This window comes from Mauremys mutica, chromosome 23, assembly GCF_020497125.1.
Source record: "Mauremys mutica isolate MM-2020 ecotype Southern chromosome 23, ASM2049712v1, whole genome shotgun sequence".
Taxonomy (NCBI): domain Eukaryota; kingdom Metazoa; phylum Chordata; order Testudines; family Geoemydidae; genus Mauremys; species Mauremys mutica.
The window spans coordinates 9,466,633-9,754,990 of NC_059094.1; the positions used below are offsets into that span (position 1 = coordinate 9,466,633).

At 46.5% G+C, this 288,358-nt stretch overlaps 3 protein-coding genes and 1 long non-coding RNA gene across 38 annotated transcripts; 1 reads left to right on the forward strand and 3 right to left on the reverse strand.

The window, feature by feature from the left end:
• Positions 1–1,869: 1,869 nt before the first annotated feature.
• LOC123355506 lies at positions 1,870–12,566 on the reverse strand. Its single transcript, XR_006575124.1, has 3 exons — positions 12,519–12,566; positions 7,775–7,851; positions 1,870–2,112 (listed from the first exon to the last, which is right to left on the reverse strand). It is a non-coding gene; the product is annotated as an uncharacterized LOC123355506 (long non-coding RNA).
• Positions 12,420–32,898, forward strand: TMEM200B (transmembrane protein 200B). Of its 3 annotated transcripts, none has more exons than XM_044998061.1 (2): positions 12,420–13,148; positions 30,422–32,898. In XM_044998061.1, exon 2 carries the CDS (start codon positions 30,445–30,447, stop codon positions 31,807–31,809), a length of 1,365 nt encoding a protein of 454 aa, XP_044853996.1. In that variant the 5' UTR covers positions 12,420–13,148; positions 30,422–30,444; the 3' UTR covers positions 31,810–32,898. The 3 variants fall into 3 exon arrangements, with proteins under 3 accessions (XP_044853996.1, XP_044853994.1, XP_044853995.1); XM_044998059.1 differs by lacking the exon at positions 12,420–13,148 and adding an exon at positions 13,260–14,213; XM_044998060.1 differs by lacking the exon at positions 12,420–13,148 and adding an exon at positions 28,603–29,172.
• Positions 32,899–59,092: 26,194 nt separating this feature from the next.
• On the reverse strand, positions 59,093–220,054 carry EPB41 (erythrocyte membrane protein band 4.1). Of its 33 annotated transcripts, none has more exons than XM_044997492.1 (25): positions 219,949–220,054; positions 145,851–146,328; positions 142,616–142,846; positions 139,108–139,212; positions 135,034–135,076; positions 132,606–132,681; positions 131,487–131,705; positions 127,176–127,263; positions 126,443–126,595; positions 125,227–125,324; positions 123,045–123,217; positions 121,988–122,104; positions 120,322–120,447; positions 118,695–118,820; positions 116,687–116,898; positions 113,932–113,988; positions 113,774–113,815; positions 112,850–112,912; positions 109,572–109,751; positions 85,380–85,841; positions 83,936–84,064; positions 73,646–73,747; positions 72,354–72,434; positions 69,221–69,328; positions 59,093–63,557 (listed from the first exon to the last, which is right to left on the reverse strand). In XM_044997492.1, exons 2-24 carry the CDS (start codon positions 146,319–146,321, stop codon positions 69,230–69,232), a joined length of 3,453 nt encoding a protein of 1,150 aa, XP_044853427.1. In that variant the 5' UTR covers positions 146,322–146,328; positions 219,949–220,054; the 3' UTR covers positions 59,093–63,557; positions 69,221–69,229. The 33 variants fall into 33 exon arrangements, with proteins under 33 accessions (XP_044853427.1, XP_044853441.1, XP_044853426.1 ...); XM_044997506.1 differs by having other exon boundaries at positions 145,851–146,311; positions 219,949–220,051; XM_044997491.1 differs by lacking the exon at positions 219,949–220,054 and adding an exon at positions 187,332–187,418.
• A 20,350-nt stretch (positions 220,055–240,404) lies between these two features.
• Positions 240,405–258,573, reverse strand: LOC123355217 (CCN family member 2-like). The gene is made up of 5 exons (XM_044997440.1): positions 258,510–258,573; positions 253,043–253,256; positions 246,349–246,588; positions 243,899–244,110; positions 240,405–242,843 (listed from the first exon to the last, which is right to left on the reverse strand). The coding sequence occupies exons 1-5, from the start codon at positions 258,567–258,569 to the stop codon at positions 242,532–242,534; spliced, it is 1,038 nt and encodes a 345-aa protein (XP_044853375.1). The 5' UTR covers positions 258,570–258,573; the 3' UTR covers positions 240,405–242,531.
• Positions 258,574–288,358: the final 29,785 nt, after the last annotated feature.

The window sequence follows — 288,358 nt, forward strand, 5'->3', positions numbered from 1 at the left end:
GTCTTTTTGATCAGTGTTTGTACAGCTCCTGACGCAATGGCGTCCTGGTCCATGATGGGGGTGCATAACACTAGTGCCAAGATGCTGAGCATCTTACGCACCCCCCCTGACTTCAGCTAATGGAGCCACTGTGGGTTTACAGCAGCATAAGTGAAATCAGAATCTAGCTCACTGAAGTAAAGTGACTTTTGATACAGTCTCCCACAGTATTCTCGCCAGCAAGTTAAAGAAGTATGGACTGGATGAATGGACTATAAGGTGGATAGAAAGCTGGTACATCATCAGGTTCAGTGGGTAGTGATCAACGGCTCCATGTCTAGTTGGCAGCTGGTGTCAAGCAGAGTGCCCCAGGGGTCTGTCCTGGGGCTGGTTTTGTTCAATATCTTCATTAATGATCTGGAGGATGGCGTGTATTGCACCCTCAGCAAATTTGCAGATGACACTAAACTGGGAAGAGTGGTAAATAGGCTGGAGGGTGGGGATAGGATACAGAGGGACCTAGACAAATTAGAGGATTGGGCCAAAAGAAACCTGATGAGGTTCAACAAAGACAAGTGCAGAGTCCTGCACTTAGGATGGAAGAATCCCATACACTGCTACAGACTAGGGATCGAATGGCTAGGCAGCAGTTCTGCAGAAAAGGACCTAGGAGTTACGGTGGACGAGAAGCTGGATATGAGTCAACAGTGTGCCCTTGTTGCCAAGAAGGCTAACGGCATTTTGGGCTGTATGAGTAGGAGCATTGCCAGCAGATCGAGGGACGTGATCATTCCCCTCTATTCGGCATTGGTGAGGCCTCATCTGGAGTACTGTGTCCAGTTTTGGGCCCCACACTACAAGAAGGATGTGGAAAAATTGGAAAGAGTCCAGCGGAGGGCAACAAAAATGATTAGGGGGCTGGAGCACATGACTTATGAGGAGAGGCTGAGGGAACTGGGATTGTTTAGTCTGCAGAAGAGAAGAATGAGGAGGGATTTGATAGCTGCTTTCAACTACCTGAAAGGGGGTTCCAAAGAGGATGGAGCTCGGCTGTTCTCAGTGGTACCAGATGACAGAACAAGGAGCAATGGTCTCAAGTTGCAGTGGGGGAGGTTTAGGTTGGATATTAGGAAAAACTTTTTCCCTAGGAGGGTGGTGAAGCACTGGAATGGGTTCCCTAGGGAGGTGGTGGAATCTCCTTCCTTAGAGGTTTTTAAGGTCAGGCTTGACAAAGCCCTGGCTGGGATGATTTAGTTGGGTTTGGTCTTGCTCTGAGCAGGGGGTTGGACTAGATCCCTCCTGAGGTTTCCTCCAACCCTGAGATTCTATGATTCTGTGACTTGCCCAGGGCATTCAATAAGCCAGTAGCAGAGCTGGAAATGGATCCGAGGAGCCTGATTGCTTCTTCCTCTGCCCAAAACACTATTTGTATCCGGTGCCTGGGGGGTATCTCGTCAGCAGCTACGTTATTTATACTGTACGTTCTTCGGGGCAACGACCATGTCTAGTGCAGGGTTGGCTTAGTCCCTACTGAAACAAACACGATGAATAGACTGGGCCTCATTGTCAGTAGAAGAAAAATTCATCGATTTCCCCCCCACCCCATCCCCAGTGAATCAAAATGAAAATGTATCATTTCAAATTAAATGTTTGTAGTTCCCATGCGGGGGGAAGGGGCAGAGAAAAACGGGGAGAACCACAATGAAACCGAATATTTCAGTTCAAACAGACATGAACCTTTTCTTAAAAAAAAAAATTCTATGACAAATTTCAACAAGCAAAAATGTTCCTTTTATTCGACCAATTTTTGTGCAGAAAATATTTTTTTTTGACCAGCCCTAGATTTAATATCGTAAACATCTTTCTGCTTTGCGTTAATTCCCTGCTTTGTTCAATTTGAATTCGGCTCGCAGAATTCTGGGTCCCTTTTTCAAGAGCCCGCTGGACCATCTGGCCTGTGGCCCCTCTCCTTGAGAGAGGGGGTGTGATGTGATGAGTTGCTGGGTATGCCGGAGGACACGCTGGGGGAACTTGCACAATGTCGGTTTGCACCATGACTGCCACTAGCCACGTTGGCCCCAGGATATTAGCGAGACAAGGTAGGTGAGGTGGTTTCTCTTACTGGGCCAACTTCTGTGGGTGAGAGAGACAAATTTTTGAGCGACACAGAGCTCTCCTTCAGGCCCAGGCCTGTGATTCTTGCAAAGCTGCAGCTGCTTATGCTGTACTTGTCTATAGCTCAGGCTTGCATGAGAATTAACGGTAACTTTCCATTGCTTTTCAAGATTTAAACTAAAAAACTATGCCCAAAAACTCAGAAATGTGTTTAATACACTTTATTCGAGGCTTATAAAATGGACTTATCAGACTTTGAAACACGTTCATTAAACAACAGTGAACACACTGGCCCGGTGTGACTCAATGGGCTCCCTGCAAACCCCAACAAAAGCTCCACCCCAGCTCCTCCCCCAACCCCTTCATCCTGTCATGACAAATCATCTGCTAGCAGGTGGGCCCAATCCTGCCAGGTGCACTCAACTCCTTGCTCAGCAAGGGAAACTTAGGTCTCGTGTTACGGGATGGGGAGGAGCTATGCAAATGAGAGAACACCGGTTGGTATGGGGATGGCGAGCTCAAGACAAGTTAAGGCTCTCGGCACACTCAGGGTGACCTGGATGTTTCCTGACACTTGAGCAGACTCAGACTGATCAGCATGGGGGGAGAGATAGCTCAGTGGTTTGAGCATTGGCCTGCTAAACCCAGGGTTGTGAGCTCAAGCCTCAAGGGGGCCACTTAGGGGTCTGGGGCAAAAATCAGTAGTTGGTCCTGCTAGTGAAGGCAGGGGGCTGAACTCAATGACCTTTCAAGGTCCCTTCCTGTTCTAGGACATAGGTATATCTCCTCTTATTTCATGCTCCTGCACTTCAGCGCTGGGCTTTCTACTAGCTGCCTGTGTGTACCAGCACCTCTCAGGATGGGGCCCTCCGGCTCTTGTCAGGCCAGTAGCGGGATGGGAGTATGTTCTGTTGTTTAAGGCTCCAGCTGACTTGTCACTGTCTCCTCTCCCCCTCCCACTTTATATCCCCTCTTCCCCCTTCCGTGACCCCGCAGCGGTGATTACTCTACCATCTGCCATCAGCCAAGCAGCTGTCCGTCAAGCATCTCCACAATCTCTGCTTGCTGCTGTTTTCCTTGTGGGAATTTCTAATTTATATTACACAACCCCAGGAAACCTCCTCATCTTAATGGGTTTGTGACTTCAGCACAGTAAGTCACTAATAAAGTTAACCTTATATAACCAGCATAAGCCACCGGCCTGAGCTGTGAGCTAGCAGAGAAGGTTAGGACTCTCATCAGCCGACTCTAATGAGGGTCAAGGTGGCTGAGGAAATATCTTTTGTTGGACCAGCTTCTGTTGGGGGGAGAGACCAGCTTTCGAGCTGCACAGAGCTCTGCAAGGTACCCAGAGTGTCACAGCTAAAGACAAGATGGAACAGATTGTTTAACGCATTTCAAGGGACCATGCAAGGTGAAGTGGCCCATTAACACCTCTCCAGTCATAAGGAGTAGCAGCTGTGGAGACGTTGTTAGTGTGTTACAGATCATTGTAATGCATTATAAATCTAGCATCTCTGCAGGTTCCCTTTGAGGATGAGGCCTGGCATGGAGAGAGTCCAGAGAAGAGCGACAAAAATGATGAAAGGTCTAGAAAACATGACCTGTGAGGGAAGATTGAAAAAACTGGGTTTGTTTCGTCTGGAGAAGAGACGACTGAGGGGGGACATGAGAACAGTTTTTCAAGTACGTAAAAGGTTGTTACAAGGAGGAGGAGGAAGAAAAATTGTTTTTCTTAACCTCTGAGCTAGGACAAGAAGCAATGGGCTTAAATTGCAGCAAGGGAGGTTTAGGTTGGACATCAGGAAAACCTTCCTGTCAGAGTGGTTAAGCACTGGAATAAATTGCCTAGGGAGGTGGTGGAATCTCCATAATTGGAGATTTTTAAGAGCAGGTTGGACAAACACCTGTCAGGGATGGTCTAGATAATACTTAGTCCTGCCATGAGTGCAGGGGACTGGACTAGATGCCCTCTCGAGGTCCCTTCCAGTTCTATGATTTTATGATTGTTTTGTGAAAAGTGTATGAAAAAAGACAAAAGCACCACATTAGCTGGGTGTGACCACTAGCAAGTCTGGCCTAGGGCAAAGGCACTGGGCTGGGTCTTGGGAGATCTGGCCTCTGTTCTTAGAGCAGCCACTACCCTGATATATGACCTTAGGCGTGTGCTGTCCCCTCTCTGTGCTTTGTTTTCCCCTCTTTAGCTGCTCTGTCTACTTAGTTCTTCGGGGGAGGCTGGAGCTGGTAGAAAAATGAAATTTTGTCTCCCATCAGAAATTTGAACATTTCTAAATTTGATTTCGTTCGGAATCAGAAAGAAAAGTCAATCTGGGAATTGTTCACAAAATGAAATAATGTGTTTTGACTTTATGGTTTCGGCGTTAATGATATAATATAGAAATGAACTTTTATAGGTTTTATAATTGAAAGTCAAAGCAAAACATTTTGTTAATTTCTCATCAAACTGCCACTAAATCCATCCATTCCCGCAAAATGTTTTTCATTGGAAAATGCTGGGTCCCCAGAACCGTTCTGCTGGAGAACTTTAGACCCGCTCCAGGGCAGGGACTGGCTCTCACTCTGTGCATGGAGAACCCAGTACCATGGGGCCTGAGCCCAGCTGTATCCTCGAGGCACCACAAAATCCTGGAGAAGACCCCAGTTATGCTAGTTTTTTCCCACAGGGAAAAACGGTGGGTGCAGAGCACCCACCGGCAGCCCCCAATCAGCTTCCCCCCCGCCAGCACCTTCCCCCTCCCTCCCCATGCCTCCCACCTGCCGCAATCAGCTATTTCACAGGGTGCAGGGAGGCTCGGAGGGAAGGGGAGGAGGGAGGATGTGGCATATTTTGGGGAGGGGGTGGAACTAGGCGGGAAGAGGTGGGGTGGGGCCATGGGGGCAGGGCCTGGGGCAGAGCCAGGGGTTGAGCCCCCTCCCCCACCCGGTAGTTTGAAAAGTCGGCGCCTGTGGGGCTATGAAATTGCAGTGGAGCGCCTGAATGTCTGCACTGTGATTTTATAGCCTCAGAGCCCAAGCCCCATGAACCCAAGTCAGCTGTCACGGGGCAGGCACGGGGGTTTTATTGCAGTGTAGACGCACCCAAAGACACCACAACAGGCTGAGCCCAAATTCTACCAAGGTAAGACAGATACAGCTGGTGCTGGAGCCCAGTAAAGTCCCTGCCTCCCCAAAGGCTGGCAGACAGCGAGGGAGGTGTAATGGGCTGAGAATGCTGGCCCTGCTGGCCTGCCATCCCCTGCATGACCAAGGCAAGGGAGCTCTTGGTCAGTGATGGCCCTGCAAGGCAAAGTCCACAGAGCCCGATGTGTCCATCCAGTGCAAACCCCAGGGAGCACAGATCAGCGTTGGCATCGCACCCTCTTTCAGAACCCGGCCCGGGCCAGGGAAGCTACTACTCCAACCCGTGGCCCAAATTCTGTGAGGAATCCTGGTCACAGGCAATGTTCCCTCTAATTTTTCCCATCTATGTGCACCGATATGGAGGTGATGTGAGGGTGGGGGGGAGGGGTTCGGAATGTGGGAGGGGGCTCAGGATTAGGGCAGAGGGTTGGGGTGTGGCAGGGGAGGGCTCTGGCTGGGGGTGCGGGCTCTGGGGTGGGGCTGGGGATGAGGGTTTGGGGTGCAGGAGGGGGCTCAGGGTATGGGTGTGGGGGTGCTGGCTCTGGCTGGGGGGTGCAGGCTCTGGGGTGGGGCTGGGGATGAAGGGTTTGGGGTTCAGAAAGGGGCGCAGGGTTAGGGCAGAGGGTTGGGGTGTGGGGGTGCTGGCTCTGGCTGGGGGTGCAGGCTCTGGGGTGGGGCTGGGGATGAAGGGTTTGGGGTTCAGAAAGGGGCGCAGGGTTAGGGCAGAGGGTTGGGGTGTGGGGGTGCTGGCTCTGGCTGGGGGTGCAGGCTCTGGGGTGGGGCTGGGGATGAAGGGTTTGGGGTTCAGAAAGGGGCGCAGGGTTAGGGCAGAGGGTTGGGGTGTGGGGGTGCTGGCTCTGGCTGGGGGTGCAGGCTCTGGGGTAGGGCTGGGGATGAGGGGTTGGGGTGCAGGAGGGGGCTCAGGGTATGGGTGTGGGGGTGCTGGCTCTGGCTGGGGGGTGCAGGCTCTGGGGTGGGGCTGGGGATGAAGGGTTTGGGGTTCAGAAAGGGGCGCAGGGTTAGGGCAGAGGGTTGGGGTGTGGGGGTGCTGGCTCTGGCTGGGGGTGCAGGCTCTGGGGTAGGGCTGGGGATGAGGGTTTGGGGTGCAGGAGGGGGCTCAGGGTATGGGTGTGGGGGTGCTGGCTCTGGCTGGGGGGTGCAGGCTCTGGGGTGGGGCTGGGGATGAAGGGTTTGGGGTGCAGGAGGGGGCTCAGGGTATGGGTGTGGGGGTGCTGGCTCTGGCTGGGGGGTGCAGGCTCTGGGGTGGGGCTGGGGATGAAGGGTTTGGGGTTCAGAAAGGGGCACAGGGTTAGGGCAGAGGGTTGGGGTGTGGGAGGAGAGGGCTCTGGCTGGGGATGTGGGCTCTGGGGTGGGGCTGGAGATGAGGGGTTTGGGGGGCAGGTTGTCCCAGGGCTGCAGCGAGGAGAGAGGACTCCCCCCAGCTCTCTCTCACGGCAGCAGCCCCGGGGCCGGGGGAGAGCAGCTTAGAGGGAACGTAGCTCACCTGCCACCTGAGGTACATTGCACGTACACTAAGAAGTTCAGCCCCCCCTTGTTTGACATTTCCAGTGGCTCACAAGTGGCCTGTTAATCCCATCTCAGGCTCTCCGGAGTGAAGAAGCTGAAGTTGCTCAGTGGGATTGAATTCTGTCTCTTCCCTATTCCCTCCAGGCTCCATCTGTATATTCGGTTAATAACATACTGTCTGTTCCATGCTTTAAAGAGACACTGAAACTAAAAACTGCTTGAAAACAGACTTCCTTCTCCTGCTTCTCCTAAGCCCTCGCTGTCGGAACCGAGGCGAGTCTACGCTACAGAATTAAGTTATGTTGACGTACACCGCAGCAATGAAAGCGGTTTTACACGGCCACGCTACACTCCTTGTGTCGGCGGCGTGCGTCCTCACCAGGAGCGCTTGCACTGATTTGCACTGTCAGTGCGGGGTGTACTGAAGGCGCTGCTCACTATGGATGCTGATTGGCATTTCCTTTAGCTTGCCAATTTCACTTACAGTCAGTTTCGCCTTCCCTTTTCCATTAGCAGGATGCTGCAATGTGGAAGTTACAAAAAACCCTGCATGTGCAATAGTTTCTAACGAGCATTTTAGTGAACTCCTGGGATATATTTTCTGGTCCCCTTTGCTTGTTTTATGGAGCTCATTTCTGGCTCTTAGTGAAGTTCCTTTAAATTGATTGTATTGTGGGCTTAATTTTTCAGTCCTTCCCTGGAACAGTACTTTTGAAATCAACGGGCTTGAGTAAGTATCACTTAAGGGTCTGATTCTCCCCTGCCTTCTAAATCAAATTTGGATTCATTTTACACCCTCTTTCCAGAGGTGTAAATTATGTCCCAAGTCATAAGGCAGTGGAGCCTCAAACATAATACAAGTGAGGATTTGCAAGCTAGTGCTCTATTTCTCTGGAAAAGCTCCCCCCCCTCCCCCAACGATCAGTATCGTGTAACTCGGCCTTTTATAAATTAATGAGTTCTGCTGATTTGAGTTTATCCTTGTAAAGGAATAAAAGTCTAACCAACTTACCAAAATGTGTAAGTTTGCCTGTAAATGGAGACTGGTTAATATCTTGGGACGTCAAGTTCTCAGGCCGTTTCCAAGACCTTATTAAAAGATTAGATATAATTACTTTTCCAGTGACATGTAAAGATAGTGAGCTTTCGTTTACAGAACTCTCCTCCAATCTGATCTCAGTACAATCGCTTAGTCAAAATTTGAACGATTTATATAGAGGTTGCGTCTCTTAACCACTGAAATGGTGCTACCTCTAGGGTGGAAGGTGGCAGCTGTCCAACCATCTACATCACAATTTGAGTCCAGTTTCCAAATCAAACTATAATGACCCAGTTGGAATGCGGACGGGATATGTGGGGGCTTCATTTTCAAGGGTACCTAAATAAAGCTAGATAGTCAGAAGTGTTCCTCCTGTATAAACGTGAACTCCTAGTCGTATACGTGTGTGTCTGCCTGTTCACACAGCAACAAAAGCCCAGGCTGATCCCCCTTCTGCCAAAAATGGTTTGGAACATCTCCCAAACCTAAGAAGTCCATGGCCACAGGCGACAGCAATTAACCAATGACTTTCAGGACCATTTCTCCCTCTGCCATGGACTCACCGTGTGACCTTGACCACATGGCATCACCGCTCCGTGCCTCAGTTTCCCTAGCCATGGGGATAAGAGCTAGCTGCCTCCCATAAGCGCCTGTGGTGTCTCATTCTTGGCAATCCAGCCTGAGAGCCTGCAGCAGGGAAGGCTTCAGCGCAGGCAGGATAATAACTGAGTGCAGCAGTGCCTGCAGCCACTGTGAGTATCACTGGCTGGGATGAGCGGGACCGGGACCAGCACCAGCTGCTCTGCGGCCCACTCAGGTTTGGCCCTGCCAGGCCTCCATCATGACAAAGGACCAGCATGGCCAAACCGGAGTGTGCACACTGGGCAGTGGGTTGGGCAGCACTGGTCTTCCTCGCTGCTGCCTGCACCAGGGCTCCCCCCGCCCACGGGAGGGCTGCCCGGCCTCGGCCCGCATCCAGCTCGCTCCCTGGGGTGGGGAGTGACACTGCAGCTGGGCAGGGGGGGCCGAACGGGGCAGCTGAGGGGCTGGGGGGAGAGGCTGCCCTGATGATGTGTACGATGCGACAGGCCTGGGAACATGCGGCAGTGACTGGGCTGGAGGGGAGGAAAGCCCCAGGCAGCCCCTTCTGTGGCATGTCTACACTGGGACCCGGGCTTGTGGACGCAGTGTTTCCAAGCGCCTGCTTGAGTGTAAACCTGGGCTTACCATTGCTGGCCTCGGCCCCCCAGCCGTGCTAACGCAGCCGCCCTGCGCTGCGCAGACCTTCCAGCTCGCGTCTGCGGCTTCCCGGCAAAGTGACGGGACTTGGACCCAAGTCACAAAGGGACTTGAGCTCTGACCAACCCCCCCATCGGGGGCCTAGGACCTGGCTCCTGGGTGCTTCCTGACCCGAGTCAGCCTGAGGTGAGCGTGAGTGGAAGCGGGCTGGGGCTCAAACCCACGTCACAGCCCAGGTTTCGTGTGTAGTGTAGACATACCTGGAGGTTCCACCCTACTGGGTCAGGCACAGAGCTGGCACTAGGCCCTGGTCAGGCTACCCCTCACCTTCCCCTTCCTCCCATGGGCAGCTGCGCCCCCCCCCCAAACTGAATGGCGATGGACCAACCCCCCCTTGCATCCAAAAACCTCCCTCACCCCTTCTGCCCAGCCCTCTCCCTGTACCTGCCTCCCACGGGGGCATCTAACCGCCACCGCTCCGCTGGAGATGTGCATTTGGTGCTTGGGCCTGGTCCCGCTGTGGGGACACCGCCCCCGTGCAGCGCTCCGGCCCGAGGGAGCAGCATATGCTACTGCTGCCCAGTGCGGCCCAGCCTGGCCTGATGCCGGCACCCAAGCAGGGCTGATTTCCAGCGGCTTTGCTCCCCCCTCCTGCTAAGGAGGAAGGTTCTGCTGCCTCTGAAAGCCTGCGCAAAAGCCGGCTCTCACAGCTGTGTGTTCTCCAGTGTGAGTCACCCCCACCTCCCCATAACAACATTCCTTCGCTGTGAAATAAGGCCCTGGCTGTGTTAAAGCACCATGCAGTTCTACTCCCCCCACGCACCTCCTTGTAGCCAGTCTGGATGCCTCAGGCCCAGAACAAGGTGCCAAGGAGCAGGGAGTATAATCATGCTAATGCTTGGCCCTCCCTTAGCATCCGGGATGTAGGAAAACCTATTCAATGGCTGGGGAAAGTGAGGCACAGGGCTTGCAGCAGACCGCACAGCAAGGCAGTGGCAGAGCTGAAACTGGAGTGAAGATCTGCCTCTCGGCCCTCGGCGCTTACATCTGGACCGTGCTTGTAGAGCAAATGTCAAGGTGATGTTTATTTGCAAAGCAGGAGGAACCTGGGATAACGTCCGAGCAGGGAACTTCCTCTAGCATCCAAAGTGCACCTAATAAATACTCTCCCCTCTACTGTTGGTTCTGGAGTCTGCCAGTCCGGAACTGGGCTGTTATGGATCAGAACCAGTCACACTGCTGGCGCCTGCTCACACACCCTGAGATAAATCAAAAGACACGCAGCTCCCGGAGCAGACAATAGTGCTTCAGATCTAGAGCTGGCCATAGAGGAAGGAAGGACTGGCCTGTGGGTAGACTCTGAATATAAATCAAAATCTTTCTTTAAAGAATTCTTTTTTCCTGGCACATGGAGTCAGGCTCAGATGCTTCTGCAGGGGGGCGTTAATGTGGTGCTAAGTGTTAGAAAAAGCAAAGTCAGGAACAAGGAATCCATGGTGTTTCTTTGCTAACTTTCCTCCTGGCAGAGGGCTCAGCCATGCAGCTTTCTGATTCCAGGGTGGAGCTAGCAATTTGAAATGTGTCATAATAACCCTTTGCCCGTCCCCTGGGCTTCTCATCCAAGGACCTCCAAAGTGCTTTCCAAACACCACTTGAATTAAGCCTTGCAGCATCCCCAGGAGGGAGGGACTGTGAGAGAAACGACGTGGTTTGCACGAGGCTGTACAGCATGTCAATGGAAGAGCTGGGAAAAGAACCCAGGAGTCCTGACTTCTAGACCCCTGCGACCACTATAAACAAATGGGCAGGTGCCGCCTCTAGCATACAACAGGAGGGCATGCAACGAACCCATCCCTATATCTCCCAAAGCAGACCTGCCATGCCCTGACTGCATCAAACCTGCCATTGATGTTATGCATATGGACTGTGGGATTTGATCCCTATACCGAGTGCGGGGAAAGGCAAGGTCCAGCAGTGTTTTAATGAAAGGGCTGAGGAACAGGCTTTTGCCTGCTACAGATCAACAGGAATTTGGCTCCTTAAAACTGATGGACATGGCTGATTCCTGCCTTGGTGCAGGCTGGTGTGAATGTGATATGCTGTTTGGTGCATTAGCACTTCACAACTGCAATTTGGGGGGTGGGGGGTCCACTCTTCCTGTACATCCTTCTACCGATTTTAGGACCAAAGGGTCATCCAAGATGGAGGAAAAAATACACACACCAGCATATTTGAAACTGTTTAAAAAAATCTTTCCTTTTCATCGTTAGCCAACATAGACCATGCCTTGAGGCCTTAATTTAAACATCCTCTCCAGGCCCTTGTCCAAGTATGTTAGTCCCCAAAAGTGACAATGCATTTAGTGCAGCAGGCTTTCACGGTGAATGATAAATTCACATAGAAGAGGTACATTTGGGAGGCAGAAGGGAAGGAAAGTCTATGATGAAATAGGTTTCAGAGTGGTAGCCGTGTTAGTCTGTATCAGAGAATAGGCCACTTCCACCTTAATTGAATTGGCCTCATTAGCACTGACCCCTCACTTGGTAAGGCAGCTCCCATCTTTTCATGTGCTGTAATAATTATACTGTTTACTGTATTTTTCACTCCTTGCATCTGATGAAGTGGGTTTTAGCCCATGAAAGCTTATGCCCAAATAAATGTGTTAGTCTCTAAGGTGCCACAAGGACTCCTTATTTTTATAATGAAATAGCAAGTCTGTCTGTGCCCCGCTGCCCTCTTCTGGGAAAAAATCAGAGCTGTTCCACTCTGTGTCACAGGCCCTGTACTGCTGGCAGCTGTGGGAGACTTCCTTAGCTTCTGTGTAGGAAAATGGGCTTTCAAATCAGCAGGATCTATCTCTACTGACCTCTCATCTTAGTATCCGAGTTTGCTCAAATATTTATAAAAAGAACAGGAGTACTTGTGGCACCTTAGAGACTAAGAAATTTATTTGAGCATAAGCTTTCCTGGGCTACAGCCCACTTCATCGGATGCCTGGAATGGAACATATAGTGAGGAGACACACATATATATATATAGAGATAGAGAGAACATTAAAAGGTGGGTGTTGTCCTACCAACTCTGAAGAGACTAATTAATTAAGAGAAAAAACATTTGTAGTGATAATCAAGCTGGCCCATTTCAGACAGTTTGACAAGAAGCTGGGAGGATACTTAACATGGGGAACCAGATTCAATGTTTGTAATGGCTCAGCCATTCCCAGTCTCTATTTAAGCCTAAATTGATGGTATCTAGTTTGCATATTAATTCAAGTTCAGCAGCTTCTCCTTGGAGTCTGTTTTTGAAGCTTTTCTGTTGCAAAATTGCCACCTTTGAGTCTGTTCCCAGCTGGATTTCGCTCTCCCTCCTCCTAGGATGTTGTAGCCAAGTGGGCAAAAGTGTGACAGGAAATATTACAGCCTCTTTCCAGCTGGCAAGAATCCAAAGCACTTTTTCCTTTCATCCCGCTTTGACTCACCTTAAACTTGCTGGACTCGGAGGGGAGACTGTCCTCAGCCATCCCCACCTGCCTCGCTCTATTTTTAAAACTGGTCCCGCACTGATTTTTAATTAACCGCCTCACTCCTGCGCTAAGAACCAGCCCACAACCGAATTTCATCCAAAAAGGGCTCTCTAGTTTCTCCCCCCCCCTCTGCGGGGAAAGCAGAGACTCCCTTGCAAAGCCGCTGAGGGCTGGGGGAGGTCTTTTCAATGTGTGTTTCTGTCATTTTCTGGTGCAGATGTTTTTAGAAGAAAACCCCCGAAGAAATCTCCCAAGGCAGCAGGGCCGCGCGGGGAGGCTGGAGCGAAATCTGAGCCCTGCAAGGGGGGAAAGCGGCCGAGGGAATGTTTGCGCCCGAGGGGAGAACGGCAGGAGACACGGAAGAGGCGGAGGGGAGGCAGGGTTTCAAAGGAGGCCCGCGGAGGATGAAGGGGAGGAGATCCCGGGCAGGGCGGGGGGCGCCCAGACCCTAGCTGGGGAGCGGCAGCCCCAGGAGCGCAGCAGGGCGGAGAGGCTGGAACCGTGCGCCCGGGCTGGTGCCCCCCGCATGGAGCCTCGGCCCCGGGGGCTGGAGCAGCAGCGGGACCCGGGCGCCCCCCGCAGCGGGTAACTGCCTGGCGGGGGCCGGGGGGGCAGCGCGGCGCGGTCAGTGCCTGGCCCGGGCGCTCCGGCTCCCGTGGGCACCTGGCGCAGCCGCGCGTCTGGCTGTGGAGCGAGGGAGCCGGGCGCTGCCTGCCCCTTCCCGGCGGCTGCGAGGCGGGGTGGAGACGTGACCCTTCCCCGCCCGCCCCCGCGTGGGCTGCGCATCCCCGGCTCCCCCCAGGGCCAGCGGCCGGGCGGGGCCCCGCACTTCGCTGCCAGGACTCGGCCCAGCCTGGCGCCCCGAAAGCGGCCGAGCTGGCCCAGGCGGCGGCGGGTGGGAGCGCCTGGGCTGCGGGGGACCCCTCGCCTCCTGTTCCTGCGCCTTCGTCCGGCCTCCCGGAGAGCGCGGAAACCTCCCCGGTGACCGCCTGCTCGTCCCCCGGCCTTCGGTTCCCCCCCGCCGGCCCCCGGAGCAGCGATTCGCCGCCCTTCTCCGTCCAGCCGCCCGGCTTCGGGAGCGCTTCGCGCGGGGAGAGCAGCGGACCCAGCGCGCTGCGGGTGGCTCCGCCGCAGCTGCTCGGTGGCTGACTTCAGCTGGTGATTCAAACACCCAACAAACCTCCCTCTCCCCACAGGGGAGAAACTTCCCGGACAAACTCCGCTGGGTCCGCAGCGAACCCCCTGGAACTGCGGCGGGGGGCGGGGGGCGGGAACACGCAGCCACCCACCCACCCAGCCTTGTTGTCACAGGCTCCGTGCAAACTGCAGCGGGAAGGCAAGTTGCTTCTCTCGGCTCCCCCAGGGCCAGTCCCGGAGTGTTTACGCGCAGATTGACCCCGGACGCAGAACTGGGCTTGGAAGAGAGACCGAGGATCTAGGGAGGCTGATCTAGTCCCTGGCTCGGAGGCGGTTGGAGATTTCGCATCCCAGAACTGCAGTCGAAAGAGACTCCGACTCCCTCCCGCCCTTTGCACAGAAATCCCAGGATCAATCTTCATGCAACTTCCCCCTGTGTTAAGGGGTCCAGGAAGGGACAGAGGGAACCGGGCTGCTGAGGCGAAAATCCCAGTCTCATGCATTGACCTAAAGGTGGGTTCAACTCCTGTTCATAAATGTGCATCCTCCGGAGCTAAGAGGTGTGTGACAGGGCTGGGGGAAATGCAACAGTGCCTGCAGCGTTCCCTTGCCGCTCGGCCCTGTGCCTGGCTGAGACACCCTTGGCCAAGGGTCTGTCCCCATATTCCACAAGGAACAATATCCTGGACTGGCCAATGGCGGGGACTTGGCATGGTCAGTCGCTGGGGTAAGAGGGGGTGCAAAGGGGGTGCACGTGTGTTCAAAAGGGGAGGGGTAGCTCAGTGGTTTGAGCATTGGCCTGCTAAACCCAGGGTTGTGAGTTCAATCCTTGAGAGGGCCACTTGGGGATTGATCTCCCTTTGAGCAGGGGTTTGGACTAGATACCTCCTGAGGTTCCTTCCAACCCTCAGTCCTTTTCTGTGGCCTTGGCTGCACTAGGGAAGAAATCCACCCTCTTCAGTATCTCTTCTCCACCTCTGAACGTTCAATAACTTACTAGCCCCAGAGAGGAGCTCTGTTCTATTGCTGGAATTTTCAAAGGCACCCAAGGGACCAAAGTCAATGGGAGCTGAGCACCCAGCCAACTCCTTGAAAATCGCACCCCCGTGTTCTTGTTCTGTGACTTCTGGATCGCTTGCTAAATATGTTCGTCCGTACATTTCCCTCTCTGTGCAACTCAGACCTCTGTGCCGCTTCCAGTGCGTAGGGATTTTTAGAGGAAATGCTGCTATTTGCCCACTTCAGTTAGGTGAAGGAGCTAAACAAAAATCCCAGTCTAAACTCCATGTGAATACACTGTTCTCTTGAATTAGGATTGATTGATTGTTTGCATCGTGTTTGTTAAAAAGATGAGCAAGGCAGGTGTCCTTTCAGAATCTGCCCCGAGAAGTGCAGCCTCAGCCCATGTCGCCTTGTTGGGCGGTGGGCCAGAGTAGAGAGAACTAGATGGAAAAACCCTTTCTAAGAAGCCTGTAATGAGTTATGTGGCCATCTAACTGGCTTGACCTGCCTGTGACAGATTGTAGTTCAGTTCCCAGCCATGGTGATTAGTGTAATTAGCAGAACAAATCTGCCTAAAGCAGGCTTTGTAATTAGCAATCAGCTGGATGCTTGTGCACATCTCTGGGTTAGGGGTAGGAAGGAAGAGACCCATAAACCCCAATGAAGCCAGGGTGAATTTTCTGCTGGGAACACTCCAGGAAGGCTGGGCCACTGCTCCCTGGGTATGAAGCTTTCCCTATATAGAACCCAGGCTCCCCTCCTCTGCCTGCCTTGTCCACAGCTCTGACCTTTCTGCATCAGTCTGCTGTTTGGTTCTTTCCCACTAGTCCCTGCCTGCTCCAGTTCGTCTGTTCCCTTCATCCTGGGCTGAGAGTCTGATGATTGGCACCCACGAAAATCAGGCCATGAGTGACTGGCGCATGATCCTAGAGTGAATCGGTGACCGAACCCAGGAGTCCTGATTTCCCTGTCCCCTGCTCTAACCACCAGACCATGCTCCCTCCCAAAGCAAACTCCTTTAGGCTGCTGGCCCTTGCCTGGCTTTGCATTGCAGTGATGAGCAGGGGATGCTCTATGTATTTTACCGCCCCAAGCACGGCAGTCAGATGGCTTTCGGCGGTGCGCCTGCGGGAGGCCTGTTGGTAACGCAGATTCAGCGGCGCACCTGCAGGAGGTCTGCTGGTAACGCAGATTCAGCGGCGCGCCTGCGGGAGGTCTGCTGGTAATGCAGATTCGGCGGCTTGCCTGTGGGAGGTCTGCTGGTAATGCAGATTCGGCGGCACGCCTGCGGGAGGTCTGCTGGTAACGCAGATTCGGCGGCGTGCCTGCGGGAGGTCTGCTGGTAACGCGGATTCAGCGGCGCGCCTGCGGGAGGTCTGCTGGTAACGCAGATTCGGCGGCTTGCCTGCGGGAGGCCTGCTGGTAACGCAGATTCGGCGGCGCGCCTGCGGGAGGTCTGCTGGTAACACGGATTCGGCAGCGCCTGCGGGAGGTCTGCTGGTAACGCGGATTCGGCAGCGCCTGCGGGAGGTCTGCTGGTAACGCGGATTCGGCAGCGCCTGCGGGAGGTCTGCTGGTAACGCGGATTCGGCAGCGCCTGCGGGAGGTCTGCTGGTAACGCGGATTCGGCAGCGCCTGCGGGAGGTCTGCTGGTAACGCGGATTCGGCAGCGCCTGCGGGAGGTCTGCTGGTAACGCGGATTCGGCAGCGCCTGCGGGAGGTCTGCTGGTAACGCGGATTCGGCAGCGCCTGCGGGAGGTCTGCTGGTAACGCGGATTCGGCAGCGCCTGCGGGAGGTCTGCTGGTAACGCGGATTCGGCAGCGCCTGCGGGAGGTCTGCTGGTAACGCGGATTCGGCGGCGCCTGCGGGAGGTCTGTTGGTAACGCGGATTCGGCGGCGCCTGCGGGAGGTCTGTTGGTAACGCGGATTCGGCGGCGCCTGCGGGAGGTCTGCTGGTAACGCGGATTCGGCGGCGCCTGCGGGAGGTCTGCTGGTAACGCGGATTCGGCAGCGCCTGCGGGAGGTCTGTTGGTAACGCGGATTCGGCAGCGCCTGCGGGAGGTCTGCTGGTAACGCGGATTCGGCAGCGCCTGCGGGAGGTCTGCTGGTAACGCGGATTCGGCAGCACCTGCGGGAGGTCTGCTGGTAACGCGGATTCAGCGGCGCCTGCGGGAGGTCTGCTGGTAACGCGGATTCGGCAGCACCTGCGGGAGGTCTGCTGGTAATGTGGATTCGGCGGCTTGCCTGCGGGAGGCCTGCCGGTCCTGCGGCTTCGGCGTACCCGCCACCGAATTGCACGCCGAAAGCGTGGGGCCTCCCACAGGCAAGCCGTCGAAAGCTGCCTGACTGCCACCCTCTGGGGCAGCTCCAGGCCCCAGCACGCCAAGCGCGTGCTTGGGGCGGCAAGCCACGGGGGGCGCTCTGCTGGTCGCCGTGAGGGCAGCAGGCAGGCTGCCTTCGGCGGCACGCCTGCGGGAGGTCCGCCGAATCCACGTTACCAGCAGACCCTCCACAGGCAAGCCGCCAAAGGCAGCCTGCCTGCCGTGCTTGGGGCGGCAAAATGCCTAGGGCCACCCCGGCCACCCTCACAGCGACCGGCAGACCCGCCCCCCCTCCCCCCGCAGCTTGCCGCCCCCGGCACGCACTTGGTGCGCTGGTGCCTGGAGCCGCCCCTGGTGATGAGCCTGGTAGCTCCTGCAGCTGGCTCTGGTTTGGGTCGTGCAACCTAAAAATGCAGCGAAACCAAATAGCCCACTCAGTTGCCAGCCCACCAGCTGGGCAGAACAGGTGACTGCTCGGGTCAGCAAAATATTCAGGGACTGGTTAGCGGCTGCAGGGTTGGATGGAGCTGATGTGTGCGGGAGCCCAGGGCAACTTCAGTGCGGAGCCCTGCACTGCGCTGCATGAACAACACTGTGATATTTTAGATGCCGCGCTCTGATTCTTAGCGCGGCAGGCCCTGTTCCCAACCTATCGCTTGAAGGGGGATTAGCAAAAACAACAAGGAGTCCTTGTGGCGCCTTAGAGACTAACAAATTTATTTGGGCATAAAACCCACTTCATCAGCTGCATGGAGTGAAAAACTTCCCACACATGGGCCTCTCCTGAGTGGGACAGACGGGGGTCACGGCCGCTGAAATGACCCAGCAGCAGAATTAGGCCAAGGGACTGGCCACTGGGACGCCTGACGCCTACTCCCAACACTCTGTGGCTCAGCTTACCTGTCTGTGAAATGGGGATAACGCTTTTCTATGTCCTAGGCTCTGGCGGTTAATGAGTTCATGTTTGCACTTGTAAAGCCCTGGAGGAAATCTACTTGTGTGAAAGGCGCTGGAGGAAATCTACTTAACTGTGATTAATTAATAGTCCCCAGTTCGTTTGGAGGCTAATGGGAATGTCACCGCAAGGTGACACTGCATTGGGATATGCTGATGGCACATGAGCTGCAAATATCGCAATTGTCATGACACACAGACTTTATCCCGAGGGAGGAAGCCAAGAAAGTGGCAGCCCTAGGGATGATAATGGGCGGTGAGCAATTAAACAGGCTTTGTTTCTGCGGACAAAAAGCCATAAAGACCCCCCTCCTTATTCCCCGCTTTGCCCATTTTATTTCCCTCTGGGCTTGGCAGCTGAACTCTTTATCCCCAGGAAGAAAGGGAAGTGGGCTAATGCTGATGGAAAAGGGGCGGGGCCAGTAGCTGTGACGGGGGCAAAAGCCGAGGGGGCAGAGGCATTATTTAGGGCAAGGAGGCCTCGCTGAGATTAGCAGGGGAAATTGAGCAAAGGAAAATCTAGGTTGGATACCAGCCAAAACACCCGCTCAGGGCTGCAGAAGACTCTGCCCCATTGCCGGAGCTGGACTAGACGAAGCTCTGGGAAGTACAGCGCACAGGGAGAAAGCCAGCGCGAGTTCTGGGGGGTCTCTTCTGTTCCTAACGTCTCAGCTAAAAGACTCGCTAGAGATGGGTAGAAAGACCCACACAAGCGTCTGTGGCTAGTAACCCTTACTCACGGGAGCAGCGCTGCCGAAGCCAGTGAGTGGGGCTACTCAGGGGAGCAAAGAGCAGGCCTGAGCTCACGTCTCGGCTGATTCCCCCCGAGTCTCCCAGCAGCCTGGCGTTCTTGGCACGTTCCTTCTCCCTAGCTCTAGGGCCCAGAAATAGAAGCCCACGTCCGAGTTCACCTGGTTCTAGTTTCTTCACTTTCTCCTGCGGCTTCCAGGACGGCCTTGACCCCCTCACATGCTCTCAGCAGCTCGCCATGCTACCTGCCCGCTCTCCCGGCCCCTCTCATGCCCGGCCTTCGCCCCTGCCCGGCTTCCACGATGGCCTTGACCCCCTCACACGCTCTCAGCGGCTCGCCACGCTACCTGCCCGCTCTCCCGGCCCCTCTCATGCCCGGCCTTCGCCCCTGCCCGGCTTCCACGACGGCCTTGACCCCCTCACACGCTCTCAGCGGCTCGCCATGCTACCTGTCCGCTCTCCCGGCCCCTCTCATGCCCGGCCTTTGCCCCTGCTCACCCAGCTTCCACGACGGCCTTGATCCCCTCACACGCTCTCAGCGGCTCGCCACGCTACCTGCCCGCTCTCCCGGCCCCTCTCATGCCCGGCCTTTGCCCCTGCTCACCCGGCTTCCACGACGGCCTTGATCCTGTCACACTCTCTCAGCGGCTCGCCACGCTACCTCCCCGCTCTCCCGGCCCCTCTCATGCCCGGCCTTCGCCCCTGCCCGGCTTCCACGACGGCCTTGATCCCCTCACACTCTCTCAGCAGCTCGCCACGCTACCTCCCCGCTCTCCCGGCCCCTCTCATGCCCGGCCTTCGCCCCTGCCCGGCTTCCACGACGGCCTTGATCCTGTCACACGCTCTCAGCGGCTCGCCACGCTACCTCCCCGCTCTCCCGGCCCCTCTCATGCCCGGCCTTCGCCCCTGCCCGGCTTCCACGATGGCCTTGACCCTGTCACACACTCTCAGCGGCTCGCCATGCTACCTGCCCGCTCTCCCGGCCCCTCTCATGCCCGGCCTTCGCCCCTGCCCGGCTTCCACGATGGCCTTGATCCCCTCACACGCTCTCAGCGGCTTGCCATGCTACCTGCCCGCTCTCCCGGCCCCTCTCATGCCCGGCCTTCACCCCTGCTCGCCCGGCTTCCACGACGGCCTTGATCCTGTCACACGCTCTCAGCGGCTCGCCACGCTACCTCCCCGCTCTCCCGGCCCCTCTCATGCCCGGCCTTCGCCCCTGCCCGGCTTCCACGATGGCCTTGACCCCCTCACACACTCTCAGCGGCTCGCCACGCTACCTCCCCGCTCTCCCGGCCCCTCTCATGCCCGGCCTTCGCCCCTGCCCGGCTTCCACGATGGCCTTGATCCCCTCACACGCTCTCAGCGGCTCGCCACGCTACCTGCCCGCTCTCCCGGCCCCTCTCATGCCCGGCCTTCGCCCCTGCTCACCCATCCGCTCCAGGCCCGTGGGCGCTTCCTCCGAGCAGAGAGGTTGCTCTGAGCCTTCCAGCTCCGCTCCCTGCCTGGGCGTTGCGGTGTAACGGAGGCCTCTGCTGCTCACCGTCGGCTTTGAGTCTCGTACCGGGGGTGTGCCTGGGGGACTCGAACATGGCTCTGAGATGGGGGAGGGCGTGACCCCACTTCCCTGCCAGCTCCCCCTGCCCTTCCTGCTGACTCCTTCCTCCGGCTCGGGTGCCATCCCTGTACTCCCTGCTGCCAGGACGCGCCGCGCTCCCCAAAGTCCCTAAATGCTGCTTAAGGCTGAGATGGGACCTGCTGCTGCCCAACCGCTGCTGGGGATTGTCCATTTGCAGCCCAGTGGGGGGGGCCCTTCGCCCTCTTCCCAAGCAGCCCTGCCTGCTCCACCCCGTGCCCCGGCAGCAGGCTCTGGGTGCTAGCCTGGTGCTGGTCTGTTCTCAAAGGCCTTTCAGTGGGGAAGCCTGGCAGCTGCCTCAAGATTGTATCTGCCCAGAGGGCGTGGTGGCAGCACCAGGGCTGCTTCTGTGCTCTGGCAGAGCTACTGGCATTTCTTGCTGGGCACTGGTCCCTCAGAAGCAGAACGGGGCAGCCCCCCCGCCCCGTGCACGGCAGAACAGCGGTCACGCCCTCCCCGGACAGCCTTGCCGTGCGTCACCTTGTTCTTGATGACTTTATGGTTGAGGGGCTGGCAGCCCTGGGGCTGAAACGCTCCCGTGAGCCCCAGACCAGGGGAGGCCTCCTCACGCACTGCGCCCGGCCACTGTGTACTCCGTTCCCATTTGACGTGATCACCGGGGCCCTTGGCTTCTCTGTGGAGATGCCTAAGTCCTGCCAACTCTGCTGAGGTTCTTGTGATGTGAACGCCGGTGCACTGGGCGCTGACCTGAGCCCTCTGATTCATTTCACACCGGCGGCCACCCAGCCGGGCGGAGCTGACGGTTCTTGGTCGTTATGGGCCCAGTCCGGACCCACGCCCATCACAGAACCCACCGTCGCAGTTAGCGCTAAGCCACCCCTGTTGGCCAACTCCTTGGTGCAGCCATGGCCTGAACGGGTCTTGGAGGGGGAACTCAGCTCCCAGACGGGGTCCCCTGGACGTCGGGCATCCTGGCTGAACTCTGCCACTGCCCCTGCTCTTCTTGTCCTGGGAGGAGCGAGCAGCCTCCAACCTCCCAGGGCTCTGAGTCCAACAATTCAAATATTACAGGGGAGACTGACCAGGGGATCAAAGCAGAGCTAAGGATGGAGGAAGGGGGCAGCGCGGCTCTTGCACCTGGCAGAGGGCTCCGGGCGCGCCTCCTCTTTGCCCCCTGGGCGTGGGTGGCGCTGGAAGGTTACACTGAAAGGGAGTTATTTTTAACCATCATATCTTGGCGCAGACTGTAATTATGATTCCCCTTCTCCTTGCGTGGTGGGAGGTGACTCTGGGGATGATTGTTCCAGCAGGAGCAGCGCTGCCTGGCCCCTCCCGGCAGTCGTGTCTTGGATGCTTTGCCCACCTGGCGATGAGTGGGTGACAGCACAGTGGTGGAGGGAGCTCTGTGGCTGGGTGGGGGCTGGGGCTCGCGGGGCTTCCAGGGCGGGGTGAACGCTGGAGTTTTTGCTGCCTGGCGTCGCTGGTGGGGACTGTCACCGGCTCCTCTCCCAGAGGTGTTGGCAGGGGGGAGCTCAGCTCTTGCTCCCATGATGCAGCCTTGAGCTGCAAGGATCCCATCCACCTCCATTGACTCTGATGGGGCGCGGATTGGGCCCCGGGTGAGACCCAATGCGGTGGCACCTTCTCCCTCTGCTTGTCTTGGGAAGACGGGGGTTTACTTGTGCTCTGGAGCTGTCCTGCCTGCCCAGCTAATGGGGTTGGAAGGGCGCCGTGCGTAACAGACCAGTTCTCTTGAGTCACGTGCATTCGTTCCAGTCAAAGGGGACGATCATTGTAGCATTTGTTAACTCAGGGCTCGGCACGCACACTGCACAGCCTCACCCTGCTTGGCCCAGAGCACAAAGCAGATTGTGGGTGACGTGCCTAAAGCCACAGATGAGGACAGTGGCAGAGCTGGGAATTGAACTCTGGCACTCAGTGCTAACGAGGCCTGAACGGGAACTGGAGCCAGAATAGTGGTAAACCACTTTGCTGAATGCTGTCTCCTCGCCTTGCCCAGGCCAGGCCGTTGCACAGCGGAGTTGCAAAGGGAGATTTAGACACCAATTTCTAGAGATCAGGCTCTGAGCTGTGCGTGGGCACGGCCGGGCAGCTAACTCACTTCTCTCAATCTCTCATGCTATCTTTCTTCTGAGACCTCACTCCTCCAGATCCCGTCTCCCTCCCCTCCAAACCTCTAGCTGTTTGTTCTCCTGCTCGCCCAGCCTGACAGAGCAATTTTAGCTCATACAAGTTTGTGCCCTCAGTACTGTAACCCCCCAAAGTTCACAAAGCAAGGATCCCCCCCCAAAAAACCACGCAATTTTCAAAACTAATAATAAATGCGGCGGGGGGGGCTTTTTATTTGCCATGTGTGTTTTTGAGCCTTTAAAATGCACTCAGGTCACTTCTTCCACTATCACAACTGCTCGTGCAATCAGTCCTCTCCAGGAGCTGCCTGCGGCTTTAAGCAAAACATCAGATATGGTGAGAGCTGGCAATGCTGAGAACCCAAGTTGCATGTGGGCCTGGGACTGCCACGCTGGGCATATGGGAGGATGTGGCAATTGGCTTGCAAGGAAGTGGTCCCCAGGGTGGTATTGGGCTGTGTCCCCAGAAAGAGTACGAGCAAGTGGTCGCCAGAGGGCTCCTAGGTCGGGTCCGTTCCACGTAGGGCATCAGAACCAGGAATCTCTTTCTCCCCTCCCCAAGGAAGACAGAGGTTCAGGCTTCCTGTCCTGTCGCATTCTCTGGAGATACCGACGTTCCTTGGGCATCTCTCGCTGTCCAGGAGCCAGCGACTGTTTTGCCTGCAGTACGTTAAGGAGCGGCTCAAGCAGGCTACTTTGGAAAGCACGTCTCACAGGGACACTGAGGGGATTTGCTGTGGGGACAGTCAAGAGGCTTGCTGGGGGGGGTGCATAGATCCAGGACTAGCGATACTCTGGTACAGCAGTAGAGTATCCCATCTGGGCTCCCGGGCGTGGGCACGGGAGAAAGCTGCCGGCATGCCGGAGTCTGGCAGATTAGCCAAGGCTGTTCTCACGGGGTTCCTCTGAAAACTCCCTTCTGGAGCCTGTGACAGTTCTGATGTTTCGGGGGTGCAGGAGCTGCAAAGTAGAGAAACCGCGGAATCTGCTTCAATGGCTTCTTATAGCGCCGCAGCCAAGGAGGGAGCCAGCTGCGCAGAGCAAACAAGCTTGCACGTGAGCGGCACTTCGCTGGAAACGTAACAGCCCCTGTTCTTGAAGAACCAGCTGACTGTGGGGGTGGCACGGCCCAGCGCTCGGCCTGTGTGGTCTGGATGGTTTTGAAAGGGGGCCGGGAGACTGTATCCTGCCCAAGGAAAGTTTTGCTTCATACCTGCCTGTTTGGTGCAATCTCATCCATTCCAAAGGAGAACCCCTCCCTTCTGCGAAGCGGTGTGACGAGCCCCAGGGGTGAACTGCAGTGAAAGGAAGGGACTCACCCCTGCCTTGCTTCTGTTTGGAACTTTAACCAGGGGTTCCCCAGAGCCTCCTTTCACCCAGCAGCAAGCCTGGATCCAGGAGCTGGCACAGCCACTCGCCTGACTGCGCCTTCAGAAGTGCCGAGGAAAACCGGAACTGCCCTTCCCCAGCAAGCGGGGATTGGATTCCCCAGGTCCTCGGCCAGGTCGCTCACTCAAAGGTGTCGTGTTTGGAGCAGGGGGTTGTGTTAAATGCTGCCAGCAGGACTGAGGCTCTTCCTGGGTGGGGGTGGGGAAAGTCTTATGATAATACCCAACTCTTGTCATCAGTAGATTTCAAAGCCCTTTACAAAGGTCGTCAGTATCATTATCCCCATTTTATAGATGGGGAAACTGAGGTATAGAAAGGGGCAGTGACTTGCCCCAGGTCACCCGGTAGGCTACAGGCAAAGCCAGGAATAGAACCCACATTTCCTAACTCCTGGTCCAGTGCACTAGCCACTAGGCAACACTGTCTCCTTCTTTGTGTCTCTCCTTCTTGTGGGTAACGCATAGGAGAGAGGTATGGGGATCTGGGCTCCTTTCCCAGCACTGCTGCTGACTTGCTGGGGGGCTTCGGTCAAGTCTGTTTCCCCATCTGTAAAACATGGCTCAGGATACCGTCCTGGCTCGCGCGGTGAGCACGTGGGACGCTTCAGGCTCACGGGATGGACGGTGCTGTGGAAGAGCAGCATCACCTTCCAGCATGCTGGGCTCGTTCTATACCGCCGAGCAGGCCAGGGGGCTGCTGCCAGAGCTAACACGCCTTTGTGTAAAGCTTTGTAAACCCAGGCCTGTGGTGCTGGGCCTGCCACAAGGAATGCCCCTAGCCACAGCCAGGGGGTGCTGGGAAGAGAATAGAGCAGCGGATCTGCAGAGAGGCTTTTCCCAGCACCCACATGCTTCATGCCAAGTTTGCTTTGATGGTTTATCTTAAGATTTTAGGCAAGCTTGGGGTGGGGGGGCTAGTGGGATTGGCGGGGGAGCCATCAACCTGGCTATGTGATGGGGGATTAGGGAAATAGTTCTGATTTTTAATGAAAGGCTCATTGCAGGGATTGGAAGCTTAACTTCCAAACTCCCGGTCTACGAGCTGAGCTGCTGCCTCGCTCTATAGCGCGAATGCCATTTCTATAGCATCTGTCTTCCCATGGGACTCCCAAACCCTTCCCAAACTGCAGACATTCAGATCTGCTGAAATGCAGCCACCTCTGGGCTTGGCGGGTGGCAGCTGATAAGCTGCACAGCAAACTGCACTTCAGGAGGGATGGGGCATCTTTCATCAGTGACACTGGGGCAAACTCCCCTCTTTTACAGGGCGTGCAGTAGGGTCTCAAATGCCCACACAGAACAGAGAGGGCTTCAGTCTCTCTATCCACGTAGTGAGGTTTTTGTGCTCCTGCTAAAATATCGAATTAATCAATTAACTCGAGTGACAGTGTCTGGGAGTTTTAGAATCTGATGGCAATGCTGGATTTTTTTTAAAAAGAAGCTTATGTAACCCTTGGGGATTCTATTAATAAAAATAATGTTGCTGAACTCTGGGAACAGCCTCTCTAGCGAGGAGTATTAAATGCTCCAACTTTTAAAAACAGGCCGCTTTGTGCTGATACCATCTATGCGCAGGAGAGGGCATTCAGGGAGGGCATTGTGGCCGGGGGAGAATGTCACGTGAAGAAATTTGGGGGCAGGGTGGGTTGTTTCTTGCTGGTCTGTTGAAATGCCACGTGCAGTGATCGTTTGCAGGACAAACAGCCTTTTGGGGATCAGAGGATAAAATGATGGAGACCGTTCTGGGAGGCCAACCAAACCGGAGCACCCCTTTAAACGCAACACACCCTCTTCTGATCAGCACTCGCCCACCCCGCCACGGAGAGCTTTGGAGCACTCGCTCCCTGCTTGGCCGCCTGGTTGGAGGGCTGTGCGGAGAAGCCAAAGACCAAGCGGATCATGGAGAATCAACTCCCCGCCCGCCTGGACAACCAGCACCTCTCGCTCAGAGTGGAGGCACAGTCGTGTTGCAGGGACGGAAGCTCACAGGGCCTGTGTGGTCCTAGGCTGGAGATGACCAGAGGCCTGCTGGCTTCTCTTGCCAGCACTAGATGAGCCCTGGAAGGCCACTAGCTTACTTACCCTTTTCACAACTAGCTGCTGGCACCGTCCATTCTGTGTGCAGCACAAGAGACGCCGCAGGCCTGATCCAACGCCCAGGAATTCAGCAGGCTTCGAATCAGGTCTTGCGTGAGGAAACCAGAGGGTAAGTAGCAGATCGTGGCTCAGAGGAGCAGAGGGCATAGCAGCAGAGCCGGACACATCAAACCACCATTGTCATCTTTATTTTTAACAGCTTTGGCTTTGCGAGCGGGCACTTTTGACGCAGGTCATTGCCAGTAATGAAGGGTGGGAATAACAGCCGGTCTGTGTGAGACACAGGTAACCTTACGTCCGACTGACGGATGACCCTTGGAATGAGGGTCAATTGGGTGTGATGCTTGTTAGTCCCCAAGCAATTATAGGCAGTTGCCCTGAAAAGCAGCTGGGTCTCTGCTTCGCTGGGCAGGGCAACATGCGGGGCTTAGGGGAAGCGAAATGAGATAGGAAGGGAATCAGGTTTAAAGAGACACAGCCAAAAATAGAACCAGCCCATTGTGTGTTTTAATGCTAAGACCGTGTGTGAAATTTACAAGAATCCTCTTCCCTGCAACTGCCGGCAATGGATTGCGCTCTGGGGAGTGGATTTCACTCGACCCTACAACAGCCAAAGTCTGCAGCAGCATCAAAGAGGCTTTGCAAAATCCACGGAGTTTGGAGTTGTCAGCAGGACGTTTCCAAGTTTGAATGTAGCTTTTTAAAGGTAGGTCAAATCTAAGATTGTAATTGAGGTTAGTTGCTCTCCACAGAGGGCTGGAGACAACACAATATAAACAACAGCACACTGAGGAGAAGCAAACGTAATCCTAGGATATTAGGGAAGATTTAAAATGCCGGGTAACTTCATTTGGTAGCAGATGGTTTTAAGGGAGAAAAATCTCGCTCCGTTTGGGGCTGACTCCATCACTTTAGGTGACTGTTAAGGCAACCTTTATAATACCTTTCCCCAAGTGATAAAGGCTTTAGCAGTATGTTTCAAAGGCAGATTTAAAATCTCGCTCATCAGTAGGTTGTGGTTTTGTCGGGTTTTTTCACTTTAAATCTCCCTCATTCAAATTGTCACAGCTTGACAGCCCTGTGCCAGGAACACACTGTCATCATGAAGCTTGTATATTTAATTCCTTCCCTCTGATACTAATAATGCCTTAAGATGATTAAAATTGGAAGAACTTCAGCATCTCATTTGCTTTCCATTGGTTATGCTGTTTGCTGGCTTTTTGCACTTTGCTCAAATTAGGCAGTGAAATTAGGCAGGTTGTTTTCCTTCCTTCTTTCCTTGTGTGTGTTTTTAGTTTCTAATCAATTTGACTTTCTGGCTGTGCTGCGCAAATCCCCATCCTGTTGTGACTGGGTTCCCAGTTCTGCAGGGGAAGGCTGCGCTTTGTCGACAGTTGGGATTTAGAGGCACGGTCACTTTAACCCGTTTTGAGGAACACAATTCAGACGGCTGTAATTTTGCTGTCTCAGCACCATGGTGCGTCCACATCTACACATTGCGTGCTTGTTTCGGTGCATTGTGGGAGAAGCTGGGCAGTTCTCCAACCCCGCTTCGGCAGGGGATAGAGTGCCCGGAAGTCATGCACACAGAGGGAGAAAGGAGGGCTGGCCAAGTCAGTCGTACGGACACTGTTGGGGGGTCCTGTCCGTGCCACATAAATTCTACATTCCAGCCTAGTTACAGTTACAGGAGCAAAATGCTGTCAGCTGCCAAGCTGGTGTGTGGACACAAACTGGTCCAAGCTGGTGTGTGGACACAAACTTCCTTAGTGCCAACCAGTGTTGGCAGCTGGTAAGCTGGAATATGGCCGCAGGGTTATTTTTAAACCCGGCTTCAATCCACAACATGGGGGGAAATTATTCTCCGCATGTTCGATCAGAAACCCCTTGTTTTTGCAAAATCTGATTATCCGTGGCTCAGTCAGTGCCTGTTCGCTAACCCAGCAGCCTGCTCCCAACCACTGTCCTACCGTCCCGACAAGCCGGGGTAAGGATCTGCCTGGGGGGTAAGCAGCTGATTCAGTCAGCTCTAGAACTGACCTAGAAAACAGGCCGTGCTCCTGCGTATGTAACAAAGACTTGCTGAGCAATGCGCACGCTGTACCTCCGTGGGAGAAAAGCCACTCAGACGTGGCTAACCGTTCTGTGCGTGCCAAGTACAGCCAGCCCACGTCTTTGCTCTACGCTGAGGGGAACGTCTCGGTGTTGCTCTGGAAGGGTGTTTTCCTTGCACATGTGGTACCTTTGGGGTATATTGGCAGTTGCCCTTCCGGCCCCTACTGCACATACCAATAGAAATATACTGTCCCTATGACAGGTTTCAGAGTCACAGCTGGGTTAGTCTGTAGCCGCAAAAAGAACAGGAGTCCTTGTCGCACCTTAGAGACTAACACTGTCCATATGTTCGTTTATCTTCTTACTTTCTCAGTAGCTTAGCAGACGAATGCTATGCTTAATATGCAAGTGATCCAGGTTCAAATCCTTCCTGCCTCAGAAGAGGTGAATATTCTCCCCTAGAAAAATGAACGAGGAGTACTGGTGGCACCTTAGAGACTAACAAAATTATTTATTTATTTGGGCATAAATTCGTTAGTCTCTAAGGTGCCACAAGTACCCCTCGTTCTTTTTGCTGCTATAGACTAACACAGCAACCACTCTGAAACCATTCTCTCCTAGGTCACACTAGATCAGTGGTTCTTAACCTTTACTGCAGCCTGCACCCCTTTGGGTCTCAAAATATGTTCTCGTGCCCCTTATCAAAAATCCTTGAAGTCGGTCAGTTCTTTAAACCTAGCTATTTTTTTTGTTTGTATATTACAGTAATCGTTAAAAAATGTATAATGTTAATAAATACATAGGTTTGAAGAAACAAAGTAGTTGTACTTACGTGCCTGTGCTTCATTTGTGTTTTTGATAATTTACGTTCTAAAACATCTGGCAGAGAGGGCATCTCACTGCCCCCCAGGGGGTGCGTGCACCCCAGTTTAAGAACCACTGCACTAGATGATCTAATAATCCCTCCTGGCCTTACATTCTATGACTCTTACGTTGCATTGAACACAAGGGGTTTTGTATCAACCAATCCCTGAAGTTCTAGGAGCCCAAACACAACAGCGGGAGCTAATGCAGAGCCCCTGAGGAAATGCACCTGACTACGAGCGAAAAGCAAACCGGCTAGTCGAGCTCCACTTCCCAAGCTGAGCAAAGAACCAGAAGTAAATGGCAGAAAGATCCGTGAGACAGACTCTCCCGTTCTTTCAGTTCTCCTGCCACTGACCCTGTAATACGAAAAGGGCTTTTTCTCTCACCCACTGATGGGGTCTGTGAATCCCTCCCATGGCTTTAATGGCAAGAGTTGTTTTAAGTGTGGCCACAAACCAGACCCCCCCGATTTGCACTGATCTGCTCCTTGTGCCTCTTTCAAGAGACTCAGCTTAGTTTGACAAAGCTCTTGCTGTCAGCCTGTGATGCTGCAGGGGAAAAATGAGCCCAGATTCTGCCCGGCTTCCCGCATCCTCGATCGAGCAGCAGGCTGAGTCTGTAATGGGAAGGTCATTCCATTAACGATGGCCGCTCGTGAGTTATGGACGTTCACAGCTTGGTGATCAGACCCCGGCTCAGCGGCAGTCAATAATAATAATGATAACGCTGATCGTTTAAAAAAAACAACAACTTGTTTTGAGTAGGAAACTGAGCAGATTGGAGAATAAATGTGATGCTCCCAAGATCCTCTGCTGCTTTGTTTTGTTTTAATGGAGATATTTTTCTTGCTGCCTGAAGACTGGCTCTGTGGCTAAGGCCCTGGGCTGGGAGTTGGGAGACCCGGGTTTTGTTGCACACAGACTTGCCGTCCCTGCTCCGTGCCTCAGTTTCCCCAGCTGTAAAATGGGGTGGGATAACGAGACCGACCACCCAGAGATGTTGTGAGGCTAAGCTAATACGTGTAAGATCCTTCGACATCCCTACCTAGAAGGTGCCAGAGAAATGGAAAGTACAGGGTGAAAACCTGAGTCCTTACTCACCACAACTTCAGTGTGAACGTGGTCAGAGCAAGGGCTGTTTATTTGTGCCCGCGCTGCTTTGACGTGCCCAGGGAGCTGTTTCCACCTGCACAGACAGGCATTCATGCTCACGGTCTCCCTTTCATTTGCAGGGTTGTTCGGGGCAGGGACCATTGTTTTCTTCCGCTGTACATGCAATCAACCTTACTAATTCATCAGGCAGCTGTGCATTGCTTTGTGTGGGCATGGGCTAAGCGCTTGTGTTTGAAAGACGCCACCCAGTCTAGCTTCTGAGTGGGGAGGAGAGAAATGCCTCTAGGAGGACGTAGGCAGGAGGCAGAGAAAGGAAAGGGAAGGCCTGTTGCATGAGCCACCCTGTCCCAGCTCCTTGGTTGTGAGCCCGTCCTCTCCACTGTCTGCTAGTGATGCCTTCTGTTCGTCTCTTTTCTCCCCCACTCTCTAGAAAAACCCGACAAGGAGGATGCCATGACAGCCGGCAGCGCCGAAGCCAGCAGAGCCATGAGAAATCAGGATCCTCTGGAGAAGAAGCCCCTGGGACCCGCCCCTCCTCCACGGAGGCACAGACGCAGGTTGAGGCGCAAGCCGCCGACCGAGGGGGCCGTGAAGGGACAGCTCCGGATGCGCTCGCCTTCCGGGGCCTTCGTGATGGTGGGCGTCTCTGTCGTCCTGGTCGGCATGACGATCGCCGTGGTGGGCTACTGGCCTCACCGGGGCCCACACGCCGCCGGGCCTGGGGCCAGGCCGGGTAACTCCAGCGGCATGGAGGACATGAAGAAGGAAGTGAAGGTCTCTGCCCAGGGCCGCCACTTCCCTCACAGTGAGAAGCTGAAGCTGATTGGTCCCGTCATCATGGGCGTCGGCCTCTTCATTGTCATCTGCGCCAACACCGTGCTGTACGAGAACAGAGACATGGAGACCCGCCTGTTGATGCAGAAAGGCCTCTACTCCATGACCCCAGGTCTCCCCCAGGACTTCAGCCAGGAGGACAAGTACTGCCAGAGGAGGACAAGCTTGTCCCTCCTCAAGGCCAATGCCGAGTGTGTCGAGGGCTATTACGAGGTGGATCTCTCCTCCAGCGGCTTCCAATCCTGTTCCAGTCCCAGAAACAAATGGGCCGACTGCTACGGGCACAACAGGCTCCAGACGACGGCCCAGCTGCTCCATCACAAGGGGGTTTCCCCCTCCATGTCCCTCCTCAGCGTCCGCTCAGACTCTGGCAACTCCATGGAGGGGAACCTCAATCTGTCCTTCACCCGCGGGGCAGAGTCGGTAATTTCCTTGGCTGCCACTGCCCGGTCACTTCCCGTCATCAAGGTGAACAACTGCTTCATTGAGAAGCCATCTGCATCTCCAGGGGCAGGCGACGACCGGGAGATCAGCCTGACAGGGGCTCCAGATGAGGCACCGCGGCTCTCATGTACTCTCCCACCCAGCGGCGCCAGCATCTCCCCCAGAGGAGATGACCTCCAGGGTGGCCATGTCGTTATTAACATAGACAGCGGGCCTCCGTCCGTCGCTGTGGCGGGCGAGACGTACCTGGACCCAGAAGGCAACGAGAACGAGTTCAGCTCAGATGTGCAGCTCCACAATCCGGGTCACTCCAAGTCGCTGGACCTGGGCAGGCCAGGCGTCCAGCTGGTGGTGCCCATCAAAGACCGGAAGAACAGGAGCTGGCCTAGACTTGACAACATCAGCTTGGTGGGCTACGCCAAACTGGAAAGCACGGGCGAGTCCTCCGACAGGCTATTGGAGCAGACAGATCAGCAGGGCAGGGACGAACCCAGCCCCAGCGCCCCGGCGGTGGGAACAGAGATGGGTTCAAGGGTCTGACTTGGCAGGGGATGGGTGACACGGCCAGGACGCCCTCCCGTCTTTTCATTGCCTTGCCTAGGGGACTACTGAGTGTGTTCTTCTTTTAAGCAGATGTTCCAGTGTTGCGGGGAGGTCGGTGCTGCTGACTGAGCCCAGGACCGGCCTGCTGCTCCTTAGGGGAGACTCTTCAGGGGATAGTCGTCTCCTTCCCAGAGTAACCTGGTGCTGAGGTGTCGCTCGATTTCTCAGTGGGTGGCCTCGGCCTTGCCTTACGACCCCCTTTCCCCGAGCCACGTGTGGAATCTGGGCTCAGACAAGCACCCCTGCAAGGGGAGGCAGGGTGGGGATCCCTGCTACTAAGCTGCAGAGGCCCCTTTCCTCATCGTTAGCCGGAAGGGCTGCGGCAGCGGGTGGATGAGGGGCCCCCCCGCCGCCCCACTCCGCTAAGCAATTCACCGACCAATGCCACGTTAAGGCTCCCAGGGTTATTAAATGTCCTCTCACCACCACCGAGGTGCTGAGTCAGTCATTTTGCCTGCATGGTGTTTCGGCATCTGTCGTTGCAAAGCTTGCTGTCACGGCTTGCCCCCCTTCAGGATGCCACGTGATAGGCTGATGGGGGAGGAAGGGACAGCTCAGCGGTTGGAGCATTGGCCTGCTAAACCCAGGGTTGTGAGCTCAATCCTTGAAGGGGCCATTTGGGGGTTTAGCTGGGGATTGGTCCTGCTCTGAGCAGAGGGTTGGACTAGGTCCCTTCCAACCCTGAGATTCTGTGATACCACTGAGCCCACCTGTTCCGCCAGCTGGGCCCCCTTTAACCTGTCTTCCTGAGTCAGGCTCTTAAGCCTCCTCCAGCGCAGACACAGGCAGGGCCACACCCAGCTGCAGAACAACACAGACACGGAGATCAGCTCTGGGAAGACTCCGCTAACGGGACTTGCTCCAGCACTCAGGTGCCCACCTCCCATGGAGTGCAGACCCAAAGGTATATTGTCTTGCGCTGTATAGAAGAATCTGCGCAGTGCAAGCTCATCAAAATTCACCCTCTTCCTCAACGTGAAGAGAAATATGTACCCCCTCGTGCCCCCGCCATTAGAAATTGCACAAACTGGGTTTAATAATAAACAAAATATATTTTATTAACTATAAAAGGTAGATTTTAAGTGCTTATAAGGGTTAGCAAACAGAACAAAGCAGATTACTAAGCAAATAAAACAAAACACGCAGACTAAACTTGTTTCACTAAAGAAATTGGTTACAAATAGTAATTTCTCACCCTAAATCTTGAATTTAGGCAGGCTGCAGAGTTTCTGTAGCTCCGAGTTCCAGTTATTTCTTCTTACAGACTAGACTCCTGTCTCAGTCTGGACTCACCCCTGCCTTTCCCTTCAGGTTAGTTCCTTTGTCCTTTCAGCAGCCCCTCTTCTTTCCTCTCCACTTGCCTTCCTCCCCACCCTTAAATAAGATTTACAGAAGGTGGGAATCTTTTGTTCCTCAAACTTTACCCCCCTCCCCGTCTCCTTTTAGTGGAAAGTTACAAGAAGTCCCAGACAAGACCACCTGATCTAGTATTGTCACAGCTACGGCCTTCCAGGAGGGCGACTGATTAGTATCATCGCAGTCTTGTTGTTCCTCCTAATGGCCCATCAAAGGTAATAATTGGAGCTATACCAATCTCCTAGAACTGGAAGGGACCTTGAAAGGTCATTGAGTCCAGCCCCCTGCCTTCACTAGCAGGACCAATTTTTGCCCCAGATCCCTAAGTGGCCCCCTCAAGGATTGAACTCACCACCCTGGGTTTAACAGGCCACTGCTCAAACCACTGAGCTATCCCTCCCTATCAAACCCAATGGCCTGTCCTCTGGTGGGTGTCTTCCCAACACACACCCAGTTTTAATGGTTACACAGTTCATATTCCTAACTTAGGTACAGAAATGATGCATGCGTACAAACTGGATAATCACATTCAGTAAATCGTAACCTTTCCAATGATACCTTACATGAGCCATCTTGGATAAAACATCTCAGTTATGTCATATCCATATTATAAGAATATTTTCATAAAGAATCTGGAGTGTAACATCACACTCTCCAGCGGCCTTCAGTTCCCGTCTCCTCCAGGAAGTCCCCTCTGCCACTGGCAGAGCGACAGGAGCCGGCAGCGGCAGGGGCCTGGGCCGGATCGCTGCAGTGTCTGGTTTCATTGAGGAGGGCACCTGGCTGAACATGAAGAAGCAATGGGAGCATTTCCGCAATGTCTAGATGGGACTCCGTTGGGTGAGGGCAGGTGCACACTGCAGTCGGGGGCGTGAGTGCAGCTCAGAGGGGCACACTCCCTGCTTGCTTTAATCTAGCCAGCCTGCTCAAAAGAGCAGTGAAAATGCAGCCGCACAGACCTCACCCTGGGCTAGGAACAGGAGTCGTACCCAGGGGGCTGGGCGGGTTTCATGCAGCCCTCCCTGCTGTGTCTTCACTGCTATTTTTAGCCGCACTAGCGTGATTAAAGCTGGTGTGTGTATGCCTTGCCAATCTCCACTGAAGCGATATCTCTGCTCTGCAATCAGACCGCTGATTGCTGGGTAGCTAGCGCTTTACAGGAGTGGCACTCACTTACACCAGCTCTGAATTTGGCCCTAGAGCTGCGTGACCCAGCAGGGGAGGGGAGGAAGTGGACTTCTTCCTGGGAAATGTTCGCCATTTAAGTTTGATCAGTTCCCATCCCCTTCCCAGAAAGGTCAACGTTTGCCTCAAACGTTGGTACAAGCGTGTCTCTTCACCCGCTCCCTCTGCAAAGCTGCTCCTGTGGGGGCAGGGGGACACTGTGGGTGCCTTGTCACAAAAACACAACACATTTTTGCATTTGGATCATGTGCTCCTGAGACTGTTGCACAGCCCTGGCACATGCTGGGGACGCGGAGGGTAACTTTGAACAGGATGTGCAGCATATTTTAAAAGTGTTATGATGTAAGCAGGGATGTGACGGCAGGTACCCACGCAGGCACCAGGCTAGCCATGCCTAGGTGACAGCTTAGTCATCTGCAGCTATAAGACCCTGTGCAGCAGGTTGATTTGTAACTACAGATAAAAGGGAACCTGGGTCTGAGCCCTAGTTTGGTTGGTTGGTTTGTGCAACATCAAGACTGAAGTGTTGCAAACGCCAAACCCGGCTTCCTCTGCCCCTGGCAGGCAGTGCACTGGAGGAGCCGTCTCCAGCCTTGTGGAACAGTAGGATGGGCTGTCTAGGCACACAGCTAATCAGGCATTCGTGCTGCTGTCCGGCTCGGTACAAGTTAAAGGCTCGAGGCGTGTTTCTCTTGTAGCCATGCACAGCCAGGCATGCAGCCCTTGCAAATATGTTAGCGCTACTGACATCCGTGGGAGCTTGGGTAGAGGATATCGACCTGTGTTAGGATTATATGTGGCCGCCCATCACTAGAGGTAGTTGATAGTGCTTAAAATCGATACCAATAGCAAAGTCCCTAGGGGACTTTCGGGAGTCCCTGGCTGTTTGGAGGGGGTGGTGGTGGTTTGTGTTACGTCATTGCAGGCAGGTAGGGGTTGATGGGGTGGAGTGTTTGGGTACATATGGAGGAGGGGAGGGGGCATCAGGGCTAGGGTGACCAGATGTCCTGATTTTGGGGTCTTTTTCTTATATAGGCTCCTATTACCCCCCACCCCCATCCCGATTTTTCACATTTGCTGTCTGGTCACCCTAATCAGGGCTGGGATTCTTATGGTGGAAAGTCGTTTTCAGACAGGAAGGTTTTGGACAGACGAGACGCTGGCTTTGCCTGCACTCCTCTGGACGTTGGCTACGTAGCTGGACTCCCTCGGCCAAGGCCCTGGCCTGGTGGAATCAGCGCAGAAGGCCATGCTTTCAAAGGGCTGCCTCCCGTGTGCGAGGCACAACTCTGGGGTGCACGCCTGCGCACAGCTGCACGCTTCCCCCACAGACGCCTGCGCACACACGGGGTGGCACAAGAAAAAGGCACTCGGGAACTTTGGCCAAGTAAAAAAAATCTCTCCCTCAACCTCCTTGTCCGTCTGGGTGAGTTCAGAGCTGATGGAACCAAACATCATCCGCGTCTCACTGGACCTGGGTGATTCATGCGGGTACATGACATGGTTATTGAATAAGCTCTTCATTGCACAACCAGGTAACTTACTAGCCCAGGTATAAATGGTACTTCAAAGCTGCTTCGCTCGCAGGGTGCCTAACTCCCATGGGCTTTATTCTTTGTACCGCTGTTCCCCAGCTAAAAACAGGCCACTAGCATTTCTGGTGCTGGAAGCATAAATGCATTAAAGACTGTAAGGGTCTCAGATCTGATAGTCGTGGGGGCTCAGAGGTTCTCAGACTTTTGTACCGGTGACCCCCCCCCTTTCACACAGCAAGCCTCTGAGTGCGACCCCCCCCCTTATACATTAAAAACACTTTTTAATATATTTAACACCATTATAAATGCTGGAGGCAAAGCGGGGTTTGGGGTGGAGGCTGACAGCTCATGAACCCCCCCCCATGTAATAACCTCATGACCCCCCCAAGGGGTCCTGACCCCCAGTTTGAGAACCCCTGCTGTAGATAGATTTACACCCATGAGAGAACAATCAGGCCCCCCTAGTTCTGAAATCGGGACTTTGGCAAAATTCCCACTGAGCCCTCACTCCCCCCTCACCTCGCTAAGCCCAGCCTGCCGGTGGTGCTGCAGACCCGTCTGTGCCGAAGGGGCCTTTGCAGCCGCTAGCAGGGAAAATCACAGCTCGGCATTAACCTGCCGAGGAAGGAAAACATCTGCTGCCCATTTCCTCGTGTGTGAGGAACTTCATAGAAATGTTTCTAATTTTACTCCCAATGGCCCTTTCCAAATTCTTCACCGTGGCCTTAATTACCCTCTGGACGGTGGGGTGAGAAGCAAAGTGAGCGCTGGCTTTGGCGGTGTTAAAGGGGCTGTGGCAAATACCACTCATCTCTCTATGTCGTTTAGCGCCGTCCTGACTCATATTTAATAACATGCCTCGAGACTGGGCCTGCTAATGGGAAAAGCCGTGTTTAAGTTTTACCTGCGTGTTGTTTGTTCGAGGCTCTGCGCTTTGCGCCGCGGGAGCAGTGAGATTTCTCCTGGCCCGGTTCTCAGGCACTAGCCCTGCGCTTTGATGCGCCCAGCATTGCAGGGACACCGTGTAGTCTAGCAGGATTTATTATAGCCCAGGGAGTAAGGCACTAGACACAGTCAGCTTAGCTAAAGCTAATCCCCGATTTCTCTGTGGCCTCAAGTCACAGAAACATGCTGTGCCTCAGTTTCCCCATCTGCATAATGAGACTCCGCCTCCTTTGTAGCGCACTTACAGATCCTTGGATGAAATCTGCTCTGTAAATATTATCAGTGGATTGATCACACGAGTCGTCAGTTCTGCCGCCAGCTCGATCTGTGACCACGTCACTTAACATCGCCCTGCCTCAGTTTCCACATCTGTTTTTAAACAAAAAAGGGAAAATCATCGGTAGCACCAGGGTGTGGTGAAGATCAACTAGTTAACATGGCTGACGTGCTTTAACAAGGGGAAGTGCTAAATATTATCTGGCAGAGGGAAGTTTGGGTTAACAAAGCTTTTAAAAGCAAGAACCCATGGTTTTTCTCCTGGGCCCTATCGCTTGTCCTCACTCGGGTTTTACTCCCATTAAAACCAGTGGGCATTTTGCCTGAGTAACAGCTGCAGGATGTGCCCATTTGCTTTCCCGAAACGCGTCCCTTCTTCAAAACAAATCTGAACTGAGCATCACCCCGAGCCAAGCAGCCTCTCAGCAGGCTGAGGGAGGCAGAAGGAGCAGAGGGAGCAGCTTCTCCCCATTCTGTTCGCCACAGCGAGGCAGCGTCCGCCGCCAGGGAGGTGGTTAGTAAGGGACCAGATGGGCGCCTCCCATACAGCCCTTGAAAAGTGCCAGCAGTGGGATTGCCTGGATTTTGTCAAGGCGGCTCTGTGCTGCAATGTAACACCTGAGCTGGGCGGGGTGGGACGTGACTTACTTAGGCTAAAGGCCAGACAGGAGCCATAGTGACCATCCAAGAGCCCCTGGGTAGCACAGATCCTCACCCAAGGCATCACTTGTGGTTGAGCTGGAATTCACGTCTCCTCAGCCATCCAGTCCCGAGGGGAAGGTTCCCGAGCGATAGCGAATCCACCTCGTCCCTTGGGAAACTGTTCCAGTGGCCAATGAGTCTGTTGCTGAGGCTCTGGCGTTGCAGTTGGCAGCTGGGCTTGGGACTTCCCCCTAAACATGCTGGGGACGAATAGCCAGCGTCTCCCATTCAGGGAGGGCCTGGGCTGGCTTTAATCTAGCCGGCTCCGGCAGCAGAAGGGCGCTGCCGTGGCAAGGTGAGCGTCAGTACAAACCCACCTGGAACACCGGGTACATTCCTTGCAGGTTTCAGAGTAGCAGCCATGTTACTCTGTATCCGCAAAAAGGCAGGGCTGCTGCGGCTTCCGGTAGCCAAGCTAGCTAGATTAAAGCCAGCTCAGGTGCGTCAGCTCGAGCGGCAACCACACCCCGCGCCTGCGGTGGAGACGGCCCCAAAGCCCCAGGTCTGCTCTTGGCTACGTTCACCGTCAGCAGTTTGCTGAGAGCCCGTTTGCGGCCCGAGCTCCCTGGCCGTTTCTCCGGAAAAGGAGACAAATGAATTGAAATTTTTTTAAAAAGCGGTTTGCGTTGCGTGACCTTTCACTCCCGCTCAGCTCCGTGCAGGGATTGCGGGCGTGGCGAGGGCCATGCTGGCAGCTTGCCAGTGCCCACGGGCTGCACCGAAGGCAGCATCAACCTCTAATTCCAAACTAACCCTGCCCAGTCGTAGGATGTGAGCTCTGACTTGCCCTGTGTGAGATGACTAGAAATCGCCTGCAGGGCAAACCTGCCCTGGATCCTTGTCAGCCTCACTCCGCAGCGGCGGCCACAGCCCCAGTGACTCCACGGGCTGCGCTTGGTCTGGCTTAATGTGGGCTAGGCACATGCACCTCTTTTCGGAGCCCCCCCGGGCCGTGCTCTGCCACCACTGAGACCAGAGCTCAGCCCAGCCTGGGTCACATTTCCAGAAAGCGGGAAATTTGTCAGTGCAGCTTCCAGTTTTTATCGGTGCTGATGATGTTCCGGTCAGGGATCAGGATCCCATTGTGCTAGGGGCTGTACATTCATGTACTGTATTGGCAGCCCCTGCCCCCCAAGAGCTTACACTTGAAGTATCCAGGGAGAGTGTTAGGTGGGGCATGGGTATGTAGCCATGGTAACCTCCATCAACTGCCCCCCCCGGTGGACCAACACCACATCCCAGCTGGTCGCATGCTGCACTCAGCCCCGGCACCAACCCCTGCCCACCCCAAGGAGGCCGTGTCCAGGGGAAGTGACTTATTTCAAAGGAGACAAACGGAGGGAGACGTAAGAACAAAAATCAGCCAAACACAACCTGTGATAGGGCCACAGCCGAGCCCTAAACGCCCACCCTGGAGGAGGTGGAAAGGTCCAAGGGAATCCTCCGGGCTTACAGAAATTGGGCTCCCAGCTCCTCTGCCTTCCTCTGGAGGATTCGAAGACCAGGGGGAACTAGCCAAATATCCCGGTCAGTGGATTTGCCTATTAAGCCAACAGGAGAACAGTTTGGGGGGTATGAAGCCAGGGGAGACAAAGGTCAAAGCTGGGTCCTGGAAACCAGCACTGTCCTGTTTGTTCCCTCGGGGTGGTACTAAAATGTCACTTTGCTTCACCTTATATTTCCCCCAAACTCATTGTTTTGGCCCCAGAGACAGACCAACCCCCCCCCCATGATCACCCCCTTTAGCACCAACAAATCTCTCTCCCGCTGGGGTGGGGGGGGAACAAGGTAACCCACAGTCCTGGGTGCCCCCAGAAAGTGTCACATGAGCCGCACCCTGCCCCAGCGCGTGGTGCCTCCACCTCCCTGGGGACCGAGCACGTGTCCTGGGTGGAGGTCAGGGGGCTTTACAAAGAACCATCGTCCCCGGAGTACACGGGTCCCACCGGAGAGGAGGGATGGTCCCTTCCCAGACTGCCTGTGGGACCGTGGCCAGGTGACTAGATCTCTTTCTGTGAGGCCATTTCCCATGCGTGAAATGGGGATAAAACCCCTTTGTTCTCTGCCGTGTCTAACTCGATGGGACGCGCTTTAGGCCAGGGGCTGGCTCTCGCTGGCACCCTGGGGCCCTGACCTCATTCGGGGCCTCTCAGTGCTACTGTAACAAACGATGAACCCTAATATTGCCGTGCGCAAACCCCGAAAATAACGCAGCCCCGTGGGAAAATCCACAGCCGCTCCAAGCCCCCGAGCCACGCCGGGCGAACAGCTCCGAGCCCTGCAATGTTTGGGCTGCCGACGCTGCTATTGTAACCGTTCTGCTTTGCGTTGGAGCCTGATTTTACAAGGCAGCTGAAGGGCTGCTATTAAAACGCCCCCTCCGCGAGCCTGACAGCAGCAGCCGACTTCCAGAGAACACGGTACGTCAGAGCCGAGGCGGTGTCTGGCTGTCAGTGGCAGACGGCTCCGAGTACCGTGCTAGGCGCCGACTGACTGCAGAGAGGGGTTTGCTGCTGCAGAGCAGGGAACCTCGGCGGGGTTCCTGTGTTCCTCAGGTGTGAGTGCTGCGAATGGTGCCCCTGGCTTCAAAGGGTGTCCCAGCCCAACGCTCCGTAACTAGAAAGCAGAGAGCTGCAATGCTTGGGGGGGGGGGAGCCCTCCACACATTCTCCCACACCCTGGGTTCTCCAAGGGCTGGAGTCGCTTTATTTATGTAAGGTGGGACTTTCCAAAGCGCCTCGGAGAGTTAGGCGCACAAGTCAATGGAGTTCTGTGCGCCCTAATTCAACTCCCAGGAACAATGCCAGCCACCCTGCGGCATGAAATCCTCAGAGACACTCCGCCCCTGGCAGCCCTGCACTTGAGAACGGGCAGAGCTGGACCCAGGTTTCCTGTCGCTTCTCGCTGAGGTTTACCCTCTGCCTGGTTCCAGCTAATAAGTTGCACAGGTGGAGCTAAATCACGAGTTCATGCATTTCACCTGCAGCAGCATCTACCCCCCTCCTCCAGCCCGGAGGTGACCTGCAGGGTGATTCCTGCTCTTCTCCTGAGCTGCGTGTTGGAAGTGGTTTGAGGAGCTCTGCTTTCTGCAGCTAGAAGCCTCCCAGACAGGTAAGTCTTGCTAGCACAGCCTTTGTCAAAGTCAGACTCAGGACTCACAATTTGTCAGACCACTCTGTATTATTAGCACAGCACTCTGCTAATACACCCAGATAATGTGAGCGCCAGGCAAGACCCACACGACCTTATTTTATACAGATAAAAAGGGCACGAACTTAACAAGAGGACAAAGAAAGCAGAACTGACAAGTTTACCTGAGGCTAGACAGATATAGTTAATTTCCTTACTAACTTTCACCAATCTCCGGTTAATGTTCCACTATTAGCTTAAGTGGACTCATTGTTTATGCCTTAATGTTTCTTTTCCTGACACTTGTATTTCAGCATTCCTTATTTCTGCTTAAAGGTACATACAGCATTTCTTTAATCCATTCTATTTTTACAATATAATTCATTCTACTTTCACATCTTCAAGCCTAGGGCTGTATTAACAACACACGATCCACTTTTTTTCAGAGTAGCAGCCATGTTAGTCTGTATCAGCAAAAAGAACAGGAGTCCTTGTGGCACCTTAGAGACCAACACATTTATTTGAGCATAAGCTTTCGTGGGCTACAGCCCACTTCATCAGATGCATAGAATAGAACATACAGTAAGAAGATATTTATACATACAGAGACCATGAAAAGGTGGATGTACCCATACCAACTGTAAGAGGCTAATTAATTAAGAGAAGCTGTTATCAGCAGGGAAGAAAAACTGTTGAAGTGATAATCAAGATGGCCCATTTCAGACAGTTGACACGAAGGTGTGAGGATACTTAACATGGGGAAATAGATTCAATTAGTGTAATGACCCAGCCACTCCCAGTCTCTGTTCAAAGCTAAGTTAATGGTATCTAGTTTGCATATTAATTCAAGTTCAGCAGCTTCTCGCTGGAGTCTGTAACAGCCAGGGAATTCCTATGCTGGTGGTGATTTAACTGGCATGTTCTCTGACGAGTTAATGCCATACTGCAAGTGTCCTGTGTTAGGGTTTTGTACGTTACTGGCCTAGAGGACAGCGGGGGAGCTGTAAATGGGTTAGATCGAGATTTTTGTAAGTCTTTTGCCACAGTCCCACAGGACGTTCTCCTAAGCAAACTAGGGAACTGTGGTTGAGATGGAAATATTATAAGGTGCTTTCAAAACTGGTTGAAAGAGCCTGCTCAAAGGGTGTCTCAATGGTTTGCGAACAGACTGTGGGGCAGACCTCCTGGAGTCCCGCAGGGGTCTGTCCTAGGGCTGGCACTAGCCAAGGTTTTCATGGAGGACTTAGATAATGAAGGTAGGAGAGGGTCACACAAGCGCTTTGGAGGCCAGGATTGGAATTCAAAATGATCTTGACAAATTGGCGAGTGGGTCTGAAATCTGGAAGCTGAAATTGAAGAAAGACAAGTGCAAAGCCAAAGGGGGAAATGCACAACTATCAAAGGTGGAATGCTGCCGAAAAGGATCGGGGGAGGCGGGGGTCTAGTGGGTCACAAATTGAATATGAGTCGTCAATGTGATGCAGTGCAAAAAAAAAAAAAAAAAAGCTACTGTCATTCTGGAGCGTATTCACAGGAGTGTGGTATGTGAGACGCAGGAAGTCGCTGAGCCAGGGAGATTCTGGAGCCATGGCCCGCACGGGGCCGAGGGGGCAGAACTGGCCTGGCTGCGGCCCGTGGAGGGATGGCTGCGGCCCGTGGAGGGATGGCTGCAGGGCTGCCAAAGCCACTGCTGTAGGATTGTATTGGGACTCACGCGAGCGCCTGTCAGCGTCCTGCTAACTACCTGGGGGCTCTCCCTTGCCAGCCGCACTGTGGGAACGATCCCTTTCTGGGGCTCCGATGGGAACCATCCCTATCCCAGGGCTCGGGTCCCAGGGGGGCAGTTCCTTGACAGCCATGAACTCCCGCTCCTCCCATCAGCAGGAACTAACAGCTGTTCCCAGTGAACGAGGCAGGCAAACTGAGATGGATGAGTTAGCTATGGGGGAAATCCTGGGGTGGCTGATGGAGAATTTTAACCCCTACATTGCTGGAAAGTCTCTCTCAAAGATCTGGAGAGAGACACTTGTCATTGCACTGAATACAAGCATTTCCTGGCTGTATTTGGCATGTCCAGCATGGAAGAGGTTAACGTGCCCTTTCTTTCCCTCACTCGGATGCCGGTTTGGGGCCAGATCAGCGGCTTGAGCACTAGGATCCTGAGTTCTAGTCCCACTTCTGCTGCGTGGCCTTGAAAAATCATCTTTCCCGCCTGTAAAATGGGGGTGGTGGTGATCCTTGTGTCAGAGGCAGCGGAGGTTTAATTCCTGCCAGGGGAGCAGGGCTGCGTGTCTAGTACTGGGAACGGGCTCGACGGCTGTTTTGGAGCAGAACCTGGGTGATCTTGGCCAGCCAGCTCAGTGCAGAGCAGAGGGGAGGGTTCTGTCCAGTTCCGCTCCCGCCCAAGTGCAGCTGCCTGTCAGGCCTGGAGCAGAGCTGCTGGGAACACTGTGGACACAGCAGGCTCAGAAGGGGAGGCTGAGGTGCCGGAGCGAAGGCTGCAGGTTTGGGCTGTGTGGCAAAGCCATAATCCATTCATAACCTTCCACTCCATGCTCCCAGCACCGCAGCGAGTTCCCCATCCCATCACAGCTCGCTGGTCGGAGACTCCCTCACTCCGAGTCTTGCTGCGCGCGGTCTGGTTTGAACCAGCTTGGGGGCGCCGGCTGCTCTCCGTCGATGATTTGGGTAGCTCTGTAGTTTGCATTGGGTCGCTGTGCGTGTGGTTTTAGGGCTCCGCGGAAGTACCACTCTGTGCTCTGACAGGCTCTCCGTAGCCCCGCTGCTTTGAGTCCTGGTTCTGGAACAGACGCTGTGGTTTGGAGCAGCTGCCTCAGCATGAATCTTGCATGCGCTGGGCTCTTTCATCAATAGCGGCTGTGCTGAGAATTGGGATGAAGGTAGCTGGCTGATTTAGCTTCCCGTTTCCAGTGCAGCATTACAGGAAAGCTTTTCTCTCGCTCCGATTCCTCCTGATTGTGCGGCCGGCTGCTGCAGGGCCATGCTGGTTGCGTCCCAGAGCAGGAAGAGCTCCGGATACCCAGGCCTCTCACAGTAAATATCCTCTCTGTGGCTGTATCTACAGGGACGGGGAAAGTCGGTGGCAGTTCTCCGGCCTGTCCAGGTGCCTCTTTGGCAGGCAAAGATGGTCAGAGCCCCAGTGCAAAGAGTTTGCCCGGAGAGACGTGCGTTCCCAGTCCACACAGGGTGGGCTTGGGATCCCCATCACGCTGCTGCATGCAGGGGATGATGTGTCACGTGGGATGTTTGCCGGTCGATGAGCCGGGCATCACTGGATGCAGGATGATTAGTGATGAAAGGGGTAAATGTGTAGCACTGAAGGATCCAGTACGAAGCTGTAGATTCTTGCCTGCGGTTGGTTAGTTTCCAAGACTTTCCTCTCTCACAAACTAATTTACTCTCCCTGCCTAACGAACGCTTGTCCTCTCTCCAGACGCACCTGGAGACAGGACTGGGCAGCCAGGAGGAAGGTCCAGCGGCAGAGCTGCATGGGGAGGTCAGGGTGGGTATAGCAGGGGGGATTCGCATGGGGCGTGGTGGCAGATGATGGGTGTGTGGGCCTGCCCCTGAGTTGCGAAAGGACTCACCTGAGCCCATAGCAATGCATGGGGGGCGTCTCCATGTGCGTAGGGGGGGAGGGGCGGGGCGGCTCTTGGCGGGAGCATACTGGAGACTTGCTGCGGGTGCTCAGGTGGGAGAGTCCAGGGTTGGAGCCACACAGGAAGAGCTGGGGGTTCACCTGTGTTTGGTGCAGGAGTCGTTGCAAAGAGGCAGCCCGACCAACCCTGGGCACTCGCCATCCGGCCCCCCAAGAAACCATGAAATTGGCATAAAAGTCCATGTGGTTTTTAAAAATAATCCCTGCCGGGCTTGTTTTCTTTGCCCCCTTGTCTCTGCCCTTTTAGGGGTCATGGTTTTCCAGCCGTTCTTCATGGCTGCAAGGGCTGGAGACTTTCATTTAAAGCTGATGTCATCACCTGCCTCCAGGAGCTGGGGCTTGGTGCACGACACCAGCTGGTGGGAGACCTGGGGCAAAGTCACGAGCATTGACAGCACTGCAGAGGGTGGGGACCGTGGAGTGGCTGAGGTTAGCGGAGGGTTGTGGAGTGGAGTTTGTGTCGCTTATGGGGCAGCTATGTGTTAAGAACCAGAACCTACCATCCCCTTTCTCCCCCCCCTGGCTGGGTTCAGGATTTGGGGATGGGAAGAATCCTCCTTGAGTCTCTTGCTGGTGTGGGGGGAACAATGGCTCTTCTCGTGTCCAGGAGCTTCCGCACCTGATTTCATCTAATCGCCAGCCTCTGCTGGGAGTGCACGTTCCATGCCGTCCTCCCCAGCTCCTCCTGGCCCCTTGCTCTCTCTTCAAGCAAAGCATCCGGCTCGTCCCGGGCTCTGTGGTGAACCCTCTGTGGGCATTCAGGCTACCTTGGGAGAATTCCCCAGCAGCCGAGCTCAGCTCGGTGGCCCTTCCTTGGCACTTCACCTTGGGCTGGAAACTGGGCTTCCTTGCACCCTGCCACCTCCTTTCTCAATAGGCAGGAGCATAACCATAGCATCCCAGCTGGGGCAGGGTGTGCGGGGAGGGATCCTTGTTCATGTGCCAGGGGACCAGAGTTTCTAGCTCTGCCACTGACATGACCGTGTTATCAAGCCCTTGAGCTTTTCATGCTTCAGTTTGCACACCTGTAAAATGGGGCTAATGCACCCCCACCTCTCCAGTCATTGTCTGCAAAGGGCTGTGTATGGGAAACACCAAGTATTGCCACTGATCTGTGGTTAATTGGTTGTGAATTAAGGGTTCCACTCTCAAAGCTGACTCTAAAAGCCCATTAGAATTCCTCCACTTCATGAGAAATGGTGATGTAGGCGCCATGCATTCCTGTTAGGCTGCTGCTCTCCCTCCATCCCTGTTCCCCCTTCCCCCGCCCTTAATAATCATCTCAATTATACCCAGACACTAAGGAGACAGGGAGGGAGTCTTGAAATAACTCTGAACAAACAGGATCATCTTTAAAAATGACGTGCTCTGCTTCTGGCTCCGGCATGATGAAAACAATGGGATTTTGTCATAGCTCTTGGATCTGCTCTGGTGCATTGTGATCTGGGCTGTACCATCGGATGAGGCAAGGTCCACCTTAACCTCCGGAGAAGCGGATTTAGTCTCACTGAGCTGGGAAGACCAATCCCTTCCCTGCCTGTTCTCCACCTGCTCTTTGTTTATGGAGGGATCCCTGGTCAATCTGAAGGCAACGAAGGTCAAGTCTGCACGAGGGCGCGCAGGGTGCGTCGGGACAGGCTGCACTGAATGGCCTGAGTGTGAAAAGGTTTAAAGGTGCAGTAGGTAGAAATAACTGTAATTTTCATAGTTAAGTATCTTCCTGTTGGGCATCTCCCCTCCTCCAGCCTGGGCTGCAGCCAAGCGATTGCAGAGGAGCTTTTTAGCCCTTGAACGGCTTGCAAGAAAACCTGTTTGCAGCACGTCTCACTCACTGACTCTCTTGCTCCAAAACAGATGCTGTTAACTGACCCGCTGCCTGGGTCGTTCGGGGGCACATCTCCGCTGCAGCGGGGCGACGCGGTTCCTGGCTCGGCTGGACCCACACACCCTCGCTCTGCCCAAACGTAGCAGAGTGGCCGCAGCGATGCAGGCAGTAGCTTGGGCTAGCGGCCGGAGCGCGGTCCCGCTCAACCCTTTGCGTCTATACCTAGCCTCATGCCGCCACCAGGGCCGCTGCTATTTTAGATGCTAGCTTGAGCAGGGCTTGAACCCAGGAACCGCCCTGACAGGGAGTCTCATTACAGTGCTGCTCCCAAGCGCTTCCGTTGCTTCCAGCCAAGGGGCAGATCTGAAGTTTATATAAGCACCTAACTCCCGTTGCTTTCACTCCCTGGGCTGGAAGCAGTGGACTCTGACCTTCGCCACTAGAGGGGGACATAAACCATCATGGCGTGTGGCCGGGCTGTCGTGCCATTAAATCTTTCTAGCAGCACCAGGCGAGACCAAGAGCAGGATTTGGCCTCCAATAGCTCATAGAGGAGCTAGTCACTGTTCAGCGTGTGCCAGGCATCCCCTTCTGTGCCTGAGCCCCAGAGCAGAGTCTGTGCCCGCTCCCGACTCCCGGCTGCCTTCTGGCTCCAAGATCCGGAGGGCGCGAGTTCAATCCCTAGTTACGACATTTCTCCGGATTCTAGAGCAGCAGGTTCCCTCTGAGAATGGGCCTTCTGGCCCCAGACCTGCCTGCGTAATATTTATCCCTCCCGTACACTGGGCTTTTTCACAGGATTCCCTGGGGGCCCTGAGGCCAGCTCTGACCCTGGTTAAACAAACGGAGCTGCCAGAAAAACAACCCAGCTGCGTGAGTCTCTGAAGAGAGAGAGAGAGAACTAAAAATACCCGGCTCTGGAACGCTGTGGTGTTGAACTGGAACTTTCTCCTCCTGTCTGGCCAGGGCTCGCGGCTGCTGCGCTGGAAACTCCTTTCAGTTCTGGTTTTGTTTTGAAATTGCTTTATTGCCTTTAATGACCCGTTTGGGGAAGAGAGCTGGGCCCAGTGAAATCACTGCCGCAGTCGCCGGGCGAGAGGGGCTCTCATGGTCTTCCCCTAAGATCCAAAGTGGAGATGCCAGGTGTAAGAGTTGGCATTGTGGAAGTGGGGTAATTAGGCTGGAGTCAAACCACTTCTTGTGCTCTGGACTAGTGTGTTCACAGAGGCAGCTAGAAAAGAGGAGCTTGTTCCAAAATAGCGCTGCCCTGAGTGTGATGCAGTCTTGTCCGTCCCTGCTGGGGAGCAGCCCCCTGAAGCCCCCAGCCTCTGGCAGCACAAGCCCTGCCTTGGAGGCCTCGCTCTGTCTGTGCAGGCAGCGGTAAGCCCATCCCAACCCCCGCGTCCTCCACGAGTCTCTTATCCACTGACGGCTCACAGAAGTGCCCAGCCCGCTGTTCCCACAGGCCTGCGCGTGGCGGCTTATCAGCTCCCTCTCAGGACGCCGTTCCGCGGAGCACACGACACTGGTGTTCGCTAACCGTCCCCGTGCTCACGGAACTGAGATTCGGGTGACAGCGAGTGAAACCATCAGAAACGAAGGGTTACGAAGCCATGTGGAAAATCTGCTTTTCACCCAGCCCCGCGGTTCGATGCCTTAAGAACAGACTTATCAGGGTATCTACGGAATTCCTTACACAGTGTCTGTACGCATAGGCACCGACTTTCTCATGTGCCAGGGGTGCTCTGCCCTAGGCCCCACCCCCGTCTCGCCTTTCCCCCAAGGCGCCGCCCCTGCCCCACCTCTTCCTGTGCCGTTCTGCCCCCTCCCCCGTGAGCATGCCACCCTCCCTTGTCCCCAGCGCCTCCTGCATGCTGCGGAACAGCTGATCGTGGTGGGCAGGAAGGGTGGGGGGTGCTGATTGGGGGGCACCCGGGGGTGCTTAGCACCCACCATTTTTTTTCCATAGGTGCTCGAGCCCCGGAGCACCCACAGAGTCGGCGCCTGTGTCTGTCCGAACATCTCCCAGGGGTATTGATGCCTAGAGCGATGCAGATTTTAATTTGAGATCTCCCATGCCACTTTGAGCTAGAATGTAACAGTCGGAGCCAGCAGCCCCCTGTAATCCGCAGGCCCCCGTTACGCCCTCTGCCCCTTGGCCTCAGAGCTCTCCACGGCACAGTCACTGCAGTGGGTGACCGGAAAATGGCAGAGGTGGTGCGGGATGGTAGAGGGGGCTGGGCAGCCACGGGGCATCTCCTCAGCCAGGAGCGGCGCTTCTCGATGTGACCTCAGGCAGCACGTGCTGTGCGTTCTCCAGGCCCTGGCCCAAGCACTGATTTCCCCAGAGGGCTTTAAGGGAAGAGAGCAGAAGCAGGACACAGAATGGGGGGGGCAGTGTGAGACCCCTCCTGGAGGGATGCACCAGGGTCGGGATGTTTGAAATCCAAACCTAGCGCTGGCTCTGATCCTTGGGGACCCCATCCGCTGTAAGGGGCTACGTCCAGGCGTGTTTGGAATGCAGGGCCCACGGCCTGAGCCCGGGGGGGGGTGTAACGTGGTGGTTCTACCCCCTGCTTACGAGCAGGAGGTTGATGGCAGGAGAGGCCCTGGAAGGGGAGGCCGGCAGCAGGGTTAGGAGCAGCTCTACGGGGTCGCAGGCAGCAGCTGGGTGGGAAGGCAGGAATGGCCCTGAAACTGGGAGAGTCCCAAGTCTGCTGTTTACCCGGCCTGCGCAATAGTCCAGGCGCCTGGTTAATTTCACTGGCGCGGCTGGGCAAGGGCGGTGGCAGAGTCTGCTGGGGCTCAGGAGGAAACGCCAGCTTCTGTACCAAGGGGCCGGGAGAGGCCTGGAAACAGGATCTAAGCTCCCCGTCCTGCAGAGCAGCCTGCAGCCTGGCTGACACGTTATACCTGACTCCAGTCCACGCTACAGCATCTGTCCCTGCTTCCAAAGGAAAAAACACACACACACCCCACCCCCAAACTACAGCCAAACTGCAGAACTGGGGGTGGGGGGAGAAGCTACAGTTTACGTAGGCCCTACCCAAACAAGGAATTGCGCTCCCTCTGCTGGTGCACTAATGATAACCACCGCTGTTACCTGAGCTACTCTGACATGAACGCTGATGTGAGCTCACAGGTCGGCAAGGAGAGAGGTGCAGATTCTAGGATCCCTCTAGAAATACTGGGGGGGGGGGTGAGGACTGAGGGCAGGACAGAACAAAAGGCTCTTGGGGAGGAACGATGACCAAGTGCGTAACATCTAGGCACTCCCCGCCCCGCCCCGGTGCCTTTAACAAAAGCCAACGCAACAGCGTATAAAGAAACAAAACGTCAGGAGCCCAGACCAGCCCTCTGCCCCCGGACTCCCCCTCCACAATAACCTCCTATAAATAACACGCGGTGCGGAAGCTCAGCCGAGGGTGTTGCAGACGTGGGAGAGTCAAACACAGAAATCTCCTCTCCTCCTCCTGCGCACGGCACTAGCCCCAGTACCCTTTTAAGGTAAAACTCTCCCCAGTTCCATTTCTGTAGCGTGACCTCTCTCTCCTCCCAGCACCACCCTGCGAAGGCTTCTCATTCAAATGCACTTTCTTCCCAAACTTTGCCTTCACAGACCAGCACCCCACATTTGAGCCTCTGTAGGGGTAAGGGGGGGATTGAGCACCTTGCCTGGACCAACTCAGGAAAGAATCCCCATGGGATAAAGCGCACAGTCCTGTACAAACATCCCCTGCCTGCCATGGGCGAGGCGATGAGGTGGTCAGAGGGGACAGGGCAAAGACGGGGCTGGAGGAGGTAGATCAGGATAGTCTCTTCTCCATGCCCCAGAATACAGGCTCAAAGTGACATTGGACGGTATTTTTCTTGCCCAAGGCCCGCGTAGCCTGTGGGACTCATTGCTCCAGGAGCGCTACCGAGGCAAAGCGTTGAACAGGATGGGACGTAGAGCTGGAGAACAAAAGGATTCGGTGTCATCAGGGGGAAGCCTCAGCCTTTCCAGACCTCCTGGCTGGTCTCTAGCTGCTCTCGTGCTTCAGGGCTGAAGCTGATAACCTGCCCCCGGCGCCTGCAGGGTTTCTTTCAACCTTCCCCTGAAGCAGCTGCTGCTGCAGGGTAACCGCACTGGACAGACGATGGGGCTGAGGCCGTCTGGCGAGGCCGATGTTGTGCCCACCTGTTCAGGCCAGTGGAGCTGGAGCAACGGGGTAGGAATATTGCATGTGCTGGCCAGGCCCCCGCAGGGGTCTCTAAGCAGCGAGGGGCCCTGGCTGTGCAGCTAGGAACTGAATTGGTGCGTCTCCCCCCAGGGATAGATCCACCCACCTGGAGGGGTGGGGGCTTGTCTCCTGCTTAGCGGTTAAGCACGTCCCATGGCCACGGGGCCGTGTGCGGCTAAACGAGTGACTCCCTGCTGTGAATGGGTACCCCGCCGGCTAGGTACGCCCCTGGGACTGGAAACCCAGCAGCCCCCTCCCCCCAGCAGGGAAGGGGTTAACGCAGCATGACTCCTGCCCCCCCTTTACAAGCTACAAGGGAGGGGCTGGATGAGAGCGTCCGGGCTGGTGTGGCCGGCCTGGCAAAGGAGAGAGCCCAGCGGCTGGGTGCGAGCCCCAGTGCCCTCGCTCCCTCTGTGCTCGTCCTTGGAGCCGGCGCACCTGGCCGGGGGGGGGGGCGGGGCAGAGGGCACCGGTGTGGCGAGGGCATTTTAGTGTCTCTTGGCAACCGAGCTCGGCTCTGCCCTCTTGCTGCCGCCCAGGCGCTCGCCGGCCACCCCGGCGAGTCGGGGAAGGGGGTGGCTGCGGCTGCTCCTCTGCCCAAGGGAACGCACTGGCCCGTGCTAAGCCCCGACAGTCCCACCCCTCCGCTGCAGACGGACACTAACGAGCTCTCTAAGCCCAAGCTGATCCTGGACACGTTTCATTCAGAGCCGGCACTAGGCAGACTGAGCAATTGCAGCTCAAGGTGCCCCCCCCATTTAATTATTGGGGGGGGGGGAAATATTCCTGCTTAGGGCCCCCAAGGGTCTAGCACCGGCACTGGCTTCATTGGTCCTGCCAAACCCATGAACCGAGCTCCTCCGTGCTGGCTGTTTACAGGTACCCAGGCAGAGCCATGCGCGTAACCTCTCCGCTGGGGGGACCCAGGTGTGGCCCTCGGGTCCCATCCAGCCTGGGGCGAGCTGCCACCTTTTCTCCTGGCCCCCTGCGACCCACAGGCCCCGGCTGCCTGCGACGCTGGGCCTAGCGCTAGGGACTAGCGCTCAGCTGGGCTGGTTCCAGGACAAGGCCCAGCGGCGACGGGCCGCACGCCGGGTTTCTAGCCCCCGGCTGTGGATTCCCCTTTAGCTCTGAGGCCGGGGAGGGATTTTCCTACCCAAGATTTGCTCTCCAGCACTGCCCCCTACAGACCCAAATGGGAGTTCGTTCCAGGTCTGGCTCTGGGGGGAGGCCCTGAACGCCCCGCTGAGCCCTCTCTGCACGTGTCCTCCGGTCCAGCCAGGTGGGAGAGCCCAGCTCCCCGCAGGAAGGTGTGGTAGATACATGGGTGGGAGCCTGCAGACTGCTGACCTGTGCCTAACCTGAGGGCTTTAGCCTCCGCTCCACTCCCTAAGGCTCCCGGAACAAGGCAGGCTGCCTCCCCGCTCCCGCCACCCCTGGGCTCTTGAGCCTGGCAGCTGCAGAATCCGCGTGAGGTGGCTCTGTGCAGGGAGGGAGACGGGGCTTTTAAAGTAACTTCAGCACTGGCCCAAGGTGACTGGCAGCCCCCGAGAGCGGAATAGCGCAGGTAGCAGAGCTTGCCTTGCTCCCACCACCCTGCCAACGCTTTGCTTCGTCTCCGCCACAGGCCTGTGCTCCGCTCCAGTCTCTCCCCCGGCCCGTGCATCACCGTAGCTGCCTCGTTGTACATTGTTGTCTTCCAGGCCAGGGAGCAGAACGGCATTCTAGGTGCGCTCGCAGCAAGCCACTCTCAGCTCCCTGGTTGTATTTGCGAGGTCCCGTCTGCTTCAATCTAGGAATAGCATTGGTGTCGCGACTGCACCGTCTTGTTTAGCCTGCTATGTACGATCACTTCTAGCTCTGCCCTGGCCTCCATTTTCCATGGAGTTCAGAACTGCTGTCTAGTCCCCGGCCTGGGCGTCGGATGTCCGTAACCGCCAGCACTTGGACAGACGCTTAATGCGCAGATCTCAAGGCTCTTGATGCAGGTGGAGGAACATCATCATCCCCCCGGGGGGGGAGGGGACGCTCAGGCCTGGAGGCCGAGTGTGTGTCTGGGGATGAGGGTCAGACTAGAATTAAAACCCAGGGCTCCTAACGCCCATGTGGGGACTCAACCCACTGGGCCACTCAGATGTCTGAGGCTCCCCCCGGCCTAGTGTTCCAGCAGAGAAGGGGAAACCTAGCATGGCCCACGGTATGAACAGTGATGTGGGGGATGCCACGTGCCTGAGGAGGCAGGAAGATCCGGGGCGTGGATGTGGGAGCTGAGGCATGGGCAGCGTGGCACCTAGGCTGGGGGAGGCTGTGCCTGCCCAAACAGCCCAGTGTGGCCCTGCCCACGCTCGACCCCAAAGCCCTGCTTGGCCCCAGCCCAGGCAGGCTGCTGCCTGCTCCTCTGCAGGGAAGCAGCGGGTGGGGGTGGGTTGGCTGGAGGCATTGGGGCTGCCTGCCCTGTGCTCAGGGGCCAGGCGTGGGGGGCCACGTGCTGCCCTCCCAGTGCTTTGGGGCTGGCTGGGGACTAGCCTCCCCCAGCCCGTGGTTCACCCGCTGCCCATGGGGTGACAGTGGGGTTAGTAACCTGCACTGGATTTTCCTCCCCCTCCAGCCCATGCAGAACAGGGTAACAAACTTTGGTGGCTGTTCATGAATTGGATGCTGGTCACTCACTGACCCTGTGCTTATTTCAGCCCCATCTTCTGCTCTATCCTGATGGGCACTAGGGCCTCGCGTCACGCCTAGCCCCAGGGAATCTGGCCTCCACCCTGTGTTCCATCATCTGGCTTCTGTCATCTTGCTGGGGTCTCCAGCGCCTGCTGCCAATTTGACTTAAAAAAAAAAAACAACAAACCCATAATTCAATTGGCCTTTCTTAGTCTATGAAATCCCTTCAGATGGCAGCAAATCCCAGGCTGACCCCTCCCGGCTACTCAATCTTGCCCTTCCTCTTGCTGGCTCTTCTCAACTCCCTGCTAACGATTCTACAAACCTTGATGGCCTCCTGCTTTGGGGAAATGACCTCGGGGAGCCGAGTGAGCCCCGCGCACAGGTGCCCAAGGAGGGTGTCAGTGCCTAACTCCAGCCAGCTGCCTGGGTCACCTTTTCTAGGCATCCCGAGGAAGGCAGCAAGGTCGTGGGCATGTTGCTGTGACCTGCACAGGATCCAGCTCACGCAGGAGAAACGTTATGTGCTAGATGATAAGGCAGCTGAGCTTGGTAGCTAAACCTTTTCCCCCGCTGCAAGCACGTTGGTGCGCCTCAGTTGTGAGACAGGGCCGGTGCTACCATTTAGGCCAACTAGGCGGTTGCCTAGGGCGCCAAGATTTGGGGGGGCCAAAAAGCGGTGCCCCCAATTTTTTTAAAGCGTTTCAGCGGCCGCTGCGCTGGGAGGGAGAGGGAGTCTGAACCGCTGCCGGCAGCCCAGGGGTTCCCCTGGGTCAGAGCGCCGCCAGCAGCCTGGGGGTCACACCGCGCGGTCGCTGCGCCACTTCTGCTTCCCAGGCTTGTGGCGCCAATCAGCTGTTTGGTGCCGCAAACCTGGGAGGAGAATTAGAGCAGGGGCGGCGTGCTCGGGGTGAGCTGGGGTGGGAAGGTACCCCACGGCTCCCTGGGCCGGGGGGGGGAGAGGTGGAGAGCTGCTGCAGGGGTGCCTCAGGGCGGGAGCTGCCACAAGGCTCCTCACCTCTGCTCCGCATCCTCCCCGCGCACGCTGCTCCTGCTCTAATTCTCCCACCTCCCAGGCTTGCGGCACCAAAAGCCTGGGAGGAGAATTAGAGCGGGGGAGGAGTGCTCGGGGAGGACGCGGAGCAGAGGTGAGCTGGGGTGGGGAGGTGCCACACAGCTCCCCAGTGCGGAGGGGCGCAAGGTGGAAGTTTGACCTAGGGTGCGAAACTTCCTTGCACCGGCCCTGGTTCTGGGGCATCTAGAAAAAGCAGCACATTCCCCGAGTGACATTCTCGCCTGCCCACTGCCCTTCCCAGCCTAAGAAAGGTGAGAGGCTGCATCTAGGCTGAAGTGTTACCCCTTGGAGAGAATCCAGTGCCAAGTGGGATCACGCTGGGAACTGGTAGGTAGGATGGAGCTGAATTGTGGTCTGCTAAATGGCAGCTTATTTTCTTCATAGATGACATTAAATAATGGAGAGGAAGGAGATGGAGGGGTGATGTCTTTCTGGACTCTTTGCCTGCTCATGTGGTTTAAAGACACAGGCTTTCTTCAAACAAACTCGAAGACAGGGCCATCATGTTCTTGTCTCAGTAAATAGAGTGACTGTTGGGCCGTCTCCAGTTAGAAGAGATTTCTCTCAGTAGTTGAAAGTAACTAACTTTTGGGTACCTACATTGGGATACTTCTTAAAGGGACCTGATTTTCAGTCTCTTGAAAATGGAGGCATCTCCTTTTAAAACAGGCAGCCATTCTTGTTGGTCCTTCAGTGGTTGCTCACAAAGCCCTGGTAGCTGTCTACATTGGACAGATTTATTCCCTTAAGAACCTGCTGAACTGGGAGAAAGTGTGGGGTTTTGTAACAGATGGAAAAATAGCTTAAGGAAGTAACCAGGGGAGACTAACACTTATGCCTTTGCATTTCACCACATATCTGGCTGTTGTCTCATGCTGGTGAAGGACTGTAAACCCGCGGACTAGATGTGCAAATAATTCAATTAAGTATCACAAAACACGTTTCCTTCATTCTCTGAGTCTTTCTTGCCCACCGGCTTTGGAATTCTTTGCTATCAAAGTCTCTCCGGCTCAAGAGACTGGATATGATATTCTACATCCTCTTTAAATAGCCCTATCCTGGGGAACGGATGCACTTTGGAGGGTTGGATGCACATTGTGATTCTAATGAGGTTGGACAAAGCAAGGGCGTACCCCAGCGTTGGAGGGGAAAGGGAGCTGGATGGCCTTATATGCACAGCCTAAGAGGCTTACTTTCTGTGGTATTTTATTTGAAAATGTATTAGACAGCTCGTGTGTGTGTGCGCGCGCTGTATTAAGTAAATCAAGTTCTTTGGAAGGATTATGAAGAATCCAGTCATGGCAGTGGTCTTTACCCAACTATTTCTGGCGGATTTTCAATGTTACTTACTGAGGGTGGGGAGCTGATAGTTGGAACGGTTTGAAAGCACCCTGGCCTAAGGCCATTGTTAGTTTTGCAGTAGGGCCAACATGATGATGTCAGTAACAGAGACACGGATGTGTTTTGATGCTGAGTGTGCATCTGCTTCCAGCATTCTACAAGCATGAATCCCTCAGGGCTGCGATTCATAAAGGTCTTCATTTCAAGGGCAGTTAAATACCTAAATAGCTTTGGGACTCTTTCCCCCCCCCCCCCCAGGTAAAATATCTCCTTTGCAGCTGGGTAAACTGAGGCATGACAACCAAGCCATTAGACTTCTCCACCTCCACCTCTGGAAGACTGTAGGCAACTGATGACATTCAATCCTGCACATGGGCTGTAAAGTTTTAGGCAAGGGACTGCTGTGACCTAACGCTGGTTGGGAGAGCTGGGTTCTGTTCTACAACTCTGCTACTTAGATGATCTTGGGAAAGCCCCTTTCATTTCTTTCACACCAGCCTGTGGGGAGCCTACAGCCTCCGGGAACTGAAGGGCTGAATGGCAGTACTAGGGGCTGGTGTGCACTCTAGTTCAGAGCAGGCAAGGGCAGCTCGTGTGCTGCTGGGTGTTTCTACTAAGCCCTGCCCTGAGAGTGAGCATGGAATTCATTATAGATGAGCAGCAAGGACTCAGGCTGGGTGCATGGATGAAACAAGTGTGCCAGACTTGCTGCATCATTAATTCAGTCCTTTCAGCATTCTTGTCTACAACCTGGAGCAGCTATGCTGGAGAACACAAGACAGGTGCCAAGGGCAGGATAACAGCTGCCTAGGCTGTGGCAGGCCTGGCACAAAGGAAACTGAAAAAGCAGCAACATTGTGGAGGAAAAGCTGTGGTGGTACAAGAATCTGGCTCATAACATCTATCATTCTCCAGCAAAGCTGCCCACAACTCTAAGGAGAAGAGGGAGACTGAAGCAGAACCAGCTTCTACTGGTTCATAGGCCCAGTCACCTGTTAACCTACCAGCTCAATGGTCTAAGTGTTCCAGCTCATCCAGTATCTTGTACCTTGCTAACATCCAGTAACCACACGCTGGAGAGGAAGGTACAAGACACCGCAGTGGGGAACTGGAAGCAGAAGTGATTGAACCTTACTTCATCCTAGAAATGTAATGTCAAAATTCATCTCTACCTCCTGCTCTCCCTCCTAGCTGAAGCACGCGGGCCAGTATTAGAATTAAACTAACCAGCTTCCACAGTAAATCTCTCCTTACCCTTCTTATTGCTGAATGCAGTTGCTCCCAAGCATGCTGCAGGCACTAATGTGTGTGTAACGGTTCTCCCTCTGGCACAGGTAAGAGAACAGGTAGGGGGCACATAGGCAGTGTGGAAGCAGTTGGAGCAGAGCATGGAGTCATCAGGATTGCTAGGTTCTAGTCTTGGCTCTTACCTCAGGTTTGGATAAAGCTCGGTCCAGTGTGCCAGGGTGGTTCGTGGCTGCCTTTCCCCATCCTTACCCCCTATTCCCAAGAATACTGCATCAGGGAGTAAGCCTCTACAGGGCTATTGCCTTCTCTTCATTCCCCTTCCCTACAGGAGGGTCACTCCCATCTGACAGGGTCTTCATCCAGGAGCTCTGTGCTGGTAATAAGCAATCCCAGCCTAATCAGGAGAGGTGGCTATAGGGTGACCAGATGTGCCGATTTTTAAGCGTTTGTCCCATGTCCCAATTGATGTTTGGTTGGGATGAAATCTGTCCTGTCACACTCGTGGGTTTTTTTCTTTTGTTTTGTTCCACCAGCAAGACTCGGACTCTGTTTTTTTTTTTTTGCTCTCTGCTGGTGGGACTCCGCCTCCCCCTCCCCCCATGTGTCCTGATATTTTCTTCATCCCATCTGGTCACCCTAGGTGGCTAATACGAACAGGGCAAAGGCCCAGAATAGATGCAAGCATGGGCAAAAAACAAACACACTATTCCCCTAGCTCTAGGGAGTGAATTAACTCTACCGCAGGGCCTCTGAATAGGGTGTTAGGAATAAACCACATATACTGAAACTTTATGCAGCTAGCATAGACTGACTTGTCTTCAGTGGATTGGTGCTCTGGGGCTATTTGAGTAAAACTTCCCACAGCACATAAGTCACTCTTGAAGACTAGATGTAAGTCACTCACTTAGGTGCTGTGGAAAATTCCCCCCCTTGTGTCAGAGCAGAACAGTCCTTCAAACTCACTGCAGGAGGCTTTAATTCACGTGTTCAACAAAGCACAAGCAAATCAATTAAGTGGAGGTTGATGAAGAGCAGATGCTGCTGCAGCTTGAGTCTAGTGCAGAGTTGTGGAGCGCTCTAGTGGTCGTTTTCCTGAACTGCAGGCAAAGCTGCAAATGCAGGAAAGCCTGAAAGGGTTCAGCGGTAAAGTCCCTGCATCCTTCAGAGAGATGCAATAGCACATCTATCAACCTCTGCTTCCAGTTTTCTTCCTCCCCGCTCCCCCTGAATAAACATACTTGTACTGTCAGAACTGGTGAAACTCACTCTACATTCAGCAGATCAGGGCTTAGTGTTGCTACCTGGCCCAGGAATCCCTTTCTTTTCCCCTCTTCAATTATGGGGAATGACAGACCAGAGAGGTAAGACTAAGAAGCGGGAGACACTTATCGTGGAAGTGTTGCCCCAAGTACAACAAGACCTTCACTGCAATATAGTAAGTGTTCCTGAGAGGCAACAGGATTGTTAACCTTTGAAGTACTGCAGCTGTAGTTAATCCACCTTCCTGAGAGGCAGTAGCTAGGTCAATAGAAGAATTCTTCTGCCAATTTAATGCTGTCTACACCAGAGGTTAAGTCAGCTTCATTACCTCAGTCAGGGTGTGGATTTTTCAACCTAACTTTAGTGTAATGCAGGCCTTAGTCCCATTTTCAAAAAGTGATTTAGGAATCCAAGAGTCACTTAGGCACTCTTGAAAACTTTATCCTAGAGGTCACAAAGAATGCAGGGACTCTGAGGAAGGCTTTAGAGCTGGTTCACAGGAAGGGGATTTTACTTTGAGATTCTTCATAATTGAAGCTTGTAGGGTGAAATCAGCAAATATATCTCTGCTAGCTCAAAAAGGCCTTATCTATGCTCATGAAAGTTGATCCAGAACAGGAATTGAAGGCAGATTAAGTCCATGGCTGGATGCACCTATTCTGGAATAAGAGCATCTGCCCACGGCGTTAAGTAGCCATTCCAAATTCAGAATAAACTCCCCGTGCAGACAAACCCTGAGTGAGCTGGACAAGGGAAGAGGGTTTTTAAAAGAATGCAGTAGTTTGAAAATTTATTGAAAAAATGCAATACAAGAAACAATATTGAACACGTAGGTCTGTCTAAATACTACAGCAACTTTCCCTTTGAATGACTACAAAAGTCCAAAATAACAGCTCCTGTCATTTACTAGTCAATCTATAACGATCTGCCAGTTTTAAGTCTGTTGTGATATTTCCTATTTGTTGTAAAGAAAAGATGTAAACAGCTATTCTAGACAATTCACAATTGTCTTAAAAAATGTACAAAGCTCCTTCATATTTGTAACTAAATTTTGATTAAACTTGTAAAAAACCCATGGTTGGGACATTAACATCTCTTAAGGTAATTGTACATTGTATGAAATCAGAACTCAGTCAGTCAGTCCTTTAATACAGCTGTATTGCTTGGAGATTGCAGTCTGCCTTTCCAGTTTAATTAATCAGAGGTCTTGCTTCTCCTGCCTTCCTTTCTATACATTCATTCATATATAAATAGCTTCCATAAAGTGTATACTATACAATCAAGCCAGTCTCTGGCTTACCTCCTGGACTGGGATTAGCTAAGAACATTCATATCTTATACATACAGACCGTGTTCATGTTACATTGACATGAAATTCACAGTTCAGGGTGGACCAAATTTTAAAACTCAATCTGATCAACTCATTGTAGGAGGAAAAGGTGAAGTGGGATGGGGCACAGGCAGAAGTTAATTTAGTTAGGTTTTAATAAGATTCACTCTACCTACTGCTACTATTTTTTCCCCGTCCCTCTATAAAAAGCTCAACTGCTTCAGTAGGAGCAGTTCCAGTGGCAACCCCTACTCCTCTCCAAGATCTGGACTAGGAGAACCTTGTTTGTAAACACTTGTCCCTCAGAAGTGTGCTGGGGTTGCGTGGGTGTGGCAGCTACTCAGATTAGGCAACAAGCTCCTGAAAGGTCAACAGTGCCCAAGGGAAAAAAGTTTTGCCTGTCTTCAGAAGCCAGTTTGGTTTGCACTGTGTTTTGTCCCACGAAGAGAGCACTGACCTATAATATCAGAGGGTGAACAGAAGAAACAAGCACCCTTAATGCTATCAAGGGAACCTGAGCAGCACAGCTATCTAAAAGTTACACTATTCTAGGTCTTGTCTCTTTTTAAGAGCGGATTTCTTGCAAAGGCAGAAGCCTGTAACATGTAGGAAATGCTTGTGCAGGGAAAAACTTCTCACCAACAAGAAACTCCTCTGGATCTTAGACAAGTCAAGATCTCTGTTCCTTTGGAGGAGGGTTTTTTTTTTTTTTAAATAAACTCAAACTTTGTGCTGCCACGGCTTTATTGAACAAGGTTGGGTGTGAATTAAATTACAGCTGTGTCAAGGTCCTTAGTATTTCCTTCATGAGTTAAAGTGGCATATCTAAACCCCCACAACCCTCAAATGTTAAGTGCTAGGGGCAGATTAAACATTTGGTAGGTCTAAAAGTCCCATGAAACCAGCTGTGAAGAACTGGGAAACATTTTATGGCTAGTCTGCAATACTGCTTGCAATAGCACATTACAGCAACCAAACAGGAAAGGCAAAACAATGACCTAGAGAAGGAGCATCCCAGCAAATGCTCAACCATAACTGCCAGATTATGAGTTGTACCCAGCAGGTGCCAGCAAAGCTACAGAGATGTTTTTATCCCTCTCCTCAGCCTTAGTAAGATAGTGGCCAGTTGTAGGATTTGTCCCAGGGAGGAGGAGGAAGGTTTGGCAGCAAACTGAAAAGGGCTGTGGAGATGCAAACTAACCTTCAGATTCAGGAGCAGGGGCTGGAATAAAGTGGGCCTACCTAAACTCTGGTTAGAGAGGTTGACTCATGCAGATAAGCCTCTGACTAACCCTCTGCGCTATGTGCCTTCTGGGTGGATGAATGAGTGAAATGCTTTGTTTTGACAAAACTGTGTCACTGCAAGCTTATTCTGAGAGGAAACTGCCTCATAGGTGACCAATCCGGTTGGGCCTGTCAGATGTGTGGTTGGTAAACAGAGGGCCTGGAGCTCCAGTCTAAAGACCACATGGTTCCACCCAGAGCAGAAAACCAGGTTTGTAGGCCAAAAGGTGCAGCCGAGGGACTGAAAGGGGGTCTAAATTGCAGTTCACTAGCTAATTGCACATTTAAATGTCTGCCTACAGGAAATAAAGTAGCATTCCCGCAAAACAGCTGCTTCATAGGAAGCAAGATGCCGATAAGTACACCACTATTCAAGCAGCTCCATAAGCCTTTTAAAGACGGTGTCTCCTGCCAATACAACAACTTACTTTAAGGCAGGGCCGGCTCCAGGCACCAGCTCAGCAAGTAGGTGCTTGGGCAGCACGTCGGGCTCTTCGGCAGCTGGTCCCTCAGTCTCTCTCGGAAAGAAGGACCTGCCACCGAAGAAGAAGGTAGTGCAGTGAAGCAGCCACCAATTGCGACTTCTTTTCTTTTTTCCTTTTTTTTTGGCCGCTTGGGGTGGCAAAAACCCTGGAGCCAGCCCTGCTTTAAGGTGAGGTGAAATTGTAATTGTAAAGACAGTGCCATTTAAAGACCATTTTCAAACAAACAGTAAGTCATTGAGTCTAGCTCAGTCTTCTACCTTTTTTTTTTTTTTTTTTTAAACAACACCGTCAAACTTTAAAGCACTTACTGCCAGTTTCTTCTCATCCTGGAATGTAGCTTAGCAGCAAAGGGTTCTCCCTCACGGCTAGAGGTGTGCCACACCAGATACAGAGTTACAACTTCAAAGCCCTATCTTTAAAAAAATATTGCTCACAACTCTATTCATTAGAAAACTTTAAAATATTGCTGGAAAGAAAAACCAGGGCATGATTAAGAGGTTTCCATTAAATCCAAACAGGTGGTGGTGATCTGCTGCTGCTGCCATGAAAGGAGGTATATCCTACCCCCACAAAAGCATTACACTCATTTTGAAAGTCATGATTAACACCACAGTGGTCACCTTACAAATTTATGGATCATTTCCAGGTAGAAAATTCCATTCACACATTCTCCCTAAAAATACTTTAAAAAATTATTACAATTAAAAAAAACCCAACTTCTATTAAGTATGCCATAAGCTGCTACAGTGGATATGACACAGGAGTATCTAGAAAAAATATTTTCAGTGCTTTTTTGGTAAAGTACATGGGATGTTTTAAAAACAGCAGCTGGGTAGCTGTCATTAAAGACCTGAATGCACCATCATCCAGAGCTGAAAACTGCAGCCAGCTCTGGCCCTGGTGTTTCATTGCAGCATGGCAGTGAAGGAGCCAATGTACTACAGAACCTTAATTTATGTGGAGAGGAGAGTGCCAGTGATCTGAGCATGTGCACTTTCCAAACAGTTTGAGTTTGTTCCCACTGGCTGCTATAATCTACAGCCGCGAGAATGTCTTGGACTGCCAGCCCAAATTGAGTTTACATATCTAGGAAGGTGAGTGTCTAAGAGATGATTTTAAATTAAGTTAAGATTACACACACACACACACACACACAGCCCTGATTTGTGGGTAGCTTTAAATAGTACTGGAAAAAACATGATTTACAAACTTATTGAAAAATTAAACAAATAAAAGTCTGACACTGAGAAATCAACTATTGCGAATGCTGCATAGCCTACCATATAGCACTCAGAGCCCAAACCCCTTAACCACACACTTCTATAGACTTATTTAAATGGCATCTAGAAAGCAAAAATAGGTAGGTAGCATTCAGTAGAAAAGCAGTCTCTGAGGAGCAGGAAGGGGGAGTGCCCTGTCACAGTTCTCTTAAAGCTCTAGAATTCACAGTATAAGAGAGTTGTGAAACAACTTCCAGTATTCCTTAATCTAGCCAACTACTGAAATGTGTGAATATTACACCACAACCCCCCCACCCCACTATGTTCAAACAACATCAAGGACCAAAACCCATAAAAGCAAGGAAATGCAGAGTAAAGGTATAGAAACTCTGTTTTGCGCACCTGGGTAGCGTGACTTGGAGTTTTCTGGAAATATCTAGGGCCAATCGCAAGAGGCAAGTAGAAATGCCGCACGCTGACATCTAAGTAAGGCCCCATCAATCACTAGGGTTTTCAAACAGCTGTTATTCTAAGGTGCAGTTTCTAAGATATGCATGAGCATGGCTTAACCCCAGTATATCTGAAGGAATAAGACTTAAGAACCAACCCTTTTGTGAGGGCCTATGGAGGCTATGCATGAGGGAATGCAAAACTGAAAACCTATTAAAAAAACATTCAGTACAGTGAGAAGTATGGCATACTGTGTTTTACAATATAAAATTATTCAAAAGGATCCACTATATTCTGGAAAATTCCAAGTAAATGTCAAAGCGTAACTCCTAGTAAGTGATATGAATGTTCAGTTATTGACAGCAAATCTTGTAAATCTGTGGTCTTTGTGCTCCAGGTAGTTTCTCTGCAGTTTTTCCTCTACCGCTCTCTCCTCCCTTTCTGGAGTTCTCTCAGTCTGGGAGAAACATCTCCTAGAAAGACAAGGTTAGGGTAAGTTGCCAGCTTCCTGTGGAAACACTCCCAGTGGCACCCAGTGAGGGGCATTTTAACACCACCAACTTCACAAGGTGCTTTCCCCCTTGCTCCCAATACTCAGATCCTTAAAGCATTGACCATAATTTTCCACAGTGTGTCTAAAGTCAAGACCCTAAATAAGTGCCCTGTTTATTCAGAAGCCCCAAACACCCACAAATCCCATTGAAGAAGCCAATGAGAAATGTGCATGCTCAGCAATTTTGAAAAAACAGAGTAATTTTATTCAGGAGCCTAAATATGAGACAGGTACTTGACTTTCGGCATGAAGGTTTGAAAGATAGGCAGTCAGTGGGATTTTCCTCCTACCAAATTTGGCTTTTTTAAATTGTCCTGTAGTGGTCTCTCCACTGCTCCCATATTCATCCTCTCCCTCCACCTAACTCTCATCCACACACTTTTTGTTTGGAATGGATCAAACACACATGTGGACTGTTTAATTATACATACAGAGAACATGAAAAGGTGGAATTATGCATACCAACAGGAAGAGTCTAATCAATTGAGATGAGCTATCATCAGCAGGAGAAAAAAAACTTTTGAAGTGATAATTAAGATGACCCATAGAAGGTGTGAGGAGAACTTAACATAGGGAAATAGATTCAATTAGTGTAATGACGCAACCATTCTCAGTCTGTTTAAGCCTAAGTTAATTGTATCTAATTTGCATATTAATTTGAGTTCAGCAGTCTCTCTTTGGAGTCTGTTTTTGAAGTTTTATTGTTGCAAAATTGCCACCTTCCAGTCTGTCACTGAGTGGTTAGAGAGGTTGAAGTGTTCTCCCACTGGTTTTTGAATGTTATGATTCCTGATGTCAGATTTGTGTCCATTTATTCTTTTGCGTAGAGACTGTCCGGTTTGGCCAATGTACATGGCAGAGGGGCATTGCTGGCACATGATGGCATATATCACGTTGGTAGATGTGCAGGTGAACGAGCCCCTGATGGCGTGGCTGATGTGATTAGGTCCTATGATGGTGTCACTTGAATAGATATGTGGACAGAGCTGGCATCGGGCTTTGTTGCAAGGATAGGTTCCTGGGTTAGTGTTTATGTTGTATGGTGTGCGTTTGCTGGTGAGTATTTGCTTCAGGTTGGGAGGCTGTCTATAAGCGAGGACTGGCCTGTCTCCCAAGATCTGAGAGAGTGAGGGATCATCTTTAAGGATAGATTGTAGATCTTTGATGATGCACTGGAGAGGTTTTAGTTGGGGGCTGTAGGTGATGGCTAGTGGCGTTCTGTTATTTTCTTTGTTGGGCCTGTCCTGTAGTAGGTGGCTTCTGGGTACTCTTCTGGCTCTGTCAATCTGTTTTTTCATTTCAGCAGGTGGGTATTGTAGTTTTAAGAATGCTTGATAGAGATCTTGTAGGTGTTTATCTCTGTCTGAGGGATTGGAGCAAATACGGTTGTATCTTAGAGCTTGGCTGTAGACAATGGATCATGTGGTGTGTCCTGGATGGAAGCTGGAGGCATGTAGGTAAGTATAGCAGTCAGTGGGTTTCTGGTATAGGATGGTGTTTATGTGACCATCGCTTATTAGCACAGTAGTGTCTAGGAAATGGACCGCTTGTGTGGATTGGTCTAGGCGGAGGTTGATGGTAGGATGGAAATTGTTAAAATCACGGTGGAATTCCTTGAGGGCTTCTTTTCCATGAGTCCAGATGATGATGATATCATCAATGTAGCGCAAGTAGAGTAGGGGCGTAAGGGAACGATAGCTAAGGCGTTGTTCTAAGTCAGCCATAAAGATGTTGGCATACTGTGGGGCCATGCGGGTACCCATAGCAGTGCCACTGCACATCTACCAATGTGATATATGTCATCATGTGCCAGCAATGCCCCTCTGCCATGTTCATTGGCCAAACCGGACAGTCTCTACGCAAAAGAATAAATGGACACAAATCTGACATCAGGAATCATAACATTAAAAAACCAGTGGGAGAACACTTCAACCTCTCTAACCACTCAGTGACAGACTGGAAGGTGGCAATTTTGCAACAATAAAACTTCAAAAACAGACTCCAAAGACAGACTGCTGAACTCAAATTAATATGCAAATTAGATACAATTAACTCAGGCTTACACAGAGACTGGGAATGGTTGGGTCATTACACTAATTGAATCTATTTCCCTATGTTAAGTTCTCCTCACACCTTCTATGGGTCATCTTAATTATCACTTCAAAAGTTTTTTCTCGTGCTGCTGATAGCTCATCTCAATTGATTAGACTCTTCCTGTTGGTATGCATACTTCCACCTTTTCATGTTCTCTGTATGTATAAATATCTCCGGTCTGTGTGTTCCATTCTATGCATCCGAAGTGAGCTGTAGCTCACGAAAGCTCATGCTGAAATAAATTTGTTAGTCTCTAACAGGGGCGGCTCTAGGCACCAGCTAAACAAGCAGGTGCCTAGGGCGGCGAAATTTAGGGGGCGGCGAAATGACGGGCGTGTATGTGCCCGCTTACCAGAAGAGCGGCGGGAGCTCTTCCCCGGCTGCAGAGGACAGGCCGCTCCTCGGCTTGTCCCCGCGGGTGCACACCAAGAAGCGGCCCCTCCTCTGCAGCCGGGGAAGGGCCGCGCTACCGGCTCCGCCTGGGGAGGGGAGGGGGTTGCTTACCGCGAAAAGGCGGGAGCCGGTAGCGCAGCCCTGCCCGGGCTGCAGAGGAGGGGCCGCTTCTCCTCCGCTTGTCCCCGCCGGTGCACTCCGAGAAGCGGCCCCTCCTCTGCCGCCCGGGCTGGGCTCCACTACCGGCTCTTGCCTTTCCAAGGTAAGCAACCCCCCTCCCCTCCCCTCCCCTCCCCCAGGCGGAGCCGGTAGCGCGGCCCTGCCCCGGCTGCAGAGGAGGGGCCGCTTCTCGGAGTGCACCAGCGGGGACAAGCGGAGGAGAAGCGGCCCCTCCTCTGCAGCCCGGGCAGGGCTGCGCTACCGGCTCCCGCCTTTTCGCGGTAAGCAACCCCCTCCCCTCCCCAGGCGGAGCCGGTAGCGCGGCCCTGCCCCAGCTGCAGAGGAGGGGCCGCTCCTCAGCTTGTTCGTGCTGCTCTCCTGCAGGTAGCGGCCACCCCCCACCCTCCAGACAAACCGGTAGCCAGCTGCAGGCCGCCTCCCTGGGGGGGGGGGGGCTAGGGCGGCGCTGCGCTGCTCGGGGGGCGGGGGCTCGGGCTGCGGTCGGCGCCGCTCTGGGGGGGGGGGCGGGGCTAGGGCGGCGCTGCGCTGCTCGGGGGGCGGGGGCTCGGGCTGCGGTCAGCGCCGCTCTGGGGGGGGGGGCGGGGCTAGGGCGGCGCTGCGCTGCTCGGGGGGCGGGGGCTCAGGCTGCGGTCGGCGCCGCTCTGGGGGGGGGGGGGGCGGGCGGCGCTCTTCTTTTCTGCCTGGGGCGGCAGAAAAGCTAGAGCCGACCCTGGTCTCTAAGGTGCCACAAGGACTCCTGTTCTTTTTGCGGATACAGACTAACACGGCTGCTACTCTGAAACCTGTTTAATTATACTTTATCCAGCATGCTATCTGGCCAAAACATGTTGGTGCACCAATACAACTGATGCTGAGCACAACCCTAGGAATAAAATGTTTGCTAGACAATGCTGCTGCCTTTATGGATTCTTAAAGCAGCTTTAAACAGTTACTATTGTTTCCAAACTACTAAACTGAAAAGCTAGGTACTGAGGTCATAGCAGATCACAGCAACCTTAACTCAAGTTTTGGGGTCTTTTCTAGATTAGGAAAATAAGCAGACTTACTACTGAAGCAGATGAGAACTATTTGTCAATCTTTGGCCTCAGGGCTAGTGCTGGGATAGAGCCCAGCCCATAACCCCTTATTCACTGCTGCAGATAACAGAGCCTGGGGTGAAGGGCGAAGTACCACCTCCACTTCCAGACCTGAGGAGTGGGGCCCCCCATTGGTTCCACCATTAAAATGCTTCTGCACAACTTCCTTGTCAAGTGATGTTGAACTCTGACCCTTTTCACAGCCACTGCAGCTAGCAGAGACACGACTGCTCCTTGTGTGTACCACCATTTTAATATTGCTGAGAGGGAAGGAGATCCAGAAAGCACCTCTTGACATTGTCAGACTGCTGCTTTTCCTAGTGCAGACAGACTCAAAGTTCCTAATTTTAGTCAAGGGGTAAACATCAGTCTGTGGTCACTTGTTCTTCTGCACTGCATGATGTTATTAAGACAGAAAGACGGGGGGGGGGGAGATATTTACCTGTAATGACTATGCTGCAATGATGCTTTTTCTATATAGGGCTCTAGAATTATCAGTGTCATCAAGCTTTTGTTTATATAGACAACATAGGGAATTTCACCTGAGTTTGGCTGTTATCAAAACAGAAACATGACAGTACCTGGTTTTAATTAGGTTATGCTAATAAAATAAAATTGGCACAGTTGTGTTATTCATTCTGATTTCTCACAGCAAAGCCACACCAGGCTTGGACAGTCCTTGCATAGGAGACCTCTAGGGAAAAAGCCAGGAGCTGCAGGACATGATGTTGGCAATTTAGTGAGTGGTGAGTTAGGGGTTCATATTTAACACCTTTGTCTTTTCCTTCTGAGCAAGTATGAAACCAATGTCCAAGTAACATGGTGTTGGAGATGCTGGATACGAAGTAAAACGGAGATTCTGATCATCCATGGTCATAGATGAAACATCTTGCAAGCACCTAAGCAACTGCCTTCACTGCAAAGTTAACTCAGGTTATACCTAAACTCTGCATCACTTGTAGCAGCACAAGTTGGCTGGCAAGACCAGAGCTATAGGCTAAAGCTTGAGTAAGCACAACTACTAAACTGTTAATATCGCCATACTTTTGTAGTGTGGACACAGGACTGGTCAAATTCCAAGTTGGTCAACTGCATCCAGCCTGTCCAAATTAACCTGTTGCTTCATTTGAAACAAAAGTTGATTCTCAGTTCCTGTTCTAAGATGGTTGTAGTATACATGCCAGCCTTCCTATTAAAAAAAATAGTGTCTTCATTCTGTCCCACAGACATTTAATCCAATGTATTTCTACTGAGTTAGCGTCTCTACGTAGTAGCCTTTGCCTGCTTGAATTTGGCATCTATCAAAATGATTTCTGCAACACAATAGTTCCTAAAATTCACACTGGTGTTTTTCCCCTTTTTGTCACCAAAGATTTGCAACCCTGCTGCCACAGCATCAGCCTGAAATCTAATCAGCTGAAGTTAAAAGTAGTCTTACATACTACAAGCATTTTCCTGTTCTGTGTTTTAAAGAGCTAACACAAAGATCCAGAGATCCAGGATGCCAGTGCACAAAATAATCTAAACACTTTTTTCTCTGTACTAGTCTTAAAAGAGGTGATTCTTTGGGCTTCCAATCAGTGAGGTTCCATTGTAGCTTAGGTCTGTAAGACACCTTGATACCTGAAATGCTATGCAAATCAACATCTCTCTGCATCTTCTGCTTCTAGAGTTACAGGAAGTGCCTTGCTAGATCACATTCAAAATACTGAGATTCAAAGAGAAACCTAAAAGGCTGATAGATTTTTCATGGACTCGTGATGACTGGCCCCTTCTGGCTGTAGGTGTCTCCTCCTCCAGTCAGCCGGTGTGGTCAGAACACGTATTTCTACCTGCTCACCTGGCCGTGCTATTCTTCAGCAATCTCGGTCTCCTGGTGGACGACGACCTTGGTCACAGACATGTCCGGGTGCTGCTCTTTTGCTTCTTTGATGGCCTGCACTAGAACCTGAGAAAGAAACATCTCTTCAGAGAAGCACGGTGGGCTGCAAACAGCTGAACAAAGTGAATTTCACTGCAGTCTCTCCCATGTCACCATATCAGACACTGGGTGAAATCCTGGCCTCATTGATGTCCATGGCAAAACTCCCATTCATTTCAGTGGAGGCAGGATTTCACCTAGTGGCTGCAGCCTTGAGCAGCAGGGGGAGGGCAGCAGGCCTGCCTGCCACTCCCACCCAGACCAGAGGGGAGCCAATCTGGGACAGCAGGTCCAGTTGACAGCCTCCTGAGAGTGTAAAAAGCCTTAGCTCCAGGAAATTCCGTTGCTAGCTGACTTCAATGTTGCTACCTTCCCACCTTACAAGGTGGATGATAAAATTATTTTACGTATGAAGCCACAAACAGGGAATGCTTTTGCCATTTGCCTTTGGTTGAGTTGTTGGTCTAGATTCGCACTAACTCACTGCTCTTGCTCTCCACTAACAAATGTGAATCACCATGCAACCACCCTTGTTTCTTCCTCCAGCCATCAACCACTACTTTGTTTGCATGTTGTGTCCCTTTCCACCTTACTATGTCTTCCCTGTCTATGTAATTTTGGAAGCTCTTCAGGGAAGATACCATGTCTTCATGCCATTGCACAACACAGCACAAAGAGGTGCCCCACTCCTATTGATCTCTCGACACTATTACAATACCAATACAGCAGTACTGCCCATTTACTGTAGCCGCCACTAGAAAATTAACATAAAAACTGAAATTATTGGACAGTCATGCCTTTGTAATTGAGTGTTTATCCCACCTAACTAATCTCATTCAGCCTGACCTAGTATTTGTTCCTGTACAATTTATGGTTCTTATTTTACATGCTACAAAACCATAGTCTCCTTGCGGTGGAATCATTTAGTCCTAAATCAGCAGATAATCAACAACTACATTTCGATCTTCAGAGATCTGAATGAGATTAGTTAGGTGGGATAAACACTCAGTGACAAAGGCATGACCATCTTAGAATGCTGGGGGCAGTTGTACAAATGGAAAGAACTCAGCAGGACGGTCTCACAGACATTCATGAGCATGTTAATTTTGAAAAGTTAGGGATGAATTTGCTTAGGTGTGTTAACTTCTCCATTCAACATGCTGTGTGAGAACTACACATAATGGGCTTGAATGATTGGAAGAAAGACTCATTTGGGAATTAAATCACAGAGCCACCTGAACTGAAATATTTGGAAAGAGTCTAAGATCTCAGCTGATGCATGTTGACATGGTTTGGGGCGGGCCTAAACAATAATTGCCCTATGGGATGTGCTTCTAAAAGCACTGACTAATATACAGCAGAACTGTGCTGTGATTAGTGTTGAGAGTCTGGCGTACACAGCACACTTTTCAATGCTCTATAAATAATTACTCCATTAGACACCAATAAAAGGCCTAAAGCAGCTTAATGTTCATGTGAAACCATAATATTGTTATTATGGGAAAGGGGAACAGTTCATTGGATCAGGTTTAGGCAGCAGCTCAGTGGCTTTGAGAACTGTATGTCTCTAATTTCTAGGAAAAGCTCATCTCTCCAGTTAGGAAGAGTTACCAGATTCCCAGTCAGGTTTCTGTTACTACTTGGGTGCACTAACTTTTTCTGATATTTTCTTTTTATCACTGAGCTCCAACTGCTGGAGCATGTTGTCTATGTGGAAACAAGAGTTCTTCAAGAAGCAGAAAACAATACTCAGCATAAAAGGGGAAGAGATCTATGAGCACTGTTAACATGTTAAAGAATGCATCTGATCCTACCCTGACACTGTCTTTCTCTGGTGACTTCTCCCTTCGCAAACTAAATGAAGATTAGCTACACCAGGATGACAGTGTGTGTGTGTATCAACTTTTAAAATACATCTGAGTTTCATAATAGCTCTCGCTAAACTTTCCTGAGCCAATTTAATTTAATAGTAAAAATGGCAACACTACAGTTTATACTTCGCTAACATCGTTCAACAAAGGTTCTCAAAGCACTTTACAAACATTTAACCCTCAAGAAGTTGATATTGTATTAAGCATTTTACAGACCGGTAAACCAAGGCAGAGTAGGGCCTGTGACGTGCCAAAGGGTCGCACACAATTAGTGTCAGAGCCCAGAACAGAACATACATAGCCAGATTCCAAGGTCAATATTCTAATCACTGGAAAACATGATGATCAGTGGCAAAGGCTGTTTGCTTCTAAACTTCAGTTGCTTTCAGCTTTGATATGCTTGTATACACATTTTTTCTCTAATTTTTTAGGCTATTCAATTCAAATTTTTACAAATATCATTCAGGACATAAAAGCAAAAAACTAATCCTTGCAAACGTGCACACAGAGTCCTCTAAACTCTACAATGCTCCTTTAAAATACAAGAAGGGATGAATTACAGGTCTCTAAGGAAATGCTGGGCAGAAAGCGACTAAAAGAATGACTGAGCTGTCTCATACTTATTCTTCATCAGAGACTTTCATGTCACGTTTCCTCAGACTTTAAAAAACAAACTTGTTTTGAATTGAAAATAGCCAGCAGCACACTCAAAGCTGAGCCCTTCTGCTTTGGACATTGCCATATATTAAAACTTCTGGAACCAGAATTTTGTGCTATCTGGCAGAACAGAATTCAGCTCGCTCTGCCCCAGCTACAGTATGTCTCCGCAGAACTAAATGCCTGTTTGCCAGCCAGTTACAACCTGAAGACATACAATAGTAACAGGTAGCACCCACAGAGACATCTGCAGTCACTTTTCTGACATTAACAGTTGAAAATGAGACGGATCTATGTCTGCAGCTGAAACACCAGAAATGACAAGTGTTATCTCTTCCACAGAGACAAGCAATTTTTATTCTAGCCCAGGCCAATTTCCCTAGGCTGCAACCTAAATGACTGGATTTACCACAAGTGAGGCCGTTTGACTGTCTAGCACAGAAATAATTTGCAGGTCGGAACAACTGATTAGCTCTTTCCAAAACTAAAATGGCTCTTGGCTGGCTAACACTAAAATCGCTCACCTGATCGTGGTCAATGTCTGCATCTCCTGTGATGACAATTCTTTTTTCAATTCTTGTCTCTGAAATTCCACCTTTTACAGTCTAGTATGAAAGAACATAGGTTACTAGTAGCCTACAGTGCAACAATGGTAAAGAATTACAAAGTGGATTGAGGCTGGCTTTCAAAAGATGGAACTCAAACTAAAGTCACTTGCCAATTACCAAAACATTACTGGGAAACTAGCATAACTGGATCATAGAGAGAGAGAGAGAGGGGGACACAAAAAAAAATCTCACTTCAGTGTATGACAATTTTCCCTTCTTCCAAACCAAACAAGCACATTGTCAATAAAGAGTTTTTTAATCAATAAAAATATTAATCATTCCGGTCTTGCAGGCTGAAATGTTAATCATGTCAAAGGAACACTGTCAATGTAACATGTTCCATTATTACACCCAAAAGTTGTTTTAAAAATCTAATTTGTATTTCAGCATCTAGAGTATGCACACACTGTTGTGTGCTTCACTCAGCGTGGACAATGCACTTGGGCTGTTTGGTTTCACTTTGGCACCCAGGAACTAGCACAATAATATTGTTTAATTTTGTTCAGAGGAAGGTTCAAATTCAAAAATTCCCTGCAACTCTGCACTGAAATAAACACACAACAAAACAAGAAGCCCACAGCAATGCTGGCAGTTAGTGTGTCCATGACAGCATTAGTGAAGTATTTTAGGTTTTGCAAAACCTTTGATAAAAATGTGAAATGGGTCTAGAACTAAGGGACATTCCCGTAAATTAGAAGTAAATTGAAGTCTTCAAACTCATCCCTACTTTCTCAAATGGATGATTTCTCACATGTAAGTTTGATTTGCCAACATTCCCCAACTTTAATCATGTGTAGCTCAAATGCTGCATTAATTTAAAAGTTCTAAACAGGACTCAATCTTATTTACTGTACAGAAGAGCAAATACGAACTCAAAGACTAGCGACATTTAAAATGAAAATAAATATCTGGCTGACACACTGATAGGAGGTTCTCAGAACTGCCTCAGGATCCCAAGCTACTGTTGGATCACTCAACCTGTGGTGGGACAGTTCTTCAGGAAGCAAGATAATGTCCATTTCCAAGTGATTCTGGATTGCACTGGTGTCAGGTAGAATTAAGGGCAGAGAAAGAGGGAAACAGGATTGGAGGGAAAAATATTTGTACAACTAAATATTTGGCAGGAAAGGCCAACTTTGCTTCATCGGGTTTGAGCATCAATAGAACATTTAGATTTCATACCAGTCCTGTTAGCATCACCTTTTTACCTTTGTAATCTGTGTGGTGGTTGTGCTACTGGTGGTCTCTGACGTGATGGTCTGAGCAGTGAGCAGGACTCCAGGGTCTGAGTCCCCACTGCCATCATCTGTCTATGAGACACACACAAAACAGCAATCAATGATCTTCACACAGTCACCATTGCAACAGAACCTCAGTGCTGTAATTTAAGATGATGTACAATCATTGCAAAAGTAGACTTTGCATTATTTATGAGACAAAGTGAAGAGATTCTCAGCTGGAAGAATAATTAGCGTTTTAGCAGTGTAACAAAGGTTTCAAGACTAATGGTGTCTGAAGTTACAGCACTTAAAGAACCAAGGAGCCATGCTGCCCCCCTACAGAGCCACAATGAAATCAAGCAGAGAAGCCCTGACATCCATTAGGATGTCTACACTGCGATCTCACCCAACCACAGGGTGATGATTCTCCATTCCACACAGTGACTTTGTTCAGCTCTCCCGCTCTCAATTCTGGGATGACGAATGGGTCTTCTCTATCCTCTCTTTTCTCCTCTCCCTTTCCAGTTGAATTGGGGTGCTGTGCTGGTAAATTTGCTTAGCACACACTGAACTGACTCGCATGTTTCAGGCAGCATGGGTAGTACTATGTGTTTACTTTCTAATTGCTCTGCATTGGCACAAATTACTCCTACAGGTTCTATAGAAACTACATGACAAGGTCCCCATACCCATCACTCTCCCTGCTCCACCAATACCAGCCTTGCCCACACTGCCTTTTTTGCATGTACCACCTTCCTTGAACTGGTCTATAAAGGCCATTACACTGCTCAAGTCTCACTTCTGTTGAACCGCCTATAAAAGAAGCTGTTAAATTAAGATGGCTGAGGGGGCAGATGGGGTTAGTTGGCATTTTATCCATTTATCATTCTGAACAGGTTTGGAAGCTATTTTGGAATCCATCTCCCCCAAGCCCTTGTACATCAGCCTCTCCAGGGCTGTGCCCAGCACAGAGTTAGAGCCCCGGATGCTACTATAACCTAAATAAACCACAAGTAACAACAACTGTGCACCATCTCTTTAATTACGTGGCTCCCATCCTGTACAACTCTCAGGCTTTCCAAAGCCAATTTATTGCCCAAGAGTTTATTGTCCATGTCGCCAAATGATTGAATTAAAGATATACAGTAACAGCCTCTTTTGTCCAATTATTGTTACAGAACAGTCTATGAGATTGTAATGACAATTTAAGATAAGATTATATCTTCAGAGTGACCACTAGGTGGAACCAGTTTCTGTGCTGTATAAAACTTCAACTCCCCAGAGATCATTATTACTTTTTGGCTAAATCTCACCTAATCTCAAATAATTAGCAAAAACAACAGGAGTCCTTGTGGCACCTTAGGCCTGGGCTACACTGGGGGTTGGGGGGGGGAGTTTGAACTAAGATACGCAACTTCAGCTACACTATTCACGTAGCTGAAGTCGAAGTATCTTAGTTCGACTTACCTGGCCGTCCTCACAGCAGTGAGTCGCCTGCCGCGGCTCCCCCATCGACTCCGTTTACTCCTCCTGCCAAGGTGGAGTACGGGCATCAATTCACGGATCGATTTATCATGTCCAGACAAGACACGATAAATAGATCCCCAATACATCGAATGCTACCCACCGATCCGGCGGGTCGTATAGTATATACCCTTAGAGACTAACAAATTTATTTGAGCATAAGCATAAATGTATTAGTCTCTAAGGTGCCACAAGTACTCCTGTTGTTTTTGCTGATACAGACTAACATGGCTGCTACTCTGAACAGGGGCGGCTCTAGGCATTTTGCCACCCCAAGCACGGCAGGCAGGCTGCCTTCGGCGGCTTGCCTGCGGAGGGTCTGCTGGACCTCCCGCAAGTGTGCCGGCCGCCCTCGCAGCAACCAGCAGAGTGCCCCCCCGCAGCTTGCCACCCCAAGCACGCACTTGGCATGCTGGGGCCTGGAGCCGCCCCTGACTCTGAAACCTGCCAAATAATTAGGTTACAGAATTCTCACTTCGCCCTTGAGACATTACAGCTAGCGATGTAAAGATTGTGACTAGACTTAGCTGGATCAGTTAATCTCAGCTACTAATGCTCTGAGCAATACGGGTTCAAACTTAACACTATGCCCAGTACTGGTGCTGCAGTTTGGTTCTGGAGAGCATGTGACACTGTTAGAGTGCTCTACTTCAGATGGGAAGTTAAACAATCAGTTGCTGATGATCTCTGGAGACAGTTTCCACAAGTATGACAGTACGCCAGGTATGCATTAAACAAATGGTCCACTGCACAGGTACCTCCTTGCAATAGGCAGTCACACTAACTCCATATTACAGACAGGGAAGCAGACACGAAGGCTAAGACAAAAATTTTCAAATTTGGGTGCCATATTTAGGCACCCAAATAAATTACCTGCTTTTCAGAAGTGAAAAGCATTAAAGCCAGTCAGTGGCAGAACAGAACCCAGTTCTTGGTTATTCTTCTACCATTTAGCCTCCAAGTTGCAGACTTCCTAAAAGTAAAAAATGGTTACTTACCTATTCTGTAACTGTTCTTGGAAACGGGGGTGTGCAGACACGTATTCCATTCAGGTGCGCACGCAAGCAGCACACCAAAGTCAGAGAACCTTGTCTAGCAGTACCTGTAGGGGCAGCCCTTAGCCCCTCCCCAGGCTATTTCAGGGCAGTGCCTCCCCATCCCTCTCAGTTCCTCTGACCCAAACATCAAAAATAGAGACCCTGATAGAGAGGCGACAGAGGGTAGGTCATAGAACACACGTCTACGCTTACATTTTGAAGAACAGTTAGAGCACAGGAGGGTCACCAGTTGTTGTTCTTCGAGTGGTTGCAGACAGACACATACTCCTCTCGGGTGACTCTCTAACAGTACTCGGAGGTTGGCGCCTACTTAAACAAAGACTGCAGGACTGCCTTCCCAAAGTCTGCATCTGACATAGATGCAGTGGTAACAGCATGGTGCTTGGTAAAAGAGAAGATCAGGTAGCAGCCCTGCAAACTCCTACTGTCAAAACATCACTGAAGAATGCTATCGATGTTTCTTGGGGCCTCCTCAAGTGGCCCATAATCTCTATGGAGACTTGGTCTGAGCTACATCACATGCTGTTGTAAAGCAGGAAGTTATCCACCTGGAAATCAGCTGTGCAGAGAATGACCCTTCACCCGATCAGCATAGGAAACAAAAAGCCTGAGAAGTCCTCTCTAAAACGCCAAGCACCTTCTCCCATCCAATGTGTGAGGTCACTGTTCATCTGCATTGGAGTTCAGTTTAGAGAAGAACACCGGCAATAAATTTGGTTAAGATGAAACTACTTTTAACAAAAGTTGGCCACTTTGTTTGAAAAAACTGTGTACATGGGAGCTTTGCCATTAAGACCTATAGCTCACTTACTCTCCTTGCAGATGTTATAGCAACAACAAAGGCTGTCTTCTGGCACAGGAGGGACAGGGAACAAGTCTCCTGGACCTTGGGTGGTGGTCCCATAAAGGCAGTTAAGACAGTATCAAGGTCCCACAAGGGAACCTCTTTCACAGGTAGGTAGAGACGATTGACTCCTCTTAGAAATCTCATCATCACAGAATCTGAGGAAATTTTCTTCCCTTGGATGGACCGGTGTCTTGAATAGGAGGACCGATGCCAGGGGTTAGGCGGGATCAGTACTATGACGGAGACCATTCCCGCAGTGTGGGAGACGGGCATCTGTGCCAAGGAGATGGGAGGATGAACAGTGCCAGTGATACGGTGACCGGCGCCTCCCCCTAGGCGATCCACATCGAAAGGGCAGAGGGCGACCATGATGCTGGCAATCTAGGGTGACCTGCAGAGGATCTGAGTTGAGAAGCCAGAGATCTGGGGTGTGGAGACAGTGTGTGTTGTTTTGGCTCTAGAGATCTGCAGTGCTCACTTGCCCTCTGGGAGGTCTTTATGGCTGGCTTGCCCTCATAGGGAGCCTTTGCCACTTCCTGCAATGCACGCAGTGCCAGTGGCACCGCTAGAGGCCTCTGCCCTCTGGGAGCCAGGAGACCCTGGGAAGGCATCAGCCCTGCCACAAGCCTGTGTCCCCTACTGCTCCTGGGAGTCAGTTGTGGATCCCTCAGGGGGCTATGGGACACCATTGGGGAGGTGCTCCATTGTGGGTGAGTGGCCTGAACTGGGTCCTTTGCCCGATATCTCATCGCCCTTCTTGCTCAGTTCTGGCGAGTTATGTTTCTTCGACTTCTTTTTGGGTGCTGGGGTACACTATGCACTGAGGCCGAAGTGCTAGGGGTGGAGTCTGTCCGGGAAGGTTCAGAAGCCGGGCAGAGAGCAGCCTCCATGAGGAGGGCCCTCAAACGGCTGTGGTGCTCTTTCCGAGTTCTTACAGGAATGGCCTATAGCTCACGTACTCTTACAAGAAGGAATTGTCTCTAGATAATACGTAGTCCTGCCATGAGTGCAGGGGACTGGACTAGATGACCTCTCAAGGTCCCTTCCATTTCTATGATCCTATGTGACACTTGTCATTCACATGTGATTCCCCCCAAGCACTTCAGGCAGCATAGGCCTGTTCCAGTCAGAGCAGGGCTTAAAACCAGAGTCCCCATGGAGCCATTCTCCAACTTGTAACTACACTACTTAACAACTACTGAAACAAACTATTTACAAGACCCTAATGCTCACAAAACAGTAGAGAAGAACCACTAATCCTTGCTAGGCAAGGAAAAAGGAACTCAGATAACCTCCACGGGCAGTAAGAAGGAACTGAGAGAGCATAGGGCCGGCAGTGCCTGATGTACTGACACATGAGCACGGCACTCAAGAAGGCACCACAGCCGACCCTACGGATACTGCTAAGGCAAAAATATCTGACAACCAGGCATGTGGGTGCGCGCACGCCTAGAATGGAATCGGCATGAGCAGCACTCGAAGAACAATTAAGTGTACTAACTAAATAACTGTAAAGTATCAGAGGGGTAGCCGTGTTAGTCTGGTTCTGTAAAAGCAGCAAAGAATCCTGTGGCACCTTATAGACTAACAGACGTTTTGCAGCATGAGCTTTCGTGGGTGAATATGACGAAGTGGGTATTCACCCATGAAAGCTCATGCTGCAAAACGTCTGTTAGTCTATAAGGTGCCACAGGATTCTTTGCTGCTTTTAAATAACTGTAACTATCCCCAGAACAACAAAATCTCAGAAAACCGAGATAGAAAAGCGTGAGGTAAATACCACACAGAACACTGACTCTAGCCATAGGTAGGGAGAAGTAATGGGGAAGGGTCAGAGTTGTGCTGTCCTTAAATTGCCAGGAGAGGGGCTAAGAGCTGCAGAGTGTGAGCGTTACTCTTACAGGTACTGTAGAGCAAAATTCCCCAACTCTCGTGCTTTGGGAGTGCACACTCCTGAGTGCAATGCACGTCTGTAGCCACTCAAAGAAGAATCTGTACTATGCACAATTTAGGTATTCTGCATCATGCAACTGCAGGCCCTCAGCGGTATGAATCTGAACTGTAGTGCCATGGGGAGTTCCCATGGCTTCCACTGTACCTTTGTGCCATTTGTGCAGCTCTCATGCTGCTGTTGCGACCTTCTTACACTCTGTCAATGCTCACACCCGGAGCCCATAAACTACTTTCAATAATCGCATTCTGCCAACAAATCTCCAAAACTGGGAAAGGGCACAGGACCTTACCACGACCTGAAGTTTACAGGCCAGTCCATTTTGCAGTAATGATAAGCCAGAAAAATATAATCAGGAAAAAATAGTGCAGAGATTTTTCTGAACCATTGTCAAAGCTAACCTGATTTGCCTTGTCAAAAAATATTTATTCTGACATAAAATTACATTTCTAAGATATTAAGAATTTGCATCAGGTCAAAATCTGCTTCAGCCTTAACTATGGAGCCACATTTGAATATAGTTATTACACCACTAATATTCTAATTTACTAATTTAAAGTGCTTTGAGATTGATTATAACAAGTACTTTCACATTGAGTCTATTTTTGGTTTCAGTACCCGCTTTAGATATAGGAACGTAGCAGGAAATCATCAGGATAAGATGATACAAAACAAAGTTTTCAAAAAATGTCAAGATAATTTAATCTGTACACAAAGTTCTGAAGAACGATAAACAGAAAAGAAACTACAGGAAAAGTGTGATAAACAGAAATGAAAATAAAATAGACAGCAAATCTCTCCTAGGACAAAGGCTACACTTTGTTTGCTTAGAACAGTCTAGTCTACATCAAAGCACTAGCAGCCGGTGAGAAATTCTGTTCAGACATGGAGCTATTTTGAAAACCGCTTACTGGTAATTCTTAGTGCTGCGCACACATCAATATATACACAAGTTATTTGTTTATGCAAATGTGAAAGTTTGTCACAAACAGAATCTTAGTTTAATACGCAGATCTGGAGTGTTGAGGCTGATTTTATTCAGCCTGTTTAAGGATTCATGAAACATGCCAAGCTTTTCATTTTATTCAACACAGAATATTTTCATTTGATGGGCATTGTAAGGGATGATATTTGAAACCAGAGGACTTAGAACTTGCCATCTTGATACCAGAAAGACACACAAGGATTTTCCTGATAAAGAAATGCAATCTGAAAAAACTACTACTACTATGGTGCCAACTGGCAAACTACCTAACTAGAAGGGGATTAGGACACCATTTAGAAGGAATGAACAGAGAGCCAGCAATACATTGAAAACAGACAAGGGAGCAGTTCCATTTCAAAGCTAGAGCCAGCGAGAGGAACTGAGTGGCGGTTGTCCACGCTGCCCTTTTAATGTGGTTGGCATGAGACATGAAGAAAAAAAGTTACTAACCTTCCGTGACTGTTGTTCTTGATGTGTTGCTCACCACATGCATTGGTGCTGAAAGTTTTCCCCTCACTGGTATCCATAAGGGACCAGCTGTGGCGCCACTGGCTCTCCCACTCTCAGTTCCTTCTTGCCGCAACTCCGAAGAGGGGAAGGAGGGCGGGTCATGAAATGGACATGAGCAACACATCTCGAAGACCAGTAGTTATGGAAGGTTAGTAACTGTTTTTTTTTTCCTTAGAGTGCTCTCTCATGACCATTCCATGTTAGGTGACTCCCAAGCAGTATCTCCGGAGGCGGGTCACAGTTCATGGACGTGTCCATTGCAACACAGCTCTGCCAAAGCCAGCGTCATCTCTGGCAACTGGGTGATGGAGTAGTGGGTCATGAAGGAGTGTACCAATGACCACATTACGGCCCTGCAGATGTCCTAGAAAGGGACTTGTGCTAGGAAGGCTGCTGCTGACGCCTGAACTGTAGTTGAATGGGCCATCACTATCGGTGGAGGTACAACATGAGCCAACTCGTAGCAAATACAGATGCAGGTAATAATCCAAGACGAAAGCCTTTGAGTAGACACCACGCGGCCTTTCATCCTGTCAGCCACTGTGATGAAGAGTTGAGCAGATTTATGGAAGGGCTTGGTATTCTCTAAGTAGAAAGCCAGAGTCCACCTGACATCTAGGGTGTGCAAGCGCCTCTCCTCGTTGGACAAGTGAGGCTTTGGGCAGAATACTGGGAGCAAAATGTCTGGGTTAACATGAAAAGGTGACACCACTGTTGGCAGGAAAGCAGGATGGGGACGCAACTGAACCTTGTCCTTGTAGAACACCATGTATGGAGGCATATGTGTGCCACTCCAGAGGGCGCCAGAGCCAGTCCTCTACGGATACCACTGAGAGGAAAACTTCTTCACCAGTGCATGTGGCGAGCACACACACCTAACATGGAACAGACATGAGCAAGCACTCAAAGAAGAACTCAGGGTATATGGGTGGCCACAACAGACACTGCTAGCCAAAAGACTCCAACCTCGGGCCCATGGGGCACATGCACACTATCAGTGGAATATGTCTATGGACAAGCAGTTGAAAGACAACCTTAATTCAGTCCCCTGTATGTATGTATTATGATACAACTTTTAATTAAATGATCATATTCCTGAAACCTGCAAAAAATACCTGGTGCAGGAAAGAATAATTCTTGCACTGCTAGAATCTACAATATGATCTCCACCTACGTGCAGTTCTGGTCACCCCAGCTCAAAAAAGAGACACTGGTATTGGAGAAGATACAGAGAAGGGCAACAAAAATGATTAAGGGCATGGAACAGCTTCCATATGAGGAGAGATTAAAAAGACTGGGACTTGGAAAAAAGATAACTAAGGGGAGCTATGATAGAGGTCTATAAAGTCATGAAGGAAGTGAATAAGGAAGTGTATTTATTCCATCACATAACACAAGAACTAGCGATCACCCAATGAAATTAATCATAGAATCATAGAATCTCAGGGTTGGAAGGGACCTCAGGAGGTCATCTAGTCCAACCCCCTGCTCATAGCAGGACCAAACCCAACTAAATCATCCCAGCCAGGGCTTTGTCAAGCCTGACCTTAAAAACCTCTAAGGAAGGAGATTCCACTACCTCCCTAGGTAACCCATTCCAGTTCTTCACCACCCTACTAGTGAAAAAGTTTTTCCTAATATCCAACCTAAACCTCCCCCTCTGCAACTTGAGACCATTACTCCTTGTTCTGTCATCTTCTACCACTGAGAACAGTCTAGATCCATCCTCTTTGGAACCCCCTTTCAGGTAGTTGAAAGCAGCTATCAAATCCCCCCTCATTCTTCTCTTCTGCAGGCTAAACAATCCCAGTTCCCTCAGCCTCTCCTCATAAGTCATGTGCTCCAGCCCCCTAATCATTTTTGTTGCCCTCCGCTGGACTCCCTCCAATTTATCCACATCCTTCTTGTAGTGTGGGGCCCAAAACTGGACACAGTACTCCAAATGAGGCCTCACCAGTGCTGAGTAGAGGGGGATGATCACATCCCTTGATCTGCTGGAAATGCCCCTACTTATACAACCCAAAATGCCATTAGCCTTCTTGGCAACAAGGGCACACTGTTGACTCATATTCAGCTTTTCATCCACCGTAACCCCTAGGTCCTTTTCTGCAGAACTGCTACCCAGCCATTCGGTCCCTAGTCTGTAGCAGTGCATGGGATTCTTCCGTCCTAAGTGCAGGACTCTGCACTTGTCCTTGTTGAACCTCATCATATTTCTTTTGGCCCAATCCTCTAATTTGTCTAGGTCCCTCTGTATCCTATCCCTACCCTCCAGCGTATCAACCACTCCTCCCAGTTTAGTGTCATCTGCAAACTTGCTAAGGGTGCAGTCCACACCATCCTCCAGATCGTTAATGAAGATATTGAACAAAACCGGCCCCAGCACCGACCCTTGGGGCACTCCACTTGATACCGGCTGCCATCTAGACATGGAACCATTGATCACTACCCGTTGAGCCCCGACCATCTAGCCAGTTTTCTATCCACCTTACCGTCCATTCATCCAGCCCAGACTTCTTTAACTTGCTGGCAAGAATACTGTGGGAGACTGTATCAAAAGCTTTGCTAAAGTCCAGAAATAGTACATCCACTGCTTTCCCCTCATCCACAGAGCCGGTTATCTCGTCATAGAAGGCAATTAGGTTAGTCAGGCATGACTTGCCCTTGGTGAATCCATGCTGACTGTTCCTGATCACTTTCCCCTCCTTTAAGTGGTTCAGGATTGATTCCTTGAGGACCTGTTCCATGATTTTTCCAGGGACTGAGGTGAGACTGACTGGCCTGTAGTTCCCTGGATCTTCCTTCTTCCCTTTTTTAAAGATGGGCACTACATTAGCTTTTTTCCAGTCATCCGGGACCTCCCCCGATCGCCATGATTTTTCAAAGATAATGGCCAATGGCTCTGCAATCTCATCGGCCAACTCCTTTAGCACCCTCGGATGCAGCGCAAGTTAAATAGGCAGCAAGTTAAAAACAAATAAAAAGGAAGCATTTCTTCACATAATGCACAGTAAACTTGTTGAACTCATTGCCAGGCGATGAGAAGGCCAATACTGTAACGAGGTTCAAGAAAGAATTAGATACGTTCACGGGGGATAGGTCCATCAATGGCTATTAGCCAAGATGATCAGGGATGCAACCCCATGCTCTGGGCGTCCCTAGCTTCTGACTGCCAGAAGCTGAGATTGGACAACAGGGGATGGATCACTTAATGACTGCTTGTTCTGTTCATCCCTACTGAAGCACCTGGCATTGGCTACTGTTGGAAGACAGGATATTGGTCTGACTAAGTATGACCATTCTAATATTCTTATGTGGTCACATTCTAAGGATTAATAAACTCTGCACTTACATATTATTACATTTAATTAAATCCACTGTGAGTTAGGCAAAACGTTTCTACCTGTGCAGCTTCGTAGGTGATGGTCTTGGTCTCTGTGTGAACAATGGGAACTTCTTTTGTTGGAATTTCACTTTTCACAGCATTGGACACGTCAGAGATGGTAACTGTCTGAGTCTTCACTAGGGGTGGCTATGAAAGAGGTTTAAAAAAAACAACACATAGCATAGTTACATACTGATGATGTTTCTGGTCAACGCTCTGACATTGATCTGATAAAAACATCACAGACTGAGAAACCAAGACTCAGCCAAGAAATCTTGAACATTTTAGCCCTACAGAGAGTTTGATACATGTTTCAGAGGATCAAGCACTGAACCAGCAAAGTCAAATTTGCGGCTTAAAACACAGTGAAATCCTCTCTGCTAACTGTACTGTTCTTTCTTAAGTTAGACCAAGAAAGTCATCAAGGGTTAAACAGTCAGATTACTATGAATGTACTATACTGATTAGTTTCCTAATTACGAGGATGAGGACCCCATAGAAAACTGCCAGTCAGACCATGACTCTGACTGTACTGAAATATCAAAATTGATGCTGTAGAGACTGGACAAATAAGTTAATCACGGCTGACTGAAGCTTTATTCTGAATGCAAACAAAGCCATTTCCATTGTTAAAATATTCATCAACCTGTGGTTCACTGGCTTTTATTAAATCAATGTCAGATACAAGTCTTTAAAAGAAAAACAGTGTGAGAGTCTTGAAAGAGAAACTGGAAAAATCAGTTCTTCCACCACCTGGTAATTCATCAAAAGAGAAGATAGTATTAGCAAAAGACCCACAAGGTTTTCCCAGCTCAATCAGTTTCTGCTCACCTTCCCAAAGCCTGACAGTTGCCACCTTGATTGTTAGTAAATATGTTAAGTGGTCATCTATTTTGACATAAATGATTGATATTCAGCAACACTGAAGCAGGCAAAAATCTCTGCCATGGTGATGGTGGGATTTGAAATCTCATGACAATTACAATGTAAATGTTGACTTTTGACAGAGCTACAATTTATTGTCCTACATTTACGTTTCAGCCCTGCAGCATCTCCTTTAGCCTGGTTTCCAAATTTTCTGCAATATAGCAGTAAAACACACCAAAAACCCATGATAACCACCCAATTCCGTGGAATAAAATTAAACGTGGTGGCCTTTGGAGTCTGCATGTTTCCTTTTATTTAGAACACAGGGCACGCGATTCAAAGGAAGACAAAGGCCATTTTTCATTGAGGCATGTCTGTCACTTTATGCAAGGCTAAATTGGAGGGGGCTCAGTTGCACAGACTTTGCAGGAGATTAACTGGCTGATTAGTTTGGGGAATGAATTCAGGCCATGTAGACATAATTCCTCATCACAGATTTGTAGCATATGCTTGCTGCAGTGTTTGGGATTTCATTCCAAAAACCAAAAGGAAGATTTGAAAAAAAAAGGAGGCATTCTGAGCTCACAGTTACTACCTGAAAACAGCGAATGAGTGTGGGAAGCCCATTATCAATATTCGAGTTGTGACACTCTCCGTTTAGATTTCTAAGTGGAGCTCTTGTAAAATAATTTTCTTCAACATTCTCTGCCTCCTCCTCTCTCTGACAGGGGTGCAGTGGAGGTGAAACAGAGATTGTAGGGGTCTCCACCTCAGACTGCTCATCTGAGTAATCTGCCTGCTTTTCCACACCTGCATAACCCTTTTCATATGTTAGGTCATCCTTGCTCTCAAGAAATACAAGAGCTCTATCCTCATCCTCACTGCTTAGGGAGGAAGTGCCAAAGTCATGACTTTGTAAAGACTCTGGTGGAGTTGACATTTGGTTCTCACTACAGGCTACTGAATGCTTTGGGCCCACCAATTCAAAGTCAGGGGCAGTACTTTTCCTCTCTGTCACTGCATCCACATCCGTTTTGGGGGGAAAGTCACACAGACTCTAAAAAGAAAAAAATACACAAAAAGGCCAGAGAAGGTTAGGAAGAATGTAGCATCCTGAAGTATTAAGAAAAAATAATGTCAGTCTCTAACTTACACTGTATCAAGTGGACTTTATTTAAAAAAAAAAAGCCTGAAAACTCTTTGTGTAATATACATTGCATCCAGCGGACATCCTAAACACAACCTTCCAAACTGACTAGTTATCCATGTGCTTTAGGGTTATGGAATAATAACAAACAGCTGTCTCTCCCTGGCACCTTGAGAAATCACAAGGCTGATTCTTGACTTAAACACTCTTTGCTTAAATTAGGAAATAAAGGAGTAACTGCTGTATGGTGGATGGAGAGGTCTGCGCACAATCAGAAATTGTAGGAACAAAGATACCCATCACTGTAGTGACACTAGACTCCAAGTCCATTTCTTTTCCTTAAAATAAGACTTTAGTGGAAATGAGGGGAGGAGTGGGCACAAAACCACCATGAGCCACTGGAAGAGCATCACTGTCACTGGGAATTCAGACAGCTTGTGTTCAGCTGATTAGAACTAACATTGTGCAGCACTTTGAAACATAACTGCAGGGGTTTTGTTATTGCAGCCCCTAGGAGAGTAATTCTCACCTATTTACCACTGTGAGCTGCATATGCAGCTCTTTGTGTTATGTGGGCTGCATCCACACAATATATATAATACCTGGATGGCCCTGAGGATGTCACATGGGCTGCAGCTGTATGCTAATTGGGCTGCAAGTGGCCCGCAAATTGAGAACCACTGGTTTAGGATAACTAATACAGACATTGTTGTAAAGGACATGATGCTGTTGATAATGTTATTGAAAGAAGTCAGTCCTGTAGTCAACTGATTCAATCACCAAGAGGCTCCCAAACTGAAAGAAACCACTGGCTCACCCAGGAATTATGATGTATCCTTACTCAACATGAAGTAATCATTATTCTAGACAAACCAGATCAACTGAGGGTACGTCTACACTACCCGCCGGATTGGTGGGTAGTGATCGATCCCCAGCCGCTCTGCTGTCGACTCCTGTACTCCACTGCAGCGAGAGGCAGAAGCGGAGTCGATGCGGGAGTGGCAGCAGTCGACCCCATACCATGAGGACGCGAGGTAAGTCGACCTAAGATACGTCGACTTCAGCTACACTATTCTTGTAGCTGAAGTTGTGTATCTTAGGTCAATTCCCCCACACTGTAGACCAGGCCTGACTTGCACAAAAACTTAACATACTCCTTGTTTAGCTGAGGAATCGTGTAAGTAAGTGATAGCTTTACACTGGAAAGCCAGATAGTCAAGCTAATGCGTACTGACCACATTGTGGTTGAATACGCAATTCGGTGTATTCCAAAACAGGTTAACAACTACATATTGCAGTATGATTTGCCCAAAACTACTGAAACACATGTACCATACTTTGTTGTAATAGTAACAGTCTGCGCACAGAAACCCTTACAATACCAATCCTTTTAAAGTTACAATATACACCTCTACCCCGATATAACACGAATTCAGATATAACGCGGTAAAGCAGCGCTCCGGGGGGGCGGGGCTGCACACTCCGGTGGATCAAAGCAAATTTGATATAACGCGGTTTCACCTATAACACGGTAAGACTTTTTGGCTCCCAAGGACAGCGTTATATCAAGGTAGAGGTGTAATTAGTATTAGCAACAGTACATTGTAGAAAAGACATGTAATAAATCAATACACCTCCCTAGAAGAAAGCAAGTGTGTCTATAGCACCTGAGGTACTTTGGAAGACTGTGCCAAGCCAGAGGATTTAACTAAGGCTGGAGCTATTCTGCCTTCCATTCTGCTCGTTAGCAAGTTCTCAACTAGGTCTTCTTACATCTCTGGGAGCCCTCTAGCCAGAACTTGAAGAAAAGGAACAGTGACAGAAGAGAAGACAAGAGTTAAAACACACACAAGACAAAACTGGCACACAATCATCTGATTTCCCAAATGCCCAATGAGTACAGGAAAAATATTTAATACATAAACTCATCTCAAACTCATTCTGCAGAGGACTGGGTTCCATTTTTAATTATGGGCTGTGAACCAAAGCTAGGGTCTCTTATCCTATCCTAGAGTCACAGCATTTCTTCCACTGACAATCTAATATTAGTCTAAAAACAGGGTACAATAAGCAGCCTTACATAGTAACTACAATTTTTCCATAGTTATTAAGTTACTGTTGCATTCAGTGTCACTCAATGAGGGCAGGGGAAAAGCCCCAAATGATGGAGCTCCTTAGGTAATTCTTCTTGTTATTTAATTGGTAATTTGCATGGTTAGTTGTGGTAAATGTACACAAATAGGACATACAAATACGTGTGCATATTGCACGCACAACTGCCTATCTCGGCTTTCGGAAAATCTTGTTCCATTAAGCGTTATCATTAAGCTTCAAAAGTTACCATTAAGATGATCAGTAGACATCATCACATTGATTTGCATTCAAAAGGTTTTCTTAGCAACTTTAAATTAAAGCTTGCATTCAGCAGAAGCTGAATCTGCCATAGGGTCGAGATCAATGTATCAAGTGGGTTGGAAGTCTGACATCCCTGATTTAATGGCTCCCATTTGATGGGATAGCACAAATCTGTTTTAGGAACTATAACAGCTTTTTATTTAAGGACAAGTTAACACTTACTTTCACTTTGTTGGGATGAAACGATTGCTCAGTTCTAGATCTCTACACTGTAACGTTATGGATAAGGTAAATCACAAATTGCTACTTAAGATTTCCAAATAATTTGTGTTTCCTGTAAATTCTTTGAATTTTAACTTGGGAAACACATTCAGCGGTGACTAAAATGATACAAGGAGTACCAAGATAGATGATATGCATAAATTTATTTCTGATTGAAAATATTGCTTTTACATGTATCTACACCCTCCTTCCCCCAGGTAATGCCAATTTTGAACTACTGCCTAATATGAGGCAGTATATTGCAACTACCTTTCACATTTGGGGGAGACAATAAAAATTGTCAGTTTTTTCTGCCCATGTGTTAATCTCATTTTAAGTGCTCGTTTAGCGTGCTGTCAGCATACCAAGTGATACATGACAAAGTTTTGCAAACTAGAGGCCTGATCCTGGGTCTTCAGTAGGAGCAGCAAGTGCTCAGCACTTCTATGGAATACGCTCTGGAAGCTCAATTTGCTTCAACATCAACTGTGAGATTAAGTTGAACAGCACGAAAAAATGAAATCCCATAAAGAAAGCAAAGAGTCTACAGAAAAGACCGAGAAAACTGGAACTGTATTTAAGCTCTTACAAGAATATTTTGCAACTAAATGCAACTTTCATTGTGAGTGTATACAAAAATATCAGCACTCAGAATGAAATCTACAGTAAAGATGTATTGGTTTTCAATAAAGCAACATCCTGAAATAAACATCAACATGTAAGCAAAAAAAATTGAACCAAATTATGATAAGATCAATTGACCAGAAGTGCTTTGTTCTTCCCTTCCTGTTCCAGCAGTAAACCAAGGGAGCCTAACTAAAAACTATTTCTATCTATAAACAGATATAATTACCTATTTACACACACAGACTTTTATACACAAATATGCCTGTGCTTGTTCCTGTTTGGAAATACAGTCTACATGCAGGCGAGAATAGATCTGTTTATAAAGATAAATTGGGAATTTGGACATCTGATCTCATCAAGATGTTTTTTAATTTGCAAATGCAAAGGCACTCCTGTTTTTAGGACGATTAAAAGCCTGATTTTCAGAGCTGCTAAAGCATCTCAACTTTGACTTAAATCAGCAGACGTGGAGGGTGATTAGCAATTCTGACAAATCAACCCATTAGTTTCTAATGGCAACTTGCAATAAAAAGCTAATCAGATGTGCAACAGACTATTTTGTATAAGCCATACATAGTGTAGGACGAGTACAGGACAAGATGCATTGCCCCATTTCTTAAGAGCAAAAATGAATGCAATTAAAACAATCATCCTGAGAAACCCCAATCACAGTGCACTTGATGGTGAAAAATACTGAGGATACCGCTACATTTACTTAAAGTTACAGTGAAAAAAAATGACACTAAAACCAGCATTTCAAATACGGGATAAATTAATAACAGACCAATTATGTGGCTGATACCAAAGACCACAAGATATTTTTAGTGGTTTAACATATTACTGCTTTTTAACAGTACTTTTTAGCTGCAAAAAATATGAAAGCTGTTTCTTACCCACCCTCCCAACATTCAGCCAGTTGCTCATGCTTAACTGTCAAGTTTTCCTACTCTCTATCCTCCCTCATTCAGAGAAGTGCTTGCATAGAGCACATTTCCACAGAAATGGTGCCGACTTTCTTGTCAAAATTTTCAACTACCTCACTATATGAGAGAACTGTGGAGGGAGCGTCTACGGATTGATAAAGTAGTTTGTTAAGCCACCAAAGCTGCCAGTTACTGAATGTATCTGATAAACAATTAGGATAATGGAATAATATTAACAATGCCAACTTAAAACAAACACCTATAAACAGAATTGAATGAAATTTACAAACTAACTAGCTAATCTTCCTAATCAACTTTTTATTCAGTATAGAATTATCCGTGTCGAACACTTGCATTTGTTATTAGGTTATCCCCAAAATACAACAAGTGTACACATAAGCAAACAAGATAGATGTAAATGCCTATGAATGCACAATTAGCCATTAAATAGAAGACATTGATTTTGCAATGAACTACACTCACCAGTAATAATTCCATAGATCTACTGATGAATGTTCTCAACCTCAACAAAGCTGTCAGAAGCACTTGAGCTAAGAATATTATAAAGCAGTAAATAGATATCTTTAATTTACAACACCTTTTTACACATTATATAGCTTCCCGATTTCCCAAGACAAGGAAAGTTAAGGCTTTACAAGTAGGACAGAAAAAGCTAGCTTTTATTTATGGCCATCAGCTGTGAGGTTGTATATTTTTTATTGGTTTTTAGGTCACCAATGAAATGAGCATAATATTCTGATGATTAGCCTGTCTTGTAATTTCAAACAATATTGTACCGAAGACAGATCCAAATCCCGCAAGATGCAGTTTGAAATCAATTACCAGTGCATCAAAGGGAATTTCAGTTGCTTAGCAGTTTGAAAGATCAATACCCCAGTAATTTTATTAATAAAGCAATTTGTCAAGTTAAACTCTTCCAGAGCACACTTCCCTCTATCTTTATGGAACAACTCTGTTCTGGAAGGCCACAGCCCAGGATATAGTGTTGTGGTGTGAGAGGTTGCACATTTGCTGTTCTAGTACTCCTTCCATGGGGTATCAACTGTCTTTAGAAATGAACACTGCATTCAGAGTCAGTTTAGCAGCTGCAACTGAAAATATACTAGAAACATAGTCAGATATTAAAACTGAGGAGAAATCATTACTTTTTTACTGCTTCATTTCCCCTACTCCATCTCCAGATACTATTAAAGCCTCAGATCTGCAAGTTGCTCCACATGGGCAGAGCCTATACTCATGTAGAGCTCCAATGAAGTCAGTAAGATTCTGCACGTGTGCAGGTCCCAATCAAGCAGAGAAGCAGTGAGGATATACGAGGGTCCTTGTTCAGGGGGTGGTTGGTAGGGGAGCATCAGACCTAGTGGTCAGGGCCTAGGCCAGTGACTTGCAGAGGCAGTGACTGGTAGGAGAGCCTGGGCCCTTCCACTCCACCCAGCTCCAACACAGGGCCCTTTGAGGGCTAACAGTGATCTGACACTCAGGGGTGCTTAAAGCTGCCCTAGCAGAGCCACTTCCTACCACCACCCTGCGATTGTCCCAAGGTTGCCATCTGGGTTCAGGTGCTGTGTTCACTATAAGGCACCTTCCAGCAGTTGTGGGTAACATGGGAGCTTCCTTTTTCTAGGGACTGCAACAGCATCCTCCCCTAGTATGGCCCTCTCTCCTGGGCCAGATCAGTCCTAGGGCTTTCACCTGCTGGGGCAGTCAAAAACGAAGGGAGGGGGGGGGACATCGCACAACCCAGAGTTCATAGGAGAGGGAGAGGGGGATGTTTCCATCTCAGGCTGTCTCTGAAGTGGGTCTTCCCTTCCCTCAGGGACCTTTCAGCAGTTTAGGGAGAGATTCTGCTTGATTTTGGATAAAGAATCAACTCATAACTGAAGAACTGGTATAAAGAAAATTTACTCTAGTTAATTTATGAATGACCCTTCATGAAGGGATACGTCTGATGTACAATTTTAGTCAACTTCCAAGTAAGCCCGTTGCTGAAACAAGGCCAGATAATTTTATTGCATAAGCTTGGAGGTGGAGGGAAGAGAAGTTGGTGTGAGTGGGGGAAATAGAAGTTGGTTAGTTAGGAAAGTTAGTGCTTCCCAAACCCTGACAGATACTAATGGAATGTTGTTTTTTTTAAAAGGAGCATCAAAATTTTTTTTTGCCTGAAACCACATTTTTCCAGGTACTGTGCAATGAATTCACATGACTGATGACACCACAGAACAACTGTAATGTAAAAAAACCCAAATGTTAAAAAACATTTCAACACCGTTAGAATCACTGACCAGCAAAGTCCCGTGCAGCTTTGAGTTAGGAAAGAATGTTTCTCATGCTGGCTGCAGAACAGATGCAACTACTGTAGCTTTCCAAACTAGTTTGTTCACATTCAATGTTAGTAGCGAGTACTAAGAAATGTGTTACTTACATTTGGCACTCCATGAATTTGCTCAATGATTTTTTAAAGCTATCAGGCTGCACGAGCTTCAGTCTCAACAAATTATGATGGCTGTATTATATGGCAGTGAATATAGGGGCCTATAATGGCAACCTAGTGGGACGATGCACTGTAGTGGTACTAGTGGACCCTGCACTAGCTAGTGGTTAGCTCTAAAATAAAGCAAAAAAATGGATTAAAGATCCACTTTTTGTATAAGACTGCACGGTACCGGGTTTGGCATAAAGGACTCACCCAGACAAGAAAGAGAGCGTGTTAGTCCAAATAGGTTATAATGCAGGAATAGTTCATGTTTTGTTAACAGAATAATAGAAAGAAGGTTCAGATTTGCAACAACATTTATTAACAATAAATATTTACAAAGCAAATAATCGGAGAAAAATACAAAAAAAAAAGTGTTCCAAAAGAGAGGTTTAGTTAAAAATAATCTTATTGTAGTCCCCATGCACTGACTGTGAACTATACCATATACCACTGGTATAAAATTACAGACACTGAGTGGCACAGACACTGAGTTCATCAGAATGCACCTTCCTAATATTGGGTGCTTGTCAACAGGGGTGCTCCAGGCACCAGTGAAGCAAGCATGTGCCTGGGGCGGAGTGCTGGTCGCCGTGAGAGCAGCAGTCAGGCTGCCTTCGGCGGCATGCCTGCCGGCTTCAGCAGCAATTACACCGAAGGCGCGGGACCGGCGGACCTCCCACAGGCATGCTGCTGAATCCGCATTACCAGCGGACCGCCCGCAGGCATGCCACCGAAAGCCACCTGACTGCCATGCTTGAGGCAGCAAAATACATAGAGCCGCCCCTGCTTGTCAAAAAACATAGCTCCAGAGTCCTAATCTTTCCCACAGCCCCATAACTGAGAAACATTCCTGTACCCAATAAGTGAATGTGTATCTGTCTAGATATCCTGGGTCACCACTACTCTAAATAGAGACCAAACTGGGTTCTAAATAAACTAACCTTCCCTCCTTTCATTGAGCTTTTCTAAAAGGTATTTTTTCCTTCTATCTATTGGAATATTCCTATTGTCTATACACTGTTTTTATCCACTGTCTCTCTCTCACACACACATGCACAAATCAATTAGGCTAGTGGTGTAATTTATACAGTGAAAAGTTACCAACTCTTACATAAATTAACACACTTTATATCATTGATAATCATTGTGACAAGCTCAGAAATGTAGACTGAACAGATTCGGATTTCACTCTGGTGAGAATCAGGAGCAACTCCAGTGAAGTCACAAGGGTGTAAGAAAATCAGTCTCCCTTTTTCTCCTTGCCCTTTGATCATGTCCAAACCCCATTGCTTGCTGTTCCTCACTATATCCTTCACAAACTAAATGGGGAAACAAGGAATAAGAAGTCTGCAGAAGAATTGGTTTGGTGTATAAGTGGAGGTTACTTACCTGTAACTGGAAGTTCTATGAAATGTGTTGTTCCTATGTGTATTCCACGTGCTGGTATGAATGTGCACCATGCGCCCAGCCTGGAGATTCTCAGTAAGCAGTGTCCACACACCTGCACAATGGCTCTCCTCATGCTCCAGACCAAGGACATAAGAGGCAGTGCAGGCTGATGCCTCTCCAGTTACTCTTCTTACCATGAATCAGATAAGATCCAAAGCAGGGGGAAGGAGGGTGGGTAGTGGAATACAGCTAGGGCCACACATCTCAAAGAACTTCTAGTTACAGGGAAGTTCTCTCTATTTCTGGTCCCTATGTGTATTCTACACATGGGTGACTGATAAGCAGTACTCAGACTAGAGGAGTGTATGAGAATGCAGTCCGTAAAGATGCTTGAAGAACTGAAGTCACTACAGCCGCACATGCAGAGGAGGCCTGAAATAGCCCATAATGTTCTGTCAGTGTGTGAATGGAGCTCCAAGAAGCCACTCCGCAGTACTGGTACTTCCTGGAAAGATGCTGTGAAGGCAGCTTTTGCCTCTTGTGGAGTAGCCCCTTACCCCTTCCTGGGGAGGAATACTCACTAATTGGGAACTCTTGATGATGATGCAACCAGAAATTCATTTAGAGATTCTCTGAGAAGATACTGCTTGTCCTCATGACATTTCTGTTATAGTGACAATCTTGGTGATTTTCTGACTGGTTTGGTCCTTTGCAGGTAGACTGCAAGGGCTCATCTGACATCCAGGAAATGAAGTCTTGTCCGCAACAGAAGCACTGGGTTTTGGGAAGAAAACCAGGAAATGGAAAGATTGGTTTAGATGGAATTCAGAAAATACTTTAGGGAGGAATTTAAGAAGAAGGCAAAGGGAAACCTTTCTTCTCGTGAAAAATGGTGTATAGTAGGTCAGCCATGAGCGTTCCTCTCTCTCACTCACCCTCCTGGCCAAATTAAAGCAACTAGAATTGCAACCTTTGTCGAAAGGTGGGACATAGAGCATGTGGCCAAAGGTTCAAATGGTGGCCTGATAAGTATTGACAGGGTTAGACTGAGATGCCATTGAGGTGTAGGCTTGACCACTGGTGAGAAGGTCCTGACTAGGCCCTTTCGGAATCTAACTGTTGTTGGGTGAGTAAAAATGGAATGCTCATATACTAGGGAAGGAAGGCACTGACTGCTGTGAAATGGAACTGCAGCGAGCCAATGGAAAGACCCAAATTCTTCAAAGACTGGAGACAATCTAAAATGACTGGGATATCTTCAGATTCTGAGGAAGACTAATTGTGCCATCCCAGGCAAAGTCGTCTCTAGCTAGGTAGCATTTCCAAGTGGAGTCTTTCCTATTCCATGCAGACTCCCGGTGCTACTAAAAGATGGCAGCAGAAACAAAGTCACCAACCTGACCTTGTGGTTGGAATGATCTGCTAGGAGCCAGTTGTCCAAGTATGGGAAGAATGCATTCCCATGGCATTTCATTTGGGCTGCCATCACTGAGAATACAATCGTGAATAGCTTGGGTGCAGTTGCTAGTCCAAAGGGAAGGACTCTAAACTAGTAGTGTTCCTGACCTACCAGGATCCGAATACATTTTCTGTGGGACGGATAAATATCCACATGAAAATAGGCATTCTTCAAGTCGACAACTGTGAATCACATTCCCTTCCACAGAGAGGGGATTATTGATGCTAGTGTAACCAAGCTGAATTTTGAATAGAGATGTTCAGTTGTCAAAAGACCATTCTCTCTCTTTTTTGGGGACTAAGAACTATGGGGAATAGAACCCTCTTCCTTGATACTGAGATTATATTCCTTCTATTGCCTGTCATTAGAGAAGAGAATTAGAACATAAGAACCAAAGGTCCATCTAGCCCAGTATCCTGTCTACCGACAGTGGCCAATGCCAAGTGCCCCAGAGGGAGTGAACCTAACAGGTAATGATCAAGTGATCTCTCTCCTGCCATCCATCTCCACCCTCTGACAAACAGAGGTTAGGGACACCATTCCTTACCCATCCTGGCCAATAGCCATTAATGAACTTAACCTCCATGAATTTATCCAGTTCTCTTTTAAACGCTGTTATAGTCCTAGCCTTCACAACCTCCTCAGGTAAGGAGTTCCACAAGCTGACTGTGCGCCGTGTGAAGAAGAACTTCCTTTTATTTGTGTTAAACCTGCTGCCTATTAATTTCATTTGGTGACCCTTAGTTCTTGTATTATGGGAATAAGTAAATAACTTTTCCTTATTCACTTTCTCCACATCACTCATAATTTTATATACCTTTCATATCCCCTCTTAGTCTCCTCTTTTCCAAGCTGAAAAGTCCTAGCCTCTTTAATCTCTCCTCATATGGGACCCTCTCCAAACCCCTAATCATTTTAGTTGCCCTTTTCTGAACCTTTTCTAGTGCCAGTATACCTTTTTTGAGATGAGGCGACCACATCTGTACACAGTATTCAAGATGTGGGCGTACCATGGATTTATATAATGGCAATAAGATATTCTCCGTCTTATTCTCTATCCCTTATTTAATGATTCCTAACATCCTGTTTGCTTTTTTGACGGCTGCTGCACACTGCATGGACATCTTCAGAGAACTATCCACGATGACTCCAAGATCTTTTTCCTGATTTGTTGTAGCTAAATTAGCCCCCATTATATTGTATGTATAGTTGGGGTTATTTTTTCCAATGTGCATTACTTTACATTTATCCACATAAATCACTTTGTGGCCCAATCACTTAGTTTTGTGAGTTTTTTTTGAAGTTCTTCACAGTCTGCTTTGGTCTTAACTATCTTGAGCAGTTTATCATCATCTGCAAACGTTGCCACCTCACTTTTTACCCCTTTCTCTAGCTCATTTATGAATAAGTTTAATAGGATTGGTCCTAGGACTGACCCTTGGAGAACACCACTAGTTACCCCTCTCCATTCTGAGAATTTACCATTAATTCCTACCCTTTGTTCCCTGTCTTTTAACTAGTTCTCAATCCATGAAAGGACCTTCCCTTTTATCCCATGACAACTTAATTTACGTAAGAGCCTTTGGTGAGGGACCTTGTCAAAGGCTTTCTGGAAATCTAAGTACACTATGTCCACTGGATCCCCTTTGTCCACATGTTTGTTGACCCCTTCAAAGAACTCTAATAGATTAGTAAGACACAATTTCCCTTTACAGAAACCATGTTGACTTTTGCCCAACAATTTATGTTCTTCTATGTGTCTGACAATTTTATTCTTTACTATTGTTTCGACTAATTTGCCCAGTACCAATGTTAGACTTACTGGTCTGTAATTGCCGGGATCACCTCTAGAGCCCTTTTAAAATATTGGCATTACATTAGCTACTTTCCAGTCGTTAGGTACAGAAGCCGATTTAAAGGACAGGTTACAAACCCTAGTTAATAGTTCCGCAATTTCACATTTGAGTTCTTTCAGAACTCTTGGGTGAATGCCATCCGGTCCCGGTGACTTGTTAATGTTAAGTTTATCAATTAATTCCAAAACCTCCTCTAGTGACACTTCAGTCTGTGACAGTTCCTCAGATTTGTCACCTACAAAAACTGGCTCAGGTTTGGGAATCTCCCTAACATCCTCAGCCGTAAAGACTGAAGCAAAGAATCCATTTAGTTTCTCCGCAGTGACTATCATCTTTAAGCGCTCCTTTTGCATCTCGATCATCAAGGGGCCCCACTGGTTGTTTAGTAGGCTTCCTGCTTCTGATGTACTTAAACATTTTGTTATTACCTTTTGAGTTTTTGGCTAGCTGTTCTTCAAACTTCTTTGGCTTTTTATTATTACATTTTTACACTTTATTTGGCAGTGTTTATGCTCCTTTCTATTTACCTCACTAGGATTTGACTTCCACTTTTTAAACGAAGTCTCTTTATCTCTCACTGCTTCTTTTACATGGCTGTTAAGCCACAGTGGCTCTTTTTTAGTTCTTTTACTGTGTTTCTTAATTTGGGGTATACATTTATGTTGGGCCTCTATTATGGTGTCTTTAAAAAGCGCCCCTGCAGCTTGCAGGGATTTCACTTTAGTCACTGTACCTTTTAATTTCTGTTTAACTAACCCCTCATTTTTGCATAGTTCCCCCTTTTGAAATTAAATGCCACAGTGTTGGGCTGCTGAGATGTTCTTCCCACCACAGGAATGTTAAATGTTGTTATATTAATTAGCCTCCTGGCAGTATTGAGAGAGTGGTCCTTGGAGAGGAATCAGGAAGGAGTTTAAGCGGGGAAGGGGGAAAGAAAGAAAAATCGGATGGAATGACCATAGTGGATGATTTCTAGAACCCACTTGTGGGCGAAAAGTGTGAGACAGCCTGCAAAGATAGGGGTAGGGAAATAAGTGGTTAGCATCAATAAAGGCAAGCGGTTCTTGACAGACATCAAAAGTAGCCCTTAGGAGGAGGATGGATGTTGTGGTAGCAAAAGGGGTGGAAATTGAGGTCTTTGAACTCAGTTGCTTGTGTGGAGATTCAGCCAGATGCTGATTCTGGGATAGTTGTGGAGGGAACAGTCTTGTTCTATACACCAGCCTCTGGTGTTCTCTCTTTTAGGCCAAGGTGTAAGTTCCCAGGGAGCAGAGGGTCAGTCTAGAGTCTTTAAACATGTGCAGAGACTCAAAAGTTCTTTCAGTGAACATGTCTGACTTGTCAAATGGTAAGTTCTCAGTGGTATTCTGCACCTCCCTGGGAACCCCCAAAGAGTGAAGCCAAGACTCACGCCTCATAATTATATCAGTGGCTTGCTCTCTAGATGCTGCATCCGCTGCGGCTTGTAGGGATGTTTTTGTTACTAGCCTGCCTTCCTTAATTAAGGTTTGAAATTGGGCTCTGTCCTCTAGGGGAAAGGTTGTCCTTAAAGTCTGCCAGTCTGAAGTAGTTATTAAAATTGTATTTCACTAACAAGGCCTGACGGTTAGCGATATGGAACTGCAGGTTCATAGATGAGAATACATTTCTTTCCAAAAGTGTCAACCTCTTCAAGCCCTTGTCAGCCAAGGTGACCTTACAGTGTTGTAATCTTCTCTTTCTGTAGCTGCCTGCACAAAGTTGGGGTGCATGAAAAGAAATTCAGCTCCTTTGTCTGGGACAAAATGGCGCCTCGTCTCTTTTAAGAGTGGGAGTGTAGGAGGCTGGGGTATGCCAAATGACCCTGGCTAGTTCCATGATGGCCTCATTTACTAGGGGAGAGACTTTTCTGGGACCTGTAGGTAACAGGATGTCAAGGAGCTGATGGCTGGGTAACTTGGTCCTCTTCCAGTGGGATCTGGAGGTCATTTACTATCATCTGCAGGAGCTCCTGATACTGCCTATGGTCATCTTGCAGAGATGGTGAAGCATTTGCTTCATCCAGTGAAGAGAATGAGTTCCCTGTCAATGCCATCAGTACTTGTGGATTTGGATCACTTCCTCCTCGTACTGCAATGGATCCAATAGATGCTATGTGGAAGAGGTATGGTAGGGCTTGTGGACAGATCCAGGAATAGTCATATCTGAGAAGAGGGCATCCAAATCTCATCAAATTCCCTGTCAAGCTTCATCTGTGAGGGGATGATGGGCTGGCCAGAACATCTGATTTGTCCACGAAGGTGACTTGCTCTTGCTCCACCAGTGGGACCGTTGGTACTAGAGGGTGAACACTTCTGCCTGAGGGTTCTCATACTGTCAAAGTAGTTTCTTCCTCTAGTGAGGGAATGTCTCTCCGGAGGATCAGGCTCAAAAGGAGGGTGGACTAAGGATAAAGGAGGAAGATATCCTCCAGTGAGGTATAGGTGTCTCTGCATGTCCCGGTGTTCCGGGTTGTCCAGTGGTTGTGACCGACAGTTCCAATATGTCCCAAGATGTTGAAAGTAAAAGGACTTTAGAGAAGGGTGGGCTGGTACTGCTGAAGAGTCAGATGCAGCGCTCTTACATGGACCGGTGGATGGCGGTCTCTATGTTTAGCAGTCAGAATCAGTGACAGTACTGATGGATTTGCTTTCATGCTTTACCCTCCTGCCCGGGAATCTTAAGCACTCCTGAGCTAAGAGTGCCTTTTTCTCGCGCAAAGCCCTGGACAATGATTCCTTGGGCTTAGCAGTTCTAGGCTCCACTCATAAGCTTGTGCTCAGAGGGGCGCTGCTTGTTGGTTGACACTGGTGCATTGGGATGGGGTGAGAGGTCTCTCTGGCCTGGATCACAGTGAGATCTCATGGCCCTCTCCATAATGTGTTTCCTCAACTGAAGCTCACATGCTTCACGTGTCCGCAGGGGAAACAAACAGCAAATGCTGCTCGTTGCTTAGATATGCGTCTAACCCAGACAGTAGAGACAACACTGATGCCCATGATTCAGAGAAGGAGCAAAGATGAGAGACAATTCTTGAATCCTAAGACTCCAGGCATAGTCCCAGTGCATGAGGAGAGACTCCCAAGAAATGGAAGAAACTAAGCTAAACTATACAATATTAAACCTTTAACTATGCTAAATATTAAAACTATTTACAGGCTGATAAACTGGAGAAATCTGTGGACACACAAGAGTCTGACTCAGGCCATGCGGCAGTAAAAAGGAACTACAGAGGCATCAGCTCACACAGCCTCTTATGTCCTCAGTCTGGAGCACAAGGAGAGCAACTACGCATGTACAAGTGAACAGACTAAGAATCTCCAGACTCAGTAGTATGGTGCACATGCATACCCATGTGTGGAATACACATAGGAGCCAGCACTTGAAAATCTACTTCTGTATTCCAAGACAACATCCAATTGATAATACTCAAATTATCCTGCTATATTTTTGATATTAGTAGTGGTCAAGAGATCACTTTAAGACCTCACAGCACCTGCTGGTACCATTAACTCTTTGTGCAACACAGTACAAAGGAATGATGCTGCCTCATGAGACTGATAGCCTCTGGCACCAAATACAACTACGGAAGGTACACTGAAGCACTGTAGGTCATACAACTTGAACAGTCTATTTTAAAAATTAAAAGTGTACTAGGTAAGGATGTTACTGGTCCTCTGCTAACAGACCTCATCTGAGTGTCTCCAATTAAAATGTAAATAATACAGGTTTTTAAAAAAAATTATATCCAGTACCACTTATCTATTTTAATATATTTTATCTTCATTTAATCTGAATTTCAATAAGTCCTGAGTTAAGGAAAAAATCTCTGCGCAAATTTCAAAGTGCTAGCGTCATAGTTCATAAAAAGTCCCCAATGATGCCTGGGCCTGAAACAGACAGCCACTGGGGAACTCAAACCCACCTCCCTGCTTCAAAGTGCCAATAACTTTTAAAAGAAAATGTGGGTAAGACCAAGAGACTATTTTGCATTTCACCCCACAAGGGAGTTTAGCAACGCTAACATAATAATGAAAATAAATTAAGATTCACAGAATTTAAAATGACTTCTGTTTGAGTACATGCATTATATATACAATCAACTAATTTATTCTGGAGTTTTGAACTTCACAACCCAAAGACTACGGGGATTGAAGCCTTGAAGAGAAGTCTCTTATTTCTGCCTCTAACTGGACTGCATCCCCAATTTTACATAACCACACAGAGCACACACAAGTCTTAGCTAAACAAACTCTAGGTGTGACAGTCGAAGATATTAGAATGAAAAACGCTGGAAAATAATTAAGACTAATTCATATTAATACTGTTAGCAGCCTCTATCCATTTAGGTATTTATAAAGCACGTAGTGACCAATATCTAGGTGCTGCTGAAACATCCTGAGTTGTAATAAGTCATCAAGGATTAAGTGCAAGAATGCAGCCTTCTTCACATAAACCTAGGCAAGGTTACATTTTATGCATCCTGCTGACATGTTTACTCTCCCTTCAGAGTAGCAAATATTCACAACCTTCTCAAATATTTACTATCAGTGCAACAAATCTCAATTACACTATTGGCCAAACACAAATGATGACAATAAGATCAGCACTGCCATGAATTAATGTTTGACACTGGCATGGTAACAATTGGCCAGTAGGCTAGCTAGATGGTTTGTGGTCACTCCACTCCATCTTGTCCTCTGGAGTCAGGATAGAGTAAGATACATTCTTTCAGTATTTCTTCATGAACGCTCTGCGACATCTACCTTTACACTAAGGTATAGTGTGAAACACCTTATTCTGCACCTAAACTGCCTGACATCAGAAATTACATATCTAGTTGTAAGGTAACTCCTCCTCTTGTAGCACCTTTTAAGAACATCTCAGTTCTAGAAACAGTAAATCATACTGTTAAAGTATCTCTGCTAGCAATAGACATAAAAGGAAAAAACATCTCCTTGCAAGCTATTTAAAACTGACATTTTGTACTACATTAAGCATACAGAACTATTTATATATACACAAATGTGTATTATTCATATAATGTTTTTTTATTTCAATACTGCATCTTAAGCTGGCCTTAAGGAAAGCATAGAAAGACAATTAGCATAGCAAAGTGTATATGATGTATGTATGTAATGCAATATAGAATCACAAAAATGCAGGGCTGAAAGGGACCTTGAGATACTGAACACATATGCAAGTGAGATTTTACCATCCTTACCATAAAAGGTGGTTTTGTGGTAATACTGTGCTTAAATATGCCCTGGAAGCAAACAAAGAGGTGGGAGTCTCTCTCCAGGATAGGTCAAAACGTAGCACAGACTACTTATACATATTTTCAAGAGATACATTGCAATTTGTACTCGACAAAAACTTCAGTCTCTGATACTCTACAATTACTCTCCATCTAGAGGTCCAAGAAGCATAAGACTCTCCAGTCTAAGAGGAGGGAAGTAAAGGGTAAGACCTCATACATAATGAAGGCAAAATTTTAAGTTTCCTCCTTGATGTTCCTTTCCCTCAAAAAGCAGATCAGAAAGATGGTGGCTTACAGGAAGTGAACGTAAAGGCCAACTCTAGGATACTAGGTTAAGGCTCCATGAATTTTTAAATGTGGACAAGACCACATCCTAAGGGCGCTTGAAAGTAATGCAGTATTTACCAGGTATTTCTGTGAGAGAAAGACTTGTGTGAATGGTATAAATCTAATCTAATGTAAGACATGCACCTTCACAATTTGTTTGGACGATTAGCTAACCTCTAAAGAAAAAGATATTAATAGCTTGTTCAATTTCTTCATGTCCTGTTCAGAGATAGTAATTAAGCGCTGAGAAACATTATGTGGGGCTCTCTCAGAATCTGTCTGTAGTTCAAAGGTCTTTTACTGATAAAAACCAGTCTCATTTCAAAGTTATCTTGATAAAGAGATTGTTTTATTTAGGAAGTTCAGAGACGACCTGAGTAGAACAAAAGGATATAAACTCTTCTTATCCTAGAGCGATAGATCTCTTGAACACTACATTCAAACCTCTTTCTAGGTAAGGTCCCCAAAAAAAAATACACTTCCTAGTTCCTTTTGACAAGGCAGATATGGCTGTAGAAATCATGGCCTTGTGATGATTGATATTCATTATAGTAATTTCAGAGTATTCTCTCTCTATATATATTTTTTTTAAACAGGAGTTTCTAAAGTAGTCCTGTGAGAAGTTGATTTGCCTCAAGTCCAGCTATCTTCAATAGCACCATACTAATCTCAGGCCTATGGCTCTTTAAACACATTAAGTACTTTTTTCTGGTTATAGTGTGTTTTGGGGGCACAAGAATAGTTAACGGCTGGGAGTGAAGGCCAGGGGCAGCTCCAGACATTTCGCCACCCCAAGCTCCACCGAAGCCGCGGGACCAGCGGACCCACCGCAGGCACGCCTGCGGGAGGTCCCCCGGAGCCCTGCCTGCCGCCCTCCCGGCAACCGGCAGAGCTGCCCCCGCAGCATACCGCCCCAAGCACGCGCTTGGCGTGCTGGGGCCTGGAGCCACCCCTGGTGAAGGCACAGCTACCCCTCACTTTTGAGATGATGTGCTGTGGAGAGCAAACATTTTTTTCTAAGTAGCCTGGGATCTGAGTTTTAACATCTTGTCCTTTCCAATTCTTGTAAGCACTCATATACCAGAAGTGTTCAACACCTTGCATCTATTTCAGGTTCTCCATTTAGCTTTTGACCCACTGGTCCAAAGTTCCAGCTTCCACACCGCTCTTTCCTCCCACTTCCTCAGGGCAATCCTCCTACATTTCACAACGAGCCCTACTACTGGGGTTCTCCATTCATTTGCCTACTGAGCCTTATTCTTTAGATCCATCCAGTGCATGATTCTTTTGAAGTGGCATTTCCCCTTCGTCTGTGGCTAAACCTGTATATGCATATCAATGTTATCTTTAATTTAGTTTTAACATTTTTAAATAGTTACAAAGAAAAAAGAGTATATTATGGTTTCAGTATATACTATTTGGCATCAATACAATGTTCAAATTTGTTTTTAATAGGAAGTTTATGATTATGGTACTAAAAGGGTCTGACACTTTTCAATTAAACTGGTATTGACACACAGCAAAATCCTGAGGGCACAAATGGGAGCACTAATCTGAACTCATTACAAGTATTCAAGCAGTACTGGCCAAAACCATGAACATTCTCATGAGATTAAAAACAAAATTAATGTTTCACTCACTAACTAACTAGATTCTTCCTAGCTAAAGTTCTGAAATACTGTTCAGCGAGCCTCAATCAACGCACTTATGAGCGTAAATAGAGATGCAAATGAGATTTTAAGATTCACTATTATCCTCTTACTGGAGAACGTGTGCACAATTCCATGCACTCATTATAGATTTGTCTCCTTTCTTTTCCCAGTGCACACACGCACACGTGCACACCCACCCACACGTATACTTACACATTAACTTCCTAAAATTGTGTACATAACTCTATAAAGAAAAATATAGACACAGATTTTAGTCCCTTTCATCCAAGCGTCTTTCATTCTTTAATAGCCCCTTAGTGGGAATACTGATTGCAGGTCTCAGCAATAATATTATTTCTACACCCATACTCTACAGAATGCAAATTACAATGGGAAGAGTGGGCTGGCTCATCTCTGTCCCCTGACTATTATATACTCGGAAGCAACTGCCCACGAGAAAGAGTCCCAGCTTCCCTCTGCTTTCTGAGCCAGGTCTGCTCAGCCCAGTTGAGCATCAAATCTTGGTTCTCATATAACCGAATCATTAACAATACAGTCAAATGTAAACTCAATTATAGATCATTTGAACCAAATAATCCAGATATATACAAAAGTGCTACAAAAAAATAAGCCATATGCAAAGGTTTTGTTAAAGAAGTCAAAATAATAATTGTTTTAACACTAGAATTATGATCTGGACATACTGCTCTTTTACATGTTTTGATAAACTTAACAACAATGCTATTAGTCAACATGCAGACACAGGATGTGTACTTAACAGCACATTACTTCCATTCACATGACCATTAGTACACACACTTCAGTGAGTTCAACACAAATTGAAAGAGCATATCTACAGTGCACCAAGGGAGTCAAATTCAGAAACAGATTAATTTAACCTTACAATAAATAAGTACTGCTTTTAATGAGGGTTTTGCCCCCCAAAACAAAAGTTAGACAGTATTTTCATTCAGAGGAGAGTTCAGCTATAAAAGATACGCAGTGATGCTCGTGCAAAGACAGTAGTAAGACCTGAAAAGGATCTTCCATAAAGAGGACAGTTGAAGTAGTCTGTTCCTATGTACATACATGAATTATCCCTAAGAGAGCCACTGACACCCAAGCCTTTTTTAATTAAAGAAAAGCGATTTGTATGCTAATATTATTTTCTTAGAAAAGGAGTGGTTATGGATCAGACTCTGTACACTATTGTGAATTATCTTAAGCCTTTTGAATACATATTTGAGACTGAATTTTCCCCACCATAAACACTATAAATGTATACAAGAGCTGGGTTTAAGAATAAGAGTAACCTTCAATCAAGTCTTTTCACAAACCGCTGTGCAAGAAGTCTGAAGTGTACAGAAGCAAAACAGCCACTGTCAGCATGTCCACTTCAGTGCTAAAGACTTTCAGATAGGTACTCAATAGCTAACATGCTTTTTAAAGTTTAGTCTGTAGAACACCAAGGCTCAAATTTCAGTGTATTATTGCAGGTCTGGCAACCCATTGCCACTCCTTTAGAATTCCAAATCATACACTGTACAAGGTAAAATATTATGATAAACATAGTTGTAGAGTGTTCGTAGGACAACGAACTACAGAGATCAGAGAGCAACGCGTAGAAGATGCAGTCGACCATTCAAGGGCTGTGGTCATGAGGTTTCAATTAGGCCCCGTTTCCGATCACAGAAAGACCAACCACCACACAGTTAGTGCAAGGACCACAAAAAGGGACATCATAAAGGGAATGCGTGGAGAAGGAAAAGTACTAGAGTACAGGTGGCACTTTTTGAGTGATTTCTGCTCCTCAGGAATTGGAATAGAAACCTTTGGAAGAACGTCTTCTTTTGCTTGCTGGGGCAATGCTGTCTCAGTAGGCATCTGCTTTTTTATTTTGTCTTCATCCTGTACTAACTGAGGACGTTCCTGTGTCTGCTTTCGTGGTAGAAGATCAAGAAAGACAGATTGATGAACAAAAATGACAGATGGGAAGTGCTCAAAATGGTACTTAGGGATGTACAAAGTGTTAGGACAGGTCTTCCAGAGGCTCTGATCAATATTTTATTACTAAATTGGCAAACTGCTGTGAAGGACAAATTCTGTGGAGGCTCAATCAGGATAGAAGCACTTCAGCAATATCCTATAACTTAGTTTCTGAATATGACCATCTTCATAGAATCCACTAATCTTAGGGCCATGTTCATGAGTGTTCACAATTTCCCTTTGAGAGAAGGATAATTTAAAATCTAGTGCTTAAGTGTTCCACAATTGAAATTGTTGAGAAAAGTTAATTTTGTTGTATTACAAACAGAAATGGTAGTATAAAAATGCAGTCTTTTATAACTTCCTATACTATACTGGCCTTAAAAGTGACATTCGTTTATAAGGTCTAACACCTAGCTTTTAATGCAGATGATAAAATCTTGTTTTGAAGATTTTGCAAATGAAGATAGTATCAAAATTTCCACTTTTTTATAAATGATATTGTAGTTATGAATGCAAAATTTTCAATCCCTTAGGAATCAGGAGTATGGAACATGAATGTTTTTAGTAGTAACATTCCAAACTCTGGATTTTGTTTTACATTTTAGTGCATCTGAGTCTTCAGAATCTAAAGAATGTGAAATTATAATGAACACTGTATCATACAAATGCTTTAGCACTTGTGAAAATTGTTTGGGAAAATTTTATTGCAGTTTATTCAAGAAATGCTTTCCATTCTTTCAGTTGGCCAAGCATGATCAACCCCGGCACATCTACGAAAGAAAAAATTTGGCCCTAAGCTCTCTCAGTTGATCCAACCTCCTTTGATCAGTCTTGTGTTTTGGGACTGGTTCTTTGCACACCCCTAAGTGATGAGTATCAGGGAGAAAGTAGCTGGGGGACTGGGCAGCAAAAGAAATAAAATAAAATGCAACAGTAACATGATTATTAAAACAAAAAACAAAACGGAAAAGGAAAGGAAGACAACATAAAAAGAACAGGGTATAGTTAAACTTTCATAATTGTTTTTCTTTCCGAATACACGGTTACATCTTCATGCAGCTTTTCAACCAGCCATGCGCCGAAATAAGCAAACTGAAAGCTGCAAAAGCAGCAGTGCAAATCCTTTAAAGTGTTAGGTCAGGAAGCTGTGAGATATGAAACTACTTAATGTTGCCCCCCCGCCAAAAAAATGTTACTCAGCAGCTGCTGTTGAGTTTTTGCTTAGTGCCATTACAATAGCAAAATTCTGGTTCAGAAGCACATATCATAACAGCAGCTTTACCTCTGGCCCACCAACCCTTCTTTCAGAGGACAGGAGAGTGGCTTTCTTGACCTGGACATACACAAAGTGTGTAAAGTTCAGTTGTCTTGTAATGTAAGATATAGGACTAGCAGAAAGATAACCCCGTATAGAATGCCATGATTTTTGCAACAATAGCATAATGGTACATCAGCAAAAAGAATTATATTACATTCAAATTTATCTTCCTTATACATTTGATAATAATGTGAAGGCAAACTAAATCACTATCCATGTGCCTTTCTGCAGGTGTCTCATGTTATGATCATAAATCACCTTCACTAAAATGCCGTTCTCAGAAGGATCATGTCACAGGTGTTGGAACTTCCAGAGACAGGTATCACATAGGGCTGGCACCACCCTTAGTACAGTGTTAAAGAATTGCTAACAAACCACTGTAGTTGCGGGTTGGTAAGCACACACTATCCCCTCTGTCCCCATCTTGGGAAATACTCTTATGGGTGGAGACCCCTGTATCATCTCTGCTGGAGAGCATGTTGCAGAAAGGCTTCTTAAAATAAAATTCAGTGATCAAACTGTTAATGTGTTTAACAAATTAACTGGAAACTTCCTCCTCCTTCCCCAAGATTATTCCATGTTACAAGTTCCACACTTGCATGGTTTAAAAGTCAAGCAAAGAAAAACAGTCTCCACAGCAACTGGTGGCGGGGCAAGGGGGGCAGATCTATGGTGAAATCCTGGGCCTACTGAAACCAGTGAAAGTTTTGCCACTGATTTCAATGGAGCTAGGATTTCACTCCCTCCCTTTAAGGCAGATAACTATCATTGTTCAAGAAGTTGTAATTATTTTGATCTAGGAGCTTTAATTATGAGTTAAGTAACAGCAGTAGTAATATGACAAGGCCTATCCCAGTAAGATACTGACTACCAGTAAGGAAGAGACTAGACAGCAGACTGACTGATCTCTTGGCTTCTCCAGCTTACTTACTGACGAAAAGTAGTAAAATTCTTATGAAACTAAAGAAGAGGCCTATGAATGTGCATGAACTGCTACAAATATGGATAACACTTCCCTAAAAAGCAATTATGTTTCTACCAAGCCAGGGCCCAACCCCTTGTATACCCCTGTGCCCATGTTAGTAAGACATCCCACTGGAATATGGGTACACACAGGCAGTTCCTGATGCAAGATCAGGGCCGAGTTACATACAAAACTCTCTTAACAAGGTTCCTCTCTGGCTTATCAAGCCTTGTGATTTTTGGTTCTTAGAGGCACCATCCAAAATATTTTTTTTTCCCTCTCCATGGCTTGTGATAATATCCTTGAAGCTAAAATTTAAAATTACAATCCACATCAATTTTGACATTTTCCATTTTGGAAGATAGATTTACCCCCACCTGTATTTTGAATAAGCCAGATCCCAACATAACTATTTAAGTCTGTGCTCTTGTAATGTTGAAACTGAAAGCAAGAAAACAAAATTCTAGTGGCAACATTAACTAATGTTGCTACAAAGCCAGATAGGAAGCTCCAATATTGTTTTATACTGTATCACATAAGAACTGTGACTTAAGCTAAAATAAATGAATCCCTCAGCAACAATGTTGTTCTTAAAACCCACCAAAAAAGACATCTGAAATGTCCCCAACCAGAAATATAACATGAGCCAAGTTTAGTCCTCCACTATTTAAAGATGTTCCTTTAGCGTCAGTATTTAGTTGCTATAATATAAAATCAGTCAATACCACATTTCATAAGTACTCACTCCTTCCACTCCGGTGGGGACCTGCCCATTGACGTTAAATGTTCTGAAGGGGGAGTGAGTAGACAGGCGCTTATCCCATTCACTAGGCCGGGACTCGGGGACGGACTCCATAAAGTTCTTCTTCAGCTCACTGATGTTAGCATGATGTTTCTTTATTTCTTCTTGAGTTTTATCTAGTTCCTACGATTTAAAAAAATCAAATGAAGATGCACATAAAAAGAGGCCATCTAAAATTGCCTGTGCTGCCAGATAGCAAGCTGCACTCAAAGTTGTTGCTAATTTCCATTAGTTGTGCTCACTCTAAACATACAAAGGAATATTCTCCTTCCCTTTATTCTACCCTCGGATTGAGGGACAAATTTTAATTAAGTGGAAGATGTCTGCCCCTCTAGCAGTGAGACCTGACATTAGTCATCTTTTACTTCAGCAAAATAGATTACAGTAAAAAAACCTGGATTTTTACCTAAAGAGGATTTAAAATATCAAGGTACAAAACTAAAAGAACCCCAACAATTTGATTTCATATCCTTCACTGCATGTTTTCCTCTTTTGTTGTTCTTCCATTAACCCTGAATAGCTAAGGGAAGCTCACAGATGCTGTTAACATTCTTAAGAGTTTGTTTCTAGTTTCCACTTCTTCCACTCCCATATGAAATTATCTTTAAAAAGCAACCTCATAACCTTCTTTGCCCACACCTCATTCTTTCCAGGAACTATACCAGTGGTTTCACACTAGTGAACAAAATGTGAGATGAGAAAATTACTCCTAAAACTAACTGAGCATCTACTTCATGCCAGAGTAACCAGTGCACCCAAGCTAAAACAATATGGGTATGGAAAATGTTAACTCTCTATTCTGTGATGCCAGGTTACAGCATAAATGCACAGACTTCAACACAAGTCCACAATTCAACTATCTCATTCAAAAACAGCCTTGCCTTGCAAGTAAAAACAGAGTTTGTTTAAAACAAAGCCTTTTGAATAAAATAGGCTTAAGCTAAACAAAGACATTTCAAGACAGTGCAAAAAACAAGCAAGACAGTCATTGGCAAATTTGATTTTGCCGATTCCATTCTCTATACATTCAATTGTTTTTCAACCTACTAAGTCACTTACTTACACAAGACTAGATTGCTTGCATTTGCTTTAAATTAATACCTGTCAAAAGAGCCTACTCTGTCTGGTCACCCAGTCCCGTGACCCTACAAGCTTACCAAAGACAGACTGCCTTCAGCTAGCAGAGATAAAAGGGTGCTTCATTAATATAGCTCTCTCTTTTGGCCTATCCATGGGGAACCAAATAGTTTTAGCTTTTGTCCCACATGAAAACATGAGATGAGTGCCTGCTAGTTAGAAAAAGCATGAAAAACACTGTTGAAGACTCCATGGTAAGCTCAGAAGCTGGAATCAGCAACACATGCAGAGGAGCCCTGCCACTGACTCTGGACTGAAAAACCAGAAAGATCACTCCTCTTGTTTAGCCTGCCCCTGGTAAGAAGCACTTTGTTCACATTTGGACTTCCCCTGCCAGAATAGTATTAATGTGGAAGCTAAAGTTAGCAAGATGTATCCCACAGAAGTTTGAATTGCTTTTGTAAGCCTCTTTTAATGAACAAAGCGCTTTAATAATTACACTTTTTCCTGTTCCACCTTTTTATAAATTTATGAAGCACAGAAGTTCAAGATCTGAAGGAGTAACTGATTTCAATAAAATAAAAACATTTTCTAGAACATTTCCCACACTCAGCCAGTCTTCTGGATTTAATCTGATCTGCCAAATACATAGACTAAAAAGGAAGAAACAATAAGCAACGCAACCTTTTTGGTTGCCCATTTCTAGCTGAGGGTCTGTGAACACCTGTAACAAAAGTGTTTCGGGTGGCAGGGGAAGGCAGTAAGAGGTTGAGGAGGCTGAGGCAAAACGAAGTGCACTGGAGCACACAATACATGTGCCAGAGCCAAGTACCACACTAGCAGGAAAAAAGCATTTAAGACAAATTTTCATTGAGAATAAACAAACAATTAGCTTATGCATGGCCTAAACAAATGGTGGGTGAAATCCTTGTTGCATTCTGACTGTAGATGACTCCTGTTGACCATTTTACTGATGTCCAAAAGCTTAAAATTGTAGCCGTCAGAAACCAAAAGCCGCAAAGCTTTAAATTAATATTTTTAAAAAAAAGGCAGTTAGTACATTTCATTTTCAAAAGCAACTGCTGAGGAAACCCCTATCAGCTGCTGAAGCTGTAATCGTTAATAGAAAACACAACACACAGAAAAAGTCAGTACCAGAAGCCACAAAGTGTTTTCCATAACAATGTATAAATATATGATTGGAACGTTCCAGTCTTCGAGATCCTATTTGCGTGTGAGCCCTCTACATTTTAAGTTTCAGTATCTTAAAGCTGACTATCCAAGATCTACACCTGTGCATGAAATGACAGAAAACAACCTTGCACCCTCAGAATACAGCTGAGCAGTAGCATACTGAAGTGTATTCAATGGCACACTTCGCTAGGGATAGTAATTACATCAGACACTAGGGGACTTGCTATTGACCACTGGTTTGTTCCAATGTAAGAGACCTGTATGTTTCCTAGAACACATTAGAACAGGAAAGTGTTTAGAGAAAAATTACAGCAACAATGATGGTAAATTCTATTGGCGGTTCTCTGGAAAGCAAAAAAAGGCCCCATCTAACATTACTGTGAGCAAGCAATGGTGGCTTGAGCCCTCCTGAAGTGGCATGAGCCCTTCTGAAGAATGCTGAACAAGACTGCTGTATAGTTTATACAGCTTGCAGCTTTACTGTCAGTCTCATTTTTATGTGCTCAATTGTGATTCATCCTTGATTCCATTCCCCTCTTTTTTTCCTTGTCTCAGTCAAGGAGAGAGAGAGACACACTCTCTATATGCTTGCATCCTGTGTGATTCATGTTATTCTGAGTTACCAGTGTAGAAATTCCTATTTGTGGACTGAAGGAAAAAACCATGCAATAAAGTCACTAGGATTCTAGAAATAGATTTAACACAGGACTATCCCAATCATATATTTTTCTGGTAAGTATGACAGAATGAAAACCAAAAAAGGTAGGAGAAATGACTGCACATCATCGTGTTTATTGTTGACATGCAAAAGCATATTTTTAAAAAAAAAGGCTTCATGCAACAGCATGCAAAAACAAATTCAGCAGCAGAGGAGGAAGAAAAAGAGTTCAGCAAAGAATGCAGAAGGTCCAGGCAAACGCAACTGAAATAAGCGTCAAGTTCATACAAACCTCCAACATTAAATTGCTATGCCTGATATAAATGTTTTCACCATCTAGTTTCTTTGATCTTTTCTGTGAAAATGAAAGAAAGGGGGAACAAAAAAAAGAAAAGCACAAAAAATTAAAATGTTTTTCTTGCGGGAATCGCAAATTGGCAAATAAAAAAAGTTAAATAAATGTTTGGAGCGCAGCATTGTGCCAATATGGGATGGGCAATAGAACCACAAGAACGTGTGTAGAAACAGTCACCACCAAGAAATGGAGGACCTTGCTCATGAACAATGGAATAATGTAATGAGTTTCATTTAAAGAGACAGTTCCCAGAGTTTCATTGGCTTATTTGCATTGCTACAACAAAAGCATCCTGCTCTCAGCAAATAAGTGTTCAACATTTTCTATGGAAGACTTGCAAAGATTAAGACATTTTCAACTTCCTGATAATGAAGTGTGTATGGTGCTGCATTAAATGGTATTGTACGTGTGTTTTTTCCAATTCTTCCAAGCCTTTAAAAAGCATTTTATTAAAATGTGTACTACAATTAATATACTTGAAATACCTTCAGCGTTTTACATATCTTCCCTGTCATGTATCCCATAAAACTATAAATGGGTATGTTTTTGCATTTCCTGGAACGTTCAATGTACAACTTTCTTGTGCTTGTTACTAGCTTTATTTCAGTACAGAACTATGAAACACAATTCATATTCGAAACAGAGTATGTTTCTCACTAAGAAGTTCTTTAACAGAGATTTATTTAACAATCTCAGATTGCCACTGGGACAAAAAGCTGAATCGTTTTGAAAACAAGCAACAGATACTTGCAGATTAAAAATCAAAGCACATGAAGAAATTGGAGCACTGTCTTTTTAAATATATTAAGTATGCATGAGTGATATGGCAATTTTGCTTGGTGAAAGTGTAAAATGGCTAACCTTCCTCATTCTTATCGGATCTTCCTCTTTTTCTGCAGGCTGCTGTTTTGCAGTGATAAAAAACAAAAAATGTTGGTTCATTTAGTTATGCTGAACCTTCATTTTACAACCTTTTAAAAAAAATGTGAACAACCTAACTGATAATTATCAGCACAAACCTGGGGCTGGTCACCATTTGTGGTAGGCAATGTGACCTCGCTGTGCATTTTCCCCACCTACATATAAGAAATAAAGTGGTAAAAACATTTCTTGTTAGTAGATTTTTGGAAACCACTCAGTTTCAAAACACAGCTGAAATATTAAGTTGGTTTTGAAATGTGTCAACGTGCAGGAATCAACATGCAGTCCTTTGAAGAGGGTTAACAAGGGTTAACATAACTAACAGTGACAATTTGTTAGTTCAACATCATGTTTCTAAAACTGAAAGTACAATTGAGATCAGTGTTTTAAAAGACCCCAAGAGCATTTATTTAATAGTTCCACCAAAGATATCCTTAAAACAAAAAGCCTATTTGGAAGCCAATCTTTCCAAAGGTTATCTACAATTTGATACCCCAATGAGATCACTGTCAAAAATGACATGTTCAAATTAATAGACGTACAACTTTTCAAAGACAGAAAATAAAGATGTTCTTTCATGGTGATCATCTAGGCTGACCCCCTGTATAACACAGGCCATACACATGTCTATAAGTATGTATTTACATTTGTCAGCCAATTGACCTACCACTAGTACTGGATCTGAGTCTTTCATTCCACATAACTGTAGAGCTAAGAACCAATATTTTCAAAGCTTTTTAAAGTTAAAAGGAATTGAATTCATCCAATTCACATAGGCAATCCAGGCTGTAACAGAGATGGCATGCTTACATTTGATGGGCAGGATAAAGACCAAGAATCATTCAAATAAAACTGCACCGCCTGCTAGCCTATCACTGAAGTAACTTTGGAAAGATTACCTTGATGGGCCTGTTGAAATAGCAATACCACCACCACCACAATGCAGGAAGAATGTTGAAATGGGATAAAGTACAAATACAGGAAACATCACAAAGATTGGCGGTCACAAGGCAAAAATAGTTATATATGCAAGGATAAAGAAACAGGTGATTAACCCAAGACTAGATTCCATTATGGAGCAGTTTAGGAGCTTCTAGAGTCTACAGGATTTTACAAGAATTCTTTCTACACTAAGCGCCAAAGTAAACCTAATACTGTAACTACTTGAAAAATCTGTCAGATAAATGAGGGACTAGGTGAATGGAATTATTTTAAACGCAACCATTGTGTGGCATTAACCTGTTTTACAATGTTTCAATTATCTGCAAGACTCCATTAGTCTTTGGCACTCATCCTCAGTGACTTAGTACTCCTGCTCCATGCCTTTATGACAAAAAGTTCAGAGCTCTTAACTATTTGGCAATGGTGTACAGCCATTGACAATTTTAAACAGTGGTGTCATCAGTCCAAGTGTGGGTTACCAAAAGTTGTGTTTCGTTAATCATATAGACGGTCCTGTTGACTAACTGATTTGTTCACCTCTCATGTGTGTTTTTATATACAGAGATATATGGCAAGTAGACTATGCAAGGAAGAGAGGCACTTACATATCAAAAGAAATACACTTAGTACTGTATGTTAAGGAAGCTACAAAGTGGTTAACACACAATGAAAATGTGACACTGTGATTATGGTTTTGAATTGTGGTTTTGAAGGGCCAAATTCACCAGTTTTAAGTGGATGCAACTTCATTAGAGTCAGAGATTGACCAGATGTAACCAGGTCCAAATTTGGCCCTATGTTTCCAGATTGCCACCAGTTTTCTCCAACCAACAAGAATTCTTAATATCTCTACAGGGATATGAAGACTGAAAATAAAGATTTCTTGGCTTGTCTGGGGGGCTGGTGAGGATATTGCACTGTCTCCTTCCTCGTGCCTCAAGTGCTTATTTTATACATACCGATCTTCCATGGAATGTAACTACATCTACCATATGTGACTTGCTCTCTATATGATGTAATTACAAGAAGAGTTTGACTCCCAACAAAAAATGGGGAAAACAGAATGTACAATATTCAGAGTGACAGGAAGCAATCTTAAGTTATCTACTACCCTTTCTGCCTCTAGATTCTCCACAATCCACACCCTCTCTCAAAATAAACTTTAAAATAATGTTGAAACACCTCTTCATATACTATTCTGCCTTATATTTTTATCTATCTATATTTTACAGAGAATACTCCCAGAAGAACCAGATATTTTCACTTTCCAATTTTTAAGTAGTCCCACTTAATAGTATATTCTACACAGTCTCTAAACAGTGTTTGAACAGTCATAAATCAACATTTTAGTCCAGCTGCCAGCCTGTCAGAAGTCCATTAACAGCTCTCCAGGGAAAACAAATCAATTAAAACAACACTTTACACTATAAAAGCTGGAAGACTCTGGGCCCAATTCTTCTCTCACATTGTGTACATCAGGGGCAATTCAACTGAAGTAAAGAGCGTTACTAGTTAACAAGAACAAATTCAGTTGTACATGGAGTTAATTCTCAGCGGAACATACCATTTTAAGGTGATCAAAGGGTAACACCGAATTTGTTTAGGACCATCCCTGAAAAAAAGTTCTGCCCTAGGTACAATTAAGACATGAAAACTGTAACATGCACTGTAGCATTTTCTGTGGTATCTTGAAGTTCAGGAAAGGTATTCTCTGGAATCACAACCAACTAGCTAGAGGGGATCCCATTCCCAGTCCACTGACTACACAGGGATGAGATACCTCTCTATCCCTTCCCATCTAATGCAACATTGCCATTGGAGGCCATTTTAGAGCTAGCATTCCATATAAAGCAAAAATCACTTGCAGTCCTCACAAATAAACACTTTATGGTAATTCTAAGGCTAGCGTACCTTGGCCACTTCAGATGGTTCCATCTTCACCTTCTCGGGTAGCATTTCTTCATGCTTTCCCTCAGTTTCCACAGCTTCCTTCTCCACTTTAGAGACTACTACTATTTCCTTGGTATCTGATGCAGCTGGTGGGGTAGGTTCAACATGTCTCTGAGCAACGGTTGGTGCAGAGGTGGGCCGTGGGCTTCGGTCAGGTGTAACCACCGCTACTGCTGAACAGGAAAAAAAGAGTCAAGGCAAGGTTCAAAATGCATAATGATTCTAGATCCCTAGGAAAATCTTCCCAGGTTAGAGCACTGTAGTTTAAAGAGAAAAAAAAAAAGGGGGGGGGAGAGGGGGGTAAAGCAGCTTGTGCATTTAGTACAGAAAGGTGGAGGATATTTTCCTTATAGTTTTAATAATAGGCATTGTACAGAAAGTTAAAAAGCAAGCTTGCACTCTGCAAAGAAGCCACACCAGAAATACTAATTTACTTGTGACCCTGCAAGGAGTTTCTGGATCTTTCAAACACCACTGATATAAGTTCATCACTATGAAACCTTTAAAGTACAAACGTTTATAACTGTGATCATTTGTATTAACTGTACCATGAAGTCTCCAAACAGAAACTTAAGAAGTTTTTGAATCAGACACTGAGATTCTCCACCTCCTCACCATCTCTGGATCAGATTTATGCATTTTCTTTTGGCCTATTAAAAATCACTAGGTATTTCGTTATAAAACTTTACAGACAAGCAGCAGTCTCCAGTTGGCTTTCAAAGCAGACTTCTACTTTTTAGGTCAAATGATTTCCCCTGCCACAAGAAGAGTCACTGTTGAGGAACGATGCCCATCATTTTCCAGAGGCTTCAAACACGAGTCTGTCACCAGAAGCGTGCCTCACATACAAGCATCAGGTACATGCAAAACTCACCAACTCTCTTCCTTCCCTAATTCTAGCTTCTGAGCAATCAAGTTTCTAAGAGTCCTTACATTTAGGAATAGGTGGTCAAACTGATCCTTTATGTCAAAGCAAGCCCCAAACAATTCACTAAGCAATTTCTATACCCACAATAGCCTATTCATTTTTATGGTTGTCGAATTAAACTTCTTCCCATTATCTGAAATAATAAATTCAGTTTGACAGAAGCTCATATTCATGAAGTCAACTACTGGTTCAAATCAGTGGCGCTGGAACATTTTTAACAGTGGGGTGCTGAAAGCCAGCCCTCTTACCCCCCCTCTGCACCCCTTCCCCCCTCCCCTGAGCTGGGGCCAGGAGCAGAGCCATGCCTCCAGGAGAACAGGACCAAGACAGAGGTAAGGGGGCTGAGGCTGGGGCCGGCGGCTGGGAGCCCATGTGTGGGGCCAGGAGCAGAGCCCCACCTAAAACCTGGGGGTGCTGCAGCACCCCCCCCACACCTAGTTTCCGGGCCTATGGCTCAAATAGGACAATACACACTCGATACTTTGTCCAAGCTAATACTAATTTACTACGGTTCACCCTGCTAGACCCAAGACATCAGAAATTTTCAGATTTAAGGATCATAGACTGTATGTTTAGATATCCTCTCATCCCTGTTTTGCCTCTCATTCAAAAAGGTATTAAAATGCTTTTTGTCTTTGTCTATAAAATATGCAGAAATACTGTATGTATTTGACCAATACAAACAGCAGACCAAGAGAAAAATGCAAGAAAACTGCAAACATAATTTTACTGGTAATCAAGTGCACAAATTTGTTGATACCGAAGTTTACTTAATTTTCACACTGTTACATATTAATCCAAGGTATCACATTTCTCAAAAAAAAACCCACTTCTCCTACACATCAGTAAGTGTCTAGTATTGATCTGGCATCCTTTTGGCACAATCTCATCTAGCACCACTGCCTTGACACTGCTTGTACTGCAGAAGTGACAATAAACATGGGAGAAGTTGTATGTGGTAGCTGTGAGACAGCAAACAGAGTCAGGCTTAGTAGAAGGAAATGTAAACCACACGGGTGTGAGAAGCCATCACAACTGTACCTGGCTCCTTTTGGACTGGTTCCAGAAATTTGGGCTCTAGTTCTAGATCTTTCATCGTCATCACTTTCTCTTCCTCCTCATCTTCGTCTATTGGGCTTATCTCAATATTTTCAAGGACATGTATAACTAAAAAAATTATGCATTCATTAAAATGCCACCTCAAAGACGGCAGGGAAAAGGAGAAGTTACCAAGAACAAGCTTGCAAGAACAATCTCTCTTCAGGAACCTTGTCTGAATATCAGCACGCAGAATTATGATACTAATTTTTTGATGCTTTGGGATAAGAGGACAGGGGGAGAGAGAACAAAATTCACAGTTTCCTTTGGCAGACTATAATTACTTATCTGATGTATCAAATACTAATTACTTTGATTACGAGGTTATACTTAAAATGTATTTCTGTACCCAGCATAATATTGGCTATAGAGGCACAGCTTGTTATGGATAATAATGAAGTGGTCAGGCTGAGAAAGGAAACAATTAACTGTCAGGTGTGCACAGATTCAATGCCTGGGAGGCAACATGTTCACAAAAATTCATCTCAACAGAGCTGGGTGGAGAAATCGTTACAATTGGGCAATAGCCACGTGCATGGTTTTGGAGGTGTAGTAAGCCACTACTCTGACCCACAGAGGTGCATGTGATGGGATCAAAGAGTGGAGGGAACGGGTACCTTGCAAACAAAGACTGGTTGATGGGAGAACAAAGGGATGATTTCCCTACAAAGGGAAGAAGACACTCTGCTGATGCACAAAACTGTGGACCATGTGATCCGGACATAGCTGGCAGGCTGGAAGTGCAAGGCTCTGAGAAACTAGTTTTGCCTGCCACACTGCAGTAGGTAATATCTGGATATTCTGTAATTTATCACAGAGCTGGTTTACTAGTTTAATCAACCCTTTCCACAGTATCCAAGTAGGAGATATTTCTACTTATTTTACATTTTATTTTATTACATTATGTTGGTCTCCAACTTCTGTAATTTGCCAATAAAATCTGCCTTTATTTAAGACAAATGGAGGTTTATTTGAAGCAATGGAGTGGCTTGGAAAGAGCAACTGACTCCAGGGGAGGCTGAATCACTAGTGAATAGCCGCCAAGAACAATGCAATGAAAAAAGGAGGTTGCAATCTAACTCCTCAAACTGTGTAGCACAACATCTGCCACAGGTCAGGGAGAGCACAACTTGAACAATTCTAGACTTTGTATACTGCTAGTAGGATTCATGACACATATGCCTATGAAAGTGACAACACTGCAGCACTTCCAGCAAGGTACACCACCTTTGGAGGCTGCCATCTGTATGTATGAGTGCATGTACCAATGGAACTGCTGAACCACTGCTGTAAAAAAATTTTATATATGTCTCCCGACCTCACTAAAGTTGTCTGGTTCATAACGTTTGATGTAGCATTATGATTCAAAGTATTTGCCACGTTTACTCTGGTTTTAATTGAGTTAGTACCACACCAAAAATTCTAGCCATATTCTATAGTATTTCAGCACCTTTAACACTGGCAATCCATAACGCTGCTCATACATAACAAATAAGCTGTGTAAAAGCAGGTGTAAGTACTGTAGGAGGTGATGTTAGCACGACTGTATGAGAAGCCATCACAGCTGTACCTGGCTGTTTTTGGAACGGTTCCATTAATTTTGATTCTGGAACAGTAACCTTAAACACCTCCACTTTCTCCTCTTCCTCTTCTTCTGCTATTGGTTTCATCTCAATATTTTCAAAAGTATGTTTGGCTAGAAGAAGTTACGAATGCATTAATATACCAAATGGAAGACCGCAGGGAAGTAACAGTCACTAATGGTGAGGTCAGGGTCAATGGGGACTCACCTCTTAAGGACTGCGCATGTCTACATTTTGTGGGGGAGGGGCAGCCAACACACTAAAATTGCCTGTTTTAAGCCGCTCTAGGAGTTAGATCTTTAGTATAATCCTGCGTTGCAACTGCATACCAGAACAATCAGAATTGTGTCCTGGTGTCTTAGGTGTTAGTCCTTTGCAGTGCCTTGTGGGAGGCCTGGGTTGATCTACAGTATCAATCTCTGATTTCTCAAGCCAGCCGGAGCTGGCAACACTTGCGTAGGCAGAGGTCACTTCGGTGTGGAAGAAGATGGGAATGACTGGCCTGTGTCAGTCTCCATCTTAGGAAAAGTATTGATGGGCCTGTCTACATCTTTTTGGATAGAAACATTATGGCTACAAAACAAGGTTTCTATAGTGAATTGTGGTGGAGTGGAAGAATGGGACTCTACTCAAACACAGATATGGAGGATGCTGGCTGGATAGAATTATGCACCAGTAAGCATTCATCATGAGTTTCCTTTCATTATTAGAGAAGTAGCAAACAGAGCAGATCTCGGATAACAACACTGGTATAATACACAAATTCGTCCTAACAATATACAAAATTTATACACATCTCAGCTTCTTTGCCAAGAAGTCACCAAGATACTGTTGTAACAAATAATAAACATGTCCTAAGAAATCTAGGCTCTACAAAAGATGGCTCCCCAAGATGTCATGAACTACAAAACGTATTTAGCAAGATTTAAAAAAAAACAAAAACAAACGCGAGCAACCTCTAAGATGAAATCCAAAAAGAGTTTTAAAGCAGATGTTTTAGGATCACAAAAACAATATTCCACATTTTTTAATCTATCATTTATAAAGTACACAAATTTAAAATATAGTCTTATTTGAAATGTAATTATACCTTTAAAATCTCTCCATCTGAGCACAGAGTTTCTGTCTAAAAGTCTGCTGGATTTATTTACAACAATCTGTATCCCACTAACCCCCTCTTTTTGCCCTATCACTGCAGAGATATTAACAGGCCTCTTTTAACCTTGAATGATCCCTTAGGAAAACAATATGTTCCACCTTGCATTTAGCTGTGATATTCAGAGTACTTTTACCAGACCTGAAGAAAAGCTTTGTGTGGCTCGAAAGCTTGTCTCTCTGACCAACAGAAGTTGGTCAAATAAAAGATATTACCTCACCCTCCTTGTCTCTCTAATCTCCTGGGACTGACAGCCACAACTACACTGCATACACGTCTAAAAAGTGTAATCAAGCAATTCTATTCCAACATTTCTCCACACTTAAGGACATAAACCCATCCCAGCCTGTTGGCTGCCTGACTATAAAGACACATCTTGCAAAGAAATGAAGAAAAAGGCCAAAGTTTGTGAAACATTTCAGAGCGATCAAGAACAAGCATAAAAAAGGAAAGGATAGAAAAGGCACTGCAGAGAGTCATAGCCACCACAGCTATACCTGGCTTCTCTCCGAACTGTTCCACAGGTTTTGATTCTGGAATCTCAACCATCACCACATCCTCCTGCTTCTCCTCCAATATAGGTCTGACCTCAATTTTTTGAGACGCATGTTTAGCTGAAGAAATTGTGCACATGTTAACAAGCTACTCATGTAGCATATAGAGAAGGCTGCAGACTTCAATTCGGACAGAAGCATTAATTTGCTGTTTTTATTTTCGAGGTCTGATATTAAAGCACAAGATTAGTAAAAGTGGAACTTTCCCTTCTCCTATGGTACTTGCCCATAGAGTTTGAAATGAACTGTCATGCCAACACCACTGATGAAGTTTAAAAACGTCTTAGCAGTACAAAACAAGTACCACCACTTGGATCCCAGATGTAGTATGGGGATCCAAAGCTAGATCTGTGGTAGTTTTTGAAAACTACTACATCAAAGTTAAAATGTACTATTTTTCTTTTAGCTTTTGGTGGCAACAGACAAGCAGGTACAGACTTTTTAGTGAAGTGTTTTATGGCATTTTCTCACGACTTGAGTTATTACTTTCAAAACTAAAAAAGGAGTCTTGGGGAGAATGGGTGCTGCTTCAGCATATAATAAAAGAAATCTGTTTCAACAGACTTTAGGAATAGGGTCAGTCTTCAGGATTTAAATTCACAACATTCTTTTTTGCTTGTCTTATTTGACAGTTCTGTGAAGTGTCACCTCACTGTCATTTATGAGCTTTATAACAAACCAATTTATTTCTTTCTACAAATTTTTTCTGCCCACAAATTTTGAATCAGAATTGACTATTTTTTTAATAAACTAAAATTAACAGAATGAACTGCCTTACAACAACTAAGTGTCTAGAAATATATTCCAGGCACTGTCTCAGTTTCAGGCTCTTTACATCAGCTTTCTTCTTTAGCTAAGCTAAATTATTAATAAATAATAAATAATAATAATAATAATAGGTATGAAGCCTAAGCCTACAGGGTGATTTTCAATAGAAAGAAAATATGGGATGGGTTTCATGTATGGAAACCTTACAATAAGGTAATGAAACTTCACTCACCTCCATCAAGGCTTCTAGATGCCCGTTTACTTGCTGTTCGTTCAAACTGTGGAGCAGGTCTGTCAATCAAGGCACTAGCTTGTCTTGTCTGGGCCTGCGTCCGTCCACTATAACGGAATTTAGAGCCCAGTGCCAGGAATCTGCTCTTGGGAAGTGCTTCAGGGGAAGTTAGCCTGAAAGGTACACACGTACTTTAGTTTTATATCTTCAAATCACTCATATTATATAGAAAGAAATTAAAGAGATGGGGGGTGGGGGAGTGGAAAAACTGAATATATTTTTCTAAATGATCTCTTAACATCAGGGGCGGCGCTAGCTTTTTTGCCGCCCCAAGCACGGCAGGCAGGCAGCCTTCGGCGGCTTGCCTGCGGGAGGTCACCGGTCCTGCAGATTCGGCAGCGCACCTACAGGAGGTCCGCCAGTCCCGCAGCTTCGGCGTACCTGCTGCCGAATTGCTGCTGAATCCGTGAGCCCGGCGGACCTCCCGCAGGCAAGCCGCCGAAGGGCCCTTGCAGGGACCGGCAGGGTGCCCCCCATGGCTTGCCACCCCAGGCCCGTGCTTGGAGCACTGGCGGCTGGTGCCTGGAGCTGCCACTGCTTAACATAACATCCGCCTGGGGGGATTCTGCATGACTGTGTGCCCGCCACCATGGCAGAATTCCTGTGCTTCTCTGTAGGAAAAAAAACAGGGAAGCTGGGGCACGGGGGGACCAGGAGTGCAGCTTGGGGCAGGAGTGCCCCCCCCACCCAGAGTCCAAGCATGGGGGGGCCACACAGCGTTACATGCCACTCCCCCCCCCCCATTTCTGCAAGCACAGATATGCCCAGCTCAAGGAGGCTGCATGTCTGCTCCCCAGACTCTGCAGCTGAACGCCGCCTCCTGGGCCCTAGTGCCAGTTGTGCTGCCCTTCTGTGTGCTGGGAGCCTTCCTGTTTTCTGTGCAGCAGTGAGTGCCCTCGGTGGGGCGGGGTGGGAAATGAGGGAAGGGGGCGTGAGGGGGTAGGGAGAAGAGGCAGTGTGGAAGGAAGGGGGTGTGGAATAGGGCAGGGGGCCGGAGATAGGAAAATCACGGGGGGGGGGGGGGGGGAGCCGGAGACTGGCATGCAGCATCCCCTCAGCAGCAGCTGGGGCTCCCCTGCTAAGCAGACCCATTGAACCCTCATCCTGACAAGCCTCACCCCGCTATACCTGGACCCCTCCAATGAGGCCCGTAAACCCAAACCCCACCTCACTGATCCCCCAGCAGCTGCACCTGGACTCCCAACCCATCAAGCTCCACTCCCTCGGCACCCAGACCCCACACCTGCAATGTTTCTATATTAACCAAAAATATAAGATTTAGATTTCTAAGAAAAAGCTTTAGGGAGTAAGGAGTGGCCCTTAGATTATTAACATGGGAGAGTAACATATTTACTATCTAGCAACCATTTTTCAGACCAAAAGACTCATGTGAAGCATCTTATGTTATTTCTTTAGCACAGCAGTTAATCTGAAGTTGTATAAGGTCCTATTATCAAGAATTTTTTCTTGACCTTTATCATATCAGTACCTGCACCTCAAACTCCCAAAGCTGAGAGGTACTTTCTGATACAAAAACACTGCAAAGTGGATACCAAAACACAGTGCATGACAGCACCGCAATCAGCATCTTCCTACAAACCTTGACATCCTTAGCTCTCATGAAACTGTCACTGGTTTTCTCAATCTCAGCCTCTATTTTATTCAATAATCTCTTATTAAAAAGAAACCATTTAGGGGTACAGATAGATCACCACCTGACAGAGATACCAGATAAAATAACCAATATCTGAATTAAATATTTGGCAAACACTTCTTTATTCTAATTCTCTTATGGCATTTAGATAAAGATGTTATGCTTTCAGTGCCTTACTTCAAGATCTCTGTATTTTGATGGATTTCCTATGTTACATTCTTGATGGTTAAACATTCATTTGCTAGCTTGATTTATTTTAGGAACACTAAAATAAAAGTCTGTCTCCATACACACTTTTTAATCTTTACAGGCCTTACTGACTTAAATCACTATGGAGGAGAGTCAGACATATCTATCAGCAAAAGAATTACAAAAATTGAGACTTGAAATTAGTATCACTATTAAAAACCCACTATATTTAATAAAGAGGGTTTTTTTTTTGTTTTTACAATTTTAAGCAAGACATACCTGAAAAAAGTGTGATGTTCAACACAGACTTTCCACAGTTTCTTAGCTGCCCGATAACTAGGTAGTTTGAATCCAATGGTATTTTCATATTGTTCGTGCTATGGAAAATTGCAATGCAGATTATTTTATTATAGCTACAAGTGACGTATGCAAAAGAACATCACTACATGGAACATACCCAGGTAAAACCCAGGCAAGCAATTCCAAAATTCCCCTCACAGAACTTCTTCGCCATTCATCCACTAGAGAGATGAGGGTTTGGTCCACAAACCCTGTAGATATATATGAACATATCCAGGCATCTGCAAGAAGGCGTAGGCCCTTCTATATGGAGCCTATACTTCACTGCAGCAGTTCTGGGATCCCCTTTAAAAAGGATTTTCCACCACAGAAATGAAAACGTGGTCTGCAACTATATTACATTTCTAGGCATATTTTCCCTGGGTGGGGGGAAATGTGTCTCCCCTGGCCTCCCTACTCATTGTCTGCTTCCATTCATGCTGGACCCAACAAGGTGGGGATAAAACAATGCAGCAGAGGCCACTCCAGTCCCCTTTCCACATAGGAAGGAGATCCACGTACAAGTCGAAACAGCATGATCCAGCCCCCTCATACACCATGTTGCTACATATTTTGACAACTGATAAAAGTACAACATTCTGAATTATGAATGGTCATCTAAGGTCTTATGAAATGAACAGCTACTTGCTTTCCACAGCAGGAAAAAAAAATGTCTTTACCACAGAATCTTCTGCTCTCCTCATTAAAGTTATGTTTCCAAGTACTATCAGAAAGATCAAACGTTTTGCTTCATTTTGGTTATGGTGAAATATTTTGTTTATATCTGTATTTCTGCAACAAAGATCTGTTATGTGCTTGTATTATTCCAATGAGAATATGTTCAACAGCAGAATACCATACTCTACAAATAGGTGGAGCTAACTACTATGTAATTTATAATTCAAATGTAATTTTATAGGCTCAGACAGATATTTTAGTTTTATATTATAAATTGAATCATCTACAAAGCCAAATAAGACAGGAAATAAGGTATAATTTAAAATGAAAAACCAATTGTACTACTGCAATTATGGAAACAACTTTAAATATCCACAGCACTTTTCTGTTCTTTATGCAAACAAGAACAAACAACACTAAATTAGAAAATGTTTTATGACAATACAGGACAAAAACAGAAGATAAACTGGCAATGTACCTCCCCTGGCCGGATCTTAATGAAGAAGCTGCTGCGTTTGTAGGAAATCTTCAGCACTTTGGGCCAAGGAAAGCGGTTGATTCTCAGTTTATCTTTATAGACGAGAAGGCCGCTGGAACAGACTCCCAGAATGATGTCAACTCCCTCCAAGTCCTAAGAAAGTTAATACATGTTTATACCTACAGCAGTGTTGGAGTTACAAGTTCCAACAACTGATCACCCAGCATTTTCTCTATACACTCCTTTTGGCTTTTCCTAAATAGCTACTGAATTCATTTGTCCTGCATGCTTGAACAGCTTCCAACTTCCCACGTGCCAAGGGCCAATTTTACTTTCCTTCATATCTCTCCTTAAAACCTCCTCCCTTCTATTGATCTCTTCTCCAACCCCATCTGCTCAAAGTTTGTGTCTGATCTTTTAGAGTTTATACTGTATTTATCAGAATTCTGAGAGTGGATTACTTTTCAGGATAAAACATTAGTTTAAATTCTTCAGACTAAGAGCTTGTCTACATTGGTAGGTTTATAAAGAGCTCTCTATAATATACAGAGAAGCAAATCAGGAAGTGTAACTTCCTTTTTATAAAGCTTGCACTAACGCTTACAACATATCTATTATATGCTTGCATTTCTGCAAAGGTGGCTGCCTGCCTGCCTGCCTACATCTTTGATCAGGGCTCTTGAAATAAGGAACCTGTGGGCCACAACCTACTCCAACAACAAAAATCTCTTACCTTGGCTTGGTGAAGGTCAACTCCATACATAGATAGCTTTTTTGCATTCTCAAGAAATTCGAGGTCTGCTTGGGCTGGAGTCATGGATCTAAAAAAGGTTATGTGGAGAAAAAAAAAGGCAATGAACTTACTATTATCTATAATGATGATTAGTTTAAAAGGAATAGACAGTGATCTTCTATTTAGCAACTCTGAAGTACCTAGGACGACCATATGTCCCATTTTGGCCGGGACAGTCCCCTTTTTAAGCCCTGTCCTGGGCGCCCTAATATTTTGGCAAAGCTGGGCATTTGTCCAAGTTGTCCAGTTTTGCCAAAAAAGTGGAGCCTGAAGGAATGTTGGGGGGAGGGGAAGCAAGTGGCTCGGGCCAGCCCTGCACACAAGAAGGGGCTTTGGTGAGCCCCACACAATGTCCCGTTTCCCCTTTGGGAAACACAGTCACCCTAGTAAATGGACTGAAAAAGGGAAGCACCACTGTAGAGAATCAGTGCCATGATTCGTCAACAGCCAACTTCATTTGCAAAAAAGGTGAACAAATTAAATCTACTGAAGCCAAACAGCAAACTGTGGCACCCACTCAATACTTTTCAGAATCCAGCTATTGTTCTGAGAATTAAATGCCAGGGAAGTTGAAATCACTTAATAGGAGACTCCTACGAGGAGCAGGCTAGATGAATAAGACATTTTCTGGGACTAGATAGTGTCCTGTCCATAGGAAAGGCAATACAATGCAACTCTGGATAACAGAAGTACCCTGATAATGGGGCTATTTTCAGTATTATTGAAGTATCTCTGGTAACAGGCTTTTATTGTGCAAGAGATGTCCAAATGCTATATTGGGACAGTACTCATTTATATACATTTAGTTTTGTTTGCTGCTTTGATAGCTTACTTACAAAACACTTTACATTTTATGTAAACTGTAAATCTTAGTGTTGTGTCTTATGCAGGCATGATACAGTACAGATCAACGGGAATAAAAAGGATTAATATGGCAACAGCCCATTTTAAGTGGAACAACAAGGTCAACATTCATCTCCTAAACACAATTCCTTTATAGTTCAAATAAAACGGCAATAGCACTAAGAACATTTTATGTGGAAATTCTTTACCTAAAAAACATCTGATGTTTAAAGTTCTCAGATCATCCAATATTAATGAATTCATCTATAAGAGGGAGGCTATATAATGCTACAAATTTAGATATAGCCATGTTATTCAGGTCAACTTTTAATAATTTTGTTTTAAACAAAATGCTTTATGTTCACTGGCTCTTTTAAGAGAATAAAAAGACAAAAAAAATAATTCAGCGATGTTAGTTGCCTGTTCTATCACAGGTTCTATCACTTTATAACCTGAAGTCAAAGGAAGATACTGAGCAACTGACAAGCTTATCTTCCGCATGCCTCTCCCGCTCAGTACAAATGTAGAGAAATCAGTTTAAAATATTGATTTGACAGTGCAAGTTTGAGGTGTTCATTATAGCTTTGGTATCACCCTTGTACTGAAGTCCACTATAGGCATTACTAAAAAGCGATAAAGAGTCCCATGGCACGTTATAGACTAACAGACGGATTGGAGCATAAGCTTTCATGGGTGAATACCCACTTCGTCAGACACAGAAGCTTTCGTATTCACCCATGAAAGCTTATGCTCCAATCCGTCTGTTAGTCTATAAGGTGCCACAGGACTCTGTCGCTTTTTACAGATCCAGACTAACACAGCTATCTCTCTGATACTATAGGCATTACTGTGGCTCAACTCACAGCTTTGGGGCAGTCAAGAGAGACTGCAGGTTCAAGTCTCACACTAGGGCTTGGGCTCATTCTCAGTGTTTTATGGCATTTTCTTTCTTCTCTTAAAATTACCGACACTTGCACCCCTCTTTCAGATTGTACAATACTTATATATCATGGTGGTAGGCTCCTTAAAAAGTGCAAAGAGAGCTAGATAATAAACAGTTCAGCATGGTCTCTGTAGTTGAACATGTCAGTATATTAGTGTAAATATGCACAATATAGGATAATATTTCTTTTTCAAAAAGTTAAAAAAGTTTTAGTTTAGTTATTATGATCCTCTAACCTGATACAAGAGCTGCTCAAGAGAGACCCACCAGTATGAAAAGGTAGTCACAGAGGGATAAAGAAACCTTTCACAAATATTAGGTTATAGGAAAAGTTCATTTCTATGGGGTCAAAAGACATATCTGGCTTCAAGACAAAGCTTGGTAAGTTTATAGAGGGGATGGTATGATGGGATAGCCTAATTTTGGCAATTAATTGATCTTTGATTATTAGCAGTAAATATGCCCAATGGCCTGTGATGGGATGTTAGATGAGGTGGGATCCGAGTTACTACAGAGAATTCTTTCCTGGGTGCTGGCTGGTGAGTCTTGCCCACATGCTCAGGGTTTAACTGATCACCATATCTGGGGTCGGGAAGGAATTTTCCTCCAGGGCAGATTGGCAGAGGCCCTGAAGGTTTTTCGCCTTCCTCTGCAGCGTGGGGCAGGGGTCACTTGCTGGAGGATTCTCTGCACCTTGAGGTCTTTAAGCAACGATTTGAGGACTTCAATAACTCAGACATAGGTTAGGGGTTTGTTACAGGAGTGGGTGGGTGAGATTCTGTGGCCTGCCTTGTGCACAGGGCCGGCTCTAGACCCCCAGCGCGCGAAGCACGTGTTTGGGACGGCGTCCCAGCGGGAGAGCGGCAGGCGGCTCCGGTGGACCTCCCGCAGACGTGCCTGCAGAGGGGCCCCTGGTCCCGCGGCTCCGGTGGAGCATCCGCAGGCGTGCCTGCGGGAGGTCCACCGGAGCCGCGGTGCCAGCGGACCCTCCACAGGCACGTCTACGGGAGGTCCACCGCAGCCGCGGGACCGGCGATTGCTAGAGCGCCCCCCGCGGCGTGCCGCCCTGCTTGGGGTGGCGGAAATCCTAAAGCTGCCCCTGATTGTGCAGGTGGTCAGACTAGATGATCATAATGGTCCCTTCCGACCTTAAAGTCTATGCGTCTATTCCCTTTAATATCATCATCCAACAAAGTTGGAAGTGCAGCTACATACCTAGTAATACATTTGAAAAACTGCTACACTCTGAAATCCTTCCACCGAGGTAGAATGCAATTGTACAAGCTCTCTCCGTATATTAAGATCATGAACCCCATCGGGTAGAGGCCACTTCTTTTTGTGTTTTATATGGTGTTGGTGCTTAGTAAATAAAACCAATGCACCCTATAACATGATGAGAGTTCTACTCATGTCAGCACCAAAAACAAAGTTATGCTGAGATCTCAGTATTTACACCTTTCATGCACACTTCCGATGCATTTGGTGTTGTACAATGTTATTTATTAGCAGTACTGCAGTAGCACCAGAAGACTCCATTCAGGAGGTAGGCCACGGAATCCTAAGTGCTAATATACAAGAAGGAAGACAAGGCCCCCTCCCCGACAGGATAACTGAACAATAGAAGAGGAGAAGGGAGAACAAAGGACAAAGTTAACAGTATGCACACTATACAGTTCGAAGTGGAATCAAAGCCATCCTCCACTGTCATAAGGGTGATGACTATAGAGACTCCAAAAGTGGGGTTCTTAAAGATACTTTTTAAAGTTTCACAGAACTCTTCTAAAAAGAGTTTATTTTTTCTAGTAGGAAGGAAGAAAACCCTTTTACTAACCAACAGCTGCAGGATATTCTCAGAACATTCTCACTGGTTTTGGACTCACCAACTCCTTTGTTATTCTTTATATTGCAGTAGCGCCTAGAGGTCCCATTGTGCTAGAGACCATACAAACAAGTAAAATGAGAACACAAAGACAACCTCTGCCCCAAAGAGTCTAGGATTATGACAAGACACAAACGGTGGACAAATGGACAACAACGGGAGTGAGTGGAGGGGGAGAGGGGAAGGAAGCAGTAAAGGCTACAGTTTGTAAATAAATAGTCTCAAGGGGTAATTAGTATTGCATGACCAACTCTGGACTCTCTCAGTATCTGATTCCTTCATAGCACTATCAGGATAGTTTATGCAAAGCAAGTGGGTTATAAATTCTGGAAGGACTTTTTGTAACTGTGTGGAGGTTTTTTATTTACTTAAAGCAGATGGATTTTCTTTGTGAACTGAAAACTCATCTATGAAACTAACTCTCTCTCTCTCACTGTTGTTCTGTTTGAAGGCTCACAAAAGATATTGATGGCCCTGAAAACAAAAACAAAAACAAAGAATTTGGGAAAATACTAAATGGCCATAATTCTAATTACCCCTTTTACTTTGTGGTGCACAGACAAGTTCCCTTAATACCAGCACTCACCTGTATGTTTTATGTAGTTCCATGACTTTTTCTTCAAGTTCCTTTGTCTGGTTTGGGGCCAGTTTAAACTCACTGACATAATCTGCACTATGTAACTCAGGGTCATAATCTCCCAATTCAGACTGGACTGTGTAAGAACTCAGCAGGGCCAGTGTCGCAAAGGAACAAGGCAGACGCCCTGTAACGATGTCATGTCTAAGCTGAAGACACAAATAATACCTACAGGGAAGAAGCAGAAGATGTGATTTTAACTGAGAGTTCAACAGAACAATGGTTCTCAACCAGGGGTCTGGGCAGGTTTCAGGGGGTCGGCCAAGTAGGACCAGCATTAGACTCGCTGAGGCCCAGGGCAGAAAGCCAAAGCCCCATCACATGGGGCTGAAACCCAGGGCCCTGAGCCCCACCACACAGGGCTGAAGATGAAGCTTGAGCAACGTAGCTTCGCGGGGGCCCTGTGGCACGTGGTCCCAGGCAACTGCCCTGCTTGCTACCCCTTAACGCCAACCCTGGCTTTTTTATGCAGAAAACCAGTTGTTGTGGCACAGGTGGGCCATGGTGATTTTATAGCATATTGGGGTGGGCCTCAGCAAGAAAACGGTTGAGAACTCCTGCAACAGACACAAAAACGTGGTCATTTTATTTTGAGCGCAAGCTCCTGAGGAAATGAGGAGGAAGGCCACTTTTTATGCTGCTAAATGGCATGGAGTGGTGTTTGTATTGGCTTATACGAAAAAAGAGTCACTGCACCCTCTTCATTCAAAGGATAAGGGCTACACCTGCAGTAGTCTGAAAGGAAGAACGATCACAGGATTTAAAAATAAAATCACCCCCTTTAAAATGGAGCAGAGGATGCTTTTGATAACTGAAATCAGACTTTGTTCAAGGCATTTAAAGGTATGTGTAGGGATGCATACATAAAAATCATGCACATATAGACTTCAATGCAGACTGTCTAGTCCTATAGTATTAACTCTAAAATATACCTGAAAACAAAGATTTATAAATAGCTTTCGAGCTTTTACCTGAAAAGCAAAATATTACGCACTTGTACTTTCCACTCTCAGTACTTTACTAAGTGAGCCTGATTAGCAGAGTTAGTGGGAAATAATGTGTCTTTACCTCGTTATATCCTCTGTCAGCTGTGCTGGATCTGGTGGATAAAACTTCACATTGAATGTAAAGTTCCAGGGGCCTCCTGTAAATAGAAACATACAAGTTTTGAAAATTTACAACAAAAATGTTCACAATACAGAAGTTTATAAAAATTACGAATATCAAATCTGACTTTAAAAATAAAGCATTCAAATGATATTTTATATTTGAATGCTGCCATCTGAACTATTGATTATAGAATGTAGTTAAAAGAGAAGTGATAAAGTTTCTGATCTGTTTTCATTTACTTAGCTTAAAATATATCTTTTATGGGGAACACATAAACAGACTATGTGGAGGTAGACCTATTCAGATAATATAAGAAATGTGGAATTCACTTGTTTTGGAATCTACTGCTAATTAAATACTTCATACCTCTTTGCTTTTCATAGATGTGATCAAGTATGAATAAAGGACAAACTGTGGTGTGGGTTAATGAATTAGCATTTTACCACCAAAGACTCAGGTTTTAAATCTCCCTTAGGTGAGAAGAAAGAGGTTTTTAGTGGTTAAACATTGGCCCATGCCACACAGCCACCATATAAATTCAGTACAAATGTCAATGTGTAGTCAAGAAACACCCAGGACTAAAAGAGCAAGCATTTTGCAGGTCAAGACTGAAATGTTTTAGTACAGCTGAATTACAAGGTTTATTTAGCACTTTCAGAGATCATACTTAGCTCTAATTAGTGTAATCAGTCTTACTTCTAGGAGTACTACAATTATATTCAAAATGCATGCTCAGCCACTGTTCAATAAATCACATCTAACAAGCAAATTTATACAAAAATGAAACCTTTCATATATTCTCTGGGAGTCATACTATATTTGAAAATATAGATTTTTAAACAAACTGATAAGTGAAATCATTAAAAAGATACAAAATATAACATTCCAATCTAGCACCTTACAAGCATAATTACATTGTGTGGACATTAAAACTCACCCCTCCCCTCCTTACTTCAGAGAGTTCAGATACCAAGAAGGCAGTAGCTTTAAAGATTTATTTTTTCAAGTGTTCAGAATGAGGTCACCATTTCCTCTTGGAGGGTATAATCAATTTTGCCCTTAGATAGCTGACCTGAAGGGCAGAGGCATTAAATGCTTCAGTAGGGAATTTCTAAAATTGCTGCAAAAACCTGAGTCAAATATAACGACTTCATTCATTACCCTCTAATTCAATAGTTTAAAATGGTACTTAATTCAGGAAGGCAAGTTTTCCTGATTTGGTTTCTTAAAAGATTTAATAAGTCCCATATGGGGCTGGGAAAGGGGAGGATGGGAGAAATCAAACAGACTCCGTTTACAGATTTGCCTCTTACCCAATACCATAACTGAGTTAAGAGACAAATCCTACCATTTTCATTCTATGGTGCCAGAAACATTCAAATTATTCATGAATAAGTTCAAGATAACAGTGAGCAACTTTCCATCTATTTTAAGGGGAACACAAACATTCTGGGATTGTCTGTAGAAAAGTACTGTTCCCTTTTTTAGATCTGTATCTTAATCATGTCATTTTTCCAGTAAGACAATTTAAATTTATCTCAATCAGCTGAGTGAAATAAAGGGTTCCTTTAAATATCATCCTGCTGTAGGTTTTTGCACCAGTCTCATAATATTGTACTTTTACCACTAATGTCTCAAAGGAGAAAAGCAGCTTAACACCAATGGAGTTTTGCCTCTATTATGCCACACAGAGAACCTCTTCAGTTCATAGCTTTGTTGAAATACCTCTCTTCCTCCCTGTAAACCTACACAGAAATTCACTTTCACTGCAGTGAGAAGTCTTGAGTGTGTGTATTCTTTGAAGAAAAACTGGTCTCTGAAAATGGATCCACATGGACACTGGTCCCTGCACTGAACTGGCCCAATATCAAAAGAAGTCACCGTCCATTTCTGCTTATACTGTAAGACATTCATCCTGACACTGTTCAAGCCACTTGTTCAACTCAGACATCCCATTTGGATGCCTGAACACTTCTGAAGAATCCACAAAAGTTTGCTACAGCATATACTTTTCTTTTCCCGTTTCCCATCTCCTTATTTATCCTTAAGTGGTTCTCCATGACATTCATCTCATTTCTCCCCCCCCCACACACACACACACACCATAGGCTGAAAGACATCTACCTAATTCTGGACTGCACTATGGAGGCACAGCATCTGTCTACCTCCTGACAATGTACTGTAGGATATTCTTCATTGTACCAAAGTGCCACTATTAAGAGTAAAAAGAGGGAGTGCATGCTGTTTGAACTTGTGCTGATCCCTGACAAACACCTTTCCATGAACTCTAACTGGTCTTCGGGGGTTCTCTGAATTGTAGACCAAAGCTATAAATATCTATCAGTAAAAAAAAGAAAATAGATCAAGATGAACTCAATCCACTTACCATGAACCTGCTTTTTTATTTCTTTGGCAGAATCCAACCATGTCTGTAAGAGGAGAAAACAGTAAAATTCACATGGTTGACAAGTATGAAAAGAAACACCACAGGAAACAGTTGAGGAGATAATCTATTTAGACATTTTTATCCAGTTTCCTCAGTTGCCCGTAATTTATCTCCTTTATTTGTATTTTTGGGGAGCAAGGAGGTGGTGCAAAACTAATGCCAGTGAAATTATTTCACAGTCCTGCCAATGCTCCTCCTTCAGTTATAACATGAAACATCTCAGTCTTGAGCCTCTTCTTAGCAGAAGCTATCAGTTGTAACACACTGTATGAAGACAGTGCAATATTGTTAATCATCTTCTAGAGGCTAGAATGAAGCCATCAAATTCATGTTCATGTGACCTAAGCAGGATTTGTAAACCTGTGTCTTCTGAGGTGAAAAACTAGTATGCCTACCCCATTCAGCCCTCTAAGCTCATCTCTCTTAACCTAAAGGACATTTTACTTTACATGTTTACTGGTAAAACTGTGGATAAGTTTAATTTAAATTCATTATTAAAAATATGCTCCTTCTACTCGTCCAATCTTTACAACTAGTGCTATGAAACCCATGAAAAATAAGGCCCACAGGCCATCTACATAGCGTTTTTGGGGGTCTACGGTTTTGTCAGCATAGCAATTTTAAATGTGAGTGCTGATGCTACAAATGTTAGTTTTCTCCAATGAGAATGGGACAGCCTAGCTGACTGCTCTAACGCAGCCTGAGTGCAGTCATGCATTCATGGAACTCATCCTGTCTGCCTAATCCAACAGACAATGAGGGGTTCGGTAATTAATGATACTCTTATCCAATGCTGTTTCATGAATCAGTGGAAAACAATTCTCCCTTTCAGACTAGTATAAACTCCAATATAAACTCCTTCAGTGTGCTAAACAGTCTCTCTATTCACTTTCCCACATTAGAAAAACAGAGGATGAAAGTGCCCTTCCTCGCAGACACTGTTGGTTTATTTCTGAAGGTAGAAGTATTTAGGTATGATATTTTCATGTGTATGTGCGTGTGCACACGCACACCCCCCTCTCTCCCATCAAACCCTAGCTATCATTTTAGAGGAGGTTCAAATGTTGGTTTGTTGAAGACTTATTAAAATCACTTTAGCTGGTAAATCAAACAACTAGGTGAGGGCGCTTTTTAGAGAGTGCTGGAGGGAATGCCAGACTTGGAAGTTTACACTCCATTAAACAGAAAGATATATAGATATAGCTATATAAGGCAATTATCTCAAAAGAGCAAAAGGTGGCTGCAAACATTAATAGTTTATTCCAGACTGGGATTAAAATCTATATCAAACAGCTGTTTAACTCTCTCATTCTTGGTTTTAAGTGAAAATAAATCTCCGACACTGAACAATCCTGCTACTAACAGTGTTCTCTCACTCACTGCAGTCTGTAAGAAATTACAGCAGCAAACTCCGAATCAGACATCGAGTAAAAAAAAAAGCATGTGTATAATTATGTTTTCAAAGTCGGCAATGCAATTAGCTTTCTTCCACTCCTCCTGTCCCAAACCTAAGGAAGCCTGCTTGACTCAAAAGTAAGGGATATAAAGAGAGGCAGACAAAAGGGTAACTGGTCAGAGAATGATGACCTGGCAATTTTCTTCCCACAACACAAAACACATTGGTTACAAGACTTAGCTTGAACAGCTTGACATTTCTGCCCTTAAAAATATCTAACAATGTTTTACATATAGTAGATTTCATTCTTGCAGTAAGGGGTTGTTTACTCCATACTTAATGGAATCAAATTCTAAATATAAGATAATAAAAACGAAACTTCAGCTGACATGAAAGCCACCATTCTGTTAACTGTCCATAAGAAGAATCTTTCTTTGTATCTTTTAAAGAATCTTTTAATGGTTTAATTTCTTCATCCCACCATAGTAAACCAGTTTATCATAAATAATTCCAATATGCGAAACAAGGAGGTAGCCAGAATACTGACCATAAGCTATGAAAAGTCTTTAAGTACATTTCAAGTCAGACAATGATTTGAAATCAACCCCCAGGTAGGCTTAAGTAAGGCCTTGTTGAGTAAAAATTAACTTTTATGTCAGGCAGTCTGATTTGTTAAAGAACACTCAAGCGGGTTAAAACAACAATGCATGACAATGACACTGCATAAATCTAAACAAAATCAAAGTAAAACTGACCAATTTGAGTTTCAGTATGAAGAATTTAACTTATTTTCAGCAAATATATTAAAAATTGCATTGCCTCACTAAATATTTGCACTTTTAGTATTTGCCTTCCCTTCTGTCAGTGACAAGCCTCAGCTTGAAATATTAATCCAGAATGGCCTCCCACCAAATCTTGTAAATGCTGACAAGAGCTCCAGGGACATTTTCCAATGATGGTCATGCCAGCTGGAGCCATTCTCCTGTGATATTTTTCCACGCTAAAGGGAAAAGTGCTCCAAGAAGGCTACATACTTATTTGGTTAGTTCAAATAATCACAAATAAGTGTGGATGAAAACTGAGTTTCCATTTAGCGTTTTCCTGTAGAAAATCAAATGTAACTCAAAGTTTTCTAACTCCATTTCCTCGGTTACACACATGACAGGAGTGGAATTTACATATGCAACTCCATGGGAATTATCCAAATAATTCCCTTGTGTGTGCACAGAACACAGTGTTAAATCTGGAACCACTTACATTTCTTTCCATTTTTTACAAGGTTGGAACAGCCAGTATTGTACTGCAGAATACTAGGGTGCAGGGAGTAAGTGGTTTCCAGTCATAATATTGATTGACTGGTTCATTCAGATACATATGAGCAGTACACCCATGGCAGTGAAGAAGGAAGCACTTGCCTGATCAATAAAACAAAACAAACCTAAGGCTAAATCACTAAGAGTCAGCCATAAGAGTCACAGACAAGTCAGGAAGAGGAAGAAAATGAACACAGGACCCTTCAGAAATTGAGATGAGAGATACCAATCTACATACACTTGACTCAAATTAACAGCTAAATCAAATATGCTTATTTACCCCCAAAATACAAGACGTTGATTACTCCTCTTATTGCCTTTAGTACATACATGGAATAATTTATGACTATGAAGAAATTCTCTCCGATTTCCTTTTGTGCTCAGGTTCTTCCACATCTTAGTATTTACTCCTCTATCCTATCCACTCTATTTTGTAAACCGCAATTATTATTTTTTTTAAAAAAGGAAAAACCCTAATATCTCCAACACTTCTGAATAACTTAAATCCTTGAGTTCTTCTGTTGTATCTTTATAATGCAGTAATAAGAAAGACAGAAAGACAGACAGAAAAAAAGACTAATCTAATCTATTTTGCATGTAGCTTCAGTTCCTCTAGAATAGATTTTTCCAAGTTCGTTTTGCTCCCCTCCATTAGCAAATCCCACGCTGTCCTATTTTATAGTAGTTTCTATTTTATTCACAGTATTGTTACTCTTACAATTCACACACTTTGCCAGTTCTTAGAAAAGGTCTTTCACACATGGGGAAAAAATAAAAATATAGCTAGATTAAGCATAATTTTTTTTATCAGAGTGGTAGCCGTGTTAGTCTGGATCTGTAAAAAGCAACAAAGAGTCCTGTGGCACCTTATAGACTAACAGACGTATTGGAGCATAAGCTTTCGTGGGATGAAAGCAAGGGACCCTCAATACTTACCCCAGCACCTGGGATGTATCTGCTACATTAGGTGGGACAAGCCCACTGCACTCTTCTCTTGCTACCCACAAAGCCGTCTGCTGGAGAGGTGTTGGCAGGCATCCCCAGTGTAGTGGGCTGTGGAGTTAACACCCCATTGAGAGATGGGATAGTTCCCCCTCACAGCAATTGTATTGAATACTATTCACCCATGAAAGCTTATGTTCCAATACATCTGTTAGTCTATAAGGTGCCACAGGACTCTTTGTTGCTTTTTACATAATTTTTTGGGACGCTACACACTTCTTCCCAGTTTGGAGACAATAACCTATCAAGAAGAGTTTGGGGTTTTTTTTATTGCTGACTGTAGTTCCACAAGCACCTTCTTACCTTGGAAGTTGGAGAGTCCCATACGGCCAGTCCAAAGTAGTCTTCTTCCAGAAGATTGAGGTGCTCACATACTTTTCTAAGCAGATCCTGACCCTTGGCATGTTTCTGCAAATAAGTAACAGAGATTCAATATTATACATTGTTTTTTGCCTCTCCTCTCCCCGTCCCCCCCAAAACTCTCCCACTCTACATAACCACTGAAGAGGGCTGGATTCTTGAGCAAAAGAAAGGGTACTGACTGGCTCAGCAATTTATGGCCAAGAGCATCAGATAGGAAATTTAAATACAGCAAACCCGAATTATTGGGGAAGTGTTTAAAACTGATGTAGACTCTGTTCCTGACCATATTGACTAAGCATCCTGAAAGTCATTTTATCTGCACATCAGTTTACCCATCTCAAAAAATGGGTATATAATTATTCCCTACCCAAAAGAGGGTGTTTATAAAATGCTTCGAGATGGTACTTATGCTACAGTGATAGGTGGCAGTACAAAATGCTACATTAGCTAGGTTTATCAAGTGGTGACCAGACAGACTTGTGACTGGAAATAGCACCTATTATTCTGACACTGTATTTTGGGACACAGCATGATCTAGTAGATTAAGCATAGAACTGGGAGCTAGGAACCTTGGGTTCCAATCCTAGCTGTGCCGCTGACTTCCAATCACAAGCTTCCTGTCTCAGTATTCCCATTTAAAATTAGAATAATATTTATCTGTCTTTATGATTAATTTAGGTTTTTTCTAAATGTTCTGAAGTGAAGTGTTATTTAAATACTACACTTTGGGGAGGTTTGTTTGATTTTTCTTTAGGCATTCATTACACCACCACTTTCAGAACAAGAATAAGCACAACACCACAAGAAGCTTCCCGGGAAATAAAAATTACTTCTGACCCACTGTATTTTCATTTTTAAACTACTTTAAATGCTACAATATGTTCATTTTAAATTAAAAAGATTAAAAATTAAATCTAAATATCTGCCATATAGCAGAGTTCAACAAAATTTCAGACTGGGTCTAATCCACATACATTTGTCCTAACGACTAGATTCTATCAAACATCCTAGAGAAACAATGGACATTTTGATAATTTAAGCTTTAGATGTTTTAAGAGAATCAGACTGGCAGAGAGAGACAGAGAAGCTATAGCCTAAAGGGATTTATAGCTCCAGGGATACAACTGTAACTACAGCTAAGAAACTGCAAACTGCAAACAAACAATTTTTTTAGGCGTCAACTACATAATTGTCCCAGGCCTTCCCTTAAAAGGTCAGCTACTTCTTGTGATCGGATAAGGTTTTGCCCCAACCATGTTCCTCACCATCTCTAGGACATAAAATTATGTTACCAGAAGCATCCCATGTGATAGCAATGGTAGAAACACTGTTACACGAACACTGATGCACTGACCTAATTGTACAGGGTCATCTAAGGTAACTGCTTTGCACAAGAAGTCCTAGAAACCTAAACAGATCACAAATGAGTAACTAGACTTAACCAGTGGGTTCAGGGCTTAATTAGCTCAAAGACTAAGTGCCAGATTGTTTACGTATTGGGCTAGTACTCAGATGATGAATTAGATTTCTGTTGACTTCTTATTGCTCTGACACTGGGATCATCCTATGAGATATATATGAAAAACATGTACAGACAAAAACCTTTCAACTATAGGGGACTGAGCAGAGCTTCTGAAATTGATTTAATGGGGATGCTAAAAACATTATTTGTTTACTGCTATTTCTATTCTGAACAATACTGCTAGACATTGTAGCTCTACTAGCAATTTTTACATACTCACATAAAAGGGCATGTTGGGCATAGGTGGCGAGTTATATGGGCCCGTGGTGCCCCAATATTCTGGAATGTGGGCCCGGCTCCACCAATGTTTGGGCTTATATTTTACATACATTTTGATGTAAACAGTATCTCTGTTCACAATTGTCCACTGAGCATCAACTTGAAGGGCATGCTTAACCTTCTTTTCATAGGTGCAGGAACTAGAGGTGCAGGGGGTGCTGCAGCACCCCGTTTTACATGGGGTCTCAGCTGCCGCCCGAGGTGGGGGGAGTGAACAGGGGTAGGATATATATCGGCTTACAAGGCAGGTGTAGGGGGCAGGACTTGGACCTGTTCTAGGCACCACCAAAAATTATACAAAACTTGGCGCCCATGGTTGGCCCAGATCATCGGTTTCGTTACTGTGACTTGAACATTTAAGGACAGGCATTCTAGGACTTGTAGACCTACCTATGCCCATCAGGCATTGCAAGCTGAGAACGAGTCCTTTTAGGAAAGAAAGTGGAATAAAAGCCAAGCCACTTTCTCAGTGTAAGACAAGACACAGAGATCTCCACTGGGAAACTTGAAGCAGAACACCAGCAGCTGCTAGGTCTCCCCAGGCAAGGACAAGTGGAAGAGGAAAAGACTGCCTTGGATCCATGCACCAAGGGGTGAACCCCTTAACCTAAAGGGAGAACTTATGAACCTCTGATACGAGGACAGAAGGTAACCCAGACCATAGTGAGAGGGCTGTAAAGGCTGAAGAGACAGTTTACAGAATCTGAAACAGAAGGGTGAAACAAGCCTGAGAAGATGGTGTAGAAAGGAGAGGCTTCTTGTGTTGGGATGCATTTGTGTCAAGACTTGTTAAACTACACCCAAAGGGAGACAGTTTCAGAATTTGTCATTTTGCACACAGTTCCCCCTAATGGAAAACTAAGGCAACTGCAACACTCTGATGACAGGAATAGAAGCAACCCTTTCACAACCGCTAAAACCCAAAATTTGATAATTAAGAACGAGTGTTCAGAACCAGGGTTTGGCCTGGTGGTAGTGCTACCATCACCCTTTGTAAGAATTCCTATAAATACAGATGTAAGGATTGTGTCTTAGATAAATGATTAAGACAGACTTGATAGTTATGTGCCCATTAAGCATGCCTTCTAACTCTTTCAAGGCATAGCTCATATAAGAAGGAAGAATTTGAAAGAATAAAGCAAAAATAAGTATTTTGACCAAGTTTAAGTGGTGATAATCTCATTTTTTCTGTGGTGATTTGCTGAAACTATTTTCCTGTTACTAGTCAGCAGCACGTGATCTTAGATTTCCAAGGTATTCTGGGTGAAAAGCCAGCAAAGCATACAAATCCAGCTGACAAGAAACATTTTATGGCTCTGATCTGAATATTATTTAGAGTTATAATCTAATCTTAAGAGGATGTGAAATTATATCACACTCAAGCCTGGAGTATCAGAAATAGGGGCAAAGGAAGGAGAAAGCATCAGCAAGTGAGATGACGGCATTTTTTAAAAATCCCTCAAATAGAAATGTTGAAATTTTTTTTCCAATGTCCAAAGTGCCCCACATTCTTATCATATCTTAAATAAATTGTTTATGGCAGAAGTCCTACTCCAATGGACTTTAACCATTTACTTCACTGGCAGCATCACCCAATTCTAAACTCTCCCCCCCGCCACCCATTTTAAGAGACTGAATGGCACTTACATCCAAAGCACACTCGTAAACGGTGTCATCCAGCAAGGAAACCTTGCAGTACATATTTCTGTGTCTTCTTACTGATTTCTGGGTGGCTTTTAATTCTTGGTCTGCCTTTGTCTCAGGGTTCTCTCTTTTCAACTCTGCCTTGGAACACTCTTCCTGCACTCCGTCTCCTTCCTTAATCTCAAGGTCTGTGCTCTCTGGGTCTTGATCTTCTCTCCTGTCCTCCTGAGCAGGCTGAAATCCCACAACACCATATGTATTACTTACATGTTTCAAACAAGTAGCGTCAAACAGCATAAATGTACTGTAGGTGATTAAATCCCATTAGAGATCAAAGTGGGCCACCTCACAGTGGCTCAGCAACCTCGAGTTTTTCTCTGGTGCTGTATCTTGTGCTCTAAAGTCTACAATTTCTTTTTCTAAACTACATTTCTAGCCCTTCTCATTGAAGATCATTTCAATGTAAACCAATTCAGTGATGTCTGCCCAAGTCTGCAAAGAATCTGAAACAGCAAACAGCTCAAATGTCAACTGATAGTTATTCAGTTCAAGTGCATGTTAATTCTGAAGTCTAATGAAAATGTAAATCAGTCTCATTAGCTATTAGTTTATCAAAGCATGTCAGAAGGGACAGGGTTGATTATATTATGAAGACATGTTCAATCTACTGTTAATGGCATCTCATTTTAGATTGGAGACTCATTTTTCCAATCTGACCCCTCAATCTTGCAGGCAAAATGCTCAGCTAATCCATAAAAACACGCAATATCCTAGAATTGTTTCATTGTAAAACAGTCCTTTCTACATTTCCATTGGAGCCCTGAGAATGTGTCAGTTTTCATCACAATAAACCTACCCACATAATGCAGAATTTAATTTTGGGATCCAACGTTCTAATCAGTCTTCCTGTGTTATGAGTGATAGTTAAAATGGAAGACTTCCTTCATGCCATTGTGCCAACACATGCTTTAGTATCTGCAATTATTTAAATTTGATCAATGTTCACAGATTGCTGCTTTCTGCTATGACAGAGATAGGATAATCAGATAGCAGAGAGTCAGATGGATTTGGACACAAATGCTGGCTCGGAGGCTTTACAACAGGACACTGCACATAAATGGTTTCACAGTAGAAATATCTGTTAAAAGTCAGGATTTAAAAGGACATTAATACTAATTTTGAACATTATAGTCAAAATTAGCTTGTATGCACTGACCGTGGGGCTTGTTTTTGCACAAGTTCACATACTCAGTGTACCAAATACCTACAATTTTATTGCAAACCTCACTCATAATATTTGTTTTGCTTAAAAGCCCAGCTCCTGGAGTCAAGTGATTACATAAAAATCTCAGTTCATATTTTCAAGCTTCTCTCTGCAAACATGAGGGACAGAAACTTTTTTAAAAAACTAAAGCAGAGTGTATTGTAAAGGCTCAAACCAAAACACAAATAAGAACCTTCACAATTATTTTTTAATCTCATGATTTTTGGGAGCCTAACTCATGATTTCTGAATGTTTGGTTTGGCAATGCTATACAATTTAAAGTGGAAATTTCTCAAACTCCTCATTTAATGTTGTAGTTATGTTCCTAAAAAATGCTACTTTGCCCCCGCACACACACACGCTCACTCTGTGGAGGTGAGGTACAGGAGCGGGGGACAGGAGCAAGGGGAGGGGGACACCCTGACATTAGCACCCCTCTCCCACCCCCTTATGCACAGCAAGCAGGAGGCTCCCAGGAGCAGCTCCAACGCAGAGGGCAGGAGCAGCACATGGCAGTGCGGGGAGGGACAGCTGAACTGCTCAGCAATTGATAGCCTGTTGGGCGGCTGCTGCACAGGGAACTTCAGGGAGCTGATGGGGGGCTGCTGGTCCACCCTGGTTCCAAGCCCCTACCAGCTAGCTCCAACAGGCTGCTCTTCCTGCAAGCAGTGGACAAAGAAGGCAGCTGCCAAACGACGTTTAAAGGGAACATTGCGCAACTTTAAACGAGCATGTTCTCTAACTCATCAGCAACATAACGAAACAACGTTAACTGGGACGACATTAAGTGAGGAGTTACTGTAGCTATAAGCTTCCTATTTACACCACTGACAAGCAGCACTAGTCTGTCCACTAGATCACACTGCCTCCAACATACGGAGCTGGGAATTAAGGGACCTGGATTCTATTCCCAGCTCTATACACACTTGCTTGGGCGAGATACCCAGGCTAAATTATTCACAAACAGCCATCAACCTTAGGCGTCCAACTCAAAACAACCTGGACCTGACTCTTTCAAATGCTGAGCAGCCACCATGCCAGCTGAACTCGAGTTGCAGATACTTAGCACTTCTGGTAGGAAAGAAAAAGAAAGAAGCCCATTGTATTTCAAGTCCAGTAGCCAAGAGGCGATGTATCTAAAACCACAGGCCACTTTTGAACATTTGGCTATTAACATTCGGTGCCTCAGTTTCCCATCAGTAAAACGGGGATAATACCTACCTTTTAAAGCTCCGAGGTCTATGCATTTAAGGGTAGGATTTTTAAGGTGCCTAAGGAAACCACAAAATGACTAGTAGTTAGTTGGACACAAAGTCCATAGGCTCTAAGTAATTAATATAAGTATGTGTGGGGCCACAGAAAAAACAGGGCCTAACACTCTGGTGGGAGAAGGTTGTAAACTGACCCGAGGTCCATGAGGTTCTGAACTGTCACTTGTGTTGCTTGGACTTGTCTGTTTTGCTGTTTGTTTTCTGCTGAACACAGCTGTAAATTCCATGATGTGTTTTCTACTGACTTTTCTTCTACCCATAGTGTACATATGAGAATATTTAAAAATGAGTATTAAAAGTAACTTTCATAGGATGTAATCTGAGTTCTCATCCCGACTGACAAACTTCCTTTCCTCAGAGCAATATTTTTTGTAAGTGTTTTAGGAGCTTTTGTTAGTGTTTATATAATGCTTTGAAGATTAAACATATTATGATTACAACAGTAGGAATAAGTATTAGACAGCAGATCACACTGCAGAATAAAAAAAACCTAAGAGCAGGAAGTGTCAGATGTAGCATAATGTCTGTCAAATACTAGAAGTTCCAAAAAGGGTTTTTTTTCAGAATTTTGTGGGTTCTCATTGATCAAATCTAACATAGGAGGATTACAAACCTCTACTCCTTACTTAACCTGACAAATAATCCTGACTACATGAGCTAGCTGATTAGGAAGCCAAAGAGAATCCAAATCCACTTTGTTTACCTGTGTTTCTGCGCTGCTTAGTGAATGAAGATCTAAAGATGGGTCAGTCCTGAGTTCAGGTTCAGGAGCTGCTATTGGCGCCTTCAGTAGGATTTCTTCATCGGGATTGGTTCCTAGATCTGATTCTGTCTGACCTCCTTCACCTTTCTCTTGTGGACTCTCCACTTCTTTTCCCTCTTCAGAAACTTGAGACTTGGGCCTTTTGAGAAATGATGAAAAGAGGCGTGACAGCCCCCGACTCTCAGAAGTGCAGCGCTCTTTGTTCTTGCTCTGGTCTTCGTGTGTGGGGGTATCACCGTTGGATGCCTTCTGTTTCTGTCCTGTTTGATGATGCCCCTCAGATGCCTGTTGGGAAGCCTCGCCCAAAGAAGCCTCTTGCTTCTGTGTTTCAGCAGCTACCTCCTCCTCCTCTTTTTGCTGCTGCTGCTTAGGATTCTCGGCCTCAGCCACTAGACTCTTCTCTGTTGTCATGATGAAACTGTAACAGATTTTAAAAAAGTAAACAATAATATTTCTTCAGTGTTTACACATGCATTTAGCCATTGTAAATCAAATAGCAAGCACTCCAAGCACCACTTCCTGAGAGCTGCTCTCTCTGGTCTGTGGCCTACTGAGCTTTATATACAAGGCAATCTTATCACTGACAAATCACACTCGTATGTAAAACTAGACTTGACTTAGTGTAGTTTTTTCAAAAAATAGAGACCTTTTCATCCATGTCTACTCACACACCTTTTACAGTGAGGATTACACTAACAAATGTGTTTCAGATACATGAACGATTCTGCTTAACTCTGGTACTGCAAGTGTCATTTCCTTAGTACTTCCTTTCCACAACTCTTAGAATGCATCACAGTTAAAATTGCAGCCATCTTGCCTAATCAAAATAGTCAATGAGAGATATTTCTAGTGTGACAACTGCAGAAGACAAACAAAAGCAAATGAGGAGGTTTGTAGAAATAAAAGTGCACTTCTCTTAGCATTTCTAGCTTTACACTTCTTTCGAGTCTTCTTTTTCACCCTACAGTAAAACTTTGTCCCTGTGCTGTTTTGTGGGAAGGGAGTAGGGGGAAACAGACATGTAACTAAACAAGCCTCTTAGTAACATCCTATACAAAAATTCTGTGGCAGCCGTATCTCGCTTCCTGAGATACATAACTGAAAAAAATGGTGTAAACAGGAAGTTTCAGAAGAAAAACCTCCCAAAAAGATACACCACCTACAAGCAACAACACTCTTCAAAAGATCAAAAGTTTTACTACAACAACAAATTTCAGGTCCTACCAAAAATAAGTGTACCTGTAACAGACTAAAGAATCTAAATATTAAATTTAAAACAAAAAATAATCCCCTTCATTTCCTCTACCAACCTAGTTTGATTACTGCGTTACTATACAGAAGTACTCAGAATGGTGCTTATTGAGGCCAAGTTTAAAATGTACCTATTTCAACTAAATAACTTTGCCTTTAAGCAATCTGGTTTTAGTAAACTAAACTGCTGAAACCTAAGGAATTTGGCATTTAGAAATTGATACTTGCACTGCATGGGCAAAAAAAAGTCTCAAATTTAAACTGCAAAGGCTTTCTCAAATGCATTTATCCTGCTAATGGACAGCAGGTTTTTTTTTAAGTCCATTTCACTAATCTGATGCCATGTTTACTTCAACTTCAGCCTGGCTGTTGACACAAAGAGATGGAAATCACATGAAGAGCGTATCTATTTAAAGTATAAAGAGGACCTGAAATAATCATGCTTTGGAGGGGATAGAACTAATCTTTGAGAGTTACATCACATGCATCTGTGGTAACAAATTACCATTGCTTACATGGGGCAAACATGTCTGTTTCAATCCCTTCTAGCCCAAACCTTAAGTAGAAACATTTATTTAAAGTTCTCATTTAGAATTAAGAAACATTCAAGACATCACCCATTTAGGCATTACCACATTTAACATTCAAAACTTTGCCCAAATTACAAAAATGTAAATGTTCATTTTCCCACAGTAACCAAAATGCTTCAGATTAAAAAATAAATAAAAATTGTTTTGAAGTTTTCAACCACAGACACAAACACCACTGAATACTGATTGTCCTAAAAATATTGCAACTCTGTACATGTCTACTGTTCCAAACAGCTGAGATAGCACAGTGCAACTACTGCAAGTCTCTTATACAAAGCCCATTTTAAAATTTGTTCCAAATAGGTCACCATTATTTAATGTATGTTGTGGGTTCTTTTTCTCTGAAAACATATTGCTCATGAAAGGTGCCCTGGATGGGAAAGTCCTCCACTACAAGCAGCAATTCAAGGTTTCCCTCATGACCCCTCCAATACAAGATATCTCAGCCCTGACCTGAAGGGATGATCTCTGGGGAACTGGATGAAGGAGTGAAGTTCCACAGTCCTTGTCCTTTTAGCTGAGGCTGCAAATCAAGTGGTCACTGGTGCTGGAGGATTCTACTATGTCAACACCTGTGTAGTAACAGCTGGACTGAGACTCTCCAAAATCCCCACTGAACTTATTTTATATTGAACAGTGAGCTACCATCCCATGAAAAAAACCTCTATTGCTGTTCACCTGAGATGAATTTGAACCAACAATCCATAATAAGTGACAGGCTCCATATCCTATTGCAATCCCCTGAGTCAGGTGTTCTCAAACATTTTCATGAAGTGGATCATAGTCTAATAGTGTCTTGTGGACACCTATCCTTGCCACTGATGGACCATCTCCTGATCCACCAATGATCTAATACCACCACCATGGATTACGGCAATTTCTCATGTGGGAAAGTGAAGTATTTAAAGTATTTTTAACTTCCTTTAATGTGATTCAGTAGCTGGAAACAAGGAGAGCCAGCAACACAGGAGCAGCCACGGTCCACCAGAAAGTGCTTGCTTGGGGGAAAAAACAGTTTGGGAATGGCTGCCCCGAGCCATCTAGTCCATTCAATGGAGGTTTGCTTTGCTTTGCAGCAGGCTCCAGGAATTAAAACAGTTTTCCCCACTCACCCATAAGTCTACATCAAGGGAGTGCCCCCAACAAACAGCAGACTAGACAAAATTTAACCTTTCACCATCATTTCAGGCTGGTTTTAAAAATCTTCACAAGATTACATTTCAAGAAGTCTGAATCCTTAAATAGTTGCCTCTCTCTCCTTTCCACCCCACTCTCTTAAGATCCCCCACCACTCATTACCTACATTGAAGCTTAATGCTGTATTTAAATTTTCCTTATTCCATAATTTAGTCTTCTTAACTAGGCAATTAAAATATAAAATCAATGCTAAGCACAGCCAGAGAGAAAACCTCATATGTGCACAAGTTTGCACAATACCTTCTGCTGTGAGAGTTTTGAAAAGCCCCCTTAAATATGCTCAAAAGAAGAAATGTTAAATAGAAGAATGAGGTAAGGACAGCAGAACTAGAGATTTGTGATGACCTGGATTGTACGCCCTGCCATCCTGGAACAGCATGATAAGCATGTCCTTTCATACTTTCATATCTAATGTTTGTTTCAAATAACTTAGTAATTCCCATCTGCACCGTTCTCCTTGTTCTCTCAAGTCAGCAGGGTAAATACAGCATAAGACTGTTTCTTTAAAAAGTGTGGTTAAACTATGGAAAGTGAAAATGACACTGGAGTTCCAATTTATTGACTCAAATGTCTTCTAGCATAGCTCAGATTTCTTCAGTTTACAAAGAGGAGGATAATGTTTAACTTTTCAATAATCAGCCCTGCAAAAAGCCTGGAATCTGACAGTCAACTGTGGGTTATTTCAACACCAGCAATAAATATTGTGCAGCTATAACCTACTGTTATTTCCCTTCAGAGGTTAAGTGTGTGCTAGTGGGACCTAACTGTGTCCCTGTGAAATGCTACCACACTTGCTGTCAGTGGAGGCACAGTGGTATGAGAGACAGGACATTGTCTGTTAGCTAGCTCCCCTCGCCCTAGCGTTTGGAACTCATTTGCTCACCTTATCCTATGAAACACTTCCGTTATCTTCCAGAGTGCATTGCAAAGCCCATTTTCTCTTCTCTCACCTATAAGGTGATTTGGTATGGCTACCCAGAGACACTCGAGTGGGAATTCCAGGATAATGTTCATTTGTAATATTTATGTTGTTGCTAAGTTATTTGATCTTAGGGTAATTTACAGGTCTGTTGAATTAATGTGTTTTTAAAAGATTGTTACAGGTCCAGACAGAACACAATGGACCCTCTTCAAGAAGTAAAAATCCAAGAAAGTTAGAGCCAGATGGCACAACCTACTTACAAGAGGGTATGTGAAGTGTGGTATTGAATAATGTAGATCAGAGGACAAAGTTTAATGTAACTCATATATATGTAAAAGGAGAGATTATACACATTCTTAGTAGGATTTTTTTTTTTTTTTAAACAAAATAGGTCTAGTATTCTGTAGCTTGATAGAGGATTTGGTAGGGAAAAATGGACAATGAAATCTCAACAGCAGCAACATAAAACTGGCAATATTTGTCTTCATCAGCTACTCCTACTCTCTTGCTGGGGGAAGCAGCAAAAATTACACATCAATGTGTTTCAATTTGCAGGCCCTATGTGCAGCAAAATAAGCAAGGCATGATGTATGAGAGAGGGGAAAAAGCAAACACGCACGGGGCTTAAGGGTACGTCCATACTTACCGCCGGGTCGACGTGTAGCGTTCGACTTCTCGGAGTTCGAACTATCGCATCTAATCTAGACGCGATAGTTCGAACTCCACCACCGCGAACGGCGGTGGCAGAGTCGACGGGGGAGCCACGGACTTCGATCCCGCGGCATCTGGACAGGTAAGAAGTTCGAACTAAGGTAGTTCGACTTCAGCTACGCTATTCGCGTAGCTGAAGTCACGTACCTTAGTTCGACCCCCCACCCTAGTGTAGACCAGGCCTAAGATACCCACACTGTACTCTCGGATCCCAACCGAGTCACATCTCTATTCCTCTACAATTTTTGGAATGATACCTGACTAGAACAACAGTTGTCTTTCAAATTTTTCAAGTCTTGTCATGTCAAATCAATACAAAATTCCACCCATAAATGCACACTGGAAGCAACATTAACAGAGGTGGAGAAAAATCAAAGTTGTTAGTCCAACTTTAACAGCTACAAAACTAGATATTATGACAGGAGTTGCCAGGCAAGAACTAGTGTTTAACCAATTCAGTGTTGCCCAAAACCCTGGACAAAAACCACACACTTCCACCAATGGCCAACTCACTGGGTACATCCCCGAAGAGTTGGTGTTTAATTGCACTGCTGACACTCCTATATAATACAGAATGAGTATACGGCACAGAAGAACCCATATTCAGTAGAGAAGGGGTTAATTATGAGTCATGTTTTGGTTTGGCTGCCAAAACAATGTGCTTTGTAGCTACTTCCCATTGATTTCATTTAGAAAAAATAAATGGGCAAGAATCACTATCAAAACATCATCTATTAAAAATTCCCTCCTATCTAAAGGTAAATGCAAGGCTCTGGAAGTGAAGAATAAGGATGGTAGGCCTGTAAGATAAACTCTTTTTATTAAAGTGAAGTAAACAGGATAACTCCCCAATAATAGACACTTCCTCTCGGAGAAAACTAATATTAAAGTCTCTGGACCCAGAACAACAAAGTCTGTTTACTTGGGTGATTTCAGTAGTCTGCAACTACACAACTGTGTTTTTTTCCAACACTGAAAGGTGAGTCTTGCTTTAGATGAGCAAGTCTTTCCTTTGTCCCCCCAGGAATTACATCGTACCTCTTCTTTCTCAGGGACAGCCCAGTGATCTGATCCAAATGCACTTCACAAACCTAGGGATGTGGAGATAGGCACGTACATGTATTGCCTCTTCCTGTCCTTCCCAATAAAGATTTAATAGAGTCAGTTAGCCACCACCACCACCAATTCACTAAGTGCCGTCAAATACTGTATTTTGTTACAAGGTCCCTGATGCACTCATTGTCTGTCGCTCTGCTTGGACTCACTAATTATATTCTCTCTCTGAAGTTTTTCATTCAGAATTCATTTTTATGGTTTTAACTGAAAGCGTAAGAACACAAGGCCCTGTATTGTAAGATGGAACAAAATTAAGACTGAACATATATTATTTAAAATACACGCCTTAAACTTTCATTATAAGGAGGCATTTCTAAGTAGTATTTTGTTTTCCAGTGGAACCTTCATAGCACAGCTCACAGAAAGAGCAACATTTTTTTTTGTTTTTTATACACAACTATTTTGTTAAACCCTTAGGGAAGACACTATATTAGGAAGATACTCCCATACCTTCCCCAATTTGGAAATTTATATATTTAAAAAAAAAAAAGATTTTGAAATGCAGACAAAGCTTTCATTCATATCTCCTCCACTCCCAAACAGTCTCTCTCAGATCCTGCAGATCATTTAGATGTCATCTTATTATTCATAACTTCTGGGACACAAAGACACCTGCTGTATAGATGAGGTTTTGGCTCATGCAGTTCTGGAGATTGAGTTCTTTTTAACAATTCAATTTTAAAAGTTACATTCTATTCTATTCAAGTTGTTATCCCCTTCTTATCACCATAACATCAGAGCACCTTCCAGTAGTGCATTAAGCAACACGACTAATGTCTGTGACATGTGATTAGCATCTTCTCTCATCCTCTCCCCAGGGGAGAAGCGTGTGTACAGTGTAGCATTTTGTTTTGGTAGGCTGATTGGTTGCTTAGATTATTTATTAAAAGGTATGCTGCTGTGTGTTTGTTAGAAGTTAAAATCAACAAAGCATGCCTTCCAGTTGGAATGGAAGGCATAAGATTAGTTATGGTCCTTAGCTCCTGTAGGTGTCTGTTCCACAGCCTTAGATCAGTCCTCCAGAAAGCTTGTCTCTGGCACAGACAAGCTTTACCCTTACAGTAGAAAGTTCAATTGTGACTGAGGAGCAGAGTTGAGCACAGTGGTCAGCATCCCAAAGCTTATCTTTTATATATGCTGGACCCAGGACATTGAGCACCTTGAAAATAAGGACCAACACTTTGAACTTGCCTCCATAGTCTATGAGAGATCAGCACAGAGAGCAGAGGACAGGTTTAATGTGCTCATGATAGCCTGAGGAGCCATGCAGCATTCTGTAGTAGATAGAATTTCACAGGACTGATGATTTCAGGCCCAGGTACACACAATGTCAGTATTATGCCAACGACAAATATTTCAGAAACTACAATAAAGTGTTTAATATAAGAGAAAATAGAACTGCAAAACTGAGCTTGAAATACTCTAACTCCTAAAAAAGACTGCTGTTAGCAATCCAATGAATCCCCAACACCCTCTACAGAAATTACATCCTTACCTTCAAACTACCAGTCCACTTGTTACCTCCCCTGAAACTCAAACCATGCCCTAATTGTTCACATGGAGGGCATCCTCCTCTGATCCGTGAGGCTAACATAATATAGTTACATCTTTCTAGACATCCTTTTTTCAGCAAGGGAGAGAGTCTGGTTTTTATAATAAAAAACTAAAAAAATTAAAATTAAAATTGAGTAAGTAATTGGAAGATTCTCTATTCTATTTTCTGTTTCAAACATTCATGGTTTGAATAAACTAATTGGCTATTCCATTTTATTGGTTCGAAAAATGGAAAGTTAGTGCTGTTCTAAATATACTGGGTGTTCTAGATTTCAGCATCAGTTCTGCCCTCATTTACATAAGTGCTACTTCAATAACTAAAATATGGTTATGCATTATTTACGCTGTACACTTTTCAAGGTAGTAAATTTTCAGGTTTCTAACACCATCTGAATTATTTTAGTAATAAGTTTTCAACAACAATGACCAATTTAATTCTATGCATCAAGAAACTCCAACAAATATCTGACAAAAGAGAAATTATTTCACTTACAAGCTGCACACAAGTAGGAAAAGGGAATTGTTAGTGAAGGACGCTAGCGCAAACACCCAATTCAAATAGCAGATCAGACAGGACTTTGGATTCTGGAGTCTTGCCGACTTCCACTTCTTCCAACATACCTACACTCAATTGTGGTAATTCAGAATGTATCTAACTGGAAAATCTGGAAGGACTGAATTGATTCTGTTGGCTCTCTTGGTTCCAGAGAGTCTAGATATTTCAAGCCTTACACTGAAAACACTAAGTTATCACTGTATATTTGTCTTCAAAAGGTCTTGACTAGCATAAGTGATTAAAACGTATTAAAGTATAATAAAGATGTCACACCGAAAGCAAATATAGCTGGGTTCATTCATCCCAATGGCTCAGAGAAAGACTAGTAGAGGGATATATAGCTAGCACAGTGGGTCTTAACATTGATAAAGTGCTTGCTTCACTGTCCCTTAATCAATGCTTACTCAGAAGCAAGCACGTTTATTATTCGAACAAGGTTAAGTCACTAACTTATCGCCTTCAACGCAAAAAGCAAATCCCCTGATCATTTCAACATATAGTTATGAAACATACCATTTAAACTTCAAGGCTTTGTTCTTTTAAAAGAAAACAACTGGGTTTTATTTTTAGCTTTTTTTTTTTTTTAAAAGTTAAGAAGCCTTGAATTTTTATAATATGTAGCAGTATTTAGGCATTAGGATCTACTACACCATTAAATACACAATATAATAAGTTTATTTTATGAAGTCATACACATTACAATGTGCTGCTGTTAATCTAGTTACCTAATAAACCAACATATGGCTTTACTGAAAGACAAAATGCAACATGAACGCTGCTGCTGCAATAAAAAGCAACAAAGAAGGGAGATTTCAATTAAAGGACACAAACTTTAAATATTGTCCATTTTAAAGAGCAAATTAAAGGTAGTTTCAGGTACTATGCTGCATCCGAGTCCCCCCTATCAATTTTACAATTACATTTTCCGGTTTCTCTTAGTAAAATAATTCTCTCCCTCCCCCTATCCTGGTCTTGTGAAAGGTCCACTCAAACCATTATGGAAAAATGACTATATGAAAAGTACTGTCAAGTGCACAAAGTAAACGAACTGAAAAAGAATTCTCTCTAAAGCATCTTCCACTTATAGCAATCTTTGGTACTTGTTGTAACAATAGATAAATTTTCAGAAGAGACTTACTGAAGTGTTACTGAAGATTAGCAATCAAACAAGTATACTCCAGGTAAATTTCTCAAAAGGTTCTTACAAGGGTTAAGAAAAGACAAAAAATTTGTTGAAAAAAGGTTGAGAGTGAAACCTAATGCAAACCTCAATAAAAATACTAGCAATTCCATTACAATGGAATGCTGGCCGCCGCTTCCCACAGCTCCCATTGGCCAGGAACGGCGAACTGCAGCCACTGGGAGCTGCGGGTGGCCGTGCCTGTGGACGGTCAATGTAAAGAAACTGTCTTGTGGCCCGCCAACAGATTACCCTGATGGGCTGCAGCTTGCCCACCACTGTTCTAAAGCTTCTGGTGACATGAAGAGCACAGTACAGATTTTATATTTATTCAATTTGTCCTTGATAGAAATATCTGACGTGTGTTTTCTCTGTTTAAAACATACTAAACCTGCTTAGAGCTCCCCAAATTAGGAAGGTAAATCCCTTGCAAGTTATTTAAAATGTTATTTGGGTCCTTTACAAGCTGTTAGGCTTTGGGTCTTGAACAGACTGACAGTGTCCCTTTAACCAAATGGTGAGGTCCTATTACCAGAAGAAATAAGATACGTTCACCAAAACATCTGAAAATTTTGCCTCAGTAACAGAGGAAAAAATAAGTCTCCCAGTGTTACAACACAGATGGTACATTGTCATTGCCTGGATTTAATTCTCACCGGACCGTTCCCAGTAATCTACTGTATGTCAGCAGCACTATACCCCTCCTTCATCCTCCTACCACGGTACAGCTTTTCTATTTAAATGAGGGCACAAAACAGTAGCTTACCATCTGCTTTCAGCAGATCATTTGTGTCAAACTGAGGACTGGATTTATAAAAGGATCTGACATTAATCGAGGGATAAAATTTATTACAAGTTAATAGTGTGCAACTCAGATAAAGTTCCTCTTTGAAGTGTCCCAGAAAATGCTTTCCTGATAATAGCCTAGATTTAAAAACAAAAAAGTTTGTGATATGCAGCAGTTTAAAAATCTCGCTAACTGACAAGGACAATAGCCTCCAGAAGGTTTACATTTCACTTACATCTGCTCACCAGTAATACAGCTGGAAATGCCTACAAATTCACAACGTGCCAAGGAAACATTCAAAACTGAAATGAGTTAGGCCCAATGCGAGGACAAGCAGCGTCCATAAAAACTATTCTTTTAAATTACTTATGGAATTAGTTCACTCAGACTTACATGATTACCTTTTCCAAGCCCACTGGTAACAGTAGAGTCCCAAAGCTTTAATGGTCTTTTTAAACATAGCACAGGGACATAGATACAAGTATTTTCTTAACTTCAAATATGCTTAAAAAAAAAGAGAGTCTTCCCATGCAAGCAGCTGTTTCTCTTTTTTACTACATTACAGAATGTAATCCTTATGGCTAGACTTTTTCTTTATTGTCATTCATTACAGACATCAGAACAAAACTACAAGGTTTATTATAAAGAAATCTGTATGATATAGCTGTTAAAGTTCACTTCTGAATCAATAGCAGCAATGCTATGAAAACAGTAAAAGCAGCAACGGGCACAACTCCATAGCTGGCAGCTTGCCTCAAGCCCTGTCTTTATCGATGACCCATCAAACTGTACTGAGGAAGATAGAAACTGTTAGAAGAGCTGCCACTCCAAAAATATGACTTTAAGGCCATGTCTACACTACAAACTTTGGGTGACAACTTATGTCAGCATGCAGCCTCCGAAGTTAGTACATCACCCCTGTACGTGCATACTTGGCTGCTTGTATGGGTATGGCATGTACTCACCAGGAGTGCCTGTGTCTAAGCAAAATGTGGGGCACCCCAGTAGGTATCCCAGGGTGCCACATGCCACAATCTTTGCAATGCCTTTTGGGAAATTTTCACATGTGGTGTGGTAGAAATGAGTAAGCACAGGGATCTGTGGGATCTTGAAGTCAAGTTCCCAATATGTAATTTTCTCCACTGCATAATGTCATCTATGTCCCATAATTTTCACTTTTTTTAATCCCACAAACCCACACAGGATTTTCAGTGTCCACCAGTATCTTTAACAGGAGCATGGAGACTGAAGAGCTGTGCTGTTCTCATGAACACTGTAAATACAGGATGCATGATCCTCTTCTGTTTGGATAACCAGAGGAAATACCCCGCTTCTGGATGAGAGAAAAGATCACTGACTGATGGGATTGTTCTGTAATGCAGGTTTGGTACAATGAGCAGTGGCTGCAGAACTCTCGGATGCGAAAGGCCACATTTCTAGATCTGTGGTCCAAGCTCACCCCTACCTTTCTTTGCAGGGACAGCAGAACGAGAGATCCGTTGACAGGGGAGAAGTGTGTGGTGATCACGCTCTGGATGCTTTTAATACCAGATTGCTACCAGTCAATGGATAAGCATTTTAGAGTTGAAAAATCCACAATGGGGGCTGTTGTCACACAAGCATGTAGGTCCATTAATCATCTCCTGATACACAGGACTGTGACTCAGCAACATGCAGTTCATAGTGGATGGATTTGCAGCAGGGGCACAATAGACAGATAGCATTTCACTAGTTTGGCACCAGTCCACATTGCCACAGAGCACATCAATAGAAAAGGCTATTTTTCTATGGTTATGAAAACACTGATGGATCATCAGGGATGCTTTACCAATATCAACATGGGCTGGTGAAGGAAAATGCATGATACTTGCATCTTTAAGAACACAGGACTGTCCGGAAAGCTGCACACAGGGGCACTCTTTCCAAACCAGATTACCCTTGGACAATACTTAAATGCCAACAGTGATTCAAGGGGACTCAGCCTACCCCTTGCTCATAAAGCTATACACTAACCACCTTAACAGCACCAAGGAAATGTTCAACTACAGCTCAGCAGTGCAGAATGACAGTTGAATGTGCTTTTGGTAGACTGAAGGGATACTGGTGGTATTTACTCACTAGACTGGATCTCAATGAGAAAAACCAACCCAATGGTTATAGCTGCATGGTGTGTGCGCATAATATTGATGAGGCAAGGGGGGTGGGGGGAAGCTGCCACCAGGGTGAAGGTGGAGCAGCTGCCTGCTGAGTTCAAACAGCGAGACACATGGGTCATTATAAGAGCTCAATGTGGAGTTATGCTGTTGAGGTGGGCTTTGAAAGAGCACTTTAATGGTCAGCCACAGTATCGTTCTGTGCTAGACTGATCCTGGCTTTGGGTGCTGTTAGGAACCATGTTGTGCTTGCTGTACATTTATAACTGACTGTGCGTTTTACTGAAGCTATGAATTATGCAATGCTTGCTGTACATTTATGTATAGGACTGGGCATCTCCTTAACCTATCACTTCTGTGGTGCTGTACGGTTACACATACTGGGTGCTTTGAATACCACTAAGCATTCTGCATGGTGGGTTTTGAACTAATAAAATTCTTCATTTTCAAAAAACAAATTTATTGTGTCAAAAACAGTGCAGAAAAACACTGTGCAATAGAACAGGCAATGCAACATAAACCAACATAACAAAAGAGAAATTTAAAATTTGAAAGGCAGCAAACATTTCTGTCCATTTCAGTGCACAAATATTGTCGCTTCTAGCTGCAAGAACATTAACTGTGGTTCACACAGGTCCGGGTATGTGAAGGTGTGGTTTTCCTTGCTGTCCCATGTCATGGAGTGATGGGGGTAAAGATGAGGCCAATGATGCCATGTGGCATGATGTGGAGTGCAGGGAACTGCTACCATGGAGTTCTCTAAGGACTGCAAAGGGTGGGAAGTCTAGGATTTTTGGACCGATAAGTCAACCAGGGTCTGCAGCATTTAGGTTTGTTGCCTAAGATGACCCATTATCCTCTGGTGCATCTCCTTCTTTCCTGCTGAGACTGTCTCCTCTCCTCTCTGTCCGTCTCCAAGCTGTCTGACATGTTGGCACTCCAGGGACTTTGTTCGCAGTCCAGTGCAGCAGTGGCTCTCAGAATCTCACTGCAGATATCTTCCCTACTCCTTTTCACATATGTCCATGTTTCTATGGCTGGTCCACAGCTGTGCTCACACAGACTTTTCATAGCAGGCCCAGGAGACCCAATTCCTAATGCCTACTCCAAGGAGAAGCATGTCTAGTGCGTAGAGACAGCATGATTGGTTGGTCAGTTGTACACAAGGGAGAACTGCTAATTGTGCTCACAAAACTGGGAAATCAGAAAAGGGCATTTCAAAAACATGTGGGATGTTTTCGGGGGGTTGAGGGGGAGGACTTTCCAGTCTCTGTGATCCATGGGCAGTGGTGTTTACAATAATTACCAGAGCAATCACTGTCACAGGGCATGGGACATTGTGGGGACATCTGCTGGAGGACTACTGGGTCGACAAAGGTCACAGTTTCACACTCACACTGCATTGATCTCAGTAGATCAACTATGGCTCAACACCATTTGGGGAGGTGGTTTTACTGCGTCTCCATAATAGGGCTCTTAAATCAGCTGGAGACAACTGAGTGTAGACACATGCACAAATAGGTCAACATAACATGTTGACCAGACATTAGTGTTAGCAACCTGAAGTTTACAGATAGCAATGATTTTATGCCCCTTTCACAAGTCTGCGTCAAGTTAAGCACAGCAAGGCAAACGAGTAGGCACAAAAACAAAGAAAACACCAAAATCTGACCAGATAAGAGCAGTCTCAGCAAGGGGCCATGGTAACAGAACAGCATTCCATAGGCCACCACTAGAACCTAATCAACAGAATTTTAGCCTCAGATACAATAGGATGTACAAGGTCCCTTATATTAAACAATGCAAATTTGAATGCAGGTGAAGGCTCATGGGTTAACCATATTGGATGACAACTACAGTGAGTGAAAAACTAAATTTTTCTGATTGGCATTATCCACAGGTCAGAGTCAATAGTGCTTTTACTTTATAAGAGTCATGCCGCTTATGTCTTTAACACAATAAACTGCAAATGATAGACACTGACTCAACAAGTTACATTTAAAACTCTCACTCTATCAGTACTATATAGTTTCTAAAGGAATAGTTTCTTCTGCTCAGAGGCAGTATACTTCAACTGAGTGAACTGGAACAGATTTACCATCAACACTTTGCAAAAGGTTTTTTTCCTGTGCACAGATGTGTTTACTCACACTATGCCTCATTTATGCTGGAGGTATAGCAACAGAGCTTGGTCTCCTTCCTTCACAGTTTTTCAGGCACTTAGTGAAATGGTTTTTGCTTTTGTTATTTTCCCTTCAGTTGTTTCCAAGCCAAGGCTATAATTAGGATCCAAAAGGGACCTATGTACTCTTCTGATAAAGAGCAGCCTGCTAAATAGCATGTGTACACGCAAACACACACACGCGTATTATTAGAGGAATGAAAAAAGATGTTTGAGACTAAAAGATTTCAAAGGCTTTAGTTGGCTACTGTTTTTCTGTAGCAGATTCCAAATGGCTGCATTAAGCATGTCTGGCCATAGCTAGCTCATGCACCAGACTGATTCTGCCTATCCTCTATGCACTCATCCCGTTATATTTAAATGCTTACAGAAGCAAATGTACGGCAACGAGGTTTGGGTGCACTATGTGGTTTTCGTTATTCAACCCACTCAGCTTCTCCCCCCAACCCCAAGACAAATTGCATTAAAGAGACATCAGGTTTGAAATAATTTTTTAAAAACAAATTGCTTATCTTCATTGTAAATAATACTCAAAAGGATTAAGACTCTTTAAAAGCAAATGCAAAAATACAAATAAAAACAAAGTTCTGGGTTTATACTACCAAACAACATCTCTTTAAAATGGGAATTGAGCACAACTCTATTTCTTAATAAGTCACACCACAAATCCCTTGCTCAGATAAGTACTCCCACTGACTTCAATTAGGGAATAGGGTTTGCAGGATCAGGCCTTAAATCAATTACTAAATATCTCAAAATTGCTGTCCACTCAAAAATAAATATATTTATTTCAGCAGATAACTAAATACTGATGCAGCTCTGAACTGATTCCAAGATCTCTTCATTTGGAAAAGTAGTTTTGTTTTTTGACCTTCAGTCACCAGCTGGTAAAGAGCACAAGGGGGGGTGGGAGGGGAAAAAACCTCAGAATTCCAGAGACAAGTTTTGTCAACCAGCTTTCTGTAAGCTAGTCACTTTTTAATACTATTACAAGGAATATCAGTGACCTTAGACTATACAAGACCTAATTGCCAAGATAAGAAAGGATATTCAGTGTAGACCAAAAAGAAACTGAAGGTTCTCCTTCTTTCCATTGTTTGACATTTTAAAAAGAGAGGACAGTTGAGTAGAATACATTTTAGTTCTCCCTTGTGCCAGGCTGTAACATGACATGTTTCCAAGGCAGTGATGCCTGGATCACAGTCTTTCAAATAATTTAAAATGTTGTTCAAAGACACCAGTTGTTTATTTTTTGGGGGTGGGGGAGGGAGGGGTGGGAGAGAGGCAGGGAGGGAAGGAAGGAAGTATAGAATAGTCATGAATTAATTACATCAAAACAAAACATTAGTGGCTAATTCATTCTTTACAACCATGGTGGAGCAAGCAAAGGAGAAGAGAAGAGTTAGAGCCTCAAGAATCCCATCTCTTCATTATTATTGCTACAGCACCCTAGTGTACATAGCACTTTAGAAACACAGAAACTACCATACTAGGTCAAACCTGTGGTCAACCTAGTCTAACCTCCTGCCTCCCGCAGTGGCCAGGACCAGATATTTCACAGAAAAGTGCAAGAAAACCCACTATAGGTAGCCGTGGAGTTGCCTACCCTCCATGAAAGTCTCATCATAAGATACTGACAAACTCTGAAACATGAGGTTCTCTCCTTCTTCTAGTACTATTTTATTAGCATTAACTATGACAACTCTGGATACTCTTATTGCCCCCATAAATTTCTAGTCCCTCTTTGAATCTTGCCAAATTCTTGGCCTCAACTACATCCTCTGGCAATGAGTTCCAAAGCCAAATGATTTATTGTGTATGAAAGTGTTTATCACTTTTGGTTCTTTCAAACACATGTAGCAGTGTGGGGGACAAAATTCCCACAGAAATGTGAATGGAAGAACGGTTCAGCAAGGCAGATGCATACAGCATAGAGTAAAACATGAACAGGGGTGAAGCAGACAATGAGGACAAAGATGCAGGTGAGTTACAGAACTTTATGAAGGAGGAGACTGGGAACCAGGTGAGGGAAATGGAGTATGGAATAACTGATATCAACACAAGGGGCAAAGAAGAAATTTGTATTATGTTACTAGATGAAGAGGCAAGAGCTGGGTAGTGAGACAGAAGTTTACCACAATCTAGGAGGAAGATCAGAAAAAAGTATACTGAGATTTTGGCAATGGAAAGAGAAGTAGAAGCAGATACTGAAGTGAACAAGGCATGGCAAGATATGTGAGGAGAGAAGGAAAAGTAGGAGTCAGTAGGGACTCCCAAGGTTGTGAGTTGGGCAAAAGGAAAGATAATGAAGTCATCAAAGATTGAGAAAAGAAGAAAAGAGAAAAGGTTTAAGGAAAAAAAGGAGTTCAGGTTTTCAAAAGTTTGAAATGAAGAAGCGATGGGACATGCATTCATTCTCAAAGCACTCATATTAAAAAAGTGACCACCCTACATTGGGCCTGGAAAAGGATCCTACTGAAGACAGTCAACTCCATCTGAAGATGACAAGGACTGCTACATAGCAAGTCAACTTCCAACAGCCCAAGAAGAGGACAAAGCACATATCCAATAGCAGTAGCATGTTGCCTAGTGGGAAATTTCAAGTGGTTCAACTTTACAAATCCTTATTAAGGACTCAAAAGGATATGGCGAAATCACTATTATGCTTCACAAAAATAGACATCTACATCTACATTTTCTCAAGAGAAAATTCTTTCCCCTTATATTTTCCTTAGACATTTCTCAAATTACTACCACCACTCTGTCTTAAATGTTCTGCCACTTTAATTTCCCTTCCAATGTTCAGCACCATGTGTGTTACTGCAGTAGCACAGAGAAAAGTGAAGGAAAGAAAAACAATCTTAAAAGGTACGTACTACACACAATGCAGTCAAAACCCTTATCTCCACTTTGTAAGCCATAAGAGTTTCTGTCTTAAAACATGCTATATGGTGCCTGTACCGCGCCCCATTGCCTAGAGCAGCATTTCTCAAATGCGGCCACCAGGCGCTTTTCTTGAGGCCACAGCCTCCTGGGCTATGATCTGGGGGGAGCGGGGCAAAGCAGCAGCAGCCCCTCCCCGTCCCTGTTTGCTCCTGGATGCACCACCTTGGTGTCAGTTTCTGGGGCCGCCAGCAGGGGTTAGGCGCTGCCCCCCTCTGAAGACGCCTGGGGCACAACACTGGAGGAGAGGGCAGCCAGTGAATTCCCCACCTTCCCAGGGGCAGTAGGGCTCAGGCTTTGGGCTTAAGCCTTGAGTCGGCAGGGCAGCAGGCTCTGGCTGCAGGGCTCCAGGCTCCAGCCCTGGGCTCCGGCTGCATGGCAGCAGGCCCCAAGCTCCATCAGTGAAGCTTCAGCATCCCCAGGCTCTGTCCACTGTCTGCAGGGTTTCAGGTTCCAGCCCCCCGACTGCCTCCCCCGATCACCCCTATGGCCCCTGACTTCCGCTGCCTCCCCCCAACCTCCATCCAGGGTTTAATTTGTTCCCAAGCTTGCCCGGGCTGAGCAAATCTGCTGTGAAAAGTGATACTTTTCAAAACAGACTTACTTACTAGCTAGCAATAAATAAATTACAAGGATTTGTACGTGTATATGTGCAAATTTATTTGCTTTTCCTAAAGCTAATTAAGTATTTTAGGAAAAAGAGCGAGAGCAGCCACAAGCAAGAGTTGATGCCCGCACTCCGAGGCCACTGAATAATTTGTCCTGAAAACCCCTGGCCTAGAGATCAGAAAAATGGAAGCTACCTCTGATGAGCCCCTACAGTACTAGCACTAGCACAGCAATGAATCCACTTCTGATGTTTTTCCTTACTTTAGTTGCAAAGGGGACTATAAAACTGAAGACAGTAAGTAAGACAGATCAGAAAGAAGGAAAAAGTCTGCAGTATATGCGCAATGGCTACTACAGTACCTAGAGGATGCGCGATCTAAACTTCTGTATACTACTGAAGTGGTCTAGCAAACTGAGAAAGTAGCAAAGAAATCTAGTTTGGCACTGAATAAGAATTCCTCCTTACCACCAAGAAGAGGGAAAGGTTGGAATGAAACCACTCCAAAAAACAACAATTTGAGCAGGATGTGGAAGTCAGTTTGCAGGGGACTCCAAATTAGGATGAAAAGAAAATGATTAAGTGAAAACAGTATTCTTTGTTAAATAGCCAATTATACAAAATTAATGTTAAGTCCTGCTCTTCCCTATTAACCTTTTCAGTTTTTCTATAGCACCCATCACCACAGAAACATACGAAAGAGCCACTACTGTATGAAAGAGTACCATCGCCTGCTTCACCAATTATGGGACCACATTTTTTGCATCAGGCAGTGAAAAAAAGGCAGCTTCCCTTTTTAATCTTTATGAACAGGGATATGTGGTGGAGTTTTCATTCCTTAATTATATCAACAAACAGATGATGGAACACATTCGTAAACTCATTTGATTCAAAGCCATCTTGAGAGAAAAACTGTTGTTCACTTCCCAGAGATCAGTATTTCCATATGACCAGTCACTGATCTTCTACAATAGTAGAAGTGACAGAACCTCCATGAGCCAGCTTTCCACCAAGCACTTAAATACGATGTAGTAAGACAAACCTTCACACTACCACCATTTATGCCATTTAAGCAGTTCTTACTTGTGGCATGACTTTTTCCAAGAGGACTAGTTAACTAAAACAGGGAAAATACTAATTCAGTCTGCATGTGTTTTCACTGCTTAAACACAATTACCAGCTGTGGAGAAAATTGCAGTTTTAGGGATTTCACTGCTTTTTTAAAAAAAAGCAATTTCCCCAAAGTATATTCTTCAGGTTCTGACAAGCGGTAGGGAGCAGAGATTACTTTTTAATCTGGCCCCATTTTTGGTTGCCTCATTTTAGTAATGCACTTCTTGCTGGGAGATGGCTCTTGCCTCTTCATTTGAATAGCTCAGCTGTCGGGAGTCCCTTTGATCCCCTGGGAGAACGAATACATGGCAAGCACTTTATTAACCCCAAGTCTGCTCCTGAACAAAATAATTATGCTGACACCTTCTGCCTGTCTGTGGAGCCATTATACTATTACTGGGAGGGGGTATTTCCATTCACTCTTGTCTTTGACTCACTATATCCAACTCCTACCTTAATATGGTAATAGATCACTAGGTCACCACAGCTGAGTTCCAGTATGAAGTCTGTAATGTCAGTGACAAGACTAGGTATGCAGGACTTGTATAGATAACATATGGTCCAACCTTTTCAATGCTGTCGGCCAGATGCTAGTTTTGGGGCATCTCCATGAGCCACATTCAGAAATAGAATTCCAGATTCTAGAATCAGATCATTTTTAGGATGATTTAGCCATTAAGACATAAATGGGCTTAAGAAGAAATAATATCAAATTAAATTGAGAATAACTCACCTCTTAGTAAGATCCCCTTAGTAAGATTTTCCTTGCATTAGAGTCCAAATGTGGACATCAGTCTTCATAGTGGCAAGTCAGAGATAGTAGCCAAGGGTGGTGTTCTCCAGTTTGTTGTGATATTTTGACTTTGTGTGTTTTATAACTGAGAACTTTCAAAATTGGCAACAAACTTGGCTAAGATATCTAACAAATTTTCAAGAAGCTGCAAAAGAACATCAGCCATCTCAGTTGTGATTTCCTTGCATGATGGAAAATGGGTGATTCTTCTGAAGGGGCGCATTGAAGAGTCCAGGTTTTCTGCGGAATGCATTGACATGAGCCATAAGAGTAGAAATATTCTGATCTCTACCTTGCAGCTAGAGGCTGAGTACACTGAGATAAGCGGTTATATCTGTTAGGAAGGCCAGTGAGCAGAGAAGTGCTTGGTCATTCACCTGCTCTTGAAACTGAGTGATGTTGCTTATTTTCTCTTCTTTCAGAAATGCAAGGCTCTCCTTTCTAAGTGAAGAAAAGAATAGAAGGCACTCATCCACATTCAGCCACCAAACTTGTAAATGGAGGGGCAAATCCCCATATTCTGCATTCAGCTCCTCAGGAAGCTGATAGATTTTCTGAGCCTCTGTGCTGTTTCCTCCATAGGTGATGCTGACCACTTAGTTTGAAATGTTCTATTCTCTACATCTACTTTTCTTTTCTTACTGCAGCCATTGCGATTACTTGCACCCTTGCACTGTGATTATTGTTGCAGCACGTTTAAACGTGCTAAGTTTCAAATCCACAAAGCACACACCACAACACACAGATATGCTCATGGCAGAAATTCAAAAGCAGCTACTTCCTGACTCAAGAAGGAGACTCTGGCAGCAGCCTTACAGCCACCACAAGGAGCGCATGCAACTGAAAATTATTCATGGGGGGACAGACAAAATCATCCTACAGACTGGATCTGGCCCTCGAACCACCACTTGGACCAAAGTCTCCAAGGTCCTAGAAATGTCTCTCACCTCTGGAGTCCTGGGTTTAAATTCTCACTTATTATCACAAGCAAAAAGATTTCTATAGTCTCATTCAGGTTCTTAACTTATTTCATCTGCCCACTTCACAAAGCCACCCCACAATTTAAAATTATTTCTATTGAAATCAGGCCCACAATCATGGTGCTGCAGCACCAAGGAGACAAATAAACAGCTATGTGGAAGAAGCATGCACAAATCTTACCTCCACTATGTTTTATTTCTTTTAAAAAACAAAGTCAGGAGAAGTAAGTTACATGCTGATGGTTGTGTGTATTCAATACTTGTCTTTATGAGAGAGAATGAAAAAAAGTTTAACACTTTTCTGGACCAACTTCAATCACAGCCATCTTTAGAATGGCTGGTCACTTGAACTTCCATTTTGTTTGTCTGAGACATTTTCTGCTATTTCTACCTCTATAACACTCAATATTAGTATCAAATCTGTCTGTACTTAACCAATGGAACTGACCTTCAAGACTGAATTGAGAAACTAGATCAGGACAAAAGCCATTGGGTAATTGACATCACTATATAAGATTAATGTTGCCCTATTTATGGCATTTTTGTTTTAATGACTTAACAAAAGGCAGAAATCTCAGTTTGAAATTGCTGATCCGTAATATTCAATAGACAAAATAAATCCTTTGTTTTAACATCATTCATTAAATGAAACTAGCATGGATGGAACATTATCAGACAGAGGAAATGCAAGCCAAAACCCCCCAAAATTAAGATATCACGGCCAACAGGCCTTGTATTTGTGAATGAATGTGTTCCAGGGACTGGGTCACTAGAACTTCTAATGTATTCCAAGTCACAGTATTAAGTCCTTGTATTAATATAATGCCTTTCATCTCGACTGTAAACTGTTCTACAGGCTATATATATATATATATATACACACACACACACACACACACAATATGTCATGTATAAGTTATACCTTTATGCTCAACTTGCACTTGTCCATTAGTCTAGGCCTCCCTCCTTTACAACCACAGCTGCTCTGCTCTTACTTTTGTATAATTGCACTGCCTCTCCATTGTTCCCTCTGTTCATTCTGTATATTTTCCCTCCTACTGCCCAAGACCTTTCCTTCCAGACAAGACACGGCTGCAGATCCCCAGTCCCCACCCGCAGCCCTATTAAGCTTCTGTTTCATTTTGTATTAAAATACTGAACTGGGAAAAGCTTAACATCCCCAACTCAACTGCATTAAAGAGAAACAGGCTAACCATAAACAGACATTTCTAATCAGACCACAGGGGGTGTGCTGGGGAAACCTAGGGCAGGGCTTTGAAGTTTTACATCAGTTTTCTGTACTCCTGCAACTGAGTGATAGCCCTGGATCTCTCAGCACTCCACCCACAATATCACCAGTGTGCAATTTCAGTTTGTATTAAACCCAACTGGGAAAACTAAGTAGCTCACAAGTTGTTTTTTTTTTACTACTACACAAAACTGAAGAGCTATGCAGGACACACTAAGGAAACCTGCAGTCATAGCTAAGGAGAGAACAGAGAAGGGCAAATAAAGAAAAGGAGGGAAAACATTTTTAAAAGAGCAATTTAAACTAAGTTTTCACAGCTACAAAAACCAAGTATTAACATACAAAAATAAATGTATTTTTTAAAAGTACTTCTAAGTACAAATACGTGTTATAAAGTTAGTGACTTTATATATTAGTAAAAGACACAATATATGTTATTTGATCAAAAATAGGTATTTTTAAAGGATGTACATATAGCTGTGTGCTCTCTGGTAGCTTAACTTTAGTAACTGCACCGCCCTAGTTTTGTAACCATAGTCCTCTCCTGTTTGTTCCTCATTTTTTCATCTCTTATATTTAGGCCCCAGGCATGCAATATGATCTACTAATTTGGATCTTTGTACCAATTGAAGCCCCATTTAAGCTAACAGTATTCCATCCAATTGGAAGATGAGGGCTGTGAATACAAGCTCTTTGGGACAGAGAATGTCTCATTCCCTTATCAGGCACCTAACACTTTCAGGTGCTATACGTTTTGAATGACACAGCAACATATTTTTATGATAAGACCAGAACATATCTGATTAGTATCACCACTTTGGCCTCAAAGCCACCATTTGTTCTGTTCAGTTTATATAATCTAGAAAAAAACCTCAATATCAAGAACTCTATTGAGTTTTGCAGCTAAATTATGCTTCCGTTTAATCCAGGAGTGCCCTGCATGTCACAGCCTTAATACCAGACAAAATGACCTATTATTTTCAATGTATTGCTGACAACAGAACTAACAAAACAATGTTGCTGAAATCCACATTCATGGAGCACAAGAGAATAAAATACCACACAAATCCTCTTTTCTGCAAGCTCTGTTGATATCATTGTTAAGGCTACAACCACAGCGAGAAGCCCCTTCAACTGTATCCACAGTGAAAAAAACAGAGGGCAAAAAGCAGCTGTGATCTCACCAACTCCTGGTCAGACAGATGGCTTATGCAAAACCAGCTTTCTGTCCTATAATGAAAACATTCTTAAAAGCCACCTCCTCTGGATTTCCTCAGGGGCAAATTGAAACAATTTCCTTTTGTAAACTATTACAAGAGCTTAAGTAAATGGTCACAAGTATTTCTGGCCAGTAGCTCAGTATTACAAGATGAAAAACAGAATAATTCACATAAATTGTGTCTGACTGGAAGTGCACCTGGCTTATAAGACATTTCTTTGAAAATGTGGGCAAGACCGTGAAGCCAGCAAGAGGTCATTTATCTGATTAAAAATACTATCCTCATTCACATGTGCTTACTGTAAATCAAATCTTAAAATATAAAGTACAAGAAAAGTATGTTTTAAATTAAAAAGGATGTTCTACTAGCTGTGTAAGCCCTAGACCTAGTTGCTGATGACAGATTTTAAAAAGCACCCTGCAAAACAAGACAGATGAGTCCAAGAGTGGAGCCAACACCACACATGTTCCCCCCACAAAAAATTAAATTAAATTAAAAAAAAAAAAAAAGGAGCCTCTATCACCTGATCTGAAACTGACTGGCTACATTTTTTTAGCAGACCACAGTTGAAGTCTGAGTCTCCCAACTGGAGATTTAACAAACAAAAAACACCCCCCCAAACACACAGGTAGAACCTGATCTAAAGCTCATTTAAGTTGTCAATCAAAAGATTTCCATTGACTTCAGTAGGTTTGGAATCAGTTCTTTAATTCCGTGGGGCCCAAATCTGCTCAGACTTGAGTGCCCAATTCCCACTTGCTTCAACGAGGTTTTAGGGCACTCTGGAATTCACAGAGGGGACTCAGCACTATCTCAGAACTAGGACCTTCAATTACAACCTCTTTAGGACATGGAATATACATTACTCTAACAGATGCCCTGTAAATCCACAGTTATAAGTGGCTAATAATTCATGATTCATTCCAGATGAAATGCAGGAGCAATTCAATATCTAACAGGGACAGAGTTGGTCTCTTTTATAACCTTTGTGAGCCTATGATTTACAAATACTTGAGAATCATCTCCCTCAGAACTAGATTTGTGTGCCATGTTTATTATTCACCTCTACTGTGGTTGCAGTTCCCACACTGACAAGCAAATGTTTCAGGGTTAAGCTGCTTAAACAATTCATGGCTATTGTGTGAGAGCGACAAGAAGCAACACTGTAGCACACCCCGCAGCAACTTATGAAATCTTAATGCAAATACCTATAACTTCAACTATTAATGCCAATTTATTCTGCAATTCCTGTTCCTCACATGCAATGAGCACTCAAAAGCCACAAACATGCTTCAGATTGCTGAAAGTGTATAATGGATTAGTGGGGGAGGGATAGCTCAGTGGTTTGAGCATTGGCCTGCTTAGTGTTTTGCACCCCATTTTATTTGTATAATTTATACTGAGTGCTTCAATTAATACTTTGATGACATGAAGTATCAATTGGTCAGACAGTTACAATCCAAATCAAAAGGTTGTCCCATATCAAATGCACACAGGAGTTTATGTATAACATAACATTAGACTCACCCATTATACTATAGAACCATTTCACCTTCAAAGCACTTCAAAACATTAACTGATTCATTCTCACCTCACCTGTCAGGCAGGTGAGTATTTATAAACCTCATTTTACATATAGAGAATCAGTGCAAGAATCACAATAGAAACTCCGGAGATTAATGTAAATTTACATTAAAAGAAACTTACATTCTTTCAGGGGCTGCCAGTTTCAAAGAAGGATTCACCTTAACATTGAAAACAAATGTAGGAAAATGTTCCAAGACTTTAATTTTTCACTCAGTAGGTAAAGATACAGCACAATTCCACCAAATGTAATAATGTGAAGAGAACTCAATCTAGAGATAGTACAAAATTGAGAATAAACCCTGCTGTAAGAAGCCACCATGTTTTACAGAAAGACAAGCTGCAAAAAGTATTAAAATATTATTGTACTTCACTTACCAGCACTCCCTTCTGGGAAGATAAAGCTATGTTTATCAAAGAAAAAAGTATACTAATTAAGTGTAGCCTGTATACTATAGTAAAGTATACTAATTAAGCTTTGCCTCTCCTCCAAACCCTGCACAGCTCCAAAATTAAGTCATTCCAAATATGAAGTATCCCCAATCAGAAATGGTAAGATCTGAATCTCAGTTATAGAATTAAGCCAATTAGCATTCTTAGTAAACTTAAAGACAGTCATCAGAATAGCAGTAAAAAGCCGTCATCTCTCTCTCACCTTCCTCCCTAAACCTACTTCGGGGGGTGTTTGTTAAACCCACAGTAATTACATCAACTGGAATTTAATAATCACAATCAACACCATTTGGGATAAGGAAGGAAGTAACCTTACATAGGGTTTTCTACATGAGAAAGTGGCACCAATTTAACTAAAGGTGTGATTTTAAACCAATTTAGGTACACTGGTACAAACCTTGTATGGACACTTATTTCAGTTTAACATAAAGTCTGTTAGGAATCTGTTTTAACTAAACCAAAATAAGCCTGGTCTCAACTGAAATAAGTGTCAGTGCACAGCCTTTTTCCATTAACTAAAATTGGTTTAAAAATTAAACCACTGTATTCAGAGACAATCCTTAGTTAGGAAAGCACTTTATATTAAAAACAGCTTCAGAAACAGCACTGTGGTGCCCAGCTTACTGATAAGCCATTGAAAACTATGATTTTAGGACCCAGGTGAGGCCTGTATTTTACAAGGAGATCCAACTTTAAATGTTATTCAAAATGCAACTGCCCCTTTTTAAAAAAATATATATATATCATTGTTAAAATGTGTTCTTGTCTGTACTGCCAGATAAGAGTTCTGGTATGTACAGATCTGTATAAAATTACAGTTGGTTACACAGATCTAAAAAGTATGAACAAGCAGCTCTAAATATTAATGGTTTTGAAGAGTGATCATTTCCATCATTTTAATGCAGCTATTAAAACCAAATATCACATGCATCTCTATCTCATGTAATCTTTTCATTGTTTAATTTATGATCACTCCAAATGTGCACAGCAAGTTCGCTTTTTGACAAGAATATGCAAAAGTTAAGGGAAAGATTCAAAGTCTCCTGATTGGAGCAGCAGGGATGAACTCTAAAAAGAGCAACTGAAATTAAAGGATGTAGGTCTATACCATATTAGCACCTAGAAGCCAAATACAAATGTATGAACAGCTTTCTGTATGCCAAAAAAGCTCTGCTCTTCCACCCTTCCTGGAATTAGTTAACTGTTATTTAATGGGAGAATCTGTCACCTTCCCTTCTTTATCCATGATACCCAGTCACTTTTCAGCCTCTGCTGTTGGGAAAGTCTTGTGCAAAGATGAGTCTTGTAGCTTGTTCTCAAAACAGACTCAGTCACACCCTGATCACTGATGGCACAATTTCCACAGTCAAAGGGCTTCCAAAGACAATGCTTGGTCCCCATCTCTTGTAAGTTTCATCATGGGATCCAGCAACTGTAGCATTCCCAAACGCTCAGCTGTCTTGGTGGACTTTGAATGTAGTGAGTCCTTAAGATAACTAATCCTCAGGACATTAAGTGAAGATAAGAATCAGGACGTTCAAGTGGACCCAGAGTTGAATGGAGAGAGCTGGTGGAGTGCCCTAAGCTCTGGCAATATGGGGCACTTTGTATCACCTAGAGCTTTCAAGAGACTCTCACTCTACATAAGGAAGGCAGCATGTTGAAGATGTCCAAAATGGAGGTTGGAAGAAGAATAGTTTCATATGGTTACATCCTCACCCAAGAAAACTGCCTAGCCCAGAGGTTCTCTAACAATGGTTCGCGAGCTTCATTCAGGTGGGCCACACATAGTTTCCTCTAAGGTTGGCCTGGGCGGCCACACACACAACAGAATGAAGGGCCACCCATCTGATTAGTGGAGCTCCGCAGGCATGGCTCCACTAATTAGGTGCCTGGATCCTGGAGAAGATGCACATGTAAGGTGAGGTAGTGGCCAGGGGGGGAGGGGAATAGGTGGGAGGAGGCAGTGGGGTGAGAAGACGGGGTGGGGAGAATTTGGGACATGCAGAGCTGCGGTGGCCAGAGAAAGAGGTGACTTTCCCAAGCTCCAGGGCTCCGGCTGCTGGGAAGAGATGGTCATCTTCTCCAGCCTCAGCTCTGTGGCTGCTCTGGCAAAGGACAGACACCCCCCCCCTTCCCAGCCGCCGCTCAGGGGCTGCCGCGGCAGGGGGGTGGGGGGGGAGGGAAGAGAGAGAGAGAGGAGACATCCATCACATTAGAAAGGTAAGACTACTGATATTAAAATACGAGTTGTGCGCTTTTATTTGTAGAAAAAAACATTAATTATTATAGGGTTTTTGAATATAGTGCTTTTATCCAATGCTCTTTACAATAGTTAGCTAACGGTACAAACAACATTTGGAAAGATCATTAAGTGATCTGCCAAGACCCTCAGCAATTTTCAAGTGGTCCTCGGAAAAAAAAAAGTTTGAGAACCACTCGCCTAGCCAAAAGACTAAGCTCAAAGATGTGGGAGAAGCCATTCCTCAGCTTGCTTGACCAGGAGCAGTGATGAATCCGATAGGACTCTAAAACTGCATTCTCTGATTAACAGGGGGCTGATTCAGGTGTTCCAGATCATTTTTAAGTGACTCTGGCAGGAAGGAAGAAACAACTGTATTGTTGGGCTGCACTTAACCCCTGGACGAAAAGCAGAGGACTTTATTATTTAAGCATAGGAACCATAAGACAAATCCTGCAGTTCATCAGAATTGCTTCAGGCAATGGGAGTTTTGCATAAGTAAAAACTGCAAAATTTAGCATTCAACCATATGCTGTTAGCATACTGGTAGCCTTGGAGACCATATGTCCTGCATAAATATTGGGGAGGAAAGTTTTCAACTATCCCAAAAGTTGTAGCCCAATCAGAAAAGTTGTCCTGTAGTTTGAAAATCTCACTGCAAAATAATATGTGCAAGTGCTTTCCAATATTAGTTTGTTCGTTTTTTTAAAGGAATACCTCAAAATATTATCCTATTAAGAGTGTTTTCACTGAAATGGATTATGGTGCTACCCAATGCAAAGAACTACACCCTTAAGGTAAACAAAACCTTTTTTAAATATTGTGTTTTAGAGAGGTACTAGTTGCAATTTACATCTACCTACTTACCATCTCGAGTTTGGGACTGTAAAAAACTTTATTTATGGAAAAAGGGCAACGTTTTTGTGCTAATTTTGTTCAGGTTCCTAGCTTCAATTTCCTCTAAATGCATATAAAGGCCACAACATACATAAAAATATAGAAACCTAGAAGAAAAATCTGCCCTAAAACACAGAAGTACCATATTTATATTCAAGCATTACCAGTTTCTTTTTAAACTATTTAAACAAAGCCTTTGCAGAGATAATTTTCAATGATGAAATAAAACCAAGTATAGAATATACTTGTTTCAAAAATAAAATTAATTTACAGTGAAGATCCATTTACATTCCAACCCACAAATCTGTTTCAATATTACTCCTCACTACCTGTTTTTAACCAAGTTAAAATGTTAAACCAAAGGCAGCAGGGTTTTCAATTGTGTTTTTTTCAGTAAGTAAAAGTTATACAATTCTAACATCTTCTAAGTCTTCTAAGCTTACCTTTTTTACAATGACTCAAAACAAGAGACTACCCAGAAGAGGCCCAGACCTTTACATTTCTTCACAATTCAGTTCCCTTTTTAATTTTTAAAAGACAGACACAGTAAAATGCAAGCTCCTCCACGCTTTTCAACTATAGACGAGAACAGGATGTAAATGCAGCCTTGACCTACAACATTAACAATCCACACCCATTTCTGGTGAAGCAGAAAGAACAGTTACCACAGGCACCTCCCCTCGGAAGCAGCTCAGCAATCAATTACTTCTGAAGCTGACTACTCAACGGGTCACCCTCTGCACTTCAGGAAGTTAAGTTGTATCTGATTATCTTTGTATGAAAGCTGCTGATTTACTGAACACTTGCATTACTAGAGTGCTAAGAAAAGTCAACTGCTTTATCAGTTCTCTATACCTGATTTCAATTTGTGCTCTACACAGAAGATGAAGATTCATTTAGAATGAAATTGATCTAGAATTCAATTTCTTTAGACGTAGAGATGCAGGTTTTGTTTGGTCCAGACAGATTTAGAAAAAGGTTTTAATTCCAGTCGCGTACATTAGTGAGATAGCATTCATATTAATCAATAAATCAAAGGCAGCTGATGAGTAATTTTATGATGACCAAATCCATCCCTCACCCACCAAACTAATGTTATGGTCAAAAATATCTTGCCAAAAAAACAGTACAGCTGTAGATTTTATAGAAGTAAAATTTGTCATGCAAAACAACATTGAAATAAATACTAAGAATTTCACAGCTTTGCTGAAGACACCACTGGAGTTCGTTATGCAGTCACACTCAGTCAGCTGAGTGCTTCAAGAGCCACAACACATACAATAGCAGTCAATTCAAGATTTCCAAATCATTACTGCTAACAATTAAGGTAGGACTTTGTTCTTTAATGTAAACAGTAAATCCTCACCAAAAAATACAGTCATTTAGCTGCCATCATCAAAAGAGATTAAAGGAGAATGTATGGTCAACATAAAGGAAACTACATAGCAGTAGTGGAATATATGCAGTTTTATTTTGGTTAGTTTCGTTGGTTTACTGATTTTTACTTTAACTCTATCCCATATTCCTATTTGTTCTCTGAAACTTTATGTATGACACAAAGCACTTTGTAAACAGAGAATAATTATTGTTTACTATTTGTTTCATCAAAGTATCTTGGAGAGATTGAAACGTTTTCTGCTCTGTTATCCAAAAACTGAAAGGGCATGTGAAGGAGCCTTATTCAGGTCATCTCAAACTTTTCATGAAAACACGAGGAAAACAACTGTATTATACCTGGGGGAGTGGGGGAGCAAGGAAGGGGAAATACAGGAGAAATGGATAAACAGCGAACTGCCATCATATTAGAAATAGACAGCCAACACAGAAAGATAAAACCAACCAATACACTCAAGTTCTATCCTCAGGTTATTGTACCTACCCCACACACAAACCTACGCTGCTGCTGAAACTTACTGTGGCCTTGGCTACACTGGCACTTTACAGCACTGCAACTTCCTCGCTCAGGGGTGTGAAAAAACACCCCCCTGAGCGCAAGTTACAGCGCTGTAAAGCGTCAGTGTAAACAGTGCCCCAGCGCTGGGAGCCGCGCTGTAAGCTAATCCCCTCGGGGAGGTGGAGTACCTGCAGCCCTGGGAGAGCTCTCTCCCAGCGCTGGCACCGCGACCACACTCGCACTTCAAAGTGCTGCCACGGAAGTGCTCCCGCGGCAGCGCTTTGGAGTTTCAAGTGTAGCCAAGCCCTGTGTCAACTCAAGGTAAGGAGACTAAATCCATCAAAAAAAAAATCAAAGTAATAGTATTATGACTAAGGCTAAGATTTTTGTCACGGACAATAAAATCATGTCCTGACTAGTAAAAGTTATGGACAGATCATGGGCAATAAAGAAAAATTCAAGGAAGCCAGTGACCTGTCCCTGACTTTTACTAGAAATATCCATGATAAAATGGGAAGTCACTGGGCAGCTCGGAGCTCTAGGGTACCCATCCACCCATGGCTCAGAACTGCAGGGGAAGGAGGGCTGCGGGTACCCCCGCCACCCACAGTGGCTCAGAGGCCCACCACCTCAGGCAGTGCGGGTATCCTGCAGCTCTCAGCCACCCCAGGCTGAAGTCACAGAATCTGTGACTTCTGCGACCTCTGACAAAAATCATAGCCTTAGTTATGACCAATTTTTTCTGATGTCTCTTTACCCTGCTTTAACATGTTATATGGTGTGACGTTGCAGTCTATATGAGTTTTATAAAAATTTGATAATGAGTGAATATAATGTAACTGGAATATGCTTCATGCAAAATGTCTCTTGTAAGGTATCATTACAAAGCTTATCTACTGAGTGTGATCATCCTATTTGTATAAATGTACCACTCTGGTATCTGAAACTAGACATATGAAATATAACACTGAGGGCTTATTGTAATTATGCAAAGTGTAGGCCATTAATGGTGGTTTGGAATCTTGATGACTCCCATTAACCAGGACAACTGTCTGCAGACGGGTGTGTTTTACCTGCAGATGGGTGTAAGTCTTCCTGTATAGGTGTGTGCTGGCAAGTGGGCAATGAAGTCTTGCAGTGAAATGTGATCATGTCACCTGAACTGGAATCCATCTTTAACTTAGTGCTTTTCCATTGAGAAGGGGGGATGGGAACCCAGAGAGGGACAAAGGATTCCCGCCTTATGCTAAAAATATATAGAGGGGTGGAACAGAACAAAGGGGAGGAGCCATCATGAGGAATCCCCCAGCTACCACCTGAGCTGGAACAAGCGCTGTGCCAGGGGAAAGAATTGTGCCCAGGCCTGGAAGGTTTCCAGTCTGAGGAAAAAACTTACTGAAGCATCTCTAAGGGTATTCAGTTTGATTAGACAGACATAGATTTGCGCATTTTACTTTATTTTGCCTTGTGACTTACTTTGTTCTGTCTGTTACTACTTGGAACCACTTAAATCCGACTTTCTGTATTTAATAAAATCACTTTTTACTTATTAATTAACTCAGAGTATGTATTAATACCTGGAGGAGCAAACAACTGTGCATCTCTCTCTAGCAGTGTTATACAGGGCAAACAATTTATGAGTTTACCCTGCATAAGCTTTATACAGGGTAAAACTGATTTATTTGGGTTTAGACACCATTGGGAGTTGGGCATCTGAGTGTTAAAAACAGGAACACTTCTGTTAGCTACTTTCAGGTAAACCTGCAGCTTTGGGGCTAGTAATTCAGACCTTGGTTCTTTGCTGGAGCAGACGGGAGTGTCTGACTTGGCAAGACAGGGTGCTGGGGCCCTGAGCTGGCAGGGATAGAAGTAGTCTTGGCACATAGGGTGGCAGCTCCCAAGGGAGTTTCTGTGATCCAACCCATCACATATGGGTCATGTTACCATGTATCATGAAAAAGTGATTCATCAGGTCAATGCATATACAGCTACTCATATAACATGTATAATTGAAAATTATATTGAAAAACTTGGGGTGGATGTAAAATGACAACAACTAACTTACTGAAAAACTGGATTTAACACTAACTTTCAGCTCAAGTATACAGTATCATTTTCACCACATTCAGGGCCAGAGAGATTGTTAATCCATCACTGTCTAGCCTCAACACAAATTCATGGAAACAGGCATTAGTTATATTAGGACTACATTAGGGTAAGCCTATACCAGTGGTTCTCAAACTTGTGTACTGGTGACCCCTTTCACATAGCAAGCCTCTGGGTGCAACCCCCCCCTTATAAATATATAAAAATGTGTTTTTAATTTAACATCATTATAAATGCTGGAGGAAAAGCAGGGTTTGGGGTAGTGGCTGACAGCTCACAACCTCCTATGTAATAACCTCATGACCCCCTGAGGGGTTCCAACCCCCAGTTTGAGAAACCCTGGCCTATACGGATGAGGCTGAATTTGCACAAAAGACCAATGTAAACTCAGAGGACAGAGCTGTTGAGAAAAAAGGTTGATTTTCCCCCCAAGGTGGAGAGAGAAAGGAAATTATGAGAAGAAAAAAAAAAGTATGAAACCAGCAGACAGGAAAGAAGTTACAAAAAAACGGGCAGTTGGATATAAAGTACGGAAACAATATAAGCAGCAATACACAAGTAACAAGAACTCAAGGGGGAGGGCCAAATTAATAAGGTGTCCACCTGGAGTTTTTGTTTTTTAAACACTTCTTTTTGGCACCATCTTAAGACTACTAAGTTAAAAGACTGGAGAAGGGGGGGGGAGGGACACTTAAGTTATCCAGCCCACACACAATACTACATACAGTATATTTTTCTAGTGATGTATCATCTAGTCTAAACTGGGGCTTCCATTCCTATGACTAGTAAGCCATTCTACAGACCGTCAGGGATATTTTCCTTTCTTAATTTTATCCCATTACTCCTGGTTGAACCTCCTTGATCCACACTAAATAATTCTTCCCCTCTGATGTTCTCACCTGATTTATTTATATATCTCATACTCTCTTTGCCAGACAAGGGGCTCACCTACAAAATTTTGAGTTCCAAAAACAGCTGCAAAGAATCAAGTTAGCTAATCAATCAGTTGTGATCAACACAGTATCAGTAACTCTGATCTTCACAATCATGCTTGAATGCAATATAGTTTCATAGACAAGCCTCTTCTCAGGTATGAAAGGGCGTAAAAGCCTGCAGTCAGAACAAGGAAGATTTGTCCCAAAGAAATTACCTAGGCTACCAGTTATGAAGTGAAAGCCCCTCCAGTTGGGCTTATTAGGCAGCAGCAATATAAGTAGTAGTGACAAGCTTGGGAAGAACAGAATCTTTCTCCAGCGAGGGCTGGAAGTTGGAGGAAGCAAAAGCACTGGTCTATATAACACCTCTAGACCACAAGACTTTGTTTTAAAAACCCTACTGACACCAAAGAGTACTGAGGAATCTGGGAATTTGAAACCTAGAGCTGACTCAAGAGTGTCAAAGCCTGACATCTCAGCATGCTGTGAAGTGCTATGGAGTCATGTCTTCATTTTAATCATTTGTGAGACAGGCTACACACATGTAAGCCTTAATCTTTCCTTATGAGTCCTCTCCAGCGGAGTGTTGAGGCTTTTACATTTAACTACCCAAGAGCTTATATGAAAAAAGTAGACCCCCAACAGCAGCAACCAAGTAAAAAAAATAATCTCAGCAATGCTTTTAACAGCTGAGCTCCTCTCCCCAAAATGTCATATCTGCTTCTGGCTAGTATGTAAGTGAAAAACATTTCAAGCCCCAAATAGGAAATGCACATTTTCATTTTATGTAGTCTTAACAGTAGATTATCTATGGGTTTATTTGCAAAGTCCCTTCCTAGTTTATTACCATATATGTTTACTTTCAAATTATTATGTGCAATGTTGTCGTAGCTGTCTCTCTTCCAGGATATTACTACCTCACGCACCTTGTCTTTCTATCTATTATTGGACCAACTTCTTTTGGCAAGAGAGACAAGCTTTTGGTTTTACACATACCTGTATAAACTCTAAAGCTTGTCTCTCACCAACAGAAGTTGGACCAGTAAAAGATATTCCCCCATCCACCTTGTCTCTCTACTTTTAAATTGGCAGTTAAAACATAAAAGCAAGAATACAAATAGAGAAACATTAACCACCTTTCTTAAGTATCAGAGGGGTAGCCGTGTTAGTCTGGTTCTGTAGAAGCAGCAAAGAATCCTGTGGCACCTTATAGACTAACAGACGTTTTGCAGCATGAGCTTTCGTGGGTGAATACCCATTTCTTGCATCCGAAGAAGTGGGTATTCACCCACGAAAGATCATGCTACAAAACGTCTGTTAGTCTATAAGGTGCCACAGGATTCTTTGCTGCTTCCACCTTTCTTAATTCCATCAACCTAGAAAGTGAAAGATTAGAGGTGAAAAGGGGGAGGGGAGTCTGCTAATTGCAGTATCATTTAAGTACTTCTTTCCACCTTCCATCAAGGAATGTAAGAATATATGCTGCAAGCAAGAAGAAAAGGAAAGGGAGCCCACATGTAGGAACATTACCATTTCTAGCATACCCCTAGCAAAAGCTGTAAGCATTCCAATATCAGAGCTTGAATTTCAATTTTATCCTGGATGTAGGGGAAAAAGTTGCATCCTACAGTTTTTCAGAGTGGTGTGGTAGGAATTCAAAATAGACAAGATATTTTATTATGGAGTTTTTGTTTACCAAAACAAATGGGATCCATGTCTGAACTCAAAACACAAACACACAAAAATGAAACAATTCACTTACCGTATTTTCTCTCCCTATTTTCAGTTTTCCCTTCCCTAAACTTTATAATGCATTCCCTAGAGCCCTGGCATATTTTTAGTATGAAATGTCTACTCACCTTAATGTGCATACCTACATACAGCATTATGTGGGTGTATGAAAACAAAGTAGCATATCAGCATAAAGATACATTTGGGCTGAAATTTTACACAGTGTATGTCTGACAGACTTTTTTATTTTTGAAAAATGTTTATCAAAATGGTTCAGCCATTTCAGAGAACGAGGCTAGTGAAAAGATGTATTGTTTCGCGCCTGTTTAAAAAAAATGCTGACAATCTTTTCATTGAGAAGTTTTAGAGACCCCATGCTATGGAGCAGAGACATGAGGATTCGCAACAGAGTGTCGTGTGCGTTGGGGATATGCCTTTTGCCATCATGGTGAAAAATCCACCCAAATCTGACCAAGACTTGCAGCTTTAATTCCCCAAAAATTCTGTCTGTGCTGAGCATGCTTTAGTCTGAAGCTAAACAGGACAGTCTCTGTTATTGCAATTCTCAGCTGCTCCAGACATGCTAGACCCGGGCACTGGAACAGAGCACAGGAAGGCTCCCTCTTGTGCGCTCAGTGACCACTCCCCACACACACATATACTGGGTTTGCCTACACTGCAATTAAAAAACGAAAGCTGGCCCATGCCAGGTGACTCGGCTCGGGCTAAGGCTAATGTAACTGTGGTGGTTTAACTGTGATTCAGTTTCAGGCATGCAGAGCCCCCCGGACCGGAGGCCAGGACCCGGGCAGTGTGAGTGCCACTGAAAATCAGCTCGTGTGCCGAAGCCATAGGTTGCCTACTCCTGATCTAGCCACTCTAAATCAGTTAGTCCACCTCCTTCCTAAAAGCACTGCTCCCCATGTCTCAGTGGGCTATATGAGGTCAGAATACTGGGGAACTTTATTCTACTGTTATCTAAAAGAACAGTTCAAGACAAAGACAACAGATGACATACAAATTGGTAACACTAAGCCTAAACAAGCTGGCGGCCAGAAAGATTATTGGAACTGTTTTTATAGAATCAGCTACTAAATTAATAGTCCAAATTTTACCTAGTAGTCCTTGCTGCATTGTTTGAATGTCATTTTGAATTATATGGGCCACAACTCCTCAATCGACTCCAGAGTGTAACGCAAAAAAACATTTTGGTTCCCTAAACTCTCAAAAGGCACTTTATGCTTTCAGGAGAATGGGCAATCCACTGGACCATCTAAACATACTGGTGCAGATTTTCTTCCATTCAGAAGGAAAACTGTTAGTTCAAGTGTTGAATCTGCCAGAAAGCTTGGGGATTTAAAAAAAGTGACATCACAAGGCACTCATCTCCAACAACAGATGGGAGAAACCACTCTTCAAATATACATGTGTGGGAGGAAGAGTACACAACATCACATGATGCAGACAGATTATTGCCTACTGTCACTTAACTCTTCTAATGTCAGAAGCGCCCTGCAGGTTGTAAGCTTGCTGCAGTGATTATGCTTTCACTATATGTGAGTGATGACAGAAAAGAGAGATGCTCAAAGTAAGCAAAATGTTTGATGTCCTTCATCTGAGCAGATATAAAAATTAAACAAGTCACTGTGCAATATAGGACAATGCAAATTACACATAAAATTATAGTTTTTGATATGTTTGCTCTGTGTAAAATGTATTTTAAAAGGTAAAATGACTAACAGGATTACATAGGGATTTACCGTAAAAGCGGTATATCAAAATCCCAGCAAAATCCTGTATGAGTGTGTCCTCAAGAGCACATCAAATTAAAATAGAATCTCACCCCAATCTAGAACTGCTTCATACAATTAACAGACATATATCCACACACAAAAGTTAATATTTGATTTTCAAACACACCAATAGTTGTGTTATGCAAGTAACAGTTCATAGTAAACAGAATACAAGTGTAAACAACTGATAGAATGTAAAGACATATTTTAATACTATTATCTGGATTAACTAGAAACCACATTCCTATCTAATCCATTTGATGGACAAAGATAACTCCTGTCGACACTGCATCCCATAGCTCTTTGGAGCTTTAAGTGATCTTCCTATTCATCAAAGCAGTGCAACAAGTGAGAAATATACCACATTAGAACGGACAACAGCTATAAACAATCACAAAGAGCTCATCTTTATCCACACATTCAGCCAATGGCATAAAACTAAGGTGAAGCAAAGTACGGAGAAAGCACAGCAAATACAATGGATCACAAACAAACTAGGCTTCAATTTGAAATATAAAAACTCCACATAATAAAGAGCCTTTGATTTCACTAAAAAGAAAGACTGCAAGTTTGAAAACCTTTTATTCTATTTGGTATTTTTTCTAACATCTTTGAAAAATTATGCTGAGATTAAACACGGCCCAGGAAATTTCAGGGAAGCTGGTATGTCTCGAATGAATTCTGAGGCAGGAAATAAGGTTATAATGGGAGGCTAGTTTCATCGTTAATCTATGGCAGGACAAGCATGCCGCCAGCCCAAATGAACCTCTCCTCTTTAAAATAAAGTGTTCCACAACACCTTAGATTTCTTATCATTCCTTTTCACCATGAATTTGAAAAAACAATTTCAGCAAGCATTAGTCAATTCCCAGTACAGCACATCCAAACACTAACCTAACCCAGTGTACACATATAGGTTTATTATTCTTTTAGTTAATACAGACTGGGCAAAAGTTCTCAAAACTGAACAGCAAATTTCAAGGGCACATCAGCACACACAGATGAACAGCAAAAATAGAATCACACTCCTCTGTCCTCCAGAGCTCTGACTAGATTTTGCTAGTCAAGGTGAATCAATGGTCTTGCCACCAGTTTAAAAAGCTCAGTTTTTTGCATGATCATGTTCCAAGAAGGATCATTTCTGGTATGTTCCTTCTCTTAGGACTCCAACTTCTGGGATTCTTTCCAATAAACAAAGATGTAAACAACATCATAGTAAAAGGTTGACAGAGCAAACTCCTTTGTGGAAAACAAAGGTATAAAACAAATTTGTGCTCACAAATACAATCTCTTCAAAGCCAATCCATTTAATGCAGAGGGTGTCAATCCATTATCCTGTATTAGAATATGGATCAGACAAAAGCTGTGCTTGATAATCTTCTAAACAGACATTACTCTGACACACTGTTTATCATATTGCAAGGAATCATAAGGAATTATGTTTTCCCTGTTTGGATTTCTTGGTTTACAAATAAATTTAGTTTCCTGAAGGACAGCTCTATTTCATGACTCACTTGTGATCTAAAATATCAGTACAGCATTTAGCTTCTAAAGATCACTCTGTCACTTGTGTGCACAAGTACAGAATCTCATTTCATATGAGAATCTGCCTGTTATATCAAAGCATCTAGAGCATTGAAATGTCCTATGGTTCGAAGCCTCTTACTGTACAGCGATTCTTTGATCACTAATGACTGTACTTTAAGTGTGGTTGCTTACCAGGGAAGTGGCATAAAATCTGAGGTACACATCTACTATAACTTTGAATTTACTCAATAAGGCAATAACTAAAAGAATAAGGTATGACATAACAGATGGATTCTTCAGCCTTGAAAATTCAAAGGCAGACAACTGAAAATATCACATCAACTCATACAACTGCCATCTTAATGCACAATAGCTGCAGTAATTATATATATTAGATGTAGACTAGGGGTAAAATTTTCAAAAGCACTCCAGTGACTTAGGAGTTTACATTACTTTTGAAAATTGGATTTATGAGTGTAAGTCGCAAGGCACTTTTGAAAATTAGCGGAGCAGAGAGAAGAAAGAGTAATTTATCTACAGCTAACTGTAGCAAGAGATGTTTATCTGAAGTTTATGAAATGTGCCTTGACAGGTATTTCGTCATGGGACACAAAAGAGCCCAAGCCTTCTCTCTTATTGAAGGCATGCCACAACAGTAGAAACCGGTGAGAAGACCTCAGTGCTTTTTGAGCATCTGTTACATCTTACATTTCCCAACCAGAGAAATTATAGGCTGGCATTGTCCATTTATGAAATAAAATAATGGATTCAAGCAGTCATACGTTCCTTCAGTCCACTAATGGTTTTCCCCAATTCAGAGGCAGCACCCAAGTTCAACAAACTTAGCAGCTGGAATTTTCTTATTAATTTAGGGTAATATCATTAAAGAAAACTCAGAAAGCTGGCACAACTGACAAAGCTCCCATTGAAGTCAAGATATAGTGCACATCACTGAGCCTCTGTAAAATTAGGTTTCTAAAAAGCCATCCTTTCTAGAAAAAGCACTCTCTCCAAATATAAGCCATCTTTTGCCCTTTGCTAAATCACATGACATTATATTTTGGTGGCATTTCCAGACTAAGGACTTGAATATTCATCAAGATAGAAGTGCAGTAATTGTTTATAAGATATACATATTATCTTTATATCATAGAAGCACCTAAAAAGGTTTCAACTAGGTCAGAGCCCCACGCTGCACTGTACAAACACCATGGTAGTCCCTGCCCCATAGGGCTTAGAAGAAATCTCTTATGAACAGAAATGTTTCAGAAACAAGATGTTTGAGTAATTTATAAACCTATTGGCTTATTTTTAATTAAATACACTTAGCTGAATATCATATGCATGGAGACATTATTTTAATAAAGCGAGTGGCAGTATGAAATTCTACAAACATTAATTTGTTACTTTCTGTGCTAACATTTAAAAATTAGAGTTTTACCTGGCTTTTCTTCAGCTACCATACAATTGGCAAACTAGTGCAAAATAAATTAAGATGTAAAAGGAACATAATTTACTTGAAATCTAGTCAATAAAAAAAATTAAAAGCAATTGCTGAGATTATACATACTCCTGATCCTGAGTGCTTCTGGTAATTTCTGTAATTGTACAATGAGACATTTTCTAATTTTTAAAAATAACAGGTAGTTGCTTTACCCAAACTATAAGGAAAGTGATCACACAAGTGAAACTGACTAAACATAGTGCCATTAAATACACAAACTGAAGGATGAAAAAACCCAGAAGTGTTTCTTTTCTTCTATTCCAATGCTGCTTGAAACAACTGTTGAGATAATTTTCAGGCAGATGTGTGTTTTTTAAATGGATTATGTCCTTTTGAAAGTGTTTTAGTTTTAAATGCTAGAATTCACTTTAAAAATCCCTCTTAATTGCACAGTGTCCCTTTAACATGAACAGAAGCAAATCAAGAAATATACAAGACCAATCAAATCCATGACTAAAAGCAGGATGCAACACAGGGAGATTGGTTTAACTCTTTGATCACTAAAGCATTCAAAAATTAATCCCATGTGTAAACTGCCTTTTTTTTTTTTTTTTTAAAGCAGAGGCAATTTTCTTTGTAGGCATGGTTCAAGCAAAACAGCTTCAGTAACAATAGTACCTGCTCCACCATCACAACCTTCAATTCAGCTCATCTACCAGGCCTGCATTGTTTTTGAAACCTCTTCCTCTCAGAGCTCAAACAATTGACGGATTGTGTTTTGAGGTTTTTCAAACCTTTCACCGCCATATCTTCATTCTCATCCTCCTCCTGAATCTCCTAACCCACCTCCCTCCCACACAATAGACTCACGGAGGTTAGAAATAGGGAACACCTACTGATTCCGCACATCCATCCCTCTGCACACACAGGAAAGCCTCTCCTTCATAAAGGACGGGGCTGACATTAAATGGACACACACACAGCACATGATCTTGACCATCATCTCCTCCTCCTCCCTTAACATCTCGCATCCCACCATTTCTGCGCGCAGACAATTCCGGTCTCCTCTAGAGCCACCAATCTTCCCTCCCACCGTTCTCCATGCCGCGCACCTTGCTGTGCGAAGCGCCCTGGGGATGTGCGAAGCGCCCTGGGGATGTGCTCAAGCCCAGGCAAGGCAGAGAGACAAACACACCGACCCTGCCACCCCACGCCATGCTCAGCCCCACTGCCAGCTGCGTGCCCCCCCCATGCTCACCTGTCCCACAGTGCCCCCGCGCCATGCCCGAGACCCCCCCACGCCCTGCCCCACCCCCACCCCGGCCAGACCCTGCACCCCCTATGCCCATGCCGACACCCCAAGCCCCCCTGCCCTGACCCTTCTAGGCCGCCCCCTCCCGCCCATTTCCCTTATACCCACTGCCCCCCCAGCCCATTAGCCCCCCCACCGCTGCTCCCCAAGCCCACTAGCCCCCCCCGACCGCTGCCCCCCCGACCGCTGCCCCCCCCAGCCCATTAGCCCCCCCCACCGCTGCTCCCCCAGCCCACTAGCCCCCCCCGACCGCTGCCCCCCCAGCCCATTAGCCCCCCCACCGCTGCTCCCCCAGCCCACTAGCCCCCCCGACCATTAGCCCCCCCCCTCAGGCCGCTGCTTCCCACTAGCTCCCCCCTCCCTCCCGCCGGCTGCCCGTGTGAGCCCCCCGCACCGTACCCGGCCGGGCGGTCTCTCTCTCCTCACACACCGGGGCGGGCTAGGGGGGGAATCCCGCCGGCTCCCGGCCCGCCGCTGTCTCCTCACTCACCGGCGCCAGCGGCCCCCCGACCCCGCGCCCCCTCCCCCCAATAACATAGTAGTAAGTTTCTATTGGCCGGGCGGGGAAGGCGGGGCCGCCGCCGGCTCCGCCATTGGCGGCTGGGAACCCGCGGCTCCCGGAGGAGGGGGAGGGGCGGGAGCGCGTCGCGCACGCGACGAAAGCGGGGCGCCCTGCGGGGAGCCACGGGAGCGCGCAGACAGACAGCGGGGCGCGTTCCCCCCGCGGGACAGAGGGAGGCGGGAACGGGCGGCTGCTGTGCCCCACTCCGAGCTGTGGGGGAAGGGGGGGGTCCTGTGCCCCACTCCGAGCGGGGGGAGGGGGGGTGAGGCTGCTGTGCCCCACTGACAAGGGGGAGGGGGGAGGCTGCTGTAAGAGGATTTTCCTTCCCTACTGAAAAATGGGGAGAAGTAAAATCTGTAGGACAAGCCCCCCCCCAACCCCCACTCCCCCTAGGCAGCTCCTGCTTCTGCCCAGGCCCTTCCCTGGGCCTGATAATGAACCAGAAAAAGCACCCATATGATCCCCCTGCCCTCCTCCCCGTTACTCAGCCCAGGGCGCTTGGGACCACGGAGAAGCTAGCAAAGCAGTTTGGGCCGGGTACCTATAGGCATTAAAGGGAAGGATTGCAGGATACGGAGCCTGATCCCTAAGATCCGGCCCAGCTCAGGCCTTGTGACAGGAGAGGGGCCATTTCCAATTGTGCCCCCCCCCACACACACACAGATGCATTCAGGGCCTGACCCTGTACACTTGAATTCAACAGAAATCTGTCACTACCATTAGTATATGTTGGCTCCATTCGCTTCTGAGCCTTCCTAACATTGTGCCTGCGCCTTGTTAATCAAATCCTGACTTCACATCAATCTTTGTTCTGTAGACTGTGGGGGGAGTGGGGGAGAAGACCCACAATCTTGCAGTTACCCAGGTACTCTACCCAAGCACCCAGAGGAAGCAATCCTTGAAGGATAGTCCTTGGATAGAACAAGGAATTCTTTGGATTTGCCTCCACACAAACTGGAACAGACAACACTTAGGCATTATATACACGTTACAGATTAGTGGCTCTTCTCATCCCTGCCTTACATAGCTAGGCCAGCAAGAGCCTGTAGCAGAGACGGTTATACAAGCAAAACTGCACTTTTACTTGATTTGCGCGGGGGGGGGGGGGGGTTTCGTATACCATTGTAAAGCACAGCTTTGGCAGTACAGTATACTAGTAAAGGAATAGCATTAAAGTGCTTCTAGGGTAGACTCATCTACAGTGGAAAGTTGTACTGCTTTAACTATACTAATATAGTATAACGGCTAGCGGTACAACCCTTGTAGTGTGGATGCAGTTGTGCTAGTATAAAAATGCTTCATCTCTGGATGCAGTTAGACTGGTAAAGACTAAAGTTTACAAATGGATGTGGGATTTGGGGGGGAGGGAGGGGGGAGATCACATCCTTAACCAACATAGCCATACCAGTCAAACATTTATGTTAGACCAGGCTTAAATTAAAAAAACAACAAACAAAAAACCTCAATACTAGTAGTTATTTCAGTGCAATTTGGTAACTACAACTGATTTCAGTTTGTTTGTAGACAAGCCTCCATTAGGTGACAGAACCAGTTGGCAAATCCATGTCTAGGAATAGTCAGAAACAGTCTTTTCCTCTCTTGGGCTCTGTGGCATGGCGCTGCATGACATGCAAGTTACCGACAACAGACTGTTTCATGTCACTGAAAAAGTCACAGATGAAGTCCCCACAGGGTAAAGCCCTTTATGAAAAATGTTCTGTCTATGCATATTAATAGCTGGGTCTCACAAAAGGAGAACTTCCTGAAGTGAGATATTAGACTGTATTATATACATTATATAGACTACCAGTGCTATAGGAATGGATGCCTTTTGAGTACTTCAACTAGATACATTATCTAATCCCAGCTTCTTTAAATCTCTGCTCTAACCCACAACAAACACTGTCCTTTAAGAGGAGGTTGAAATGACATGATTACTCCCACTGCGACAGCTAAGAGGATAGAGCAGTGAAGTGTTTATAAGGTAGGGGAGGAGTAAGCAGAAGAACAGCTTTAGAACGTTACAAATAAATTGGAAACAATACAGAAAAGAAATACACAAATTTAGAAATTTTTCTGATGAATGTCTTAAATCAGAACAACCTTTTTCTACAAGGTCCTAGATTTTAGATACAACTTTCTCTATAAAAATAGAAAAATGTAGTGTAGTTCAGAAGCATGGAGCTATTCTCCCATAACGATCTACTTACAAAAGAAAAACTTTTTTAAAGATATAAAACAAAGGCCATTAAGTAAGAAATGGAACAGTTACTGTGTCCCCAATCATCCGAACTTTGCTTTTAATATATCTTTACTAACTCGATTAAAACCCGTGGGGGGGGGGAGAGAGTGAGTACTTGTGAAACAAGCAAACTTAAGTGAGGTATCTGGGTTCTTGTCTTCAAAAAGGGATAATTGAGTTGGTCTCTTTTGAAAATAATTTCTGTACTAGGATGAGAAAGTTCCCATGCCATGGTCTGGAGACTTGTAGGGTACACAGTGTTTTCTATTGTACTAACTGTGGAACTATTAAATCTTCTCTCTTTGAATTTGTCAGTAGAAAATAGATACACTATACAATTTTACATCATCATGTCAGCTCCAGCAAGTCCTCATCGAGATGGATTTCCTCGCATGTAAACGTACCAACAAAGAGAAAGCAACTGCTGTCTCTCACATATTTACATAATCCACAACAGACCTCATGGCAACAAAAGCCTTTTGGAGCAAAATGGGAAGAGATTTAAACTATGGATCAGTTTTCTGTTTGCATTAAGATCAACTCCGTCCCACCCTATTAATATTCAGTACTGAGGTGCTTCCTGGTTTGGGGTCAATAAGCATTGAACCTCCAGCACTCCGCACTGAAGTTTATTTCAACAGCATCCTAGCAAGGGCCAATTTCAAACTTTTGGTTTTCAACTAGTACCTGATACTTTCCAAACAAACAATCTATTTCCTCATAAAGAATTCACCTCCCACTGAAAGACGCCCACCCTGATGGCCTTGCCACAGTGTGTAATCCTCTCTCTAGAAAGCTTGCAACCAGCTTCCATTACAGGTTCACGCTGTTAAGAGACATACAAATATTTCCTAGCTTTTCCTTATCAGTGTTGCCATCTTTTGCAATTTTAATCATAATTCTCATGATATTTTGTTGTTTTCATAAAGCCCCAGCTCCAAAACTCTCATGATGATGGGCAAATCTCAGTTTCATTAAATCAGTTTCTAGCCTTCATGCTTACACTGAAGTACTTGAAAATGTGAGCACTAAAAGCTCAAAAACAGATCTCAAATAAGAACCCCAGTTTGGTTTAAAAATTAGATTTTTAAACCAATCTCATAATTTTTTGGGTCCTGACTCATGATTTTTGAATACTTAGCTGCAAGTAGTGTTGCTAACCCCAAGTCCAAAACAGACTTTGAACGCTTACAAAAGTATCGCACAACATGGGCAACAAAACGGCAGATGAAATTCATTGTTGATAAATGCAAAGTATTGCACACTAGAAAACATAATTCCACCTATACATACAAAATGATGGTGTTTGAATTGGCTGTTACCACTCAAGAACAATCTTGTAGTCATGGATAGTTCTCCAAAAACATCTACTCAATGAGCTGCGGACGTCAAAAAAATAGCAATATTAGAAATCTCTAGGAAACGGATAGAAAAGATGACAGATTTTCTGTCACGATATAAATCCATGGTACCCCCACATCTTGAATGCTGTGCACAGTTCTGGTCACCCAATCTGAAAAAGCTATATTAGAATTGGAAATGTCCAGAAAAGGGGAATAAGATTATTAGGGTTATGGAACAGCTTCCATATAAAGACAGACTAAAAAGAGACTATTCAGCTTAGAAAAGAGACAGCTAAGGGGGAAGACATTATAGAGGGTTATAAAATCATGAACGGTGTGGAGAAAGTGAATAAGGAAGTGTTATTTACTCCAAGTAACACTAGAACCAGGGGTCACCCAATGAAATTAATAGGCAGCAGCTTTAAGACAAATATAAGGAAGTATTTCTTCACACAACACAGTCAACCTGTTGAACTCGTTGCCTAGGTATGTGAAGGCCAAAAGTATTATTGGGTTCAAAAAAGAATTAATAAGTTCATGGAGGATAGGACCATCAATGACTATATTAGTCAAAATGGTCAGGAACACAACCCTATGCGCTGGTTGTCCCTAAACCAATGACTACCCAAAGCTGGAACCGGAGGACAGGGAATGGATCACTCGATAATTGCCCTGTTCTTTGATTCCCTCTGAAGCATCTGGCATCGGCCACTAGACAGAAGACAGGATACTGGGCTAGATGGAATATTGGTATAGCCAATTACGACCATTCTTAATAGAGCAAAATGAATGTTAAACCTGTTTATTTTTTTAAATACACCTCTACCCCGATATAACGCTGTTCTCGGGAGCCAAAAAAATCTTACCACGTTATAGGTGAAACCGCGTTTTATCTAACTTGCTTTGATCCACCAGAGTGCGCAGCCCCGCCCCCCTGGTGCGCTGGTTTACCGCATTATATACGAATTCGTGTTATATCAGGGTAGAGGTGCACTAACAGTAATTACACATATTTCAAACTGGGGGGGAGGAAGGGCAGCGCATACAAAACATTAAAACTGATATGTAACTCTAAAGAGTGTTAGGAGACAGTTTATATCAAAGACTCTCTATAGAATGTATGGATCTGTGCTGTATATTAACCCAGATTGGGGGACACTTTTTAAACTGGTTCTTTCATAACACTATTAGCATTAGATAGAATTTTAATTTAAAAAAAGTTACCTGTTACATCATATACTATACAGTTTAATGAGCCAGGAATATTACTGTATACAACGTTAAAAACCCTACATGAGCATTTAACACAACACTACCCAATATTAGTTCCCATTCAAGTTAAAAAAAATTAGGCAAATTGACTAAATATTACTTTGGTATAAGCTCAAATCTGCCTCATTTTTTAAACTTTCACTTAGGTTTTGGCTCATTTTCTAACCTTTTCCTTCCTACACATCCCCAAACTGACCTCTGAAATCCCATAGGAAGTCATGGAAATTTCTTAAATTCTTAGCTATAAACAGTTTGATCCATGCCAAGACAGGACTGCAAATATTTAAAGAACTTCCCTATTCATTGCGATTTTTTTATGCAAGTTAGAAATCACATTATACAACCCAATTAGAAATTCAGTCATATTAATGAATCATGAATCGTCAGTAGCTGAATGCTGTTATTTTAATAAGGATTATAAGCATAGAAATCATATTCCTTTTTAGCATGTATATGTGCGGCTAAGGCAGCAGACTGTTTTACTGAAAACCACAAGGTAGTTCCAGGCCAGCAGCAAACTCAGAACTCTTGCAGCCTTGACTGGTGAAGATCAACAGAGTCTTGCAGAGAAGAGGGCAGAGGTAAAAGAGAGCGAACAGAGGGCGAGCAAGTAAGCGCACTGTGCTGTTTTCAAAAACACGCCATCCCAGCAGTTTAAATATGGTGCATTTAATAGTGAATTTAGAAGCCTTTTGGAATCTCCATTACGATGGAAGAGAACTCTTGCCCTAGACAAATAAGAGCTCATATATAAAAATCTTCGAAAATAAATCCCTGTGTTCTGCTAAGACACCACAGAATATACAGTATAGTAGGATTCCCACATTCAAGCATGCAGTTACAGACCCAGGGTCCTCTTATTTCAATGCCCGTTAGCCTTATGTTAAAAATTTAACAAACATCAACGATGCACTCTGCTCTGAATAAAACTCACCCTACCCTGAAGAGTTGATCACAAGGAGCTTACCATCTAAAAAGGAATTGTGTGTGCGCGCACGCAACATTTAGGGATTTTTAATGTGAAAAACAAGAGAATCTGGGGACGGGGGAGGAGATCAAAATTGACATACACTACAAGAAAGAACAAAATTAAGTGACCTGAAGCTGAATGGTAACTAAAGTTTAAAAGAAAGAAAACAGCCACACAATAAGTATTTACTGTGAACTGGCTAGAAGTAATTGAAAATGTCAACTTGTCTTTTCTACACTGGTGCACGAATTAGGTCAAACCAGCAGCAGCAACATTAAGTAGTGCAAGCAAACAATCCGCGGGAAGTCAGTGGTTTTGTCTCGTCAACCTCTGGTTTGACGGCCCTGGCTCTACGGTTCACATTCACTGGTATAATCACAAATGTTGATTCAATTGGTATCAGAAGGCTATGGAGAGGTCTACAGGAAATCTCATTTCAACTTGGCACTGCATAGTAGGACAAATCCACTTTGGTCTAATTCTGATATATTTCTGTCAATAAATAAATAGAGTACATGACCTTTCTCCTTTCTCAGCAAGGGATTTAAGATCCAGATTCCCAGTATATTTTCCCTTCCATTGAGAAGTGTACAAATTAACATAATCATTGTGTGGGAGAAAATTACTATCGACAAAGTCTTTAATAATCTGCCATAGAGGTAAAGTTACAAATATGTGGAAAATATTTCCATAGCTTTTGAAAGCTGATGCAGATAGTGCTTTGCTGTAACAGAAGGGCAACCTTTGGGGATGACGGCTTTTAAAAGCCTGTCACGTTCTGAGCTAAGAAATGAAGTGGAAGAGATTTATTAGATCATCAGTCCAGCTCATTACTAGTCTCTAGGATAAGTCGTCTCTACAGTGTGTTCACTCCTCGGTGTTTTATTACAAAGCCACAACAGCAACCCTATAGTTAATGTTAAAAAATAACTCGCCATTATAATCCCAATTCTGGCACAATGCATCAATTTTTGCCAAAGCCATATCATTTGTCTGAAAGTTTTCATGGGGGGGGGGAAGGGTCTTTTACCATGGAAGACTCTCCTTCCCACCCACTCTCCCCCATTTTGTATCATTTCGACTATCTAAGCGTGATCAAATTTTAACAAATCCTGATAATGCATTTTTGTAATCTGTTCCTTTTTGGAACACAATCTCTCAAAAGGCAGTTTGGCCCAGAAACTCCAGATCTGGCTTATTCTAGTGTCCTCACAGTCATTTGAGTATTTTCTGAAAAGTCAAAGGGTTAATTTCAGCTTTGCACCTATGAGAACTAACACTTGGTCTATACTAGTGGTTTTCAAACTGCAGGTCGCGACCCAGTGCTGGGTGGCAGAATGGAAGGCACTGGGTCACAGCAGCTCTGGTCAGCACTGCCGACCGGGCCATTAAAAGTCCCATCAGCGGTGCTGCCCAGCTAAGATAGGCTAGTTCCTACTTGTTCCGACAACGCGCTCTACCCCAGAAGCGGCCAACAGCAGGTCCAGCACTTAGGCCGGGGCGAGGGGGGGGGGGGTCACGGGGCTGGTGCTTCCCCTGCCCCAAGCACCAGCTCTGCATTCCCAGTGGCCAGGAATCAGCCAATGGGAGCTGGGGGGGGCAGTGCCTGTGGGCAAAAGCCACATGGAGCCACTTGCACGCCTCCGCCTAGGAGCTGGTCCTGCTGCTGACCGCTTCCAGGGTGCGGCGCGTTCCACAGTGCCGGGACAGACGAACGGCCAGCCTTAGCACCCCAGCTGTGCCGCTGACCAGGAGCTGCCGGAGGTAAGCCCACGTCCCAATTCCCTGCCCCAGCCCTGAGCTCCCTCCCCCCCAACCCAGAGCCCCCTCCTGCACCTCAAACCTCTCATCCCCAGCTCCGCTGGGTCATGGGCGTCAACAATTTTCTTCAACTGGGTCACCAGAAAAAAAAACTTTGAGAACCACTGGTCTATACTACTAAGTTATGTTAGTATAACTATATTGCTCATGTGCGACATAGTTGTACTGACCTAACTCCCAATGTAGACAGTGCTATGTTGATGGGAGAGCTTCTCCCATCGACATAGCTAAACCTCTCGGGAAGGTGGAGCACCTACTCCAAACAGGATAAACTGTCCTGTTGGCATATGCAGCATCTTCACTAAGCACTACAGCAAGGCTGTCAACGTAGACAAGCCCTAAGCGAACACACTGATGCCTGCAGAGTGTCAACACAGGCTTAACCTGACCTGTTATTTTATATACTTTTCAGTTTTCAAACATACACCCACCACAATGTTGTCTGGATGTATATATGAATGTAAACAATAAAAAAAATAGTATGTTTTGTATTTGAAGTATTTACTACGGCTTTTGCTTGAGGGATGTAGAAAAGCTTTGTACAATGCCCTGAAAGTTTGCAAAAATCAGGTCCGTTGAATCAATGGAAAGAAGTGAATTTTTAGTTATAGGACCACCACTGAAAGCCTGCCACCTCCAGACATTCAAATCTAGGGACTGTTAGCAAGTGTGTCAGTTTCATTTCCAGAGCTGCAGTAATACAGAGGAGAGAATGCCAGTGTTGTCAACTCTTACCATTTTAATATCACAAATCTCACAATAGTTGGTGGGTTGTTTATTTTTTAAAGCTCCAGCTCCTGGAGTCACGTTACTACTTTTCCTTTTAAAAATTACGTTTATAGCCTTCATGGCTGTGAAAAAAAGTTTGAAAATCATGAACTGGCAGTTCAAACATCAAAATGCATATTAAGATCATGATTATTTGAGACCTGATTCATGATTTTTGAATGCTTGGGGTTGGCAATACCAAGTCTCTCTGATAGTAGGACCCAAGTCACAGAGTGAAGAGATGTCAGTTATTTGGCTCATGGTGTACATCTGGCTCACTTAATGGATTGGGGGGGGGGTCGGGTCGCGCGCAAGAAATAGGTCAAATTTTCAGCTCTGAAGCACCCTGAGATCACGGATCTTGTCTAAAAATCAGTAGTAAGCTCTTCCACGCAGGGACTGTTGTCGTCTTGTGTTTTTATACAGCACTCAGCATGGTAGGGCACCTTGGCACCAATACAAAATATTTAATATTAAAGAATAATCGTGCCTTCCCTGGAATAAACAATCAGCTGTTCCCTTTCATTTCCTGCAATTGGCAACTAATCAGGTTCTCCACCAGCACAGGGTTAGAACAGACAAAAGAGCAGAGGTTTTTTTTTTAAAGATTATAGGTGCAACTTCAAATAAATGCAATAAATAAAAATGGCTAATCTCTTTTTTAGATTCAAAGATACCTTAATTCCATTTAAGTAGTAATTTGTCTGGGAATTCAAATTAGTTTTAAATGCTGTGCAGGGGGAGGGAAGTTGACATAGGTAGGAAGGTTACCACCACTTCCCTTGGGAAATTTTTCCACAGCCTAGTGGATCTTGCTGTATTAAGTGTATCCTGATATTCAGCCTACATTTTCTTTTATTCATATACATCTGAGTAATTACATTTGATCAATTAAATCCCTATTTATGAACTTAGCTTTTGAGTAAGTTAAGTCAGTATCATATGCTTCTCATTTTGCATGAAATCACTGTTCATTTCATCAGTTTGCTCAGCACATGATAGGAGACAGGCTACGTAAGCAATCAAGGAGAAAAGAATAAGAAAAGGGCTATAGCAACAAAAACTAGGAAAGAACAAGCACTCAGTAATATTAACAAACCTCTAAAAATTATGTTTTGAAAAAACTCGCTTTGCACTAAAGCGCATCCCCTGGCCTGATGTATCATTTCACGAGACAACCCATTAAAACACTGACCTTTCATGGATTACAGGGCCAAACTATCAAAGAGTTAAATTGTCTATGAACAGATTATCTACCCTATGAAGAATAAAACAAAATTTTCCCCTCTTACAATACAGCTTGAAAGCATTAAAATTCACAAATGGCCGCCACTAAAACAAAGCATACAATTTATCATGGCATCTGTAGTGCTGCTTATACTTAATGCTGCAAATACCACTGTAGGGCCAACAGTCACAGGGCACCAAATGTTGACAAAATAATACCACACGGTAACCAGCATAAGTCTGTAAATTTTAGAAATAGTCTCACTTCTCAAAGAAATTATACCAGTAAAGTAGCTAGCACAATGGGCCCTTACCTTGGTCAGGTAACAGCTTTACTGCATCTGATTTCTAAGAAACCTAGATTTTTTTTTTAAAAAGTTACCAAGTTTATCAGTGTTTCTCTATTTTCAAATCATGCCTTTTGCACTTCAGTGTTCAATTTTCATGTCTCTTTTTAATAGATTGCAGACGAATTCTGCTAAGAACCTTGATGTTATTGCAACAACAGGACGTTCCAGCCATAAACACCAGCCTCCTAAACCAAAAACACAAGCAGACAGTTTTGCTGAAATTACAAATGTATCTCAAGCTAGAGGTCAAAGCTCAACTGTGCAAGATTTGTTGAAATAAACCTGAAAATAACTTTTAGGGCTACCAGTAATAAAACAGAGACAGAAGAACTGTATTACAAGCAATCACTGTGGCTGCTGTATTAATTTATCCCTCAATAAAAATGAGCTTATTCTGGAGAGAAGCTAAATATTACTTACCTGGTAGAATTACTACCCTTATAAAATGTCTCAGGAATTGTTACATAGAGGCAGTGTTTCCTTACCAAAAATAAAATAAAGAAATCTCTAACTGTTATGGTTCTCAATAAAAAAACAACTTTCAAGATATGGTGAGTGTAATCAGTGAAGTAGTGTCTGCCTAAGTTTGCAGAGAGCCTGAAAAAATAGTGCTAAGATGTGAGCTGGCCAGTTGTTTAAGTGGATTCTAACTCAGATGCCAGCCATGATGTCTTAAATCAAGTGGTTCTCAATCAAGGGCACATGCACCCCTGGGGGTACGCAGAGGTCTTCCAGGGGGTACATCAACTCCTCTAGATATTGGCCTAGGTTAGAAAAGGCTACATAAAAAAAGGACTAGCGAAGTCAGTACAAACTAGAATTTCATACAATGACTTGTTTATACAGCTCTATGTAATATACATTGAAATGTAAGTACAATATTTATATTCCAATTGATTTTATAATTATATGGTAAAAATGAGAAAAAAATTTCAGTAATAGCGTGCTGCGACACTTTAGTATTATGTCTGATTTTGTAAGCAAGTCACTCTTTAGTGTCTTGGGGTATGCAAGACAAATCAGACTCCTGAAAGGGGTACAGTGGACTGGAAAGATTGTGAACCACTGTGACAACACTTAATTTTTTCCCCCCAGTTTACCAAAGCCTTTAAGAGGCAGAAGATGATGTAAGATATGTAGACCTTAAAAGAAAAACAAAAAGAAAAACAAAACACACTTGGCTGGGTCAGAGATGAAAAAAAAAAAACAGAAAAAACATTTTACAAGTTTGAGAAAAACACTGCACTAGTTTGTCATTGTGGAATTTAAACAAACAAACTAAATAACCTGAGATAACGATCACTGAAGGATAACCCGGTGGTATGTGTTTATACATATGATGCTAGCACCCTCTGTTCTTGTATTCTTCAGAGCTTTTTATGTGAATGGCTGTATCTCCACTCTGTGTGCTGCCTGGATGGAGCCACAAGTTCTATCTGTAGTTAAGGTATAATAAAGCAGTGGTCAGAAATTTTCTGACCAAAAAAAAAAAAAAAAAAATGGTGATTCACTGAAATTTTGCATGGGAATGTTGCTTTCGATAAAATTCCAACGGAAACCCAGCAGGAAACCCTGCACGACAGGTTTTAACTTTCTCAAACAAACTTTAGAATTCCCATTCCACAGGGAATTTCAAAGTTTAATTTTTTTTCCCCCATTTCAGAATGATTTTTTTTTTAGTTTTGGAATTTCCTGCCTCGCCCCCCAAGGGAAGTTTCTGTTTCTGGCCAGCTCTAGTTTAAGCCAAGTTCTGCTCTCAGTCACCCTAGTATAACTACAGAACACTGATTTCAATGGAGTTCATCTAAATTTACAGCAGACCACAGAATCCCACTATCACAGGATAATTATAAGCATGTAGCAGCTGCTGGGAAGCGAGAAACATCAGTGAGGTGGGAAAAGCTTGGAGTAGGCAGAGAAAAGTCTGGCAAGATTGCATTTTCTGGAGTGGGGACTTGCAATGTTCACAGCATACAAACATAGATGTTAGATAAAAACATAAAATACTCTTGCTGGAAGGTTGCAATATAAACTCCAGAACTTCAACACACAAGGGGGCGTGGGGGAGTGGAGACTGGCAGCCTAAGGCAGAGAGGCACAACTTTCTCCACCCGCTCCAAAATGGCTCTTTCCAGGCAAACTCTGATCACATGCTTTGCTACACAGCCCCCTAGCCTGCAAGCAGGACCAGGACCTTGTTCCCCAGGCACACGCTAAGTGATGGCTTGCAATTCCAACACAGTCCTCAATACACCCCAAGACGACGCTCATATAGGGAGGACATTTTTTGGAGGAGGTTCTTGAGATACCCTGACAGGCCAGCAAGTAGTGACACCTCCACCCCCGCCCCCCGCTCAATTGAATGCTTAGTTTTCTGGGCCCCGTGTGCCATTAACTGGGTGAGCCTGGGAAGCGAAACTCAATCCTTGAGTGTTGCCACTTCCTCATCTTCCTCCTCAGGAGTCTCAACTTACGCCCCTCTCCCCCATTTCTACATGACCATAGAAACCCAACGTTCCATCCAACCAATCCCCAATCTCCCATTCAGTACTGAGCTGCTGGCGGCGCCTCCGATCAGCCCATGTTGCCAGCCTCCATCACCTGCTCATTACATCTTCAAACCACCACCCTCATGCTTCCTCCCATGCTGTCCCTCACACTTGGGAGGCCCTCCCCGTACACATCTGCAAAGCTACCTCCTTGTCCTCCTTCATAGCCCTCCTCAAAACTCTCCTTTGCTGTGATGCCTAAAAAAGGGGAGTCAACCATTAGGGTGCTAGTGTGCAGGGGCCACTAGGCATCATGGGGGCCAATTCTGTCTCATTGTTTCGTGGTACTCGCTCACCTGTGTGTGTCCTCCTGTTGTCTCTTATACTTTGTAAGATCCCTGGGGCAGGAACCATCTGTTTGTACAGCACCTAGCGTAATGAGGATCTACTCCATTACTAGTGTGTCCATGGCAATACAAACAACAATGAAGCACTCTCCCTCTCTCCGAGACTTTAGAAACGGTTTCACCAGAAGCGTGGAGTTAGAGAACACTCCCTACATCGCCCTCCCTTCCTCCTTAGCAGGTATAAAGTGGAGATTAGTTTACTGCTTTTCCTATTCTTTTTACATCTAATGCTAAGATATAAAGAAGCAAGGTTTATAGATGGAAAGATAACATGAGCTGTCTGATTTCCCTACTGGGTGAGGTCAGTACTGTCCCTGTTCCAGTGAAACTCACACGTTTTTCTCTTTCCCATCATTAACAAGATATCGTTTAGCCTTCTGCACTTCTTGCTTGGCCAAGATTAAGACCCACAGCATTCAGTGAAATAATGTCTGATACCAGCAAAGCCTGCTAAGTTGCTTGTTTCCATGCAGCACCCCTTTGAGAAATTTGTGGCAAACATTAATGTTCAAATTACTACACGCTGAGCAATATGGGACATGTAAATATCACCAGGTAGCTCGCCATGCTAGCGAGCAGAAGTGACTAATACACATTCCTGTAAAGGAAGACGGACCAGTGGCTTTGTTCAGACTCTACATTCTTTTCAAGTGAAATTCCCTTCAGTGCAGAAGGCCAACACAAGGTTTACCCTTCATTTACATCCACAAGCGTGCAGCAGTGTAAGCAAGATCAGAATCAGCCCCACCGTTTGCTAGACACGTCTTTTAAAATGCCATGTTCTCTCATGCCTTTCTGTGCTGTACCTAATATGCTTCCTGGGCCAGGGCCTGTTTGGCACACTGTATATACTGGTGTTGCTATGATACAACATAGCTATAAAATAATCCACAAGCTACCCAGAATGGGTAGCAAAAGTACAGCTGAAAGCCAAAAACAACCCCCCAACTCCTCCCACACACGACACAAAATTAACCCACTAATAAAACAGATGAGAACTTCCCTCCTTCTGGCCCTGGAAGCAGCTACACCCAAGGTCTGCTGAGGATGTCAATAGGAGAAAGTCACAAATATGGAGGTCGCTCACATGAGGAAGTCCAGCCACCATTCCTGGAGAACAAGTCCCAGAAGCAAAAGCATCCCAGCAGAGTTTAAGTGCTGCAACCAAATACAAAGAGAGGGCCTCTCTTCTTAGGTATTCAGGCTGACTAAGTAGCTGGACTCCTAGACAGATGCTGTGCAGGAAGTTTGCCTGCTACCTTCAGTAGCAGCATGCATGTCATTGAATATTATGTAAGTGAACAGCCTTATTCTGCTGCACATGCCAGTTCCCCCTCCAGCGTACACAATAGCAAAGGACTTTTTCCTGCAGTTGTACCTCACACACTAAGAGGGTTGACTCTGTTGTGAATGCACTAGGGTTGTCTGCGTGAATGTGTATGAGAGTGTGACACACACACACACTCTGATCAAAACAAGTTTGGAGCTACTGATCAGTTGGCCGTAGCCCTGACTTTCAGAGGTGCTCATCTCCCACCAACTCCAACAATCCAAACAAAAATATCCTTGATGTGGCATTTTGCTTTCACTGCTTCCCCAAGGAATCCAGTGTTTAGTGCTTATATTTTTATTTACTAGGAGATGCTCATTTGGGGGGGAGGGATAGCTCAGTGGTTTGAGCATTGGCCTGCTAAACCCAGGGTTGTGAGGTCAATCCTTGAGGGGGCAATTTAGGGATCTGGGGCAAAAATCTGTCTGGGGATTGGTCCTGCTTTGAGCAGGGGGTTGGACTAGATCCCTCCTGAGATCCCTTCCAACCCAGATAGTCTGTGATTCATTACACCTTACCTAAAGTCACAAACCCTCTTGACCACGAGTGTCATTTTGAAAGAGAGCCCATAACATCACTGGTCTTGTTATTAAACCCAATCTGCTTTCATGTTCCCTTTGCATTCCCCTCAAATGCTTCTTCAGTGACTGGCATTTCTGCATCAGCAAGCACCCAGATACATGCAGCCGTTGGGCTGTGGATTTCTGCTGTCCTACATCCCACTTCCTCGTAGAAGAGAGCAACCATTACTAGTGGTGAATCCTGTTCAACACTTCAGAAGAATATAATTTAAAATAATCAGATAAAACACCACTTAAGCACCGAAATCTACAGTCCTACACCGCCACCTCTGTAAGGCACCCAGGTGCACAGAAAGGCAGCTATGCCAAAAAGAGAGAGGCTCATTACAAGGGGCTTTCATAAGTTAATACTAGCAGTTCCAGACTGTGCTCTACAGGAATTCTTGAGGAACGCAGGGTCAGATTTCACATATAACTGCTGAAGCCAGTGGAGTCAGACTGGTAGGTTAGAGAGGCCCATAAAAACTGTTTATGGTACAGTACAAAATTAGCGCAAGACTCTACTCAACTATTCAATAAGAAGCAGAAACCAGAAGACACTGTGCTGGCACTACTCCCTCCCTAGCTCTCTGCCTGTGGTTTGCATGCTTGTTTGTTACTTTTATAGTGAAGTGCTGCTCACCTGTCTGCAGATCTGAGACTGAGAATCCTGGGGTGGCTTCCTCTCCAACCTTACTGGTCCCTTGCAGCACTGATTCACCACCACCATTTTCAGGGGGAGTTTCCAGAAGGAGGGGCATGGGGAGAAAGTGGTTCTCTTTCCCCAGTGCAAAACAATCCTTACTAACAAGTGCATTACTTCAATGGCAAGAATACAAAGCAATCCTGGCCAGCAAGAACAGCCTACTGATAAAGATGCTTTAATAAAAAGATATCCAGAAATAGCAACAAACTCATTCTCATTATCCAAAACCGTGAACACACATTTCACTTCACCTCCTATTTCATCACCACCACACAGACTCCATATGCAAAGCCTGCAATTGCATAACGAACAATGCACCAAAGGATAAGCCAGGAGAGCCAACCCAGTTTCCTTTCAACTGAAAGAGATCAGTGTTTTTAAAAGAGGCATATGGACCATTTATTTCCGCTCTCTAGCAGTCTAACGAAGCATGTACTCACCCAGAGATGAGCCAACCGGACGAAGCCCGCAGGTGAGGTGCCATAATCCATTGGAGGACAGGACATGAAAGTGAAGGGAGGGAGAGAAAAGACATCAGTTAATAAGGAGTTCCAGCTTTTAAAAAGACAACCACACCCACAAAAATCTGTTAAACCACATAGCCAAGTGCTCATACCGATATGTTTTTACATACACTCTCCAAGAGCATTCACTTGACTTTTCCAGGAGTGGAACAGATGGCTGAACCAGAGGTTCATATTGGACTATTTCTTGTTAGTGTGCAAAGATGTAGAAAAAAAACAGCTGTGTTAATTAATGCAGATAATCCTGCCTATGGGGATGCGGAGTCCTGTGTTTTATCACCACTAATACGATTCACAGAGCATCTCGGATGATCACCTCACACACATGCACAGAGCGCAGATTTCAGGTCACAAATATGAAAACAAAAAAAGACTTGAAGCGCCAAGAGCCTGACTGAGCTGCAGAAATGCTGAGACTGAATTTGGAGACTGAAAACTGGGGCGTACTTCACTTCTCATCATGCTGGGTCTGGGTAAGCCTGAAAAAGATCAGTTCTGTAAAGGCAAACTCCATCAGGCATGGGGGTGGGGGGGGCTGAGTGAGACTCCATCCCAAATCCAAATGGGTTTGGACTGAGCCCCCTAGTGGGCTTTAAAAAAAACCAAACACATTTACTCTTTAATAAATTAACACTTCTTCATAAAACCTCTAAATCCTAATCCTCTCCACACACAAACATTAGCCACATACAAAGGGATTAAAAAACAACTACTGTTGCCCTGTAAGGCACAATGCACTATCACTACCCGCTACTGCTCCCCTTCCTTCACCCTTTTTCCATATGCTCTTCAGGGGAGGGACTCAGGATGTGCAGTGCTCAGTGTATCATTTGGACTATGCATCAGAGGGGGAGCCGTGTTAGTCTGGATCTGTAAAAAGCAACAGAGAGTCCTGTGGCACCTTATAGACTAACAGATGTATTGGAGCATAAGCTTTCATGGGTGAATACCCACTTTGTCAGATGCATTTGGACTATATAAATACCCTACCCCGATATAACACTGTCCTCAGGAGCCAAAAAAAAAAATCTTACCACGGTATAGGTGAAACCGCATTATATCAAACTTGCTTTGATCCACCAGAGTGCGCAGCCACGCCCCTCCGGAGCACTGCTTTACCGCGTTATATCTGAATTTGTGCTATATCGGGTCGCGTTTTATCAGGGTAGAGGTGTACTGATACAGCCACAATTGGTCACTTAGGCCACCGGAGTTTATGCACATTTCTCTAGACAATCAAGCAAACAGAGGCATCTTTAACTATTGTTTTAACATGGTCTGGCACCACTTGCCTTTTATTTTGTTCTATAAGGCCATGGCTGCACTACAGAGCTATACTAAACTGGCAAAGCACTCGGAGTGTGGATGCGGATTGTACCAGCAGAACTGTGCTTTTACTGACATATCTTATTCCAGCCACACACACACCCCCACACCCCCAAAGCAAGACAAGCTGTATCTGCCAGAGTAAGCAGCATCTGTACTTGGGGCTTTTGCCAGCACAGCTATATTAGTCAGGGATCACACCTCTTCACACCCTGCCTTGACTACCACAGCTGTGCCAACAAAAGCTCCCAGTGTAGACACAGCCCTAGAAGTTGGTTGTGTCACATTCCACCTACATGGTGTGGGGATTTTGTGGCAGGGTTCACACACCACTTTGGGACATTATGACACAAGGGGCCCGATTCTTTACTTCAGTTACACCTGGTACCAGAAGAGCAAAAACCCACCTTAATCAAGATGGTACCAAGTGACACCAACTTTGCCCAGGTGATCAGGTGCAACAGCCTAATTTCCCACTGCCTACCTTTGATTTATGAGATCTAATCAATCACCACACAACAGGGACATACTGTTAAAAGTCCAAAGCTGACTGCAAAATGTTACAGATGGATCTCACAAAATTGGGTGACTGGGCAACAAAATGGCAGATGAAATTCAATGTTAATAAATGCAAAGTAATGCACACCAGAAAACAATCTCAACTATACATACAAAATGATGGGGTCAAATTAGCTGTTACCAATCAAGAAAGATCATGGAGTCATTGTGGATAGTTCTTTGAAAACATCCGCGCAATGTGCAGCGGCTATCAAAAAAGCTAAACAGAACGTTAGACACCATTAGGAAAGGGATAGATAATAGGACAGAAGATATCATAATGTCACTATATAAATCCATGGTACGCCCACCCCTTGAGTACTGAGCGCAGTTCTGGTCACACCATCTCAAAAGAGACACATTAGAATTGGAAAAAGTATAGAGAAGGGCAACAAAAATGATTAGGGTATGGAACAGCTTCCATATGAGGAGAGATTAAAAAGATTGGGATGGTTCATCTTAGAAAAGAGACAAAGGTGGGGACATAATCGAGGTCTGTAAAATCATGAATCATGTGGAGAAAGTGAATAGGGAAGTGTTATTTACCCTTTCACAGAACACTAGAACCAGGAGCCACCCAATGAAATTAATAGGCTGTAGTTTTAAAACAAACATAAGGCAGTATTACTTCACACAACACAGTTAACTTGTGGAACTCATTGCCAAGGGATGTTGTGAAGGCCAAAAGTATAACTGGATTCAAAACAGAATTGGATACATTCATGGAGGACAGGTCCATCAATGGCTACTAGCCAAGATCGCTAGGGACGCAATGCTCTGGGTGTCCATAAACCTGACTAGCAGAAATTGGGACTGGCTGACAGGATGGATCACTCAATAATTGCCCTGTTCTGTTATTCCCCTTGAAGCCTCTGGCACTGGACACTGTCAGAGACAGGATACTGGGCTAGATGGACCATTGATCTGAACCAGTTATGGCCATTCTTATCCTGCTTTGGTTTTGTACATTAGAAATTTAGACCCTGTCTAGCTTTAAAAAAAAAAAAACACTATAGACCACTGGAGAATTAGTGGGAGATCCTTACAAGTACCAAGAGTGAAACCTGCACAATCAAGAGGAGGAGTCATTTTCAACCAGACTGTTAACACACTGCCTTTTTAATTTTTTTATTTATTATTAACATCTACCTCAGGGGTAGGCAACCTATGGCACATGTGCCGAAGGCGGCACACGAGCTGATTTTCAGTGGCACTCACACTACCCAGGTCCTGGCCACCGGTCCGGGGGGCTCTGCATTTTAATTTAATTTTAAATGAAGCTTCTTAAACATTTTAAAAACCTTATTTACTTTACATACAACAATAGTTTAGTTATATATTATAGACTTATAGAAAGAGACCTTCTCAAAACGTTAAAATGTATAACTGACACGCAAAACCTTAAATTAGAGTGAATAAATGAAGACTCGGCACAGCACTTCTGAAAGGTTGCCGACCCCTGATCTACTGAATTCAAGAGCCTGGCAAACACTTGGGAGAAGAGCTCTCCTTGTGAAAAATTAAACCTCCCTCCTCCTTCAGCTGAGGGCTGAGAAAGCTTCTCCTCTAGTTCTCTGGCTCTGGCAGCATAAATAAGGGAAGACAAGAATTGATGGGCCAGACCCTAACCCAGTGTAAACTGGCAGTGACATAGGATATGGCCCAATAATCCAAAGGTAGTAAACAACCAGGAAGAGATCTTTGAAAACAAAATAAAGAGAAGAATTCCAGTTCTTTGTTATCCAGCATAAAGAAGCCCAACAGGACACACTCATTTTTTCCATACCTTTGCAGGTCACTTTTAAACCTAACTTAAAAGAGCCCGTGCATGGTTTGAATTCCTAAGCTATATTAGGACGCTAACCACTGAGGCAGTAAGTCTGCTTAGAGCGGGGCTGCAAAGCTACTCATTACTATGGTGACCAGGATTAGAAAGTATTTTAATCACAGTGTAAAAAAAATATTCCCTTTGGGGCTGTCCAGTTTTGGGGGGAGCCTTAGCACAGTGACCTCAGCCCTCCAGTACCAGCTGTGACATTAGTAGCTAGGCTTCTATCTGTTCTGCATGGGAAGTCCACTACTGCAACCTGGATGCTGTTCACAGCTGCTGTAATAAGCTGTGGAACCTTGACCTGCTTTTGCAAGAACCTATTCATAAAAAGGCAGGACTTTACATAGTTACTTGTTACAGGCATCACAATCCAGAAATAAAAACGAGCAGGTACAAACCAACCTTCCATTTTTCACTGTATACATCTCAGTCTGGTCTTCAAACCCTCTTCCGAAAAACCCAGGATCCTTATTTATATTGTGGTAGCACATAGAGGTGCCAACTTCATTCCGCTACATGCTATACACACACACACAACACAAAGAGGCAGTCCCTGCCTCAAAGAGTTACAATCTCTCATCTACATGGCAAGCCACTGCCCTGCAGGACAGGGCGTGAATCGACAGAGATGTACCACTATGTCCAAGCAAAGCATGCCAAGCCAAACTCCAGGGCTTACACCGAGTAGCAGTATTCACATGAGACGCTGCCATGCAGCAAGCTGCTGTGCTGTAGATTCACACCCTCACTTGCTGTGCAGCAACTTGCCATGTAGACAAGACTTCAGATACAGATCCTAAGACTTTGATTCTAGTTCCAGGTGCGACATCCTCCAAGTGAAGCAGGACAGAGGCAGTAAGCTCAACCCATGGAGTGGGGGGGAAGAGAGAGACACTCAGACGTCCTCAGGCTAAGAGGCACCTCTGGTTAGCTAAGAGGACCTGTGATACAAGCTGCCTCCATCCATCTAGCGTTCCTCCCCGGCGTGGACATTACAGCCTCATTATAAAATCCAGGGCGTAGGCAATGCAGGGGCCTGCTTTGTATCTGGAATTTAAAGCACCTTCTCTCTGTCACCATAACAAAAGCCCACACTCAGAAACTGGAAACCAGGCATGAGGGGGCTGCCTCCCCTCCCCCCCCCCCACACACACACTTACAACCCTTCCCCATCACTCCCATCCAAGCCCACATTCCCCCTTCTCTCTCCTAGAATCACCCTGACTCCACCCCACTACAGGGCACTAGGGGAGGGGAGAGAGCTGACAAGTCAGAATTTCTGCCCCGGGAACCTTTACCCCATGGTAAAAACTTTGCTTAGAAGAGGCAGGTGACATCTCTTCTTCCCCTATCAGATGCTGCTCCCCCTGCATCTACTGGCCGCAAGGCCAAGAGCTCAAGAGACTCCCATGCCAGGCCCCATCTCCATTTACTGACCCCAGCTCAGATCCCTTGCCTGGCAAGTCCTCATTTCATCAGCTATTGAGGAAGGGAAACTCAATTCCCAAAAGCAAAGGAAAGAAGAGAGAGCAGCTGCACTCAGCCTTGTTTCACCCCTGGTACAGGCCTAGACCCCACACAACCCTGGTGCTTTACAGACTAACAGGCTGGTCGTACAGCGATCTGATGCAGAGTAGTATTTGGGCACGTGACCACTGCAAAGCACATGTCTACAGATTAGATCAACTGAACCGATATAATGGGGAAAATCCAGGCACAGATCCCCAAAGAGCAGCAGCCTTGCCTATACTGCACTAGGCCCGGTGTATTTAGAGTGTTTCTCTGGTTTGTGAATAAAGGAGTCCTCCTCCTCCAGGATTTGCACCTCCTCTCTGGGCACGGCCTTCTCTGGGTCTGTCATCACTCCAAGTGTCAGCTACCCGGAGGCACTCAATTGTGACCAAAGCAATCCGAGCCCTTTGCTCCCTGGCAGAGGCAGCACAATCAAGGACTGACACTTCACTGTTGAAGGGCTGGTCTCACACATACAGTTGTTTTAAGTCCCCGTCCTGTCCCCGTCTGCCCCCCGCCGCCTCCTTTAAGCCAAGACCATCTGTTCTCTCTCTCCCTCCAATAAAATCACGGCATATGAGAAGTCAGGGAAGCAGTGCTTCTAGCAGACAGAGCAAAGGATTGGGAGACAGGCCCCCTGGGTTCTAATCCTGGCTCTGCCACACACTTGCTCTTCAATCCTAGACACATCATTTCACCTCGGCTTCCCCATTTATAAGCGGGGCATACCAATTCTTACCTACCTCCCGGGGGTGTCACGAGCCTTCGGTCTTTGACCAGCAAAGCCCTTTGAGATCCTTGGGTGGAAGGTGCTAACAAGGGCCTGTATGTTTCTCCCTCTTATTTTCAGTATACTGGCTCTCTGAAAACCCACATCCTGGATCCCAGTGGCACTTCCTAGCTACAAAGCTGCCTGCCTGACTAAAACGTGAGCAGCTATTTCCAAAGCTAATGAGGCTTGTCCTCCTCTGACCCAGGGAAGGTATCTGCAGGCAGTACTCTTCATGTTCACCTCCTGGAATAAATCCCGAGAGTTCCATCATCTCCCCAGCCTAGGCAGGGACACAGATGGTCTCAGAGATTAACACATACAGGGAATTAACGGCCCTGTGCAAATGAGCTTCTTCATTCAATTGCCGAGCGCGTCTGTATATGATCATTATTTGTTGTGCTCAGGGCTGTAACTAACTTGAACTACAGAGCGCAGGGAGGTGCGTAGAAAAGGACAGCAGCGTGGAAGCTACAAGGGAGAATTAGCTACTGTGTCCATGGCATTTGTTTTCTCATTTCTTTAGTGTTTTCAGTAACCACTTACAGACATTTAGCAATTGGGTGGCAGAAATATATGCAGTAGCTACTGTAAGAGAGAAAGCAACAGAGCCAGTGCCGTGCTGGGGAAGAGACTCTGGATTTTCTCCTCCAGTGTTGCTCGATCTGCACCCTTTGCTATAGAAGAAGCTGCCGTGTATGCTTCACTAGCTTAACAATAAAAGGGTTCACTCCTAAAATAGGAAAAGACAACATGTTACAGAGTGACAGCTGATGGGTTCCTGCTGAGTCGGCTTTCCAAGTATCAGTTACAAGAGTTCTCATTGCTGCCAACCCTACAGAAGCAAGATACTGCCATGTCATTATTTGTAGAAAATAGTGATGCTAAGGGAAGATATTTGGGCAAATTGTGGCTTGATTTTTGGCTCTAAGATCTCCTTTCTCCCTTGCAGACTGCCTGCTTGGAAGAATTTCATCAACCCCCACATGTAAAAAGCAACAAAGAGTCCCATGGCACCTTATAGACTAACAGACATATTGGAGCATAAGCTTTTGTGGGTGAATACCCACTTCGTCGGATGCATCATGCACCCCATGTGCACATTCTGGGGCTCTTTAGAAGTACATGACGCAGAACAGGTACTCATCACAAGTAGACATCTACCACCAGCTTTCTGCCCAGATCACAAATATGCAGATTCTGCTGTTAGAGACCCAGATGGACTGGCAGAGCTGGGGACTGAGGATAGGGGAGTTGAGGGCTTCAGGGAGCTAGCCCGAGCCAGTGCTGTCTTGCCTGCATTCCTCGAAGACTAAATTAGGTCATCACACAGGAGCCAAGATTTTCAAGAGTCACTAGTGATACTGGGTGCCCTGCCCAACATGAAAAACCTTAGAAGGATCCAATTGTCAGAATGCTGAACACCCATCCTCAGAAAAAATCAGGCCTCTTTAAGGTGTCTCATGGTAGGCACCCAAAATCACCGGTAGTCACGTTGGGAAGTTTGATCTCCCTTCCCCCCCCGCCCCCCCAAAAAAACAAACCACACACATACCAAGTCTTAGTAACGCTACTACAGCTCGATTTTTAAGACCCTATTTTGTACCACTTGTGATTTTTAATAAACTTTTTTTGGACAGAAAGTCTCTCTCGCTGAGCCCAGAACCAGTCAGTGTTTACATGGAGCTGGTTTCAAATTATGCAACTCACTACAAACGATTCCCTCTTTTATTTAAAGCCTCCCTCCTACATCTGAGGAAATCCCCAAGCAGCACTGACCCCATCTGCCAGCCTGGAATTAGGCTACTCACAAGCCTGCACATTGGATGAGGACAATCCGTACCATCCGGGAGAGGTTTACCTCCACGTGCATCCAGCACAACATCAACAGTGTAGAGAAAGTCACGTTACAGCACAACGTGGTTGAAGACTGGGTCAGCTTCTGCCCTCATTTATCCCCGTGCTGAACACTGACATTTGTGGGTTGCGTGGGCGTAATTTAGGATAGAACCTGGCCCTATCAGAGATTTATCATTACTAATCAAAGGAGCCTAAGTTCTGAAGGGTTCTTTTGCTGACATATCAAATGCTAACTTAAAAAAAAATGTACCACCACTAAGATTCTTGAATATAGAGGCTATAGAAATGAAAAGCCCTTAAACACTGATTTATTGATCCTCTCACAGAGCCCTGAGAGGCAAGAGGTAGCACCATTTGACAGAGGAGGAAACAGAGCAGCTAAGCAAGGTCACACAGGAAGCTAGGAATAGAAGCCAGGAGTCCTGGCTACATTAGGCAACGCTGCCTCCCCATCTCTTGTTTTATCAGCTGCCATCTGCCTCAAGGTATAGAGCCATTATCTCCCACTTTTTGGTTGCTACATGTGGTCAAGAGTAATTTTAAGTATGGAAATGCATTAGTGCATTAACAATGCAATTAACGCCTGTAGCAGCGCTTCAGGCCATCAAGCCACCCTGCTGTTTCCTATTAGGGTTGCCAACTCTGACTGAAGCTATTCCGGGAGAATTTTTTTTCCCCAGCATGATCACGTCATTTTCTTAAAACATCCTATTAAAATCTCCTGGCTTGCTTTCAGTAGCCCCCGGGAGATGGATGCGGATTCCGGGAGACTCCCGGCCAATCTCGGAGAGTTGGCAACCTTATTTCCTATACCAGGCAGATCTGGAGTTCTGCAGAAGCCAGCATAGGTATCAGACTCACGACAGGGCTGCAGTGAGTTCACAACTTCTGCAGTGGTCGTCTTCTACACCTGTAAACATGTAATGCAACATCGTCAACTATTCATAAACCACTTAGTTTACGTTGCAGCTGGCAGTACTAGCTGGCTCAAAGCATTGGTAATGGCGCACACGGCTCTAGATTACTTGTTCAAATCTGGCTCAAATCAGTTGTGGCAAAAAGTAATGACCACCTAGTCGCCTATGTGAAATGAGTTACAAATCTCCTATAAGAGGAGGATTTATTCATGTCTTCAGGATGCCTGGGTTCCCAATTTTACTTTACTACGTACCAGGGAAGCACAGAATTGGGCTTGTTTGAAAACAATGCTAGAGGGTTATATTTTACAAGGAATAAGCTCATAAATTAAAAAGAAAGAGGGGAACAATTTCCTAATTACCTATTTAAAAGTACAAGCAGGAGCAAAGAACATTTTAATAAAGTTCTTTTATTCAATTGATTTCACAGGGTGTTGGGTGGCTTAATTGGTGTTTGTAAAACATTTGAGATCCTTCAGAAGAAAGAAACGCTACATGTGCAAATGTTAGGTATCAGAATTTGAAATAACTGACTAAGAATCAAAGGTGTCTGGCAGTCAGAGAGCGCACACCCCAGAAATCTGCTCTACTCCGATGATTTTTACATGCAAGAAGCCCAGTTCTCTCACACCTCAGCCTCTTTATGCTACTCTGGCCCCCCCGAAATGGCCCCTCGGGGAACAGCGAGGTGTAAAAAAGGATTCCCAGCTGGCTTACAGCTACCAGACTGGATCTATGCTGCCCCCCGCCAATCCCCAATGTAGGGGACATGTCAAAAGCAGATCATCCATCCAAAGGAAGTGCAACCTTATAGAACCATCACCACCTAGGGTTGTTCTAACTTACAGCAGGGGCCAGCCTGGCCCTGGCAGGGAACACACTGCAGGGAACACAACGTTGACTGAATGCCATCTTCACCCTCCGTTCCTGGCCTCAGCACAAGGTGGAAGAGGCTGAGAATCAGGGCCAGTTTTGAATTGGCACTTTCTAAATTTGATCACGCACTTGGGATAGGAGCCCATATGATTGCACTCACCCCCCCCCACACACACACACTCCCCAACACACACACGAGTGACCTTTCAGGATTTTCTCCAGGGTATCAGAGCGACTAAAAACAAACACCAGTAGGTGGATAGAGGAACAATCCTGAGACCTGAGGCCAAGCCCTATAAAGCTGCACGAAGCTGCTCAAAAATCTCTTGTGAAACATTGAAATAGTTTCACCTGGGGAATGCCAGTGGACTAAATGCCACATACACCTGACTCTTCTGACTGGGATCTTTGCATCTTCCTCAGACAGCCCAGAAATCTGGAAGTGAACCCAAGAAGTACAGTAAACTTTGAGCAGTGACAATAGCATACAGGATCTGCCAAGCCTCTGAGCTTGTTTTGTAAGTCCCAGATTATGTAAAGCACTGGCCTTCCACAAGCAGTGATGCCTGTTTCCCTCCCAAAGCCAGCTGGCAGAGTTCATACTACCGTTACGCCAATGCTGGAACGAAAGCAATTACAGCTCTTTTTATACAAAGTACACGTATGTGCAAAAAAGGTGCCTCGTTGCTGTTTTGTACCATGAGCTGCTGTTTGAATATATTGCCAGTGACTCTAAACATTGCAATTACTACTAAGCAGCAGTGGACTAGGTATTTACCTTTACTGCTATTTAATTATCTTCCCAGATTATTTTAATAGTAATTTTTTTTTACTATAAACTAAAAATAAATAAATAAATAAAAAGGGTGTGAATTTTACACTGTAATAGGCACCCAAATAACTGCCCTGCAAAGTGAGGTCCCTTGTGTATGCAAACAGAATGCAGGGCACAGCAGCTTCTTCTGCATTGCCATGCCACCCTCTAGCCTACAGGGAGACCACTCCTGGGCATTAAACATCTATTCTGTCCCCATGGTCCATCCAATCCTTGGCTTTTCTGCCACAACTGCCAGCGAGTGCCCAGTTAGCATCAGACAATTGATATCTGCACATCTATCCACTAGGAAATTAAAGGAGAGGTCAACAAACTCGTTCCACATATGCCACCAAAAAGCCACCAGACAGCAACGTCTTTCAGTCACCGCTAACCTCGGCTGGATTTGAGCTGCCATCCCAGTTGAGACACACTCCCTATCCATTCCCAAACCTCTAAATCAATTCCCCTTAGCAATATGTTTTGGCAGAAGCTCAAGTGCCCTACGTTTTTCTAACTGAGCCGTAATGAGGTGCAGAGTTCTAATGCAGTCCTGAAAAGAGACCATGTTCCTCATTCTCTGCGGCTCTGCAGTTTGGGGCACTCCTCTGCTGTCTCAATGGTGATCGAGAGGGAAGAACTACTGGGGAATAAGCACCCAAATGTTCTACGTGAGCGGCTCCTGTTCGCAGCACAGGGGACTGGAGACCCAAATGTTCACAGTCCAAGCTAGAAACAAGTAGCTCCTTCAGCCTGTCCCATGAGCAGCCTCTAGTGGGCAAACAGAGCAGACAGCCCTATGTCCTAGCTCCCTGGAAGAGAAAGCTGGGTAGGAGGACTGCCACTTCCAGGTGGGCAAAGCCTAACAGACTATGACCCCTGAGACCCTGCTACCAACTACAGGCCTTACTCGCAGACAGACATTCTGACGGCTGCCAGCGTGGTGTGTCTTCTCCAGTCCTCCCTACAAGTAGAGGTACCTACCTAGGATGACACCTACCTGCTCTGCTCTACCCATGACACCCAGCAGAAGTAGCAGGGAACTATCATGCTTATCCCCGTTTATACCATCAAAGCCAGGGCAGTCAGAGGTGTTGAACCAGCTGGCCTTCCAGCACGAAGGACCTGCAAGCAGTTCAGCCACACCCTGGGGAGCAAGGCACAGGGTTAAAACAGCCAGATTCTGCCTGCATGGCAAAGCGGTGATGGGAGGAATAGTCTCATGAAGACCACAGGTATTTGAGTTCCGGTGTGCGTGCAGCAGAAAGGGCTTCCAGGGCCCCACGCACTCTGACAGTTTTCCACGCAGCACTGGCCTCAGACACTGTCGGCTGATTTACAATTACTTTTCGACTTGCTGTGGCTATGTGAGAATGGCACCTTTTCACTCCGCAGGCGTGGCAACGCATATACAGAGCGGATCAGCTGACTTTAGTGTCTTAAGGAACAGTTCAGCCCCAGCAGAGCCAACACAGTCAGAGTCTATTCCCCCCTTATCAACAGTACTATTTACTCTAAGGCCTTGTCTACCCTGAAGATTTGCCCTGAGCCCAGCCATCAAGGGCAGCCCGCAGCACAGATCCACCAGCGCCAACTCCTAGCATGAAAAGGGTAACCTGTTATCTACAGCAGCACAACTGACTCCTGCTTAAAACCTGATGGACCAGTACAAATCATGGTTTATAGCAGGCTACCTTGCCTGCAGCAGGGGTTTGACTCGCACAGTTCTGGGCGAGTTTTCTGACAGAAGAGTTTTACTTTAAACAGACCACATTTGAGAGGTGGGTCCCTGAGAAACAGACATGGAACCACATGGTGCCTTTTGAGAGTCACTTTTCAGAGCCTTCAAAGGGAGGTTAGTAACCCCTTCAGCTCCTGAACTTTTTGTGATCAAATCTTTTAGCTTTTTTCTCCTGCAGCTGATTGGGATTACATAGCCCAGGGGCTCTCAAACTGGGGGTTGGGACCCCTCAGGGGGCCATAAGGTTATTATATGGGGGGTCGCGAGCTGTCAGCCTCCACCCCAAATCCCGCTTTGCCTCCAGCATTTATAATGGTGTTAAATGTTTAAAAGTGTTTTTAATTTATAATGGGGGTTGCACTCAGAGGCTTGCTGTGTGAAAGGGGTCACCAGTACAAAGGTTTGAGAACCACTGGCATAGCCAGAGTTCAACTGTCACTTCAAATGTAAATGAAGTTGTATAGCTGTAGAACATGGCTAGTTTGATACCAAAAAAAGGAAAACAATAGTTTCACACACCTGCACCTTCTTCCTCTGGCAAACAGCTAGTCAGGTAGTAACTATAGATCAGGCCATCAGGAGTGCCAAAGAACAACTGTTTAATTACAACATCAGCTTAAAAACCACCATATCCTAGAACACAATCACCACTATCTCTGTTATCCTCCAAGCGACCTCCACAGGTCAGCCATCGACTTCAAATGAACACACTGACCTAAGGCACACCTTGAGCTGTGACTAGAGATCACTTCTAGACAATTGCCATGTCTCCCTGACTAAAATCCAAGAGGCGGCAGTTATGATAACATCACACTAGCGGCTAAAGCCACGGATCAGAAAGTACTTTCATTCTAAGCCGATATTTTCAGGCACTCACTAGAAAGGTTGGCCTTTGAGCTGAAGTTTTGCTTAAAAAAAAAAAGAGGCAGGTGAGAAAGTAACAATTCAAAACATAATCAAAACACAAAAAAAAGTCATTTCATTCGTCAAGGAATCCAGATTCTTTAGGTAACTCAGCATTACAGTTTCAAAGCAGCATGTGCCAAGCCCTTTGTGAAGAATGCCAGGGAGCTGCCAAGCTTGAAAGAAACTGGTTGAGGAAGAACTATAATTGAGTTCAACGACTGGCCACCGGAGTAGCCCCGCATTTTTGTTACCAAATCAAGAACGTATCGAATGTGGTTGTTTAGACAGCCACACACTGAAATAAACGGAGTGAGACTCCCCTTCTCTCAACCCACACACAGGTCTCTAGTCTCAACATTCTCACCTCTGTGAATGCACGTACTGGTCTTGATGCTGCCCAGGGCACATGCCGAGCACTGTATAAAGGAAAGGCTTGGTAAACAGTGCTGAGCAAAAGAGGGAACCTCAGCCCTGCATTACAGTCGCCGCTGTATGCTTGCCAAGTTTCTCCTCCCTGATCGCAGAAATGAGGACTAGGAGGGGATCATGTAACAGGGGTACGTCTACACTGCAATTAGACACCCGCAGCTGGCCCATGCCATGCTCCCAGCGCTCGGGCTGCAGGCTGTTTAACTGCTTTAGACACTGGAGCTCCAGTTCTGGGACTCTCTCTTTGTGCAAGAGTTCATTGCTGCTTCCATTGAAGTCAACGGCAAGACTGACTTTAGTGGTGCAGGACTGGGCTGTACGTTCCATGCACAGGTGAGGGCTGGGGATGGACAGAGTTTTCACTTGCTTCGTTTTGTGGCAATGGGATTCATCTGTCCAGAACACTCTGCACAGCAACTGGCAGGAGGACAAATCTGCTGGGTTCAACAACCTGTTTAAATCACATGGGCCACGCATCTCTCTCCTGCAAGCTACAATGGGCTTACATGTTTTATTAACAGCTGAGTAAGGAAACTACACGAGGCCTTTCCATCCATGACTGCCTGTATTTATTCTAAGGACAAAGGGAGAAATAATGCAGTAGCTGAAAAAATCTTTGGGCCTGATTTCATGGGTGCCCAGCCACAACTCATGAAAAAGGAGCAAGCCCTCAACACCTCTGGGGAAAAAAGTCAGGCCCCATGTTTGGAAGCTAGTCAGCTGAAGTCTCTTTCTGTGTAAAGAGTTAATATACCATTAAATATGCAATGTGCATCTTCAGGTGGAGTTAAGTATGTGGAATATACCAACACTGTAAAATAACCTAAATATACATCAATATGCCATTTAAAACATTCATAAGTATTTATCACACACCCAATCACCATGGCATCTAGGTACAAATATCAACACAGCCTAAACCACAACGCATGGAATATTTGTGGGTGGCCCTAGAACTACAGTTAATCACATGGTACTGACTCCGCCTCCCCCACATCTGCAGCAGATCAATCACATTAAGTGATGCTAAAAATACATCGGAATGTATTTTAAATATGACTCTCTCCTGCAAGCAATTGCTGAACTTGTCACAGGTATGCTGTGAGAGGGAAGGTATAATCCAATGGCTCCATTAAGAAGTTATTTACACGTTGTAAAAATTTGAGAACCCCTGTTATCCTTGATCCAACACTGGAATACATTACTCCCAGAATTACTCTGCCATACTTCTCACCAAATATTAAGTTTTTACAGGCTGTGTTATCAACAGCTCAGCCACCGGAGCTACCTACACCACAAGTTATTTGTCAGCCTTTCCGAATTTACTCAGAGCTGAAGATAAAAGTATTATTGCATTCTTAGCAGAGTTTGCTTTGCAACCTGTGCAGGGTTTATTTTATCCTCTCCAGAGGCTGTTCAGGATGAAGTACAACACGTTGAAGTTGGGTTGGTTTATGTCTGCAAGCAGCCAGAAGGAGGAGTGTTTGTTCTCCAAGAGACAGACAGGGAGAGAGAAATTCCGCAGTGCTGCCCTGGCACGAGCGTACCTCTGAACACAACAATCCGGTCTCCTGCTCACCCTCCGAGTGCCAACTCCTTCCCTGCCCTGCTAAGTCTGCAGACTCACAGTGCATTTTAACATTAGCACTCAGGCAAAGAGAATTATATGGGAGGGGGAGAGGGGAGATGCAGGAAGATGAGAGAAAGAACGCTGGAGATGGCGTGATCGGCTAGAATAGTGGATGCCACATTGCAGAGGCTGCCCATCAATTCATGCAGGAACTTTCCAGCCCCTTGTGCATAAAGTTGGGAAAACTAGAAAATATCCTGGAAAAAGCTGAACATATACAGAGGATCCTGGCTACGAGTTAGAAACTAAGTGCATCGCTTACAAGGCACAGCAATTCCCTGCGACTGCTGAGTAATGGCAAATGTCACATAGCCAAAATACCAGAGATGCAAAGTCATTCGAGCCCTCACAGTCTTCCCAGAACCACTAGCGTGTTTGGCATACCCCAGCTGAGGCAACAAGTCACTGTTGGCATATCCCTTCTCCCCCTCCCCTCCAATCCCCCATACCCCACTAGGAAAACAAGGCAAGCAGACAGGCGGGGCGGGGGGTGTGCAAATTATCCCTCTGCAGGCACAGCAAACACAACCCCAGACCTGGGCTCCCCCCCCACACACACACCTCCCCTAGGTATTCTCCCCTTGGCAATCCCGGTCTGCCTCTCATTCCCCCTTGGGTACCCTTAGCCCACCCAGCCCTCACTCCTTGGAGCCACCCTGGGTCTCTCTCTCTCCTGCACCCTCTAACTCTGCTCCCCAGCTCTCAGGACCCTCCCCCAATCTCCCTGCTAGTCCCCAGGGGGAAATTCGGGGGGTCTGACTCCCAGAGCCCCAGGTGAGTTTTCTGGTCAGAGATTCAGCCCCCTAATTCCCTTCCCCTCTGAAAAACCATTGATGCCCTGCCCCTCCCACTCCCGCTGCCCCCCGAGGGCCCCCGCACTCCCTCTGCCCCCCCAGGGGGTCCCTGCTCCCCCCACTCCCGCTGCCCCCCCAGGGGGTCCCTGCTCCCCCCACTCCCGCTGCCCCCCCGGCACTCCCTCTGCCCCCCCCGGGGGTCCCTGCCCCCTCCACTCCCTCTGCCCCCCCCGGGGGGTCCCTGCCCCCTCCACTCCCTCTGCCCCCCCGGGGGGCCCCTGCACTCCCTCTGCCCCCCCCGGGGGTCCCTGTCCCCCCCACTCCCGCTGCCCCCCCGGCACTCCCTCTGCCCCCCCCGGGGGGTCCCTGGCCCCCGCACTCCCTCTGCCCCCCCGGGGGGCCCCTGCCCCCCGCACTCCCTCTGCCCCCCCCCGGGGGTCCCACCCCCAGGTCCCGCAGGGTCCCTGCCCCCGGCTATTTACCTGCGCCGGGCACCCGGGGCGGGGCTGCAGCCCCCCTTGGCCTCGCCCTGTCGGAGGCGCCTCTCCCCACCGGCCGCTCCGAAACCCGCTCCACCTGCTCGGGCTGGAGCCCTGCCCCCGTCTGACGTCACGAGATCGCCCTGGGCCCACCCCGGGCCTCGCCATTGGCTACCGGCGCCGCCTATCAGCCGTGGAGGGGCGGGACCTCGGAGAGGCCGCTGCAGTGGGCGGGGCAGACAGGTGGAGATGTGACGTCAGGGGCGGGGGCGGGGCCAAAGCAGGCAGCTCTGGCCAGGTGGGCAGCCAGGCAGGGGCTGTTATTGCCAGGGCTGGGGGAAAGGGGGCAATTGTCCTGGGCCCCCAGAACATGGGTCACTGGGGGAAGTGGGAGAAATGGGATGGGGGGGCCAGCACACACACAATATTCTGGGGCCCCAGATTTCTCTCTCCCGGCCCGGTTATTGCAACAGACCCTAATTCAGTGGGAGCAACGTCGCCATCGGCTGGGCTAGCAGGAGTCCAGCCCCCGACGGCCACGGCCCAACAATGGCATCACGGTGCCCGGCGGGGACACCGTGACCAGGCATCGTCATGGGGGGAAGGGGGGTGCGGTGGGTTACCCACAAGCTATTCCTGGACCTGTCACTTCTATTCTAGACAGCTAGATTCTTGTCCCTCCCTCCTCACCGTAGGATTTCAGCACCTTCTAATAATGCATTAAACAACGTGGCTAACACCTTTCACGGATGGTTCACATCCTCCCCGCAAGAGGAGAAATGTGTGTGCAGTGGAGTGTTTTGTTTTGATGGGGAGGTTTTAACACAAGTCTGTCTGTGCTGCTCTGCATGTGTTAGAGAAGGCAAGTTGAAGAAGCAGGCCTGGCACTGAGAGCGGAAGGCGTGGCCGTTTGGGGTGCGCCTTTAACCCTGTGGGATTTCACCGCACAGTCTCAGACCAGCCCCCTCCAAAGTTCTGTCTCCTGCACAGCGTTTTACCTTTGTGATAGGATGTTCCAGCGTGCCTGAGTAGTGGAGCAGTCAATCATGATGCTCATCCCAAAGCTTTAGGTTTCTTTAGGTTTTCTGGGACCAGGTCATTGAACTCCATGATGATAAGCCCCGAAATCCTAAACTTGGCTCAATATTCTATGGGAAGCCAGTGCAGAATCGGCAACAGGTTTGATGTATTCATGGTAGCCTGTGTTGATGAGGCTATGTGATGCAACCTTCTGTACTAGTTGGAGTTCCCTAAGGACCGATAGCTGCACATCCATCAGTATTGCATTGCTGTAGTCTAGAAGGAGGTAACAAAGGTTTGTATCACCAAAGCCAGGTCATCATCTGACAGGATGGGATGGTGTTTCCTCGCCGGGCGGAAATGGTAGAATGTATTACTCGCAGATGCCATGGGAGAGCTTAGTGTCAGTGAGGAATCCAGGAGCACCCCTAAACTATGGACTCAACTGACAATTGTGGGTGCATATCCAGCCAAAAGAGACTGCACCATGGACGCACCTCTAGGCTAGAGAGATGCAGGAACTGTACTTAGAGGAAACGGGACATGTCTGGAATCTCTCTTCCTACCTGTCAAACTCTTCCTGGAGGATGAAGGTTCTCACATTGTAACATCAAGAGGCCGTGCCGCCACATAGTGTCACCCCTGAACATATCATTTAAAGGCCTGGCAGGACAGTCCTCGGTGTAGCACCACTGCAACATGGAAGTATGTTTAGGTGGCCATCCAGGGCCGCCCAGAGTATTCTGGGGGCCTGGGGCAAAGCAATTTCGGGGGCCCCTTCCATAAAAATAAGTTGCAATACTATAGAATACTATATTCTCGTGGGGGCCTGGGGCAAATTGCCCCACTTGCACCCCCCTCTGGGCGGCCCTGTGGCCATCCCTCTTACATACGATACCACGGTACTCAGTCTACAGCATTGTTGCTGTCATAGCACTAATTTAAGCTATAATGTTTTGACCTTTATTCCATGATACTGTGGTTAATTGTTTGTAAGAGATGTCCCAGGCAGGGCCGGCTCCAGGCACCAGCTTAGCAAGCAGGTGCTTGGGACGGCCACTCCGGAGCGGGACGGCACGTTCAGCTATTCAGCCGCAATTCGGCAGAGGGTTCCTCACTCCGGCTCAGAGCGAAGGACCTCCCGCTGAATTGCCGCAGATCGCGATCGCGGTGTTTTTTGGGGTTTTGGATTTTTGCTGCTTGGAGCGGCAAAACCCCTGGAGCCAGCCCTGCTCCCAGGTCAGGGCTAATTGATTAAACGGTACACCCCTTCCAAAGCATTGCGATATCAGACACTTGTTAGAGGGGATGGGATAGTGGCCTAAGATGCAGATTTAAAATCCTACCCCTTCTTGGACTCAGAGGTTCCTATCCCAGCAAGTTACTCTCCACCTTTTACCCTTCCCTAGTACCTAAGCTGTTCCATGTGAGTCATTCATATGAGACCTTCCATGTGTTCTGTGTGAATATTAAAGATTTCATGATCTCTTCATAAGAAAACTGTGCCACTGACTCTTTCACCAAAATGTCCTGCTCCTGCCGCCCTCGCCAACTGTTGTGCTGTTTGTTGTTACCTTTCTCCTCAGAGGTGGCTGCATTTCTGCGGTTTGTATTATTGCTTTATAGTAGATGCTGTAGTTGAGCTTACAGGGGAACTTTCATCATAAATCCCCTGCTTCCAGTTACTGCTAACTTTCTGAAAAGTTTCACATTTTGGCCTAGAATTTTCCATATCTATTTTCAGATCAAAGATTATTATATTTTCAAAACTGAGCAAAATCCATTCACTGGTCTTTGAGTTATGCAAGGGCACACAAAAAATATTTTTCTGCTGTAAAAACTTTTTTAAAAACTCCTAGACATATAACAAATCAAGTTACATCTTTTCATATTGCAAAAAAAAAAAAAACAATTAGTGATGGAGAATTCTGTTTAGCACATGCTCCGTACTCAGTTTAGAGTTCTGGTACCATGTATGAGTCTATAGAATGACTGACTTACATTTGTGAGGTTAATATTGTTTATAAAGTATCTTGGAATCTCCCAAAGAAAAGGAAATGTAGAACTACACAACACTGTGATGTGCTTGCTAGTGTGTATGTGCAGCACAATTCTCAACAAGATGGAATCAGAAATGCTCCGAGGTTTCTAAGTGTTGGCTTTTTCAAAAGAGCTCAGGGCTAGATTGTTAAATTCTCAGCACTCATAACTGGGCCCAGATTTTCAAACACCTCAGCTCCCAATAGCTACCCGCATGCTGACCTCTCTGGAAAAATATATCCACTTATTTTTGTGCCTAAATGGCAGCTGATCTCATCTAAACTATGACCCTAAACTGTTAACAGATAACAGATTTTTTTGCTAGCTCAAGTGGAATGCTGGGCATGTGCTTTTGGAGTGGAAATATCTGAGTCCTGCTCTGGGGCTGGACTGCCCTTTCTTCTGCTGACTGTGTCTCTTGTGCTCAGGGCCGGCTCTAGGTTTTTTGCCGCCCCAAGCAAAAAAATTTTTGGCTGCCCCCCCCCCCCCCGCCCCCAGACATGAGCCCCCCCCGCCCACTAGTACCCCCCACTCACACCCCCTGTTGCCCCAGCACTGGCCTCCTCCCCAAATGTGGGATCCGCTACCAGCACACTGCAGCCGAGCCCTGGCCCAGCTGCGACTCTGTCCCCATGCGGGTGGAGCTGCTGGGCAGCACGGAGCGGGAGTACTTCCAGGTGGCGGCACGGCTACGGGGTGGCGCAAAGAACACGGCCCCCTCCCTGGGCTTCGCAGCACTGCTGGTGGCCAAGGTGGATCAGTTCGTGCTCACCGCCCTCACCCTCGACATGCTGGCGGCCAAAGACCTGGAGAGCCCCCTGGACCTGCTGCTCTTCAGCCTCACGGTGCCCTGGCCCAGCCCTGGCAGGAGGGAAGGCGAGGATCTCCGGCTGCAGGGCTACCTGCTCAGCACCGACGAACCCAGCCGGCCGCTCACCTCCTCGCACATTCCAGGAGCCCCTCGCCACCATCGCAGCCCGGGCTCGGCTCCAGGGGACCCCGTTTCCCTCCCTCCCCGGCTCCTCACACACACTGGGTAGGGCCGCCCAGAGGATTCAGGGCAAAGCAATTTTGGGGGCCCCTTCCATAAAAAAAAGTTGCAATACTATAGTAACATGTATTTGGAAATGTAAAAAATAACTAGTGAAAATTAATTTGTAATAATTTGAAAATACACCAAATACATTATTTAAAAACATTAAATGCTTTACTGGTCTGTATACATTTGCAATTACAAAATGGGCTGTTGCTGGGTGATGGTGATGGTTGGTGCCAATGGGCTGTCACTGCCTGGAGGTGGTGCTGCTGTTGCCCAGGGCTGGGTGGGGAGCTGGGCTCTGGGGGGTGCCCGGCTCACAGGGGCTGGGCTCAGGACTGTGAGGAGATGGGGTCAGAGGTTGTCTGGCTCAGAGGGGCTCGCCTCAGAGCTGGGAGTCTGGGGTGGGGGGATGGGGTCGGAGGGTGCCCACCTCAGAGCAGCTGGGCTCAGAGCTGGGGGTCAGGGCAGTGGGGGATGGGGTCGGGGGTGTCCGGATCAGAGGGGCTGGGCTCAGAGCTAGGGGTCAGGGCTGTGGGGGGAATGGGGTCAGGGAGGTGTCCGGATCAGAAGGGCTGGGCTCAGAGCTGGGGGTCAGGGCTGTGGGGGGAATGGGGTCAGGGGGGTGTCCGGATCAGAGGGGCTGGGCTCGGAGCTGGGAGTCAGGGCGGTGGGGGGAATGGGGTCAGGGGGGTGTCTGGATCAGAGGGGCTGGGCTCAGAGCTGGGGGTCAGGGCTGTGGGGGGAATGGGGTGAGGGGGGTGTCTGGATCAGAGGGGCTGGGCTCAGAGCTGGGGGTCAGGGCTGTGGGGGGAATGGGGTCAGGGGGGTGTCCGGATCAGAGGGGCTGGGCTCAGAGCTGGGGGTCAGGGCTGTGAGGGGGATGGGGCTGGGGGGGTGCCCAGGTCCTAGGGGCTGGGCTTGGAGCTGGGGGTCAGGGCTGGGTGGGGAGGATGGGTTTGGGGGGGTGCCCAGGTCCGAGGGGCTGGGCTTGGAGCTGGGGGTCAGGGCTGGGCCTGGGGGGTAATGGGGTCGGGGGGGGTGCCTGACAAACACCTCCCTGAGACCCCCCAATCCAACCCCCCTTCCCTGGCCCCTGACCGCCCCCCCCCCACAGAACCTGTGCCCCCTCCCTGCCCCCGGGACTCCCTGCCCCTTAGCCAACCCCCCCGCCCCGGCTGCTTACCCCCGGCTCACCGCGCGGCAGCCGCATGGCTCCGGAGGGGGCTGAGCTCTTCCCCGCTCAGAGCCGCGTGGGGAGGGGGCGGGGCCGCAAGCTCCAGGCTGAGCTCAGCTGCCTCCGCTCGGCCCAGAGCTTGTAGCCCCGCCCCCTGACCACGCGGCTCTGAGCCGGGCTGTTTAGGACCCGGGGAACAAGCGGAGGAGGAGCGGCCCGTCTTCTGCAGCCAGGCGGGGCCGCGCTACCGGTAAGGGCCCCCCCCTCTCCCCCAAGCGGAGCCGGTAGCGCGGCCCTGCCCTGGCTGCAGGGGATGGGCCGCTCCTCGGCTCGCAGCGGCAGGATGAGCCTTTTGCCGCCCCCTGTATTCTGCCGCCCTAGGCAGCAGCTTGTTTTGCTGGTGCCTAGAGCCGCCCCTGCTTGTGCTTCAGAATCTAAACCAGGGTTTCTCAAACAGGGGTTGCTGCTTCTGTAGGGAAAGCTGCTGGCAGGCTGGGCCGGTTTGTTTACCTGCCCCATCCGCAGGTCCGGCCGATCGCGGCTCCCACTGACCGCGTATCGCTGCTCCAGGCTAATGGGAGTTGCTGGAAACGGCGGCCAGTAAGTCCCTCGGCCTGCACCGCTTCCAGCAACTCCCATTGGCCCGGAGCAGCGATCCACGGCCAGTGGGAGCCGCGATCGGCCAGTAGGTAAACACACCGGCCCAGCCCGCCAGGAGCTTTCCCTACAGAAGTGGCGACCCCTGTTTGAGAAACCCTGATCTAAACTTTCATCTACATCTATACAGCCTGATTCACCACTCTGTTATGACGGCCTTACAGCAGTGTATGCTGTGTGAAACAAGTGTAAACTGAACAGTGAGATCTGCGTGAGTCTGAAGACAGTTTAACACAGTGGTTCTCAAACTTTTGTACTGGTGACTCCTTTCACACAGCAAGCCTCTGAGTGCGACCCCCCCCCCATAAATTAAAAACACTTTTTTATATATTTAACACCATTACAAATGCTGGATGCAAAGCAGGGTTTGGGGTGGAGGCTGACAGCTCACGACCCCCCATGTAATAACCTTGTGACCTCCTGAGGGGTCCCAACCTCCAGTTTGAGAACCTTATAGACGTAAGAGAAGAGTGACCTGCTTCTATTCATTTCAAGAGGAAGCTGTCTCTGAAGTCCAGTGATGACCATTTAAATGCCAGCATTGTTAACAATTTTACTGTTGGCCAAAGCATTCAAGAAAGGAGAGAAACCGTCATATTATGAAGCTCTTCACAACCGACTGTAAGTAGCACCATAAGCATTTCACAGGAGTACTGTGAAAAGCTTCACTGGAGGTTTTGAAAAGGAGGCTGGGTAGCCATCCACTGTGGGTGGATTAGACACAACAAATCCTGGTGGGGGTTAAACTAGATGACCCTTGCGGTCCCTAGGGATCTACGATTCTATGATTTTGATGTCACAAGTGGGTGGGTCCTGAATTGTGGGTGGAGTCCAGGACAAAATCCCATGCTTATTTTTTTTCCTCCCAATCTGCCCCCTGGTTCTATCCCTGCTGTTGTTGCATTAAATGTCACATGCAGCATAGGAACAACTATCCTAAGTGCCCATGGATTTTTTACAAAGTTAATAACTTCACCATGCACGTGAGACATCTTGTGATGGAAAATGTTGAAACGAAACCCTTCCACGTTTCTGAATGGAAATGGCTTGGAACGTTTTGTTGCACAAAAGCCTTCGGCGTTTCAGCTTCTCCTCCAGACTTGGGAAGAAAACCAGTGTTGGCGTTTCTCACAGGACGGAAATGCCAAACTTCAGCTCTAGTTCAAGCATGACTTGCCCCAGTGCAACCAACCAGCCACAAAGGAAAACAACACAGCAGGTGCCACTTTTTAATTGTCTCTTAAGGCTTGAAATCATTTTCCCATGTGGACAAGCCCTTATGTGCTCCCTTTTGTGTGTGGACAGGACCTTAGATGTGTCTTTCTTCAGAAGGGGGTTTAAATCAAGCCCCATGTTGTCCGTCTCCAATGGCCCAGGTGAAAGTTAAAGGCCCACAGCCCCCGTCTTGAAATCAACCAAGGGTAAGTCTAATGGCCTCACCAAATGAGGTCTGGCCTCGCAAGAGCCAGATACTGCCTGCTGCAGTCACTGAGTAAGTTATCCTGCATGATGATTGCAGCTATGTGGACACAGCGTCCTTGCCATAAGGAAGAATCGGTCAACATCTATCCAGATACCACGGACAGAGCAGGCCAAAGGAAGAACTGATGCGAAGGAGTGCAACTCCCATGGTAGCAACTAACAGGAGAGCAGTTAAAGGGCAAATAAATTAGCTCCCCCACTACACATACACACACCCCCTTTACCACGCACCCTCAGGTCAACGTTTCTGGCTGCATCTGCTATCGCATCGCCTCACTGGGCAGATCACACTCATTAGACTGGAACACAGTCCTGCTAGTTATTTTTCCTAGCATGCGCGCAGTGCGCAGTCTTCTAAGAAATGCTGTATTTCTGTCCATGATGCTGGAACCCTTTGAATAGTGGGGGTGCTGAAAGCCAGCCCCCTTTTCCCTGTTTGCACACCCTCCCCCAGCTGAGGCTGGGAGCAGTGCTGTGTCTCCAGGAGGGGGGGACCCAAACAGAGGCAAGGGGGCAAAGGCTGGGGGCGGGCCCGCAGCCAGGACCCTGCATGTGGGGCCAGTAGCAGAGCTCTGGCCACAGGGCCAGTGGCCAGGACCCTGGGAGCAGAGCCTCGGGAGTGAGGAGCCGGGTGCAGGGCCCCAGCATAGGGCCAGGGAGCGGAGCCAATGCCCCAAGAGCAGAGCTCCAGGTGCAGGACCAAGAGTAGGGCCCCGGGCACAGGGCCAGTGGCCAGCGAGTGGGGCACGGGGCACGGGGCCAGTGGCCGGGACCTGAGCCCCGTGCTGGGGAGTGGAGGCCTGGCGCTGGCCCCGTGTAAAACCTGGGGGGTGCTGCAGCACCCCCCGCACTCCTAGTTCCTGCGCCTTTGATTTCTGTTGGTTTTGTGGAGCTCATCTTTGCAGGGAGCTGCTGCAAACAGCAAGAGTTATCTCTCAGTTTTCATCTCTGTAACCGCAGCCAATTCTTGGGGCACAGTGGCTTCCTGGGAATCCAGCATTGGCATACAGGCTGAGATTTCTGAAAGGGGGGTGATGGCATGCATGTTGTTTGGAGCCACCTTTGTTCCAGGACTGATGTAGATAGTGTCAATAAACAATACAGTACACACCAAGGAAATAAACTGACTCTGCATCACTGATTTCTCCTTCTAAGGAAAACTGACCTGGTGTAAAGCAGGAGGGATGCCACTGAAGTCAGTAGAGTTACACCAGTGTAAATCTGTGGCCATTCATACCTGGGAAGAGGGGGTGCACACCTGCTTTGCTCTCATTTTGGCCTGATACAGGGCACCAGAGAATCACCGGGGTAAGCAAGAGCAGGAGCAGAGCTGTTACGGTTGTTCCCCATTGCAATCCTCTCTCAGTCAGACACGGGCCAAGGGCGGCTGTGTGTAAGTTGCTGCTGGGTGCAGAACAGCTGCTCTATTTGCTTACTCAGGGCCTGACTGTCCTTTCATTGCTGCTAGTTTTGTAACTCCACCAGCTTCATCGGACGCTGCCGGGCACTCAGCACGTTTGAAAAGCAGCTTGCTTCTCTGTATGTATTTAACAGCCTAACTGCAAGCTCCAAATCTTGGCCACTGGAATCAAATCCTATTTTTCCCCCTGGAAACCGATTAATTTTCATTCTCCAGAATTTCAGTGTCCCAAGTCGTTGTGCAGCGACCTAGATTTTCTTCAGAGAAACTTTCCCCGGGGAGTGAGGCCTCCCGAGTGCTTTTCCTAACTCAGCCACTCACTGGCTGAGTCACCACCAGCAAGTCACTTCAATTCTCGGCCTGTTTCCCTGTCTGCAAGAGGGAGATAAATATCGTTATCTATGTCACAGAGAGGAGGCTGTGAGATGTAATTCATTCCTCTTTGTAAAGCCCTTTGAGACCTTCCATAGCAGGTGCTGTAGAAAGGCAAATGACCATTAGAAATGCTGGGGGAGCCTCAGATGAAGGAGAAGCATTGAGGTGGAATAATCTCCCAAGGGAAGTGGTGAAATCCCATTGTTTGGACAATTTAAAACTAGTGCACTAACAACTGCATTAGAGACAACGCTCCTGGCCTGCCCAGCAGATGCCCTAATAGGATTCATCCCTCTTCGGCACTTAGGGTGATCATGGCAAATGATGTGTTCGAGTGGCCCTTCCTGCAGTGTGGAGAGCCCTGCCTGTGCCCGTGGGCCCAGCATGGTGCGAGTGAAGCTGGCCCAGTGCTTGCTGCAGCAGCCTCTGGACTTATCAGCTTTGTGCATGAACTTTCCAACCAGCTGCGGCCCGGCCGCTCAGCGACCGGCTCTGCTGACGGAGCAGGGAAAAGGGCTGCTGAAAACAAACAAAGCCAGACAGGGGGGTGAGCTGGCGAGCGGCAGCCCCATTGAGCTGACCCCGCACAAAACCTTTTGTTCTCCTTCCTCAGCCACTCGGTAGTTTTGAGTGGAGGACTCTGAGCAAAGGCGCTTTCATTGGACCACAAAGCAATGATTAAAGCCAGGCCCCCGGGCTCTGTTCCAGGCTCTGCTACTGATTCTCTGGGAATCAGGAGATCCCTTTCCCTCTCCGTGCCTTGGCTTCCCCGTGTGTAAAATGGGGGTGATACCCTGACAAATCCACAGTCACCGAGGATGTCACAGCTGCCATTCTGCTAGGCCATGTCCACGAGGAACTGCACAGCCACAGCAGGGTCAGAGCTCAGACTTTCTTGCTTCAACAGCCCAGGCCTATTAGATGAGAATCTCCATTAGCTGTTAGCCAAATAGGGTCCATGACACATGGCTGAGCAGTTCCACTTTGGTCCATTAGAGGGCAGTGGTGCACACACCAGCCAGTGCCTTACAGTATTTCCTTCCTTACGGTGGCTGTGAGGTTAACTAATGTTTGTTAAGCAGGGGTTGAACGGGGGGAGGGGCAGAAGGTGGTACTTGTCCAGACTCCTCCCACAAAATAAGCTCAGCTCATATGAGTCGCCCGAACGAGAGGCTGCTCGAAGTAGCTTGTGTGGCTGTTTACAATGTGCTCATGCAGCTCTCTGAACTCCACAGGGTGCCTTGAGCCTGGCTTCCCCTCAGTGGGGCCTCACTAGCCCCCAGGGCTCTGATTGGCTTCTCAGGACAGGGTCCTTCTTGATGGGAGATAAAAAAATAAGTGGCGGCATCTCCCAAACGCCACCCAGCTTGTGGCACCAGAATGAGAAATCGCTCCCAGAAAGCAGTGCAGATCTGGGACCCACCCTCTCCTGTGTTACGTGAGGAACCTAGTTCACAAACAGGCATTTCCATGATCATCACTGCACATCAGAGTTAGCACCTCACTGAGATGAATGCGACAATTCACATGTCCTCTGCAAACTCAAGCAAATCTCTCTGTCTCACTCACATCTGGGTCACATTTTTGACATTTTCTTTGCAACCATACAAGCTAGAGACTTTTTAAAAAAATTAAGAAAGAAAGAAAGCTGAGATGCGGGACAAGAAGGAAGCACTCGGAGAGAGGTGCCAGTACACCATACCATGTAAAGCACTCAGAGGTGCCTAGCTGAAAGGTGCTAGAGCAGGAGAAAGTATTTTTTTGTGGATGGCATCTTTCACTGCAAAAGTGTCATGAAAATTTGTATAGATGGGTAAAATACGGAGTCCTGTGCACTAGTGTGAAAATAAAGCCTAAGCTCCGTAGCACTGGAAGACAGCACATCCTGTTTGATTGGACAAATGAATGACTGTCGCTAGCGTAATGCTAAGGAATCCAGATCATCTCGTGAGCCGTGTGGGCCAGAGACCCGTGTAGCAAAGAGGAGCTCTCATGCTAATCAGTAGCTTTGTGCTCAGTCTCTCTCGCTCTCATTTTAAGAGTTAATATTCTCACCGCTATTTTTCATGCATCTTTTGCTAATTGGCCGGGGGGGGCATGACCCCCTCAGCAGCCAGTCAGGACTCCCCCTCATTGCACGAAATTCACCAGCTGATGCTGAGCAAAACAGAGTGCTTAAGCACGATGGCCAATCCTGAACTCCGATTGGCTGGCGAGGAGGTCATGTGATGTATAAAGCCACCAGGAGGGCGGCGATCTGTTTGCTACCCAGTGGGTGGGGCCCGTCAGCTTGGTCCCAGAGCCTGGATCTTGACGCTGGCCCTGGTGCGAGCAGAACGGCAGCTGAGCTGTGGGCGGGGGCAACGCTCGAGTTCTGGAGAGCTGCTGAGCCCCCTCTGGCTCCCAGCGGAGGGGGAGGGGGCGAAGATCATGGGGGAGGAGGGCGGTTGGCAGAGAGCTCTGCAATCAATACAGCAGATGTTGTCAGCGCGACAGGAGGATCCTGGTGGGATTTTTGGCACCGGCCCCTGTACCAGTTTTAGGAGCCTCTGTTAATTATAGAACATTAGCTCTGTGGGGCAGATGGCGTAATCCCGCTGATGCCTGGGCATGTGTCATGGCCCCCTGGTGTCATGTGGGCACGTGTCATGGGCTTCCCAAGGTGTGGGAAGCTTGCTAGAGGCATGCGGGCTGCCCACACAGAAGAGGGGCCCCCTGGCCATGGCAGGCAGCAGGGAGGCCTCTCACCACCAGAGGAAGATTAATTGGCCAAGGGTATGTGTCTGCTCTGCAGAAGCAGCTGTTTGCCTGGAGTCCTAGCTGGAGCCGCACGTGGGTGAAAGAGGACAGACAGAGAGAGAAAACTCAGGAGCAAATCTCGGGCTAACTTTGTCCAGCGTCCACAAGGAAATACTGGGGCCCAAATTTCACCCGGGTGTAATCAGGTGCAACTCCTGTTCAAATCAATGGAGCTGCATCTGCTTGGCACCAGGACCGAACCCGGGCCTATGTGTGGACACCAGTGCTAATGCAGAGTAACTCCACCCAAGTCAATGGAGTTACTTTGGATTTGCGCCAGTGTAATGGAGACGAGAATCGGTCCCTGCGAGTCTGGATCCTGCTGTGAAGAGGATCCGCTGCTCACAACACATCCTCTGATGCCCCTTTTGCTCCTGTTCCTGGGCGCAGGCGACAGGTGGAAAACCCCCTGTGAGGATGTTTCTGCCCCCGGAGGCACACGCAGCTGCGGAAACCACCTCCCTGCTCTCTTACCTGCTTTGCCATGAGTGACGCGGCGCCCTGATGCTGCCTCTGCTTCACACCCGCGTACCCAGTCTAGCAAGAACAGAGGGATTTAGAGGGAAAGGGGCAGGTGCCTGCATCAGAGCTACTCCCTTTGCATCCGACAAGCCGGGCTAGTCTGGCTGGCTGAGAGAAAAGCTGCATCACGACTTGGCGTGCGGCCTGGAGAACAGGATGGGGCAAGAGAGACTTGGCCGGAGTCCTAGAGATGAGTGCGCATTGTATTTGCCAGTGAGAACCATTATGGGGCTAGCAGTCTAGCCAGGAGAGTTTCCGGCAGTGGAATAGCCTGGGGGCTGCCAGCCAGGAGTGAGATGCAGCGGCTGTGCTGTGCAGGGGGAGCCCAGGACTGGAATAGCAGCGGGGGCTGTGGCTCAGGATTGAGGGCCTCTGGCAGAGCTGCGTAGGGAGTTTGGGATTTGTGGGGGCTGCAGAGATCAGGACTGAGGATGCTTTCCCAGCACCTGCCTGTACCATCGGTGTCTCACTTTGATACGCACTTCTTTCCCCTGCAACGTTTGAAGGAAATCGATTCCCAGCTGATCCCCATTTGCTGCCATGAGTGATCACTCCCCGAGGTGTCCTCCCAAGCAGGCCATGCGGCAAATAAGGGGGACGCCTTGGCAGGTGTCATATAGGGAACAGCACATGGAGTGGAAATGCTCAGGGGGGGAGCTCTTTGCTGGGAGAGTCCCAGAGCTCTCATGCCCAGATGCTACCGTCAGCTCTCGCAGTAAATGACCCCCCATCACCCTGGGTGTCTCAGCAAATGGAGCATCTGGAAGGGAACAGGAGAGATAGGCTTGTCCCTTTGGCCTCTGCGATGCTGCCTGAATGTTGATAGGGGACTGTCTGGCTGGAGGAGCCCCGCGGGCTCCTGCTGCTGCCGCTCAGCCCCAAAGCAGCCACTTGGGGAATCCAGCTCATTAGGGCAGGGGCACCTGGCCAGCCTGGCAGAGCAATTAACCCTCTGTGGGCTGCAGCGTTTGAAAAATGGGCAGCTGCCTCCAGCCGCAGGCAATAAACCACAAAAAGGCTGGCTCACCCCTCCCGCTAGCTGCAAGGCAGTGCTGGCAGAGTGCAGCTACCCTGCTGGATGCAATGCTGACACCCGGGGAGGAGTATTAAACCCTGCAGATGCCAGCCAGAGAGAGGAGGAGATGAGAACACAGCTAGAGCATGTTGCTATTGCTCTAAAAGGCAGGAGACACTAATAATGTCTTGTCTACGGCCCTTTTCATTCAAGGGTCTTAAAGCATTTTACAAACCGCACTTAATTTAGCCTCACATCTTTCTTTCTCTCCGAAAAACCACCTGGAAACGAAAGGTTTTACCTGTCCCCACTCCACAATAATATTTGCTTATTGGGCCACAATCTGGCTCTAAAGATCCCCGGTGGACGTTGGGCACAGGGGTCTCCTGAATCACTGATAAGCTCAGAGTCCCATTTGCCTCGGAACCCGAATAACTAAACTGGGTAATTGTTCACCAGCGACTCTGGAATAAAGAGACACGGACAGTGACGCAATCCAGTTTGCAGTGCAGCAACGGGGGAGAAGGGAGGAGATTACAGCCAAGTAGAGGCAGGGCAGGTCACTACCTGGCTGGGTGGTCTTATGATAACTGAGCCTACAAAGCTACCCTAATTGTGAGTTTCGCTGTAGGAAGTGAGTGAAAGTTCATAAGGCATCACAATAACCTGCAACCACCAGTGTTGATGGGAAAGGGTACGAAAGGGAGACACAATGACTGAATTAGTCCAAACAAAACGGCCGACTGATATAACTCAAGGACTGTGTTCAGATTGTGTCTGGGGAACAAGAACAGTGTGGGACCAGAAATCAGTGAACCCAAATTGGTGTGTCAGAAACTAGGCTTAATTGGTAGACAAAATAATGAGGGGATGGGCTAGTCCACCCATCGCTCCCTTTTGGGGTCCTTAAAGAAAGAGACTTTCGGGGGGAAATTGGTTACTGGAGCAAGCTGCACCATCATGGCTGGTACCCCACAATTTTCTGGGACCCCAGCAGAGGCAGATTAGGATTTTGTGGGGCCCTCGGCCTGAGCAAGTGGGGGCCTGCAGTTCCCACCCACCTCCGGTGCTCCTGCTGGGGGCTGAGATTGGGGTGCGGGGGCTTCCCCTTCCCACCCAGCAGTCCTGCCGGGGAGCGGGGCCGGGGTGCGGGGGCTTCTCTCGCTCCCTGGCAGGAGCACCGGGCGGGAGGGATGGGTCATGGCACCGGGGTGCCCATTTTTCCAAGGCCTCCCAGTTGTCCAGGGCCTCTGCGCATGGGCCCCACTGGCCCAGTGGTTAATCTGCCACTGGACCCCAGGCCTTTTTCAATCTAATCCTGAGAGAAGCCCTGACCAGAGAGGGCCAGAGAGAGGCACCCAGACGACATTGCCACGTGGGATGAAAGCAGCAGAAACAACTGATCCAGCCACCTCAACTACCTTCTTCTCTTCTCCCCAAAAGGCCAGTTGTCACCATCTCTGATACCATCTCAGACTCTCGAACAAGGGGCTTTTCCTTCTAAAACTCTCCCCAGCTAAAGGGAAAGGAAACAAGGGACGTTCCACTTTACATTTCAAACTCGTGACTGTTTGTCCTTCTAATAAAAGGCTAGAAGGGTTTTTAGTGGTGCTAAGCAGGTTGAACACTGGTGGCTAATGGTGGGTTATGCTAACACCTTTGGCCCATACATTCCATCTAAATAAAGAAAACCAAGGAGTCGTCAGGAAGTGGCTTTGGTGATTCCGTAGGTAGTGTGCTTCCCTCTGAGTCAGGGCAGAGCTGAGACCACCAGAAGGGGGCGCTGTGCTGTGCTGCTGGACGACAAGAGGTCCTGACCACCTGTGGTCGTTAAGGAGCCCATGGTATTTTTCACAACTGTTGGGACACTAGCCGTGGTGTCCTGGCCAAATTCTAACCGGGCACTTGCATTGTCTCGCTGAAATCCCCCTGACAGTTTTAACTGAATTCAATATTCCTCGTTTCCTGGCCTAAATGTCTGCGCTCTACTCCAGAGGTGGCTGCATTTCAGGGGCTGGGTGCAGTGATTCTGACCTTCCCAGCTTGTAAAGCCATATGGGCGGAAAGGGACTGTAGAAATGTCAGATTATCTTCCGTTACAATGACTAAAATAAGAGCCAGTTTAGTCTCTGCCGCTGGGATGCTAAGATGTCATCCCAGCGTCACAGATGACACCACGTTCCAGCCAGATGAGCATCTCCAGCTGCAGGCTCAGACACTGCAAGGGAAATGACTGTCTCCAGCTCTGTCCTCATTTCGCCATGTATTTCTGCTGAGGGAGGCCTTGTTCTCTTTTCAAAAGACTAATCATCGCCAGCAAGGGCTCCACAGCTGTCAACGTGCTGCACACCACAGCTCCTTGGGACTTCACAACGGCAACGCGGCTACAACTGGAGCTAACAGAGATTCTCCACGAGCTACCCGCAGTGTAGGGTCTATGGCACACCACTGAGCGGTTCGGATTCCATCCAGCAGAGCTCAGAGGGTGCACAGACAGAATAGCCAGCATTGTACAGCAGTGCTTACGATAGCATCATTGTGGGTGACCTGGGTATATTTCCCTACATCCCACGGGGCGGGAGGGTTGCTAGTTAGTACTTTGCGCATGCGGAGCTCTATGTATGTGATACGCAGCATTTGTTGTTATTATTAAAGGGTTAGGGGCCAGTGGAGTCCGGCTCTCTCTCCCCCTCCTCTATGGGGGATGCAAACGCTCAGCCCCACCCGCCTTTGGCCAGGCTGACAGAGCCAAGGGCAGGTTGCCTTGAGGGGCAGCTGCAGGAGCCTTTGCTAATGGTTGCACAGTGCCATCTCCCAAGCGCCCCGGTGGAGGACAGAGCCCAGAGCCTGTTTTCAGCTCCACTGAGCTGCAGGCTGCAGCTGACAGTGATACCGGCCCAGGGGACCGGTGTGGCAGGCTGATAAGGGAGCTGCTCTGCGGGGAGAAGAGCGCAGTGGAGAATACGTACCCACTCCGTCAGCTCTCTTATCCCCAGCCAGGGCCTGGCGACACACCCAGGATATCACCCCACACACGCAGTCAGGACGTGGTTTGGGCTAAAGCGATAAAGTCCCCGAGGTAAGTGAGGGCGGCAGCCCTCAGTTCACTGTTGGCCCCAAGAACACGTCCCATATGCATGTTCCACTCAAGCCCAAGCCAGACAGCTGAGCAGCTCAATACGCCATGGTAAAACCGGGGGCTGGGGGCTTTTCTACATGGGGATATTGACCAGAACAGCCCCCCAGGATGGACACTCGTATTCCGGAATAGCACTAGCCTAAGTTCACAGCCTACCTTGCTCCAGAGTAACACCCCTGTGTAGACAAGCCCACGTGCTGGGCTACCCAGCAGATGGCAGTCTCACCCTGTGAGCGCGCATCAGTCGAACAATCCCACTTGGCTCCAGAGTAAAGTCATCTCCATTACTGCTGTTAGAGAAGCTGACACCGGAGCTACACCCCTCGCCAGCCCAGCAGAACCCCCCAGGGTTCAGAGCACGGCAGGGGACACTCGGGTTTGATCCCGCTGGGAAGCCTGACTGCCCGCAGAGATGCCCACGGTCTCGCTGGGGATGGAACGGGACTGGCCGGAGAAGGACGATTCCATTTTGCGAAGGCTTTTGAGCGTTTGAGATTAGAACAACCCAAAAACTTTCTGTGCAACGGAATTGTGTCGAATCGGCCGGTTTGGTCTCCAAAAGGAGGTGTTTGAATCCTCTCCCTCTGGTCAGAAGTGACCGGACAGGCCGCCTTGGCCTGCAGAAACCTTCCCATCACAAACGCAGTCAAAACCGGACATCTCCGCAAAACATTCCACCTTCAGTGAACCAGCTGCGGCTCCTGGGCAGTACAGTCATGCCAATAAATACCAGGAATATTCCGGCAGGGCCGCCGAGAGCGGGTTCAGGCCCCGGTGAAAAACATTTTTCGGGCCCCCCAGCAAGGGCGGACCGGCTAAACAGGGTGGGGAAAGCCGGGGAAGCCGGACCGCCAGGCCCCGGTAATTTGTACCGGCTTCCCCACTCTCGTCGGCCCTGTATTCCGGCACAAATACAGTTGGTCAGAAACATTCTGACCAGCTCGAGGCCGGAGATCTAGCAGTGCCCGTGGCCCAGGGCTGGGGCACGTCAGCAGGGCCGTGTGGGGAACACCTGCTTTGCTGCTGCCCGGAGGGCGAATAGGGGCTGGCCGGGTGCCCGTCCAGCACACGCCAACAGCCCGGGGCTCGCTAAAAGGACACGGAGCGTGTTTGGTGACCACGCGCAAAGCTGCTGAGGGCAGCATGGGAAACACACGTGCCTGGCCCCTCGTTGCCTCTCAGCGAAATGGGGCCATTCAGCATGGAAAGGATCTCGTGAGCCAGATCCTTTGCAGAGCTGGCACCTCACCCAGGGGCTCTCAGCACCCACAGTGACGGGGGAGATGACCTGTCCAGGCCCTCGCACGGGCCCCAGGCTGCAGCGCATTCAAAGGGGGCCTCTCATTTGCAACCGGAGACGCCTTTAGAAGTGGGAAGGCTTCCTAGGCGGCAGCGGCAGGAAGGAACCGTGTGTCCCCATCTCAGCCCCCTCTGCAGCGAGCCCAGGAAAGCCCCCCACGCACCAGGAGAACCTGAGTCCCAGTTAGTGAGGTGTCTGCTGCCGCCTAGTGGCCACTGGCTGTACACAACAGAGAATGAGAACTAATGGACATTATGGGGAGTGACCCCAGAGGGTTCTTAGAAGCCCTAAACTCAAAGCAGGCCACACTCATCCCATTCCCAGTGAGCTGTCCCCCCTCCATTCCTGTCTTCCTCCTCCATCCTCCTCACCTGTCTTCCCCTTGCTGGGGTGAGGGGCTTGTTTCCTGGAGCCCCCAGTCACAGGAAGCAGACGGTGCCAATTTCTCTGTCGTTTCATGTATTGGTCCGTTTCCTCCCGCCGGTGTCTGCATGCGGTGCCCCATTGCCACTGAGGACAGAGACAAGCTCCTCAACTGCCCCCATGTCGCCGGCAGCCAGGAGCCGGAGGCGTATTGCTCCTCGACTCTAGCTCGGGGATGCCACAGGCTGCAACTACTCATGGTCATTAAAGATCCCTGGGCACGTCCCACAAGTGTTAGCCCAGTGTCCTGGCCAGACTTCAGTGCGGATGATCTGATCTGCTTCCCTCTATCCCCGCCCACACACACACACACCTCGCACCTCTCCTTCCTCCCCTGTGCTACTGTGCGAGCTGCTCTGCATGACTAAACACCTGCTACGGTCCATCCCTGAAGGGGTGGCATGCCAGGGTGGGTGAAGAAATTCCTGCTTCCAAAGTGCTTTGGGAACCACTATAAGAAAATGCCAGATTGTTGTCTGACTTCTCTGGTACCCAGGAGTGGGGAGCAGGGGAATGGGTGGGATTGTGCCAGAAGCAGCAGCTCCTGATCGCCCCTCCCCACTTTTCTCCCTCTCTCTGACGCCGCTGCCCTAGGAGTGGACAGCTCGGGGATGGGATAGAGGTGGCAGTGCAGGGTGGGATTGTGAGGCTGGCATTAGACAGGGTCTGGTGGGACATGGATTGCGAAGGGGCCCCCCTCCCACCACTCAGCAACGAGCGATTCACAGGGTCAGCCGCTGGGTCAGAGCCAGCGCTAAACATCCCTGAAGTTCGGGAGTGTCTGGAGTCAGTGTGCCCCACCATGACAGAGAACGATACGATTCTGGTCTCCCTTAGGCTGGCGTGAATGAGGAGCGGCCCCCTGGGGATCGATGGAAGGGGGTGGTGTAAAACAGAGCGAGAAGGAAATTGGGCCTGGTTATACACAGTAAATTGTGGGGGAGGGGAGGGGGGATTTGTCCCAGCTGCCAGCTTACTTGTCCTGTCTCCAAGGGGGCCGTAGCCTCAGAGTCTCCCCCAAAAAGAGATGGGGGAGGGTCAAAGCTTATAGGACAGGAAAGGACCTTTCCTCTGTCCCAGCTGGCATCATGCGAGATTCACCCTCATGACCTCTGGGAAATGGTTCCTGTAAATATTAAAAGAGAGCAGGGTGTGGGGGAGAATCGTCCTTGGATAATATGATGAGATAGTGAAGACCATCCGTAAGCTGCTAAGCCTCCATAAAGCTCCCCCCATTCACACTGACTTCTGGCCACATCTGCTCCCAGGTTTATTTTTATCTGAGTATTAAACACCGCAGGAAGCATGTCTGGCACATGGCTGCCTCTGCGTGCACCGCAGGGCTGGCACCCAACTGAATCCTGGCTCACGCACACTTGCATGATGGGAGGCTAGCATGGCCCAAGCATCGCCTTGGCCTTGGGCAGTGGGGGCACAGGCTGGCACCTCGCTGCACATGCACTGTACTATCAGCATCAGCTGGGATCATGCCAGGCCTTGTCCTTGCCAAGGCGGGACCAGAGGCTCAGGGAGATGAAGTGATTTGCCCAAAGTCACATACCCCAGTGAGCTGCAGAGCTGGGACCAGAACTGTCTCCTGACCCCCAGATCCAGGGGCCAGTTCACTCAGCCAGGCAGCCTGGGTCTCCCTGCCTCTTATTTAGAGTCAGTGAGATGTTGGATGGACATGACTTACTGACAGCATTTCTCTGTGGGGGGAGGAATGAATCTGTTTAGAGGAATCCAGCACGGACCAATGGCAAAGATCCTGGGGCTTTGAGGACTCCAACACGGACCAATGGCAAAGATCCTGGGGCTGTGAGGACTCCAGCACCAACCAATGGCAGAGAGCCTTGGGTTTGAAAGTGGCTGGTGATTGGTCATACACCTGAGACTTGCCCCTGTTCAGCAGGGAGCTCCTCTCAACTCCCTGCTTTGACATATCCCCTATCCCACTATGCAGCCAGTGGCCCTCCAAGGACCATTCATCCACAGAGGAGTCCAGGTGGGTGGGGTTATGTACAAAATAAAGAGACATTTATTGTTATCAGGTAAAGTGCAGCCATCATTTTAGTTTTTCACTCTGAAGCCAGGCAGCCAAGAGGAAGAACAGCCACCAACCCAGCAGAACTGCACCAAAGAGGTGGGTGCAGGGGAGATTACAGCATGGAAAAGCCCTGGCCCGGCTGTTTGACAGACAGCAACACCGTAAACTACAGTTTGAATCCCAACGCAAACAACAGGAGGCCAAAGCTCCAGGAGCAGCTGTGATGAGAGCGATGCTGCTGCAGCTGTTCGGGGATGGGGGGAAAGAGGTGATGTTTTATACCCCGGGCATTTCAGTGGCCAAGTCAGAGATGATGCTTTGAAGCCTATAAGCGAAGGGCGGCATTTAGCAACTGCCCGGAACGTTATTTGAAAGGAAGCTCTGCTCTGAAATACAGCCATGGATGGCAGCGTAGGCACGGTCCCAGCCTCTGCAGTTCGCTGGACCTCAGTTCTGCAGCAAGGCCCCTTGATTCTGCATCATTCTGGTAGAAATTCTGTCCCAGCTTCGGATGAATTAAAGAATGGAGACAAAAGGCACTTGGAAATGGTGGGATTAGCCCATTAGCTGGATGTTTCTGCTAAAATGAGCAGGCGTTAAATAGTAATGTTGATATTTGGACCCTCAGTTTTCAGAGTTAACATCCCACTGAGGCAAACAGTTCACACCTCTCAAAGCTATTGCTTCAGGCTGGTTGCATACTCTGGTAGATACCCCTGCATTGGTTACACTTGGGCTACAATTGTAAGATTTTTGTTCGTAACTGTGAGAACTAGCAACGATTTTCTCTACTGGAAGCTGAGATTATGAAGCATAGTTCTGCGGCAAGAGATGCATCCCATGACTGACACACAGGGCCCCAGTCAGAGCTTTTCATGTTGTTGTCTCAATAACTCCAGGTCAAATCTGCTCAGTTTACAGTTAACAATTGTTGTTGTTTTTTTTTCCTTCCAGCACCTCAAACTCTCCCTGGGATCTGACCTGAACTGGGTTCTTCTTGTTCACACACCACCAGGAATAAAGACTCTACAGCTGAAGTGTAGTTTGCAATTCTGTTGCTGATGCACGAACCAGGAGAGAAGCCAGTTCGCTCTCCCACAACAGATCTGGCTCTGATGCGGTAACAGAGGTGAAAAGTAGGAAATACTCATTTTCTGGCAGTAAAATCTACACATGGGACTCAGAAGTTACAGGGGCAGATCTGTTGGCTGCGATTTTTCAGGATGGGAGCCTGATTCTAATCTAGCGTGTCCCTGTTTTACCCTGGCAGTGCTCTCTGGAGCTACTCCTGATTTACACTGGGGTATCTGAGATCAGAATCAGGCCCTAGAGCCGCCCTTTCTGCATTGACGGTGAGCAGAGTGACAGCCCGGCACAGCCCCATCGTCTACGGAGATGTCCCGAACTGGGTTTGGATTTTCCAAAGAAAGCCACACAGCAATGTTAGGTCTCTTGCAGTGGGACTGAATGGCCAACTCCTTGTAACGCTCTCTCCTGTTCTCAGTAACCCCAGGGCACATGCAGGATCATCTGGCTTTGAAAAATGGCTGATGTCAGAGACACGCGGTGGATGCACAGGACTCTCGAGCTGCTGACTGCTCTGAGACATAGGTATCGAACAGGGGCACTGAGCAGGGGAAGAGTATTGGTCAAACAGCACCAAGAGGTGGCAGGTGGCAATCAGTCTAGAGTGACAGACAGACCCAGCACTAACCCATCACTGGGCCAGGACTACTTTCATTTACAGGGATGCACTGCAAAAAGATAGATGCCTATGCACCAGGGCCCTAGTCTGTTCTTTAATGGGAAACAGGCCTAGCACGCTGATGCACATTCAGACTTCCTGGACCTCTCCTTTGCCTCCTGCCCTGGGTTTGCTGCCAGGTACTGGCACAGCAAGAGCTTTAAGGAATCGCTCACCCACTTCACTTTCAGCTAGAAATGGGCCTGGGCCACAAGGCTTAGATCCGGATCCAAACTGCCTCGAAGTCTGGGGAATTTGGATCAAGATTTCAGTCCTGGCCCATCTCTGTTTCCAGGCTCGCCTCGTTCTGCCTCAGCATCCTCAAAAGGAACCAGCTCGGCAGGCACTTGAGAGTGCTCAACGCATTAGCCTGATCAGGGAGAGGAGGGGCTACTGCCTCTCTATCTTGACATGGTCACCGGTCATCCTTCTGCGATAGGTGGCCAGGAAGATGTCGTTGTCCCTGGGGCAGTCATGGTGGCAGGAGCACGTCTTGATGAACATTAGCTTACGGTGGAAGAAGTCCCCCTCCGGGCACTGGAACTCCACCTCTGCAGTGCTGGTGGTGTGGGGCGTGCAGCAGCGGCCGTCAGTGCAGCTACCGCAGAACTTGGGCCGGTAAGAGCGGACGCTGGTGCAGCCCGAGAACTCAAAGCGGATTCCCCGGCGGGACTTCGGGGTCCGCACGCACTTCTTTCCTTTCTGAGGAGAGAGCAGCAGTAAGAAAAGGGTTAACCCGGCAGGACGGCATCGTGCTATGGCAAAAGGCACCTGTGGGGGGAGTAGAAAAACCCTCAGAGGAAATACAAGTGGTTTTGTTTGGGTTGAAATTCGTTGGTTTTCTAGGAAAAAAAATTCAAAATGTTTGAGTTTTTGGAAACATTTTTTGTTTCAGTGTCGCTGGCTCTATTGGGGAAAAATAAAGCAATGAAATGTAGCTGTGGGGAAACAGTTTTAAAAAGTGAGAAGTGGGATTTTTCCCGCCAAAATGAGAAAAAAAACGTAACATTTTTCCAACATTTTAAAACGTTGGAGGTAAAACGGGGATTTTCAAAGAGCTCAGAACACTTTGGTGAATCGCTTCGATTGAACCCAAACACCAGTTTTCACTGGATAGAGATAGAGATAAAGACAGATCGGTATAAAGTGTTTGACCGGCTCTAGCTACACGACCTGATCCTGCCAGGAGCCAATGCTCAGTCCCCACTGATGTCAATGGGAGTGGAGGGTGCCCAGCGCCTCTCAGGACTCGGCCCTGTATGAGATGCAGTATTAGGGGGAACTGATGTTCCAAACATCCCCTAGGCTTTGAGGGGTGAGGCTACGTCCGGTAGTGTGCTTGATGGACCGGCAGAGCGAGCATCCCCGGCCCAGGCCCTCTGGATCAATACGAGTGGCACCTGCCCATGCCAGGGCTGAACTGGGCCTTTGAATGTCAGCCAGGACGGGTGGGCAATGACCAGCATCTTGGGGGATGAGCTGGTGGCCTCCTGAGCTTGTATTCGTAGTTTCATAGATTGTAAGGCCAGAAGGAACAATTGGGCCATCTAGTCTGACCTGGATTGAACTGATGTGTGTCCCAGGCACACGCAACCGCAGTGCTGCCCATGCCCCAGGCCTCTGCGATGGCTGGGAATTGACCGCTGTGTATTCAGCCTCGCCCTGCTTTGTCCTACCCACTCCAGCCTTGCTCCTGCCCCGTCTAGTCTCACAGACACTGGTGCCCCCCGCTCCCAGCTTCCACCAGCAGCCAGTACCTTGATGATCTTCTCCCTGGGGAAGTCGCAGGGCCGGACCATGCAGAGCCGGCTCTCCTTCTCCAGGCGGCACTGGGGGTTGTCGTTGGTGACGCGGGTGGAGATGCCCATCCCACAGCTCTTGGAGCAGGCGCTCCATTCGGTGGTCTGGACTAGGCAGTTCTCCTGGAGGTCGTTCAGCTCAGGCCCGGGCGCTGGGTTCCCCCTATAAACTGACCCAGGTCAAGAGGGACACCAGAGAGCGTTCAGGGACCTGGCACAAGGCACATTGCCAGGTGCAAAGCAAGTGACCATCTGGGGCCTTGCTCTGCTGGGCAGCTCATGAGCTGGCACTGTCGTGCTCTCCAGCAATGGGGCAGGAGGGGCAGTAAGCGAGGCCCTGCCAGAGCTGTTCGCCCTTTCACTATGAGAGTCAGCAGGGTCTGGTCTCCTTTCCCCGCTTCTGTCAGCTCCAGACAGTGTAAACCCAGCTCTGATTTGGTAACTGGATGATGTCTGAACCTTTCCCCCCTTTCTGGTGGTCATAAAAGGCACCACAGATGCTCTGTAGCCACAAAACAGGAGCAGCAGAGTCAGCAGCACCCACCTCTTCCACAAGACCTTACCAACGGGCCCTGGCTCTGGCCAGAGAAGATTAGTTGTTACCGAAGGTGGACTGGACAGATCCAATGTGGCTAGTTCAGTTCGGGCCCCTCAATCTTCCTCCCCAGTCCCTGCTGAAACAGTAGCTTCCTTCCCTTCTGTTACTACAGGCACAAACATGGACCCAGCTCCTGGTGCAGAACTGGCCACCCATCCCTCTGCCACTCCACAGGGCTGATAGAGGGGAGGGGACTCCCCGCTCCCCTGCTAATCACCGGGTTCTAGAGAGGCCCATAAGAAAGCCCCAGATCTGAATATCCCAAACTATGGGCAAGTTTGGAGCTAACTTCAGGGCTTTGGGCCCATCTCTATTTCCCAGCTAACAGCTCTTCCCTGACCGTGCAATCGGCCACACCCTCATCTGTCTGTCACTCACCTGCCAATCAATAAAACCTCCTCCAACCGCACACCCTTAGTTGTCATCTACCACCCCAAAATGGAACCCGTACGGGGTATCAAACAACATACTCTATGGGGACTCCATCTGAAAGAAATCTTCTCTGAACCCCCTCTTCTGGCCCTCAAACAACCCCCCAACTTCACTAAGCTCATCAGAATCAAGCTCCCCCAAGACCAGCACACACGAACTGAAAGCAGCACCAGACCCTGTCAAATCAACAGATGCAAAACCTGCAGATGTATCTCCATACTACAAGGATAAACTTCCCCCACAACACACCTTTCGAGATCCATAGGTCCTACACATTCCTATCACAACATCCAGTGCGCTAAATGCCCCAATAACGACCATGTGCGTGAAAGCAGACAGTCACTGCACTCTCAAAGGAACTCACACAGGAAAAGAATAAAAGATAAAAACACCCTAAGACCTGTGGGTGAACACTTCTCACAAAGCCGTCACTCTGACCCCTCAGTCCTCGTCCTCAAAGGAAACCTGCACAACACCTTCAAAAGATGAACCTGGGAGCATAAATTCATAACTTTGCTAGACACTAAAAATCATGGACTGAACAGAGAAGAGCAACAAAAATGACTAAAGAGCTAGAAAACATGACTTGGTGATGGAAGATCGAAAAAATTGGGTTTGTTTAGTCTGGAGAAGAGAAGACTGAGAGGGGACATGATAACAGTTTTCAAGTACATAAAAGGTGGTTACAAGGAGGAGGGAGAGAAATTGTTTTTCTTAACCTCTGAGGACAGGACAAGAAGCAATGGGCTAAAATTGCAGCTAGGGAGGTTTAGGCTGGACATTAGGAAAAACTTCCTAACGGTCAGGTTAGGCGCTGAATAAATTAAGCACTGGAATAAATTGCCTAGTATGTTATGGAATCTCCATCACTGGAGATTTTAAAGAGCAGGTTGGACAAACACCTGTCGGGCACGTGACCTCACGTAACCCTCCCACCAATGTGTTGCTTCTGGCTTCTGCCCAGTGGGGAGGGGGTATGTCGGGGCTCAGCTGGAGCAGGGTTTCAGCATCAGGCCTAAGACCCCCCCTCCCCGCAGGGGCTGAAGCCCCCAGACCCATCAGGTGCCTCCTGCAGGGCTGAACCCCCAGCATGCGCACCCCAGCTCTCAAACGTCTGAAGAAATGCAGCTCAGAGGGTCAGTAGGTTTGGCCACACCTGGCTCATGACAACAAGCTGTAACCCACTAACCCCCCTGGCTGTCCTATGACTGCAGAGCGCTAACGGGCCACTCTACCTGGAATGGTCCCTTGAAATCGGTGCTAACTCCTTACGCTAAACTATCTCTTCCACCTGTGTGGCTCAAAAACTGGCCTCTCTCACCAACAGAAGTTGGTCCAATAAAAGAGATTCCCGCCCCCACCTTGTCGCTCTGCTCACCTGCCAGGGCCGTTTCCTGGCTGCCCCCTGGACAAATCCACTCCTCACAGCACTGGGTTGGGAGTTTGACCCGGAGGGGGTTCGGGCAGGCCGGGGAGGGGAGCCGCAGGTCGTCGGCGCACAGGGGGATGCAGCCGATGGCGCCGTCCATGCAGATGCACTGCAGCTTGCAGGTGGGCTGGAAGCTCTCGCCGTTGTGATAGATCTTCCCCAGCAGGTCACAGGTCGCCCCCTCGTGGGCTGTAGGGAGAGATGAGGGGGGGGGAGAAGGGGGGAGCTGATGGAATGATTCAGCAGACACGATCCAGGTGCTGAGGGCCAGGTCTCTTCCTCGAGGGGATTACGTGGTAACCAGAAATCAAAGCATGTGAACATCAGCTCCCCTGTCCTGAGATCTATGAATCCTGGGGGTGTAACCTGATCTTCCCACGGGCATCCGGGGTCCCAAGCAGCCAGGTTAGAGTCTTTTCCTTGAGTGCCGGTGCAAGGGGAGCCTGAGTTCACCAGGGACCAGGCTGCGCCCCTCCCCCCAGGGTATGCAAGCCCTTCTAATTGAATTTGCATGGCTGGACAAGGGCAGCTTCACCTGCAGCGAACTGAGCCCCCATCCAAAAATGAGGAGGGCTGGATGTGACCTCTCTCTGTTCACAAACCCATCGAGCAAGCCAGTAATGCCCCGGGGTCATTTCCGGTGCAGCTCTGCTCAACGCTGCATTGACTAGCCCCACCTCTGAGACAGGCTGGTGAAATCCTGTCTCTGTGGGGGGGATGGACTGGGTGCCCTTGAGGTCTGGTCCAAGCCTCCGTCGCTACGGTCCAGCTAAACGCTTTGGATGGACAGTGCTGCGGAAGCACGAGATGCTGACGTTTTAGGTTGCAGCAGAGGGCACTAGCCCCCTGCAGGACTGACCAGAGCATCGAGAGCTACACGGCTGGGTGAGTGGCCAGGCAAGAAGAAACTGGTGGCTCCAGGAATCATGAGGAGTGATGAAGCAGCTGGCTGACGGTTCCTGTGGGCAGAGCTAGTCTGAGGCCTTATAAATCCCTGGAGGAAGAGCTACTGCCTGGAGCTCTCTGTGGTAGAGAGCCAGCCCCATCATACAGGACAGCAGGAGTTGAATAGGGACGGGCTCAAGACCAGATCTCCAGCACCCCAAAGATCTGGGTAGTTCGGATCCAGTGCCTTGGTTTTGCTCCATCGCTTAGGGCCAGGTTGTGAACCCCACTGACGAGACTATTCATGTGAGTTACGCCCCCTGGGGCTTGCTCTGTGTTCGTACAGCGCCTAGCACACCGGGGTCCTGGCCCATGACTGGGGCTGCTCGGTGCTACCATAATGCAAATAAATAACTGCGCGGCAGGGTGAGCACGTGGGTCACAACCCGGCTCGCAGTGATCATACCAAACTCTTTGCTGCTAGGGCAGCTCTGGCTGACCCTCACTGACCTGGTTCTTTCAGAGACGGATCTGGGGAAAGGACACAGCTAACCTGGTGCAATTGGAGACGCTAGGATCTGGCTTGCTGCACTATTTGGGGTATTCCCGATACTGCGCTCTCCTTTCTGAAACTCGTCTTCCGCTCCCCATCTCCAGCTGCTCGCTGAGCTAATGCCAGACGGGCTGACGTTCCTTGGAGAAACCTCTTCTCCAGTCGGATGGGCTGCTGAGTGCAACCAGGTCTTCACAACCACCCAACTTGTAAACAGCCTCCTCTTACCCCAAAGAGTTTCTCTTGCCAGGATCTAAGAAAGTGCCCCAAGCCAATGGTATGGTGCACGATGCATTCCTGATACGACACACTAGCCAAAAGCTTTGCTGCCAGTTACCCCTATCAGACAAAAAGGCAACATTCCTCTGAGGGCAGTCGATTTCCCACATTTAAAGGTGGCTTGCAAAAGGAAAAAGCAAATAGGGTTTGTACCCATTCAGGAATTCTTCACGTCATAAAAAAGGATCCTTCTCTGCTGCACCATTTTTTCCCAGTAGGTGCCTGGACCTCGTCTACCCTGATTTTCCTGAAAGAACCTGTGTGACTGGAGACTTGGCAGGGTTGTGACATCAGATAATGCAAGTGAAACCCAATCCAATCAAAATCTCACTTTCCCTCCCAACTGTTTGAAGCTGCTTGTTTTCCACTTGTTTTTGTTGATGTCTATTCAACTCAAAGGTCTGGAAGACACTTGGGAGAAATGTGCTCTTTTTTAAAGACCGTCCATACCAACCCTTCAACGGAGGGCTGAGAAATCTTCCAGTTCATGGCAGAGACTTCCAAGTTCTCCAGCAAAGCCAAGGAACATCAGACATAATGTTCCAGATATTTCTAAGCTAAGGAGAACAAGTAGACCCAGCCCCTAATTTTAAAAAAAAATCATCTTTATAAATCATAAAGCAGCAAAAAAAGGCACAACCCACTGTCTTAGCCACAGGACCAGCTTCCCTCATATGTTCCAGAACTACACAATGGTCCACTTTAGCTTTACTGCTGACCCAGGTAAGAGTCACCTCGGTGAAAATGAACCCTAACAACAAACAGGCACCCCGTCTTTGTGGCATTAATCTAAAGGCCTCCCCAAACCCTTTCTTGCCTTGGCTACCAAGTGCCAACGCTACAGCAGTTGATCTTAGTGCAACGTTTCCCGTGGTGCATCTTTGCAGAAGTTACACACACTGCAGCCCCGGGTGTCAGTTTCCAGCCTCATGTTTGTATGGTTGATTTTAACACTAACCCAGCACAGAGTGTTTGAGCCCTGCACTACACAGCGTTCTGAGAACAGTCCATGTTGTCATGTGTTCCTGAAGGGCTCGTTCACGTAAGGGGGGTGCTTCCTACTCAGATGAAAGTGCCTCCCCTTTCTTGAACTCCTTTCTCTGCTGTGGAGCACATAGTTCTGGCTGATGTGTGTTCAGACACATGGATCCCTGCCACTTGCTGTGGTCATCCTTGTCTATGGACCAGGGCTTTCCTCCATTTATATGACATGTAGGCACAAACTGTGTGTGGTGATTGCATATTTAAAGCGTGTAATATTCTGTGGCAGCATGCAGAAGTCTTGTAACGTGGAAGCCAGTGTTTGGAGATGGACATACCGATGTGCAATCGACACACACTTAAAGATCCATACACTACACAAATAAGCCTGCTGACCATGAATTGTTCCCACCTCTGGATTTCCTGGGGAATCCTGTCTATGTATCTGTATTTTCGGCTTTAAGCTCATTGGGGAAGGAATTCCCTCTAGTGATTTATGCACACTGTTAATAATCCTTATCCTCTTTGACTCCCCCCGTTTCTTTTCCCCTCATGCCAAGGCTGGTACCAAATTGTGATGGTTCTCCTGCTAATATTTCTAGAAGCTCCTCTTTCCTTCTCCTGTCCCCACTGCCAAAACCCTAGTTCACGCTCATCTGGATTCCTGTAAACTTCTCTTCTCCAGCGTCTCAAACTCTCCCCTCCTCTCTCTGTCCAATACCCAGTAGCTGAAGTCATCTTCCACTTCCACCACTCCATCTCTCACCCCATCCTCAAGTTCCTTCACCGTCTCCAGCTGCTGATGTGCTGAGATATCAGTGTGATGGTTCTGACAGGGTTAGTCAAAGCCACTAGGGTGCACATTTTTCTAACAGATGCTCACAGATTCTAGGCTGAAATCCTGGCCCCACTGAAGTCAATAGGATTTTTGCCAACTAATTTTAATTTCCCATTTTAAGGTCAGAAGGACCATTGTGACCGTCTTGTCTGGCCTGCATAACACAGGCCACAGAAGTCCACCCTGTGATATCTGCATCATACCCATATCATATGTTGAGCTAAAGCACAGCTTTTAGAAAGACATCCCATCTTGATTTAAAGACTTCAAGTGACAGAGACTCCACCACATCTCTTGGTAATTTGTTCCAGTGGTTAACAATCCTCACTGTTAAACATTTTTTTCCATTCTGAATTTGTCTAGTTTCGACTTATAGATCAACTCACGTGAATTAAAACTGAAAAACGTACACACTCACCTCTAAAGGCCCAACCACAGATGTAACAAGTGTGGAGGAAAGAAAATTAAACAGATCAAAGAAAATAAGACTGATCGAAGAAGAAGACAACTGGCTTTTGCAAGTTAAACTTGCCATCTGAATTCTTGCAAGCAAGTGAAAAATTAGCACATAATAGTAGCACAATAAAAACAGCAGCTGCAACAAGTAACCTGCAACTCTATCGCTTCCAACTAATTCTGAAATACTGTGGCTGGAGCACTAATGAGAGCTAGAATTAAGGTTGTGTGAACCTTTCTATTACAATCCCCTTTTCAGTAGTTTAAAAGTTTCCAAAACTTTTACCTCTCAGGCAGTTTGTTGTAGCCGTGATAGTCCCAGGATATTAGAGAGACAAGGTGGGTGAGGTCATAGCACCCACGGGGAAAAAATAGTAGGTGCTGAGCACCCACTGGCAGCCCCTCCATCAGCTCTCCCCACCCCACCCCCAGTACTTCCTGCCTGCTGGCGGGCCCCCTGGGTCAGCGCCTCCCCCTCCCTCCTGCCCATGTGATCAGCTGTTTTGCAGCATGCAGGAGGCTAGGAGGGAGGAGCGAGGACACAGCATGCTCAGGGGAGGGGGCGGAACTGGGTGGGAAGAGGCAGGGTGGGGTGGTGCAGGGGCAGGGGCAGGAAAGAGGCAGGGTGGGGGTGGGGGTGGGGGCTTGGGGGAAGGGGTGGAGTGGGGGTGGAGCCTGGGACAGAGTCCGGGGTTGAGCACCCCCCCGGCACTTTGGAAAGTTGGCACCTGCGGGTGAGGTAATATATTTTATTGGACCATCTTCCGCTGGTGAGAGAGCCAAGCTTTTGAGCTTACACAAAGTGTGTCTAAAGTGGGAAATTAAAGGTTTCCCAGGCCTGAAGAAGAGCTCTGTGTACGCTTGTCTCTCTCACCAGCAGAAGTCGGCCCACTAGAAGATATTCCCTCACCTACCTTGTACCCCTCAGGCAGAAATTCTCCAGACCTGGTGTCTGTCCAAGGGCAAATTGTTTTGGAAAGTTTGAGCCAAAAATGATTCCACTGGTTTTTGGGGAGGAAAACAAAGAAAAGGGGGTGGGGGGAAATATACTTCCTCCACTATGAAAAAGTCCTTATTTATTATTTTTATACGGTCCTACGGGCACAGTGGCTCTGGCTAAAAAGCGGATATTGGGCAGGGATGCAGTAGCCTCCGCTGAGAGACGCTCCAGGAGGGGTCTGGTGAAAACAGGTTTGCATTTGCTGTTATCAGGATTCATAGAAGCCAGTCGGCGCATACACGCTTTTGAAAATGATCTTTTTGGCCATTTCTATTAATGTTTTGAACACAGGAAGGCTGCGACATCATAAACAGACTGGAAATAAGGTGTAAATTTATAACAGTGAGTGTAATTAACCATAGGCACAAATTTACCCAGGGTCAAATCTGTGTCATTCCTCTAGGTCTTCATGCCTCTTCCCTAGCTGATTATTATTAGGGTTGGAAGGGACCTCAGGATCATCTAGTCCAACCCCCTAATCGGCCCCCTCAAGGATTGAACTCACAACGCTGGGCTTAGCAGGCCAATGCTCAAACCACTGAGCTATCCCTGGTGGACTCTCCAGCACTGACAATTTTTAAAATCGAGCTGGGATGTTTTTCCAAAAGTTCCGCTCTAGGAATTACTGGGGGGCAGTTCTCTGGCCTGTGTTATACAGGAGGTTAGACTGGATGATCACAATGGTCCCTTCCGGCCTTGGAATATATGACCACGTGTGTCCACTGGATTTAAAATGCTACCGATAATGTGACAGGGTAGAGAATTCTGCTCCGATTACGAAAGTAACATTACTTTATAATAACAGTCCAAAATAGCCTCAAGCATTGGGGGGGCGTCCTGGCCTCTCCTGTTCTCTGCCCGTGCCTCACAATGGATTAGTTGCCTGAGGACTGAAATGTTTTGGTCTAACTAGTGTCTGGTCTGTGACGTAAGAGGTCAGAGTAGACGATCCGACGGTTCCTCCTGGCCATGCACTCAGTGAAACTGAAAAACGTTGGCGTTTACAGGAGGCTCAGTGCAGAGACTGGTGCCATTGCTGGAGATTCTCAAAAGACACAAAGAACATTAAAGCGACCAACCCCCATTGGAAGTCAGTCAGACTTAGGCACAAATGGGAAGTAAGGCCCTTGAAAATCTCCCCCACTAAATTGTAGCAGAAAAATCAGTTTCTCTCTTAGTGGGCAGAGTTGTACCACAGGGAAGCAGAACTAGAGAACGGGGACCCTTTGGTTTGGGATCTGACCCAGAAATCCCTGTTGGGACTAGAGGATGGAGCTCAGGGTGCCCTCAACAGGCCGTACACTGGGTTTAATCCCAGGAAAGCAGAACTAGCACACCAGTGCTAAGAGTGTGATATATAAAAGTCAATGGAGAGAGAGATTTTGGATCCAGGAATCCAAATCCCCTGCCCTGTGACTTCATGTGAGGAGTCTGTATCTGTGGTCCTGACTTGTGCCATCTAGTCAGTCACATACTTTTGGGTCCATCAGTTAGTTTCAAAGGGGTCGCACAGGCCACGTAAGGTGGCCACTTGTCTGGTCTGCCATTGTGTGTCCCCTAAGGCAGGTTCTGATGTCCCTCTGGCTCTCCCATGGTCTGTGGGGCCTGGGGGCAGGGCAGCTTCACGTGGGAGGGATACGCAGCCGCTCACCTAAGCAGATCCCGACGTCTCTGTGGATTTTGGAGAAGTTGCAATGGAGTCCCTTGTGGTGATCGCAGGGTGTCTGAAGGGAACACAGCTCGCCCAGCTGCCGGGCACACACTTTACAGCATCCGCAGGCATCCCACACGTGGCTGGTGCCAACAGGGCACTGCAGCGGCTGAGAGGGGCACTGGCACGGGTACGAACACGGCTGCGACTCTGCCTGGAGGACAGACAAGCCATGAAAATAAAACCCTTCCTCTCACAAACCACCAGGGTGGAGAGAGTAAAAGTGCATGAATCTGCTGCCCCAGCTCCAGCAGGATAAACCCACCTTTCTCTCCCCGCTTCCCCAATCCGGGTACCAGGAAGGACCTTCCATGCAGCTCCAGATGAGCAATCCCCTTACCCTAAAAAAAAGTGGAGTCCAGGAAAGAGGAACCCCCGGGGAGGCAGGGTCAGCTTTAAACACTAAAATGGCAAGAGAATGCTTGGAGTTCCCCACTCTGTGGAATTGGTCCTCTTCCCTTTGACTGTATCAACAACAACATAGCTGGCTCTTTCATCAGTACATCTCAAAGCACTTCACAAAGGAGGTCACCATAATTAATCCCATTTTACAGATGGGGAAACTGAGGCACAGAGTGGGGACTGGATTGGCCCAAAGTCACCCAGCAGCCCGGCCAAGACTAGAACCCAGGTTTTCCAAATCCCAGTGCAGTGCTATATTCAAAAGGCCACATTACCTCTCCAAGTAGGCCCTCAGAGGTGAGCCCCGCCTTTTTGGGGTCCTTAATGTATTCCTGCTGTTTGATTTCACATGGTGAACAAGGTTGGGCTGGGTCCGAAGGATGGGAACGCTCGAGGGAAAACCCGGGATGCTGTAAGTGATGCTGGTGATACAGTAGGTGGCAGCCTTCCCCCAGAGCCAGTGCTGAACCAACCCCTCAGCTGCTGTACACAGCATGCTTTGGATGAGATGTGAAACCAGGGTCATTAAAGGTGCTAAATTTGCAGTCATTAAAGAACCCCCTTTTCATTAAAAAAAAAAAATCGGTGTTAATCCCACTTGAGTAACTACATTCTGCCTACCAACATTCCCAGTATGTCATTTCAACAGGGATATGGAACAGTTCTTCACTTCCCATGTTTAACTGCTGTGTCATGCCTCTGTGCACCGCTAGTCATCCGCTACGTTCCACCCCAGAAGTGGCTGCAATTGCAGTGACAAAATGATCTTTGTGTATTATCTGCATGTGTCAGTTTAAGCTTACAACACGTTTTGAGATATCAGTGTAAAGTAACAAAGCAACCAAGTTCATACATATCTGCTCTTGTATCATACCCAACCCTTGCCGGTAAAGCAGCTTCCTTGCGTGTTTTGTTTCGTGACCAATAACAGTAGTAAAACTTCTCCAGCTGCTTTGGCTGTTGTTCCCAACCGCTGTCCTAACTGAACCTCACATGGAGCTAGGAGATGCCAGCTGCTTTACACTCTTGCAACAATCAGCACAGTATAGTATAGGGCAGGGATTTGGCTTAATCGTAACCCACAAGACCTCACTGAGTCTTACCTCATTCAAGAGGAATTCATCTAATTCTCTTTGAAAACTCCTAGTGCAAAATCTTCTTGTAATAAATAACACCACCCTGCTGCCTGTAACACACCCATTCTCAAACTGCGGTCGAGAGCTGGCAGGATCCTTCCTGTTTCCAGCTGTGAGGCTGCATTACAAGAAGCTGACAGTACTTCAGTGCTTTCCTCTATTTTTCATAGATGCAATTGCTGTAGTTGCCAAAGGGGCAAGTTATTCAATCAAGACTGGGTGGAGAGGTGGGTACAGGGGAGGATCATGAATAGGGGTGATGTGTGTCTGCCACAATATCTATATTACGATGTGATCCATGCACTGAAAAAGTTAGCAGCAGCAGGCGTTCTCCAACACTGTGGTGGCAGCAGCCTATTTAAAGAAACGCTCTCAAAATGTCTCTGTTTTTTTTTAAATTCCCAGTGACGACAATCTTAGATTAAACCCAACAAAATTTAAATCACTTCCTGACCTTGTCACTGTCCGTGCTGATTGCCTCCTTTCCCAGCTTCACACACAGAAACTGAACTGCTCTGTTTCACTTTTTGTTTATAGGCAGGTTAACTTTCCATTCAAGGGTGGCAGAGAAAGGATGGTCTGGTGGCTACAGCAGCACAGACCCAGATAAGCTAAGTTCTCTTCCTAGCTCTGCCACAGAACTGTTGTGTGACTTCACACCACGCATGTCACCTCACTTTGGTACGCAGTACACCTGGCCCCAGTGTGTATTCAGACTCCAATCTGCTCAGGTTTTGTGTCTTTTAACTCCTGCTAGCCTTACAGAGCCAATAGAAACAACAAGGAGTCCGGTGGCACCTTAAAGACTAACAGATTTATTTGGGCATAAGCTTTCGTGGGTAAAAAACCTCATTTCTTCAGATAAAGAAGTGCGGTTTTGTTACCCATGAAAGTTTATGTCCAAATAAATCTGTTAGTCTTTAAAGTGACACCGGACTCCTTGTTGTTTTTGTGGATACAGACTAACATGGCTACCCCCTGATACTTGACACCATGCAAAAGCCAACAGAGCAGCAAGTCAGCTGGAGTCTTTTCTGGCTCATCCACTATCAACAGTGAGCAGAGACAAGGAGCCTGTACGGTAGGGAACGCTAGTACAGACTGGGCAGGGCTGAAGTGGCTACCTGGAGTCGCCTCACTAGCACCTTCCATAAGTTGTTCCACTTTCATGCCATATTAAAAGATGAATTATTCTGCAACATGCCTGAAGACACTTCCTCATTCCTGCCCATAGACTTTCTTCTAGAAATTGCCTTGATACAAAGAAGATGAATCCAGGTCTGAAGTTCAGCTCCAAACTTCCCCAAAGAACTGAGCAGGCGCTTTGCATAATACAAAGTATGTTTTTAACAGGTTGTGCTGCAGAGGTGGGTGGAACAGGAACCCAGGCAGCAGATCAGACAATGTAAATTTCATCTTTCTCCCACCCACAAAAGTCGCTGGCCCTGAAGTTCCATGCTGCTGGAGTTTTCAAGGGAGGGGGCCCCACTTCTCTTTAAAGGCCTGATCCTGCTTCTGTTGAAGTCAGTGGCAAACGTCTACAGACTTCAGTGGAAACAGAATTGAGCCAACATTATGGATCATAGCTACTGGAATTGAGAAAGAAAAAGAAGCCAAAAAAAGATGACTGCCCTGCCTCTGGTTTTGCTGGCAGCTCTTGCATGCATCACAAACATCATTTGCAAAGCAGCCACTCCCAGGAGCCCTGAGCACTGTCTGAGCTGCAGTTGTGTGTAAAAAGCTGACTAGCAGAATCACATCTCCGAGCTGCATATATGATCCTCATCACTGGCTCCCAGGTCCCATCTCCTTAGCTTACAAGTCAAAACAAGATTTTCCTAACTGCTGGCACCGCAGGCTGAACCTAGGTACCTGGACGAAGAGAGACGGGTAATGTTCTTTTTGCTTCACATAACTCTTAGCACTGGTGAAGAATCTGGGGTGGGGTGGGAGAAACTGGCTCACATCTCTGCAGCTGCTGGCTCTGCAGCAAGGACAATCTTGGGACCGATCAGTGAACCAAGCAGCTGTAACACCAGGGAAAGAGCAAACGCAGGCAATGACACAGGGTTCTTTATTTTAAAAAACCTGCTTTTTGGGCCATGATCCCATTCAAAGAGGTGGGAAAGGGTATTGTAAGGCTCACATAAATATTTACAAAGCACCCTGGGTGCCTGGGATGAAAGGTGCAAGACAGGTATGGTTAATGCTCTTTGTATGGTCGGACACTGACAAGGATAAAGGAGGCAAAGCGTGATCATTCCAACAATCCTAACACTGGATTTAGGGTGACCAGACAGCAAGGGTGAAAAATCAAGATGGGGGGGGAGGGAATAGGAGCCTATATAAGAAAAAGACCCAAAAACCGGGACTGTCCCTATAAAATTGGGATATCCGGTCTCCCTAACTGGATTCGTTTGGATAACACACTCCGTTACAGGATTTCAAGGCACTGATAAACTAGGCCTTACAACACCTTTGTGTGATAAGTAAGAATTGCTATCCCCTTTTCACAGATAGGGAAACCGAGGCAGGGAGAGGCAGTGACATGCCCAAGGTCAAAAAAGTCAGTGGCAGAGCTGAGAGCAGAGCCAAGGAATCCTGAATGTGCGTGCTCTGCTCTAACCACTAGACAATAATCCTCGTCAAAACCTAGGAGCAGAGTTCAGGAGCTCCTGCTCCTCTGTTCTAACCACCAGATCCTTGCTCCCCTCCCAGCGCTAGGAAGAGAATAGGAGTCCAAAGTCCCATCTTCAAAGCACTCAGCAGACGCTTGAGAACATGATCTCATTTGGATAAATCAAATTTGTGGCCGAAGTTTGACTGTAAAGTGTTTCAGAAACTATGTTTTTTTTATTATTATTATATATTACGTGTGTTGCTGTAACACCCAGGAAGCTGAGTCACACACCAGGACCTCATTGCGCAAGGAGCTGTACAACCACAGAAGAAAAAGACAGTCCCTGCCCCAAAGCGTTTGCTAATTTCCCCTCCGCAAAGAAACTGCCCAGCCCCTGATACCATTGTACTATAAGCATCTCCATACAGAGATCAGCATTCTTTCTGTTTGGACATCACGGAGCACATTTTTGGTGCAACTAGCAACAATCAATACACAGAGTTCGTCTACCTAAAGCACTTTGCATACATCAGTGCGATAAGCCACAAGAATCTATTTAGATCCATAGCTGCTGGCGGCATGGACCTCATCTCCTTACTAGTCTGCGAGGTAATTAGTACAATTTGGGCCCTATAATAACAAATCATCATCATTAATAATGCCCCTGCTGCTGCCATTTGGATTGTGGTCACATCCAAAGGCCCCATCAGAAACAGAACCGCATTGTACTAGGTACGGCACAAAACACAGCGAGACACAGTCCCTGCCCCCACAGAGCTTCCAATCCAATTTCTCCTTCAGATTTCAAGCTCATGGTTTCCAGGAGCAAACAAACAGCTGTTTTTCTTGGCAGGAAGGACGGCACATGGCTGAGATATCAGAGTCTTACCCCTAGCAGTGCCGCACATTTGGCAGGTAATGCTGCGGGTAAGTTGCTTGATCTCTCTGTGCCTTGGGTTTCCCTCCTGTAAATCGGGGATAGCAGGAGAGCACGGGGGAGCGTCATCCACATGTGTTTCCGAAGTGCTTTGAGATCCTTGGACGGAGAGCACCACGCAGGTCACTGTGTGTGTGCAGCATGCCGTTATGAGTGTTATTTATCTACACAGTGCATTGGGATGCTAACTCCTCCTAAGCACTGTCAGAGGCAGGTGACAGCTGCAACAGTTAGGCTTGCTGAAAGCATTCTGCAAAACAAGGAACTGCAAAGCTCCTCCAGTAAATAAAATGACTGCAGTACAGTACATACCCAGCCAGGCGCAAGGAGAAGGAAGAGAGACCAGGTTATTATCCCAAAGCTGTCACGCATCCTGAGTGAGAGGGGTGGGGTTTCAGAATGACAACTCGCTCGCTCCCCGCTCTGTTTGGAGAACGTTGCACACGAGCTCCACTTTAAATAGCCTCCTAACGGGGTGTGCCCTGCACTTGAGTGACAAGCTGGAGAGCGGCCCAAACTGGGTGAACCAAAAAGTGTCCGAATTCCAGAGAACATTAGCAGATTCCTGTGTGCCTGGTGGTCACGGGCTGCTGGTGGAGTCTGGGACTCGGCTGCATTCCACTTGGGGAAATCAAATCGTGGCAAAAAAAAAAACCTCTTTGCTAGGATTTTATTATTATTACTCTCTCTTTAATTCTAAAAGTATGAAGCCTGAAACAGCTTCCTCCACTCCCCCTCTCCACCTTCCTTTTGGCCACAAGAGCTGAGCTCTTAAATAAATGAAGCTTTGTTGGGCTAATCTTTTCCCCTTGGAAGGGGAAGGGGAACGGGAACGGACAGAAACTTTAGCTTTGTTAGAAGCCAATCGGTACCATACGTGATAGTGCATCCGCAGGGCCTGCAGACCAGCCCGGCCCAGGGGAGTCAAAGCTACAAGGTAACAGGCCCTGAACCCAATGCTCCTGCCTAGGGTGGCTTCTTGCACGGCATGGAAATGAAAGGCAAGAGGGCAAAGCTTGCTTTTAAGGGATGGCAGCTTCCTACAATGTTTTAATTTGGGTCACAAAATGGCTAGAGGGGAAGAGCACACACCTAGGGTGACCAGATGTCCCGATTTTATAGGGACAGTCCCAAATATTCAGGGGTTTGTCATAGATGGGCATCTAGTATCCCTCACCCCCATCCTGATTTTTCACACTTGCATCACAGTGCATGATCTTTTGGGTGATTAATCGCTGAAATACAGGACGTAAGAACATAAGAATGGCCAGACTGTGTCAGACCAAAGGTCCATCCAGCCCAGTATCCTGTCTACCGAGAGTGACCAATGCCAGGTGCCCCAGAGGGAGTGAACCTAACAGGTAATGATCAAGTGATCTCTCTCCTGCCATCCATCTCCACCCTCTGACAAACAGAGGCTAGGGACACCATTCCTTTCCCATCCTGGCCAATAGCCATTAATGAACTTAACCTCCATGAATTTATCCAGTTCTCTTTTAAACGCTGTTATAGTCCCAGCCTTCACAACCTCCTCAGGCAAGGAGTTCCACAGGTTGACTGTGCGTTGTGTGAAGAAGAACTTCCTTTTATTTGTTTTAAACCTGCTGCCTATTAATTTCATTTGGTGGCCCCTAGTTCTTATATTATGGGAACAAGTAAATAACTTTTCCTTATTCACTTTCTCCACACCACTCATGATTTTATAGACCTCTATCATATCCCCCCTTAGTCTCCTCTTTTCCAGCCTGAAGAGTCCTAGCCTCTTTAATCTCTCCTCATATGGGACCCTCTCCAAACCCCTAATCATTTTAGTTGCCTTTCTCTGAACCTTTTTAATGCCAGTATATCTGTTTTGAGATGAGGAGGCCACATTTGTATGCAGTATTCAAGATGTGGGCGTACCATGGATTTATATAAGGGCAATAAGATATTCTCTGTCTTATTCTCTATCCCCTTTTTAATGATTCCTAATATCCTGTTTGCTTTTTTGACGGCTGCTGCACATTGCGTGGACATCTTCAGAGAACTATCCACGATGACTTCAAGATCTCTTTCCTGATTAGTTGTAGCTAAATTAGCTCCCATTATAATGTATGTATAGTTAGGGTTATTTTTTCCCAATGTGCATTACTTGACATTTATCCACATTAAATTTCATTTGCCATTTTGTTGCCCAATCACTTAGTTTTGTGACCTAGTGTATCCTATACAGACAGAGCGTGGGGTCATATAAAGGGCAGCCTTTACAATCCAGGACAGTTGTTTTGCTTACACCTGCCTAGCAAGGCAGAACACTCCCACGCAGCAGGAGATGAGAAGGAGAGGAGAGGAAGGCTGGGAAATGAACTCAGGATATGTATATGACAGAGGGCAGCAATCTCAGGTCTGGCATACACTGAAAACTTAGGTCAACATAGGCTGTGGCTATCAGGGGTTCTAAAAAACCCACCCCCCTGAGTGCTGTAACTATGTTGACCTCACCCCTGGTGTAGACGTGGCTAGGTCTACTGTGGAAGAACACTTCCATCACCGTAGCTACTGTCGCTCAGGGAGGCAGAATTCCTACTGGGACGAAAAGCCCCTTCCGTAGCTGCAGCTACAGGGTTACAGAGGCATAGCTATGACGCTGTAGGCAGGCTGCTATTGTCCCCATAGATTAGATGAGCCCAGAGTCCATGCTGGCCTGGGGAGTGACAGACCAGGCCTGGGAACTGGATCCAGCGTACTGTGGTTTGCACCAATCAGGTCCCTCGGCTTCCGAACAGTCCAAGAGTGGCACAAGGTGGCACTTTTGATTGGTCTGGCCTCAGAATGCTGGGAAATGGCGGTGTGGGTAGCAAGGCAGGGGGTCCAGAAACTCCTGACGGGTTGTTCTGGCTCTGCCACTGAGTCACTGTGTGCCCTTGGTTAAGTCTCTTCACCTCTGTCTCTGATTTTCTCTATCTGCAATATAGGCATAAGACAACAGGGCAGAGATAATATGCTACCTACCAGGAGTTCTGGGAGTTTAAATGTATACTTTACTATTTCTCCATTGCTTTTCAAAGGTAAAACACTCAGTATTGTTAGTAAATAAAAGCACAATAACATTACACATACATACAACACCAATATGAGAACCATACCTAACCAGGGTTTCTAACAACAGAGCCATTTATTTTCTAAGCACTGCGCCAACATTGACTAGCCAATACTCACCACCTCCACGGGGGCTCATCAAATATAGTTATCCCCATTGTACAGATGGGGAAACCGAGGCGGGTGGGTGTAGCTTGTCCCAGAGCTAGTCATGTCTGGGACTAGAACTCAGGAGTTTCTTGGTCAGTCGACTCACCCATGCCATTTATAGCTAACACAGCAAACCAGAGATGAAACTGCTACGGAAAATAACAATCACCCATCAAAACTTTGCCTTACTGTTCCATGAAGCTGCTTAGCAGCCGTATCGCATCAGGGTAAATTCTCAAAAGGAATCGTTAAGCCGACATTTAAGCAACAATATATTGGGCAGCTGCCAACAATGTTGCCTGATGCAAAATGTGCTGTTTAGAATAGAAACAGTTTTTCCCCACACATTGTCATATGTTCTATGCTCCTTCTCTATTTATTCAGGGCGACTGTGTGAAAGCAGGACCTTTCTTCCTTTGGAGTGCATACATACAGAGAGGAAGGGTGCACTCACGATTAGATCAAGAGTCTGAAGACCTGGGGCATGATTCTCATCTACACTAGAGCCCTTTCATGTTGCGCGGGCAGTGTCCAGGGGCCATAAAGGGGGTGAAAGACGGAGCCCTTTGACAATATGCCCTGTACAGGGGGCCTCCCTGGCCAGTGTTGACACCATGGCCATTCTCTGCCTCCCACACTCACAGAGGGGCAGGGAAAGCAGAACAGAAGTAGGAGCAGCCCTGAGGCTGCTCCAACTTACTGCAGGTCCTGTACTGGGCCCTCTACAGCCTCAGAATATAGGAAGCGCAAAGGTGGCCTAAAGCAACATCAAGTCTCCCCCCTCCCCCTTTCCTGTCTTCGAGTGGGACCCTAGATTCTCTTCCTTGTTCAGAGTCGCAAAGTGAGTTAGACGAGCAAGTCGCTTGCCCTCTGTTTTGCCAACGGTAAGACTGGGTGTTGTGACGTTTCATTCAGACTTGTAATATCCCTTGGGATCCTTGCACAGAAGGCACCAGTAAAGTGCTAACCGCATTATTGGCTCCTCCTGCTCTTCTCCCACCTGAAGATCAGTGATTTTCACAATCATTTTCATAGCAGCTGGTTCTGACGCCACAAAACAGAAGGTTATGTCTCTACACAGAGGAGTTAATGAACTGGAAGTGGCATAAACACACAGTGCCCAGCAGCAGTTACAAGACAAAAGCAGTCTAGCCAGGCATTGATACAAATCTGGGCTTGGAAGCTGCTGCACCTTTAAGCTGTGCTTTAGTTGTGCTGTCTAATACCCGCTGCTTAAAATCGTACTCTGCAGGACATGCACACGTTGTAAATAAGAGAGGCTGGGGCAGGGCCTTGTGCACCTCTGTTCTCATTTTCTTCTTGCAACAAAGAAATAACCCACATCTGGATTGCAAATCATTTTGACCACGTTGTAGCTGTGACATCTGTGCTTCTGTAAATCCTAGACACTTTTGTTGTTGCTCAATAACTTACGGCGATCACCACGGTATAAAAGGCAGCACAGTCTATTGAGGTGTGGCTGGGAGCTCTGGGAGTTCTAACCCTGGCTCTGATACAAACTTGCTGCATGACCCTGCGGCCACGCCCTGGCTCGGGGATGATAATACTTACCTACTATCAGGGATGTGCAGTGGAGCAGGCAGCACTATATAAATATTATCAGCATAATTATTGTTAAGCAGCACTGAGCATGTTTTCAGCACACAGCAAAAATAATCCCTCTACGGAAAAAAAATATTGTCAAGGTGAAGTTACCAGTGCAGGCCTTTGCCAGTGGTCTGCGTGCATATTACCTGGCGAGAATGTTGCTAATAAAACGTTCACCGTGTTAAAAACAGGCAATGCTGAATTAAAGTCAACAAAGCTGAGTATGAATCCACAGTGTGCCCTTGTTGCCAAGAAGGCTAATGGCATTCTGGGCTGTATAAGTAGGGGCATTGCCAGCAGATGGAGGGATGTGATCATTCCCCTCTATTCGGCATTGGTGAGGCCTCTTCTGGAGTACTGTGTCCAGTTTTGGGCCCCACATTACAAGGAGGATGTGGAAAAATTGGAGAGAGTCCAGCAGAGGGCAACAAAAATGATTAGGAGGCTGGAACACATGACTTATGAGGAGACGCTGAGGGAACTGGGATTATTTAGTCTGCAGAAGAGAAGAATGAGGGGGGATTTGATAGCTGCTTTCAACTACCTAAAAGGGGGTTCCAAAGAGGATGGATCTAGACTGTTCTCAGTGGTACCAGATGACAGAACAAGGAGTAATGGTCTCAAGTTGCAGTGGGGGAGGTTTAGGTTGGTTATTATGAAACACTTTCACTAGGACGGTGGTGGTGCACTGGAAAGGGTTACCTAGGGAGGTGGTGGAATCTCCTTCCTTAGAGATTTTTAAGGTCAGGCTTGACAAAGCCCTGGCTGGGATGATTTAGTTGGGGATTGGTCCTGCTTTGAGCAGGGGGTGGGACTAGATGACCTCCTGAGATCCCTTCCAACCTTGATATTCTATGATTCTGTGAAAGTAGCACTTCTCATATGACCCACCTTAATCCTGCCTTTGTATCCTACCTTCCCCTCCTTGCTAAAACAGCACAAACTGGATTCTATTCTGGCTCCTCTATCAGTAACAGAATAGATAACTCACTTCCAGAATCTTTACTTCAAAGTGCTCCGAAGTTTCCATCTTAGTTGGGTGAGGGTTCCTGGGGATGAGAGAACCCACCCATGAGTCTCAGATCCCAGGGTGAACCTGCACCAAAGGCAGTAAGGTGAAGAACACCCTTTGTACTTATAAACTGAGCAAGTTAGATCTGGAGTCTGGAATCCCCCCAGTGTTACTCTTGCTGAGTCATTTTTCACAGCAGACCCACTAAAAAGACAAATCGCTTCTTCGGGCCTTTGCATACAGCAGCTCATGAATAGCTTCCCTCTTCCAGGAGCTAAATCAGAGGAGAAGGTCTGCCAGACAACATCTACCATCTTCTGGTAGCAGGATTGAACACAAGGCCTAGTGACTGAGATCCCTTGCCTATACCATCAGTAGCTCGAGGACTGAGTTCTTCCTCGGGGCATTGGACAAATTAAAACCACGCCTGGTACTATCAACTGAGCTATTCACCTCCAGTGCCAAAAGCCAAGAGAAGAACATTAAGACTGAGTGACTCAGAACCTTCAAAGTGAGGAAACACCCAAGTTAGGAGCAATTTGTGTCTCTTCTTTTTGCCTGAGCTGTTTTTAATGAAGGGATAAAGACGTCAACCCAGTTTAATATCTCCCTGGAGCGAAGAATGCTTGGTGTTTAATTCATTTAATTGTTATGCTCTTCTGTGCTTCACTCTCAATGTCCTGCTAATGGCTTCTCTTGAATTTGTTTTTATTAATTTATTGAAAAGAAGTTTGGATAATTGCTAAAAACTTATGTCACGCTGCAGAGTGAATATCAGGCAAATAAACACCATCAGAAACCAGAACAAGAGCACCCTGGTACAATTCCTTGGAGCACTCAGGTGCTGAATGTTACTGTTTCCTTCAACCCTTGATTTAAAAAATATTGTCCCGTCTGCAGGGTGTTCAGTGGCCTGTATGAAATTTTGATGGATCTCGGGACAGTTCCTCATGGGAAGGAGTCCACAGCATAAAAACTACCATCATAACTGGCCCCCTTGATAGCAGTCTCCAAGGAGGGAACGGGGCGGAGACTGGACTTCCCTCTTGACTAATTATGAGATAAAAACCAACTCCAGTTACCTAACTCCCCTGAACGTTGGGGATGAGAATAAAACTAAAATGGCTCAAGCCATGATATTTGAATCCAGGTCCAGGTTTGGATTCAGAACATTAAGTTGTAGAAGAGTTAAGCACTATGAAGTAGGCCAATCCCTAGGTAGGAGAGGGAACCTGGATCTGAATCAGCTGCAACACAAAATCCAACCCGACAGGCAACCCAAAAGCACCCTTTGTGTTATCCACAACTATTTGAAACAGAAGTGGGACAAACTCAGAGCCTGGCATCAGAATGTTCACATGAAATGGGAGCCAGATCTGTCTTACAAAAAGAAAACTTGTTTGATTAGACTTCATAAAAACATATGTTTCCATATTTATTCTGTATGTTTCCATATTTATTCTCAAGACCTATGTAGGGGTTCCTCTGAGTCAGGGATGAGTCACACGTGCAGGGCAGTGGAGGATTTCATTTTCCAAAGCAGTCAACTTTAACCAGCCTTAAAATCACTTCACATTATTTTAGAAGTTGATACCTGGCAATAGAACACATGGCTTTTTACCAGCAAAAATAAAAATAAAATAAAACAATGTTGAGGTCTGAGGAAGGGCAACAGAAATGATTAGAAAGAACCTATGTTGGAGTAAACTCTCTGTGTTGGCAATCAGTCCAATTCATCCCTGTGGTAACTTCACTGAGCTCAATGGAGTTACACCAAGGGTGAATTTGGCCCTACGAATAGAACATGCTGAATTTCATCCAGCTGGATGAAATTCATAAGCAGAGAATCCAGAAAGCATGTGGATTCCATTCCTTTGTCTTCCTCTTTCCCAGATTCAGGATCCAGTCCAAATTCAACGCCAATTACAGCCATCTTGGTGAGTTCAGCCCAGTCCCACTTGAACTAAATTATAGAATAGATTTATAAAGTATAGATTATAAAGCCAGAAAGGATCCCTAAAATCACCTGGTCTCACCTTCTTCTACATGTTCTTACTGCACAGTCTCTGCTCAGGAGACTCATCCAATAGGGTTACCCACCAAGGATTAATTAAATCCATTTTATCATAAACTCCAATGAGACAGTGGAGACTTGGGGAGAGAAAACCTCAAGAAAGATGCAATGCTTCTGTGGATACTAGGGCTGTGTGGTTGTGCAACATATCCAGTCTATTGCTGTGAAGCTCTCTCCTGAGAGCTAAAACAGTCATCCCATTTCAATGGAAGTGAAAAACAAACCTGACATATGAATTCACTGCACTGTTGTGTCGGCACTTTAAGCTGGCAGGCAAAAGTGATACATAAAGGCAGGCTCAGCGCACAGCAGCAGTTAGAGACTGCTCGCTCTCTGACTCACATGCAGGTGGGAAAGGCGGAAAGGGTGGGAAATGTCACACATCCCCTGTCCATCAGAGCACAGGGATGGAATCCTGTCTCCACTCCTATTGACTTCAATAGGGCCAGGACCTGTTAGCTTCCGGGGCAGGCTGCAGCATCCACCTTTTGGGCAAGATTGTGTCCCTGGCTGAGAGGTTATGCAATATATTTACATTGGTGCGGGGTGGAGCAGCCCATTGTATTTGAACATTTATTGTGAGATTCAAGTCTATTGGGGCACTCAGAGGTTGGGATGGGCGGGTGTCTATGTACGTCCTTATAAATGAAATAAAGACATTAAAGCATTCTTAGCATCCCCAGTTCAGAGCCAATTCCCAGAGGTGCCGAGCTTTGCAACCAAAGTGTGCCTGCGCTTCGGGGAAAGGAAGGGGGAACTAGTCCCCTCGGTGTATGGTTTCTGTAGAAGGCCAGGCAATGGGTCCTATGGCACAAAATGCCACTTTGGTCGCACGTATGTAGGGACTACAGGGATAGAGCATATACTGTTTATCAAAACACTGGTGGTTCCTGTTTCCAGGCAGATAAAACAATATGAAGCAAAAACATTTAGGGACAGATTTTCAAGCGAGCCCAGTGTGGTGGGTGTTTGGGTTCTTTGGAAAAATCAGGTCCCAGTCGTGGGTGCGCACTTGAAAATCTGACCCTGGACTCTTGGAAAAATTTGGCCCATACTCCAAATCCAGGGCATTTTAGTTGATTCATAGTTCTTAAATCCCGAAGGGACCATTTTGGTCACCTGGTCTGAGCAGCTGGGAGAGTGTCACCCCTACAATGGGCCAGATCTCCCACTGTCTTCAGTGGGAAGCTGGCCTGAGTCAACACCACACGGTTTGGCCCTATGTTTTCAAATCAGTGCAGAGTCTGACGGCTGGTTGCTGCCATCTCCTTCTCTCCTCCCTTCTGGTACTGGCCTTCATGCTACTAGCCCTGTCCCCGAGTCTGGCAAAGCACATACCTTCACAGCTAGTAATATCTCCTTACATTATACTGGCCACAGCAGGGTTGAGACACTGTCAGGAACTGCTGCAAGCAGCTACAACATTCCTACGCATACTAGGCACACAGGATGGCCTTGTGGCCAAGGGCCTTAACTAGGACTCAGGGGGCTGGGTTCAATCCCTTACCATACCACAGCCTGTGTGTGACCTTAGGCATTGCTCTCCGTGCCTCAGTTCCCCATTTGTCAATCCCTTCCCCCACATACATCGATCCTTTTACCAGGGTGGGCACGCGCCCAGGGCACCGTGGTAAGGAGGATGCTGTCTGAGTGCCGCATCGTCGGGGCTCATGTGATTGCCGCACTAGACTCAGGTTTGCAATGGGGATGTTACCCACACCCTTCCCATGAAAACTGAAGCTCGCTAGGGGAAGGCTTATGTTTGTAATGTCAAAGGACAACTCGGAAGCTGCAGGCGGAGGGTGGCAGAGAGAGGTACTGGGACAAGATGTTCCCGCACCGGCCCACCAGAGCCACATTTGGCAATGATGCTGTATCTCTGCCTGGACCATTCGCCCTGAGATGCACTCTGGATACACCTTTCATTTTTTTATGTAACCTGTAGCTTTAAAAATAAAAAGGTGTAATGAGGGATGTGTCCCCCACATTTACCTAAAACAAAGCAAGTCTGGGGAAACTACAGAGGGGACAAGGGCGCTGAATCAAATGCTTTGCACAGAGGCTTTGATGAGCTCAAGAAATAATTAGCAACATATTAATCACGCTTGCTTGCTATGGCATAACAATGACAGCAGCCACTAGGGGGAACAACGAAGTGGATACCACTCCACCTGCCCTGTGCCCTTATTGACTGATGTTCCCTATGCAGTTTGCTTTGTCACCCCAAATCTTTCACTTTCCCTTCCCCACAGGGTGGTTTCAAATACTGAATGCCAAATCACAGCAGCTCATGCTAGAAGCAAAGGGAAAATCTGACTCTGAAGGGCTGGGAATGGATGCCTGGGTATTTAGGGATTGTATCCCTCACACTGCCTAAGGGGGGCACTCTTACATTTTTTGAAAGGTTGCTCCAATGCAAACTCAAGTCACCCATTCTGCACCAGTGAGATTAGCGGACAGAGAACAGGCTCATTGAACCACGTGGTGAGGACAGAGAGAGGAGAGGAAGAGTTCAGAGGCAGAAAGAAGAGCAGAGTTTTGCATTGGCTCCGCATGCAGAAGCTCCGCCAGCCAGGACCCTTTGCTGTTGTCTTGTACAATAGAACTCAGCTTTCAGTAGGAAAGAAAATTAAATTTCTAGCCCTTAGGGTAAAGGTAACCTTCAAAATGTGAACCAAGTGCAATGTAATGTTCTGCTGTTGGTCTGAATCTACAGACAACTTGAAAGAAATGTAACTTCTCCCACCCAGCCAAAGGGATTGTTGATTCTGGAGCGGAATGATGCAATTTAAAAATCATTTTTGTGAACTATTTCACTGCCAATTAAAGCACACAAGAACAAGGAGATAAGTGGCAGGGTAGATAAAAACCCCAAGTTAAAAAACTTAGAGATTGATTTTTTTTCCAATTTAAAAAGTCATGATTTAAGTTTAAATGGATTTAAAATTAATTTTTTTAATTTACACATTGCTAGTTCTTTACTTTTTCCATTTCATAGTCTTAAATGTCTGAAATGGATGTTTTATACGAGTTTCTTTTCATAGAATCATAGAATCGCAGGGTTGGAAGGGACCTCAGGAGGTCATCTAGTCCAACCCCCTGCTCAAAGCAGGACCAAACCCAACTAAATCATCCCAGCCAGGGCTTTGTCAAGCCTGACCTTAAAAACCTCTAAGGAAGGGGATTCCACCACCTCCCTAGGTAACCCATTCCAGTTCTTCACCACCCTACTAGTGAAAAAGTTTTTCCTAATGTCCAACCTAAACCTCCCCCTCTGCAACTTGAGACCATTACTCCTTGTTCTGTCATCTTCTACCACTGAGAACAGTCTAGATCCATCCTCTTTGGAACCCCCTTTCAGGTAGTTGAAAGCAGCTATCAAATCCCCCCTCATTCTTCTCTTCTGCAGACTAAACAATCCCAGTTCCCTCAGCCTCTCCTCATAAGTCATGTGCTCCAGCCCCCTAATCATTTTTGTTGCCCTCCGCTGGACTCTCTCCAATTTATCCACATCCTTCTTGTAGTGTGGGGCCCAAAACTGGACACAGTACTCCAAATGAGGCCTCACCAGTGCTGAATAGAGGGGAATGATCACATCCCTCGATCTGCTGGAAATGTCCCTACTTATACAACCCAAAATGCCATTAGCCTTCTTGGCAACAAGGGCACACTGTTGACTCATATTCAGCTTTTTGTCCACCGTAACCCCTAGGTCCTTTTCTGCAGAACTGCTGCCCAGCCATTCGGTCCCTAGTCTGTAGCAGTGCATGGGATTCTTCCGTCCTAAGTTCAGGACTCTGCACTTGTCCTTGTTGAACCTCATCATATTTCTTTTGGCCCAATCCTCTAATTTGTCTAGGTCCCTCTGTATCCTATCCCTACCCTCCAGCGTATCAACCACTCCTCCCAGTTTAGTGTCATCTGCAAACTTGCTAAGGGTGCATTCCACACCATCCTCCAGATCGTTAATGAAGATATTGAACAAAACTGGCCCCAGCACCGACCCTTGGGGCACTCCACTTTTGATTAGTTTCTTCTTCTAATTATTAGAATTTCAGATTTTACATTTAGATTTTCTATCTGCTAGGAAGTTTCATACTTAAAATATTAACCTATGCTGAAAAAGACAAGTTCAGGGCCTCACTGATATCCTGACCCTGAGAACACCACAAACTCAAAATACAAAACTGATAAGCCAATAGTCCACACTTCTTTTGCAACCAACACCAGCTTCCAATAGACTGAACTTACACAAGTCAAAAAAGCTGAAATGCTTCAACCAAGCTATACTCCATCAGAGTTTGAGTCAACAGGAGTTGTGCCCCTAAATCACTTAGCTGCTTTTGAAAAGCCAACCTATACATCCCTAAATATGATTTTATAAGCCTAACTTCAAAATCTTATTTTTGAGAATTTTGCCCTGTAGATCTAAAAAAAAAAGTTCACTTTTGTTAATGTATCAAAGTCTAAATAACTTCTCACTGTTAGCACTGGAGCAAGTTTGCTTTGATGTGACAAAGATTTCATGCCACTGAGAAAAAAAGTTTTTAATAAAAACACATTAGCTCCTGTTGCTACAAACATTTCTACAGATGTTTAACTTCAAGCACAAGAATTCCCATCAAAGTCAATGGGACTATTTTTGAGAATAAACGTATATAACCTGTTAAGTGTCTACAGGATCAGGGCCTTAATATTCAATATTTACTTTCTTCCCCTAGCAGTTTTGCAATATTTAAATTAGATACCCTACTAGTAGTGGCATTTAAAAATATCCCACATTTATAATTTAGTTAATTATAAATTATAATCTAAAACTACATTAACATGAATTTTCAAGTTAGTTTTACAAGCCCTTGACCTTGCTCCAAACGGGGGATCGCCTGGTGCGTGGAGCAGGCATGGTCACCTGGAAAGATGCGCTGAAACCACTGCATGCATCACCGAGCAAACAGGAAGGGGACTTTCAAAATTCTCAGGGAATTTACGGGCTGGGGCTCACAGTTGGTCACCTGAGGGCAGGGCAGTAGAGTTCAAATCAATGACCAGAGAGGCGAAAACAGGCATTTTGGGACACCTCCCAGAGGCCAACTGCAGTGCTATGATCGACCAGGGTGTCTACACTGGCACTGCGGGGCTGTAGCCCCGGCGCAGAAAGCTCTACATCTCTCATCGGGGTGGTTTTTTTACAGCGCTGCAGCTGCACAGTTTTTGCGCGCTAAGTCGCTTGGCTGTGTGCACACCTCGGGAGTTACACCACAGAAAGCTTCTTTACTGTGCAGAAACTTGCCAGTGTAGACAAGACCAAAGAGGTGTCACAGGATACGATGCATAAGCTGGCCCCAGCTGCCTCGTCATTCTCCCCCTAACACATGGAGCTGGTGAGGCGATGAGGACACCCTTCCTTCTGCAAAGAAAACAAACAGATTTCTTTCCAGTTCCTCTAATTCTTCTAGAGAGAATGTGTCAGCTCGACCTGCTTTGCTGTCCCTTAGAAAGTTTGGGACAAGAAGACTGAGGAATAGAAGAACTTGTTCGCCCACTCTCTCATTGGGGTCCATCTGTTTGACCAGAATGAGGCATAGAAAGGAGTCCCTGGAAAATGAATGTGGACAGCTTTGGAAGGGTGTCTTGGTGATCTCTCAGCCTACATATGCAATGAGGAGGCGGGGGAAGGGAGTCTTGCATGGATTCCTACGCTGGGCTGAATCAGGGAAGAGTCTCACAGCAGGGATGCCAGCCAAGTTTCCATACTTTAGATGGAAGAAAAATGAGTGTGGTGAGAAAGCACCCGTGACAGGGCGCCATCCTGCTCCTGTCTTCTTTTCTAGCCACAAGCTGCTCAGAGACCTTCACCTGGCCAAGCGCTTTGTGCCATGTATTTACGGCATTCTCCCCATCACCTTCACCAACTTCTGCAGTTCTGTATTGGTATCATCCTACACTCCTTTGGTCACTCAGCCTAGGAGGAGGAACGTCAAAGGTATTTTCCCGTAGTCTGCCCCAGATTTATAGGTTCACGCCGTGGTGATCGGATCCTATAAATGTGAAGAGCAAAAGTGGGCTTCATTCTGGTCTCACTTATGCTGATTTTACCATGGTGTAGCTGCTGACTTCAGATAAGTTACTCCTGATTTACCCCAGTGTGAGACCAGAATCAGGCTTCATCCATGGACCGGGGGTAGCAGGATACACCATTCCACTCAGAAACATTAGAGAGAGCAACACTCGCGGTTCCCACCCCTGAAGCAGCCAGGGTTATCCTGCCTCAGGAATCATGGTGGTGGGTCTATCATACATTAGGATTATGATAGGTATCAGATTGAGAGCCCCGAGGACTCTGCTTAGTCACAGAACAGGCCACAACAAAGCAACTCTCCCAATACTGCTGCCGTGTCTTGCCCTGTGGGAACCGGCTCTAGTAGTGAAAGGGCAGTTCTGTCTCCATAGCCTGTTCAGCCCCACGCCTCACGGCTGAGATGACCAGCAGCACGGCCAGAGACATTCTGCTTGTGACATGCTGAGGCAGCTAGAGCCTCTCCTGGGCTGGGAGCAGCCATCGGCTCAGCTGCAACTTCTAAGCCTCCTTTTCAGACATGCAGGACGCATGCCCCACGCCCCACATCCCTGCACTGGGGCCGCCGTCATGTGGAGGAGTGGGGAGACGAGTTCTCTGTGCCCTCTCATTTCTCATCCATCATGCCAGAGCAGCCAGGAGACGACCCACAGTCTTAGCTAAATGAAATGGCTTGAAGAGCCTGTGTGCATGAGAGGGGGAAGGTAAAATAAGCACAGAAGTTGCATTATTCTTTCACATCCTTTACAGGAAGATATTCGCTCCATAAATATCCTGGGCTGTGGCTGGGCCTGGAGTTCATGCTGAGTTTAATGGACTGTGCTAAGCGAGCTGCGTGTGTCTATATTTCTCCTCCTTTGCTGGAGGGAAGCTCTTTCTGGGTGTATGCTCTTTGCCTGATGGCTGAAGAGTTGGCCAGCTCTCTGCAATGTAGCTCAGGCTCTGTGGACATTTCAAAGCAGCACGGCTTTAACGTTTCATGGAAGGGACGCCATGCAAGATGTCTTATGTTCCTAAAGCTCATGCTTCAAGGTTTCAGATAGCCACTTGCAGTGGTCAGGAAGGGATTCTCCCTCCTCCACGGCCCAATGTATTCTGCACGGGGTTTTTTAAACTCTTTTTGAAGCATCAGGGATGGCCATGCGTGGAGATGGGACATTGGGCAGGGTGGGCCAGGGCTCTGAGATCGCTGAGAATTCTCTCTCTTGGGTACTTGGCTGCCTGGTTCTTGCTCACATGGTCAGGGTCTAACTGATCACTATACGTGGGGTCAGGAAGGAATTTTCGCCCAGGTCAGATTGGCCGCGACCTTGAGCTTTTTTTGCCTTCTTCTGCAGCATGGGGGATTATCTGGGTATATCTCACTTAATCATTTCCCTGGCACTCCAGGGCCTCAGTCACTCCTGTTCTCCACCCGTGACATGTAACAGGCTAGTCTCCTGTGGGCTGTAATAATTCAGTCCAGTTTCAGTTGTTGGGTTTACTGCGCAGGTGGTGCTGGCCTGTGACATACAGGAGGTCAGACTGGATGATCTGGTGGGCCCTTCTGGCCGTAAGATACGTGTCCCTCCATTAAGGGCATTGACCTTCAGGTAGAATTCCCTCCTCTCCTTCTGGAAAGTCCTAGCTCAGGATTACTTTTGTCTCTCACCCCGACCATCACTGCTGATCAGGGAATGTCTGAGGCACACTGAATGGTTCTACCAGACCACAAAAGCCTGAGATCTGGAGGTGGAAAAGACACATTATCAAGAAACAGGCCTCAGTGGAGCTACACTGATTTACACCAGCTGAGGATTTGGCTGCAACTCCCATTGGGAGTTAGGTGCCTACCAGCTTAGGCACTTTTGAAAATCTCTAAGCATCTATCTGCAGTTTAAGGCACCTATTTACCTTGAAAATCTGGCCATAGATTCAGGCTTGCGTTTCAGATTTCTCCCAATATTTGGGGGTGTTTGGATCCAGGTTTTGGTTTGACTCCGTTTATAGAGCCCGGGGCCACATTCCAACCTGAATCCTGCTCTGAGCTTGCCCAAAATCCAGATCCAGGGCACAGTAGCAGCCCTTGCATCATCCCCCATGCACCGAAGAAAGTTGCATTAATCAACATGCTCCCGCTAAGGGTTCCTTTTGTTTGTTTACAGGCTACAGCAACCCAAATTTGCCCGAGTCACTGAGAATTTCTGTTCAGCTCATTCCAAGACTCTTCTGGTTTTATTTATTTCCAAGTAACAAAATGTTTGGTTTGCTCAAGGAAATGGTCCCAATGCTGCTTCCATTCCAACCGGTGCAAATCAAGAGTAACTCCACTGAAGCCAAAGGAGCCAACAGCAGGGTGAACCCAGTCTGCGATGAAAATCAGGCTCAAGCCTTTCAATAATTTAGGGGCAATTTTTTAAAATTCCCTCCACACCCCCAGTCCCCATAACCTGCTCCTCACAACTTTATCTCTCTTCCCACCTTTACACGATCTCCCCTTGGGGAGAATTTTGCGACTGGGATATTAAAAGGCAGTTATCACTGAATATTTAGGGGCGGGGTGGTTTATAACCATGTGATTCTCTATAACCAGGCACAAAAGAACAATGGACACAAATCAGACGTCAAGACTTATTCAGAACCAGTTGGAGAACACTTCAACCTCCCTGGTCACTCAATTACAGACCTAAAAGTCGCAATTCTCCAATAAAAAACCTTCAAAAACAGACTCCAACGAGAAACTGCAGAACTGGAATTAATTTGCAAACTGGACACCATTAAATTAGGCTTGAATAAAGACTGGGTGTGGATGGATCATTACACAAAGTAAAAACTATTTCCCCATGCTAATTTTTCCCCTACTGTTACTCACACCTTCTTGTCAACTGTTTGAAATGGGCCATCCTGATTATCACTACAAATGTTTTTTTTCTCCTGCTGACAATAGCCCACCTTAATTGATTAGTCACATTAGAGTTGGTATGGCAACACCCATTTTTTCATGTGTTCTGAGTATATCTATCTTTCTACTGTATTTTCCACTGTATGCATCCGATGAAGTGGGTTTTAGTCCATGAAAGCTTATGCCCAAATAAACGTGTTAGTCTCTAAGGTGCCACAAGTACTCCTGTTCTTTTTACAGGAATGAGTGCATTTTAAGGGAAAAGACTACTCTCATTTACACTGGTATAAATCACTCCTTTTACTCCACTGGAGTAACTCCAGATGCACAGCAGCATAACTGAGATCAGAATCTGGCCATAAATTACTATGGAAAATTAACCAAATACATTTCCTAGACTTTCAAAGCGATAAATGACAAACAACGTAAAGAAGGGCCCCAGGACACACATTTCTCAAAGTTGAAGCAATTTGCACTTATGCAACAGGGACTTCTTTTTCTTTTTAACCCAATACAAGAAAAACAAAACCATTTGTTCTAAGGTGTCCTAGTTTCTCCTCCTTATTAGGACGAACTGTTGCTAAGAGCATGAATGAACAGGTCCTGTTTACCTCTTTGCCTTGGTGTTTTGTTACTTGGTCTGAATGGTCAGTTGGGTTTAATGCAGCATGAGTCAGGCGTCCGAATGAAGGAATGTGGTTCCCACAGTCTGAGATTTGCTATTTGACTCAATTCCATTTACTGGAACAGAGTCTGCTCAGTTACACCAGAGTGATACCAGAATAATTCAGATGGAGTCACTCCAGATTGACGCAAGTGTAACTGAGATCGAAATCTAATCCCTGAAGGTGGTTTGGAAACCTGGAGCCTGCTCGCCACTGTACCTCCAACTGGATTTTAAATCAGTTTCACTGAACCAGTTTTAACACTGATCAGAATTTTGGGAAGTATAGATAATATAAACAGGCCTTAAAGCAGGGGGTTTATAATCCTCCCAAAGCATGGCCAGGGTTCAGGTATGCCACAAAGGTCCCTTGTCCTTCTCACCCCCAGGGCTGCAACAATAACCTATCTGCTGAAATAGCAGCTGCAGCCCATCCTGTGCTTTATTCTACACCCTGTGTTAATTCCTTTTCCTGAACTCTTCCTCTGAATGTGTAAGTTACACCTAGTTTGTACACTCACTGAGTACCTAGTAGTCACAAGTTACATGGCTTTATTGCTTACACCCATTTTCTGACCAATTTACAAGTGACATGTAACTTCCACCCCGGTTTATGACACCAGTGAATTTGGTCTTGGACTTTTTGTGCTGCAAAGCTATTTGATTCTTCAAATGGTTCCCAATGCGAGTTTGCAATTTGTTTAAACTTTGGACCAGATTCAGCAGTACTCTCCAGGCTGCTTTCCACTGGTCAGGCAATGCAAACAATATAAACTCAGTTTAGCCAGCCAGTTAAAGTGGATTTGCTGCTGCTTTGTATCGCTGGAGTGGCACAAAGCAGACAAAGTATATCGTTAAATCTGGCCCTCTCTGAGCAAATATCAGAGGGATACTTTCAAAAATGTAAACACTTTCCTAAAATACAAGTTTGTGCCAATTTCTGCTCTCATTGCTGTAAATGCGGAGTAACTCATCAGAGAAAGAGTATAAATAAGATTATGGTCCATGGCTCCTTGTCCTGGCAGCTACAGGTCTTAGACAAACAGTGAAGCATTTTTTCCTCTAAAGGTACAAAACGGTTATGGCAGGAGAACTATATTTCACACCAAACACACTCTCACATACATACACACACACACACCCCAGAGTGTCTGGGCATGTTAAAATCTTCCTCATGTGGCTGAGTGTTTACTGGTGTCAGAGGTGGAGAACCTTAGAGCAGCTATTCAGCTCACTAGCTCCCAGACACGGAGAAACATTTGTCCTGGGAACAATATTTATAACCTTCGCAGGCAAATGAAAGCCAATGTCTTTCAAAACAGGGTTTGTACTAGTGGTGACGCCTACTCTCCTGGATTGTCCACCACAAATGACTCCACTCAGAGTCATTGGCATAGTCAAGGCTGCACAGAACACAACCAGAAAATCGGGTTTTACTCTTTATGGGCCTGATTCTGATGTCAGGCTGCTGTAAATGAGGAGTAACGCTGGCTCTGGTTTAACACAGGTGTAACTCCACTCCCTTCATTGCCATTACTCTCGATTTCTACTGGTGTGAGATCAGGCAGGGCCCAAGTCTGCCCTCTCTGGCTGAATGAGTGGCAGCGGTGATGGGGTTTGGTGGGAATCGTATCTGGTTCCCATCAACCAGAAGGATACTGGTTGGAGCAAGGTACCTTGTGGCTATCAGGGATGGCAGGGTGAGGAGAGCAGAACTTTATGGCTCTTTTAAGGATGTGGATAAAAAGCCCCTATCGGGGATAAAAGATTAAGCAGTAAGGGGAACGCGTCTGCCTATGGAAAACACTGGTGCCAGCTTGCTGGAGATTCTGGGGCCCATATGTGGGTCTGTATATTCTTACAATAAACACCTGTCAGAGGCACATCCTTCCTCACAGGTGCCCCTCTGTAGGAAGCTCCCTAGCACACATGTACTGACAGCTGCTTTACTCCTGACCCCGAACACAAAACGTTTGCAATGCCTATTCTAGGCCCCCCGAACTTTAAAATTCCCCTGAACCATGAAACCCAGCTTTCAGCAGATGGCTAAAAATACCTCCCCAGGCTATGAATGGACCGTTCCATGAATGAGCCATTGAGAGGACAGGGGTAATGATGGCTTTATAGGGAGGGCAACGTGGGTGGGGTGCTGCAGGGGAAAATAAGGGTTGTGGAGAGTAACACCTGCAAATTCATGCTGTCACACCTGTCGCCTTGTATTTGAAGAGGGAGGCAGACCCATCCTCTGGCTTCTATCCCAGGCGAGCACGGGGAAGTGGGGGCATGGAGAAGGGACAGAGCCGAGGAGAGGAGAGTGGTGCTGGTGTTGGGACAGAGTGAAGACAGGAAGGAAATGAAGACTGTCAGGGTGTCATAAAAAGCCCTTGGTAAGGATGGTGCAGTGGTTAGGGCACTAGTTAGGACTTGGGCCATCCAGGTTCAAGTCCTTGCTCTCCTACAGACCTCCTGTGTGACTTTGGGCAGAAGCCTCTTCGTGCCCCAGTACACTGGGGATGACTCCACTACCCTGCCCCCGGCGGTGTTGTGAGAATAAAGACATAAAAGCTGGTGAGGTGCTCAGAGGCAACAGGGGCCATACAAGTGTCTCAATGAGTGGTCCCAAGTTTTTAAGGCTTTATGCAACAATTTGACTTAATCATTTAACTGTCATCTGGGCGTTTCAAGTAAGGAGACATCTGAAAAATGTTCCCTTCTTTAGATGGGAAGGAGGCAACAACTAGACCAGTGGTCCCCAAACAGTGGGGTGCAGCCCCCCTAGGGGAGCATGGAGGAATGTTCGGGGGGCACAGTGGGGCCAGCCCCCATGGGGGATGGGAGGGGGCACCGCTCTACTCCCAGCTCCACTCCGGCCCCAGCCGTGGCCCCACTCCCAGCTGCAGCCCCCAGCCCTGCCCGGCTCCTGACTGCAGCTTCTGAGGGAAGCAGGGGGCACAGACAGGTTCCACTGTGGGTAAGGGAGGGCACAATGGGAAAAGTTTGGGGAGCACTGAACTCGACCCACATTCCTTTGGACGCTAGAGATTCCCACCCACGTCGTTTTAAAAAGGTTGGCAGGTATTCAAGTGAACTCACATGTATTGTCTGTTTGAATTTAGTGCCCGATAGCAATGTACAGAATCAAACACAGCAGGGTGTTTCCTCACACAGCTCTGCCAATGTGCCACAGTCCTGACCTGACACGTCCACTTTCTGATCCAAGCCTGAGTCCGTTCCCCCCGCCCCTCCCAGAGCACTGCCTTCCTACACTGGCTACTCCTCTCCAGAACTGCCTCACATCTCTCTCACTGCTGACTCCTGGATCATCCCAGAAACAACGCCCGAGACGACGAAATTATGATGCAGCAAAAAAGAATGAAAAGCTTTTATCAGATATAAAATGGGCCCAATCCCTCCTTCTCTCTCTGTAGCGTCCCCTTTGATCATGCCCAGCCAGCACATTCCTCTTTTTCTCTCTTTCATTTCTCCTCTTTTAGATGGCACCTGGAAGTTTTCATTAGGGATTCTGAACTCCTGCCTTTCAGCCTCAGCTTCTCAGCCTTTTCACAATAATTAGACCAGCACTGAGCACTTACTGATGCTGTATATAGCACGTTCCATCTTGAAGGCGCTTTGCAAAGATTAAGAACTAAGCCACAAGTCCCTGGAGAAGTGGGAATGACTCACCCCACTTTACAACTGGGGAAACTGAGATACAGAGTGGAACGATGACTCGCCTGAGGCCACACAAAGCATCTGCAGCAAAGCCAAGAATAGAATGCAGAACTGCTCCATCCCTGGTCAGTCCGTCTTCACTGACACGGATAAGCTAGGCTGCTCGGGAATGAAGTGAACAGAGAGGGTCCTTTCGGAGTTGCAGCATGATGCCATGTGTTTCCCTGCTGCCGGTGATTATCCGTGGGATTCCCAACAAGGCTCTACAGTAATTGCCAGCATCTGCCTCACTGTTTCTCAGGGGGCTGTTGACAGGCTGTTTTCAGCCTCTGTTTATTTGGACTAGTTTGCAGCTTGCCAGAAGTGCTCCCCCCACCACACACATGCTCCTTGGCCATGGACTAGGGGCCATCCATCCTACACCAGCTGCTCCGCAAGAGGCCAGTCCTCCCATTTCTCCACAGTCAGCAACTTCAAGCGGTGCTGAGATAAGACAAAAGATTTGACCATGAATCTGTGGAACACAAGAATTGCTGAGCCGGATCACACCATTGGTCCAATAAGCCCCGGCAGTAACTAGTCCCTGGTGCATGAAGGGAATCCCTTTCTCCCTGCCCAGAGGCCCCTGGCTAGCTGTGCAAAGCTTGTTGTACTGGATGAGTACAGTGGGATTTCTTGCCACAAACCCAAAAAAATCAGGTAAAGACTGGCTTCCTGGCCTTGCAGGTTTATCCCACATGCCCCAAAGGTGGATCCAAGGTTCAATGTTCAGACTAGAACGTGAATCTGAATTTCCACATAGATTGTCGGGAGTCCAGATCCAGGGATATGGGGGCCACTTGGCAGGCCTCGGATCAAGGGTTTTGCACTGTTAGTAGTGGGGGAGCTCAAGATAGGCTCCCACACTCCATTCACATGATTTCGCCAATATTGTATGCTGGAGAAATAACGCCCATCTTTTACGTGAACCTTGGTGCTAGTGAAGGTGCTGGATTAACACCACGGAATCTGTAGACTCAGACTTTAAGGTCAAAAGGTCAGTGCTTAATTTGTAATGAAAGAGGTGCCAGGGCTCAAGCAATTAGGTACTAGGGCTCAAGCCATTTTTTTTTATTTTCATGACTAATGCGGCAAGCCCAGAGCAGCTGGGGCTGGGATCTGCCAGGCCCAGAGGCGCTGGGCTCAGCTCTGGCAAGCCCTGGCACACATTAAGCACTGTTGGAAGGAACCATCATGATCATCTAGTCTGACCTCCTGTACATTGCAGGCCACCCACTCACTACTGCAATAGACCCCTAATCTCTGGCTGACTTACTGAAGTCCTCAGATCATGATTTAAAGACTTCAGGTTACAGAGAATCCATCTACACTAGTTTACACCTGCAAGTGACCCATGCCCCACGCTGCAGACAAAGGCAAAAAAGGTCCTCCGTTTATCGACGGAATAGGCGACCTGGTTCTCCTCTTACTTATACGGGAGTAGAACAGGAATCACTCCACAGAAGCCAGTGAAATTACACCAGGGTTCGACCAGTGCATGTGAGAGAAGAATCAGGTACAGCAGAGGCAGGAGGTACTTCCCCACACACAGAACAACTGTCCTGCTGTAAACTAGGCTGAAGACAAAGCCCATTTGCTTCCACACACATTTATTACACATGCTTTCTCTCTAGCCTCCTTCAAACTTGCAAAGTGCCAGGAGGAACGGCTGTATTTGGCAGCTCCCTGACAGCTGGGGCACCCACTGAGTAATCCCAAGTACAAGTGGGGAGGTCTGGCTCACCCATGCTTGTCCTTTGTCTTTTCCCATTATGTTTCATGGCCCACGAAGGCATCGGCAAGATGGGAGCACAATTACAAGGAGGAAACAAATGGGGCTTCCCATCCTGTCTGGGAAGGGGATGTGACACTTGGATGTTCTTTTCTCTTCTGGCTGCCCTGCTGTTATGATTCTTTGCTCCCTGCGTCATTAGATGGTAGAGCACATTCCCACAGCTTCTGCTTCCTCCAACAAAGAAAACCCAGGGGGTCTTTCTAGGGAACTCAGGGAGGCTGATTTCCCTCTCACACCTGTGTAACTCCACTGATTTCAATGAAGCAGTTCTGTGTAACTGACAGGAGAATCAGGCCCCAAAACTTTGCACCTCAGTCAAGGCATTCCTTTGCAGCTGTTCATTTAGGTTTTGTCCAAAATGCCTTACCCAGCGGTGACAGAACATCTCGGCTCAGTGGTGAGGAATTCAAACACTTTAAGTCATCACTTCAAATCCAGTCCAGGTTGGGAACATTTGCCAGTGGCTAATATCCAAGGCTGCCTGGAGTCTCGTGTGAACTGATTTGGTGGAGACCTCCAACATGGGCCAATAAATGCCAGATTGTGGTGGTCTTTACATGAACAGCTGTGCTCTCGACATTAAGTAGAGACCCAACACCGTCAAAATCTTTCATATATTGTCTATGCATCTTACATGGATTTCCGATTCTATGGAGCACGAAAATAAATACATGGGAAGCACTGTATATATCTTTTGTCTATATGAAAGTCTTTGGCCTCTGTGCTATCGTCTTTGCTGGTGTGATTGTTTCAGATCTAAAACAGCTTCTTTCTTACAGTACATGTACCGCTGCCGCTGGATATGTACTTCCCAGCATGGGTAGATATACTTGTGCTAGCGTTGATCGAGCTAGCAAGTTAAAAACAGCAGTGTAGCCACAGCAGCGCCGGGGGAGGCATGGGCTAACCACCCAGGTACGTGTTTAGGGTCTAGGATTGTACTCAGGTGGCTAGCCCGTCCTACCATCCACACTGTCACAGCTTCAAGCTAGCATGCTAAAACCAGCAGTGATCAAAGCTTGCATATGTATGTTTACCCAGGCTGGAAATTACATATCTAGCTTCAATACAGATGTACCCTTCCCACTGGACAGGGTCTCCCCACCCCATCACAGATCATCATATGAAAACCGCAACCTAAGCACAGAATATTCTTCTTTTCTACCAAAAGGAATTCACAGTGATGAAAAGTCCGTCTCTGCTTTGTTGACAGAAGGCTGCATGTTCCTGAATAGGCCATACCAAGAGGTAACCGTCAGTCATGCCCTCTCATTCCAGGACATTTAACACCAAAAGTCAGAAGCCTGAATCTTTTTATGTGCCTACAGCAATGATGAGGAGTTTCCAGCAGTGATGGGTGGGCTCTTGCTGCTGAAAAGGGGTGGGGTGGGCCAGGTGGGGGTACTGGACTGTGAGAGACAGTGTCTGCTTTGCAAGACAAGATCCTTTACCTTTGCAAGAGACATGGCAGAACAGAGAAGAAAAAATCCCCAGCCACTTATGGGAGGGAAATGTCAGTGCTGCAGGCATCCCTTGGCATTGACTGGTTAGCACATGACCCTTTTCAGAGGAGGACAAAGCTGGGAGCTGCTTTCCTGGCGAGAGGAGGAGAATCCTGTGCTCTCTGCAAGGGGGGCAAGCAAGGATGCATAGAAACATCCGCAGGAAGTTCAAGGAACCCCCTCTTTTTGGGTCATGTTCTTTTCTCTTAGTAGCAAAGCCAAGGGGAAGGAGAATTAGCCCCAGGGGTGGGGATGAATGCTACAGTAGTGGTGGCACACAATGACAGGCTGACGGTGGGCAGGCATGCACCGTGCATTCCATAATACGCCTACGGTCTGTGCAGCATTGCACAGCCAGCCACATGCATCGGGGGAACAGTAATATTCCTATATACTGGACTAAATGGCCCCACAGTCTGAGCCACTCAGTCTTTTTTATGAATGATTTCATATTTCCAAAACACTTTTCAAACGAAGTAATTATCCCCACAAAACCCCCCTGTGAGGTAGGTAAGAGTTAGTCTCCTCCTTTCACAGGTGGGGAAATTGAGGCACAGAGTGGTGAAGCAACTTGTCCAAGCTCAAACAATAATGTACTGTAGTGGTGATGCTGGGTTTAGAGCTCAGAAAGCCTGGTCCCTACCCTTGTGCTCCATCCACTAGCCAATGCTGTGTCTCTATGTGGTGTAGCAAATACCCTGACATGGGAGCTTAGCCATCTCCCTTCTGAATATCTCCTAATCCCAGCCATCAGGCTCTCATCAGTAGACATGCTCCACTACATAATACTTCCATGGAGAGGTCTGACACCAGAGAGAGAATCACACAGATGTCGGGCTGGAAGGGACCTCGAGAGGTCATCAAGTCCAGCGACCTGTGCTGAGGCAGGACCAAGTAAACCTCTAGACCATCCCTCACAGGTGTTTGTCCAACCAGGGGCAGCTCTAGACATTTCACTGCCCCAAGCACGGCGGCATGCCGCGGGGGACGCTCTGCCGGTTGCCGGTCCCGCGGCTCTGGTGGACCTCCCGCAGGCGTGCCTGCGGAGGGTCCGCTGGTCCCGCGGCTCCACCAAAGCCGCAGGACCAGCGGACCCTCCGCAGGCACGCCTGCGGGAGGTCCACTGGAGCCGCCTGCTGCCCGACCGGCAGAGCGCCCCCTGCGGCATGCCGCCCCAAGCACGCGCTTGGCGTGCTGGGGCCTGGAGCCGCCCCTGTGTCCAACCTGTCCTTATAAACTTCCAATGATGGGGACTCCACAACCTCCCTTGGAAGCTTGTTCCAGAATTTAAACTCCCCTTAGAACATTTTTCCTAATATCTAACCCAAATCTCCCTTGCTGCAGGTTAAGCCCATTGCTTCTTGTCCTGCCTTCAGTGCACACGGAGAACAACTGATCATCATCTTCTTCAGAACAGTCTGTCACCTATTTGAAATCTGTTATCACATCCCCCCTTCCCCAGTCATCTTTTCTAAAGACTAAACATGCCCATTCTTTAACCTTTCCTCACAGGGCAGGTTTTTTAAAGCTTTTATCGTTTTTCTTGCTCTCCTCTGGACTCTCCCCAATTTATTCACATCTTTCCTAAGGTGTGGCACCCAGACCTGCACACAGTGCTCCAGCGGAGGCCTCACCAGTGCTGAGCAGAGAGGGACAGTTACCTCCTGAGTCTTACACCTGTTAATACACCTCAGAACACTCCTGTTAATACACCTCAGAATGATATTAGCCTTTTTTTGCAACTATATCACATTGTTGACTCGTATTCAGTTTGTGACCCACCATACTTCCCAGATCCTTTTCAGCAGTACTAACCCTAGCCAGTTATTCCCCATTTTGTAGTGGCACGTTTGATTTTTCCTTCCTAAGTATAGTACTTTGCACTTGTCTTTACTGAATTATTTTAACATTGATTTCATACCAATTCTGATGCTGGATACACACACACGGTGAGTCAAATGCTGCAAGCACCAGTAGAAATGGTCAGGGACAATTCCTGTTTGTACAGGCCTGCCCCACATCCCTGCACACTCATCTGCAAGACAGATAAAGCCCCAAATTTGGCTGGTGGTGGAGGACCCACCAACTATCTGAGTGAGGCTGTGGTGATACAGTTGTGTGACTGCACACCAATGTCACATTGTCCCACTGATTACACTCTCGTAATCTTAGCAAGCTAGCTACTAACCCGTGAGCATACTCCATGTCATTGTTAAAGCCCTAAGCCTCATCACACTTGGCCAGGACCTTAGTGGATCTCACCAGCTGATCAGGATCCAGCTGATCAGGATCTCAATATCTGAAGAGAAGACCTGACCTCTAAGGAATGCTGCAGTGCTGCTGGTGATTCAATCTCTGGCAAAGCTCCCAGTCAGCGAGGCACGGGAAGTCACAACATGCCCTGGGGCTACTAACTTGACAGGACAAGTTAATAGTGAAATCAAGGTCTGCTAAGATGTCAACAGAAAGGAAGCCTTGTTATGGGTCAAGCACAGTCTCTAGGGGCAGCCACAGCTGCTCTCTGAAATCAACAAAATAGAGCTTCGTATGTATCATGAGAAAAGAAGCCTCTGACCTGCCAGTCCCCAGCCTCCTCTGCAAAGCTGTGATTCACCATTCCATACCATGGAGCCTAAAGGAAGGAAGGAAGCCCATGTTCCAGCCACCTCATAAAGGGAATTGGTGGATCTTTCTTTAAACTGACATTGTTTAGGTTGCTCAGGTTAAGGGTAAAGTCCTTGCCTCTTCTACATGGAGGTAACAGTAGCACATAAGCAGGGTGGTGACGTTAGGCTTGTTCCCAGGAATGGTTATTGTTCCATCTAATTACGAACACCCATCCTAAAGTGAGGAAAATTACTAGACAAGCTTATTCTTAGTTTTAACACTTGGGGAAAGGGAAGGGGGAAATCCCCAAAACAATAGGCCAAATGTCAATGACTATAGTAGAGGAAAAGAAACACGAGTGACTCCATACACGCTCTGTTGCCAAAAGAAAGTTACTTTGTATACAGAGAACACACTTCAGCGTAAACTGTTATTAAGCAAAGCAGAATACTGGCCCCCGTTTCCATGGAAAGTCTTTCCAACAGAGAGCCAGCCTGACGCCTACACCCCTTTTAAATCTTCCCCGGGTGAAGACAGTCAGATCTTTTGGGGAAGCCCCAGTGCTCACTCTCTTCTTTTCTTAGGCAGGACACAATTCATCTTACGGTTCGACTCTCCCAATAAGCTGTGCAGCCCATTCTAGCTCTTTCCAAATGCTCCTGCCACCTCTCAGCTAGCCAAAGCACACCTTCTCCCAAGCACCCTGGATTAATGCCTAGATGTCAGCGAGTGAGGGCTCAATACTGCGAGGTGCTGTGCACTCTCAACTCCATCTAAGGGCAATGGAAGTGGACGGTGCTTCAGTATCTTGCAGGAGGAGTTCAGCCCTTTGCAGGATCGGGCCCTTCACTCCCCAAGAAGAGATGGGCAGAATCTGGGCTGTCTCTGAGATGTCACAAAGGCACCTTTACAAGTTCCACAACACCCAGCTGCAGTGCAGGAATTGCCACATGGGGTCAGACTAATGCCCCAACTTATCGGCAAGCCTGTCTCCGACAATGGCCTGGGCCCCTCCCGCAGCGGTCAGTATCTGTCCTTGTCCCCACCCCAATCTCTCGATCACATACAGACATTCCCGGTTTTAAGCATTAAACTAGTGCACTAATTTCTGAGACACTGAAAATGAGAACGGGATGGCTCAGGAGATTGGATGTGGGCTAGAAAGGCTTTTACTACCAGGTTGCCAATTCCAGTGCAGCAAGGTAGTGATTCTGACTGGGGAAATCCTCCCTAAAGACTCCTTCCTCCTTTCCAAAAGGCCATGAGAGAAGTCCTGTTAGGGCATGTCTACCCAGCACAGAAAAACCCATGACTGACCCATCCCAGCCCACTCGGACTCCGGGATCCTCTCATCCTGCAGGATTCTAGAGCCCAGGCTCCTGCTCGAGCCTGGAAGCCTACACAGAAATGAAACAGTCCCGCAGCCCCAGCCCGAGCCGGTTAGCATGGGCCAACCATGGGTTTTTCTTTGTTGTGTCGACATACAATTGAAGAACCACATTCCTTCAGAAGTCTAGTGAAACTCAACACACCTCCAGCCTTTCTTTGAGCCAGCTCCTCCATCAACAACCTGAGGCCACTGACCATGGCCTGAATTTTCAAAAGAGGGCAGCGCCCACCACGAGGACCTAAGCAAACGGCCCAGCCTTCCATCCTGTGCCGGACCAGCTCCGTGTGTCTGTGTCTCTGGGCACGCACATGTGTATTAATCCCACTCACCACTAGTTGAAGGATCATTCTGAGATCCTCATGACCCACAGGCAGACCACAAGAGACGTCCCCCTAGTCTGAGCTTAGCCATGCTGAGCCTGTCCCAGCTTGGAGTTACTCTTTGCATATCTCACGGGGGTCTGTCCAAACCCAGCTGTGAGAACCTTCCACCAGACAAAATCCCCATTTGGCTTCCAGTTTGTTTGAAAGGAAGGTTGTGCCTCAACCTATCAACATCCTCAGGGCTGCGGCTGGCACTTTAAACAACAAAAATGTGACCATCTAACATGACCTGGTCAGTCCAGCATGAGGAAATAATTTGGTTGATAGAAACCCCCCCTATTAATTTAACTATTACTATTAATAAATTTTAAATACCCAGGCTGAGATCTGGGCAAGGCCCAGAGGAAGCTAGCAGCCAAGTTCCAGGTCCTTGTGGTTCAGGAGAATCTCCTTGTCTTGTCAGTGCACATTTTCTCCACCTGGAGAAGGGATTGAGTCCAAAGCAAACAACATTCCTTTTACTCACTCACCAAGGCATCGGCTGAAGGAAAGGGAGGCAGAGTAGCGTTAACATTGACAGATGGTGGCTTGAAACTTGCGCTGCTTAGAAGACCTGAGCCAGATCAGATATGGAGCCTTGAGGGCTTTGATGGTAACTGCAGTAGGGATGGGCAGCAGCGTGTTACTCAAATTAATTTTGGCGGCGGCTGCTTTCCCCAGGAAGCTGCGCCCAGTGGGGCAAGGAGAATTTTTGCAGCTACTAGAGACTGTCAACTACATGAAGAAAGGAAACTGACCACTCCCCCCTTGCCTTTCTTTGCATCTGCCCACCAGACTGCTGTGATAGAGCCATGGCACTTGGAAAACGGAAGCCTGGGAAAGGTTGCCTTTTACTGCAGGGTCTTGCAAAATTGGCCATGCTGAACTGCAGGCCCCAGAGGGAAAGAGTCATGTGGTCGCTTCCTCTTCTTGCTGTTCATATTGTTCGTACAGAGCGATAAATGCTCAGTGATTTGCCCCAGATCGCACAGGAAGTCTGTGGCGGAGCAGGGAACTGAATGTTGGTCTCCCTAGTCCTGAGCTAGTGCCCTAGTCACTGGACTATTCTTCCTCTCTTCACTTAGGGCTTTTCTGCATACAAAAGTTGTACCGCTCTAGATCTATACCAGTATAAAGCAATACAACCCCTAGTATGGATGCAGTTATATTGGTGTAAGGGTGCCTTATGCCTGCATGGGAAGGCAAATAAGCTAAGCAGTGTAAGACACCTTTGCACTGGTATAACTGTGC

Excerpts from the sequence above, each read along its gene's own strand:
- TMEM200B (XM_044998061.1), top strand. The coding sequence starts at position 30,445 with ATGACAGCCGGCAGCGCCGAAGCCAGCAGAGCCATGAGAAATCAGGAT.
- LOC123355217 (XM_044997440.1), bottom strand. The coding sequence starts at position 258,569 with ATGCGTGACAGCTTTGGGATAATAACCTGGTCTCTCTTCCTTCTCCTT. Across the intron at positions 244,111-246,348 it reads CCAGGAAACGGCCCTGGCAG|TTTATAGGGGGAACCCAGCG; the intron begins GTGAGCAGAGCG and ends GACCTGGGTCAG. Across the intron at positions 242,844-243,898 it reads CCAGGGAGAAGATCATCAAG|AAAGGAAAGAAGTGCGTGCG; the intron begins GTACTGGCTGCT and ends CTCTCTCCTCAG.
- EPB41 (XM_044997492.1), bottom strand. The coding sequence starts at position 146,321 with ATGACAACAGAGAAGAGTCTAGTGGCTGAGGCCGAGAATCCTAAGCAG. Across the intron at positions 135,077-139,107 it reads GGGACTCTCCAACTTCCAAG|ACATGGTTGGATTCTGCCAA; the intron begins GTAAGAAGGTGC and ends CTCCTCTTACAG. Across the intron at positions 118,821-120,321 it reads ACCGTTCCAAAAACAGCCAG|TTATACATGTCCTTGAAAAT; the intron begins GTACAGCTGTGA and ends TAATTTTTTTAG.